Source organism: Thermobia domestica, chromosome 8, assembly GCF_964235325.1.
Source record: "Thermobia domestica chromosome 8, izTheDome1.hap1.1, whole genome shotgun sequence".
Lineage (NCBI taxonomy): Eukaryota > Metazoa > Arthropoda > Insecta > Zygentoma > Lepismatidae > Thermobia > Thermobia domestica.
Genome location: NC_137461.1, coordinates 1,903,492 through 2,148,992, shown reverse-complemented (window position 1 = coordinate 2,148,992; position 245,501 = coordinate 1,903,492). Strand labels below are relative to the sequence as shown.

The 245,501-nt window shown below is 36.3% G+C and overlaps 4 protein-coding genes and 1 long non-coding RNA gene across 8 annotated transcripts; 3 read left to right on the top strand and 2 right to left on the bottom strand.

Annotated features, from left to right (window-relative positions):
- The first annotated feature begins 54,639 nt into the window (after positions 1-54,639).
- On the top strand, positions 54,640-181,973 carry LOC145692633 (organic anion transporter 3-like). Of its 2 annotated transcripts, XM_081767973.1 has the most exons (10): positions 54,640-54,919; positions 122,717-122,811; positions 140,905-141,060; positions 145,457-145,618; positions 151,321-151,551; positions 153,219-153,415; positions 162,100-162,360; positions 165,207-165,448; positions 170,972-171,156; positions 181,174-181,973. In XM_081767973.1, exons 3-10 carry the CDS (start codon positions 140,905-140,907, stop codon positions 181,771-181,773), a joined length of 2,034 nt encoding a protein of 677 aa, XP_081624099.1. In that variant the 5' UTR covers positions 54,640-54,919; positions 122,717-122,811; the 3' UTR covers positions 181,774-181,973. The 2 variants fall into 2 exon arrangements, with proteins under 2 accessions (XP_081624099.1, XP_081624098.1); XM_081767972.1 differs by lacking the exons at positions 54,640-54,919; positions 122,717-122,811 and adding an exon at positions 139,438-139,577.
- Positions 57,987-58,460, bottom strand: LOC145691511 (histone-lysine N-methyltransferase SETMAR-like). The gene has a single exon (XM_081766920.1). The coding sequence runs from the start codon at positions 58,458-58,460 to the stop codon at positions 57,987-57,989; it is 474 nt and encodes a 157-aa protein (XP_081623046.1).
- mRpS2 (mitochondrial ribosomal protein S2) lies at positions 138,428-139,463 on the top strand. The gene has a single exon (XM_081767974.1). It carries the CDS (start codon positions 138,577-138,579, stop codon positions 139,330-139,332), a length of 756 nt encoding a protein of 251 aa, XP_081624100.1. The 5' UTR covers positions 138,428-138,576; the 3' UTR covers positions 139,333-139,463.
- On the top strand, positions 145,625-146,723 carry LOC145692635 (uncharacterized). The gene is made up of 2 exons (XR_014132624.1): positions 145,625-146,366; positions 146,464-146,723. It is a non-coding gene; the product is annotated as an uncharacterized LOC145692635 (long non-coding RNA).
- A 4,715-nt stretch (positions 181,974-186,688) lies between the features above and the next one.
- MED31 (mediator complex subunit 31) lies at positions 186,689-210,010 on the bottom strand. 3 transcript variants are annotated; one of them, XM_081767969.1, is made up of 4 exons: positions 209,891-210,010; positions 202,740-202,832; positions 191,884-191,980; positions 186,689-187,443 (listed from the first exon to the last, which is right to left on the bottom strand). In XM_081767969.1, the coding sequence occupies exons 1-4, from the start codon at positions 209,904-209,906 to the stop codon at positions 187,230-187,232; spliced, it is 420 nt and encodes a 139-aa protein (XP_081624095.1). In that variant the 5' UTR covers positions 209,907-210,010; the 3' UTR covers positions 186,689-187,229. The 3 variants fall into 3 exon arrangements, with proteins under 3 accessions (XP_081624095.1, XP_081624094.1, XP_081624096.1); XM_081767968.1 differs by having other exon boundaries at positions 209,831-209,987; XM_081767970.1 differs by lacking the exon at positions 209,891-210,010 and adding an exon at positions 209,589-209,724.
- Between the last annotated feature and the right edge of the window lie 35,491 nt (positions 210,011-245,501).

Sequence of the window (245,501 nt, the reverse complement as noted above, 5' to 3'; positions counted from 1 at the left end):
GAAGATTTGCATTTGCTGGATTTCACTCTGGTTATTGATAAAATATACTTTTTGTTTATTTATTTTTTTAAAGAGAGAAGTAGTTGGACAGAATTTTCGAAACAAGTCTATGCAGAGATTTCCCCGATTTGCCGCCACTTTCTCACCTTCAATAACAAACTAACTCTATGGCTTATGCAAGCCGGAGGTTCAATGTTGCGTTCACAAAAGCTCGCCAAGCACTTATATTTTTAGCTAAATGGATCCAGTTTCTACTTTGTATTCCTATGTCTACGAGATCCATCTTAACCCCTTCAGTGCGTAATTTTCAGATGCGAACCGCTGTAAAAAGTGTAGTAGTTTTTTTTTTTTTTTTTTTTTTTTTTTTAAGAACTGGAATTTGTTACCTTTTAATAACTTTTGAACTCTCAAGCAATCACAATGAAATTTTCAGCATTATGATCTTTGTTGCTTCCAATTAGCTACTATTACTTGTCATTGTCGTATTTATGGTTATCATTATCATCATATGGTTAGGTTACACAAAATTTGGAAATGCCTCAACAGATCAAGCCCAATTTTTCTGTGTGGTCTCTTGGGGTTCCTAGGTGAGCTCAAACTCGCTAAATATTGTCGGGAATAACATTACTCATACTATGGGCAAGTATATTCGCCATACGCAATACAAAATAGCCAAAGCAAATTGAAAGCATACATATATATACGCCATCCGCACAGCAGGTGCGTTTTGAAGACACAAGTTAACTCGCCACCCTGAAGGGGTTAATATTGTTCTCCCATCTGCACCTAGGTCTTCCTAATGGTCGTCTTCAGATTGCATTTCCAGTTAAATCTTTGAAAGCGTTCCTACCATCTTTCATTCTGGTTTCCTGATTTTCCCACCTGAACCTTCTAGACCTGATGACCATAACAATGTTGGGTAAACCGTATAAATTATTTAGTTCCTCGTTATGAAGTTTCCGCCATTCACCATTCTCGTTCCTCTTCATACCAGAATTTCATTCTGAAACACTTTCAGTCTGCGTTCTTCCCTCAGAATAAGTGACCATATTTCGCAAGCGTACAGTACAACAGGCATAATTCTAGTTTTATACATTTTAAGCTTCACATACTTCGACAGAATTCGCGACGACAAAATATTTTGAACTGAATAATAAGACCTCTACTTTCAGTTGACATTTATTTTCTTAGTGGATATGATTTTGGTCTGTTAATATTGATCCTAGATATTTGAATGTTTCCACTTTTTCGAAGCTAATATTTGTTATTCTGACGTAGCTATAATTTACAGTGTTACAATCCCGGCCAACTTCTCTGTATTTAAGTTTCACTCCATTTACTTCTAAGCCCAAGTCCCTGCAAGCGTTTAATAAGACCTCTGCATTTTTAACCTTAATCCCTGCTTTAAAAAAATATTTCATAATCCAGGGTTCGATTCCTGATAGGTACTTATCCCACGTTCGCTGTAGGTCCTTCACGCTAATTCAAATCAAGCATGAAACTAACAAATTAATCATTGCAGAATTGTGTTCTAAAAACAATGAGAAATGTAAATCGTTCTTGATTCCATAATTAATACACTAAAGTATGTATATGGTAGGGCACGTTTTCACATTTCACGTAGTAACACACAGAATCAGGAAGAGCCAATGAGAGAGAAGGAGATGAAAGGCATTTCAATGAATGAAATGAAATTTCTAGATTTACGTTCGACAATTATGATCTTTAAGTTAATGTTTAAGACGGATGTTTAATGAAAGTGCATGCTCACGGAATAATTGACGGAATGAGAGTGTGGAAGGAAACGGGAAAAACTCGAAAAAACCCACGGATACAATGTTATCCAACACAACTGGTATGGCCGGGGATCGAATCAGGGACTGCTTGCAATAGAGATGAAGGTTCTACCACTGAAACTGTGTTCCGAGAGGCAGAAAAGGACGGGGAAAGATATAGAGAAAGGTTACGTTAGGCGCTTAACAAAAGAATTATTGTAATTGATGAAATAAAGCAACTGTTACGTTAAAGAGAACAGATTAGAAAACAGTTGACTTTGTACCAAATATCAGAGTTCTAAGCCACCTCACCTCCATATGCGAGGGATATCTTAAATTATCGCTGATCCATCTGCATCGACTAATATCAGAAAGTCTCAACTTGACGAATTGAAGAAGAATACTTGAACTACCTTATATAAGTTATTGAGGGATATTTGTGAAACAGTGTTGCCATCCAATTTCTCTTAATAACCTTAACTTTTCCAAATTTCCCTCAATAGCTTCCCTTCCAAAGACACACTGCCACATGTTGCATATAGTGCTCTCAAACGGGTCGGGTCGGGTCAGGTCAACTCGGGTCGGGTTGTCGGGTCAGCTCGGGTCGGGTTGTCGGATCGGGTCAGTCGGGTCAGCTTGGATCGGGTTATCGGGTCGGGTTATTCAGGTCGGGTTGTCGGGTCGGGTTAATCGGGTCAGCTCGGGTCGGGTTATTCGGGTCGGGTTGTCGGGTCGGGTCAATCGGGTCGGGTCAGTCGGGTCAGTTCACTTTGGTCAACTGAGTTTAGGTTGAGCTTAAACTCGGCTGGAGTCGAAAGCTGCTGTTTTTCACTAGCTGCCTAATTAAAAATAGCAATTTTCAATTGATTTTATAGAAGCCATAAATCTATTTTGAACACTTGCAGCTAGTTTTTTTTAATGGTAAATGCTTATTTTTGTACTTGTGTGTATTTTAATTTGTAAATGTGGAAGATTGATTTTACCAATCGACTGTAATATTAATATCTACGCCAATATGGAGTCTGGATTTAGAACAAAACTAGAAGTTGTTTAAGCAAGGCCAAAAGAAAGATTGGATATGGACGACCAAGCCCAAGCAGGGCTGCGGTGGCTCAGTGGTAGAGAATTCTTCTCTGGTGCATGGTGTCCATGGTTCGATCCCAGCTTGTGCTAAGTAGGCTTTGTGGTGGAGAAACGCCGTTTAGTGTGTTTTCTCGGGGTTCTGTTTCCCCCCACTTTCTTCATTCCACCATTTCATTCATTTCTCATGGTCACCGTATCCCTTAGCCTCGGTGCAGAATCGAGGGACCTTAAACTGAATATTTCATTTTATTTCACCAAGCCCAAGGACATCTATACAAAAACAAGATAAAGATTGGATATGCAAGATGAATTGCATAGTAATCTTGCTCTTGGCCTTGTTTTGATGATCACCAAGTAGCGATGAGCATATTTTCTTGCTTTCCGTATAGTATGAAAGACCATAATCAAAATCACACTTGGTCTTCATTTGTACCGATGAGGCAAGCATTCTTGGCTCTTGTATAGCATGAAAGACCACCAAAACTACGAAATGCAGGAGCAAGACTTGACTGCAAGACAAAGAATAAGACGCATTATTGATGACCAAGACCCAGGGACAGAATTGTTTGAATTTCATTTGTTGGGCTGAAAGTGATGAAATAAAATTAGTACTTTGTAATTAAATATCATACTGTATTTTTAAATTTTAAATTACAAAATTTATATTATGTATCTTCTTACGTGCAACTATATATACTGTAAAATACGTTTTAATTACCGAGAAAGAAAAATCAAAGTGGCACGGGTCCCGGAATCATAAGAACCTATTTTGGAATCAAAGTTGAAGGGTTGGAAAAAATCACAGGTGTTCTCCTGTTTCCTCAACCCTTATCATTGTAGTTAAACGATTTCCTTTTGTCTCCGCCAAGAGACTCTTGCTATTGCCTTCTGAGAAGACCCCCTGCCGTCCAAGCAGGTGAGAACACTGACCTTGAATAAAAATTTCGTCACATAGAACTAAAGCAAGAAAAAAATAAACTTTTCCCACGTCGGACATTGGTATCATTTATAAAAAGAAATAACCAAACCTCAAAAGTGCCAAATATTCATTAACATGCATATACAAATCCCCTGCTTGATCTAGCTAGTGGTTAACGTGTAAGACTTCGGTACACGTGGTCCGGGTTTAATTCCCAGTGGGAGTGCATTTTGGCGTTCACTCAGTGTCGTGACCATAGTGCTCTCAAACAAATCGGGTTGACCCGACCCGACCCGACTCGGATCGGGTCAGCTCGGGTCGGGTCGGGTCGGGTCAGCTCGAGTCGGGTTATCGGGTAAGGTTATCGGGTCGGGTTATTCGGGTCGGGTTGTCGGGTCAGGCTACTCGGGTCGGGTTGACGGGTCGGGTCAGTCGGGTCAGCTCGAGTCGGGTTATCGGGTAAGGTTATCGGGTAAGGTTATCGGGTCGGGTTGTCAGGTCGGGTCAATAGGGTCAGCTCGGGTCAGGTTGTCGGGTCAGGTCAATGAGGTCGGATCACGGTTCGGGTCAGTCGTGTCGGGTCGGATCAGTCAATTCGGGAAGCGGGTCGGGTCAACCCGAACCGACCCGTTGAGAGCACTAGTTGCATACCGTTGGAAAGGCCGTTCCATCACTTTTCATCCGCTGTTTCACCTCTATAGAATAACCACAGGTTGAGCAACACACAACGTAATGTTAAAAGTGGTTCACAACCTGTAGCTCTCAAACCGTTGAGATTAGGACCCATGCTCGTATGAACCTTTTTCCTTAGAATCACCCATACTACCTTTTCCCAAAATATTGCTAATTCCTATTGGGACACCCTACACATACACACACACACACACACACACACACACATATATATATATATATATATATATATATATATATATATATATATATATATATATATATATATATATATATATATATATATATATTACAATGCTAGAAAAGTGTATATGTTTGTGGCCAATCGTTTTGACAATGAGGTTTCGAAAACCACGAATGGAAGAGACGTGCCGTTTTCGCTGATAGATTCCAAGTTTTGTTGAATTGCCAGTTTTCATTCAAATTTTCTTAAAACTTGTCGATTTTTCTATTCCACATTTTAGGCGTCGTTTTGACCCAATTACTTTCATATTGCCACTAGGTTATACCCTCATATATTGTTAAGGTTGATACCCTTGTGAAAGGCAACCAGTACAGAAGTTACGCATAGCGGGTTGATGGACATTTCAGGCGTTTTGCTTTAATCTCAATGACAAAAGCTATTGTAAGCTGCAAACTTCTAAGGATTGTGAACCCACAATGAAGCATACGCGGATATGGAATTATAATTTTAAAAATATTTGCATTTGGTATCATTCAAGTTTGCCACAAACTCATCCCAACATTCTATATATTAAAATACAACATTTATATGTTTGTCTATAGCAATTCACTTCGTTTGAGAGTCTTCCTGTCCTTTACTTGTGTTTGTAAAGGCACTTGCACAGATATAATGAGAAGTGGGAAGGAAATTCACGCTCATATTAGAATTGTGCGCTATATAAATACCGCAGGTTCAGCTAGTAATATAAGAGAAAAAGGAACAACTAGAATCCGAAAGACATACGATAAGCAGTTAATTGTGAGGTGATGCTATGAACGTTTTGTTCCTTTCTTTTACACAAAATGAGGGATGGGTGACCATTAGCTTGTTCACTCTGCCGACTTGCAAGAACTCCATGAATCATTATTCAATATTATATTAATCATCTCTCATGCATAGGGCTCTCAAATGTCTCGGTTTTGCCAGGACAGTTCCGGATTTACATCATCTGCCCCCCGTAGGGATGAGCACGAGACAAGATTTGTGGCTGTCTCGTCTCCAAAATGTGCTTTAAAACTGATGTCTCGACTCGAAAAATGTATATTTTACTATTGAATGAGCCTGTGTCTCGACTCGAATTTTGTCAGGAAAATCCTGTCTCGACTCGTCTCGTGGGCATTTCTAGCCCCCCTTTTCCTCAAATTGTACGAAAATTCAAATATCCGTACTTATTAATTCTGTTATTTCAGCAAGAAGCGAGTGTATAAGTACGAATACACTCCACATTTTCATAAACTGTCTCGGGTTTTGCGTCTAGAATACGAGAACCTTTATCATGTACATCATTTAAGAATTGTTGTATTCAATTTTACTGCTGTTTCGTTACTTTCCACGAAGCTCTTTTCCAGGAAAGCAACATAAGAAGTAGATTTTTGGTTCAAGAGATACTGTGTACCTACGATTGGCAAGTCATACACGTGTCGAAGCCAATGAACCATCCCAAACATAATTACTGTAAGCCTATTTTACATTATACAGACCTTACCTTTCCAGAGACACACCAAAATACCTTTCGGGTCGTACATTCAATGTATTCGTATCATGACAAAATAAATTATTTTATTAAAAAAAAAAAAATAAATAAAAATGGGAAAAGTTACAGTACTGGGAGAACAAATTAATAGAACCAGCGATGTTGTTTTATGCTAATGTATGTATGTTTGTTATGGCCTACTTGTTGTCTGCCACGGCGGAGAGCATAAGAAGCATACATTTAGTGAAGTATTGTTGTTGAAGTCGTTTTGCCACGCTCCTCGATCTTCACTTGTTTACATGGCTCGACCCGTGACCTAGTAGGCCAGCAACCGACCGTCACACTACATGCATGCTAATAAGTTGAATCGTCTTCTCTGCATATGCAATCACTGTCAGCGGGAAACGCATAAGAAATAAAAGACTTCTAAAGAAACTGAACGTACACACAGATACTGTTACTAAAAGTAAAATTTAATAAAAACAAGAAAGAAGATCTGGCCTTTTCATTTCAACACTTCGCATGTCTAGCATTTTTGCTGCAACTGTGAGGCAAGATAGATTTGATGTTCCCGTTATTTACAAAAGCTCTGCTTTGCTTCTAGCGGTGTTACTCCCTACTACTTACCTTAGGCACTTATATTTGTATGAAGTAAAAATTACTAAATACTATCATACAATATTTAAAATGTCTGCTCTTCTGGAACGAGAAAAACACAATTCAAGTGCATTAGTTTCCACTGGTTTCCATTTTTTTCCCTTGGCCGACAGCTCTACGAGTCTCGAAGTTCTATAGTAATTAGCCAAGAGAGTGATTTACGGATAATAGAATGATGGCTATAAATTTTAATTGGACGAAGTAATTGAAGAATTAATACCAAAAATCTGACACGTCTAAGACCTTGATATTTTAGGGGGGCGGGAATATGACTTTGCCCTGTATCTTAAAGAAAACATTTCGAACTATAATTTCAATAGGACAAAATGTTTATTATAGCTTCTTGTTACATTAATAAATATACGTGTTGCTAAAAGAAAACTGGCTGCCACCTCTCGCAACCCTAAACAGAAAATTAAATAGAGGGTTAGCATAAATAATTCACTCATTTTGAAAATGCTATATTTTCAAAAGTACAGTGTATCTGTAAAGTTGCGCAACCTAAAGTTTGATTGCGTATATCTTTTGAACCAAGAACACTAAAGACATGAAACTTGGAACAAATGTAAGCGTGTTCTATGTAGATATTTTCGGAATTATAACCAATGTTCCAATTTATAATATTTTTATGTAGTGACGAAAGAAAGTACCGAAAGTGTAAAATAAAAAATGTACAAAATGAAGAAAAACAATATTGAATTGCAGAAAACTGATTTCATGTGGGAGAATCCCTGTGTGTATGTGCAGTATGCATCAACATTTATTCATTGGTGCGAAAATGTGACAAGGTTGATGCAGTGTTACCATGCTAAAAGACTATTTAATACAAGTCCTTAAAACGGGTGTTTTGGCAGAAAGGCGGCAACATGTTGTCGTAAAATTATTGCGATAGGTGGTTTTAGGTTAATTAATGATAAGCAATGAGAATTTGCACATAATTCATAACCTGAGTTTTTATTTAAAAATTGCGATTAAAAGAATACCCACCTGACGACTTGTATTTTAAATTTTATATAATAGTATAGTTATGCCCTCGAGTGTGGACAAAACTTTGTGTATTTTCTTCTACACCTTCCCTGTAGAATTCGTCTATACTCAAAGTTTCACGCAAAATTCGAACATCTGATATCAGCATGTTAGGGAAACAACTACATACCTGTATCTTTCATTCCAGTGTAATGAAATCACGAACTAACAATGAAAAAAAAATCATTCTTAATTTCATTCAAGAAAATAATGGTGTTAATTCTATAAGTTCAACTGAACGAACATTTTTGTAATGCCTTAAATTTTGTGTAAGTGCACAAAATTATTTTTAAAGTCACAAGGACAGGATTTGTAATATTTCTTAAACCGTTGGAAGCAGAAGAAAGGTGTTTGCAAATAGTCAAAAAGCACCTATGGTTATATAACAGTGTGTTTGTCAGTAAATAAAAGTAACTAACATTTTGGATAAAATCATGAAAAAATGAAAGCAAACCTTAAGGTGAATTAGACCTCAAAATACTTCTTATTTTTTCGTCATTAGATAATGATAATATTTTGTCATTAGGACTTTCGTTAAATTTTGTAAACTTTAAAATACAATATAACGGTCTTTAGCAACTTAGAAAGGAAAAAAATAGCTGAAACAAATAAGGACAATAATTCATATAAAATGACCAGGTTTTCAACTGAAAAATCATCCAGCATCAAATCTTTAATGGAGGAGCCTCCAAAAAGTTTCCATGAACGCAAAAATTTCAAATACCGTATAGAAAGAAAGACCACTGATTGGTCAGAGCTAAGCTTCACCTGCAATAGGTGCAGGGATGCAAATAAGCAAAAAAAATTTACTGGCCTAAGAAAATAGCTACTAGCCCACATTCCACAATAGAAATGTTTTAAATACCTTCGGTATGATATTAAATACTCGCCCCGGGCGAGTGGTTATTTACATCGCTGAGGTAAAGTATGACGTTAGAATGCTTAAATAATTATTATTTTTCTGATCAGAGTATGCATTTCATTATTAAAAATAAATTATTTCGTCACTCTGGTCAGAAAGATAATAATTATTTAAATAATAATTCCAGAGTGAACATGGAGGAAGTTACATGTATAAAATTTAAAATGTCTATTTGCATGTAACATGATTTTCGGAGGTCTCTAAAGTAACAAATGGATTTGAATACTTGAATATTCAGTATCGAGTAAGTTTATAAATTATCTGTTATGTAATTAAGCTTACATAATGTGTCAAACGAAATGAAATGAAATATTGACGTTTTACGTCCCACAGTTATGCCGGCTAGGCTAAAAGAAACGGTAATGATGTGAAATGAAGGAAATGGTGGAATAACCCTTTGGGGATCCTGGCTTTTTGGGCTATTTTTTAGACTTTCAGTCAAGCAGTTACTGTATCGTCATTATTTATCCTAGGATCATGGTTCATACCTCATTCTCTTCAGAATAGAGCTGGCTTTCAAATGATACCACTTGTGTGCTCATACCATATACCAGGAGCGGGAAAAAATGTCAAAGTGAAAATTTTAGAGTGAATTTTTTTTTCTCGAACTTTGGCCCCCCTGGACCCCCCCTGTGTGATCGTAGCCATCTAAAAAAATCTGAGAAATAGTACTTAGTATACTGAATGTGTGGGCCAAATTTTAAGTTTCTATCTTGAATAGTAAGGGCGGGAGAATTTTTATCAAAAATTCCCACAGTGCCCCAAAGTACCATAAAACACTATGATCTCAGGGAAAAAAATTCCTGAGACATCCCTAATTACCTAGGACTATAATCCGCCAATCATTCTCTTCAGAATAGAACTGTCTTTCAGGCGGTACCATTCATATGTCTCCATCATGTATCTAAGGCGGGAAATTCCTGGAAAAAAGGGATTTTGGGGGGCAAAATTTCCCTTTTTTCAACTTTTGCCCCTCTGGACCCCTCTGTTTTTACGCAGAAATCAGAAAAAAACTTCTGCTAAATACTACTCGGTGGACTGAATGTTTGTGCAAAATTTCAATCTTCTACGTGAAAAAATAGGCCTGCCAGAGAAAATTTCCCTACTTTGCCCCACTTTTACCCTATACAGAAGTATATTTGGATAAAAATTCACTGAGACGGCCCTAATTACCCTAGAATAATAATTCGACCGTCGTTCTCTTCAGAATGGAACGGCCTTTCAGATGGTATGACTCACGTGGTCTTATCTTGTATGTGAGACGAGAAAATGACGAGAAACGGGATTTTGGGGGTAAAAAATCCCTATTTTTACCACTTTGCCCCTCTGGTTCCCCCCTGTTTTAGCACTGACATCGGAACAAAAAATCTGGTAAATAGTACTCGGTGGACTGAATGTTTGTGCAAAATTTCAATCTTCTACGTTCAAAAATAAGCCCGCCAAAAAATATATATACCGACAATGCCCCATATTTCCCTATATAGAAGTAAATTTTTCAAAAAATCCCTGAGACGTCCCTAATTACCCTAGAATAATAATTCTACCGTCATTCTCTTCAGAATGGAACGGCCTTTCAGATGGTATGACTCACGTGGTCCTATCTTGTATGTGAGGCGGGAAAATGACGAGAAACGGGATTTTGGGGGTAAAACAATCCCTATTTTTACCCCTTTTCCCCTCTGGTTCCCCCCCTGTTTTGGCACTGACATCGGAACAAAAAATCTGGTAAATACTACTTGGTAGACTAAATGTTTGTGCAAAAGTTCAATCTTCTACGTAGAAAAATAAGCCCGCCAAAAAATATTGAACATAGGCTTAGAAAATGAGAAAATAAATTTTTGACTTATGACGTCATCACCTCCTATGTCTGGACGCAGGACGGTCGGAAACCATACGTAATGTCTTCTACAAGGACTCTGGACTTGGAAAACAAAAAAAAAACCGGACGAAAAAGCTCAAATAGAAGAGAAATAACGCAATGTACCATGAAAAGTGCATATGGTACAAATTGTACCATAGGATCCCCAAAGGGATAAATAAAGTGGAAGGAAACGGGAGAACCCTGAGAAAACCCACGCACACGGTGTTACTCCATCACGAAGCTTACTTGGCGCGAGGTGGGATCGGACCAGGGACCCCAGGCACGACAGGTAAACGCTCTACCACTGAGCCACCATTACCCCATAATGTGTCAAATGTCGAACTTAATACTGTTAAAATGTTTTCAGTTAAATGACTACATTGTTACAAAAGATATTCACTATACTACTGTACTTACTTTCTACATGTACCAGTTCTTCTATGTAAATCATTTGGTTCATCTATAAAATATTGTCATTCATCATGGCTATGACAGTAAGAAATTGTAGGCATCACTCGTTTAATTTGGCTCTTTTAATTTTACTTACGAATTCATTGTTCCTTTTATTTATTGAAGGACTTGACTTAATCTATGTTTCTATAACATCTTAATTATCATATGGATATCTAATAATTGTAATTCTATCCCTTTATCCTGTTAATACCACTTTTTCCCTTCTAGATCCATATATAAATAATCGTTCTAATTATGAATCAACCGCCAATTGTAATGATCATTTACAATTTTTAAGTTTAGCAAACTTTGAGGACCTTACATGTTTGAAATTTTGTCTTTGCTATTCTTATTCAAGATTTCTACGTTACCATAAACTAAATAAGTATATAAATTAAAATCCGTTATAAAATTATAAAAACAAGAATTTTAGGAATGATCAAAAAATACATCAAAAGATTGCGATCTTAGTTTTTGGATCAGGGGCCACAAAATTTTTGAACGGCCCCTAAATTTCGTATTCTATTTTCGTATTTTATACGGAATAAGCACATCATGCTGAGTTACGTGATATTTTGTGTTTGACTATACTGTATGTAGTTCTCCAGATATAAGACGTACAAGAAAATTTTTGATTGAAATATGTTGGATCTTTTGATCCAAAAATAAGTACAAAATGCTATTTGAGTGTGTTGTAACATGGATTTTGATAACTTATCTCATCATGTAAGAGGAAATTTATTATCATTAATGTTACTCCTGAAGGTCTGGGAATTGAATGCTGCATCTGAATTCGCAGAAGATCAACAAGCGGAAACTGGGGCGTGAAGTATGCAGTATTTACAAAGGAGGACGAAAAGTAAACAAGGTTGTTAACCACTGGTTCAAAAGTTATATTCTGCAATGATTGTAATGTTATGTCTACTAGCAGGGCTGGCTCATATGTGCAACACGTGCATTTCCACGGAGCGGCAAGTTTCGAGGGATGGCAAAATCTGTCATAACTATATTATTTAAAATAAATATTTCTTGTTGAAAACAGACTTCATGATGATGGTAGTTAAATTTACTTAGTTGACCTTCTATTTGAATACTATATTCATAAATTATGTTTAGGTTGCATTAGTTTAAGGTCACATAGACACCGCTAAAGTAAATGATCAAACAAATTCCAGCATGAATTGCTTGATTGTTGTCAAATACAAGAACTCAATTCTCGAACAGTAGCGAACACCTGTTCCAATTAGTTAGTTATCACTATTTTGATATGAAACTGCACACAGAACTACAAGTGCATCATAGGAAATTTGAAACATTTACGTGCATCAAATGGCGCGTTAATATGTATAAATTTCGTTTTTGTCACTGATGCGCAGCATTTTCAACCCTAGAGAACGATCGAAAATAAAAAATGGGTCATTTGAGACATATAAATGCATTGTGGTTTAAGATTACTCAATTGATGCAGATGTTTGCATCTGTTAGCGGATGCATTTCTTCTTGATGTGAGCGTCACCTGTCGTGTTTTGTTGAAGCTAATCTTCAGCACTTACTGCGCATGCTCGACTGGTTTTCGTGTTGTTGTGGAGCGAATTCTGACTTGTTATTGTGTGTGTTCTTTTGTCTAGTGCTGGACAGAACTGCTACGAAAAACGGAGGTAAGTGTATATTAAAATACAATATTATTATATTAGGTAGTGCAAGTATGTAGTTATTAAGAAAAGTACCGTTAGCAAAACAAAAATAGCAACAAGAATAGAGACAAAGCCATAAGGGATTCTCAGAAGGAACTCGTTTCCTACAAAAATCCACAAAGGAGTGAAGAAATATTTAGGTTAACTACAGTACATACTGTATGTTGAAGTGACTCATGCTAGTGGCTGCTTGATTCTCATTAAATATATCCGATGCATGCGTGAACTCCGAACCGCTGTTATTATTATTATTATTATTATTATTATTATTATTATTATTATTATTATTATTATTATTATTATTATTATTATTAATACTTAATATTCTTATTAGGTGAAGGTTGATTATTTAGAAAAACTTCATTTAACTCGCATAAGTTGTTACTCCTGCACCAAGGACGCCGATCCTGGGGGGTTTAGTGGTCTGGGACCCCCAAAGTTGAAATGGTCCTCTAACGAGGGGGGCCAAATTGCTAAGTTGAAGCAGGTTCTCCTATTTCTACAGTACATGGTCGTTCATTTTTCCTTTCTACTAATGCATATCTTTCATAGGGCCCTTCAAAGTTACACAGTGTGAGCGTGTGGCCCCCCTCACTCCCATTCCATTTTAAATTTTCCCAGTTTTTCTTGGCTGAATTGGAATGAGGCTGCATGGATTATACGTCGACGCAAACTTTGTGTTAGTTTTATCCTTTTTTTTATGAGTTGGCAGTGCTGTGAGCAGTAACTTGTATTTCCGGTTGACCGAACAAAAAGGATGTGACATGGTGATGTTCCGAAAAATAGTACCACAGTTTCAAAAGCCATCCTAAGATGTTTTTATTGATTTCAGTATTTTAAGTATAATATGTTAATGGCAAGATTATTTAACACCCATGATCCATATTTTTTGTAAACAATACTGCTTATGGATATTTTTTTTAAATAATCCTTTGGTGTGATTGGAGTAAGCTAACCGACGCTAGAGTAAGAAGGCGGGAACAGTGTGCGCGAAAATGGATGTAGTAGTAAAGAGAAGAGGTACATGGCACAGCATCAAAATCTTATGTTAATTTAACAATCCTTTGTGAAATCGCATCAATATAAGTAAGAGTGAACTGCAGAAGTTGTGTTATTTTATTATTCACGCAAGTTACAGTGAAGTTCTACGAAAATAATACAAAATGCTTCAACTCAGCTCAAACTAAGTACGAGCACACCTTTTCAGTTTTGTGACAGCGTTGTTGTTCAGACCTAAATAATAAGTCTAATGTTGAGTTTCACTCGTGTTTATGATAAAGAAACGTAGGTAAAACAAGAGATCAATTTATTTTATAGTTTGTTAATCAGTGGAAACATAAGTAAGTACATTGCCAACTACACAGCTGAATAATGAAAATAGAAATTAATTTGGAAAACATGACATCCCTTCGAAGAAAAATGGGAAGAAGATTCTAAAAAACTGCCCTCCAATACATCTATTGACCCCCCCCCTCTTTTTTTCAAAATCTCCAAAACCCAAGTGCGTGTGTGAATTGGTGATTTGTTAAGTAATTTGCCGGCTTCGTCGTTATAGTTTAAAATTCAAATTCAAGTTTTCAAAATCCTTTTTTTATTTTTTTTAATTCTCCAATAAAATTCATGGGCTTGTATTCAATATGGTAAATGACAAAAGAAAATCCTAAAATATAAAACTTACAGAGGTATCAAACTAAAACGTTGAAGTAAGTATGTATGCTGTATGTATAATACTTGTGTTTAAGTAAATCAATATCATACATGTATTATGTTTCAGTTGCTCCATACCAGTTTCTCACGCAAACCACTACTGGAACGGTAAGAATATTTGGTTGGTGTGGAAATTGTACGGATGTGTATCGGGCGTGTCACTGAGCGTGGGTACGCGCATAAAGTGACTTGGATCGAACCCATCTTAATTAATGACTATGTGCAATTCATCCCACAATCTCCAACCACTACTGCACAAAAAAAAAAGAATCTTATACTCCGTTCCATCATTCAAATTCATTACAAATGGAAACTCTCAGTGTCTAAATAAAATAATTATACTTAGTGAAATCATAATACAGGCGTACCGAACAAGACACGAACCCTACCGGTCATAAGAATGGCTGCCCCGAACCGGAACCGAACCCAACACAATCCAATTGTGTTATAAAAATGGCGCTCCGAAACAAGGACAGAACTCCTTCACCGTACGTGTAAAAAGTAGTGATTTATGTGCAGAAACGTAAAGGTATAAAGTATCTGACTCGTACTTAGAAATTTTCTGTAATTGCGAAAAATGGATGAAAGTAATGTTAAGTTAGTGCTGGACGCACGTAATGCAAATAAAACTGAAATGCAAAATTTACGTGAATCTTTAGAAAACAAAATTGAAAGGGTTAGTGAACAAACTAATATGGTACGCGAATCATTAGAAAATAAAATAGCTGAAATAAATGAATCTTTGGAAGGAAAAATAGAAAAAGTTGTTGAAGAAACTAATAATGTACGTGAGTTTTTAGAAAACAAAATAGTGGAAGTTTCTGAAATAACAAAAAAGCAGATTGACGATAAACTTGAGGTGCAATTAGAAATCATTAGAAAGGAATGTGTAGGTAGATATGAACAAATATCGAAAGAAATAGACGAGAAATGTGAGAAGGTAAATGATAAATGTGAAAAAATATGGGGGAAAACACTTCAGAATTATCAAGAACTTGAGAACATTACGGTTGATTTGGGTAAAAGTGAAGAAAAGGGGTCCAAGCACTTGAAAAAATTGAATCAATTGAAGTTCCAATTGAAAAGTCTAGTTGTGCAGATGTAGAACAAGGGTGCCAAAAGGTAGTAAATGAGTCAGTTTTTGTTAGCGCTTGCAATGGTAAAGAAACAAGTAGTCAGCCAGTGTCATAGAAATGTAAAGGTTTAGTTAGCCAAACTGTTACGTCATGTAGGCCTAGTGTTCGTTCGAAGTTTAAACAGAAAGTAGATGTGTTGAACATAAAATATTTGTCATGTTACGGAGGAAAATGCACTGATAGGTTTTGTGCGTGTAATTGTACTAATGTAGTAATATTAATGAATGGAGGCAAGAGAATGCGCTCTTTACTCATTAGTCATATGTTGAATTTAATGGAGCTAGGATGCGTCCAAAGCACGTCACAAACAGATAAGTTAGCATGTATTCCAAGTAATGACATATGTTCGTACTTCGTGAACATAGTTAGGGTTCAGATTGACAAAAAGGAAAACAGTGGTAACAGTTCTCACTTGGTGGTAATAAATATGTATGTTACAAATTTCAAGCGCATAAGGTTTTATTGTTTTCTATGCATCCAAATATGTGTAATGAATGATGAAATCAGTTCAGGCACTAGTAGCATCAAAGAGAATAATGTTAGTGGAATGTCATGGCACAAACAAGTTGAAAGTTGTCGAAATAATTTTAGTAAGTTGCAGTACATTTTGAGTAAATCCGTCAGCAAGTATAAATATTGGTCACAGCGTAATAAGCACACGTCCGATAAGAAACGAAAGTTGTGTAAATTGAAACGAAAGATAAAAGGCATGCACAAAATATTGCGATTTTTTGAAAGAATGTCAAAGTTTGTCCGTAGGAATTTTAAGAAAACCCAATGTAAGCACAAAGGCAATTGTATGGTGGTAAGTAGTAATGAAAAAAGCAATGTAGTCACTCCAGAAAAAGCACAATCAGAAAATGTAAGTGAAAAGCGAAATGAAAAGTTGAAACCTAGTAAGCGTTGTAAGTTGTTCAAAAAGCCAAAAGACAATGCGAAAGGAAAACATATGCAGAAGTTAGTCGTTAAAAATCATAATGATGTCCGTGAAAAATGTGGAAATCAGGTGAGAAAACCGTGTTGTAGCCAAGCGTCGAAAATTCAAAACAAACGTGAGAAAAGGGCAAAAGTTAGGTTAGTCAGACGAACTTGTGCTAGGTGGCACGAGCATTCAGTAACAGCACATAGGCGTAAGCACACAGGGAAAATGAAAAACCAGGTTGATTACAAAAGTAAATTCAATGTTTCATACAAAATTAGGCAGAAAATTTTGAAAGAAAATAAGTGCAGTGAACGAAATTACAAAATATGTGAAATTTACAAGTTAGTGAAGCAATGTGGTAAGCCGAAAGTTAAAATTTCTGTCAATATACGATTTGTTGTTGCTACTGACAGTGAAAAATTATACGCGTATGGAAAGTCAGTGTTTATCAAAGTAAATATTTGCTGTAGAAAACACACAGGCAACTGCGAAAACATGTTTATTAAACATTTTGGAATAAAATTCAAAATTCTTGTTGTACTTGAGAAACCAAGGGTAGGAATTGGATAAAAATATGCTCGCGAGAAAACTGGACTGTATACATTTTGGAAATTTGACCTTAGCGATGTTTAAGATTTTTGAATATTACAAAAAAAAAAAAAAAAAAAAAAGATGAATGCAAAATTAAATATTTTGTTTTTAGAATGTAAAGAAATTAGAAATTAAGAAAATTGGCAAATTGTTAGATCCTTTAACTGGTAAATCTATTGGTTCACATTCAGTGGATAGACTTAAGGTGTGGAAACCTACGAAACAAACTCGTAAAATCTGGTTAGATTTAGCAGTAAAACATAGTTCTGAGAAATACCATGATGTAATTTCAAACGAATTTAAAAATTCAGATCTAGAAAGCAGTGTTGAAACTGTTCTTTGCAATGCATTAACTACAACACCAGTATGTTTGTCTCAGAGTGTTCAATCTAGAAGTAATAACCAACGAATACATAAAATTTTAGAAAAATTGTTGGATATTGATAAGTATTTGAATTTTCTGTACTGTAAAAATTTATGCTCATCTGATGTATTGGAATTTGCGTTAGTAAATCTACAGAATCCTTATGTGGCACTAAATGAGCAAATACAAGGAATGTAAAAAAAAAAAAAAAAAAAGTCGTTTCATATGGTATATGCAGGCATCTGTGACCCGCTATGCGACTTCCAGATGGCCGTTGATATTTCTTTTCCAAAGTAATGGAAAAACCAGCAAAGAAATATGCCAAGTCATGGAGATGAGGTCCCCCCCCCCTTTTTATATATTTTGGGTAACATTATATTTATGTAATGCTCGGAGTAAGCTATTTTAGTAAATCCCATTCTTAATTATTTTACGTTTTTAACCTTGTGTTCTTTAATTCAGCCTCATCTCAGGGTGGTAAAATAAATAATTTATTGTGGGTAGGTTTCTTCAAAATTTAGCCAGGCAGATCTTGTCGAGTGATCAGAGAGAGTCATAGCTGAATTATTACGTTGTAAAAATTTAGCTGTGAATCTTAAAGGCGCCGATAAATTTTATTAAATCTCGACTAAAACGTATATTACTCAATATTGTGCGAAAATAAAGTTTTTAATATGTAAAATGTTTTGAAAAATTATTTACTAATGAGAGAACTTATTTCGTATATTCATGTCACTATATTATTGCATTATATTTGAAAATTAACTTGTAAGTTGATATAGTGTTGTTTAAATGTTGAATTTTGAGTGTTTGAATGATAAAAATTGCATATTATTAGGAGTTATTTCGAGAATTAGTTATAGGGAAGCATATATTGATGAAAAGGTTATTTTTGCATTTTATGTGTCATTTTTCTCATAATATTGAAAAATTTCATGTTTAGTACGATAAGAATATTTAGTGTAAGATGTAATAATACGAGTCAGATACTTATACAAAAAAAAAAAAAAGATTGAAATCTTATAATTTAAGTAATGGTGTAAAAGGTATATTGGTTTGATGTTAATAAATAGAATATGAATAGTATATAATATAAAATGAAAATATAATAGATAATCAATATTACTCAACTTATATTGAAATATTGTCTTATAAAAACAAATGTAATCTTATATTTACGCATACACACACAAAAAAAAAGCCCATTTAAAGTGAATAGCCCATAAAATAAAAGCCCATCTACGTTTGTGTAAAGTGTTAGTGAACCGTAATGAATCAAACATTAATAACGGAAGAAAGAAGAGGAATAATAACCGGAAAAATAAATTCAAGAAGAGGAAACCCAAAATTCCAGGATTCTGATAATCTTCGAAGAAGATCATCGTCCCTATCGCATGCCATCTGTGAGCGTGTGGCCCCCCTCACTCCCATTCCATTTTAAATTTTCCCAGTTTTTCTTGGCTGAATTGGAATGAGGCTGCATGGATTATACGTCGACGCAAACTTTGTGTTAGTTTTATCCTTTTTTTTATGAGTTGGCAGTGCTGTGAGCAGTAACTTGTATTTCCGGTTGACCGAACAAAAAGGATGTGACATGGTGATGTTCCGAAAAATAGTACCACAGTTTCAAAAGCCATCCTAAGATGTTTTTATTGATTTCAGTATTTTAAGTATAATATGTTAATGGCAAGATTATTTAACACCCATGATCCATATTTTTTGTAAACAATACTGCTTATGGATATTTTTTTTAAATAATCCTTTGGTGTGATTGGAGTAAGCTAACCGACGCTAGAGTAAGAAGGCGGGAACAGTGTGCGCGAAAATGGATGTAGTAGTAAAGAGAAGAGGTACATGGCACAGCATCAAAATCTTATGTTAATTTAACAATCCTTTGTGAAATCGCATCAATATAAGTAAGAGTGAACTGCAGAAGTTGTGTTATTTTATTATTCACGCAAGTTACAGTGAAGTTCTACGAAAATAATACAAAATGCTTCAACTCAGCTCAAACTAAGTACGAGCACACCTTTTCAGTTTTGTGACAGCGTTGTTGTTCAGACCTAAATAATAAGTCTAATGTTGAGTTTCACTCGTGTTTATGATAAAGAAACGTAGGTAAAACAAGAGATCAATTTATTTTATAGTTTGTTAATCAGTGGAAACATAAGTAAGTACATTGCCAACTACACAGCTGAATAATGAAAATAGAAATTAATTTGGAAAACATGACATCCCTTCGAAGAAAAATGGGAAGAAGATTCTAAAAAACTGCCCTCCAATACATCTATTGACCCCCCCCTCTTTTTTTCAAAATCTCCAAAACCCAAGTGCGTGTGTGAATTGGTGATTTGTTAAGTAATTTGCCGGCTTCGTCGTTATAGTTTAAAATTCAAATTCAAGTTTTCAAAATCCTTTTTTTATTTTTTTTAATTCTCCAATAAAATTCATGGGCTTGTATTCAATATGGTAAATGACAAAAGAAAATCCTAAAATATAAAACTTACAGAGGTATCAAACTAAAACGTTGAAGTAAGTATGTATGCTGTATGTATAATACTTGTGTTTAAGTAAATCAATATCATACATGTATTATGTTTCAGTTGCTCCATACCAGTTTCTCACGCAAACCACTACTGGAACGGTAAGAATATTTGGTTGGTGTGGAAATTGTACGGATGTGTATCGGGCGTGTCACTGAGCGTGGGTACGCGCATAAACTGACTTGGATCGAACCCATCTTAATTAATGACTATGTGCAATTCATCCCACAATCTCCAACCACTACTGCACAAAAAAAAGAATCTTATACTCCGTTCCATCATTCAAATTCATTACAAATGGAAACTCTCAGTGTCTAAATAAAATAATTATACTTAGTGAAATCATAATACAGGCGTACCGAACAAGACACGAACCCTACCGGTCATAAGAATGGCTGCCCCGAACCGGAACCGAACCCAACACAATCCAATTGTGTTATAACAGAAAACGGCGCCCTTGTCCTGCACATACCAATAGTTGAGTATCTACTAAAAGTCACACATGGTCACGTAATTGTGATGGTTTGGTTAGAGTATCGGGCCAAAAGCCCCGATTTCGTGATATTGAAGTAAATATTGACAAAACACGGGTATGCCTACTATTGAGCAGGAAATAAATTGCAGGTTAAAAACAGTAGCACGGCATTAACCCTTACATATATCGTATATGTTTATACGTTAGGGTTGTATTTTCATTATTCGATTTAAAAAGTACTAATAAAGCTTTTTTTCTAGAGTGGAAGCGTTCTAGAACACGTTACGTATGGTTTTACGCTTTTCTGGGTCGAAACATAGGGTGTGATACGTCATAACTTAAAGCTAAAGAATTTTTTGTTAGGCCTATTTTTACTATTTTTTGAGTTACTTACTTTTGCACCTATAACAAAAATTCCCTTTTTCTCGATTTTCCCGCTCAGATACTCGACGGAGACATGCGAATGGAAAACGTTTCAAAGGCTGTTCTATTCTGAAGAGAATGAGGTACGAACTATAATGCTAATGCAAATAAGGATGTCTCAGGAAATTTTTACCTGAGATCATGTTTTAAACGGGAATTTATGGTACTGTGGGCATATTATTTTTTGGCGGGCTTACTTTTGCACCTAGAAGATCGATATTTTGCACATACATTCAGTGTACTCCTTAGTATTCTACAGATATATTTCAGATTTCTGCGGTGCCCCAAGTTGTGTTCAAGGGATATTTTAATAAATCTCTTTATCGAGATTTTCCCGCCTCAGATACATGATGAAGACATGTGATTGGTAACGTTAGAAAGTAGTTTCCATTCTGAAGAGAATGAGGTACGAACCATGATCCTAGGGTAAATAGGGATGTCTTAGAAAATTTCCCGTTTTTGCGGGAATTTGGGGTATTGTGGGGATATTCTTAGCATATGTGTTAATATATATATATTTACCTTACTGTTCTAAATAGAAGCTTGAAATTTTGTAGACATATTCACTATGCCCTTAACATTTTTCAGTTGATTTTGAGATCTGTGTGTTAACACGGGGGGGAGGGGTCCAGAAATGCTAAAAAAGGGATATTTTAACAAAAATCCCATTTTTTGCAATTTTTCCCGCCTCAGATACATGACGGAAACATATGAATGGTACCGTTTGAAAGACTGTTCTATTCTGATGAGAATGAAGTGTAAAACATGACCCTAGGATGTCTCAGAAAATTTTTATATTACATCCGATTCTTTTTGAGTCATCTGGGCCACTGTGGGGATGTTCTTAGCTGATTGGTAATTTGTTTCTCCCATCCTTACTATTCAAGATAGAAGCTTGAAATTTTGTACACACGTTTCGTACACCATTTAGTACTTTTCAGTTCCTTTTGAGATCTGTGTGTTAACACAGGGTGTTCCGGAGGGACCCAAAATAGAGAAAAGGGATTTTTTCTACCAAAAGCCTTATTTTTCCCCTCAAACTTTCCATTTCAGGGACATGATAGGGAAATGTGAATGGTGCCGTTTTAAAACAGTGTATAATAAGGAAAGGAAATTTCAAATGTAATTTCTGGTATCATTATCAGGTTAACTTTTCAGAGGTTAACAGGATTTTCCACTAGTGTTATGTTCTTCCAATGAATTCAATTTGATTATGAGATTTAAACTGACTGTTACTTCATTTTTAATTAAAATTCGTAGTTTCATGAATGGGAAATGAAAGAAACATAACTCAGCATGTTTTGAAGGCTACTGATGATGTGTCAGTACAGACAAGAGACACAGGCTAACCAGTACATGCTAACATGCTACAGGCTTGTAACGTTCCTCTTTGAGCGTTACATTTTCTCAAAGAGAATATTTGCGGAAATGTTCAATTAGCTCTCAGCTAATATTATTTCTTTTTATTTTCTCAATTCTCGACTCTCATGAAGGATTCAAGATGGTCGACAATTGGACTAGTGCATGTAGATGTAGTATGCTACTTTCCTTTGTACGTCTATGGTTTGCGTTGAGCGGCTTTTGAGAGTAGCTCGGATCGTTTGAAATAATTTAAATTTTTGTGTTTCATGTAAAACGGAAGGATTATTATGAATCTGCATATATAAATGCCCGTTTATATAATTTTTATTCTCCTTTAGTTATATTTGTTTTATTATAAAATCTGTTATTTCCATTCTACGCTCTGATGCGTAGTATGGAATGACCAATCCGGAAGTGAGAGGGCTGCGGAGAGCCCCCTCTGGTTCACCTTTTCTTTGTACTACGAACTGCGAACATGGCCGTGGTACCGAACCGCGAACTGGTATCATCCGGGAAGTTGCGGAAGAAATTGTCCACCGTTTATAGTTGTCCAAATTGTCTTAAATATAACGTCTAACGTCATATTAATGTCTTCGTGTGTTTATTATCTTACTACAGATTACTTATGAACAAACAATAATACACGTTTAATAATTCTCAGTTTTCTTGGTGTATACATATATATATATATATATATATATATTATCCGAGTCAGTTTATAATGTCCATAATATTGTCCGAAATGAGTTTTGTCCGTAATATGTCCGAGTAAACGAGAGTGAGTCTCTGTCCAGTAAGTTGAATCATACGCCAGCGGGATAGTCTGATATCAAAGCCGTTTCTCTCTTGCTCTGAATAAAAATCATTTCTTAGAGTTGTCTAGATGTATAATATATTACTCGCTGCCATCTAGCACATGTATGTTAGCAACAGGTATTCCGTATTGTTTATTCTCTCAGGTATTCTATTTGATAAATTAAGGATTGATTAGCGATGGCTAGTTTACGTCTGTCCAGCAGCGGGCATTCCGTATTGTTCATCAATAACTATATACATAAGTATATCTATATCATTTACAATCTAAGCATTAAGTCGCCGCACCCCAAGTTTGCATTCTCGAGTTGTCCTGTTACATTTGATTGTGATGTTGCTCACTAAATCAGTGAGGCACGTTAAGACGGTGGGTGTACGATACCACTCGTACTTCAATGCGGGAGTGTCAGAAGTCGAGTCTAATTTCATTGGCTGGTTTTGTGTTCCCCATAATGTGCTACAGAGTTTAATGTTATTACCGCCGCTGCTAATAGTAAATGTCGAGGGAAATGCCCTCTTAGCAGTTGGATGCGGGTGAAGTGGAGAAGTTATGTACTAAAAGGGGGGGAAGGTTAATCGACGCAGCCGTAGGTCTCTCTCTCTGCAAGGAGATGGTTACGAGTGGTAATGTAATTGGTAAATTTCCTCTGGTGAAATAGCCTACCAAGGACTTTGTGCTATTGTCTAGAAATGTAAACAACTCTCTTACTGTTAGTACAGTGTGGCTTAATTTATATTGTTATTTACCTTTGAGTTGTGTTGGCGCTAAAAGGTTTGAGAAACTTAAACGGAATACAAGGATTTTTTTCCTGAATCTAGCTATCCACGATCATAAATGTCAATGAGAGTCTTTTGTTATACGTTTATTACAAGGAAAGTTAAATAAACAGAGATGCAAGATATATGGTGTTATCTTAAATGATTTTTTTTCTTTCCTCGTCTTTTCCTTAGCATTGACAACGCAAGTAGTGTACAAGAATCTGGAGTAAGTAGCGTTGTGTTTACTGGTCTATAAATTATAGTGTAAGAAGGAATAACGGCGACCCAATGTTTTTTTTCTTTTCTTTTCCTTCGTTTCCTTAATGTCAGCTACGGATACAAATTCAAGGTAATATAAGACGCAAGGTAGCGCTTTTCAGGTTTGGTTCCCATAGTCAAAATTCTAATTATTGGAAAAGGTGACGCCGCAAGTTTGGCTATCTGGCCATGGAATCGAACTAGCGTAACCAGCGCTTTTCAAGTTTGGCGAACCCAGCTGTATTATTATTTTATTGTCTAAAATGCTACACTATTTTTGTCGTGTCATGCGGGAAGAAACGAGTGATACGGACTGTCGCACGTCTGTGAAGTTGTCCCGCCCACCTAACGAATTTTTCATTTTTTTATCTACATCGTTAGTTTATCGTTAGTTTACGTTAGTTTTGCTAAAATTATCGTTAGTTTAGCAAAAATAACGATTTTATTCGAGAAATAAATGGGCAGGCCAACTTCACGGTTCCCCGCCCACAAACGAATTTCAAAAGTTTTTCATATCACATCGTTAGTTTATCGTTAGTTTACGTTAGTTTTGCTAAAACTATCGTTAGTTTAGCAAAAATAACGATTTTATTCGAGAAATAAAGTTTCCCGCCAACTGTGAATTAGCCCGCCCATATTGAATTCTCATAAAATTCCAACTCATATCGTTAGTTTATCGTTAGTTTACGTTAGTTTTGCTAAAACTATCGTTAGTTTCGCAAAAATAACGATTTTATTCAAGAAATAAAGTTTCCCGCCAAATTTGAATTAGCCCGCCCATATTGAATTCTCATAAAATTCCAACTCACATCGTTAGTTTATCGTTAGTTTACGTTAGTTTTACTAAAACTATCGTTAGTTTTACTAAAATTATCGTTAGTTTCGCACAAATAACGATTTTATTCGAGAAATAAATGGGCAGGCCAACTTCACGGTTCCCCGCCCAGAAACGAATTTCAAAAGTTTTTCATATCACATCGTTAGTTTATCCTTAGTTTACGTTAGTTTTGCTAAAACTATCGTTTGTTTCGCAAAAATAACGATTTTATTCGAGAAATAAAGTTTCCCGCCAAATGTGAATTAGCCCGCCCATATCGAATTCTCATAAAATTCCAACTCATATCGTTAGTTTATCGTTAGTTTACGTTAGTTTTTCAAAAACTATCGTTAGTATCGCAAAAATAACGATTTTATTCGAGAAATAAATGGGCAGGCCAACTTCACGGTTCCCCGCCCACAAACGAATTTCAAAAGTTTTTCATATCACATCGTTAGTTTATCGTTAGTTTACGTTAGTTTTGCTAAAACTATCGTTAGTTTCGCAAAAATAACGATTTTATTCCAGAAATAAAGTTTCCCGCCAAATTTGAAAGCCCGCCCATATTGAATTCTCATAAAATTCCAACTCACATCGTTAGGTTATCGTTAGTTTACGTTAGTTTTACTAAAACTATCGTTAGTTTTACTAAAACTATCGTTAGTTTTGCACAAATAACGATTTTTTTCGAGAAATAAATGGGCAGGCCAACTTCACGGTTCCCCGCCCACAAACGAATTTCAAAAGTTTTTCATATCACATCGTTAGTTTATCGTTAGTTTACGTTAGTTTTGCTAAAACTATCGTTAGTTTCGCAAAAATAACGATTTTATTCGAGAAATAAAGTTTCCCGCCAAATGTGAATTAGCCCGCCCATATTGAATTCTCATAAAATTCCAACTCATATCGTTAGTTTATCGTTAGTTTACGTTAGTTTTTCTAAAACTATCGTTAGTTTCGCAAAAATAATGATTTTATTCGAGCAATAAACTTTCCCTCCAACTGTGAATTAGCCAATCCATATTGAATTCCCTTAAACTTCCTACTCATATCGTTAGTTTAACGTTAGTATACATTAGTTTTGCTGAAATTAACGTTTGTTTTGGAAAAATAACGATTTTATTCGACAAATTATAGTTCCCGCCAAATGTAGACCCTAACAGCACATTTACATAACAGGCATACGTAAGATGTATATAAGGCACATACTGGACACATTCTCATGTACTGTACCTGAGGGAACATGATAGGCGTATGCCTGCTATGTAATTGTGTGTACATTTGGCGGGAACTTTTATTTCTCGAATAAAATCGTTATTTTTGCGAAACTAACGATAGTTTTAGTAAAACAAACGTAAACTAACGATAAACTAACGATATGAGTTGGAAGTTTATGAGAATTCTATACGAGCGGGCTTATTCAAGTTGGCGGGAAACTTTATTTCTCGAATAAAATCCTTATTTTTGCGTAACTAACGATAGTTTTAGCAAAACTAACGTAAACTAACGAAAAACTAACGATGTGATTTGAAAAACTTTTGAATTTCGTTTGTGGGCGGGGAACCGTGAAGTTGGCCTGCCCATTTATTTTTCGAATAAAATCGTTATTTTTGCGAAACTAACGATAGTTTTAGAAAAACTAACGTAAACTAACGATAAACTAACGATGTGAGTTGGAATTTTATGAGAATTCAATGTGGGCGGGCTAATTCAAATTTGGCGGGAAACTTTATTTCTTGAATAAAATCGTTATTTTTGCGAAACTAAGGATAGTTTTAGCAAAACTAACCTAAACTAACGATAAACTAACGATATGAGTTGGAATTTTATGAGAATTCAATATGGGCGGGCTAATTCACAGTTGGCGGGAAACTTTATTTCTCGAATAAAATCGTTATTTTTGCGAAACTAACGATAGTTTTAGCAAAACTAACGTAAACTAACGATAAACTAACGATGTGATATGAAAAACTTTTGAAATTCGTTTGTGGGCGGGGAACCGTGAAGTTGGCCTGCCCATTTATTTCTCGAATAAAATCGTTATTTTTGCGAAACTAACGATAGTTTTAGTAAAACTAACGTAAACTAACGATAAACTAACCATGTGAGTTGGAATTTTATGAGAATTCAATATGGGCGGGCTAATTCAAATTTGGCGGGAAACTTTATTTCTTGAATAAAATCGTTATTTTTTCGAAACTAACGATAGTTTTAGCAAAACTAACGTAAACTAACGATAAACTAACGATATGAGTTGGAATTTTATGAGAATTCAATATTGGCGGGCTAATTCACAGTTGGCGGGAAACTTTATTTCTCGAATAAAATCGTTATTTTTGCGAAACTAACGATAGTTTTAGCAAAACTAACGTAAACTAACGATAAACTAACGATGTGATATGAAAAACTTTTGAAATTCGTTTGTGGGCGGGGAACCGTGAAGTTGGCCTGCCCATTTATTTCTCGAATAAAATCTTTATTTTTGCAAAACTAACGATAATTTTAGCAAAACTAACGTAAACTAACGATAAACTAACGATGTAGATAAGAAAAAGAAAAATTCATTAGGTGGGCGGGACAACTTCACAGACGTGACTGTCGCGTTGGTGTTGATGAGATATACTGGATAGAGCTCACATATGTTTATGTTTATTAGACTTATAAGTCAGTAAGTAAGAATGTCGGCTGAGTCGAGGAATCTTCCTCCTAATGGAGATGATATTATTTGTGTTTGTTGTAGTGAACCTCTTGCTGCCGCGGAACAAATTGATTCTGATAAGAAACGTGCTATATCTTGTGACAGGTGTCACGAATGGTCACATTTTGTTTGTGTTAAGCTAAAAGATACTTCTAGTGTTTTTGAAGCTGTTAGCTCAGATTCTTTTGTTTGGGTTTGTCCTAAATGCGACGTGCATGTTTCTCCTGAAGTGTTGGAGCGTGAGAACGAATCACCTCCCAAGCATTTTTCTTCGCCTAAGTCCCCGCAAGGTAGCGAAAAAGGGACAGAGCACGTTAGTGAACTTGCTGAAATGTTCGCTCTTGTATTGAGTAAGATAGAAGAAAGTAATGCTAATACTAATAGTAAAATAGAAAGTATAAAGGAAAGTAACGAAGCTAACAATGCTAGAATTCAGGAATGCATTGTTGAAAATGTACATAGCCTCTCCACTACTATGCATAAGATTGATGAAAGAATAGGTAGTGTAGAAAACCTTTGTAGTTCGCTAACTGTTAACCAAAAGGATTTGCAAGTGCAGTTAGATAACATTAAGGTAGAAGTTGACAGTAATAAGTCGTGTATTGAAGATAATAAGTCATGTATTGAAAATAATAAGTTATGTATTGAGTCTGTGAAAACGGAAGTTGAAAATAATAAGTTGTGTATTGACTCCGTGGAATCTCGTGTTGATTCTATAGAAAATGAGGCTGAATCTCATCATAAAGCATTAAAGGTTGTTTTTGATAGAATAAAAAAACTTGAAAATGAAAATGAGGAAGTGAAAATTGAACTAGAAGGGTGCAATAATAGTCAATCTAAGCTTTTCTCTGAAGTGTTAACCCTAACTAATAAAGTGGATAAATTGCAGAAACCTAAATTTACGTCAGTTGAGTGTGGGAGCCTGAGTAAAGAAGGTGTTCCCTGTAAACGTCCTTGCACTAGTGAAAATTCTGTAGTGTCGTTTTCTGAGTCAAGGGATAATTTGCCTGTTAATACTATTGTTAGTACGTCTGCTGAACGTAATGTGTCTATTACTAGTTCTGTTAGTTATTTAAGTAAACCTGTGTTTGTGCAATCAGAACCAGATATTAAATACGAGTTTCCAGCTAGTCCTAGTGAAACCAAAGTAATTGCTAGTGCTTTAAATGTTTTTCCAAATGTTAATTCTTCTGTTTATTACAGCAATAATGTAAGTAATAGTACTCGTACTACTGACACTGTCACATGGTCAATGTCGAGAGGGATCACTTCTTATGTTGGGAATAGCCCACCAGTGTTTAATACTAGCTATTTAAAGCCTAGTTATGATTCTAGTACTTTTCACACTACTATTGTGCCGAATAATCCGGTACCGCGAAACAGTGTTGCCACCTTTAGTGATATAGCACCGAATTCATTGCCTTTTGCGATTAAGCAGAAAGATTTACAATCTTTTCCTTCGTATTCTGGGGATATCAAACCTGGAGCCCCAAGGAAGTTTTTGAGGGATCTTGAGAAATGTTTAAGTATGTATTCACTTACTGATGGAGATAAACTACGGGTCGTAGAACATTGTATGGTGCGAGCCGCGTTTGCTTGGTATAGTTCAGTAGCTCCTGAAATTAAAACTTATCAAGATTTTGTGGGTCTTTTTAAGAATCAGTATTGTTCGCCTCAGATAGAGCGTGCACAGAAGAAGTCGTTGCAATCTTTGCGCTATGATAAGACAAAATTTGCTTCATTGTTAGATTACGTTTGGTTTGTAGTTGAAAGCTACTACAATATATGCGAAACCTCGAGTACTTCGGAACTTGTGGAATTAATTTTGAATTGTTTACCGCCTAGGGACATGCGTTTGTTGTCCGTTCAGCAGTATAATAGTGTTGATGAATTAATGAGTAAAGTAGCGTTATTATCTGGGATTGAGGATACTTCTATGCATGAAGTTAGGCCTCCGACAAAGAAAGTATTCGCTAAGCAAGCTAAAATCATTAATCGTAATTCAGAACATGTTGACAGTAGCTGTCAAACTGAATTTTTAAGCTATGCTCAGACTGAAAATAGGAATAACAATAACAGTAACAATAATGGTAATAATTATCAGTATAATAATCGATATCGAGGAAATGGTAGAAACCGTTATCGTGGAAGAAATCGAGGACGTAACGGAAGATATCAAAATAATGATAGGAGACGAGATGAAGCATCTTCCAATCCAAGGGAAGATCAACCTTCATCTACTTCGGAAAACTAAGGTTGCAGTCTTTTCCGAACACGGGGGGAAACGACTGCTGTATTTCTCCGGTCCCCGTAGATAATGATTCAGAAACTAATGTCAAAACTTATAATGTCTTGGTGGAGTCATTATCTGGAGATGTAAATAATAACGAGAGTAATAATGTCATATCATTTAACGTAAACTTTGTAGTTGAGGAGGATGAAGAAAAAGAAAAGCCCGACTATTATTTTTCTTCTTCCCCCGTTGTCAAAGGAAACATTGGCGGAGTCCAATTAACCTGTACTATTGACTGTGGATCAGATTTATGCCTTTTGGACTGGAATATTTGGAAGCAGTTAAAATTAAAATTTTCATCTGCTAAATTGCGACCATATACTGGTTTGTCGTTAGGTGCCTTTGCTGGTACAGAGAAGTTTTCGGTTCAAGGTGTCCAGATATTTAGTTTAAATATTCAGGGTCATTTATTTGATATTCCGTTGTTTGTCATAAAATATCTTCGAACAGATCTTATTTTGGGTTGTCCATTTTTAGACAAATTCAAAGCTGTTATCGACAGGGAGAGGAAAGAAATCGGATTGCGTGATAATGCTGGTAGTCATGTCGTAATTCCGACTAATCAACCTAGTATTCTTATAGTAGCTTTGTCTTCGAACAAGGTTGAGATCGGGAGGACTGAATGGCCGTCCGATGAGCAGGAATCGTTTCCTTCCGAACTTTTGTGTTCTGATGTCAACATTTTAGAGGTTCCTCCTTCAGTAGAAAATCCAGTTACCTTTTCTGTGTCAGATGTGCATATAGTTCCTGAATCTAACCTTTCAGATACTGAAATTCAGAATTATATCTCATCTCGAGAAGATTTAGATACTAACGTTAAGCAACGTTTATATAATTTGTTACTCCGATATCGTAATATTTTCTGCGAGTATCCTCGTAGGATACGAACGCCCTTGTACAAGATAGAATTAACTGACGAAGAACCTGTCGTAGGACCGTGTTATTCTGTGCCAAAATCCATGGAAATGGAATTTGAGGCAGAATTACAAAAATGGATTGAATTAGGCATAGCCCGTGAACAGACCTCACCGTACCGGAACCCCATGCATTGTGTTCGCAAGGCGTCTGGTGCTGTTAGACCTGTAATTGATTTTCGCCTACTGAACCACCGTGTCCGAGCTCCTAAGGCTCAGGTGGAACCAATAGGTGATATATTGAACCGTGTAGCGAAAGCGCAATACTTTTCGAAGTTTGACTGTTCGTCAGGATACTATGGCGTAGGTCTCCATCCTTCGTCATACCCCTGTACGAGTTTTGTTTATAAAGGGCGACAATACGTAATGATGGTCTTACCTCAAGGAATAAAGAGTGCGCCCGCTATTTTCCAGAGCGTCATGCATAGTTACTTCGATCAAAGTACTAAAGATTTTGTCACTTTGTTTCTGGACGATATTTTAATATCTAGCATTTCTCTAGATGAACACCTCGCCCATCTGGAGCGTGTGTTCGAAATTTTTGAACGTGGGAATTTTTCCCTGAATTTCCGGAAGTGTCGTTTCTTCTAACGGAAGTGAACTTCTTGGGACATATCATTAGCGGTCAGACTGTTAAAGTTGACCCACGTCATAATGAGCCAATCCGTTGCTATCCCATCCCGAAAACCAAGAAAAAGATGCGTCAGTTTCTAGGATTATTGGGATGGCGACAGCGGTTCATTCCCAATTATTCGACTCTTACTTCTCCGTTGTATGATCTTATTAAGAAGGATGTTAAGTACAAACTCACTCCTGAAGTTTTGGATCTCTTTTATAAATTGCGGGAAATCGTCAGTAATCCACCTGCGTTGGGACAACCAGATTTCAATTTGCCATTTCACATCCATTCGGATGCTTGTTCTGAGAATTTGGCTGGTTTTCTGGCACAGTACCCTGATGGGTCTGATCATCCAAATGTCATCGCCTACGCTAGTCGTAGAGTTAAACCTCACGAACTTTCATTGTCTTCTTTTCAGTTGGAATTGCTCTCTGTTTTATTTTTGTGTGAACGCTTTTCACAATATATTCTTGGAAGAACTGCGTATATCCATACGGATAATGCTGCCGTCACTCATTCTTTTTCTATGAAGAACTTAGATACTAGGACGACTCGTATGCTTCTTAAATTGCAAAGGTTCGACCTTGTCTTCGAGCATTGTCCAGGGAGTCTGGATTTTGTCGCGGATACATTGAGTAGAAATCCGCCGGAAGTGCCTTCGAAGCTAGAAGAGTATCATGTTAATTTCTTGTCTGTTCAAGATTCGTCTCTTTTCAACCTGGAGAAAGTCAGGGAAAAGCAGAAGTATGACGACTTCTGTATTAAGTTAAGGTCTTTATTGGATAGTTCCTCGGAACATGTCAGTTGTTATCAAGGTTTGTTATATTTCAAGCATAGGAATTCGAACCAATGGCTTTTGGTTATTCCTCAAGAGTTAGTAAAAGAAATAATTGGAATAGTCCATTCACGTGGTCATTTTGGAGCTAGGAAATGTATGTCTTTATGTCGTTCTTTATTTTATTGGAAGAAACAAAGACTGTCAGTTCGACAGTATATTAGAGATTGTCTTGATTGTGCTGAGACAAAGTTCGCCAATCAGGTAATACTTAAAGAAGAAATTCATATAGAAGCTAGTCGACCTCACGACCGCCTAGCGGTAGATCTCGTTGGGAGGCTCCCAGTTAGTAATGGTTATTATTATATTTTATCTATTATTGATGTTTATTCTAGGTTTGTTTGTTTCTTTTCCTTTAAAGACTGCTCATGTTAAAGGTATAATTTCAGTGTTGGAAAAGAATTATTTTTATTTGTTCCCTTATCCTAATGCCATTGTCTCGGATAAAGGTTCACAGTTTATTTCGCGCCTCTGGCAGGACTATTGTAAGGAGCATAATATGAAATCCGTATTAACGTCTAGTTATTCCCCGTCTTCGAATGGTTTGGCAGAAAGGAGCCATAAAGAACTCAACCGAATTATTCGTTTAGAGTGTCATAGTAATCATTCTAAGTGGAGTACTGTACTGAAGCGATGTCAGGAACTCCTAAATTATTCATTATGTAGTAGTATTGATTGTACGCCTGCAGAGCTATTTTTATCTTATTCTGCTATTGAAGCATTTAAAAAGAATTTTCCTTGGCCTGGTGTTTTAGAGAAGACACCTACCCAAGATCGTCATATTACATTGTATCCTAAAGTTACTAATAAAACTAAGAAATCTTTAAAACGAACAGGAAGGGAGGTTAAGTTAGAAGAAGGAGACCTAGTAATGGTTAAACTTCACCATCTTTCCTCTTCAATTAAAGGAGAATTTGCTAAATATATGAAATGTTTCTCGGGCCCTTTCTTGGCTAGAAGGGCTCTGAAAAACTCAGTGATTTTGCATACCCTCACTGGGGAAAGTGTGGGAACGCAGAATTTTCATAATTTGAAGAAATTCAACTGTTCCAAAGAACGAAGAGGTGAACTTCTTCGAAATTATCCATATAAATAACTTCTAACTAATAATTTATAGGGTAAAAAAAAAGAGAGAGAGAGAATTTTTTTTCTTGTCCTCTGGGTGGATGTAACGTTCCTCTTTGAGCGTTACATTTTCTCAAAGAGAATATTTGCGAAAATGTTCAATTAGCTCTCAGCTAATATTATTTCTTTTTATTTTCTCAATTCTCGACTCTCATGAAGGATTCAAGATGGTCGACAATTGGACTAGTGCATGTAGATGTAGTATGCTACTTTCCTTTGTACGTCTATGGTTTGCGTTGAGCGGCTTTTGAGAGTAGCTCGGATCGTTTGAAATAATTTAAATTTTTGTGTTTCATGTAAAACGGAAGGATTATTATGAATCTGCATATATAAATGCCCGTTTATATAATTTTTATTCTCCTTTAGTTATATTTGTTTTATTATAAAATCTGTTATTTCCATTCTACGCTCTGATGCGTAGTATGGAATGACCAATCCGGAAGTGAGAGGGCTGCGGAGAGCCCCCTCTGGTTCACCTTTTCTTTGTACTACGAACTGCGAACATGGCCGTGGTGAGGTGAAAAGCACGATTGTCCATATTTTCGGATATTAATTTACAGTAAATTATGTAGTGAGTGGCCGTTCTTTAATATAAATATTTAAAGAAGCTGTTTAGTCGAACGTTATGCTAGGCCAGCGGGTATAAACAAGAATCACAAGAGAACTTACTCAAATATTCGACCTGTGCGTTTTGGAATATGGCTGGGATTGGTTAGATATTTCCTAACTGTTAATGTGATGAAAGCTGAAGTTCAGAAATCCCTTTTGTGCTGTCTCCGAGACCGAACTCGATTGATGTATGGCTTCCTTCTCTTGACGTTGTAAATTTCCGTCCACCTTTACTACGTTTCTTGGCAAGGGACTTCGTCCTATATTACTTGTTGTCAGCTCAGCCTGCCTCTCCGGAATTTAATGTGTCTAACTGTGGTCGCTGTTGTGAGGATGAACATTGCAGCAGCTTTGCAGTGATTGTTTGTCTACCTGGTGGAGATAGCAGTGGAACGTATGCTTTGCTGTTAACCAAGGAGGGGGTGTGATCAATCCACGCCGAGGTTATGGCTGTACACATGGTGAGATGTTGGAGAAGTCGTCAGGACCGGTCGCCACCCTGGAGTGCGGTTTCACAGTGTTTCCTCAGTGTCCCTATTCGTAAAGTGAAACCACGGTCGGGTGAGCTTTGGTAACTGTCTACTAGGTAAATATGTCTATTTCTTTTATTCCGTCTTGTGAAGAAACTGGTATCATCCGGGAAGTTGCGGAAGAAATTGTCCACCGTTTATAGTTGTCCAAATTGTCTTAAATATAACGTCTAACGTCATATTAATGTCTTCGTGTGTTTATTATCTTACTACAGATTACTTATGAACAAACAATAATACACGTTTAATAATTCTCAGTTTTCTTGGTGTATACATATATATATATATATATATATATTATCCGAGTCAGTTTATAATGTCCATAATATTGTCCGAAATGAGTTTTGTCCGTAATATGTCCGAGTAAACGAGAGTGAGTCTCTGTCCAGTAAGTTGAATCATACGCCAGCGGGATAGTCTGATATCAAAGCCGTTTCTCTCTTGCTCTGAATAAAAATCATTTCTTAGAGTTGTCTAGATGTATAATATATTACTCGCTGCCATCTAGCACATGTATGTTAGCAACAGGTATTCCGTATTGTTTATTCTCTCAGGTATTCTATTTGATAAATTAAGGATTGATTAGCGATGGCTAGTTTACGTCTGTCCAGCAGCGGGCATTCCGTATTGTTCATCAATAACTATATACATAAGTATATCTATATCATTTACAATCTAAGCATTAAGTCGCCGCACCCCAAGTTTGCATTCTCGAGTTGTCCTGTTACATTTGATTGTGATGTTGCTCACTAAATCAGTGAGGCACGTTAAGACGGTGGGTGTACGATACCACTCGTACTTCAATGCGGGAGTGTCAGAAGTCGAGTCTAATTTCATTGGCTGGTTTTGTGTTCCCCATAATGTGCTACAGAGTTTAATGTTATTACCGCCGCTGCTAATAGTAAATGTCGAGGGAAATGCCCTCTTAGCAGTTGGATGCGGGTGAAGTGGAGAAGTTATGTACTAAAAGGGGGGGAAGGTTAATCGACGCAGCCGTAGGTCTCTCTCTCTGCAAAGAGATGGTTACGAGTGGTAATGTAATTGGTAAATTTCCTCTGGTGAAATAGCCTACCAAGGACTTTGTGCTATTGTCTAGAAATGTAAACAACTCTCTTACTGTTAGTACAGTGTGGCTTAATTTATATTGTTATTTACCTTTGAGTTGTGTTGGCGCTAAAAGGTTTGAGAAACTTAAACGGAATACAAGGATTTTTTTTTCCTGAATCTAGCTATCCACGATCATAAATGTCAATGAGAGTCTTTTGTTATACGTTTATTACAAGGAAAGTTAAATAAACAGAGATGCAAGACATATGGTGTTATCTTAAATGATTTTTTTTTCTTTCCTCGTCTTTTCCTTAGCATTGACAACGCAAGTAGTGTACAAGAATCTGGAGTAAGTAGCGTTGTGTTTACTGGTCTATAAATTATAGTGTAAGAAGGAATAACGGCGACCCAATGTTTTTTTTTCTTTTCTTTTCCTTCGTTTCCTTAATGTCAGCTACGGATACAAATTCAAGGTAATATAAGACGCAAGGTAGCGCTTTTCAGGTTTGGTTCCCATAGTCAAAATTCTAATTATTGGAAAAGGTGACGCCGCAAGTTTGGCTATCTAGCCATGGAATCGAACTAGCGTAACCAGCGCTTTTCAGGCTAAACCAGTAACGTCTTAGTTACTGTTCCATTTTCAGTTTTTTCTTTTTTTTTAGAACATGCGTCGTGTACTTACGTAACATCCTATATTACTGAGAAAGTAAACCTGATAGCGAAATTCTGATTTCAGATTTGAATTTAACATGGTAAATTACTATAGATCTACAGACTTTTATCCCAGAAATATAACTTTTTTAGAATATTGTAATTATACATCACAAGAACAGTTTTCATATTTTTGTACCTAATTCGAAACGTCCACGTATTTGTCCGTTTGCAAAATATATCTTTAATAATTAAAAACAGGGAAATGTAAGTGAACAATTCTTTCAGATGATTTTAAAATGAAACTTTGGATGTCTTTCCGTTTGGCCTTTCCCGTTTCGCCTTGTGCCTGTTTTCATTACTTCAGGCTATGATGCTAAGATAGTATATGCTAATTTGATTGTAAGGCGAAACAGGAATTCCCCTTTGCCCTTTCTATTTCGCCTTACAACAGCGAAGGGGATTTTCAAGTTATGATAGGGAAATTTAGTGTCATTTTGGAAAACATTTGTAATGCTAGTAGTATTTACGTTTGAACGAACAGAATAGCGTATAATCAAAGCAAGTAATCAGAATTTTGTGTTATCTGCGTTACTGTTTAAAAAATTGCTCATGTAGCCTTGTATTTGTACCTCACATATGAAGAAGAGAGCGGCGGAAGAACGAACATCAACAATTACTAAGACATATATAAGTATAGGTAAGTATATTTAATAGTTGTAATAAGGTATAAGTGATTTTGACACTGAAGCTTCTCTGCATGTTTACATGAGAGCCTCTGCGACCATTTTGGAAGGTATCATACTGGATTTTAATTAATTCAGTGAAATGGGAACTTTACGATCCGATACTATTGTTGAAATAAGGTGTGATTTCGTAACGATATTATGGTAGTTTCCTCTCTGCTTGTTTGCATCCTGAACAAAATTATGATCATAAATTTACAATGACAAGTTTTTGTATCTAGACCTATGTGATCAAAATTTCGTTAACAAAGAATATAGAAAACAATCTTGTTAATGTCTTTAAAAATCACACTTTATTTCAAAAATAGTAGTGTATCGTAAAGTCTATATTTCACTTAATTAACTCAAATCCAGTATGACTACTTCCAAAATGGCCGTAGAGGCTCTCATGTAATATGAAATATCTGTACTCTGTCCTGCATTACCCAAAAAGCCTCGATTACATATTTTTAGTAGTGTTCTAAATTTATTTAATCGTTTTCACACGCTTGGAAATCCTGTATATTTAGGGAATATGCAACCAGCGATACCAACCATTGTTTCAATTAATGCATGTAAATGCTTCAGTAGGAGACAAAAAAATGCATAACATTTTGTGATTTCAGCAAAACGTTTATCTGCATAATAAATTTTATGCACAAAGTGCATCAATTAACACAGTTTTCATTATGCATTTAGTCGCATCCTTAAAAATTATGCATCTAAACGTTTTGCTGGAGTCACAAAAGTTATGCATTTTTTTTGTGTCAACTAACGCGTCTGTGGTTCTGTGTGTGTCTTGTCTTTATCACAAACAAGTTCGTTATCATTGAAGGTAGAAACAAGTTTTTTAAAAAAATAACATGATAAAAGAGCTAGTTGCACTGGAATTGCAAACTGATATATTAAGATTGACGCTCGATATTGAATTCTATGAAAAGGATTGCCATCTTTCCTCTACAGTCGTGTTTGCTTTAACTAATTTAATAGATTATTTTTTAAAGAAAAACAGACAGATCGAGATTGTAGTTGAGTGTTTAGAAATTTCTGAGTGCGAGTGCACTCTCCCTCCCCTTTGTTGTTCATGATGGGGTAGCATATTTAAAATCGTGTCTTTTAAGATTTGTTCTTTCTGGTGAAGGGGGCGGCAAATGATACCATTGCGCCGGGCGGCAAATCGCCTAGGGCCGGCCCTGCGTACTAAGTATCGTTCTTGACTAATTGTAACTAGCACCACTCAAAGCGTTGCTACACGTAATAGTCGTCCTGTCCTACAGAACGTTTAGGTTTCTTTCTATTCATTCCTAACGCATTAGAAAGAAATCGAACAAAATAGCCAGTAATTGAGATGAGAATTCTTTGTGGTTTACATTGTTTAAGTGAGGAATTGGAGAAACGCAAGCAACCTGAAGCATAAAGATTGTAATCTAAGTGAACTTTATATCACTTTTATTAATCTTCCGTTTATTCAAATGAAAGAGAAGGCAACGCTTCCTTCCTGGTATAGAAGCACCAATGGCTGTCTTCACGTTATACGATCTTATTCTCTTCCTGTTACAAAGTTAATTACCATTAGAAAACGCATTTTTCTTTTATAGCGCTACACATATTACGGCATCGATTAAATGAACATATCAACATTTTTTATCACATTCATAAAAAAAAGCTGAGCCGTTAATTAGATGCGAATTTCAGTTGCCTTTGTAGCAAAATGAACGAAAATTAAAAGATCAACAGAATTCTTTTTAAGTTATTCAAATACGAGGGTTGTTCAAGCCAAAAAAGGACTTTTGTTTTTCGAGTAGAAGAACATTAATTTGTCACAAAGGTGGTTTTCTAGGTGAATAATAGGTGCGGTGGTACTTCCTCGATATTAATGAACAAAACATTGGTTGTGTACAATACCGAAGATTATAATTGTATTCTCCATTCCTTGTCGTCAAGTAAACGTATTATCTTTTTGGATCAATACGTCTTCACTTTGAATCCAGAGGCCGACTTTTCTGATTAAGGTAATAGCTATGTGGTTATATGTCTTGGGCGAGGGAGACTCAGGTTCGATCTCTGGTGGGAGTTCATTTGGTAAGAACCCCACGTTAAGCTGTAGGTCGACGTCTTATATAGGCTCAGTGCTCAAAGAGATGCTACAACAAAAAATTTCTGACTGAGATTTTTCTGATTTTTTCTCAGTTTCGTTGAGTGAATTCCGAACTGATATTTTTAAATGATTATCAGCATATTTAGTACACGCTACGAAGGCTAAAGGTCAGCATGGTTGTAGGGTTGCCATCCATCCGACTTTTGCCGGACATGTTGTACTTTTCAAAATTCTTTTCTTCCATGTCTGACGAATATTTAAATTATTCGTCCCTTTACGGACACGAGTAAAGGACAGGAAGACTCTCAAAGGGAATGAATTGCTATAGACAAACATATAAATGTAATATTTTAATATATAGGATGTTGGGGGGAGTTTGTGGCAAACTTGGATAAGTAATAGATAATACCAAATGTATTTTTTTCCCTTATAATTCCAAATCCGAGTACGGCTTCTTGTGGATCCACAATCCTTCGAAGTTGCCAGCTTGCAACAGGTTTAGTCATTCAGATTAAAGCACAGCGCCTGAAATGTCCATCAACCCGCTATACCTAGATCCTCTACAGGTTGCCCTTCACAAGAGTATCAATCTTAACATTCTAGTGACAATATTAAACTAATAGGGCCAAAACGACGCCTAAAATGTGGAATAGAAAAATAAAGACAATTATTTTTGAAAATTTGAATGAGAACTGGCAATTAGACAAAATTTAGAATCGACCAGCCAAAAGGCACGTTTCTAGCACTTGTGGTTTTCGAGATCTCATTGTCGAAAGGATTAGAGACAAACATATAAACATTTATTGACCACAGATATATAAACCTCGCATTTTAATATATAGACTAGCTGAACCTTAGCTCTCTACACAGTGCATACTCACTTATGAACATGAACCTCCTTATCATTCCTCACATCTGTACATGTCCCTTTACAGACACAAGTGAAAGATGTCTTGATAAAAATCGACAAGAGGTACAATAACGAGGAGATTTTTCGATTACTTTTTCAATATCTCGTACCGTTTGAAGGTTAGAGCCTACTTCCAATTGGAGTTTCTAATTCATGAATGATCAGTGTTTCCTTTCTTCTTGCATGCAGTATGTAATAAGCAAATATATTACTCACACAATTAATTATAATGTCAGTGATGTATGGTGTTCAGTGGGCAAAACATTCCAAACATTAAAGATTCAACTTACTGTTACATTGGAGAAATGGTTATAATTCCTTTTTCATTATTATTTGGCCATGAAACAAACGCCTGAGACATATACAACTCGTGTATACAACTGTGTGGTGTTGGAATGCATAATGAGTATGATGTGATGCTTTAGTTTTTTTAAAAAAATTTCAACACTTCCAGTGTACCCGTAAAAATGTAATAAAGAAATAATGGCCATGTTTTCAACATTCAATTAGAACTGGACAATCTACGCAAAATTTGCAATCGATCAGTGAAAACGTCATCTTTCTAGAGCCTGTAGTTTCCGAGATCTCATTGTCGAAAGGATTGGCCACAAACATATAAACGTCCACAAACATGTAGTTTAAAAGAACTCCAAAGATGGTAGCACAATTAATTTGCATTGATTTTGGAGGCTTTTTTAAAATAAGAAGGCTTTGAACAATAATTTTAAAAATCAAAGTTTATCTATTTAAAAAGATCTATTTAAATAATTTATTTAAAGTACACATACTTTAAAATATTTGTGTTTCTTAAACGTGAAATCACAAATAACCGTAAATCAAAAGTTTGAAATTATAAGTTAGATGTTGGAGTTAAGGCGTTCATACTTATTAAATAGCACCTAGACCCTCTAATGATAACTTTGACCTCTTATGCTTTTCTCTCTCTTACCGAAGAAAGGGCGCAACCCTTTGAACGGTAAACGTTAAAAAAAAGCGTTCATATTGGTTTTGTAGCTTTCTAATCGATAGATAATAATAGAATTGAGACTTTCAGTGAACAACCCATACTTGCCCCCGGGTCTAAAACGACCTTTCTTCACTTTTATTTTTTCCTGTCTTTACAATGTAGGCAAGTCAATTTTCATATCTATAGACTTAATCAGTATTTCAATTTGGCAACTCTAAAGTAACAACTGTCAGGTTTTAGCACTCTGTCTCTTTCCCATAATGTCGCTACAGAGCGAAGAGAAGGTGCTGTTAACGAATTTATCAGGTTTATTTCTATCTTATTAATTAATGATTTTTAAAGATTTTTGTTTTTTGTCTCGCAAATTACTAAAACAAATTTAAGTTTGTAAATGTTGTTACGCATTTTCTGCAGCGCAATAAAATAATACGATTTTGAACATAATTAAGAATATTATAATAAAAAGTAACTCAAAGAAAAAGTAATGTCAATTGTTTTTCTTCTATGTGTTAACTTTATCCCATAGATCGTAGAAGCTGCTAGCTGGTTTTGAATGCGTCCATGATTAGCTTTCTATTAAGTGCCGAATTTGTAACTGAAATCATGCAGTCTACGAACTGAACCTTCAATTTTACGATAAAAGCACAATAAATTAATTTCACAGAAACGTTTATTTCGTAAATTATATTGTAGCCAAATGCTACTAGGATCCAGTTACTTTTTTTTCTTTTGTAGACCATACATTACTTTTCTTTCTCAATTTCCAATGAAAAACAAAAGTGTTTAGCAAAAATAATATTTCTGGAGCAATGCGTGTAACAACTGGATGCGTCACTTATGAACTTTCTACAAGAGGTTGAAACAATTATGAACATAAAGAAGGGTACTACTAAAGTTCCGTGTCTTTGATTGTGATATTCTTTCCAAGGGGCGTTCCCTTTCAAAATCCCATTAAGCTGTTTTTTTTCTTTCTTTTTTTCAAATGCCCAGAGACAACTTGCAAACGGCTTGCGGTAAGCTTGAATTGCAAGTCGGCCAAGCTTGCATCCAGATTGATTGGAAAATGTGTAAGCATGAAGCAAGCTGGATTCCAGTTACATGGGGACAACCTTGGTTGACATGTCCGACGAATATTTAAGAATACTGTTCATTCAAGCTTGACACAAGCGTTTTACAAGTCAAGTTAATGGCTAATGAACGGCCAGTGATGCTATGACGCTGTGCGAAGAGTCTAAAGCATCGCTTGCAAGTACAACAAAAGGCAGGTTGTATGAAAGCATGCGTTTCAAGTGCAAGCGTAGAAAGCCAAAAGCCAATCACGCGCCAACTTTCCGAGAGCTTTCTTGCTACTAGGGTACTGTCACAGTATACAAAATATTTTTGTTGTCATATAACCAGTCTTCAGTAATATGGTGTCTACTCCGTAGAGGATTAGCTTGTATTGTTGAGAATCTGTACTGCACCTAAAGGGAAAATGTTATTTTCTGGAGTGAGGGGATATTTATTACTGAGCATTTACTAATATAATGTGACATAAAGAGAAGCCTTCTGTTTTGAAGCAAAAACAATGATTTACTGTTTCTTGTTGCAAAAATAGCTCACTTCAGTAATAAATTATGATAATCACATTTTGTGAGAATATTTCAGTTGGATCATATTTCTTTGATTTTGTGTCGCAAACTGCGATGCGATAACGTTTTAAACAAAACGCTGATTGCAATGAAAAAATATCCTAGTTATACAACATTACTGAGATGAATACTATAGAACGAACTAATAAAGAATAGAAGTTCTTAACATACTGCGGCCTTACACAACCACAACCTGTATGAAAATAGAGATTATCGCGTATTAAGTCATGAATGGTAAAAGTATTATTCTTTGACTTGAAATCTGATAAATAGGACCGATACCAAAAAGCTGTCTAGAGTAAATATGTAAAGTAGATAAGAACAATAAAACGAAAATAAAAATTTCTTGTCCATTTAGCAACATTTTGTTTTACTCATTCTAATTTTCGTATTTATAATTCTTTTCCTATGAAATTTACCACAAATATGTATTTCCGGATTATACACATATTATCAGTATTAAAAGTGCCCTGCATAATTATTATTATATTATATCCTTACAAGAAGACAGTTATACATATGTGACAATCATTTTGGACATGAATGTACATATTAGCGTGCCCCTATTTAACAAGTTAATAAATATTATAAATTTACGAAAAATAAAGGTTGTTAACTTTTCATCATTATTTAGTTTTCTTTTGTATCGGTTTCAAATTGCACTGTTAAATAGGGTACGTAACCAAATGATTTTTACATAATCAATTGAGAAATTTATTTTAAAGAAATAGGTTGAGCAGCGTTGGTAACATAAATTGTTTTCCACTTTCTGAATAACTTGAAATCTTGTGCTGAGTAAAGTATTTAAAAGTAAGTTAAATGATTCAGTAGGATACACAGTAGATATATGATTATGCAATGTCAAATTCCTTGTTACTTTTTCTTTAATATTTGCACCTCACATCACAGTTGAAAGAAAGGTATCAAAGTGAAATATTACTAGAGGTCACCAAGATGGGGAAATGATTTTGCAGGAAAGTGGTACAAAGCGGGTTTCGCCGCCATTAACAATGGTATTTCCCTCTTGTAGAATTCTAGAGCCACCACTGAAACTAAGACCTACGTCCTAGCTGCAAACAGTGGACCCAAAAGTGGGAAACGGAAATCTGAGCCAGTGTTGCCAGATTGGGCTACAAGTAGCGGATTCGGCAAATTTTGGAGTGCCCTGGCTACCAAAATTTCAAATTAGGCGACACGCTACTTTTGAGATGCTTTTAATTGTTACCTGAAGAATACCTACTTTCTTATTTTCAAATATGACATCACAAATTATTAGTTTTATGTAATACAATAACAGTTTTGTTTTCTGAAAAATTCTATTCATAACGAACAATAACTAACGTGTTCGATACTAGTTTATAACTCTTGCTTTAGTTCTTTCTAATGTCTAGATCTGACAACACTGTTGATTTTTGTTGAGTTTGTGCTGTTGCAATATCATAGACCGTGCTGATGTCTCAGATAAGGTGGAACACTGTGTGTTCTCGGTGCTATACTAAACACTGCTTGAATAGTGCGGCATTGCCAGATAGTGTTGAGTGTTTACTGATGCCAGATAATAAAGGGAGTAATCATGGAATTCTGTTTAGATACTTACTGGAGAACTTAGTTTTCGACCCTTACCGCGATTTCTCTTCTCGAACTGCAATGCTAGAATCTAGGAATTTTCTTATTGTGACTATTACAGTAAACCTATAAATTTGTCAACAGTGCATTATGGCGTTCTTCCCAAATTTCGTTTCAGAATCTATTTCTTTAAATATAAATTAATATTTAAATAAAATATGAAACACAACGCGAAAAACGGTCAAACAATATATCGATTTCGTAGTAAGATCGTTACTTTAAAATACTTTACACACACAAATAAACATTTCATAAAACGGAGCACTTCTAGTAAGATCTAACAACAAGTGCTATCTTGTGTGCTCATTGTAAAACGAATCAAATATTTTCTTTTGTTACATTTTTCGATATCAGGAGACACAACCAACTGTATCAGTGTTTTGTGCTGTAGCTGAAACAATACTCTATCTTATAGTACAATATTTATAATATGTAACGTTTCATTGCGCAGTAGTTAAGGCAATGAGCTAAAATATGTACTGACTTCCGGGTAGTGATCCACCATAATGTCTCGACCTAATAATTGTACGGAGCTGTGTCAACATGAATCCCAAATTTGATTGTGTTATACTGTATTATCAATATTAACATAATGACTAAGTATGGATCCTAGTTAAAGAATTTAATGAATAAATTAGAGAAGTGAGGAATGTCAGTGAAAAATCATATTATAAACATTGTAAAGTGTATTTAAGAATCTACAAGACTAATTTAAGCAAACATGTCTTCTTAAAAATCAGAAAGGTAGCCTAGTTCATTCCACAGTGCAGTTCTACTGTTTTTGATGTAGTATGGAGTTTACCCTAACACACCACCTTCAAAAGTCCGAAACTGCGGTCGCCGCCTGACCGTTGCCAACTCAGTCATCTGACGTACTTCAAACTCCAAATGTTTTGATTAAATCGATGTATATAATTAGTAAAAGTGTATAGCTGCAAAATTTTTATGTTTGGACTACAAATAGTTCAAATCCGCTACTTTTAGAGCATAACCTCGCTTCTTTTTGATCTTCGCATCTGGCAACACTGGGTTAAGCAGCTGCCAACATTGGGCCTCCGTTGTAATCACCCGTAATCAGTCGCTTTGTCAAGCATTTGCCAAGAAGGGAGAAATTGCTCATATGCTTTTCATACCCAAGCATTGTAAGAATAAACTGAATATTATACATTCTTGTTTTTGTATTCTTGTTTTTAAAGATTGCTCTAAAATACCGTATTTGTTCGTCTACCATGCAATATTAGTGCGATTATTGTATTTGATATGAATATTTTGTAAAGTTATAAAGCAAAGCAAGAACTCTTTGAACGTATAATCAAGAAATTAAGATGCGTATCAATTGTTAATTTAGTTCTAAAATCACTGCATGAAATAACGGAGTTTTATTTTTCATGTTTTGTTATTATTTTTTTATTATCTCAGGTGAAAATAATAATAATAATAATAATAATAATAATAATAATAATAATAATAATAATAATAATAATAATAATAATAATAATAATAATTGTTATTATTATTTTGGATCTTAATCTTTCTTTATTGATATAACTCTAAATTACAAGTTCGGAGTACATTCAACACGTAATTCTCTGAAACTCACTGAAAAACTGAAATTATGTTCGCTTCCGTTGAAAAGCAGGTTTTTGTTGATATATATTTTAGTAATTGAGAATATGTCGATGCATAGCACTTTCATTTATTGGACATTGCATGAGAAGTGGGAGAAGTACAGTTGCTATAACCTGCAAACACAAGTTGTTTAGCTGGCAACACTTTTAATATAACGAAATTAATTTTCTTTCTTTGAAAGTTCTTAACCATGTCTCGCGTTTTGATTTTAGTAGAAGATTTTAACGTTGCATTTCTTGCCACTTCCGTCATTGTATAAATGTATGATTGCTTGTTACAGGTAAATTATGATATATTTCAGTAAAAACCGTTTGAAATTCTCAGACCTTGATCCGTGTCGCCTATCTTGCAATATCTCTTTTTCTTCTCTCTTGTCCTCCTCGTGAGTGAGCATATCCTGACCACTTCCTGTGAAAATGGACTTTGACCACAAAGGCAGCTTTTTTATTCTACGTGAAATCATTACGACGAAAGACATGCTCACAAAATAAATAAATAAAATAATAATAATAATAATAATAATAATAATAAGAGAAAAGGTGGACGTCACAGCCTCAGCACCTTACAATATATTATTTTACTACTGTATTATTAACAAGGTATATGCACAATCGTCGTCGAGTTTCAGAACGTGGACGAAAGGAGATGGATTAGAATGTTCTGGAAGGAATGTCCCACAACTGTTCCATTGCTAGGGTATTATTCAGGTAATGACTGTGAATTGCCATCATTCGTAATTGAGGCTCACCAGGCCGGTAGCCAGCCCAAAAATGTAGGGGGGCCCGGCTGAAGTTAGGAGGGACCCGATCCAACCATATTATACTTCATCATCATATTATAAAGAATGAGTCAGAAAAAACCTGGCCACTTTCCTCCCTCCATATTTTCTAGTATATAAGATGAACATTGGCAGCACTGTGCATAAGCAAGGGCAGACTGTCGATCTTACTCACGAATAGATTGTCAGTTGTGAAGTGTGCATACTGTGGTAAAGAACGATGAGTCAGTTAGAAAAACGAAAACTAATTGTGAACAAATACCTCGAAAATCCAGGTATGTCCTTAAATAAATTAAGCAAACTCGTAAAATACCCTCGGTCTACTGTGCAAAATGTAATTAAAAAGTACGCACAAGATTTAACCGTTGAAAGAAAACCTGGCTCAGGTAGAAAACCGGGGACTAGCCAACCGAAGCTGGAGAAAAGGGTTACTGCATTGCTGCGTCAAAATCCTTATTTATCAGAAAGAGCAGTTGCTGGTGTGGTCAAAGCGTCCCAATCTACAGTGCACAGATTTAAGCAAGGAAAAGTTTACGATCTTTCAAAGTCCAAAAGGTACCTAACCGAGACGAAAAGCAAAAAGTGACGGCAAAATCCAGAGCAAGAAAACTCTATGATCAGTACCTTACTCAATATGGATGTTGCAGTATGGACGACGAAACCTATTGTGTCGCTGATTTCAGTCAAATTCCCGGAAAGGAGTAGTACGTGGCACTGAAGAGGGGAGATTTGCAGGATAAATTTAAACAACGGAAGGCATCCAAATATCCCAAACAATATTTGATTTGGCAAGCTATTTGTTCATGCGGTAAAAAAAGCAAAGCGTTCATCACAACAGGGACAATTAACGGCGAAATTTATACGAAGGAGTGTTTACAAAAACGCTTGTATCCATTTGTGATGTCATACAGTAACTCTGTTTTCTTTTGGCCAGATCTTGCTACCTCTCACTACTCTAAAGCAGCCACTGATTGTTATAAAGAAAAGGGTATCGTCGCAGTTCGAAGAGAGGCAAATTCACCAAATTGCCCTGAACTTAGGCCAATTGAAAAATATTGGGCCCACATTAAAAGAACATTGAAAACATCAAAAGGGAAGGCGGCTGACTTGAAAACTTTTCGTCGCAAGTGGACTGCAGCTGCCAATCAAATAACAGAAGAAGATGTGCGAACTCTTATGAAGCGGATTAAGAGTAATGTACGAGCATTTTTCCATAATTAGTTCTTTATAATATATTTTGTGTGTTTATTTTTTTAAACTTTATAGTCAACTAAAATATGCAAACGACCTTTCTTCTTTTCATTTCTTTACCTACTTTTTTGGTCAAAGTTACTGGCCAAGTTTTTTCTGACTCATTCTTTAGTTCGTTTGCAAGCCTACCCTAAAAATTTTAAAGGGGGCCCGCAAAAATTTAGGGGGGCCCGGCCCCCCTAGAGCCCCCTGAATACAGGCCTGAGGCTCACTCATGGGGTGCAAGCAGGAAAGAGTATTGATTCCTATGGCCATAAGAGGAAAAAAATCTTTCAATTTAACGTCCCACGATTATTCCCATTAGGCTAAGGGAGACAGCTGATTAAGGGAAATAAATTATGATGGTAGAATTGGTGGAATGAGAATGTCGGAAGAAACGGGAGTGCCGACGGACACGATTTGTCCACCACAAACTTGGCCCAGATCGAACCAGGGATCCCAGGCATCAAAGGTAAGTATTCTACCACTGAGCCCCTCGATAACGCTGTCCAAAGATGAACAGCTAAACAAAATTAGATAACCAAGGGTAAACTCTCATGAGCAGTTTTCGAGAAAAGCAAAACTTTATCGCTCTAAAAAGTATTACGTTCGTTTTTATTTATCTCAAAGATTAATTATTTATTTACTACATAAGATGTAAAACAGTGGCGAAACGGCGACATGTACACACTCTGTACAGTGATGCACATATTTCTTGGAAAAAAGGATTAAAAAAATCAAAGAAAATGATTTTAATAAAAGCATGAAACGAGAAAAGTTCTTTTGTACACACAATCATATTTCATTGTTACCTAGGTGTTAATGAAATGCCAGTTTTTGGCGTCTGATGGGAACGCACCTCAGTAACACATCACAGGAATGAACAAAAGACACAAACTCTGTATACGTCCAGGCGGGTACTGAGATAGTCAGAAGCCAGTGAGTTGTTAAACAAGGCTGTATGAGAGTGCACAATGGAAAATACATTTGCAGGTAATTTTAAGAATCCAAACTGGAACATTCTGCACAGCAACCGCGAAAAAACATAAATACCATATTTGGGCCAGAAATGGCGAGTAAAGACATCACTCACTGTTAGTTTGTCCCATTTCGTTCCTGTGACATAATATTGCAAAATGGCCCCTGCAGTGCCGACCAACATCATGTTCAGATGAGCCCTCGGAAAATGTTCATGCGTTTGGAGATGAGTTCGTCATACACCTTCCTATCAGTGTCGTTCGTTGGCTTCGTGCCTTCTCGGTAAAGTGAAGAAGTTGGACTGATCAGGACACCACAGGAGTTGATAACAAACAACAAGAATCAATCTCTGATGCAGGGATGCTCGAAACAGGTTTTCAAGTTTTTTTTTTTTTTTTAATCTAAATACTGAAAATCGGTTTGCAAAAGAACCAAAAGCATATTTCAATTCCTCCAAAACTGGTTCGGTTTCTAGAAAACCGGTTTTGATAAAAAAAAACCCGAACCGTTTTTTGATACAAAATGTGAACCGGTTTTGATAGAATACCCAAAATGGTTTTAAAACCAAAACCAGTTTTTGATAGAAAACCCAACCAGTTTAAAAGAATGATTTTCTCAGTCGTTATTTTAATAACCGAGAACTGGTTATCGTGTCTACTACTAGTCTGAAGGTGTGCAGTTCTCTGAGTGTAAGGAATGACTGGAAAACAGACAGGGAGGAGGAAACGAGGCTGAAGACAGGTGTTGAATCAGCTGTATGAGTAGCCATGAATTGTTGACGTGCAAAACTATCGATATTCTTCTTTCTCTTTGCCTTCACCCTCCGTCACTTAAGTCTGTCCATCTGGTCTATTAAGAATGAGCTTCCCTTTTGGCTAAGCGGTTAGCGTACGTGCCTTTGGCGTGGGAGACCTGGCTTCGATTCCTGGATGGAGCTCATGTGGTTCGGATTCCACGTTAATCAGTAGGTGCTGTCTCATATAGCCTCGCTGTTGAAAGGGACGCTAAACTAAAAATCAACTCAAAACAAATTTATGAAGAATGGAAGAAGCAAGATATAACATCACATCGACTTGGAAATGACTGCCCCAGACCTTACTCATGAGGATGTGTCAAAATTGGGAATTCAACCGAAGACCACGCGCTTCAAACGCTGGTGTGTTAACCATATGGCTATTGAAGAATTGCTGAACCAAATTTGATTCACATCATGACCTGGATTATTCTCATATACAGAAAGAAGAAAAACTACTGTAAAGAAAGATGCTTATTAAAATAATTCTAGTGTGAATCATGAAGGACAGCTAGCTAGATGAAGACCTGACACTGGTGTAACTAATTAACTAACTCTATGGCCTATGGAATTCGGAGATTCAATGCCACGTTCACAAAATCTCTCCATTGACTTCTGTTCTTAGCCAACTTGATCCAGTTTCTACTTTGGATTCCTATTTCTGCGAGATCCATCTTAATATTGTTCTCCTACCTACACGTGGATTTTACTAATGGACGTTTTCCAATTGGAATTCCAATTAAAACTTTGAAAGCATTCCTACTTCCTGTCATTCTGGCTACATGACCTGTCCATTTGAGCCTTCGAGACTTGATGGTCCTAACAATGTTGGGTAAACCGTATAAATTATGTAGTTCCTCGTTATGAAGTTCCCACCATTTTCCATTCCCGTTCCTCTTGGATCCGAATTTTCGTCTCAGGATCTTGTTCTCAAATATTTTCAATCTACGTTCTTCCCTTAGAGTAAGCGACCATATTTCGCAACCATACAGGAGAACAGACATGATTGGTGTAACACAATCCGTTAATTATAATTACATACAGTATATGAATTATCAGTCGTAGAATCAGATAGGCTATACTTTCTTAATAAAGATAATGGTACTGTAATATCAATAAACGCTAAAGAAAAGAAAAAAATGACAGTGGTTGCGTGTTTCGGGAAATTAGTCCACACGAAAGTTGTAAGCTACACGTTATCTTGTTGAATTCGTGCATGAGTCACTCACATCATAATTTACCAATTGACCCTTCGTTTCCGCATGGGTTGAACGGAGATTTTGTGCTTCTGTGAAATATATTTAGGAAATAAATACTTTGATTTTTTTGTTCTTATACCTACTAAAAAGTTTAAGACAACCACTAGAGCTAAAAATAGAAAAATAACTTCGACATAAAACTAACTTTTAGATATTAGTAAAAGTATTTTCCTAAAGGCTCATGTTATACAGATTTTGTTCAACCAATCTTTTTCCTCTATCAACATTGAAACCGGAAGTACTAGTGAATTTCAACCACTTCCGACTTCCGTAGAGTAATGATGGTATGTTCTCTTGAGACGTTCGATCGATTAAAAAAAAAAAACGTTTGTTGCTATCTATTATCGTTTTCTTCTACGACAATAAACGTTGAAGTCGGAAATGGTTAACTTTAACTTCTTTCGGTTCGAATAAGGTTAATGGAGGAAATTGAGCATACATATTCTTGGGGCGCCGAATCAATTTAAAAAAATATCTCTTACCGTTTTCACTCTGATGTCTGATACACAGACGGACGCACAAAGCCGTTCCATAAGACTTATGTATAGCATACTTCGGAAGTCTAAAAAAGGAAAGAAAAAAAAACGTTAAAAAATGTTAAAGTTATGCGTGAACATACTTCCAACATATGTGCTGAATTCAGAAGCTCTTCCATTTTTTTTTTTCGATGTCAGCAAAAAAAAAAAAAAAAAAAAAAAAAAACTTTCTTGACGGTAAAGTCATATGTGAAGTTTCCGAGAAAATCCAGTGTTTGAAAATAATAATTGAAGTTTTTATTTTGATTACTAATTTATAGCAAAACACTGTTAATGAGCAAATTGTTGTTTATTGTCAATTATTCTTTGTCTTTTTCCTAACTACAACCAGGCGCGCATTCAGAAATTTTTGTTGGGAGGGGTCTGAATTTGACCGCACTATGTGTATGTAGTATTGAATCTATGTTATTCTGAACCCGAAAAGACATTTAAGTAATTAAGTATTACCGCCTATCTATTAAAATGCTACAATAGCAATTAAAAGTGTCCGAGTTTAGCTTTCAAATCTTTCATTTACGGTGATGTGTGATTTCACGTTTAACAGATACAAACAGTTTAAGTATTTGTACTTTAAATAGTCTAAATTAGTTAACTATATCTTTTTCATAAAGTTTATGATATGAAATTAGTGTTCAAAAGCTTTGTATTTTAATAAGCCTTCTCCAAAATGAATGCAAATGAACTATGCTGCCATCTTTGGAGTTCTTTTAAACTATATGTTTCCGGAAATTTATATGTTTATGGCCAACCCTTTCGACAATGAGATCTCGGAAACTACAGGCTCTAGAAAGATGACGTTTTCACTGATCGATTGCAAATTTTGCGTAGATTGTCCAGTTCTAATTGAATATTTAAAAAAGACATGGGCATTATTTCTTTATTACATTTTTAGGGTACACTGGAAGCGTTGAAATTTAAAAAACAAACTAAAGCATCATATTCTACGCGTTTTACATTCCAACACCACATTGTTGTTTATTGGGGTTGTATATGTCTCAGGCGTATGTTTCATGGCCAAATAATAATGAAAAAGGAAGGATAAGCATTTCTCGAGTCTAAGATAAATCTTTATTTTTCGAGTGTTTTGCCCAATGAACACCATATATGACTGACATTATAATTAATTGTATATGTGATGTATTTGCTTATTACATACTGCATGCAAGAAGAAAGAAATCACTGGTCATACAAGAATTAGAAACTCCAACGGAAAGTAGGCTCAAATCTTGCAAACGGTGCGATATATTGAGAAAAAATAATCGAAAAAATCTCCCCTTTATGATGCTCCTTGCCGATTTTGTTTATCAAGACGTCTTTCACTTGTGTCTGTAAAGAGACATGAACATATGTTGTGAGGAATGAGAAGGAGATTTATGCTCATATGCGAATGATGCGCTGTGTAGAGAGCGCAGGTTCAGCTAATCTATATATTAAAATGCTAGGTTTATGTTTGTCTCCGAAGAAGTTTATATGTTTATCTCCAATCCTTTCGACAATGAGAACTCAAGTGCTAGAAACGTGCCGATTTCGCTTGTCGATTCCAAATTTTGTGTAGATTGTCCAGTTCTAATTGAATATTTAAAAATATGGTAGTTATTTCTTTATTACATTTTTTAGGGGGTACACTGGAAGAGTTGAAATTTTAAGAAAGTAAATCATATCCTGCAGGTTATAAATTCCAACCCCACACAGGTGTGTATGAGGGTTGCATATATTTCAGGTGTTTGTTTGATGTTCAAATGATAATGAAAAACGAAGAATAATCATTTATCCAGTCTAAGTTGAATCTTTATTGTTTGGAGTGTTTTGCCCAGTGAACACCATATATCACTGACATTATAATTAATTGCGCGTGTAATATATTTGCTTTTTGCATATTGCATGCAAGAAGAAAGAATACACTGGTCATACATGAATTAGAAACTCCAACTGGAGGTAGGCTGAGATCTTGCAAACGGTGCGAGATATTGAAAAACAAAACAAAACAAATCTTCCCTTTGTGGTACCTCTTGCCGATTTTTATCAGCATGTGTTTCACTTGTGTCTGTAAAGGGACATGTACAGATGTTGTGAGGAATGACAATGAGATTCATGCTCGTATGTGAATGATGCGCTGTGTAGAGAGCGCAGGTTCAGCTAGTATTTTTCAGAAAAATAATACAACTACTTTGCTTTTATAACAAAAGAAGGCGTACAGAACAACTTTAATATAAAATCTTTATGCTACGTCCGTCATTTCTCTCCTAAACAAGTAAAATTTTTAAATGAAATGAAATCTTTGAGTTTTACGTCCCACGGTTATGCTGGTTAGGCTAAAGGAGACGGTGATGATGAGAAATGAATGCGATGGTGAGTGAAGAAAGTGGGAGGAAACGGGAGAACGCTGAGAAAACCCATAAGCACGGTGTTTGTCTATCACAAAGTCCACACGGCGCGAGCTTGGATCGAACCAGGAACCCCAAGCACCGGAGGTAAACGCTCTACCACTGAGCCACCGCACCCCCGTAATTTTTTTTAAAGTGTACCTATGTAGGGGCTATATCGAGTTATGAAGTTTGGGGGGGGAAGGGACCGGAGCCGGTGCACTCGCTACGTGGATGCGCTCCTGACGGTGACACACATTCTTTATACACATACTACTTGTAACTAGATTACAAAGAAAATTAATTATGGTATTTTGTAATGATTTTAAAAAAATATGTGCCAAAATATTTTTCTTAGAAGTCGGAACAATAATTTTATGTTTTCAAAACGGGACAATCCCGTATAATCGGAACGTATAGTTGCCATAGTTAAAAGCCAATGAGGACTGAGCCCCATATCACACGCCTCACTACGCAACACCACACGAACAAATCACTCCACTACTCAGAATAAATATGTCAAAACATGAAACTAGGGCTAATAATGGCGTTAAACTTCCAAGGACGACATCCATCTAGTCTGGCACCTAGCACTGAGATTAGATTGACTTCAGCAAAATTGTCGCGCCAGTTCGTCTGTAGATGTCGAGGTACTTGCAGTGCTGCCCTCTTGTGATACTAAGGAACTCGATTCAGCGGCTTGTTTAGTGATTTCCATGGCAACAACCGCGCTGCGCTCAAGCGATTTTAGGCGTAACGAGAAGAGCGCGATGTTTTCAGAGCGTTGTGGGTAACACACTTCTTAGCTTACGGTTGGCGACGGCGGTGTAACTATATACAATACAAACATTGCAAAAAATTTTTGCTTGTAGTATTATGAAGCCTGAATTTAATACATCGTCGTAAATAGTTAATTGAAATAAAAGAAAAAAAGTTATTGTATTTAAATCACGTGGCATAAGATTAATGTAAAATATTAATGAAAGTAAAGTGATGTGAACATGCTTCAAGTGTTGTGACATAGAGAATAATTGGAATTGAAGTAAAGTGTTAGTGCAGAATAACATGTGGAATTGTGAATCTCTAACTTTTTAACATGTGAAGACACATTGTAACTTGGGAACGGTAAGTGAATACCATGTATTATTTTCTCAATTTTATTTATCTAAGTTCCACAACAGAAGTGTTTCCGAAGGAGCATTGAAGCAGTGTTTCTTCCAGACGTTTTTTTTTGGGGGGGCACTGCCCCTCGGAGCTCTGAGAGTGCCCCCCTGGAGGAGACCAAAATAATACGTCTATAATATAATAATAAATAGAATAGTAACAGCAGTGCCCCCCGGAATACTGAGTGTGCCCCCCCCCCCCCGGGACATTTTTTCTGAAAGAACGACTGCATGGAAACCAAGTGGCTTTTAGTTGACATCGGCTTCTAACCTCTGTTTTCGGCTTTGTAGGTCGAAATTCGTTATCTCTTAATCAGGGCCAGCGCGAGGTGAATTAAGAGGGACAACTATCCCAGGCCCCATGTCATAGGAAGACAGACTTATATCTCCTTCAGGAAAAGTGATAAATTTCCCATTTCCAATTCATTCTTGTGATTTAAAATAGTTAGAGATGGTTAACCATGATTTTTTAAACCATTTTAACAACTGTATACTATTAATGTCACGACGAAGAGTATTCAGAGAGGATTAGTTTTTGAATTGGGGCTTAAGCTTCCCTTTTAGGACCGAGGCCAAATGAGACATGAACCTACAACTTAACGTGGGATCCGAACCACATCAGCTTCCACCGGGAATGAAACGGAATTCACCATATAGCGATGAAGTAGTTCATTCATAGTGAACGTTGATATGAAAACGTTAAGGTCGTCAGTCAACAATTTCTGGTTTCAAAATTGATAAAATCGCAAAGCAGAATTGGCAATAGAGAGCGAGAAGCGTTTATTTTTTTTTTTCAATTAATTCAGCATCCCAAGAATAGTTTCCTTCTTCAATTTTATTTCTTCTGCTAAAACCGGAAGTTGTAGTAAATGTCGGTAACTTCCGGTTTCAATATTGATACCCAAAGAACAAACACAAAGGAGGTAGAAAGAAATGACTTTTTGATATAAATCCAGCGTCCCAACAACAAGTTTTATCTCCATTCTCATGTCTTTATTTAAACCGGAAGTGGTAGAAATCAACAATTTCCGGTTTTAACAGTAATTACCATGCAGATAAAACTAGGGTTGCCAACTATGGATAATAATGTCCGGCACATTCTCAAAACTTCGTAGTCTATGATGTAGTAGGGATGGCCGGATCCGGATCTGATTGGGTCCGGATCCTTCGGATCCGGATCTCGGATCTGGATCCGGATCTCGAATCTCGGATCTGGATCCGGATCTCGGATTTCGGATCTGGATTCGGATCTCGAATCTCGGATCTGGATTCGGATCTCGAATCTCGGATCTGGATTCGGATTTCGGATGTTGACAATTCGCAGTTGACAAGTATCTCTGAATCCATCCATGGGAAGGAAATGTACTATCGTGAACAAAAGTGCATTAGCACCTGTATTCTGCATATCCTTAGTACATTCACTAATAGGGTTAATAGATACATTGTGCTATAAATGAGAAACTGAAATCGGCATTTATCATTTTATTGTATTTACCAGTTACTGCCACTTCTTTAAAATTATAGAAACAGATGAGCAAAAGTATATTAATCTTTACGTCACAATTTTGGATTTACAAAATAAAATTTAGTCTATTCTTTATAAACATACTTTACCTACAGAAAATTGCTTTAAGAAGTCCTTTTTGACTCGCAATAAGTGTATACCGGTAAAATTTCAAATTTTCTCTGACAGTTCCTGTCATCTCTTTAAAATTATCTAAACAGATGAACAAAATATCTTATATTAATCGTTGATAGATGTGAAAAAGTGATAGTTTTGGATTTACAGAATGAAAGTTACTTTTTAAATCTATACTTCGAACTAGATGAAATTGCAACGAACTAGATACAAATTTGAAGAAATCGGTCATAAAGGAGTTGGTAAGAAGTTTGTACCGGTTACCGGCTTAATCAAAATAACAGCAATATTTTCGACCAGGCCGGTCAAATACCTGCTAGTTGGAACTCTAGAAAAAACTGTGATGGATAACGAGAACTAGGTTTTTTTTTTTTTTTTTTTAATGGACTGTCAGGAGAATATGCTACTTCCACCTCACCTATCACCGGGAGTAGTAGAACTGGTACCACTGCCGATTTCGATATAGACTTCCATAGAGCGAAAACAGCAATAGAACGAGACAATTTATCTTTTTTTTTATATGGATTCAGGATGATGGCTTAGCTATAGAGCTCCCACCTGGAGTGCGAGGGGTTCCTGGTTCGAACCCAGTTCATGGTGTTTGTGATGGATATTATCGTGTCCATGGGTGTTCTTGCAGTTCTCTCGTTTATTCCCACATTTACATTTCTCCAATACTTTTAAAATCATTCAATCCTTAATCATCCTTTTCCGGTAGCTTACAGAACATAATCGTGGCACGTTAAAATTGAAGATTTGATTTGATTTCATTTTGAAGTATTTTTCCACTCAAAATATTCCTTCCCCTCTCCAAAGAACTAAATTCCTCTACAAGGTGATAGTAAATACTTGAAGAGTAGTTTATCACGTACCAACGCAGTGGCGGATCTACCCCGGGGCCGAGATGCCTAGGCTTTCCAGTTTTTTGGGTAACAAAAAAAAAATAATTGAAGCTATTATTTATATAGTTATGAAAGTTCATTGTAAATGTTGCCCCAAAAGTCCATACCCGACCACGTTGCCTTTTATTCTTTATTGGAAAATTTTTTGAAACCTTAGATACAGCTTCAGTTGCAGTTCTTCTGTTACGCAATATGGAAAACAGTACTTGAGGCCTACAATATCAACGTCCAACCTAGCCACAGTATCCATCAGAAGAGAGTTACGTTAGAAATTTCTTTGGGACCCATGGAAAACTATAAGCTCATTATATACCTATCATAGTCTGTATTCTGGCTGCCCCTCCCCAGTTTTTACCTTCTAGATTTGCAACTGTACCCATGAAAATTTAAACTCATGTGAGTTACGGGCGTACTCAAAGGAGAGTTTCTAGGAGTGAAACTAGTTTCCTTTTAGTACATTTTGTGGTTAAAATTTAGTAAACTTAAACTTAAATATCAACGAATAAAATCAAAATTGAGACTATAATACACGATACCATGTTACAAAACTTCTGCTTATGTATTGGGTTGGCAACTAAGTTCCCGCCGTTTTTGGTGTGAGGCACCCATGCTCCACACTTCTGAACTTTGTCCATCGAGTGAAAATGCTTCACTACAGTAGTGTGGGAGCAATCTATTGTATCTGCCAGTTCCCTTGTTGTTTGACGCGGATTTTCATGCAAAAGGTGGTCCAATCGCTCTTCATCGAACTCAACTGGACGGCCAGAATGGGGTGCATCTTTGAGGTCAAAATTTCCTTTTTTGAGCTTTGCATACCAATCACGGGCGGCTCTTTCAGCTATAGCACCCACTCCATACACAGCACAAATATTGCGAGCACCTTCTGCGGCCTTAGAACCTTGATTAAAGGGAAAAAGAAGGAGATGTCGAATATGCTCATTCTTCTCTACTTGACATTTCATGTTAATGATGTGTAAATAACAAGAAAATGTATCTTAGTAAGAACGAAACATATATTTAGGTAGAACCATATATTCTCTTTCGAATGATGTACAACTTCGTGCCAAAACTATTTAATGTCATACAGATATTTCCAACTTAAAAACCGGCGGGAACTTAGTTGCCAACCCAATATTTACTGCTTTCGTCGGGAAATGCATACAGTGCACACTTTCCGTGGGCGTAGTTTCGTATTCGATTCCCGGTGAGAAGTGCTTTCCTCCGATATAAACGAAACACGTTCGCATCCCAGTGTAAGCAATCGCCCCATGTAGCCTCGTTTATGAAAAATTGCGTTGACTTCCAATCAATCAATAATTTATTTCTGTTTATAAACCGGATAAAGTTCCATCCCAATGTTGTCCAAGATCTCATATTTACAGAAACAAAGAAAGAAAGAAAAATATATAAAGAGCCAGGTGAAATTTATATCCAGAAATAGCTCAGAGACTATTTTATAAATTTTCTTTCGTTTGCAGAATTTCTTTCTTAATTTTTATGGCTTTCTACGGGACCTGTATACTTCAGCTGAGCAAATTAAGATAGTAATCTTATTATTAAGTATTCAGGATCAAACCCAGAGCTAACTACCTAACTTTGGAACCTTGAGCTTCAACAGGATCAAACCCAGAGCTAATTACCTAACTTTGGAACCTTGAGCTTCAATGCCGTGTTCAGAAAACCTCTCCATTGACTTCTGTCCTTAGCCAACTGAATCCAGTTTCTGCTTTGCATTGCTATTTTTCGAGATCGTCTTAATTCTCCCGCAATTTGTGTCTAGTTCTTCCTAATGGTCGTTTTCCGATTGGGTTCCCATTAAAACCTTGAAAGTGTTCTTATTTTCTTCCATCCTGGTTACATGACCTGCATACGTTAGCCTCCTAGATTTGATGACCCTAAGAATGTTTGGTAAACGGTAGAAATTACGAGTATGCAGTTCCTCGTTACGAAGTTTCCGCCATTCCGCATTCCCATTTCTCTTGAGTCCGAATATTCGTCTCAGGATCTTGTTCGCAAATACTTTCAGTCTATGTTCTTCTCTCAGAGTAAGCGACCATGTTTCACAACCATACAGCACCACAGGTGATTTAAATTCAGAACACTTTATCGAAAAGATTATTGTAATCTCGTCAGAGATGTCAGAATTTTGATTTGAGAAAAACGTCCTTGTTCGCATAAAATCATGTTATCCCTGGTTTCCTGGTGAGAGAGCCTGTGTTTCTAGTGCATATGAAGCACCGGTATCGACAATGGATGTTCAACTTCAACTCCAAGCAAAAAGAAAAATAAGTCCCTGACTATTGCAGTTATGATATGTTAACGCATGTTGTTGCTGGGACATCTATTATTTATTGTGAACGGTCATGGACATAACATAGACATTTTGGAAGTGTTACGGACATCCGATTCTGTTCTTGTGTCTTTTTCTCTGACTGTTTCCTCTAGCGTAAAAATCTCTACGCTTGGATACATTTCTAATTGCGTTTCGTACACTTATTTGAGGATTCTGAATCCAATGAAAAAAAAAAAAATCGTCCATGAACTCATGGAAAAGGTTCTCAAATTTTAAATCCTTGAACTGTCGCTTCTGCCAATGATAACAGTGCCGACGTTTGGGCTACATTTCTAATTACGCGTCTCGTACTAATTTAAGGATTCTGAATCCAATGCAGGGGTGCACCCATGGGGGTGCATCGGGTCTGAAACCCCAAATTTCATAGCTTGACATACATTTGTTCACTTTCTTTATAGAACAATACTTGTTTAACAGAGAAATACTAGATATTAAAGATTTGACATGCAACTCTATCCATCACGACTCTGGAACTCACTAAAGAAATAATAAACGCTTCTGACCAGAGTATATACACTTGTTTATTAGAAACTAAATTACAGTGTAACGGTTTCGACAACTTAACGTTGTCTTCATCAGACACTAACAGTTAGAGACCGCAGTTAATGTCTGATGAAGACAACGTTAAGTTGTCGAAACCGTTACACTGTAATTTAGTTTTTAATAAACAAGTGTATATACTCTGGTCAGAAGTGTTTATTATTTCTAAAGATTTGACTTCACTCATCATCTGTACTGTTTCTTTTCTGATAAAAACAATCTAATTGTTATCATTTTCCGTCAGAATATAGGTGTCAGTACTTAAAAATTACTTATAGTTTTTTTTTTTTTTTTTTTTTTTTTTTAAGAAGGTAGAATAACACTCATTCCATTCCATACTACATAACCATAGTATCTTATATTATTGGACTCCCATAAACGTTGGACCCCTCCCAACAGAAATTTCTGAGTGCGTACCTCATCAAACGGATCTATTTTTAAACATATGGATCCATTGGGTTAGTAGAAAAATAAGTTCAAAGTTGCGATATTTATGTTTCTTGTAAAGGTTAATTTTATTCTAACTTAGAGAACACTTTTGTCATGACCTCATGAATGGGAATATTTAAAAATAATTCCGTTGAATTCACCGTCCTGAAAGTACTATAAAAAGTGCAATTAGAAAAGTATTCAAGTTTGAGTACCTTTTAGCACTGGCATGAGCGTTAGTTGTTTACTACTACTATACATTTTAAAAAGATTTCATACATAGGAGTTTATTTGTGGGTGCTCCCGTGAAACACACCTTGGCCTTCGTTTCGTAAGTAGGGGGGCGCGGTGGCTCAGTGGTAGAGCGTTCACTTCCGGTGCTTGGGGTGCCTGGTTCGATCCCAGCTCGCGCCGTGTGGACTTTGTGGTGAACAAACACCGTGGTCGTGGGTTTTCTCCGGGTTCTCCCGTTTCCTCCCACTTTCTTCATTCCACCATTTCACTCATCTCTCATTATCACCGTCTCCTTTAGCCTAACCGGCATAACCGTGGGACGTTAAACTTAAAAAGACTTTAGTTTCGTAAGTGCTGTCAGGATTTACTTCCCAATAAACTAATTTTAATATCGACCGTAGTTCGCGACGTCGGCTACGAAAAGGTATTAAGCTGGGAAAAGCGTTACAGCACGGACGTTATGGATTGTTTTGGCATTATTCGTTTCATAATCATTATTCATTTGACACCGTTTCCTTTAGCCTAAAGTCTCCGGCCAATTAAGTTTGTGGTGGACAACATCGTGTCCGAGGGTTTTCTCGGGTTACTACCGTGTCCTCCAACATTCCCATTCCACCAATTCTTCTATCATCATTCACTTGCCGTAATCATTCGTCTCCCTTAGCCTAAAGGATATAATAATGGAACGTTAAACTGAAAGATTTCGTTTCATTCCTTTAGCGTAAAGGATAGAACCATGAGATAGGCTACAAGTTTTTCGTGATACAATTAAAGTTGCTAAATTTCTGCAATTAAGAGAGGTACGACGGGAGGATGGATCTGCGCTTAAATTATCAATTGAACACTCATTTTTCGCATTAAGATTTCAAGAAATCCGAAAAGAAATTATTTATTCACTTTTATGGCAGATAGTAATGTCCAATAAACTTCAGGAGACAAATGATAATGAAAGCGAATAATTATTCGATAATTCGTGGAATTAAAATGTCGAATAAAATGAGAGAAAACTCACGGAGAGTTACTTGTTCATCACAAACTCACCAGTCTGCAATCTAACCAGGGAGCTAGACCCCTGCAACAGAGGTGAACACTCTACCACTAAACCACCAGCTCTTCGGAAATTCCTCGTGGCTAAGCGGTTAGCGTACGCGCCTTTAGCGTCGGAGACCCGGGTTCGATTCCCGGCGGGAACTTATGTGGTTCGGATTCCACGTTAATCAGTAGGGTCGCGTCTTACATAACCTCGCTGCTGAAAAGTTGTTAAACTCAAAATCAACTCAAGTAAACTCTTCGGAACTTCCGTCGTCACTTTTTATGGTTTCCTTTAGATTCAGACAATTAAGTTTTACATCCCACTCATATGCCGGTTAGGCTAAAGGAGACGGTGATGATGACGAATGAAATGATGGAATCAGGAAAGTGGGAGAAAACGGGAGAACCTCGAGAAAACCAAGTGGTAGAATGTTCGAAACAAAGTTCACTTGGCACTAGCTCGGATCGTACCAGGGACCCTAAGCACCAGACATGAACGATCTACCACTGAGCCACCGCAGCCCGGTTTCAGACAAAGTGTACTTTCTGATGTAGATCTACTAAGCGGCAGAAATATAAAGTTGTAGAAAGTAAGTTCAACAACGATAACACGTATACTTGTTTTATCTTATTAAAATGCTAGGCAAATTGCTATTTTATCTGACACTAGCTACAAATTAGAAGAAGAAGAAGAAGAAGAAATGTTATAAGAAATGTCATAAATAATGTTGATTTATAAATGTTTTATTTTTCTGTCGCTAGATGTAAATGTTTGTTTTTCGTCGTTAGGACAGTAATCCGGTTGTTATGGTAACAGTTTTCGTTATTAGGGATTTGTTTATATGTAATTGTCAATATAACAGTATATAATTCAACTGACGCCATATAATATAGCAGTTTATTGAATTACTACGAAGCAATTAATATTTAGTTTGAAATATAGCGCATTTTAAGTGATGAAAACTAGTGTGTTGTAATCTTTCTATTATCATCGTAGTAAGTAACAACAATCTTATATGTGACTAGTTGGAATACCCATTCTTTTCATGAGTCAGATAAATTATCTATGTAAACAAATTGAACAACGAAAGAAAAAATATCGGTCATTTTCTACTACTTTTACATATCCCAGTAAGTGCCCGCCGAGACCCCTTGGTTCGGATTTAAAAACACACCTGTGGCCCCTGGCCGATGGGAGCTCTATTTGGAAATCAACGCCTGTGCGAGTATCACTATTCATCCAGTCACCACGAAAACTATGGATTTGACACTAATATTGGTCATTTTTGATTATATATATACCGATCGATACCGATCGATCGATATATATATATATCGATATATATATATATATATATCGGTATACCCCCCGGTGACCCCCGGCCCGAAGCCGAATGGGATGAATTTGGAAGTTAATGCGATCGGAGTTTCACTAGATCTCAGCGACCGCGAAAACTATGAATTCGACATTAATATTGGTTATTTTCTACTACTTTTACAAGTCCTTGTAAACGCCTTCCCCCGAGACCCCCTGGTTCGAATTTTGAACAAAACGCTTCGTCTTGGTCTGGGGCCTGGACCAAGGTACCCGTGACCAAAATTTGGTAACTCTCGGTCTAGTAGTCTAGTCCCGAGGTCGTATACAGACACACAAACACACACAAACACAAACAATACACAAACAAACTCTATTTTATTTATATAAGAAAATATTCGAACTATGATGTCCTTATAGTTCCTTATTTTGAGAGGTTGAGTCACTATATTTTAACTTTAAACTGAAGCGCTTTTTCCTAAAAGATTACGTGAAAGACAATGATAAGCAGGAATAGAGAAATAGTTACATCACACTGAAGATCGACCAAAATTAGGGAGTGAGGTGGAAATTAGTAGAATGGGAAGTTCAGAGGTTATCATTAATTAAGTTAAAATCATTCTTCGATGTTGGCTCATGTCTGAAAATTGTTAATTTCATTCATAATGTAATATGTTGTTACTTTATCAGCTATGTCTTACGATTTGTCAGTTGAAAGTCACATCATAAGATAGTGATTTATTACAAACTGAATTCAATCAAACTCAATGAGATTGAAATGGAAGTTTTTAATTTTTATATTATTTTTTTCGTTGTGCATTGCAGTGTTCACTGATTATTAAAATCACGTCTTGTTTTGGTGAAGCAAAAATTTTAAACTATAAATTTTTCCGTAAAATTACTACGAGTGACCGGTAATAATTATGTCACTGCTTCGTCGTTAAATTACAACCGTGTATCACCCGGAATACTCTTGATTTTTTTTACTTCAATAATAATTTCTATTAAAACTCATGGCGCTGAGAACTTAGAAGTGAGTTATTCTATTCAACATCAACCAATAGGAGCAATTCTTAAGCTTCCAAAGAAATAAACATTATGTTTAATGTTTATATATATATATATATATATATATATATATATATATATATATATATATATATATATATATATATATATATATATATATATATATATATAATTTTTAATGGCAATCGCTCATGTTTTTAATGTTAAGAGTGGATTTATCTCCTTGCCTTTGTGCTGGCGTCGATCAGAACCAATAGGTCTTGTTGCAAAGGTTCGGAGAATGTACGTATTACGTGTTTGACGAACAGTGGTGGTTCCATAATTCTATAAGAGGGAAGTCACATCGGCAATGGGAGCGAAACCAGCTCTCCCTCTCTTGCCCGCAAATTCTTCTATGTTTGGATGCTTTTAGTGGAGGCCATGGTGGCTCAGTGGTAGAGCGTTCACCTGTGGTGTATGGTTTCCTTGGTTGGATCCCAGCTCGCACGAAGTGAACTTTGTGGTAGACAAACACCGTGTGCGTGGGTTTCCTTCCATTTCCTTCATTCCATAATTTTCTTCATTTCTTATCACCACCGTCTCCTTTAGCCTAGGCGGAATAACCGTAGGACGTAAAACTTAAAGATTTCATTTCATTTCATTTGGGGGGTATTTCTTTTCACTTTGAAAGCATTCTTTAAATTCTGATGGAAGTTACAAATATTACTGAAAAAATAACAAGAAATTGCATAATTATATGTTCAGTATGTGTCTTACATACAAAATTATTGAACTTATTATTTAAAAAAAAAAAAAAGAAAACTTTACTCAGCACAAAGAATTCATGGTATTCAAGAAGTGGAATACAATTTGTGTTGGCAACGCTGTTCAACCTATTTTTTCAATTTGAATTTGTTACTAGACTCTTTAAAAACCACTCGGTAACATACGAAGAGTGTAATTTGAAATTAATATGAAACCTACGTACTCGTAACGTATAGTTAAAAGCTAACTAGCTTTCATACATTTATAGCATTTATTAATTGTAAGGAAGGGACATTACAATACGGTACTTGTATCATGCATTAAAATTCTACTATGTATTCGATTTCGATAGTTTCTAAAACAAATGAGAAATTGATTATGCAATTCCTTGGTTTCATATACCATTCGTTCTCAGTGCCGAGACGTAGACCTACTATTTAACATAAATTGTTTATTTGTTTTAAATATTTTTGTTTTGTTCAATTGCGAAAGTATGTGACTTTGTGACTACATTATAGAACCGCCCCTGCTGACTAGTCTGTGTTTGTTTTGTGAAGTTTGTATTGTTGTCTGTGCTGAATGAGCTGAGAATAACTTGTGTCTGTTATCAATAGGTTACTAAAGCGTTATTGAAAAAGAAAATTGTCCGTGTTTAGGAGTGTTGGTAAAAGATAGGGTTCTCTCCCATAATAATACATTTTTTTCCTGGGACTAAACACTTTGTCCATATTATCGAAGTATTCGCTATTGAGACTTGTCCTTTAAGGGCCGTTTTACTGTACTACAGAAATACTAGTAACATACATTGAGCGTGACCATGCAAATGGTTTCAGGGGATATTTCATAGTTCTGGGGGTATTCTCCCCAGGACACAACATAAAATTATCACTGCATGGAGTTTTAAGTGGAAAGCCTCTGGTAATTAGTCGTGCACTCAGAAATTTTTATTCGGAGGGTTCCAGGCTTTGGTGCGGAGTCCAATGCTATAAGCCATTGTATGTAGTATTGGACCGGTATTATTTTGCACCTGAAAAGATGATAAATAATTGTAAAATACTTCAACCCATATTTTCAAAAAATAAATGAGAGAACTACTTTGTTTTTGTAAAAGATTGAGTACTAGAGATAAATTGAAGATCAAATGTTCATGGTACATCAATCATTTCCCTATTAAACAAGTAGAGTTTTATTGACAAAGTGTACAAATGTAGGCTATGTTAAGTTACGAAGTTTGGGGGGGTCGGCCCCGGTGGCCCCTCCCCCTGTGGGTATGCCCTTCTAGTAAGACACCGTTGGACAGGCCGTGAGGATAATGTGAAGTTAGACATGTGGACAGTGCCTTACTAAAAATAATACAAAATTCACCATTTACTTTTGCTTGATTATTCATCAGTGAAAGGAGATAATGAAATGCAACTTATCACAATAATAGATAATGCTATTCTACAACAGAAAATATGAACCTGAAGAATTGTCAGTGTTGCAATCCATAGAAATTATAGTGTTGCCAGAAAAAATTCCCTAAAATCTAAGTTAAGACAGCGAGTAGAGGAATGAACTCAACTGCATTTGATTACGTATCATGTTGTTTTGGTTTCTTGTGAACTACTTTTTAATTAACATTATTATTTAGTTTTAATAACTGTATGTTAACAGTATTTTGTTTATTACAAACTAAATACAACTATTATTTAAAAAGTAGTTCACAGGAAACCAAAACAATACTATATGTAACCAAATGCAGTTGAGTTTGTTCCTCTACTTGCTGCCTTAACTTAGATTTTAGGGAAATTGTTTTTTTCTCGCAACACTGTAATTTCTATGGATGGCAATAATGAACATTCTTCAGATTCATATTTTCTGTTGTAGAATAGCTATGATTGTGGTAACTTGCATTTCATTATCTCCTTTCACTGATGAATAAACAAGCAAAAGAAAAATTGTAAATGTTGTATTATTTTTAGTAAGGCAGGCTCTTAATAGCAATTTTTATCGAATTGGTCTGCACAGGATAGAATCCAGCATAGATTCTGCGGCAATGAACATCCATGTTTCTTAATCCTTAAAGTTAGTCAGCGACTACTTGAGGGAAATCTTATTCATCACGAAAATACAATATTAAAAATAAAAAGTGGAGTTATTGGACCTTATCAATGGAGATTCTGTTTCGCAATTGTGCATACATGCAAAAAAAATGAATGCCGCAATTGAGGGAAGCTTTGTGTGGTTGAACGCTTTTGAAAGTGAGGTGAATGGGATGGCTATCAAATAGGAAGCTAATTCTACGCTGACCAAGCATTAAATATTACTCCATTCCACAACATCCGGTCGCATCTTCTTCTTCTTCTTCTGCTTCTGCATGCTGTGACCAGTTTCTCTCCTCCTTTTCTTTTTTTCTTCTAGAATATACTTTGCATTATTTTTTATTTTCTGTTTCAAATATGTGACCGTGTAACGCAGATTTAGGTGGTTTGCTTCCTTAGCTGAAAGAAATGGACGGGTAAAAGTCTCTGCTACAACGGTTCTCCATAGTTCACTAACTTCACTCATTTCGAAAAGAATGTATTTCTTTTTTATATTATCTTCACCGGTTTATTTTCAAAGAATACGTTAATCTCAACTATTCATTAAAAAAAAAGGAGAAAATTCATTGAAACGCACAACGAATTAAAAAAAACACAAACATAAGAAAAGAGAATAAAGAAAATTCACCAGTGGTTTTAGCAGACCCCCTTGCCAGTGGCGGCGATTGGACGTTAAGAGTGGAGCGCAGGACATGATCTGAATATTTGTATATCATTGTTAGTTTTCCTGATTGTTGGTAACACTTTGTTTTACGAAAGGTTGTATAACTAATATTATACTATGTTTTTAAGTTAAAATACCGTATATCGTACGTCATATTTTATTAAGTAAATTGACAAGAGCAACGCAAGTAAGTACTAGCCCTTTGTACTCTTAAACAACGAAAGTGTGAGAAGAGATTTGATTCCTTGCTCATGAACATCTTAAAATTCTGTCTGAAAAATTGTGTGATCAGATTATTTAATAACAAATTTGTAAAACAAATAAATAGAAATGATAATATTAATCATAATAATGAATAATGAGGCTTGTTTTATAGAAGTTATATTGAAACTGGGGATTAATGAACAACTCATATTTTTTAATTCCACCCCTGCCATTAAATGTATGTTATTACTCTTAGGAAATGAAAGACAGTAAATACTACAAGCATATGCTACGACATTTAAGGAAATACGCAATAGCAATATTAATTGCTTTAAATTGCGATTAAAAGAAGACAAATACGGTAACCAATACGTACTCACGCAACGGCATATATTATATAGCACCATTTTTTCTATGAACCAGTAATACATACAAAAGCTTTACATTTCCAAATGAAACTATATACATTATGGGGTCACTTGAAAGAGTGGGAGGCAGGCAACTGCTCCCTCTTGCCCCCCCCCCTAATCGTCGCCCCTGCCCATTGCTATGAACCTTGTGGTCTACTAAATAGACTCCCCACACAAAACTCTTCATTATTTGATTAATCTTTTATCCGTAACACAAAACGCAATTTTCTTCCTAAGGATTTCTTCTGTGATTCCTATCCTTGATTTCATTTCTCATTTAATTTCATATTTTCATTCACAAAATGCTACATACGTATAGATACCGAAAGCTAGTTACTAGTTCTACAGTTTCGCGTTGAATTCTTATGCTTGCAATAGGTGTTCTTAACTTCCAGTGTTCTTTTGTAGGCTGTTCACTGCTCTTCTGTGAGTGTTCTAACAGCATTTTAATTTTCGTTCTGATTCCGCAAAAAGAATCACATCAGTCAAAATAATCAACTAATCTGTCAAACTGTTCTAAACAACTCCCCTGTGGAACTCTAATCTCACTTCACTGTCATTTCCTCTTCACTTCTATTCTTTGACTCATTGCATATAGAGTTTCCATTAGTGGGTAATCTTTGCATTTCATCCTAATTTTCTTTGCCCTTCCTATTGAAATTTTGTCCGGTCCAAAATACTAGTGGATTCAGAAGTTCCAGTTCGGTGTGTGTGTGTGGGGGGGGGGAGGATCACTAGGGAGATGGACATATTCTTGAGGTGTAATAAACAAATTTCACATCTGAAGCAGAATGAAATACATATTCACCATACTTATATATATGACCCACATAGTGTACTTACTAGCACTCTCGCCTTTTATGCGAGCGGTTCCGGGTTCGATTTCCAGTGGAACAACCGGTCAAAACAGTAAAAGTTTTTTTTTCAGACAAGTCATTCTGAGTAAGATTTTCCTCATTCACACCAGGCAAATGCCAAAATGGTACCTAACAGAGTGGTCCTCGGGCGCTTCTTTTCTTCCTCCGATTCTCCAGGTAGTGTTATCGCCGAGGGACGTCATTCCTTATATGTATCGCACTAATATGACCATATATGTCAAAAGCTCAGAAATCTAATTCCTAATCCGAATCAAAAAACCTAGGCGCCAGGTCACTAGGAGACTGGAAATACGAATTTGATACACTTATACATATTTAGACCTATTTATTAGATTGGATTTGTGTTAACATGATGCTGGGAACTCAGTTTGAACAAAATTTATGGTGCACTATATACAGTGAAACCTCTCTAAAGCGGACAGCCGTGGGGAATCAAAAATTGTCCGTTATAGAGAGGTGTCCGTCTTAGAGAGGTTTCAATATTTTCTTACGTAAATTAGTAAATAAGGTGATATGTAATTACAAACTATTGAAGGTAATTTATCAAACCGTTCTATGACTGTGGGCATGTCGACATCTGCGGATTCTCCATAAATCGCTTTGAAAGAAATTTTGTGTCTAATCCGAAACTTCTCTAACCACTCGTTCGACACCTTGAAATCTGAAACATTCATTTCTGTTGCTACCTCCAAATTCTTAGTTTTTAGCATCGACCCTAACACAGGAATTTTTTTCATTCCGCACTCTATAAAAACATTCACTTGCACACCAACTTTGTTCAAAGCAATGAGACACTATTTTCATTGTCATTTTCACACAACAACTTTATTGACTTGTCTTGGTTTTATATTATCTCAGGTGCTTGTGTTTTACCGATTCAAAAGTTTTCAGCTATTCTTCTCACACCTCAGTATTCTTCGAAAATTCAATCAATTCGATTTTAACATTAGCGCTTCTCGTGGCATTTCGAAAGCTCACAACAACTTTTCAACTTGTTTCTAGAGAAAGTGTCCGTAATATGGAGGTAAATAATACCTATAAGAGACAGAAAAGACTGTCCGTGTCCGTACTAGAGAGTGTCCGCTTTAGAGAGTTTGTCAACATGGTTTTTTCCTATTACAGTGTTTGGGGTTTACAAAATATGTCCGTTATGAGAGGTGTCCGCTTTACAGAGGTGTCCGTTAGTAGAGGTTTACTGTATATATATATATATATATATATATATATATATATATATATATATATATATATATACAGTGGCTAATCCAGGATATGATCAAGGGAGGGGTTAAACCATAGTTTATACAGTGTAAAACAGGGGTCAATCCAGTGTAAAACAGGATTGAAGTCCATTTTATCCAGGGTATACGTGAGGGTCAAGTGGAGGCTATAGCACCTATAGCTCCCCTTGGATCCGCTCTTATATATATATATATATATATATATATATATATATATATATATATATATATATATATATATATAGGGGAGTGACATTTTCTTTTTTCTTGAGGCAAATTTCTAAAATTTTTCACACCCTTAGTTTTGAAGATATCAGATTGAAATTTTGCAAACGGGTTGAGTGCACCATTGAGTATTTCTCAGGTTTTTTTTTTTTTTTTTTTTTTTTTTAGATTCCTACGTGAATCCGGGCTCAGGCCCGGGCCCGACGGGCTAAACTATTCCGAGAGGTTGATTTTTTCAGAAAAATTTCCCGGTTCAGGTGTATGATACGGATATGTGAGTGGTACCGTTGGAAAGGACTCGTTATACTAAAGAAAATGGCGTTTGAACAATGACTCTAGGGCAAATAGTAATGACGCAGTGAATTTTTATTATATATGTAATGGGTCACCTTCAGACTTCCAAAAATTTCTCCCACCGTTAGTTTTCAAGATACAAGATATAAATTTTGTATATACATTGTGAACTTAAATTACCATTTTTTAGATATATTTAAGATCCCTAGGTTAACCCAGACCCAGGCCAGCGGGGCGAAAAAAAATTGATTTTTTTTTTCGGAAAAACTCCAGGTTTTCTCTGATTTCCCTTTTTCTGATGTATAATACGCACACGTGAGTGCTATCGTTGGAAAGTATTTTCTATTCTGCAAAAACGAGGTATAGTTCATGATCTTACGATAAATAGTAAGAAAGCAGTAGCTGTTTGACAGAAGGTCTAAAATTTACCTCAAAAAGTGGAAATCTTTACAGGGTTAACTGAGAGACTTTACGTTACCTGGTCACGTGGTCTGACGTCATATAGGGATCAATGCTGTCTTGATTTTCGCAGAAGTACCTTGATTCATCCTCCAAATTTTGGGAGGGGTATATGGGACCATTCGGTAATTGCCAAAAACGGGATTAAATTTGGGAATTGTCTAAAAGGTAAAATTAGTAAATGTTCCCTAGAACTTCAATAGATACTTTTGTAAATTTAGTTTCTCCTGCTTGTCTGAGATGTTGATGATCATATGGATTACTTGTGTCACTGTTATGCAGCATACGATCATGACACTTTTTTACGTATAAAACTCTATCATTTGGTGTCATTTTGTGTAAAGCTTTGGTGGGATCTTTTCATTCTTTGTTAGTGTACTTTACTATGTGTGACAACTTCATCTCCTGGTACCTTTCCTCGTTTCATGATACTTAATGTCGAATTCAACTTCCTCTTCCAGCACTGGAATATTTTTTGTTTATATGTCACTGGGGGAGGGGGAGTGAAAGAAATAGTGTGAAAATATTTTTAACCCGTAATGAGCACGACCGGAGATATTCCCAGAGGCAAACTTCGTAGCTGCCAAGGGCGCCGATCCTGGGGGGCCGGGCCCCCCAAAGCTCATGTGGATCCACCTATTGTATTTCTGAATATACAATATTTGGCATAATTTGACTGCAATTTGTCTTAAAATCTTCATATATATACCTTCTGCATCTGAATGGGGCCCCCCAAATTTACAGAGAAATCGGCGCCCTTAGTAGCTGTTGGGACGTTTTCTCCTCGACCACCCCCTGAAATTATCACTACCTGCCGTTATGATTTGTTACGAGCAAGGCTGAATTTGTTTACTTCTGTATTTACAGTATATAATAACAGACAATTAAACCATTGAGAAGCCGCCGAAAATAAACGACAAAAAGTTTTCTGTGTAACGAATATCTTATCGTTTTATTGCCCACTGCTAATTAAGCAATTAATTAAAAATCCTGCGAAGTGCAGGAGCTACAGTGCGACCTTGCGCCGTTCAGCGCCCTCTTGTAACAGAACTTGTAGTTCACAAGGTTCGTTACGTGTGAGTTGACCGGAAAGCTTTTCGCTTGTTCCTGCGGGTTATGCATCCTCGTAAGTTTTATATCGGTTGAATCAACATCGATTTGTTAGAGGTAAAACCGTTATCCTTAACATCTAAAGATAATCGCTCCTGATTTTTCATTTCTGTTTCTAGTTATAACCTGGCTATAGTTTCTACACAAAAAGAGGAAACACTTTAACCCTTTCAAATCTGATTTTTCTTTTCGTCGCGAAAAATATTTCCATATTTGAATGAATGAAAAGGAACGTACATTATACAACTCATGTTTTTCCAATAGACAACATAATCTCATTTTCGCAACTGAAATATCTCGTTATAAGAATAAAAAATTAACACGAAAAACTGCATGTCCATTGCAATGGACATAAAAACAGAAAGGAGAATGAAAAAGAAATGTTACAGTAAAGACTCGTAATTTATTTTACCAAAGAAGACAATAAGATTTTGTTGTATATACAAATGAGGTTATTAAAAATGCCACTCCCTAAGTCCCTAGGTTCAGTGACGTAACTAAAGTGGGGTAAAAGGAGCTTGTGTCCGGGCGCCGAATTGGGGAGTGCAAAACTCGGCAAATACGTATTTATTTTCACCGGCTATTTGGTAGCGTTTGCAAAGCGTATTTATTGCTCATGCGTACTCTTGGAATACGCTGACCATGTATTTAAATGCCGGTGGCTAATCACAAACGCGAAAGCAATAAAAACGCAGGGAAAACATCAGCTCGAGCGTATTTGGTGCATTTCGGAACAATAGACCATCTGCTGTTTAAAAGATTTCAAAAGGAAGGGAAAAAAGGAAAGAAGTGTTGCCAGGCAAGGGGATTGTAGCAAGAAACAGCTGCTTGGAAGATAGTTTGTGCAGAGTATTGGAACTCTGCTATTACACACCTGGACCTGGCAAAAAGACCCGGAAACCCTGACTGGCTCACAGTATGATTTACAACTCTTGCAAAAGTAAAATTACCGAGTAGCCACTTTGACCACGTTCCCTGCGGGGAGTAAGGCAATCTCAAATAGCCACACACTAAGGAAATGAAAGGAGTTTTAGCAAACTGAGGATCATAAAAAATTACCTCAGAAACTTAGGACAACGACTCACCAACCTTAGGATCATATCTATAGACCTTAAGTTATCTTCAATGCTATCTTTTGAGCACATTGTAAAAAACTACAGCTTTTTGTGTTTTCATCGAACTTACATCGATTTAAGAGATTTGCAAACTGTCCGAGTATAATACTAGAGACAACAGCTTGACTGTTTGACATAATTAAATATTCTATTCTAAAGCAACAGACTATTGATTCATTCTACACATATGCACATCCCGATATAATGCCAAAAACATTCTGATTTGCAATTATGATGATAAGACTATAAGAATATGTCAGGTATGCTGGTCGCAGATTATTTGGCACTCAAATACTAATTAGTTTGCTGTCTTATCTTGTATTAAAAATTAAATTATGTGCTGCAATTTTCAAATCAAGCTTTACCACTTGAACAAAAATGGAACAGCAGAATTATTGTAAGATGCCAATATCAGGTGTAATCGAGGAGCGTTTTGGTTTGTTTGGTCAGGGGAAGGGGGCGCTGAAGTGAGTTCTTGCCCCGGGCAACAACCTGCGTAGTTGCATCGCTGCCCGGCTTCAAGGAATCACTCCTTATCGTATTTATTTGTATTCAGTTGCACGAGAAAAATTGATCGCACTATGGCACTAACATTGTTTTCAATCTGCCTTAAATTTCTCTCTTATGTACAACCTCTTTTTCCTCTTACCATACTTCACTCTACACTTTTAAAATATGCCGTTCCTGAAAGTTTGCCGCCTTGGGCCCGAGCCCTTGTGACCCCAGTGTAAAAACGAGGTTGTGTACAAAGTTGCATCAAATTGAAACTGGGTGTAAGAAAATGGTATGCATTCATAATGGGAGACAGGCCGGTAGCCAGCCCAAAAATGTAGGGGGGGGGCTGAAGTTAAGGGGGGCCGATCCAACCATACTATAGTTTATCATCGTATTATAGTTCATTTGCAAGTCTACCGTGAAAATTTTAGGGGGGGCAGCGAAAATTTAGGGGGGGCTTGACCCCCCTGGATACGGGCCTGATGGGAGATACAGATTTTAATTTCACGGTGCTTGTCCAAGATACTGACTGTCTAATAGGGAGACGCACATACACTTAGCAGGACGATGGGATCGGGAACCACTGTGATGATATGGGTAGTGCAGTTGGATTAACTAGGGTTAACGTCCCTTTTTGAGCATTGAGGCTTTGCTAGACGGGGTCTTCTGTTTCAATTAGAATAGAGTAGCTTGTACAGGAGCTCCCTCTTGGCTAAGCAGTTAGCATACGCGCCTCCGGCGTGTAACACCCGGGTTCGGTTCGCGGCGGAAGCTCATGTAGTTCGCATTACATGTTAAGCCGTGGGTCCACGTCTCATACAGCCTCGCTGCTGAAAGTAGTGTTGTAAATAGAAAAAAAAACCGTTCGTTTTTTCAGAAATGTACGTTTTTTTAGAAAAAAAAAACATTGGCTCGTTTTTTTTCTAAATTTCGTTTTTTTTTCAAATAGTCATTTGTAATGTATCTTACGTCATTTAAGTCTGAAGTATTTTTATGTAGGTGTAATTACCATAAAATGCAATATAAATTAAACACTAGATACTGATACGGTACAAATATTTTACAATTTATATGAGTAGCGTACCTACTAATAATCCGTGTTTCTGTACTGTTTCACCAATATCAACGAAGAAATAAAAGTATAAATGAACATTTTTTTTTTTCGTGAAAGTAGGCCTTTAATAAGTACGAAAATAATATCACGAACAGTATAAAATGCAAATAACTTGTCTAAAGGTAAAAACTAATACTAATTTGCCTACTAATATTTTCTGAATATCATATAAATAATTTGTCGACTAGATATATGATATGCATTGGCTCTACCATATGTGCAACACGTGCATTTGCACTGGGCTGCAATATCTGCCATAAGTGTTTTATTTAAAATAAATATTTCTTGTTGGAGATAGACTTCATGATCATGGTAGAGACCTGCACGGGCCGAATTTTTCGGCCCGAGCCCAATCCGGCCCGAACGTACCTAGGCTCGGCCCAGCCCGGGTCCGAAAAGTTTTGGAGATTTTCGGCCCGAGCCCGGCCCGGCCCGATAAGTTTTTTAAAATTCTTGGCCCAAGCCCGGCCCGGGCCCGATAATTTTTTTAAAAATTAGCTCGATCCCCAAACTTTCTCAAAATTTAGTACTAAATTTGACCTAACCCTCAGAAACATTTTCTAAACTCTGGGTCACAACCTGACGCTTGCCTCCCGAATGGTACCATTGCCTCCTAGAACTTTGCCTATTATCGAGAGAACAAAAACTCCATTCCCTGTAACAAAAATCTAACTTAATTGATCTTTAGCATAAAGTGAAGATGGCAATATTGTTTAGCGACAGGCAAAACATTCCCACCCCTTCTTGTTATATTTTGAGTTCAGTGAAGGTCAAAGTCAGAGCTCAATTTACCGCATAATGCCTGCAATCCTCTATAGTGAAAGTGGAGCCGCTAAGCAACACAAACTGTAAATAGCTATTGCATCCTTTGTAACATTTTTCACGGACACACTTCTTCAACGTTTGGCTTTATTCCAATTATCGTTTAACGAAAGTCAATAATTATTAAAGAATTGCAATTGATCGGTCCCAGCCCGGCCCGACCTGAAGAGAAATCAGTGTCGGCCAGCCCAGGCCCGGCCTGGCCCAAAGAAATAACAGTGTCGGCCCGCCCAAGCCCGGCCCGGCCCAAAGAAATAGCAGAGTCGGCCCGCCCAAGCCCGGCCCGTGCAGGTCTCTAGATCATGGTAGCTAAATTTACTAAGCCAGGGGGGCTATGACGCAAATTGCGTCATTGAAATATTTGGGGGGATTAAAAATCTATATAAATATGCTTGAGGGTGTGTAAAAATTAATCGAAAAGATTTTTTTTTCATGGAAGAACACCTACGGATAGACAATTGAGGGGGGGGTGCGTCATGGATATGAGGGGGTGGGCACCACTGACTAAGCTGACCTTCTATTTGAATACTACATTCATAAATTATGTTTAGGTCGCATTAGTTTAAGTAACATGATCAGTGCTAAAGCAAATGGTAAAATAAATCCCAGAATAAATTGCTTGATTGTTGTTAAATGCAGGAACTCAATTCTCGAATGCCTGTCCCCTTTGGTTAGTTATCAAAGTTCTGATATGAAAGCTTCTCTTGTCTTTGTCGCAAATAAGATTGTTATCATGGAAAGTGGAAACACTTAAAAAAAAACATATGTAGAAGGAAAATCAAGAAATAAAGGTAAAAGAGCTAGTTGCACTATAATTGCAAACTGATATGTTGAGATTGAAACTCGATATTGAATTCTATAAAAAGGATTACCATCTTTCAGATGTATTTGCTTTATCTTTCACTAACATAATAGATTAATATTTAAAGAAAAAAACAGACACAACAATATTGTATTTGTAGTAAGTATTTAAGCCTTTCTGAGTGCGAGTGTAGTTTCCCTCCCTTTCGTTGTTCATGCTGGAGTAGCATACTTAAAATCGTGACTTTTTAGATTTGTTCTTTCTGGAGAAAGATTTAGGTGGCAAATTACGTCATTGCGCGGGCGACAAATTGCCTGGGGTCGGCCCGATGATATGTACATTCATGTCCACAATGATTGTCGCATATCTATAACTGTCTTCTTGTAAGAATATAATTTGATAATGATTTTGCAGGGTACTTTTAATATTACGTGTATAATCGGAAAATGTATATTTGTTGTAAATTTCAAAGGAAAAGAATTATAAATACAAAAATGAGAAAGAGTAAAAGAAAATGTTGCTAAATGGAAAGAAAGTTTTATTTTTGTTTTATTGTTCTTATTTACTGCTGTTTTGACATGAAATTTGCCACATACATGTCTTTGCCGATTATACACATACTAATATTATAAGAAATACCAGGCGGATTCGTTATCAAATTATATTCCTACAACAACATATTTATAGACATACAACAATAATCTTGGACATGAGTGTACATACAAGACATGAATATAGGATGACATAATTTGAAGTAATGCAGGGTGTTTCAAAATGAATATTAGGGTTTTGAAACTTTGTAGTATCTATTACAATTAACTTACAATTATAAATATTATCAAATAAAAGAGCAACTCAAACCGTTTTGTACACACGCATGCCATGCATTGTTTCCTCTGTCTGCCGTTAGAAAGAGCAAGTAGCAAAGATGGAGACTAGAGACCAGAAAGCTTTGTGTGTTTTAACTTTGCAAAGACTGAATCTGTAGTTACAGTGCAACCGTCTGTGTGAATTGAATGTTTTGTGCCATATGGCGGAAAGTTTATGGGCCTTTCTCACCTATTGACTCTATGTGTGCCATGTGACGAATGAAGCTCACATCGAACACTTGAAGCAAAAACTGTTTGAGGTGTTCTTTTATTTGATGTATTGTTTATAATTGTGCGTAAAATGTAATAAGTACTGCGAAGACTTAATTCCCCGATATTCATTTTGAAACACCCTGCATTTCTCAGCATCAGTATTGGAACTAAGATGTAAAAAGGAGAGATTGTGATTGTTTACAACAACGATATTATTATTAGTCAAGACTATAATTAATACAACAACACAAGTTAGTAGTCAAAAAATGTAATTAAATGTACACTCGCTACCCTTTCGGACCCAGGTGCCCAAAGTGGCACATACGGATATGTCAATTTTTTAATCCGCTCCTGTATGGTCACTAATTAAGATATCGGTATATATATATTTCTTGCCAAATATGGTTGGTCCATAGTTTATCATTTTAGTTTCTTTTTCTTCTGTGTGTCGAATTTCCCTCTCAAATTTCACCCCAGTCAAAAATTCGAGAATTTTCGAATTTTCTTTGTTACTTTTCCCCTGTAGCTTCATTCGTTGTAGAGAGACCTCCTTAAGACTTGTCAGGTAGATACGTCGGATGGATACCTAATTGTTGACTCAATTGGACGGGCTTGCGCGCAGTGTTGCCAACTACGGAAATTAAAATCTCCTTAAATTTGGGCAAAAAATTCGAAATTTTTGTTATAAACCGTACCTATACGTCGGAATGCAAGTCAACTTACGTCAGTCGAACATTTGTTCTTACTGAACAAACTCGGGTACATATCGTTACAGTGGGGTAATTAGGGGAAGCACGAAAAATTCGGATTAAGGTTCTAACTCTTGATTTTCCCCTACTTTTCTCTTCATCGAAATATATTTTTGGTAATTAAAAGCATTGTTTCTTAAATATCGCCATGATACTTGTAGGATATATTAGTAATGTACCAGTGTTTATTTTAAGATAGTTTTCGTCTGTCTGGTAGCAGTGTTGCCACCTACGGAAAATTTTAATTCAATACGTTAGGGGAAAGTTACGTGTTTTGTCTATTATATCCCTCTTGTTGGCTACATAGGAACAAAAGTGCCAGTATCTGAAAGTCTTGTCTTTACCCTTCACAACGCACTATAGAAAGTTTCAATAGGATAGTTAGGGGAAGTACAGTTAAGGTTTACAGCAGATCTTGTTCTCTAAGTGGAAAGATACCTGTGATTTTTTTTAGGTAGACTGAAATATTTTTTAATGACCTGCTTACTTTATTAGATGTTGTCACAATACTTGTAGGGTATATTATAGGGACACCAAAGCTTCTTTTAAGATAGTTTGTGTGTGTCTGCTAGCACTGTTGCCAGCTACAGAAAATTTTAATTTCCGATTTTAGGGAGAAATTTTGTAAAAAAAATCTCTTTTTGTCTATATTATTTCCCTCTTGTTGGCTACATTCGAACAAACGTACCACAATCTGAAAGCCTCGTCCTTGGCCTACACAGCACACCATAAAAAGTTTCGGTAGAATAATTAGGGGAAGTACAGTTAAGGCTTATAATAAACTATGTTCTGTAAATGTTAAGAAAATTGTGAATTTCTGAGGTAGAATGAGATTTTTTTTAAAAAAAAAATCATGCTTACTTTGTTAGATATCGCCATGATACTTGTAGGAAGTATTCTTGGGGTACGAAGGTTTACTTTCAGATACTTTACGTCTGTTTTATGACAGTGTTTCCAGCCAAAACAATTAATTCCTGATTTTAAGTAAAAAAATTTGGCAAATTTCCCTTTCCCCTCTATTATTTCCCTCTTGCTCGCTACGTTGCAACAAATGTACCACTACCTGAAAGCCTTCTCTTTAGCCTACAGAACGCACCATAAAAAGTTTCAATAGGATAATTACAGAAGCTGTAGCCCCGGCATATCTGTTGGTTTTTGCTTCTGAGGCGTAAAAAGTGTCAACATTTCATGTGTATGGAAACAGAGAATTTTTTCTTTCTCTCGTTGAATGGAAGCCAGCGACTTTAGATTTTCACTGTACCTTGTCAACGCACCAAAGAATTTTTTTAGGTGACTTAGACCCATATGGCATCAGTGGTGCTAGATACAAAAATCTTGAAATTCGGTTAGGGATTTTTTGTAAATTTTCACCCCTACATTTCCCTCAGTAATTTCCCACCCGCTCGCAACACTGCAATGTAATGTACACCAAAAAATAGCCACATTCCTTTTCTAAAAAACAAGGTCTTAACCATATCAATAGGGTAAATGGTTTTTGAGCAGTAAGTCACTAATTGACAAAGTAGGAAAACGCCAAAAATGATCTGGGTCCGAATGGAATAATCACACGATTTTGCTCGTATAGGTACAAGGAAACAAACGATTTGTAAGTTACGAGGGCTTCGATTCAAATTCTATTGATTATTTCAATAATCTTCAAAATAAATCAATAAATAATAGCTGCCAAAAAAAAAACAGACATTTGAAAAAAAACATGAAAAAGAACGATGTTTTTTATTGAAAAAAAAAAACTTCACAGAAAAAAAAACGTTTTTTTACAACACTAGCTGAAAGGGACGTTAAACTGAAAATGAAATCAAATCAGTGTGTGAGTATGAAAATGGATATGTTTTCATATGTATTTGGAAGAAGTGCATGCCTTCCGTTTTCCGATCTTGCAGGCGTCCATGGGTAGTAGCGAGGATCCGAGGATTCAAGCAGAATTAACGCAATTGAGATCACTGTATAAAAACTAGTCTATGAAATCGAAACATACTTATTTTGTTTGTGGATTGAGGCTTTGAGAAAGTTTCAGAAACAACCACGACCAAGCACGTGGTTGGGTGTCTGCGGTGGTGAATCTTGAGATGGCCCTATTTTCTTATCGTACCTGTTTCGATCAATTGCGTTGCGTGGTTTTCAATTGCAGCCAATAAAACAAAAGAAGATGGCTGATGTTGCTTTCCCACATTTCTCTTCTCATTATCTGGATCACGTCATATCGATGGTTCGCATTCCTTTTTCCTCTACAGATTGTTTTCGGATCAACTTACGTCATCCAGACTCAATGATCAAAGAGGAATGCTGTCAGCCAGTCATTATTTCGCTGCTGCACGAATTCTTCAAATAAAGAAACAAAACATAGGGTAAAGGAGCATGAGATAAAACGTGTTTAGTATTTACAAATTAGTCTGAGGAGGACAGAGGCGTCGCAAGGACTTTTGGTACCAGAATAATTCATATCTATAATGACAGTTGTCACCTGGATGATAGGCGGAAGTATTTACCTTTAAAACTGTTTAAATAAGCAATATCTGGAAACGATATCATAAATTACATAAAGAAAACACCGGAAAGTAACCACATGTACTCGATGATACTTCTTCTTGAATCAAAATTATATTCGTGACAAAGCTGCTGTTAGTAAAGTGGTTGATAAGGATGAAGTTATTAGTAAAATATAAGCTCAACGAACGTCGCAATAGTTTGTTTCATATATGATTGATATAATATGGATGCCTGAATACCCCTGGCTATTTCTAGACATTTATCTATAAGTTGCAAGCACGCGTAGAGCATAATTCATTCTTATTGTATACGTGAAACTGTGTTGCTTGTAGCCGTTAAAATCAGGGATGTATTTGCGCGTGGACCAACATGTGGTCATAGGCCGGGGAGGCAAATTTTGAAGGGCGCAAATTTTACGTTTGTTTTTTTCGTACTACAGTTTCCTCAATTTCAGAAATTTATTATTCACGTGCATATGGAATTGATGTGAGCTTTTTACACTTTCTAAATATCCATGTAACAGTAATCTATTTGGCTAAAGAATGGTAATTAAGATTCTAGTTATAAATTTATTATAATCATTATTTTTTTCCACTATTGACACCGTATTTTCAAAACATTTAATTAAGTTCTAGAATTACATAATTTTCAATATTTATCAGTCCTATTCACCTCATTGTCTCAAATTTCATACATGACTATTTATTGATATTTATTTATTTATTGTCAATACAACAGGCTATGCTATAGCCCAAATACAGGTTGAGAATCACATAATTACATATTCATAACGGCATTCTAATTTCTTAAGCTCTATGTCACTATTATATACAATTCATTGTTATTTGCACACATTCTATTATACAAATATGTTCTCTAGATTGCTGATTTCATCAATATATTAGGTCTTGATTTTTTTTTTTACAGTAATAGAGGCCGGTACTTTTACGTGTTTTTAATGAAGGAACATGAAAATTCAAGGAGACCCGGGTTCGATTCCCGGCGGGAGCTCATGTGGTTCGGATTCCACGTTAATCAGTAGGTCCACGTCTCATATAGCCTCGCTGCTGAACGGGACGTTAAACTCAAAATCAACTCAACTCAATGAAAATTCAATAAAGAAACTAAGTCAGGACAGTCCAAAATATTTTGAATTATTTTCTGAATGAATAATAAATCAATCATATGACGTCTTTGTTCTAGTGTTGGAAGACGAAAGTTCTCAAGGATGGTGTTATAGCTGCCGTAAGAAAGAAAAATGTTAGTTTCTTTGTAAGTTAGAAATTTCAAAAAAAAAAAAAAAATCCCTGTATTCTTTCTAATTGCTCACGATTTTTTAATTGAGACGGATTCCAAATAGTAGACGCATACTCTAACTTTGAACGAACATGTGCATTGTTCAACTTTTGTAATGTTGAACAGTTCTTAAATTCTTTTTCAGTTCTAATTGCGAATCCTACTAGCTTGAATGTTTCACTTGTTATAAGTTATTTACAATGTGACTGTCAAACGTTGACTTAGCATCAAATGTAATACCAAGATCCTTAACTAAATCATGTCTATTTAATATATATTTATTGAGGGAGGAGTAGATTTTTTTAAGTAGCCTGTGGCTGCAAAAGTTTTAAATATGGTCGTGGTTACAATGTAAGATTCAGTGTTTCCTCCAGGTATACCCTATTGGAAGATCAGTAGCCCAGTAGTACGAGAAGACGTTGGCCAATTTTGCCCCTGGTTCCTTGGATCGGTCTCTGGCCCAGGTCAATGATTTAAGAGTACATAGAACCACCCTTTTCATTTTACCAGGGATACGTTCGCCCAATTCACAATTTTAGGAGGGCTACATAGGACTACCTCGTTTCCTTTTTGAGTTAAAAAAGATCGCAAAAATTCAAATTTCGTAAGTTTTTGACCTATTTTATCCTGTGCGATAAGGCTTATTAACTTATATGCATATATGGTTTAGTATAGGAGCCCATTCCCTTTCACAAAACATGGGTACACTGACACCCACCATTTAAATATGGGAAGGGTACATTGGCCTAGTCCTTAAATTTGAGAACTGTCAAAAAATGAATTTTAGTAAATGTTCTCTTCGACTTGAATATATATGCTAACTTAGTAAATTTTGAGTGGTCCTGCTTGTACTTTCAGTGGGTAAAAACATTGCCATATATAATATTGGTATGTGTTCACTACTTGATCGCTTATTGATCTATTTTATCTTATCTTAAGTTATGTAGATATATCGATCAGTACAGGGATATTATTTGTCTCTGCACTTAATAAAAGGATAACATACTTGGTAATGAAATCATCACCATCATAGGTATTCACAGGTCACTTGCCGCAATTGAGAACTTCATGCTCACGGGTTTCACCTAACCTCTTCGTTTTCACGTACGATTTTTCTGTTTCAATATCGTCCTCTTTCACAACCATTCTCTCTTTCTTGCCACCATACTCTCTAGCACGTCCCTCATGGTACAGTTTCTTCTTAGCCAGTGTTCCAACCAGTTTCTCTTCCTCTTCTTAAAATATCTAAACTTGTTATTTTCTTCCCCATCATTTCTAAGACCCTCTCATTCGTTTCCTGTTCGACCCAGCTAATTCTGTCCATTCTTCTCCACACCCACATTTCGAAAGCTTCCAGTCCGGTGCCCCATATAATACAATAATAATAACTTGCAATTTTCTTCAAAGTAGCTATAGTGGAATATATTGTACTTTAATGAATTACATGACATGTCATTAATAACTTTTGAGAATATCTTGATATTCATGGTTTAATTTTATTGAAATAAAAGTAGAAAATTAGTACTGTGGTTCCTATCCCTGAAATTTTTGGGCGCTGTTAAACAATTAATTGAACATTATAAACCACCGTTCTTTAACTTTCCTAGTCCTAGATTCGATTCCGTGTGAGATAGAAATTTTCTCTTCCTGTCCCGAGAATTTAGTCATTGTTAAGTGGTTATAGTTTGCACCTTCAATGCACGTTTGATTCTCGGCGGGAGCTCATGTACGACAGTTTGGACCCCACGTTAAACTGTAGGTTCATGTTTCATACACTGAGAAAAAGGAGCGTTAAAACAACTCAACAGCGATCTTTCCTTCCCTACATCCTACAGGTAACCGTTATCTAGTTGAAAGAGTCTCCAATCAGATATTTTGGAACCAAATGGATTTCACAGATTTCGCTGGTAATAAGAAATGGAAGTTTTTAAAATCTCCGCGTCGAAGTGTGTATATGGAGGAAATGGTTGCGTTCCGCTCTGTCTATCAGGTGGCACACAACGCGCGGCAAATGATCACTCGCCTGTGTTGACCATGTGACCTGCTCTTAACACTTCGACAAACATACACACACGCACTGAAGATGTTTTTGTTGTTTTTGTCCTTCCTTCCTCTTTTTATTCCATTTTCCTTCATTCTATCCTCCTTCGAGTTTTTCAAAGTTCATTCGTCCTTGTATTTATCAGGAAATCAAAACAATACACAGTAAAGGATGTGACATAAGTTATAGTTGACTTTCAGTCATTCCCGTTATAAACTCTCGTTTGCATAATAAATGCTATCTGTACATAATATGGTCTACATTTATAACACGTTCTGCACACAGTGAGTGCTACACATGAAATTACTCAATATCTGATGACGATTCATGCATTCATTCAAACACATTCCAGAATGAATTACCTCTTTGTTGTCAAAAACAAGAACTCAATTTTCGAACAGTAGCAAGCATCTGTTCCATTTAGTTAGTTTTCACAGTTTTGACGTGAAAACTAGTCTTGTCTTTGTCACAAACGAGTTCCTAATTACTGAAGTTGGAAACAATTTTTCTAAAAAATTTTTTTACAGAAGTAAAAGGAAAATCAAGAAATAAAGATAAAAGAGCTAGTTGCACTGTAATTGCAAACTGATATATTGAAATTGGAGCTCGATATTCAATTCTATAAAAAGGATTACTATCTTTCCTCTGCAGATGTATTTGCTTTATCTTTCACTAACAGAATAGCTTATTATTCAAAGAAGAAGAAGAAAAAAGACACAACGAGATCGTATTTGTAGTGTTTAGGCCTTTTTGAGTACGAGTGTCTTTTCCCTCCCCTTCGTTGTTCATGATGTGGTAGCAACTCGTGGCTTTTAAGATTTGTTCTTTCTGAAGAAAGGGAGGTAGTGAAAACTGATGCCATTGCACGGGGCAGCAAATTGCCTAGGGCTGGCCCTGGACATGTCACTGCGCTAGGAAAGGGGGAATAATTCACCAGAGCAATCATTTTGACAAACTATGACACGACATAAATTTGACGTTACATAGTTGATTATATTTTGTAGTTTAGGTAAGGGAAGGGAAGAGACTAATAAATGAAGAGAATGACAATTGACCATAATATCCTCTCCAGAGCCATTATTAGGGCATAAAGTTCCATGGACGTCCAAAGGATATTCTATGTTTTCAATGAGAACCTTGGACAATCAATGGTGTCAGAAAAGAGGGTACTGCTGTCATTTAAGTGACAGGAAGGTTGTAAAGGTGAAAACATTTTCATAGATATGGTATTCTCCTGTGAATTGATTTCGATATATTTAGCTAACTGTAAGACCGTCTTCCAACAAAATATTTAAATTTAGAAGGCATCATTCATCAAAGTTCACTGGTTATGTAGATGAATAACTCTTTACCTAAGTTATACAACCTATTCAATATTAGGATATTCCTTACGCTAATCTGTAAGTAAGGCAACCAAAGCAGGAAACGAATAGGATGACTTGTAGTTCTATTTCTCAATCAATCAATCAATAAATAAATAAATAAATAAATAAATAAATAAATAAATAAATAAATAAAATAAAATAAAATAAAATAAAATAAAATAAAATAAAATACAAAAATAAAATCGAATCTGATGTAATAATTCGCCCGTGTTTGCAGCTTTCTGTTACTAGAATATTTGCTATTGATTATCCTACCGTTTCCTCACTTTAGGGTCTGCTGTCTGCACTACTACAGTTCGTGTATCATTATTTATTTTATTTTATTATTTATTTATTTATTTATTGGCAAGGAGGGTGGACTGGTGCAGCTAGAAGTAAATAAAACGACCTTCCATCAAAACAATTTCCTGGTATATAAAATTATCATTATGTATCATTGTTCATCTGACTTGTGCATTCTCGGAACAAGAAGATTATTTTTTTTTATTTTAGTTTAGCGTCCCGTTCAGCAGCGAGCTATATGAGACGTGGACCTACTGATTAACGTGGAATCCGAACCACATGAGCTCCCGCCGGGAATCGAACCCGGGTCTCCCACGCCAAAGGCGCGTAGGAACAGGAAGATTGTATAGTATTTTTTAGCATTTATTAGCCCTGTAATGTAACTAACTAACTTTATGACCTACGGAACCCGGAGATTCAATGCTGGTTTTCGAAAGCTCTCCATTGATTTCAATCTTTAGCCAACTGGATCCAGTTTCTACTTTTTATTCCTATTTCTGCGAGATCCATCTTAATATTGTCCTTCCATTTGCGCCAAGGTCTTCCTCATAGTCGTTTTCCGATTGGTCTTCTAGTCAAGACTTTGAAAGCGTTCCTACCCTCTTCCATCCTTGCTAATACATGGCCTGCTCACCAGAGCCACTTAGAGTTGATGACCCTAACAATGTCTGGTAAACAGTATAAATTATGTAGTTTCTCGTTATGAAGTTTTCGCCATTCGCCATTCCCGTTCCTCTTGGATCCGAATATTCATCTTAGGATTTTATTTTCAAATACTTTCAGTAAACCCCGTAACCGTTTCAATTAAAATTCGTTTTCTATTTTAAGGTATTTCATCACAACCTATCCTTAATGTTAATGTAAAGTTTGGGCTCTGATTGAGAATGAAATATTTATCACAAGACCTTCTAGATTGTTGGGGGACAAATGATGAATAGAAATTTGTAAGGAAAGAGAGCAGAAGCAACCATGGCCTGGGGTGAAGTCTGTCAACCTTAGCGTCACAGTTGATTCTATGGAGAGCTCTGTAATTCTTTTATCCATTTATATTGTTATTTCTTTTTGCTCCATTACTCATAATTTCGTCCACAAAAGGGGACGACACGAGAATATTAGGATTATTCGTCTCGTGCTGTAAATTTCGTAGTAATCTCGTCTTGATTCTCAAACTGTTTGTCGTTTCGTTTCATTTTGTGAATTTATATACAAGATTTATTCACTATTTTTTTTTTTCTTAATTTCGTCTAGAACTTACCAGAATGCATCCAAGTCCCGAGAGGTCCAGCAAGGGTGTGATATAATAACATTTAAACCATACTTCTTTTTGGGGTATATTCTGTAATGCCTTTCGCATCTTTAAACGTTGGTGAATGCTCTTATCTGTATTCATATATTCACTTTATCTATTTATAGTGTTTATACTAGGAATCATTTAACACTAGAATAGTGTACTTGAGTGAGGTAGTGTTACCCACGAGCATTGGCGGTTCCAGAAGAGGGCGGTGGGATATCTTTCCATAAACCTATATCTAAAACACAACACCATATTTTGATTTCATGTAAAACTCCATATTTCAAGCCTCTATTAAACGTCCAGGAAGCGATCTGCCCCTCCAAATGAGTTTTGTATTCGCTAATAACCGCGGAACTCGAGAGATTTCTTGTCTCGAAAAATAGACGAGAATTGCCATGTTTTATGCCCTTTTCATGTCTTGTCTTGAATTTCTAAATGCACTTTCTGTCTCGAGAGAAATTCGCCGTGTCGTGCGCAATACCATTTACGCATGGAACCCGGCAGCATACACGTCCAAGCCGTATAACTCATGCAACAACTGAGTAGTTACACTCAAATGCTTGTTTCGAACAGATTCCCGGTTTCTGACAGAGGACGAAATAACTGAGTAGGACAGTGTTCGGCACACGTTTGCGGCTTACCGCGTCCTTATTGTTCAACTATTTTTCGAAGGCGCTCCACGTCAGAACATACATCTAAGACATAGACATAAATACATATACAGTATGTTAGTAAATTCGATTATCAAACTCCAGGAGATAATTCTTTATGTCAAATGGAAAAACAAAAGTAATAAATTTTGGATTGAAAATCTCCTTCTTTCAGAGTGATAGAACGCCGAAAATGCAGAACTTCTAAAACGATCTAGCTTGTAAACTATGATGGGACCTTTCACAAGCGGTTTAAGAGATTACACAGGAACTAGTATGCGCTCTATCTAAATATTTATGTTTCACAGTTCTCTTGTATGCACCCAACGGATTGTGTAAGTTAAGTTGGTGTAAGAGGAGGTACCTTTAAGTAGTAATTAAAGGTTAATGACAAGACTCAAGACGATGACATTTAAAATAATTTATTTTTTCTCTTCCATGTAGCAGCCAACTTTACAAATAAAATGTTTTCACTGTTAGATAAAATCAAACAACAATAATACAATAATGTATTTTTTCTTATACAGTATTAAATAAATACATAAGTAACCTATTTGAATAGAATAAAGACTATGAATTACATCAGATTGGGAACCAACAACACACTTTTTAGCGCCATAAAAATTCAACTTTCTCAAAACCCAGGAATGGCAGTTTATTCTCAAAGTACCGGTATATCATTATGTTCATCTGGGTGTGATCCACCAATTCATTCATATATTTAAAGTTCAGGTAATTAGGTCAACAGAAAATACATGAAATCTTTAAGTTTTACGTCTCATGGTTATGCCGGCTAGGCTAAAGGAGACGGTGATGATGAGAAATGAATGAAATGGTGGAATGAAGAAAGTGGGAGGAAAGTGAAGAACCCCGAGAAAACCCATGGATACGCAGAGACCCCGCCAGAAAACTCACTTGTCGCCAGCTGGGATCGAACCAGGGACCAAACTGAGAGGTAGAGTGGTCATTTCTGTTGGTGGGGTCTCTGCTTCAATCGCAGCTCGTGTCAAATTGACTTTGTGGTGGTCAAAAAATATATGCATGAGTTTTTTCTCTTCCTTTTCTTCATTCCATCAATTCACTCATTATCATCATGACTGTCTACTTCAGTCTCGGTGCACAACTGTGGAACGTTAAACTCCATCATTTCATTTCATTTCTAACCATCACCAAACGAGAGACCTGAACTCAATACTCTGTCTATTGAGAATCAAGATTGCTGTTTGAATAAATTTATGTTTTCGACCAATCTGTGCAATTCTTCCACGTTATTAAGTAGTTACGATCACAAGTATTTCCAGATAGCAATGGCGTATATTGGTTTGACAGCTTGGGCAACCACAAATCTTTATAACACCTATACCAGCGTTTCCCAACCGGTGTGCCGCGAGGAAATCGAAACAAAATTATTAATTCTATAGCAACCAAATTGCAAAACATAGGAAAAAACGTATATTTTTGTATTTCACATTACTATGAATTTCTAACATGGAAAAAATTACTGTAATTGTAATATATTATTCTACGTCTATTACTGTGTAGCAGACAGTATTTCGGCTCGTACACATTTCCACGGTTATCTGCTATGTTACGCTTCAATTGACAGTCATACTAACACCGAGAAATGGAAGCACTTGTACGGTACGCGTCAAGTGAACGTTCGTAGAACACTCATTCGCACGTGAATGACAGAACAACTCTTTGTTCAACAGCTGTGTTTTGACTTCGATGCATCGCAAGCTGTGTGATTGCAATAATATGCACCGGTTTTGGTTAAAACAGCAAAGTTAAAAGTACAAGACATTTGTTTGTTCGTTCGTTATTTAGTGGTCTTCGTTCTTAGTGAAAGATAGGATACAGTTTTCGAAAAAGAAAGCGTATTTTTAAAAATCTGAGTCCTATATTTCATTGCAATTGTTTTCTATTTTAAAATTAGAATAAAAAATAAGCATAATGAATTAGCATAGGGGAAAACCAGTGATCGAGCTTTCATCTCTGTGAGAAGGAGATCAGTAATCACAGAAAAAAATTACCATGGTATTTTATATTCGCAAATAATAATAATATCTGTGTGTGCCGCGAGAATTCAAGTTACAACCGTAGTGTGCCGCAAGTTCAAAGAGGTTGGGAAACACTGACCTATACAATAATAATAATCACAAAGAATAATAATAACGAATTATTATTATTATTATTATTTTTTGTTATTATTATTATTATTTATTATTATTATTATTATTATTATTATTATTATTATTATTATTATTATTATTATTATTATTATTATTATTATTATTATTATTATTATTATTATTATTCGTTAATATACAGTCTTCAAAATAAGAAAAAAGCTTAAAACACACTTTCGTTTTATCAGGTAGATAAATATGATTTGTTTTTCATTAGCAAGATTTATATTATCTCATTAGTATAACGGAAAGACCATCGTACATTTCTACAGGCCCGAAACCAGCCACAGAGGTTTAGGGGGACCATGAATATGTTAGGGGGGCAAGTCAAAAATTATAATACACATACCTAAATTGTGTTTTTTGTATTGAGCTTTGGAGGGTCACTGGTGCTACCTGGCGTTCGTACGCTGTTGTTGGAGGTGAAGCGAAGGAGAATACGCTGGTCTTGCTGAAGTAACTAACTAAACAGGTTGCCAAATCAAAAATCTCTTAAGAAACGAGACAGACTGCTTGCAAAAAAATTAGTGGATGTTTCTAAATACATAAAGTTCTCAGAAACTTGTATCTTTGAAAGAAGATATAAAGTATAAAATTATTAATATAAATTAGTTTTTATTATAATAACTTTATTTTGTAATATTCTAGGACTACCGCTGGTAGACCAGGTAGACCACAAACTACGCCATTGCCAGATAGAAACGATTATCAAAATCAAAAACACTAACTTTAATATTTGCTCTTTTTTTCCTTCTTGTATTTTTTTCTTAAAAACAGCAGCAAGTTAGTCAGTACATCGTTAAAAACGTTACCAAATCATATTTTAATACCGAATCTTGATTCCACTTTATTATGAGAAACTTGAAGATTAAATATGCTATGTATGGTTGCATAACTCCTGAAAATGTTTTTGATAGGTACCACAGTCTTTAAGCCAATGCGTTTTAAAACATAATGTTTCGCATTTTTGGCATAATGTTTCATAACTTTGACATGATATATTGTTCTATAAGGAATTAAGCTCCGAAGTTTTGGTTATTGAATTTGGATGGTTGTTGATTTGGAGCTTAAAGTTTCGTTCAACAGCTAGGCTATAAGAAATGTAGGCCTACAGCTTAACGTGGAAACTGAACCAAATAAGCTCCCATCTTACATAAGAAGACAAAGTAGGATAAGTAAAAGTGTGGTCGAACTGGAGAACAACGTAGACTAAGAATAATTTGAATGAAATTTTCGAGATATTTCGTGGCTCCCCTGTGATTCAGCAAAGGCACACTAGGTCCTCGGTGTGCACAGTTTCAGAAACCCTGGAATAGGGTATTTACTTTAAAGAATTTTAGAAGCATATTCATTGTTGTTGAGACGTCACCATAGGATGGTGAGGATGCTAATCGAAGCATGAAGTGACTCGGATGAACCGATGCAGAGCAAAGGCTAAAGAACAGTCCACAGCGGAACTAACGAAGGCTGATAACTCACGTAGCGGAACTATTTTATGAGGAATCGGTCAGTGACATGGTTTCTTTCAACAAACAATAACCACTGAACTCTGCACACGACAACCAACAGTGGCTCCTGGATCGTATCGGAGAGAAGGAAATGACAAATCAAATGGGAAGACTCTCTGGTCATGAATGAAACTTTAGCGCTATTTCTTCAGCTGATAATTGATCACTTTCCTTTCGTTCATTCGTTGGTTATTCAAGGAAGATACTTCCAGCGATTGTTGCATTCGTATTTCTTTTCAAGCATTTGACGAATGCTAAATATTTGGCCAGTAGTTGAGTGATTTCGCCTAACTCCGCACTGATACTATCCATTAATTTCAATTGCCTGCTGGAGATTGCCTTTTCATCTTTCATTTATTTGATTAAAAAAAAAGTAACAGTGTCGCGTGTACGCCCCTCGAAAGAGTTTAGTTTATCTGTTGTGGCATTTTCTCAATTATTGTTGAAATCAATAGAGATCTTAGACAAGATAGAGGAATATAATGGATAGCAGAAAACCGTTTCATTCTAGCTACTACCGTCTTAGAATTGAGACGTCAAACGATTCAGTAGTGCTAAAGGAGTGTTCAGATACAGCTCCAGAGACTTCCAGATCGTTAGTTGCCGACATACTCTGTTACTACATCACCGTTAAAACTGAAAATGGATCATTTATGCCACTTACGGCTTCAATGGAAGGTTAAATACGGAGATGAAAACTATTGTTGAGATGCTTAATCGATTACAGAAAACAATTTCTCATTATCTATTACTGTTTTTGGTCTATAGTGATCAACTTAAAAAATCGGAATTGGCTAATTTCTTCTACTTCCGATTTCGGTATCGCATTCATAAAAAAACTCGGTCGCATTCATAAAAAAACTAAATTTTGACCCCTACATTCTGACCGAATGTGGTGCTAATCCATAAATTAGTTATTGAGTTTTTGTGTATTCCGGACGTACGGACAGGATAAATATATAAACCAAATTCCTTGCAAATCAATCACAAGAATAGTAGGGCTATATTTCGTATGCGATCAGTGAAATTTACCCAATCTTGGCCTGTTAGTCTGTAAAACTCTGTAGTATTAGTGCTATTTCTTTTAAATTAATATTACACATAGACTATATCTTCATACAAAACTTCAAATTGTTTCTTTGATTTTTGGCTACTAGAAGTATGGCTAGTATTCAGCGACAAAGGACAGCCATTGAGTTTCTGTCCAAAGATGGGTATAGGGCTGCAAACATCCATAGTCGTCTCCGAAAGATGTATGGAAGGGCTAGATTGAGTGAGAACAACGTTTAAAGGTGAGTGAATAAGTTTACGGGAAGGTGAAACTTCAAGGCCAGCGAGTATAATGACTGATGACAACCGTCAGCGAATTGATGATATAATTCATGCAGATCGTCGAATTGCGGCCCGGGACCAGTGTTGGGCAAATTTCAATTGAATTAACAATTAACAATTAATCTGTAAATTTAATTGTTAATTGCAATTGACAATTGAAATAAGTAATGGTTAATTGTTAATTGCAGTTGGCCATTAATAATGGAGAATCAATTGCAATTAATCAATTGATTGAAAGTAATTGCAGTGGAAAGTAATTGCAATTGAATTCAGTCATTCAATTGCAATTGAAATTAATTGGCAATTGATTCAATTGCAATTGATTTCCACAGCAATTACTTTCAATTGATTGATCAATTGCAATTGATTTTCACTGATTAATTTTCAACACTGTAGTTCAGAGAGGGCGTGGGGCAATGAAAACTTTAGCCACGACCAATTGACTCACCACCCATCGTGACCCACGACCCACTGTGACCCACTGTGACCCACCACCCACCATGAACCACTCTCACCCACTGTGACCCACATACCCAATAAAACCCATTGTCATCAACTCTGACCCATGATTCACGCCCTCTTCTCTACTGACTAAAGAGTTTAAACTTGTAATAAAACAAGCCTATGAAATTATCACTCATCGGAGTTTGAATTTCTACGATCAATCGCTCAAGCACAGCTCTATAACAATAACGGCGGATCTGACCTTTCTAATATACGGTAAATAAAATAGAGAGTTTGTTTGTGTCAGTCTGTCTATCTTTGTGGGGCCTGTGGACCAGACGAGTGGACCGAAACTTTTCAAAATTTGGTCACGGGTAGCTTGGTCTAGGCCCCAGATCAAGACGAAGAGTTTTTTTTTTTTTTTTTCACATTTCGAACTAGAAGGTCTCAGGGGGACGTTTACCGGGTCCGGCCTGGGGACCAGACAAGTTGACCGAGAGTAACCAAATTTTGGTCATGGGTACCTTGATCCAGGTTCCACAACAAGGCGAAGCGTTTTTGACAAAATTCGAACTAGGGGGTCTCAGGGGGCGTTTCTCGGGACATGTAAAAATAGTAGAAAATGACCGATATTCGTGTCGATTTCATAGTTTTTGCGGTCGCTGAGATCAATGGTGAAACTCCGATCGCATTAACTTCCAAATTCACAATATTCGGCTGCGGGCCGGGAGTCAACGGGGGGATACCGAAACGTAAAAATAATCCAAAATGACCGATATTAGTGTCAAATCCATATTTTTCGCGGTAGCTGAGATCAATGGTGACAGTAACATTAGCGATGACTTTCAAATTCATCCACCACTGTATGTGGGCCTTGGGTCACCAGAGGGAGGAATTCCGAGACATGTAAAAATAATCGAAAATGACCTATATTAATGTCAAATCCATAGTTTTCAGGGTCGCTGAGCTCAATGGTGAAACTCAAGACCGCGTTTACTTTCACATTTAGCTCCCATCAGCTAACGAACGGGGGCATTGTAAAGGGGATCACGAGAATTGTAAAACTAGTCCACAATGTCCGATAGTAGGGTCAAATCCGTAGTTTTCTCGGTCGCTGAGATCAATGGGGATACTTTCATTAGAGATGATTTTCAAATTTAACCACCATTGTATGCGGGCCGGGAGTCACCGGGGGTGGAGAATTGCGAGACATGTAAAAATAATGGAAAATGACCGATATTAGTGTCAAATCCATACTTTTCGCTGTCGCTGAGATGAATGGTGATACTTTCACAGGCGTTGACTTCCAAATACAGTCCCCATCGGCTACGGGCCAAAGGCGTTTTTTTTTTTTCAAAATTGGAACCAGGGGATCATAGGGGCTTTTACCGGTATATGTAAAAAGTAGTAGAAAATGGCAGATGTTTGTGTCACATTCATAGCCCTCGCGGTATCGGCTGGGGGCCAGAGTAGATTTTTTTCACAATTCGAAACAAGAGGGTCTGAGAGGGTGTTCAACGGGACATGTAGAAAATGACCAATATTTGTGTCGAATCCATATTTAACGGGGTTGCTCAGATGTATAGTGACACCCTTGATAGTGTTTACGTTCAAATTCAGCCCCCATCGGCCTTCCCAATGAAAACATATACGTTGTTGGATATATATTCACACAAAATTTATCCAATTTTAGAAATGTTTCTTAATTGTTCTCCCATTGTTTAGTTTGTTTCATTGATATTTTACATGATCCGTGCGAAGAACGGGCATAACAGCTAGTACGAAATGGTAAAGTGTTTGTCATGGACCAAATTACAATGAATTCAATTATATAGATAATTATTTCGTGTTGACTTATATATACTTTTCAGTGGAAAAAAGAATAAAATTTGAAAGTCCCAAATCAACGTAAACTAGACAACGTAAAGGAAAAATGTATAAATTTTCCATATAATTAAGCGTACCGTACAAACTTAAAATTTCCATGTAATTAAGCTAAATTTTCATTTTTGTGCCGTTTTGAGCGCCTATTTCCACGTTTTGTGCGTCACCGGAAATGGGTCAATGTTATCCTACAAATATGGCGGAACATGTTAATGTCAGGAACGATTTCGAGGTCGTTTTCTTCACATCGTCTTGTGCGTGTTTTCTACCGTTTTGTAAGCCTATTTCCACGTTTTGTGATTCAATGGTAGTGGGTCAAAATGGGAATTCAATGTGAGAAGAAGAATGACCCACTGTCCCACCAGTATCGAATGTCGAGGTCGCTTTTTTCGTATTGTTTAGTGCATGTTTTGTACCGTTTCTGCGCATATTTTCTCGTTTTGTGCGCCACCGAAAGTGGGTCAAAGAGGACCTACAAATATGGCAGAAAAAGACATATTCATCCTACTTTCAAGGCCCATTTTGACCCACTTGCACTGATGCACAAAGCGACACAAATCATGTATAAAAATGTGAAGGAAACGACCTCAACATTCGATGGTGACGGAACAGCATTAAGTTATTCCGCTATACTTGTTGGCCATTTTGACCCATTTTCGTTGTCGCACTAAAGTGCAAATAGGAGCACAAAACTGTACAAAACAGGTATTATACGATGCGAAAGAAACGACCTTGAAATTCGTTGGTGACGGAACAGTGATTCATTCTCGTCCTACCTTGGGAACCCATTTTAACCCACTTCCCATGACGCACAAAACGTGGAAGTAGACGCACAAAACGGCGGAACAATGGGTAATTTTCGTCACACCTTGGAGGCTCATCTTGGCACACTTCTGGTGACACACAAAACGTAGAAATAGGGACACAAAACGGCACAAAACAAGCACTCAATGCGAAAGGAAGGACCTCGAAATTCGGTAGTGACGGAGCAGTGAGTCATTTAACTCCCACTTTGAAGGCCCGTTTAACTCTCTTCCGGTGACGCACAAGACGAGGAAGTAGACACTGAAAACTTTTTTAAAAAATAGACACTAAACAATGCAAAAGAAACGAACTAGAAATTCGATAGTGGCGGAAAAGTGGGTCATTCTCGTCACACTTTGGAGGCCCATTTTGACACACTTCTGGTGACGCACAAAACGTGGAAATAGGGGCACGAAACGGCACGAAACATTCACTAGTCGATGCGAAAAGGATCACGAAATTCGGTAGTGGCAGAGCAATGGGTCATTTTCGTCCCACCTTCGAGGCCCATTTTGACCGTCTTCCAGTGACGCACAAAACGTCGAAATAGGCTCACAAAAGGTTACGCGATGTGAAATTAACGACCTCGAAATTCGATAGTGGCGGAACTCTTGGTCATTTTCGTCCCATCTTGGAAGCCCATTTTGACCCACTTCCGGTGACGCACAAAACGTGGAAAGAGAGGCACGAAACGGCACGAAAATTCACTAGTCGATGCGAAAGAAAGGACCTCGAAATTCGGTAGTGGCGGAGCAGTTGGTCATTTTCATCCCACCTTCGAGGCCCATTTTGACCGTCTTCCCACTGACACACAAAACGTCGAAGTAGGCGCACAAAAGGGTACACGATGTGAAATTAACAACCTCGAAATTCGATACTGGCGGAACTCTTGGTCATTTTCGTCCCATCTTGGAAGCCCATTTTGACCCACTTCCGGTGACGCACAAAACGTGAAAATACGCGCTCAAAACGGCAAGAAACTGGCACTAAACGATGCGAAAGAAGCGACCTCGAAATTCGTTGGTGACGGAACAGTGATTCATTCTCGTCCCACCTTGGGAACCCATTTTAACCCACTTCCCATGACGCACAAAACGTGGAAGTAGACGCACAAAACGGCACAAAACGATGTGAAGGAAACGACGTCGAAATTCATTGGTGGATGAACAGCAATAACTTGTTCCGCCATATTTGTAGGTCCATTTTGACCCACTTCCGGTGACGCACAAAATGTGAGAATAGACGCACAAAGTGACACAAAACACACACAAAAGATGCAAAACAAAGTACATCGAAATTCGTTGGTGGCGGAACAAGTTAATGATGCCGTAAGCACCAATATAAGTATATACTGTAGTTATTACCATCAAGGCTGAGAACTGCACGGTCCAATTTTTTAGCCAAAGTAGAAGCCCAACCGGGATAGTGATGTTAACCGGTTCGACTCGGTTTAACTGAGCGAACAGCTTGAGCTGGCATGGTTGGGATGACCCATCGACTGGGCTCAATTGAGCCGATGGCTTGAGTCGGCTCGGTAGGGACGAGTCATCGACTCGGCTCGTTTGGAGCCAATGGTTCGAACCAGCTGCATTGAAACGAGTCTATAGGCTGGGTTCGAGTCAGCTCAACTGAGCCGATGGCTCGAACCGGCTCGGTTGGGGTAAGCAATCAACTCGGTTCGGTTCGGATCGTGTGAGCCATCGGCTAGAGTTGGCTCAGCTGGATGAGCTGTTGACTCGACTCACTTCTCGGTTCGGCTCGAAAAGTTAATGAGCTGTGAGAGAGCCGCTTGAGTCGTTGACAACCCTAAACCCGGGTTGAGCAGTTTTAAACATGTTTGGCTGGAGTCCCATAACTTTTAACAATTTTTGGCTCGAGCCCGAATACTTGCTCCTCCTGAACTCAAACTTAGAACCTCGTGACCAATGTCCCTGCCTCCTGAAGATTATTTGACGTCCGAGATCGACAGTCAACTAATTTTTAGTATTCAGATACAAACTGCCTATATTTCGTGTTTATACACGGTGTTATAATAATAATTAGTTATAGTAGTAGTAGTAGTAGTAGCATTGATAATTATATTGTCTATGTAGGATACTTGAAGAGAGTAGTACTTGGAACTGCACAAAGGATTTAGCTTAAATTGGCTCGTTTTGGCTCGACTCGACTGAAAACTCGATCCCATTCGAGTCGACTTGGGGGAATTTTTTCGAGCCGAGTTCTCGAGACGAGCTCAAAGATGTCTGCTTCGATTCGAGTCGAGTTTTAAAGAAAACTCGCTCGAACTCCTCGTGCCCATCCCTATTGTATGCATGACGGGCATATAGAATTCTTTCGAGGGGGATAGAACCATAAACATAATATATTTAAAATACTTAGTTTCACGGCTTTCTTCCCAGGGGGGCAAAGGGATGGTAGTTATCCAGCATTTCTTATAAGTGCCTTATTTGAAATATGTAAAACAGTAACAAGTGAATAACACAATATGCACACATCTTCTTATCTTCAGTTTTAATTACTGATTTCAATTGCAATTAACAATTACAATTAACAATTACAAGTTTCAATTCAATTGCAATTAACAATTAAATGTTTCAATTGCACCCTTTGCAATTGACAATTAACAATTAAAAGTTTCAATTGCCTGGTGACCAATTAACAATTAACAATTGACGAAAATTTAATTGCAAATTTTATGATTGAATTCAATTGCAATTTAAATTAATTGTCAATTACAAATTGAAATCAATTGCAATTGAAATCAATTGCAATTAATTTTCAGAGCAATTACTTTCAATTGATTGATCAATTGCAATTGATTTCAATTGATTTTGCCCAACACTGCCCAGGACATTGCTACGACCTTGAATTTTGGACATATACTGTGCAGAGGATTATAGGGAATCTTGATATAGAAAAGTGAGTGTTTTACCAATACAATTCGGAATCAATGGCAAAAAGCCGTATATTGCAACTTTCATAATGTATTGGAAGAGTGAAATTTTACAATTTAGAAGTAATTTCTTCCTATTTTCGATTTTCTCTTGCACTGTTCTTTATTCCCGTATGAATGAAAGCATACCAACGATTTGGCTCGCTCTTATCTGGTGAAGCGATCACAGTGTCTGATACAAGTAATAATTACAGAGTATTGCCTTAGAATGTTCCAAGTGGATGGAGGATGCTAATGCGTCTTCATTTCTTGGAATTTTGAAAGACAAAGATAGGAGACACTTACTTTAAAGAGAGAACCAGATATGGCCAGTTATTGTAAGCCACTGGTCTGATGTTAGTGTGCATTTCAGTTTCAAGGTGCCGAGGAACAATAAAACTTAGGAGAAGGGTGGAAGCGTGTTCAAAATTTTGCCATGATTAATGCTCATAACTTTTTTCCCGATCTTGTGACTGAAGGTGATACTTGAGTATACCCATTAGCGAATCCAGAAAAGTCGTCTGGGAGTGGGGGAAATCGCCTTCTGCGTGATTTCTGATGAAAAAAAAAATCTAGGTAAAATGTTGATCCCATCATGCTCTCCATCATGGTAGTGCCAGTGCCAGATCATACACATCTCCAGAAGCAGAGTTTGGAGATGGCAAATGGGGAAACCGCCCCAAGCCCCGCGCGTTCTGATCATATTTTCTTCAAGAAGTAGATACAGAAGCACATCGCACGTGCACGCATACATACACAAACACACACAAACATACACATCTCTATATTTATAATATATACGTAGGTCGTTCAATATATGTTTCACTAAACTATAAGCGATTAATATCTTATGATATTTGTAAATTGTATATACATACGTATGTATGTAGGTCTGTCCTTCCTTATTTTTTCCCCATAAGAAACCGTCGTGGTTCCTCACCTCCTCTACAGCCTTGAGTTTACTCCTGATTTCCACATCTTTGGTGCATTCAAGGTGTGTAGGACATTTGTTGATGTAGTCCATATGTGAAAGAGGCCGTTAGGACTTGGTTAAGATAGTGCACCACAGAGATTTTCCAACGTGCGTTTCAGGCTTGGGCTCAAATGGTGTTCAGTGTAATATTCGTGTTTATAAAAGTGCAAATACTTTTAGTACAACCCTAATACACGAAAGATGCAAAAGGAAGAAAGCAAAATACTGTCCACAGAATCACGAGAGGGATTTAATAGTTATTTTTATGATTAAATTGTTTTGTGGAAAGTGGATCAGGTAAATAACAAGACTACAATGAGGGATATCAAGTTTTTCAACCGCAACTTCCATTATTTTACTCACTAATAGAAAAAGTAATGTTGAAAACATTATATTGATCTTCCCTTTCCACTAGAAATGTCAAGGTCAAAGGATTGACTTACACAAACAGATGTTTATGAGTATTTCACTTTGATTCTTATGTTTCTGAAACACTTTTCTACCTTCCAGAAATTCATTTGTTGGACGAATGAATAATTAGCCACGCCCACGTTATAATTTTTGTACCGGTAGTTTCTAGTGTTGAAAAAATCCAGGATTTCAAAGGAAGGCAAATTTTGAAAAATTGTTAAAAGCAACTTGGTACTTTGAAACGAATTCTATTAAACCGTAAGAATGAATATTTTGGTGTCCGTCTAAAACATTCATCAAATTCTTGTTCAAATTAGCAACAGCTTCCCATGCACTGTTCAACAGTAAAATCAGATATGGAATAGCCTTTTGGGCTTCGTCCACTGAATTTAACAAAGTTTTTATACTCCAAAAGAAAGTGATAAGAATAATTAGCAATACTTCTGCTATACAGCTATAACTTTTACTTGCTATACTGCTATTACTTTTACTATTAAAATAACTACCTCCAAACTAAGGTACTCTTTATTTACGGACAAGGATACATGCACACAAACTTCAAAAGTACTTTACTAATTTTTACCCCCATGCTACTAGATAATATTCTTCACATTACTTCTAACAAGCCCACTGGCATACTCAAACTTCATTCTTGCTCACACGAACTAACTCCTGACTCATGCCAAAGCCGGCCATCCTCATGCCCATCACAGACTATTGACTGTAGTCTAACATTCTTCACAGACTATTTGCTATACCACATTCTCCACAGATTATTCACTATTTAATTCTTCCACATTCTTCACAGGTTATTCACTATTACACTCTTCCACATTCTTCACATATTATATATTATTGACTATTACAACTATTATTGACTATTATATTTCTTGCAGAACGCTATTCAAAAACCTAAATATTCTTCCACTTCCTTCGTTCTATATATACGAAACATTACTTTTGGTCCACAAGAAACAAGAATTGTATAAAAAGATTTCAGATAAACATGGATATAACACGAGAACAAAGTCACATCTCCAAGTTCTTCATAATACCACTTTTTTTTCGAAAACAATTGTATACAAAGGTGTACAACTCTTTAACTCACTGCCTAATCAAATTAAGTCTCTTACCAAACATGAAAGTTTCATAAAGTCAGTACGTACTCTGTTAGTAAATCACTGCTTTTACAGTGTGGAAGAATATTTGCAAAATGATCTAGGTTTTGCTAAGTTTGAAACGTAATTTTTGTGCATATTATATTTTTCTATTTTATAAAACAATCTGTATCTTCTGGATATAAAAACCACAACATTTTATCATGTTTTTCTATCATCTAGGAACTATTGTAAAAGTAGTTATGTTTTTAGTATAATGTGATATATATATTTGTATAATCACATCATTGACGTGTTCTATACCATATGGCAATCAGCCAATGTAAATGGTCATTGAACGCAATAAAATTAAATTAAATTCAATTATTATTTAAAGTCGGTTTTGTTGCCCTCTTAATAAAGAATGTCCTGTATCAATAGCGTACGCAGAATTTCATCAATAGGATGAGCTTACAATTTCATACCATTTCAGGATTTTATATGTGTACATATGTCAGTGTGATAACTTTTTAAAATATTATTTTGATCAAGAGGTTTAAAAACATAAACCACCGTTGCGTACGCCATTGTCTTACATACATCTCTTGGAGAAGATTGCAGTATTTGTTCCCAGCTTTTATGTGATGACTATTGCCTTTGAAATTTTTAGATATTTCCTCATACAGAAGGCCATTAAAAGTGTTTTACATTCCACTCGTTCATGCAGTGGGAATTCAGTTTCACCCAGAAGAATATAAAACCTTGTGGGGTAGATTAAAGATACGTTTTCTGCAAACATTCTTGCATTTTGTACTTTATCTAATTGAAATATCGTTACTTCTTTCTTATGTATTTATTTATTTTTATTTAATTAATGAAATTTATTACTACGATTACTTAAATTTGAAATTGGACAATACTCAAATGAAACATTCAAATTTTGTTTCTCCGTTTCAAATGTTCTTATCAATGTTGGACATTGTTTTAACTTAACTTTTTAAGATTCCATTGTTGAATTAAAGATTTCATTGATTAAGCTCACAATGGATGATGTTTCTTTCTTTTAGATCACAGTATGAAGATGTAGTTTCAATAATAATTACATTGGCGTCAACAGCAGATAAACTTGGGGAGGGGGGAGACGGGTGTATGGAATATTCCCAGGAAAGTGGGGGTTCAGGGGTTGTCCCCCGGAAAATTCTTGAAAAATAGGCTTCGTATATTGCATTTTAACACATTTTTGACTTAAAAAGCAAATAAAAACTTTAAAAATTTGTGTTCCACTTTTACTTATGATAGTTTTTTTTTTTGGGGGGGGGGGGAAAGTGTGGTACTAAAAAGAAACTGACACACACACACTTCACAGTTTGTTTGCTTATTCAAACAGAAAAACTCAACCTTGTTTTACAATTTTAGTTGAACTTATATAATATCAAGTGTAGGTCAAAAACAAAATAATGATAAATATAGTGTGAAGTGAATACTCAGAAACAATTAAGACAGTTTTTTTAAAAAATATAAACTAAACCCGCTTTGCTGTTCTATCGAAACAAAAACAATTTGTTACTTTACAGTTTATTCCACTTTCATCTACATAGGGCCAAAAACTGACCACCATTGTTTCAGAATTGGAAACAAACTTTTGTACTATTTTTTACATATCCACTTTGTCCCACTTTGTCCCACTTTGTCTAACATTGTTTTGTGAACGTAGCAAACTGCTACGTGGGTGAGCTTCTTTTGGGTCATAGTTGAGGGTTGCCATATTTCAAAAATGAAAATTCAGGATGCTACTAAATTACGAGAATCTTTGAAATGCTTAAAATGAAAAGAAGTGTTATACATATAATAATTTACGTTCTTTTATTACATAGAGTTGTTCAAGTATTACCTAATCACATTTTTAATCATTTTAGTAGACCTTCTCCTACAAACGTAAGCAGATGATTTACCCCCTCCTCCTGGTAAACATTTTTTTTAATTTCTCAGGATCTTTTATGTTTTCGTGGCTTTCATAGCCTGTTTTAGCTCATTGAGGGTTGCCAACTGGCCGGAAATATTGCTGTTATTTTGATTAAAGCCGGTGACCAGTACAAACTTCTTATCAGAACCTTTATAACCGGTTTTTTTCAAATTTGTATCTAGTTTGAAGCAATTTCATCTAGTTCGAAGTATAGATTTAAAAAGTAGACCTAACTTTCATTCTGTAAATCCAAAACTGTCACCTTTCACCGTCTATCAACGATTAATATATTTTGTTCATCTCTTTAGATAATTTTAAAGGGATGACAGGAACTGTATCAGGGAAAATTTGAAATTTACTTTTAAGGAATTTTATACATTTATTGAGAGTGAAAAAGGACTTCTTAAAGCAATTTCCTGTAGTTGAAGTGTAACTTTAAAGAATAAATTTTATTTTCCAAACACAAAATTGTCACGTAAAGATTAATGTAATTTTGCTTATCTGTTTCGATAATTTTGAAGAAGTGGCAGTTACTGGTAAATACAATAGTGATTAATGCCGATTTCAGTTTCTCATTTATAGCACAATGTATCTATTAAGCTTATGCACTAAAATGTACTAAGCATATGCAGAATGGAGGTGCTAATACACTTTTGTTCACGATAGTACATTTCTTTTCCATGGATGGGTCTGAACAGTGATACTTGACATTTAGACCTACTGGTATATCACAGGGAATTTTGAGGTGGTGTCAGTTTTTTTTAATTTTCCAGAGTTGGCAACCCAAAGCTCATTCAAATGGCTCAGAAGCGGCAATGGAAATTAGTAACCATTATTGTGTAAAAAGAAGGAAAAAGAAATTTGTCGCAAATATTTCAAAAAATACTTCCCCCCCCCCACCTCATAAGCTTATATTTAAAAAAAAAATACTCCCAACATTTTCCCATTGTTGTCTGTTCCGTTTTATTAATTAAAACAATATATTTTTCTTCTTCAATGGTCAGCGGAAAATTACCAAAAATATTGGTAAGAGATTATTCATTAAAATATTAAAATATTCAGAAGTTGAAGAGAATAATTATATACCTAATCCTGTGAAAAAACAAACTATAATATTCCCTTCCTTTCAACTTTTGAATTACGATACTCAGAAGTTGAAGAGAATAATTATATACCTAATCCTGTGAAGAATCAACTGTAATATTCCTTTCCTTTCAACTTTTGAATTGCGATACTCAGAAGTTGAAGAGAATAATTATATACCTAATCCTGTGAAGAAACAACTATAATATTCCTTTTCAACTTTTGAATTGCGATACTCAGAAGTTGAAGAGAATAATTATATACCTAATCCTGTGCAAAAACAAACTATAATATTCCCTTTCTTTCAACTTTTGAATTGCGATACTCAGAAGTTGAAGAGAATAATTATATACCTAATCCTGTGAAGAAACAAACTATAATATTCCCTTCCTTTCAACTTTTGAATTGCGAACAGGATCCTGAGAAGAATATTCGGACCCAAGAGGAACGAGAATGGGGAATGGCGGAAGCTTCATAACGAGGAACTACATAGTTTATACGGTTTACCCAACATTGTTAGGGTCGTCAAGTCTAGGAGGCTTAGGTGGGCAGGTCATGTAGCTAGAATGGAAGAAAGTAGAAACGCTTTCAAAGTCTTGACTGGTAGACCCATAGGAAAACGACCATTAGGAAGACCTAGGCGCAGATGGGAGGACAATATTAAGATGGATCTCGCAGAGATAGGAATACAAAGTAGAAACTGGATGCAATTAGCTAAGGATAGAAGTTAGTGGAGAGCTTTTGTGAACGCGGCATTGAACCTCCGGGTTCCATAGGCCATAGAGTTAGTTAGTTAGTTTAGTTAGTTAATTATATACCTAATCCTGTGAAGAAACAAACTATAATATTCCCTTTCTTTCAACTTTTGAATTGCGATACTCAGAAGTTCAAGAGAATAATTATATACCTAATCCTGTGAAAAAGCAAACTGTAATATTCCCTTCCTTTCAACTTTTGAATTGCGATACTCAGAAGTTCAAGAGAATAATTATATACCTAATCCTGTGAAAAAGCAAACTGTAATATTCCCTTCCTTTCAACTTTTGAATTGCGATACTCAGAAGTGCAAGAGAATAATTATATACCTAATCCTGTGAAGAAACAAACTATAATATTCCCTTCCTTTCAACTTTTGAATTGCGATACTCAGAAGTTGAAGAGAATAATTATATACCTAATCCTGTGAAGAAACAAACTATAATATTCCCTTCCTTTCAACTTTTGAATTGCGATACTCAGAAGTTGAAGAGAATAATTATATACCTAATCCTGTGAAGAAACAAACTATAATATTCCCTTCCTTTCAACTTTTGAATTGCGATACTCAGAAGTTCAAGAGAATAATTATATACCTAATCCTGTGAAGAAACAAACTATAATATTCCCTTCCTTTCAACTTTTGAATTGCGATACTCAGAAGTGCAAGAGAATAATTATATACCTAATCCTGTGAAGAAACAAACTATAATATTCCCTTCCTTTCAACTTTTGAATTGCGAACAGGATCCTGAGAAGAATATTCGGACCCAAGAGGAACGAGAATGGGGAATGGCGGAAGCTTCATAACGAGGAACTACATAGTTTATACGGTTTACCCAACATTGTTAGGGTCGTCAAGTCTAGGAGGCTTAGGTGGGCAGGTCATGTAGCTAGAATGGAAGAAAGTAGAAACGCTTTCAAAGTCTTGACTGGTAGACCCATAGGAAAACGACCATTAGGAAGACCTAGGCGCAGATGGGAGGACAATATTAAGATGGATCTCGCAGAGATAGGAATACAAAGTAGAAACTGGATGCAATTAGCTAAGGATAGAAGTCAGTGGAGAGCTTTTGTGAACGCGGCATTGAACCTCCGGGTTCCATAGGCCATAGAGTTAGTTAGTTAGTTTAGTTAGTTAATTATATACCTAATCCTGTGAAGAAACAAACTATAATATTCCCTTTCTTTCAACTTTTGAATTGCGATACTCAGAAGTTCAAGAGAATAATTATATACCTAATCCTGTGAAAAAGCAAACTGTAATATTCCCTTCCTTTCAACTTTTGAATTGCGATACTCAGAAGTTCAAGAGAATAATTATATACCTAATCCTGTGAAAAAGCAAACTGTAATATTCCCTTCCTTTCAACTTTTGAATTGCGATACTCAGAAGTGCAAGAGAATAATTATATACCTAATCCTGTGAAGAAACAAACTATAATATTCCCTTCCTTTCAACTTTTGAATTGCGATACTCAGAAGTTGAAGAGAATAATTATATACCTAATCCTGTGAAGAAACAAACTATAATATTCCCTTCCTTTCAACTTTTGAATTGCGATACTCAGAAGTTGAAGAGAATAATTATATACCTAATCCTGTGAAGAAACAAACTATAATATTCCCTTCCTTTCAACTTTTGAATTGCGATACTCAGAAGTGCAAGAGAATAATTATATACCTAATCCTGTGAAGAAACAAACTATAATATTCCCTTCCTTTCAACTTTTGAATTGCGATACTCAGAAGTGCAAGAGAATAATTATATACCTAATCCTGTGAAGAAACAAACTATAATATTCCCTTCCTTTCAACTTTTGAATTGCGATACTCAGAAGTTGAAGAGAATAATTATATACCTAATCCTGTGAAAAAACAAACTATAATATTCCCTTCCTTTCAACTTTTGAATTGCGATACTCAGAAGTGCAAGAGAATAATTATATACCTAATCCTGTGAAGAAACAAACTATAATATTCCCTTCCTTTCAACTTTTGAATTGCAATACTCAGAAGTTGAAGAGAATAATTATATACCTAATCCTGTGAAAAAGCAAACTGTAATATTACCTTCCTTTCAACTTTTGAATTGCAATACTCAGAAATTGAAGAGAATAATTATATACCTAATCCTGTGAAAAAGCAAACTATAATATTCCCTTCCTTTCAACTTTTGAATTGCGATACTCAGAAGTTGAAGAGAATAATTATATACCTAATCCTGTGAAGAAACAAACTATAATATTCCCTTCCTTTCAACTTTTGAATTGCGATACTCAGAAGTTGAAGAGAATAATTATATACCTAATCCTGTGAAGAAACAAACTATAATATTCCCTTCCTTTCAACTTTTGAATTGCGATACTCAGAAGTTGAAGAGAATAATTATATACCTAATCCTGTGAAGAAACAAACTATAATATTCCCTTCCTTTCAACTTTTGAATTGCGATACTCAGAAGTTGAAGAGAATAATTATATACCTAATCCTGTGAAGAAACAAACTATAATATTCCCTTCCTTTCAACTTTTGAATTGCGATACTCAGAAGTTGAAGAGAATAATTATATACCTAATCCTGTGAAGAAACAAACTATAATATTCCCTTCCTTTCAACTTTTGAATTGCGATACTCAGAAGTTGAAGAGAATAATTATATACCTAATCCTGTGAAGAAACAAACTATAATATTCCCTTCCTTTCAACTTTTGAATTGCGATACTCAGAAGTGCAAGAGAATAATTATATACCTAATCCTGTGAAGAAACAAACTATAATATTACCTTCCTTTCAACTTTTGAATTGCAATACTCAGAAGTTGAAGAGAATAATTATATACCTAATCCTGTGAAAAAGCAAACTGTAATATTACCTTCCTTTCAACTTTTGAATTGCGATACTCAGAAGTTGAAGAGAATAATTATATACCTAATCCTGTGAAGAAACAAACTATAATATTCCCTTCCTTTCAACTTTTGAATTGCGATACTCAGAAGTTGAAGAGAATAATTATATACCTAATCCTGTGAAGAAACAAACTATAATATTCCCTTCCTTTCAACTTTTGAATTGCGATACTCAGAAGTTGAAGAGAATAATTATATACCTAATCCTGTGAAGAAACAAACTATAATATTCCCTTCCTTTCAACTTTTGAATTGCGATACTCAGAAGTTGAAGAGAATAATTATATACCTAATCCTGTGAAGAAACAAACTATAATATTCCCTTCCTTTCAACTTTTGAATTGCGATACTCAGAAGTTGAAGAGAATAATTATATACCTAATCCTGTGAAGAAACAAACTATAATATTCCCTTCCTTTCAACTTTTGAATTGCGATACTCAGAAGTTGAAGAGAATAATTATATACCTAATCCTGTGAAGAAACAAACTATAATATTCCCTTCCTTTCAACTTTTGAATTGCGATACTCAGAAGTTGAAGAGAATAATTATATACCTAATCCTGTGAAGAAACAAACTATAATATTCCCTTCCTTTCAACTTTTGAATTGCGATACTCAGAAGTTGAAGAGAATAATTATATACCTAATCCTGTGAAGAAACAAACTATAATATTCCCTTCCTTTCAACTTTTGAATTGCGATACTCAGAAGTTGAAGAGAATAATTATATACCTAATCCTGTGAAGAAACAAACTATAATATTCCCTTCCTTTCAACTTTTGAATTGCGATACTCAGAAGTTGAAGAGAATAATTATATACCTAATCCTGTGAAGAAACAAACTATAATATTCCCTTCCTTTCAACTTTTGAATTGCGATACTCAGAAGTTGAAGAGAATAATTATATACCTAATCCTGTGAAGAAACAAACTATAATATTCCCTTCCTTTCAACTTTTGAATTGCGATACTCAGAAGTTCAAGAGAATAATTATATACCTAATCCTGTGAAAAAGCAAACTGTAATATTACCTTCCTTTCAACTTTTGAATTGCGATACTCAGAAGTTCAAGAGAATAATTATATACCTAATCCAGTGGAAAAAGCAAATTATAATATTCCCTTCCTTTCTTCGCTGAAATCCGGGACATTTAAGCGTCCCGGAAAATATTTTCGGGACGCCAGGCCGCAGATCTTGATTCCGTGACGGTTCCGGATTTTCTGGGACGAATGGCAACCCTAGTCGTAGTTGACCTAAGATACTTGAAATATTGAGGAGGGGACGAAAACCGTTTCACAAATATTGGGGGGACACGTCCGCAGTGTCTCAGGTGGGATTGATGCCCTTGAATAATTTCAACATAAAAACGCAATAGATGCTGAGGACATATTAAAAATCTCGAATGGGACTTGACCCCTAAAGTACCTATGCAGTTGACGCCTACGGTTCATTTTACCTCTTCTAGCTAAAACTTTTGAGCATGCTGATTGATGATAGATGTCATTTGTCTTTGTCAGATACATGTCACATTCCACATTCCGCTGACTTAATTTTACGATTTGATTGGACGTGTCTTGCATTCTTTTCTTTCTATCTATAGTTCGAAGAACTGTTTCCGTTGAATCAGCATATTTAAAGCGATGCTGAATCCAAGGTTATTTCTCAATGAAGGTTAATGTTCAATTAAAGCTGCTTAAACAATAATCAAAGAGCTTTCGCAGGAATTCAAACAACTCACTTGACAAGCTATATTAGTGTGTACTCACAGAAATGAATACTTTCGATTGGAAATTTTAAAAAATGAAAGAAAGAAAACAAAAATAATGAAGAGAAAGAATGAGATATGGGGTGTTCAGAGCACAAGAGATTTAAATCCAATTGCCAAACTTTTGGCAAAAAAGAGAGATCAAGTTTGCATGCTCCATTTAAATATATGGAAAAGTGAATACTGGTTTTATTACATTGTAAGAGTTATTTACAATATTTGAATCGAATCTTTTTAAGCACTGAAAGGAGCTTTAGGTAGAGACAGGGCCGACTCTACGATATGTGCAACACGTACATTTGAATGGGTGGCAAGTTTCGAGGGGCGGAAAAATAAATATTTCTTGTTGGAAACAGACTTCATGAAGATAGTAGTTAAATTTTCTAAGCTGACCTATTTAATACTGCATTCATAAATCATATTTAGATCCATTAGTTTAAGGTCATATGGACAGTGCTAAAGCAAATTGTCAAACAAATCTCAGCATGAATTGCTTGATTGTTGTCAGATACAAGAACTCAATTCTCAAACAGTAGCAAACACCTATTCCATTTAGTTTGTTTTGATATGAAAACTAGTTTTGTCTTTTACAAATAACTTCCTTATAATCGAAGGTAGAAACAAGTTTTTAAAAAACTTTTTTAACAGATGTAGAAGGAAAATCAAGAAATAAAGATAAAAGAGCTAATTGCACTGTAATTGCAAACGGATACATTGAGATTGAAGCTCGATATCGAATTCTATAAAAAGGATTACCATCTTTCCTCTGCATGTGTGTTTGCTTTATTTTTCACCAACATAACCGATTATTATTTAACCCTTGAAGTACCAAGATATAAATTTTACTTAAATGTCCAAGAAGGGGTCAATTTTGACCCGATAGGTTTTTGTGACTCTAAGGCCAGCAAAGAGATCAAATGGTATTCTTTTGCTATAGTACAAGCAATGAACATTTATTGTAAAGAGGAAAATGTACCACATAAGAGAAACTAACAAAATGAGGTTGGCGCCAAAACTCGCTTGCACGAAAATGACATGTCCTAAGCGCCATCTACATTTGGCGGAATATATTTTCTTCCCTCTCGGAATATGACTGAAAACTGTTTATTCCATGATTGACCAAGATGGGGTAATTTTGACCCCATTTTCCATTTCTGTAAATAAAAAGACAAATTAGACTCTACGATAATTGTTAAATGTACAAAATTATTCAAGCAACTCTTATAGAAGCATTCCTAGAAGACCATTTCAGCATATATTTTTTTAATGCAATAAAAAATAGATGTCTCGCTGGGGCCAAATTGACCCCATCTTGGTACTCCAAGTGTTAAAGAAGAAAAACAGACAACAAGATTGTATTTGTAGTGTTTAGGTGTTTCTGAGTGCGAGTGATGTTTTATTCCCTTCGTTGTTCATGATGCGGTAGCATCCTTAAAATCGTCTTTTTTTAAAAGATTTGTTCTTTTGGAGAAAGGGAGGAAGCAAATTACCTAGGGTCTGACCTAGGTAGAGATGTCAAATAAGAAAAATGTTCCAAATGACCAAAAGTGGACTTGAATCCCTTGTGCACCGAGCGCCTCATATAGAAGATTGATTCGGTCATTATAGTTTTCTTCTTTGCTTCGATAAATGGAATTACGTACATAATTTGAAAATGATTATACATTATAAGTGCACAAACTAGAACGGGAAGTCCGGACCATTTACGTTTACTATCGATGATGGTTGTAACTTCCGGTCCGGCTATTTTTTTCAGCTATCAATAGGTTATACCTCTATAAGACAATTGTTGCGTTCGTCCTCCTTGCATTGACATGCCATGACTTGAATATGTAATGTAAGGTGGAAGGTTATTCTCTAGCCTGGTGCAGTAATTTCTTTAACTATTCATTAGACAATGTATTTTATTAGAGTTTCTAAGCAACATATAAAGTAAAAAAGTATGAATGTAGTAAATAATTTTAAAAAATTATTAATTGCTAAACTAAAGTTTAGTAATTTTTTACCTTATTACTTACTAGATGAAGCTAAGTTTATTTATTTAGTGTTATTTTACATGGCAAAGTTAAGGTTAATCATGCCTAGTCTCCCACTTGACCATGCCATGATCAGGATTAATATGACTATATCAAGTTTTTATAAAATAGTTATTGAAAAGACACATATTCAAAGCACAACAAAAATTACACTCACAATCACACATATATATATATATATATCATATGCCCACAAAGATTATTACAAATAAACACATAACATATTCAGATACATTTAGGGAAATAAGATAAACAAATAAAAGGTAAGTAGAATAAAAATCAGCATAGGCCTATGTAGAAAAGTTATTTCATGTGTAGAAAAGTTCCTTAATATACAAGTTTTGTGCAAGTAGTTATAATTCCAATTAGCTCATAAATACATTTAATTTTCAATTCAAAGATATATTGTTTTTCTCTCCTACACGAAAGTCTAAAAAATATAATAATAATAATAAAATAAATTAAAAACACATTTCACCACTAAATGGAATCAGTAAAACGCATTATTTTAACTTCCAATCAGGGCCAGTTCTACACATTTCGTAAATGTAAGCAAACAATATTTAGGCGCCCCCACCTAAATCATAAAAAGAGAGTCGAAAGTTGTAATGGACAAAAATTCTTCAAATAATTGTTTCAATAATTTTAAAGAAATGGTAGTTACTGGTAAATACAATAAATTGACCAATGCCGATTGATCAATTTCAGTTTCTCATTTATAACACACAATGTATCTATTAAGCTTATTAGTGAATGTTCTAAGGACATACAGAATATATGTGTTAATGCACTTTTGTTCACGATAGTACATTTCCTTTCATGGATAGGTCCGAACAGAGATACTTCACGCTGAATCCTATATCATAGGGAATTTTGAGGAAGTGCCGTTTTTTTTTATTTTACAGAGTTGGCAACCATATTCATACATCAACACACACACACACACACACACACACATATATATATATATATATATATATATATATATATATATATATATATATATATATATATATATATATATATATATATATATATATATATATATATATATATATATGCGTAAAAGCAAAAAACTACATTCCAAATCATCCGTCTTGGTTGTTACGCAATGCACGATGAAAGTATTTGAGGAAGGTCCAATACGTCTACGTAATAACGAACTTGTCTTATACTGTACCCGAAAAGATAAGTAATTCTTAATTACTGTCACATATATTTTTAGAAAAAATGATAGAACGATTATTTTTATAAGAAAAAAAAAGTACATGATAAGGCGTAAAATAAAATATTATCCTATATCAATCATTTCTCTGTTAAACAAGTATAGTTCGTTAAGAAAGTCTACAAATGTTAGTCAAGTTTCGAAATTTTTGGGAGGTCCGGACCCGGTGGACCTCCCTCGAGGCTACGCCTCTGAACATTGCTAACTAGTCCCAAATTCAATGTGGCGTTCCCCACCATACAGTTTTATCAAGAGTATAAAATATACTTATTTTATAAAAGAAATATGTATATACTAAAATACTATCCATAGAGGGGGGGGGGATTCCGCATATTGACTTATTAATATTTGGTTCACAAATTACTGTAGAAGAAACCTTCATTATCTATATAAGCTAGGAATTCACTTGTAAATGAAGATCTACTTTCATTTGATTTCTGCTCTACTACATATTTTCTTTCTTATTTTGTAATTCTGCTATCACTTTTTTTAATTGTCATTACATTGATTTGCTTCAGTATAACTACCGTAATTTAAAAATATGAATGCATAAAAACAAATTCCATTTGTTAATTGCTAGTGAAATAAAATTCAGAAATCTTATTTAGCGCGAAAAACCTTCTCATTCACTGGAAACAGTGCTGTGTTGCAGAAGCACTGCAACGACTAGACCCTTTAACTTCTGAGATAGGGGAAAGGAGACTTAACATTTGCTCCAATTCCCGCGCTGAAGGAATCTGGTCGTTGTAAGCTCGCTGCAACATAATATAAATTAGAGACTCCGTGACGGATTATTTTTTGCTTTTTAAAACTGATTAACGGAACGGACAGTTACAGAAGTAAAAAAAATGTTATTTAAAGTATATATTGGAGTATTAGAAAGATTTTTTTCTGTTCTTTACTACTATTGCTAATATTTTTTTCTTGAAATACTTTGGTCGTTGCGCAATGCTGCAACACTAACATTAGCCGCCACTGTTTCCTTTCATGATATTCTCTGACATTGTTTTTGCCGAATATTCCACTGCTCTCAAGAACGTCTGTCAGACCAGAGTCAGCCATATGCTGACCAATAACTTTCACAAAATTCATTTGAACATGAAATCTTCTGAAAAGGATTATTATATCCTGACATTCAACTTGATGCTGCCATTGAAACATCTTGGCTTTACAGTACAATGTATTTCTGTTCAAGGATTGTGGTCATTTTGTGACAGGTTTAAAGGACTGTCCAAATTGTGTCATAATAATGTGCTGGAGAATTTATGATAGGCATAACTTCTGCTACTGTTTTTGAGGTATCTGGTTTTCAGACGAGTTGATTAAATCCACTCCACGAGGGACAAATCTGGTCTTTAGAATCTTCTAGTCTGCACAAAATCCAGGAGAGATCATGGTTAAGTGAATGCTTCATTTGATTTGTGTCTGCTTCAAGGTGTTCTAGTGTTAGTTGGTTTAGAAATTTGAGAATCGGTTTCTTCTCTATTTTAGCATCCGTTAGCTCATCATCCCTGGCCGAATGAGTAGAGATTTTGGCCTATCTTGTTGAAACTCAATAAGAAAGGTTTCTTCAAATGGCATACTTCGTCTAAAAGCAGCAGTTTGAGAGGCGAAAAGACCTTTGCCATCAAGAGTTTCTTCATTAATGTCGATGTTTGTCATTTGCATACGTGATGTATTCAGGAAGTTTAGCCCTTATAAAGTCAAGTAGTACAAAATCTTCACCATTGTAATAATAGCACTTAATTGCTTCATTCGCTATTGTTGTATCTATCCTCAAAACTGACTCGTAGCTTATGCTGTGTCCAGCTGCATGAAGTAGCTGCATCAAGTCTTTTGAGCGTTTGGCCTCATGCACAGCAACTCCAATTCCAATGTGTGAACACCAGAACTCAGAAACACTATATCTTGAGCAATGCTAAAAAGCTTTTTCTTTAAAGTTTCATCACATACATTCTCAAGTTCACCATAAGTCTCTCCGAGACAAAGAAGTCGCAAAAGCAGGTAAAGACTGTTAGGAATAATTGATTCGACATGTTGTTGATCAATACCACCAATAATATCATGGCTTGGAGACTCTCTTATGTCGGACTTGATCTTCAGAGCAACCCAGTAGAGCCAACTAAGTATCTCTATCTTCTTACCGTCTTGATCTTCGCAATTACTTTTAATCATGTCATTACATTGAGTATCATCTTATGAATCTTCGACTATGTTTTTTCTAAGATTCTGCAAAGCAGTTTCATGCGTCATTTCAGGGAATATTAGTAACTGATCTGTTGGATTCAGTGAATGTACAAATGTAGCTTTTCCTTGTTGCAGTTTGTGAATTTTTGTTTTGAAGTTTTGACTTCTGTAAACACCTGTTCCTGTACCAAAGTCTTCAAGGAGTTCACAATATATATCCCACACACTTTTAAAAGAGTAAATTTTTCCTCTAGCACGCCTCATTTTGAGTTCATACCCAGCCACATTCTGAAGGCAAATACTGTGAGTATCAATGCCATTCGGTGTTGATTCAATATTTTCATATTTCCTATTGAACTCTATATAGCAACAAAGAAGATATTTGCCTTCTGCAACTATTAAATCACTTATGCCGGCAAGAATGCAACGCATAACAGCATCCTGCTTAGCGAGATGGAGGATCTTGTCAGAAGTTGCTGAGACTTGGATATTATGAACTTTTTCTTTAGACTTGTCTTCTTGACAAAGTACTTCTTCTTGAGGGAGGATGACAAGTTCCAGGTTCTTGCACGTTCTTCTCTCTTGAGTCATATACGTTTTTTTCTGGTATTCTCAAAGCGTTTCCTGAGACGGTTGATAGCAGTAGCACTTTTAAACGAAGCATAACATGTTTTATGTCATTTGACCTTATCGACTCCCTCAAGAGGATGTTCTTCAATTCTATCAAAAACATCAACGTACTCCATATATTTGTATTTCAATCGTTCATTTGCCTTGAGCTTCAAACACTTAAGTCCATCTTCCGATTCCTTTCTCAAACGTTTATCTTGCTTGTTCCTGTCATAATCATTTTGACAAATGAAACATTTTCTCAAGTTGATATCAATTGCTCTTTCTCTCTTTCTACCAATAGCCACTGCTCCCACTGGTTCCATCTTAAACTGTATAGAAAAACGAGGATTTCATTTAGTATGACTTTTGTAAGTATTATTACAAACAAGTATTAAATACAAGACATAGGAAAAATATATATATGCATCTAATGTATAAAGTTTCTCAATGCAAATCATACATCGTTTTACTGACAGAATAACAAGGACCGATTTGCCATCGAAATATGCAAATCTATACCGCAATTAGAAACATGTTTTCTTTCCTTTAACTCTTTCGGGTGGAATGCAATTCACGCATGAAACATATAATTCGATTTTAAAAATTTTAAATCATAACCGAGCGAAATAGCTCAAGTGGTAGAGCGTTGGCTTCGCATTCGGGAGGTCGTGGGTTCGAATCCCGCTGCCGACCATCCTGACTGAGGTTTTCCAGGGTTTCCCTCAGTCCTACCAGGCAAATGCCGGGATGGTACCTACTAAACAGGCCCTGGCCGATACCTTCCCAAATCCTTTCCATTGTTATTGTTGTTGTTGAATATGCAGTGTAAAATGGCCTCTGAGATGTATCTGGTGATTGTTAAATAAATAAATAAAATAAATAAGAAAGTAAACTCGGGTGACTATTACTCATTACACATACTATCTTGTATGTTAGACGTTTGTGCAGTAGTACTGAAGTAGGGTGAATCAGGGATCACGTATGGAGCAAAAATATAGTTTCTTGAAGGAATTTTCTGCTAAAGTTCATTTTCCCACGTGTGACGTTATACCCTCATATAAATGGTATTACTCAAAAGCTTATTTTGTGGTGAATAAATTAATATATGAACCATAAGCCTATGTTAATTATGAGAAGAGTAACAGCCATTTATATTAGAATGTGTGATTTTCCCGAAATTGGTGCACCATTAAAAATTGATATTAAAGATACAATTAATACTAGGCTTCAGATAAAGTTTCCAAGATAGTAGCATAACTGAGGGGCCCCGCAGGGTCTGCAGTGCGGGGAGGCCCGCAGGATTTAAGGGTCCAATGCGAAGCAAATGCTAAAAAATATAGGCTACAAAAAGTGAGCTGCATACTGAATATCCATTTCCCTGAACAACATTATTTACTTTAGAAAAGAAAAATATGCTTTAAGTGAAAATTCATCCATTCTAGCAACATCAGTTTAAAAAATCATCTTAGCACTTGAAGGTTAAGGGAAAATAATTTTTGCCTTTTTCGATGAGTATTGATTTTAATTGTAATTTTATTATATTCCATGGATTTATTAACTATTGTCTTCTAGAGAGACATAATATAGTGGGAAGTTAATGGGTATGGGAAGGGGGGCCAAAAATAATCCTGCGGGGGGACCGACATTTTTGCGTTACGCTACTGTTCCAAGATGACAACCTACCTGTAACACATCCCAAAGTGTTACATAATCGTGTTATATAGGTTGTCTGCTTTTAACAAGAGGCATTAGCGACATATACAATATCAGAATTGGCTTATAGATTATAATTACATCAAACGGAAAGAACTTTTGTCGCTGAATGTACAAGTAGTACGTGCTAAGAAGTCAACATGAATGATTTGAAGCTTTAATAACTAAGCAAACATTTCTTCTTCTTTCTTTAAAAAAATATACATTTGAGTATAGTGATATATAATTTTGATGAAGTAATGTATTTGTCTGTTCCTAGCACTAGCACTAGCACTATAAATAAGGTATATTATTATTGTTACTATTATCAATTGGATAGCGTAAAATTGCGAGTGATAACCATTAACTAACTAACTCTATGGTCTGTGGAACCCGGAGATTCAATGCCGCGTTCACAAAAGCTCTCTACTGACATCTATCCTTAGCTAACTGCATCCAGTTTCAACTTTGTATTCCAATCTCTGCGAGATCTATCTTAATATTATCCTCCCATCTACGCCTAGGTCTTCCTAATGGTCGTTTTCCGATTGGTCTTCCAGTCAAGACTTTGAAAGCGTTTCTACTTTTTTCCATTCTAGCTACATGACCCGCCCACCTAAGCCTCCTAGACTTGACGACCCTAACAATGTTGGGTAAACCATATAAATTATGTAGTTCCTCGTTATAAAGTTTCCGCCATTCCCTATTCCCGTTTCTCTTGGGTCCGAATATTCGTCTCAGAATCTTGTTCTCAAATACTTTCAGTCTATGTTCTTCCCTCAGAGTAAGTGACCATGTTTCGCAGCCATACAGAACAACAGGCATGATTATCGTTTTGTATATCTTAAGAGCCTGCCTTACTAAAAATAATGTAAAATTTACCATTTTTCTTTTGCTTGTTTATTCATAAGTGAAAGGAGATAATGATATGGAACTTACCACAATCATAGATAATGTTGTTCTACAACAGAAAATATGAACCTGAAGAATTTTCAGTGTTGCCATCCATAGAAATTACAGTGTTGCCAGAATAACAATTTCCCTAAAATCTAAGTTAAGGCAGCGACTAGAGGAACGATCTCAGCTGCACTTGGTTACGTATTGTGTTGTTTTGGTTTGCGGAATTAGTGCAAGTGCCTTTCGCTCGCATTACCTAGGTACAAACGCAATGGCGTATTTAGGGGAGAGGCTTCCGGGCTTAAGCTCCCCCCCGAAATCTTACTATAGTAAACTATATGAAATATCTTGCAGAATTTTCACATTTTCAGGCAAAGCCTCCCCCCGAAACAAAATCGTAAATACGCCACTGTACAAACGGCTACGATCTTGGTACTAGCACATGTTTCGGTTTCCAGATCTCAAATATTTATATTTGAGACGTGAAAGCTCGTGGACAAAAATTTTCCTACCCGGACTTTACTTTGGGATTCATTTAAACATATCTTAATTAATCTAATTAGCTTTCTCGGTATTCCAAACTCTGTAAGAACGCTGTATAATATTTCTCTCCTAACCGAGTCATACGCCTTTCTAAAATCGATAAATAGTTGATGTACCGGGGTATTGTACTCCCACTTTTTTCGAGTATTTGGCGAATGGTAAATATTTGGTCGATAGTTGATCGATTTCGTCTAAATCCGCACTGATAATCGCCAATAATTTCATCTGCGTATGGGGTCAGTCTTGCTAATAGAATATTTGAAAGGATTTTATAGGATGTTGACAGAAGAGAAATGCCTCGATAATTATTACAGTCAGTTTTGTCGCCTTTCTTGTGAATTGGAACAATGATTGATTCTTTCCACTCGTGTGGCAATTCTTCCTTGTTCCAGATAAGGAGAATGAGTTTGTGTATCTTGTTCCACAATTTTTCGCCTCCAGCTAAAATTAACTCAGCCGGAATTTTATCTACACCCGGAGATTTGTGTTTCTTTAATTTCTTTTTAGCGGTTTCTACTTCTATTCAGTTGGGTTCTGGAATATACGGTTCTGCGGTGTGTATCTCCTTTTCTCCACGCACACTAGTTTTTGGTTGCGTGTTAAGCAAATCGTCAAAGAAATCTTTCCATTTATTTAAGATGCTATCCGTGTCAGTGAGAACTGTACCGTCAGATTTCTTTAATGTCTTTAATGCACGAGACCTTTCTTAAATTCATTGATTCCCTTATACATGTCCTGGATGTTTTTATTTTTACTATTATCTTCGAGTTCCTTAATTTTAGCTTTCAGAAAATCGCGTTTCTTTGTTCTAAAAGTTTTGGAAGTTTCCTGCCTGATATCTGCAAAATTTTGTGTAGTTATTTCATTCGGATTTTGTAGCCAGCGTAATTTTGCCTGTTTTCTCTTCTCTGCTAGTTTTATGCATTCCTGGTCGAACTATGGTTTGTTCCTACGTATTTCCGCGTGTCCCAATTTTTCTTTTGCTGAAATTTTAATGCTATCTCTAATTTCAATCCAGGTATCTTCAACACTAGTGCACTCCGAATCTTCTAAAACCGAGAATCTATTCGAAACTTCAATCTGTTATTTCTCTCTTACCTGGCTCTCTTCTAATTTCTTTAAATTGAATCTCTCCGTTTTCGGACAATGAATATTACCTTTATTGAACGATAACCTCTCTCGTATTATCGCTGCTACCAGGTAGTGTTCAGTGTCACAATCAGCCCCTCTAAACGACCGGACATCAATTACGCTAGATTGCCTTCTTCTATCTACTAAAACGTGATCAATTTGATTATGTGTTTTCCCGTCTGGTGATATCCAAGCGTATTTCTGAATGTCGGATGTGGGAATTTTATACTCTTCACGATTAGGTTTTTGGATGTTGCAAAGTTCACGAGTCTAACACCGTTGTCATTACTTTCCTTGTGCAGACTTTCGTTCCCTATAATCGGTTTGAAAATATCCTCTCGTCCTACCTTCGCATTGAAATCCCCTAATAGAATCTTCATATGGTATCGCGGGAGTTGGTCAAATATCCGTTCCACTTCTTCGTAAAAACTGTCTTTTATATCGTCATCCTTATCTTCAGTTGGGGCATGTCTATAAATATGTTGTTGTAGGAATATAATTTGATAACGAATTTGCCCGGTATTTCTTATAGTGTTAGTATATGTATAATCAGCAAAGACATGTATGTGGTAAATTTCATGTCAAAAGAGCAGTAAATAAGAACAATAAAACGAAAATAATACTTTCTCGTCCATTTAGCAACATTTTGTTTAACTCATTCTAATTTTCTTACTTATAATTTTTCTCCTATGAAATTTATCACAAATATATATTTCCCAATTATACACATAGTAGCAATATTAAAAGTACCCTGCAAAATCATTATATTGTTATATTCTTACAAGAAGACATTTATAGATATGCGACAATCATTTTGGACATGAGTGTACATTTAAAACAATAATATCACACCACCGTCCCTTAAGAGTAATAAAAGAAAGTCTGTCAGTAACAAATTCAACCCGTTTAATTGCTGATAATATACGTTTATGAACGAAAAACCCTGTTCCTAACTGGTGATTTTTATTTCCTTCCCCGTGAAAGAACGTAAAATTTCCGGAATTCTCAGATCCATTTCCTTCCCACCTAACTTCCTGAACTCCTACTACGTCCATCCTGTATTTCTCTAACTCACTCGTTACGGATCTTAACGCGCCTGCCCTATAAAGACTCCTAATATTCCATGTTCCAAATCTCATGTCCATTTTCTTTTGCTGAGATCGTGCCAAGTTATCAGTCCTTGTCCGAGGCTTTTGTGAATATTTCTGAACAAAGTTTTTTTTTTTTTTTTTTTTTTTTTTAATTTACAGGATGAGGTTGTTAGCCCTACCCAAGCTGGAGGACCACTCCTAGTCTGCTGCCCGCGACTGCTTATTCAGTATATTCGCAGCTAACCTCTATATCTAGAGGCCTTCTCCTCGATCCGCAACCTGAGGATGCGCCATGCCGTGGTGACAGGAACCCACGTTATACGGGTGATAACCATTATAAAAGCGAAATTCAAGCTGATTTGGTTGTTCTCGTATTATTATTATCTATGGACTTGAAACTCCAATCTAGGCCGACAATTACAGTTTGTGTCACTTGAGACAAACACGAAATTCGGCGTCTCCAATTTATATATTTCCCTTTTAGGCGCCCCTCCAGCCACATGTCTGGGGCACGTGCCTTGTTTGTTTCTCCCTTAGGTGCAGTCTTGCTCCATTCATACTGAAAATCTAAGCTTACCACCGAAAGCGAATATAATAGCCATTCAGCTACTTAAAACCTATAATAAAATATTTAGTAGAAAAATCAAGTCAAAGCGCACAAAAGTGACTTCAATGAACTGAACCTGACTTAGAACGAAGAGTTGCATCATTATGCTGTATAGATAAGATGAATGCGTTAGTACAGAGTTATTACTGTTTGCTTGGAATATATCTTTTTATTATGTGTTTTGAGTATGTTATGTTCCTTTCTGAGAGATAAAAGAACTTGCTACCCTTACACAGAATGTAAAACTTTCTTTCTTCTTTTTTAGTGAAAATGTTAAAAGACGTGAAAACTGGAGACGGTTGTGCTTTATCTCGTCAACATCCAATCAACTCGTAGGAGCGACTGAAGAAGTGGAGCAAGGTAAGTTTCTCATTTAAAATAGGCCTCCGAAGAAGCATTGTTTTGTTTATGAATTGGCTGAGAGCCATACAACACTTCAGAGGTAAAATAAACACCAGCCAATGAACAAACTCACCTTCAGCTAACTTTCTGGTTGTCACGTGTTTCCCATGCAATATCAGACTCTTTATAATCATAACCAACAATGTAAGGAATTTTTAAATCCATAACAGCAGAAATCTCCACAATAACAAACAGTCAATACTACTACTACTACTACAAACAAACTAACTAACTCTATAGCGTATGGAACTCGGAGGTTCAATCCCTCGTTCACAAAAGCTCTTCAATGACTTCTGCCCATAGTCAACCGGATCTTGTTTCTACTTTGTATTCTTATTTCTACGAGATCTGTCTGTATCTAGGTCTTCCTAATGGTCGTTTTCTGATTGAATTTCCAGTTAAAGCTTTGAAAACGTTCCTACTTCTTCCATTCAGGCTACATGACCTGCCCACCTGAACCTCCTAGATTTAATGACCCTAACAATATTTGGTAAACCGTATAAATTATGCAGTTCCTCGTTATGAAGTTTCCGCCATTCCGCATTCATGTTCCTCTTGGGTCTGAATATTCGTCTCACAGTCTGCCATATTAACCATTCCTTTGCTATATGGCAGCAGCTCATCTCACGTTGTCATTCATCAAGACAAGGTGTCTAGCCATATGGCGAAGTTAGCGGCGACTTACGTGGGACGGATGACACGTGAAACGGGAATTTATGCAACTTCCCGTATGCATTCCTTTTTACAGACACCTCTGTGAAATCCCCTAATACATCTGTCATGGATTTTTATGGGATTTTGTTGTGGAAACGAACATTGAGCCGTTGACAGCCGCGCATACTGGACGATCTTTCGAAATTTTGTCAAGTGGTCATACTGTGCTTCAACGCACTTTCTTCGGTGGAAACTGAGATGTAGGGCGATACCTAACAGCTAGAGCTTCACACCGAGCACAACCGCTTGTCGCGTTACGGTATTTCTTAAGCTGATAAGGAAGGTAAATTCGGTATATTAGTCCTAAACCATTGTTGTTATACTAGCCCGCCTGAAGTTTGTCCCCTTTCTAAAGCTACTAAAACAAAACCAACTGGCTGTGAATTTTGATATGTCCTGCAAATATTGTTTAAACGTGTGTACATATATATATATAAACAGTGTGAGACCATTAACAGATGCAAAATATTTATTAAAATACAATTAAAAGTCAGCAAAGATATGTGTAATGCAGCCAATGTGTAATGTACTTGTTGATTATATTTGAGTTTAGCGTCCCTTTCAACACACATTCTATATGAGACGAGGACCTACAGTTTAACATGAGATCCAAATACAACCCCATAAGCTTTCACCGAAAATTATAGACCTGGACTGGGAGCAATATTGGTGTTACTTTCCAAAAGTAGAAGTTAATCCTTTCAGACCCAGGTGGCCAAAATAGCACACACAGGTGTGTCACTTTTTTAATCCGCTCCTGTGAAGACACTAATTAAGATATCGGGATTTTTTTTTTTTGGCTAAATATGGTTGGACCACAGTTTATCATATTAGTTTTTTTCTTCTTCTGGTTTTTGAATTTCCTTCTCAAATTTCAGCCCAAAGTAAAACATTCGAGAATTTTCGAACTTTGAATTTTCTTTTTTTTCTTTTTTCCCTGTAGCTTCCTTCGTCGTAAAGAGATCTCCTTAAGACTTGTCAGGTAGATACATCGGATGAATACCTAATTGTTGACATCAATTGGACCGGCTCGCGCGCTGTGTTGCCAACTAGAGATATTAAAATTTCCCTAAATTTGGGCAAAAAGTTCTAAATTTTCAAATTTTTGTTTATAAATCCGTACGTATACGTCCGAACGCAAATCAACTTACGCCAATCGAAAATTGGTCCTTACTGAATAAAAGCGGATACAGATCGTTACAATAGGGCAGCGTTTCCCAACCTTTTTCAACTTGCGGCACACTACAGGCCTAATCTATTATTATTATTATTATTATTATTTGTAATTAGAAGCTTGTTTTTTTAAATATCGCCATGATACTTCATACTTGTAGGATATATTAGTGGTGTACCAATGTTCATTATAAGATAGTTTGCGTCTGTCCCGATTTTAGGGGGAAATTTTGGAAGACTTTTCTGTCTCTATTATTTCCCTCTTGTTGGGGGAAATACCAATTCGAAAAAACGTACCACTGTCTGAAAGCCTAGTCCTTAGCCTACACAACGCACAACAAAAAGTTTCAGTAGGTTAATTAGAAAAAGTACAGTTGAAGCTATAGTAAACCATGTTCTGTAAATGGTAAGAAAATGAATTTCTGAGCTAGAATGAGATATTTTCTAATTTCATGCTTTCTTTGTTAGATATCGCCATGATACTTCTAGGATATATTAGTGGGGTACCAAGATTTATTTTCAGATAGTTTGCGTCAGCCTGGTGGCAGTGTTGCCAGCTATAGAAAATTCCCGATTTTAGGGGGAAATTTTGGAAAGATTCATTTTCTGTCTATTATTTTCCTCTTGTTCGCTACATTCGAACAAACATACCATAGTCTGAAAGCCTCGTCCTTAGCCTACACAACGCACCATAAAAGTTTCAGTAGGATAATTAGGGGAAGTACAGTTGAGGTTTATAATAAAACAATGCTCTGTAAATGGTAAGAAAATGGTGCATTTCTGAGGTAGAATATATATATATATTTTTTTTTTTAAATTTCATGCTTACTTTGTTAGATATCGCCATGATACTTGTAGGATATATTAGCGCGGTACCAATGTTTATTTTAAGATAGTTTGCGTCTATCTAGTACCACTGTTACCAGCTACAGAAAATTTTAATTCCCAATTTTAGAGGGAAATTTTAGAAAATCCCCTTTTCTATTTTCCTCTTGTTCGCTACATTCGAACAAACATACCACAGTCTGAAAGCCTCGTCCTTAGCCTACACAACGCAACATAAAAGTTTCAGTAGGATAATTAGGGGAAGTACAGTTGAGGTTTATAATAAAACAATGTTCTGTAAATGGTAAGAAAATGATGAACTGGGTTACCAAGGTTTATTTTCAGATAGTTTGCGTCAGTCTAGTTGCAATGTTTCCACTCCAAAAAATTAATTCCCGATTTTAGGTGAAAAACGGAAAATTTCCCTTTCCCCCTTTATTATTTCCCTCTTGCTAGCTACATTGCAACAAACGTACCAGTATCTGAAAGCCTGTTCTTTGACCTACAGAACGCACTATCAACAATTTCTATAGGATAATTAGGGAACCTGCCCGACATATCTGTTGATTTTTGCTTCTGAAGTGTAAAGAGTGTCAATATTTCATATGTATGACAGAATTTTTTTTTCTTTCTCTTTTTGTATGGCAGCCAACGACTTGAGGTTTCCATTGTACCTTGCCAACACACCAAAGAGCTTTCTAGGTGAGTTGGATCTATGTGGCAACAGTGTTGCCAGCTACAAAATATTGAAATTCGTTTAGGGACTTTTTTTGTAAATTTTCACGCCTACATTTCCCTCAATAATGTCCTTCTCGTTGGCAGCACTGCAAGGTAACTTACAGAAAAAAATAGCCACATTCTTCTTCTAAAAAATAAAGTCTTAACCTTGTCAATCGGGTAAATAGTTTTTGAGCAATAAGTCACTAACTGAAAATGCAGGAAAATACCAAAAATGGCCTGGGTCCGAAAGGGTTAATCATAACTTGAAATCATCAATGATAACATGAAAAAAAAAAAAAAAAAAAAAAACATCATGTACGCATTTTCGCCCTAAAACTCATCTTCCACTCCTGACTTATACGTTATACCTATATTCTCAGAAGGAAATGATCAAACTAAATTCTTTTACAAGAAAGGAAATAGTACGAATGTAGTGTAAAATGCTACATGAACCATGTACAAGGAAATCAAGTTCTTTTTTTTTTTTTTTTTTTTTTTTTGTCATTTTGGACGTATTTCATCTTTCAGACCTTAAAGGAGTCATCGAGACATTGTAAACAATAATATTTATTAGTTTAAAAATCAGAGTTATTTTTCTAATTTTTTTTTGCTCCTCACAAGTTCATTTCCTTGTACTCTGAACGCCTCTTTTCTGTGTTAGAGCAATAGTGTTATTAACACTTTTGGCAAGGAGCGTGAAATCATTTTTGTGGCCTATTACACGTTGCCCGTACGCGGTACGTTGATAGTATTTTGTGTCCCTGCACGTTGCTCGTACAACGTACGTTTTGCATTTTAAATGCAATATAACAGTTGTACACATATCCGACACGGCATTCGTCCCTATTACATTGAAGAAAAGTGCATCATTGGTCATACAGCCAGGGGCGGACTGGCAACCATAGGGCCCACCCTGCTAAACTGAAATGAGAAGCCACTGTGTAAAAATGTAAAAAAAAAAAAAAAAAAAAAAAAAATGTACTTGGCATTCCACTTACTTACTTTAGTCGGGAGTCTGCTCGCGAATGTGCCGCAATCTCTTTCTGTACCTGTCCTTTTGGCGAGAAGAAAATGTTGTAACCCATATACACAAACTCGTCTAAATATTGCTGTATAATCTCGAGGAAGTACGCCCCGCTCTTAGCAGACAACTCCTCCCCCTCCCAAGCGTGTCAGGTGAGACAACAGACATGGCATCAGTATTGGAAACTTGAAAAAGCTGTAACTTTGTCGTATCAATGCGATTGAAGGTAAATTTGCGATAGATTTCGAAACGCAAGATTTTCCTTGACATAAGTAAGTCATAATATCATATCTTCATGTCGCAGAAAGATTAGATATCGTCTATCATCTAGTATAGTCCGCCCATTTCTCGGCTGGCCCCAACTTCTCTTTTCATATGAATACCTACTTTGCACATCACAAATAATTTTTACATTTTACTACACTTTCATTTTAAATTAACTTTAAATAACTAAAGGGATTTACACGATATACACACTGATTTGACTGACAGCATAAGTGTTCAGCACTTTTAGAAGTTACACCAACGCTTACCGAACCCAGTGCCGGCAGCTAGTGCTCGCAAACGGGTCAGGTCAGGCTTCATCGGATCAGGGCTCGAGTCGAACCTCCTTGGATCACAGGTCGGGTCAGGGCTGCTCTAGCCACGGGTCGGCTTGAGTCAACTTTCTTATGCGTCGTTTCGGCTAAAACCTATTCGGGTCATGAGTCGGGTCGGGTCGAAGTTCAACTCGACTCGAGAAGGATTTAGCCGAAACGGTGCATAAGAAAGTTGACCCGAACCGACCCGTGGCTAGAGCAGCCCTGACCCTAGCGTAGGTGACCTGACCCGACCCATGTCTCAAGCAGACTTGACTCGACCCCTAACCCATGAAAGCCTGATCTGACCCGTTTGAAAGCACTACGCGGCAGCAAACAGTTCAGCAAACAGGCGTGTTCGCCTGTTGAAGTTGTGTAATTTTAAGTAAAAATAGCCATAAAAGATAAGCTACAATTGACCGAAATCATCCAAAGACGTGGTGTATACAGTATAATTTATAAACATCTTAGACAGAAAAAAAAAAAAAAATACCTGGCAACTGTCCTGCAGTACTCGAATGAGTCACATCACACTCATTTGTTTCTTGGGGCTTCACAGATTCAAATAGCCTACGTTGTTTTGAATCAGATGCAGCTTTTTGTAAATCACATCTTCGTTTGTGTTCTCGCTTTTTAGCGCAACTTTTATATTTTTTCTTTACAGTAACCTTACAATCACTCCTACCATCCATACTGACACAACTACATGTCTTCCACGACAAACGACACGTAACTGGTTTTCCAATAATTGAATTGCTGCTATCGGATTTGCTCTTCGATGTAATATACAAATAAAACATAAGCCGAGAGCAGCAACTTCATACTAATTGTTTGAGGTTTGTATAAAACAATCGTTGATAGTGGGGACTAATTTCTTTTCGCTTTACCGCACTGAAAAAAAAAAAAAAAAAAAAAACACCGAAGCCTGATCCGATTTCTCTCTTCGAAGCTTGGTCTGAGGACAACGCAGTTCAAAAGTGTTTCGGCTCCACCTCCACTTTCCACAATAACAATATCTACGAAACTATAGTTTCTTTAAAACATCACCACTCGCCGGCTTGTAAAAGGACCGGAGTAGGCAATGGTATCCAAATCCAATAACAGCCTGAAATCTACTGTGTTTCTTATATTTAAAAAAAAGTACTAGTTAACGTGCTCGTTTTTAACAGCTGCTGTATCACAAACCCCGCAATGTTTCAGGGCCTGATTGTCTCATAGACGGAACCTTTTCAAGTCGATAAACGTGAAGAAGAATAAGGTCGGTTCATGAAAGTTTAACTTTACGTCTTTTTTATGCAAAACACAAGTTTGCGAGAGTTACCCTGCCATACTTTTGATGCTGGTAGGTTTAACTGAGCACATCTTTTTAAAATCGGTGGAGGGGGCCCACCTGTTTGGGGGGCCCACCCTGCATTTGCAGGGTAGCAGGGTGGGCCAGTCCGCCCCTGCATACAGCCAACATATGCTAGCACTAGTACTATTCAGTGTTCCTTCTTCCTATTTGAGCTCGATATCGGCACTTTGATAAAATGGCTTCACACATAGTTGTAAGCATGTGGATGCTGACGATACTATAGATGTGCTTGGTGAATTGTCAGGATCTGACATAAGTGACAGTGATGTAGAAAAAGATGAAGATCCAGCCTTTCAGTTAGGATGGAGTGACGGAGAAAGTGACAGTGGTTCTGTCTCGAATCATGATAATTCTTGTTGCACAATGATCCATGTTCAAGTTCATCACATATTAATGTACAACTGATTGACAAAAGGGGTCTTCTCATGATGACCAACCGTGTTTGCCTATTTTCTAAGAAACTATAGGCTTTAACATTGCTCATGGTCCTTTATGTACTCCGTTAGATTGTTTTTCTATTTTCTTCCGAGCAGATATGTTCAAACATGTGGAATCGGAAACGAATCTTTATACTGCTGATAAAATTAGGGATGGACACTAGTCGAACTAAAACTCGACTCGACTCGAAACTCGAAGCGAATTCCACTTGTGTGGCATGTCATGACTTATGGGTGCGTTATTTCCTCCTTTAAAATGGCGCAGATGAGAGCACAAATTCAGAAACACTATGGAGTTTACGTTTGCTTGCTTTAAGAGCCTTACTGTTTTATAGTGAATGCTTATCCATAAATATTGCTTTTTTTTTTTTTTTTTTTTTTTGCAATGTTAATATGCAATTTGCAAGAAAACCTGATGTGCAATGAATAAACCGATTTTTGTTTTGAATTCGGTACACCCGAAATATGAAACGTGGCATACTATACTTCATGCAATGATCCAAAAGTTAAAATTCTCAAGCTAGAGTTAGGAGCCGAGATATATCAAATTAAAGAAGCTAATATATGCAATTTTTGGACCAAAATTGGAAATTTCGAACCGTAAAATTTCGAAAACTAATCAACCTAGAAGGTTGAAATTTGGTACTTTTCCATCTTGCTATGATATCTTCATGTGACGTAAAAATCATCAAAATCCGAAAATGTAAGGGAAAAAATGTTTGTTTGTGTGTGTGTGTTGATTTTATATGGAATGACCCTACTCCAAGTGGGAATTTCCCGTTTGCTTCTGAGTAAAGAATTAATTACAGGTTCTTACAGAACAATTAGTGTTTCATGTTCAAACTAGGGGTGGCCAAAAATTTTCGGATCCGGATATCCCGGATCCAGTGAGATCCGGATCCGGATCTTGCCGGATCCGGATCTCGGATCCGGACCTAGATCCGGATCTCGGATCCGAACCTCAGATCCGGATCTCGGATCCGAACCTCAGATCCGGATCTCGGATCCGAACCTCAGATCCGGATCTCGGATCTGGGTCCGAAATTCGGATCTCGGATCTGGGTCCGGATCTCGGATCTGGATCCGAAACTCGGATCTAGATCCGAAATTCGGATCTCGGATCTGGATCCGAATCTCAGATATTGATTCGTATCCAAACCTACATCTGAAATTGTGATGATAAAATTGAATATCTAAAATTCGTCAAAACTTTTTTCGGATTCACTAATATAGTAGGATGCTGTGCTTTTAAATGTTTCCATAACACGTTTGTGCTACCTTTGTTCTTTATGTTATTTTAACCTTGCAATATTTACTTTCTTATATAAACTTTCTTATTTTCTCATATACACATGAAATATCTTTTAGATAAGACCCTTCTAATCGCAGGAATACTGGACAAAACAAACTCTTTATTAATAGTAGTTTCTGACTCACTAGAGTCCAACCATCAACAAATCTTTCACTTCGAAGGTACAACAAAAAATATAGACTGGTTGGCGTGGAACAACAGTAGATCTTTAAACATACACACGAGAATTTCAGGAGAGCGATATGGTTGTGTAGTATTATTAGTATTAATAAAAGTGTTCGTTGTACGACTTTATTATCTAACTTATGGCTTGCCCTTCTGAGGTCAGGAGTTTGTTGAAGGAGTAAATATAAAAGAGATTTCTGTTATTTCTTCTTCACCCTTCAGGTTTCTTTAATCATACATTGCAGGACGTAACCAAAACATATCCATGCATCGTATCATTGAAGCGTTTTGTGTTTTGTATATTAGTGTTCAAAAATATTTAACATAATCGCATTTGTTCATGTGATCTCAGGTTCAATTCTCGGTGGAACATACATGAGATAATTGAAAGTTGAAACAATATGAAAATAGTATTTAAAAGTCAGGAAATTAATATTAAAACTTTAGCTATCTATTGTGACTGTAAGGCTATAGTTAAATTAACCCACACGTTTCGTGAAGATATATTAAGTCGTTATTGTTTATTTACTATAAGCTACCAGATACATCCTCAGAGGCCACTTTACACTGTAATAATCAACAGATGAAAACATTGGGAAAGGAATGGAAGGAAGGTCTCCAGAGCCTTAGATCAAGGTACTAACCTAGCATTTGCCCAGTATAACTGAGGAACAACCCTGGAAAATCCTCAGTCAGGATAGCTGGTCTCCGAATTCGAACCCGGTATTATCCAATTGCGAAGCAAGAATCCTAACAAGTAGCCTGAGCTCGCTCCGTATTATTATTATTATTATTATTATTATTTAATTAACGTAATGTTCTAAAATTAGTGTAAATTAAACCCTACTTTCTTTATTGCTGATGATATAGTTAATAAGCCTACATGAGACATCAGTCTCCCATTACATAGGCCTTGCTCAAGAAAGAATACCAGAACTGGAATTCAGGAAACGGGGGTGAAGAGATTAATGAGGATGAGGAAACTATGTGCGATGCAAAAACTGAGAAATTATGACTTCATCACAGATATATATTCACTTACATACGTCAATTAATATTTCTCTGATACAGGGCACTCTACTTTCTATAGTGGCAGGGAAATGGCCCGCTTTTGTAAACGAACACATTAAGCACGTGCATATAGGCACAATATCCGTGCAAAGAAACATAGGTAAAACTAGAAAAAAAATAGGGAAAGCGAGGGGAAAATGATAAAACGCCATTCAGCTTAAAAAAAAAAAAAACTGAAAATAACTTAGAGCTACGAAAGACGCGAGGCGAATTTTATTGAAATGATTGTTTTTCCTTAGTGATTAGCTGTGCTAACTATGAACATGAATTAAAAAGAAAACAAGTAGCTAGCTCTAAGTTTCGCAAACTGGTTGAAAAGAAAATATTGGATAAAATTTAATAATAAAGAAGGCATTTATGATAATTAAAACAAATTAAATTCTTGGCACGACAGTCCTTTGGTTCCTACCATCGGGCTTACGTTCATTTGAAGCGGGATTTGAATGCAAGACATTTACAGTAAAAGGAACCACAGCCTAATGCCGCAGACCACTCGACTATGGCTGTCGGGTTTTCTCGGCTAATCTGTAGCACATTTACAGTAACTGATTATTTTAAAAGTTGCTCCTAAATACTGACAATCTAAGTTTTATGTATCAAATATTTCCTGCGATAATACCATACACTCTCCGACTTCTATAGACGAAAAGCTATAGTTACCCACATTATCTAATACAGAAATAAGTTCTGATTTTCTAATAGCTGCTGATGGTGATAGTCAAGGTTCACCGAAGCATGATCCCAAACCCAAACTGAGATATTGATGTCACTGGAACGCCTGAAAAGTCATTGTGGGTAAGTGAATTGCCCACTTGTCAGGATGAAGGGCGATGGTGATGTGAAATGCAGGGCTGTCAGAGGTACTACTTATAATAATTGGATTTGTAATATTCTATGTTGCCGTAAACCCTCTTCAAGAAGATAACTGTTAATTTTAGCTTTGAAAATGTTACATAAAGAGTTTTATTGCTATCATTAGGTTGCATATAAATCTCTTTATTCCGGAATTATCGGATTTATTTTACCGCTTAACTTTCCCATCTCTTCTGATTTACGAATATTTAAATCACGATTATCCCCTTAAGGTCAATTAGTGATATTTTAACTTATTTCGAACCAACTATGTATATGGCTAGTCTTGTTATATGGGAATAATTGAGACTAGAAGCAGTCTACAGGCTACGTTCAAAAGAATCTTGTCCGACCTCCTGATAAACCACGTCTTTCAGCAAGGTGAATTGTGGCAATCCGATACTCACATGAGGAAATCTTCCGGTTCAAGTGAAAGCTTCCATAAGAATCAGCACCCTAATCAGTGGTATGTGCCTTGCTAATTTTTCTCCAATGTGAAAGTACCTAACTTTATTGTTAAAAATGAAAAGGTTTTTATTTCAAACAAGTTGTCATTACAGTTTTCATATTTGAACACAACACTCATGAAAAGTCATGTTAAAGCGCGACTTACTCCTGAAAAAGAATTTTTATCTGTTTTTAATTTCTCGTGTTCCTCAAACTACATGCGGAATTAGTGCAAGTGCCTTCCGCTCGCATTACCTAGGTACAAACGCAATGGCGTATTTAGAGGAGAGGCTTCCGGGCTTAAGCCCCCTTCCCCCCGAAATCTTACTTACTATAGTAAACTATATGAAATATCTTGCAGAATTTTCACATTTTCAGGCAAAGCCTCCCCCCGAAAGTTAGCAAAGCCTCCCCCCGAAACAAAATCGTAAATACGCCACTGTACAAACGGCTACGATCTTGGTACTAGCACATGTTTCGGTTTCCAGATCTCAAATATTTATATTTCAGCCTGATTCTATGTATGAATCCGAAATTTCAAATCTAGATAAGAGGCACCAAAATTCATAGTTTATTCTCGGTGCTCATATTGTGATTTACTAAATAATTATTAAATCTAATTATAGGGTATACATTTGATATTTTGAGCAGACTGAGCAAGATACATTTACGTAAAAAGTAGTCAATACTTGTCTTAACTGTTTATGTTTTCTTAACTGTCAATGAAATAGGTGCATTGAGGAATTTTAAATATTCATCTCGGTCCTGCAACCGAGTAGAACTAGATTCGACATTTGAGCTCTCATCCGGATCATTTTTTTTCTTGAGTAAGCCAAACATTTGATCTTTAGAGTAGAATGAAGAAAACAAATAGACTTGTCAATATTCGTCTTAATTTTCTATTCTCTTCTTCACTGTCAGGACTTCGTGAAATTACTTTCGGCGAATTTTAGATATTCATGTTTATCATAATTTGAATGGGATGTGGGTTTGGATAAGAATCAAGATCCGAGATCCGAATCCAGATCCGAGATTCGAGATCCGGATCCAGATCCGAAATCCGAGATCCGGATCCAGATCCAAAATCCGAGATCCGGATCCAGATCCGAAATCCGAGATCCGGATCCAGATCCGAAATCCGAGATCCGGATCCAGATCCGAAATCCGAGATCCGGATCCAGATCCGAAATCCGAGATCCGGACCCAGATCCGAGATCCGGATCCAGATCCGAAATCCGAGATCCGGATCCAGATCCGAGATCCGGATCCAAAGGATCCGGACCCAATCAGATCCGGATCTTCGGATCCGGCCAGATCCGGATCCGGCCATCCCTAGAAACCAAACATTGTTTAAAGTATAGTGGTACTACACAGAGATGATGGGTTGCAAAAATCAACACTTTAAGTTGTTCACATTGTAGTAGGCTACATTACTGCTGCAACATCATTTTGTTTTCTAAAAGACTGAATAAATGCATAATATTAGAGCAAAATTAATGGGAGATTCAGTGCAAATTATACAAATGTATATGCCATAAATAATAACTAATTCTAATGAGGACATTTTGTTTATACTAGCGAGAAGAACGCGATATATATCGCCCAAATATTATTATATAATTACTAAAATTACATTTCAGCACGTTTGGGACTTTTTTAAAATTAGGATTATGCTTATATGTTTTGGCTAATAAAATACCATAAATATACATTTTTGTAAAAGTATTTATTGTTTCGAGAAGGTAAAGGTACATCATTTCAAAGACTACTACACACACTTTCTTGGGTTGAAAGAACTAGAAGATCATATGGGGCTAAAAACACCAAAAAATCTTCGTTCCCACAGCCATTACATAACATTAAAGGCCCGTCCTGCGGGACAAAATACGAACAACGTACGGTGTACGGGCACGGTGCCATAAGTGTTTAAGAAAGTGTACATATGTCCAGTGGCGTAACAAGACGGGAGGGCAAGGGGCATTGTCCCCCTAAGTTCTGGTAGAAGTCATTGGGGGGGGGCAGAAGGCGCCTAATGATTACTTTACCTAATTTAAAAGCCGATTCAAGAGTGAAAAGTTTATGTGCAAAAGCAGTGTTTTATGTGCACTGCCTAATCTTCGACAAAATATAGAGTGCTTTGTATTATTATAACTAATGAACACTTTTTCTGTTTCTTTTGGTCTTGATTGTCCTTTGATACAATAAAATAAAAAAATAAATAAAAAATATCTATACGACAGTCAAGCAGTGATATAACCCAGATAGCAAAAATGACTTGCAATAAACTTGCAGTAGATTTTCAATTCAAATCTGGCAAACTTGCAGCACACTTGTGATGCAAGTTTGCAAGTTTGATGTAAACTTCCTAGTTGACGCTCTTCGAACTTGCAGCACGCCTGCAGTGCAAGTGTATGGTAAATTTGCAAAGCAAGTTTCTGCAAGGGGTTTACTTGCACAGCAAGCCTACTGGAAGTTGGCATTTGCACTACAAGTGCACAGCAAGTCGGCAGCAAGTTAGTGCAGGTTTGACGCAAGTCTTTGCAAGGATACCACTTGCACTGCAAGTCTACAGCAAGTTTGTAGTAAGTCTTCTGCAAGTATATACTTGCATTGCAAGTCTACAGCAGGTCTTCAGCAAGTGAGTGTAGTAAGTCTTCTGCAGGTATATACTTGCATTGCATGCCGTTTAGAAACCGAACATTTACTTTATACGAACAATCAGATTGTATATTTTTCTCAACAACTTTGTCAAACAATATAGGTTTAAAATATAAATTATCTCTACATACTGGATACTTACGTAATTATCTTAGTATTCCTCTTGTTTTAATGCTTCACACACGTCGCACCTACTACAAATGGCGGCCTGGCGGGGAGATTTCTAAGATTAGACTTTTGTGCCACCTGTTGGTAGAAACTAGAACTGACACACTTGCTACAAAGTTGCAGCAAACCTCCGAGGCAAGTGAAATCTAGCAAGTGAAAATCAAATTATGACATTTGCGGGTAACTCTTTCAAAACACCTGCTGCAGGTGTACAATGCAAGGAAAGTCTAGCAAGTTAAAATCAAATATAGTGAAAGACTTGCTGCAAACCAACATGCTATTAGGGAAACATTTTCTTAATCTCTTGTTGCCCCTCATTATATATGGGAACTTCTTCGATAGAATAGAAAAGGAAATAATGTTTCAATGACTGAGTATTGTAAATATATTAATTAATCCTTTCGTCATCCCTGACTGCCTAGGGGTGCCTTCGATAGAATAGAAAAGGAGATAATACTGCACCAAGGGTTGCTGTAGATATCTTAATAATTATTCCTTATGTCGCCCCTGAGTGTATAGGGGCATCTGAATCTAATACTGTAAAGTTTAGTGGAAATTACGCGCTGTGATGGGGGTGAAGCGCTGTTCAGAGAGGGGCTGAACAAAAAACTTGCCCCTTCCTATATTTGAAATGTTGTTACGCGGCTGCATATGTCTGTTTAGTTATTAAGACTGGGCGGAATCCAGACCAGGTTTACACCTTGTTAGTGTGCTCCTAGTGGAGACAAAACAAAGTATTAAAAAGAATTACGAGGTTTGGGAATGCCTGAACCCGGTTGACTGCCTCCGTGGATACGCCCCTGATAGAAGGCCAAGACAGAATAAGAAGCATGTTTGGGGTAGTGTTGTCAACGGCTCGGCTCACGGCTTAGTCACCACCGAGCCGAGCCGAGAAGTGAGAAGAGCCAACAGCTCACCAAACCGAGCCGGCTCAAGCCCTCGGCTCATTTGGGCCGAACCGAACCGAGCCGATGGCTCACCCCAACCGAGCCGGCTCGAGCCGATGGCTCACCTGAGCTGAGCCAAACCGAGCCGATGGCTCACCTGAGCCGAGCCGTACCGAACCGGTCGCTCATCGCAACGGAGCTGGCTCGAACCGATGGCTCACCTGAGCCGAGTCAAGCCGAACCAAGCCGATGGCTCATCGCAACCGAGCAGGCTCGAGCCGATGACTCAAGTAAACCGAGCCGAGCCGAGCCAGTTGGGCTCAACATCGTCCTCATAAACAACAAAGAAAAAAATACAAGTTCGCTTAGAAATATTCAGGGCTTGAGCCGAGCCCGTTGACACTAGTTTGGGAGCCACTCTTCATCTCCTTTTCCCTTCCCCCACCCTTCAATACATTTTCTGAATCTTTATTCTATTCTACGCACCCTGCTACCTGTTTCATGTACATAGGCCTATATGTAAGGGTCTCATTCCCGAATGATTTGTGTTAACGTAATGCAAAACTTGCAATTTGATTGGTGATAATCGTAAAGCAATTATAACGACTGTTTACGTTGCGTTGCTGTACGTAGAATTTTGCGAAGTACGGAATGATACCTATGATCTGGTGTTTCATTCGATAGCAATTTGCGTCATAGCAGTGCAAAATTTGCGTTTTAGTGAATCATCTGTTTGTTGTATTTTTATTTCTGTTTATTTTATTTAATAACTGTGTAGCATTGCGAACCACAAATCTTGCAGACACAGTTACGAAAATATGTTCCTGGTGGGGTAGTCTTTATTTATTTATTTCTTATTTAAAATGGCGGATTTAAGGCATAACCTTTTCTTCCACTCAACCATTTACATTTTTCTTTTACAGTCGGATCTCGTCTTTTTTTTTTTTTTTTTTTTTTTTACGACGAGAATAAAAATTATGTCTTTCAGGGATAGAAAAATAATTTTGTAAGAATAAGTTAGCCTTTTTAAAAGCGAGTTCTACATTTCATCAGGGGTTTTATTATATTCAATTTCCTCTCACGTGTTATATCGAGTTGAGAGAATAAACGAAAATAAAAACTATTAAAACGTTGGGTTTTCTGAAATTAACATAATGTTTTCTTTACATTCAAAACTGGCAACCTTGAGGAGTTGAATAACAAAATAGAAACGAATATGGCGTCTGCTACTGTACTCGAAACGCGTGTATGACGAGTTAGTGAATTATGCGTCTAAAAGAATATTGATAGTGTCTTTACCATTTAACGTAAATTAACTGAGGATATCTTGAAATCAACATGTATCGTCTTTTGTGTACTGTGCGAAATTTGAACAAAAATATTTCTATTAGGAGTGGCTACTGGTATTCCAGTGCTCAGACTGCAACGAAAGAAAACGTACGAAGTGAAACAGAGGCAATTGTGAATCCTTTAAAACATCCTGATTACTTTCACATACATGATCTGTTCACTGTACGAGATCTTTTTGAAGCAAGAGTCCATTTGGGTCACAAAGAAGGTTCCTTGAATGTGCTCATGAAACCGTTTATTTTCGGTTCCCGTCTGGGTCATCTGATATTAGACTTGGACAAAACTGCTTTTCATTTGAGGCAGGCATTAAATTTCACCGCACATATAGCATTCAATGATGGCATTATATTGTTTATATGCAGAAGTCCAATACATATGCATGTTGTAGAGAAAACAGCTAAAGAATGTGGAGAATTTGCACACACAAGACACTGGAAACGTGGAACATTCACAAATTCGAAGATGCAGTATGGTGCAGTGACAAGGTTACCGGATTTATGCATATTTTTAAGTACCTTGAACACTGTTTTAGAGCAACATCAAGCTGTAACAGATGCAGCCAAGTTGTTGATACCTACCGTAGGAATTGTGGATACAAATTCCAATCCCAATCTAATCACTTATCCCGTGCCGGGCAATGACGATACACCGTGCGCAATTGAAATTTACTGTAAGTTGTTTAAAGAAGCAATTCTTCGGGGAAAAGCAAAAAGAAAGGAAATGTTAACGGCTAATGAGAGTTAGTTTATGTGGAAGTGAAAATTGACGTGCATTTATTATAGTGAAGTGTAGTGGTGAACTTCTTTGTAGATTTAAGATGTTATGTAAAATTTTGTACATATGAGACAGAACTTTCTGTAAATGTGTACAGTGAACCAGACTTGTTTTGTTTATCAGGTTCTTAAAAGAACTTTTGTGAGATGATTCTTGTACCAGTTAGGATTATGATAATGTACCGATGGAGTGAATGTAAACTAAAATTTGTACAAGTAAGTTACAAAATTTGAATATTTTGTTATTATTGTTTGCTTAGGAGTTTATGCATATGATGCGCTTATAATTTGGGATAAACGGTCCATGTTGCGTTAAGGGGGTCCAAAACTACACTGGACCCAGTTAAGCTAACCTAATAGAACCTAATATAACGTTATATTATGTAATCAAATGAAAATCAATAGAAGGAAGTGGTGTCAAAGACACTGGACCCCCTTAACGGAACATTGACCGGGATAAACTTTACAATACACGTTCCAGCTGCGCATCGATAAAGGTGTATAGTAGGGTAGGGTAGAATAGAGTAAGATTAAGGTAGGGGTGGGAACGGTTAGCTTAAAGTTAGGGAAGTTTTGATCCATTTTCATAAATTTAAATAGAGTGTAATTTCTAGTTTCTGAGTAAGTATAGTAGCTGGAGCGGGCATTGTAAAGTTAACCCATAATTTGTAATGAAAGGTAGTTCTTCGCAATTTATACTCAAGGGATGTCTGTTCAATATTATAGGAGTGTAGGCCTACCTAATAAAAACGGAATCTCATGAGCTTGCAAAGGATTTATTTTGATGGCTCACCAAGGAAGAATTTTATTGGATTACTATAAAGGGTTTCGTACGCAGCCACTGTCAACATAAAAGTGTCGTTTTCATAGTTCTTGCAGCATAAGAAATTGAGAAGAATTTGGAAAAGGTCTGACCATTCTATTTCAGTGTTTCAATTATCGCGTATCTTCTCTTTCTTTTGATTTGAATTGCATGATTTATACCGTTTACCAAATATTGTTAGGGTCATCAATTTTAGGAGGCTCAGGTGGGCAGGTCATGTAGCCAGGATGGAAGAAAATAAGATCGGTTTCAAAGTTTTGACTGAAAATCCAATCTGAAAACGTCCATTAGGAAGATCTAGGCGCAGATGGGAGGACAATATTAAGGTGAATCTCGCAGAAATAGAAATACAAAGTAGAAACTGGATCCAGTTGGCTAAGCATAGAAGTCAGTGGAGAGCTTTTGTGAACGCGGCATTGAACCTTCGTGTTCAGAGGTCATAGAGTTAGTTGTACAAGGGCACATAAAGTCGTTTTCCATGAGAAATTAACACATTTACTATAAATATTACTTCTGTATTTAGTCTTGTATACATAACAATGGTAGTTATGTTTTACTAACTTTTTTACTTCTAAAATAAAGTTTTTTTGCTGGAACTTATAGAATTTAGTTATTGTAAGTACTTTTGGAAAATTTTTTTAAAATTATTTTATAAATATTGATTTAGAATATTATCAGTTCTCTTGTAATATAATAATTACTGTTTGTTCTGTTTTCCAGATGGTGTCTCCCTTAGACAATTTGCTGGAAAGGATCGGGAGATCTGGTCGTTGCCAAATATCTCTGCTTCTGTTGCTGGGTTGCAACTATTTAATAGTTGCAATAAACCATGCGCTTCCGGGATTTCATGGATACACACCACCATTCCATTGTAAGGTGAGATTTATTACACGTATCAGAATGTTAAACCGTTTGAGAGCTTTATAGTTTTCACCTTACATATCCTAGATGACTTTTGAGGCATTTACTCCGATCTTTCCAGTGTTTATGTACATAATTTTCAACATTATTAAAAATGGTGAGGGAAAACACTACTCCGCTGATTGCGTCGGTTTCGGTCACTTAAGCTATAGCCTTGTTCTCCAGAAATAGTTCTCATATTAAAATCGAGTCACTTTTATATAACCGAAGTGAATCAGTTACATGAAGAAAACAAGAAGCATAACCTAAGGAAACATTTTCGTGTTTTGTTGGTGTCTACAGGTCTCTTACTGTGTTAGTGCTAAATTGACACTTCTTTCACAAATAAAATTGCTATAAAAAATGTTCTACATAAACGAACAATTTAACGACAGAACTTTTTCCAGTTATGAACCCTTGTACTGACAGATTTTTTAAATTTATTATTATTATTATTATTATTATTATAAGAGCAATTGCTTTTAAATTTTATTAAGATGTCTAAATTTCAGTCTTCGAGTAAATAATTTCAACGTGTTCAGAATTGTCTGGTTCGGATTCCATTTGCTCTGATCACGTGGCCTCCTTCGTATATCACCAAATTCCATCTTCACGGAAGATTCAATGGCATCAAAAGAAGGTTAAAGTTACCCAATCGGATTTGTTTTCTCTCCATGCTAAATTCCTTCTTGTCGCAGCAAATAGTGCCCGAACAACCAGCAAGCAAAGTCGAGAGATTGCCGATTTGGACGCCATTTCGGGTCTCTGCTATTTCATGGCGCGCTGTCACAAACGTTTTATATATTAGCGGAAAAGGAACACCTCATATTTATTTTGTCTGGGTATCTTGTAAATCTTCCTTTCTGAAAGAGAGTGAAATTTAATATTGTTTTCCGTCTCTCTTATGTATCTACTGTTAACAGAACATACATATACTTCAAACACTGGCATACGTCACATTTGCGTGATAAATACAAAATTAATAACAATTAGCCACTTGGACTGATTTTGGATAACAGACACTCATCTTGTATCTAAAATTGATTCATTCTTTATATAATTTGTCCATTCATTCTTCTTTTTATAATTTGTCCCAATGTCAAGACGTCTTACTAACGTCAACTGTAGTTCTTTTTTCTGTACATATTCATCCTCTTCGTTTATCTCTGGTGCATGGGGTCCCTGGCCCAATCTCCGGCCAAGTAAGTTTGTGGTGGACAACATCGTGTCCGTGGGTTTTCTCGGGGTAGTCCCGTTTCCTTCTACATTCGCATTCCACCAGTTCTTCCATCATCATTCGTTTATCTTAATCATCTGTCTCCCTTAGCCTAAAGGGAATAATCGTGAGACTTAAACTGAAATATTTCATTCCATTTACATATTCATCTTCGAAGAGGATTTTCCTTAAATATTTGAAGAACAAAGGATCATTCGAAAACTCTATTAAATTTGTAGTATCACTTGTAGATCCTCACATTTCCGCACTTAATGGAAATCTCTTCTTGTATATTAAAATATAACACTATGAATGTCATTGAAAGACTTGAGAAAACCCTATTTTCAAAAAGTCACTGTTACATCTTCTACAATCAGTTTGCCGAACCAAACACTAAACGAACTCTTTCCCTGCGGAATTTATGCTGTTATTAGTAAATGTAAATTGTTAATTTTGAAGGTTTACAAGTTCAACTTGGGACATTCCATGTGAAATCAACCAATGAAATGACAAAATCTGACCTGACGATCTTAGATTTTTGTAAAAATTGGTGCATAGCTTTATTGCAGTGGGAGATGAGAAAATCTCAAATATTACGCCTCTCCTCCTGAAAGTGTCGCCATACAGGGTGTTCAAAAATGCCAGAAAAAGGCATTTTTCAGTTACAGTGATTATTAAAAATGGTCAATATATGCACTAGAAACATGAAATAAACATCATTGGAAAGCTTAAAGATTGCTCTACAAGTTGTAGTATATTGAAAAAACCTGTAAAATAAAAAATAACACTTCAAAAATTCAAATAACCTGTGAATTTGTTCAAAAATTGTCCGGCTTGTAGGATCATATGTGTACTAAAACACCATAAAGTTGCATTCTGGGCACTCAATGGGATCCGATTCAAAATTCAACATAAACCAAGCATTGCAAGATATTGACCATGTGAATATCTGGGATCAGATCGATAACTATTAGCCTGTAGCTCTTTACCTGCATCATCAAAGGAATTTATATTCAACTTCATTTGTTTCTTGATGTATTCATTTGAATTTACACAATTATTCACTTTTCGAGTTATTTAAAGGGGTATTAAGTTTCCGAACAGTACTCAATATAGATCATTATTTTTGTTAATCAGTATGGATGTTTCTAAATTGAAATTGACTACATGGATAGAAGTTATTTTCATTCCTTTGCTTCAGGATTACTGTTACAGAACTTATTACGAAAGAGAGGGATTTCCCTCCCTTCCACAACATTTGTATGAAATGTGTTATGAAACACAGTGACACTGTTCACAATCACTTCACACACATTCAGCACAAACAATTAGTCGAAAAATTCTTTTTTCTAGTTCAATTATGCACTTCCACATGTCTGTGACAGCAATTCTGAAACAAAGGAATGAAAACAACTTCTATCAGTGTAGCCAATTTCAATTTAAAATCATGCATACTGACTAACAAGAATAATGACCTGTATTGAGTACTGTTCAGAAACGTAATACCTCTCTAAATAATTCGAAAGGTGGATAATGGTGTAAATTCAAATGAATACATCAAGAAACAAATGAAGTTGAATATAAATTCCTTTGATGATGCAGGTAAATAGCTGCAGGCAAATAGTTATCGATCTGATCCCAGATATTCACATGGTCAATATCCTGCAATGCTTGGTTTATGTTGAATTTTGAATCGGATCCCATTGAGTGCCCAAAATGCAACTTTATGGTGTTTTAGTACACATATGATCCTACAATCCGGACAATTTTGAACAAATTCACAGGTTATTTGAATTTTTGAAGTGTTATTTTTTATTTTACAGGTTTCTTCAATATACTACAATTTGTAGAGCAATCTTTTAGCTTTCCAATGATGATTGTTTCATGTCTCTCAGTGCACGTTTTATGACAGTTTCTAATAATCACTGTAACTGAAAAAATGCTTTTTTTTTTTGGGGGGGGACATTTTTAAACACCCTGTATGGGGACAATTTGAGGAGGAGAGAGGTAATATTTGGGATTTTTTCATCTCCCACTGTAATAAAACTGTGCACCAAGTTTTACAAAAATCTGAGATAGCCAAATCTGATGACTTGTTGATTTAACATGGAATGTCCCACTTAATGTGTTAAATTTGTCTTGCTTTAATTACTTAATGTTTTCATCCACAAAGATGAATATCGTGTGATGATATTGAAACTTTCGACTATTACTAAATAACAGACGTATGAGGGGCAGTCAAGGAAAAAAAAAATCCCGGAATTCTGTTGTAGCTCTTTATTACCACAGTATAACTACACATTTACTTTATCTCCTTCAAAGTTGACGCCTTCGGAACACACACACACTTGTTTCGCTACTCCTACGATTGGTGGAAACACAGACCAAAGGCCTCTTTTGGTATCTTTCTAAGTTCAACCGTCACATTCATTGGTTTTGATCTCTTCCACGTTGGCGAAACAAAAAAGGCTCATTTTTAGCTTCGGAAGAGTCAAACATCCGATGGTGCTAAACTGTTTTTTATTATTAATTATTATTTAAGGCTGTCAAAGTCTCTCAGATATCTTGATCTGTGAAAGTGCTCCAACTAATCATTACCCACTCTTCTGTTTAGCTACACTATTCGTTGCCTGTTAAGATGTATTCACACTTGTTAAATTTAGAATTAGGCAACATAGGGACTGTATTGCACAAGATTCATTATGATTGCATCACAAATGCCAGAACTACTACAACAATACGGGAACATTTTGACTGCTCCTCGCATACCAAGATTAGTCCAAGTGAATATTTGTAATCATGTGTCTATTCAGTGACTTAAGTTGTTAATTTAATGATTATTTACACAAGTAGTGAAACTATGAAATCTGCCTGAACTATTCACGGCTCTCTCTTTAAAGTATCCATCGAGCTCACGTCTTGTCCACCCTCGAAAGAAAGCTTTTGTTTTACTTAAAAAACATAATTCTTCGCTTCAAGGAGTTTTTATAAGCGTGCTTTTACCTGAGTTATCCTTGTCCTCCTGTGTATATGGTTTAACATTAAACTCTTTCCATTCACATTGTATGCTAATCCAGAAGGCAGTACTACTTGTGCTTTTCTTTTCTTTTTCTCTTTGGATCTCTACGAATGATTTTCTCTCTGTTGTTATTTCAGAGCCCGTTGACAGTATCGTCGGCATCCCTATCATCTGATGAGGAGAAACTGTACCAGTGTGAGACGCCTGTTGAAGCAGGGAACGAGTCATGGGGATTGAAAGCCTGTCTTCATGGATACGAATTCCATACAGTCAGGGATGAATCTACCATTGTCACTGAGGTGAGACAAGTTGCTTTCATCCTATTTTAATTCATATTGTTTTTTTGTGAGCAGTCTTCCGAAAAAGAAGGAAAGAAAAAAGATCATCCAGTCATTTCTGTTGATGAGCTGGGTACAAACGAACTTTGTACTTGTAGCTATACTAGCCAGTATACTGCATAAGTATGTTTTGTATGTTTTTACTAATAAATGAGATAAAATTAAATATTTCTGTGTTGTTGTTGTTTTTCGTCAAGACCGTTTCGATAGATACTCCCTTCATCAGTTAGCAGATTGTCTTGCAAATACGTTTCACATCTCTTATTCGTGTGTCAGAAACTTTATCGTAGTTACAAATTGTAATTACTATTTTTCTGCAGTGTGCGAAATTATTCCCTATGTTTGAGTATACTATTCAGATTCACCTCCTCCTAGGTCACTTGTAAATATGTGACGTGTCGTAATGTAAATGTGGTGATTTCGTTGCGCAAAATATAATATTAAAAGCACTGCGAAAATAACAAGTAAAAATTACATACTGACACTATTAACAAAATAACTACAGGTTCATGATAATGCACATTGAAAATCAACGTTACCAGGTCAAACTATGGACATGTAGATTTAATGAATAAAGAGAATCATGGAATTTTAAGTATGGGCCGTGGTGGCTTAGTGGTAGAGCGTTCACCTCTGGTGCCTGGGGTCCTTGGTTCGATCCCAGGTCGCGCCAAGTGAGCTTTGTGGTGGACAAACACCGTGTGCGTGGGTTTTCTTCCGTTTCCTTCCACTTCCTTCATTCCACCATTCCATTCATTTTTCATCACCGTCTCCTGTTGACTGGCCGGCAAACACCGTGTGCGTAGGTTTTCTTCCGTTTCCTTCTACTTCCTTCATTCCGCCATTCCATTCATTTTTCATCATCACCGTCTCCTGTTGCCTGGCCGGCATAATCCTGGGACGTAAAACTAAAGGATTTCATTTCTGGAATTTCAGATATAGGGAATTTAGTGATATTGCTGTGTTACAAATTGTGAATATTATATGTTAGATTTTGTAAAAACTTTATTTTTTGTTACATTTTTGTAGAAATATATTATTTATTAATAAATTTTTGTCAGTGTGATTTATAGTTTGTTATTGAAATTGTTTACTATACAATCCCTTCGTTTCTCCTGATTTGTCTACGTTCAACCTGAATTTTTTGTTCTGATGTAAAATGGTTTATAAAACGTTTCTTTCTACTGACGAAACAGTTTTGTGTCTAACCTTTATGTTCTTTGTTCTTTATTGATAGTCCAAGTACTGCTTCGTCTATATCTGGTCTCGTCGTTTCTTTCAGTTATACTAATATGAATATCACATTCGCAATAGGCTAGATAGACTCCTGAGTGTGCCAAATTCCCTACAAAATGCGAGACATTTACGATAAGTGAGCTGGGAGTGAGTAGTATACTTAACTTGAACAAGGATAATTCCACATTTTCTAGCAGAATACTGAGTATAATTAGTAACTGCAACGAAGATTCTGACATATGAATGAGGCAGCTGAGAAGTATTTGCACAAGGATTCGCTAATTGATGAAGGTAGTACTGTGAACAGAAACAGTTTTGTAACAAACTAAGGACAATGGTCTTTTTCTTACAATAGTAAACAAGAAAATATGCTTTCTCACCGCAGTGATTGTGAAAACTTCAGTAACATTTTCGAGGATCACGGTCCTCATCATCAGCTTATATAAGTCTGAGAAAGGTTATAAAATGATACAACAATCAATTCTGAAGTTTATTATAACATTTTGAAGAAACTGAAAAGACCCATCCAGAGCAAATGTCGCGGTCTGTTGACATCTGGGGTTGTGTTCGTGCATGACAACACTTGCCCATAAAGTGCTTGGCGAACGCCAGTTCAAATGGACGTGTTTGAACAACCCCTCTAGAATCCTGGGTTGAAGCGAGAGAATCTTAAAATGCTATGCCAGATCCATTAAATTTCCAGGTGGCCGAGTTTTAAAAATTGGTGAAACGCTATGACAAGTGCTTGAAGTTACATGGCCCTATGTTGAAAAATAGTACTAAGCTGTACTTTTCAGATTGTAAGTATATATATATATATATGGGTGATTCCACGAAAAAGGGAAATTTTCTGTCACGGGCAATTCTTCAAAATACTACTAGAAAGAATCACCTCATTTTTATTTTGTTTGTTAGTAACCGTCACAAAGTAGGTATGCCATGTATAACAGTTTGCAAATATAACACGAAACATACGTAAAAAAATAATTATTACCCAATTTCTCAACACCGTGGGCTGTCACAGACTACAGTTGACTGATTTTAATCAATAAATTACAACTGAAGTCGCAAATCAAACATCATTTAATGGTAATTAAATGGAAGAGAACACTTCAATGTTTCGGTTTTGTAGAAAGTAAATCTTTATAACGATTATTTTGTAAAGCTTGACTATGCTTAGTTTCTGTCACCTCTATTTCGTCTCAACTCCATGGCAATAGAAAAAATTATCATTGCTCTCAACAGATAGCATGGTCGTCCACATTGGCAACACCCACAAGAAGACAAGGCAGGCATGTTTGACTGAAGAACAGAAAAAGTTGTGTGCATGTGTTAAAAGCTATAGGAAAAATATTTTTGTGTGTGGAAAGCAGGTGCGTATATTAATTGATTCTCAACACCATGGTATTTATTACTGAATGTATTTGTATGGTATATACCTTCTTTCCCTTGAGGAACCTACGCCTTAACGTAGAAAATTCGTACACAATTACTCACATGTACTGGTTAAAAAGTGGGCCGGTAAAAATAAATTATATTCGATTTTCTCAACTCCATGGTTCTCAACTCCATGTCCATCTGAAAACTAAGGAATCCACGGTGTTGAGACAAGTCACGGAGTTGATAATCCTGTAGTGTTTGTTATGCTCATGCTCTTCCAAATATTTGTTCTTTCAATATATTGATAGAAATAAAGCTCATTTATGGTCTAGTGACTGATATGCTCGCCTTTCGTGCGTGGTTCTGGGTTTGTTTCCCGGTGGAAGCTAAAAAATTAATGGTGTTTACTTCGCACAGTAAGGCAATTAAAAAACTCATTTGAGTAGAGATGTACTGAAACCTGATCGCGCAGACCATCGCAACGGTCGTAGGGGCCGACACGCTGACCACGTGTCATTCACACTCAAAGACCGGCTGGAGGGTCCTAGCCCATTTAAGGAGTGTTTCGCGGAAGTTCAAATTTGGGGCTGTCAGATAGCCGGAGGTAAAACTTCAGTCAAGTCAAGATGGATGGTATCTGTTTTTAACCTATTGACGTTTGAATCTTATGATCAACTAATTGTTTTCTTTTCAGAGATTGTCGAAGAGTCTGAGGGCAATATGCGGACAGTCAATTTTATGACGCGAATCGGGAGGAATTTCTCCTGGCCTACTAAACCTGACGTTTAAAAAGCGTTGGCAGTTGTCATTCTGTGTAGACTAGAACAGCCCTTCCCTGTTTCCTCAAGACATTTCCTTCATTGGAGTGGAAAATGAGGGCTACTTAAGAAAGAACATCGAATTATCCAAAGAAAACAGAAATGATGAGTGCCTTACACTGTCATTTAGTGTGCATTATACAGGGCGTTTCAAACAATACCGACAACGTTTGGGAGGTGATTCCTAACACCAAGATAAGATAAAAAGTATAGACCAATCTGGCTGCACAAATGCTTCCTTTCGCAGTTATAGGCTGCCGAAAACATGAAAAAATTAACTTTGAAGGTGAAGGTCCATAGCATAAAACTATGGGACCTACCGTAGTCGGGTCAGACTTCACTTAGGAATTAGTATGTGCGCTATCCAAATATCCATGTTTCAGAATCTTGCGGTACTTCCACAACAACTTTTATAGAAGTAGTTGGTGAGTACTTCAGATTATACGCCCGTAACCAAACTCCCTCTATAAAAATTGCTTCGTGAGTACCTCAGGATTCTGAAACATATTTTTGGAAAGTGCACATATTAGTTCCTAAGTGAAGTCGTGACCCGACTACGGCAGATCTCATAGTTTTGGAGCTATGGACCTTTAAAGTTCATTTTTTTCATGTTTTCGGCAGCCTATAACTCCGAAAGGAAGCATTTGTGCACCCAGTTGTCTATACCTTTCGTCTTATTTTGGTGTCAGAAATCAAATATACCAAATATACGGTACAAATACACTTACCAAATGTTGAAAAAGTATTGCACTTTCGACGTGTGGAATAAGCTCAGAAAACAAATGAAGTAGACAATAGACAGGTTTAGTGACTACTTCGTCTGTTTCGTAAGCTTATGTAAAAAGTTTGTCCTCTCCATATGATAGTCAACATATTGAAAGCGCAATAATTTTTCAATATTCGATAAGTGTATGTGTATTTATTTTTTTCTTATTTATGTCACATATTCATATATATATATATTATATATATATATATATATATATATATATATATATATATATATATATATATATATATATACACTCAATTTTGGAACCTTCATTAGATATATTTTCATATGCTTGCAGTATTTTCTGGAGTATTTTTGTATAACAAATTACGTGTCATCTAGTTTGTTAGAATTTTATTCAACATAAGGAGAATAATTCTAACTTACAAAAACTATTGGAAAATTATTTCAATTTTTATGTAAATTATAAGCTTAATCACTTATAAACCAAAACTCATCACCCAGATGTATCACGTTTCTCAACTCCACAGCAATTTTCAACTCCGTATTAACTAATCTCAACTCCGTGACCTATGGTCTCAACTCCGTGGGTGCTGAAAAGTTTATTATTTTTTATTTATTACACCAATAACGATTCAGCTCTGCTGAACACCTAATTAACATGTACTTAGTAGTAGTAAGTGCACGTGATATTTTTATTGAAATAGGCGACCATCAACGGAACAAAAATTTTCCAAGTGAAAATTTCCCTTTTTCGTGGAATCACCCATATATATATGTATTTAATGTATGTATTAACGAATTCTATAGGATACGTAACAAACAAACAAACTCAGCTATATACCTCGTACATTCTTCTTTACATCAATGCATATTATTGGTTATAGCTGTAAACTTCATCAGCACCTTTTTTTTTATGGTTATGTAATGGTAGATTTATTACATAACCATTGTAGATAGATTTGTGTGTGTGAGGGGGAGAGGGATATATATACACACTTGCTGAAAGTTTAAAAATTCATAACAGAAAGCATAGACGTATAATGCTTTGACAGTGGTTTGCATGTCAAGAAGCAGTATGTTTTTTCTGCATTCAAGTAAGAGGAATTACAAAAAGGAACCTGTGAGAGTAACGGAAAAAGTTATCAGGTGGTTCAGATGATCTCCAAACAAATTTCATAGCGAAATATCTACGACTGTTATGTAATGAATCAAGCTTTTTAAGAATAATACATGCCGATTAACGTTACACCGGTAACCAAAATTATACACTGGTGTAAAGAAAACTGCAGAAGATACAGAGGTGAGTTTGAACATTCATATTAGAGCTGTTTTTCAACTATTAGAAAGACCACTAACACCTTTACTTTATATACTAAGACAGCTGAATAGTACAGATAGAATTTCTATGGACCATTGTATTTAAACTATAGTGGATAATATGCTAGTATACTTTATAATTGTGTAAAATGAATAAATATGTTTGTTTGCTTCAGTGGGAGCTTGTGTGTGATCGGAAAGTTCTCCGTCCGTTAGTGGCTACAGTGTATTTCTGTGGTGTAACCATTGGTGCCATTCTCTTTGGGATTCTCTCGGATAAACTCGGCCGACGCCCTGTTATGTTGTTCTGTCTGTACTCACAAGGAGCCTTAGGAATCACGTTGTACTTCGTTCACAACTTGCTTGTCTTCATGTCCGTCCGTTTCATCCAAGGGGTGTTCATTCAGGTAAGTGATGAGCAGAGAAACAAATGGGGAATTAGTATATCTCATTTACCATAAATACTGATTCTTGAAAAAATGCTGTCCTGGAGTCGAAAACTTGGAAGTACTAGGATTTTTTAGCAATCAGTATTTAAAATAACAAAGATGCTGGGTAAAATTCGTAGCGTTTTAGCATATTGTCATAAGTGAAATTATGGTACAGGATGCTTTTGTAGCGTTTAAAGGCGGCGCTTCGAGTTTATCTTAAACGCTGTTAACAAATGGGAGGGTTGCGATCTTGCCACGTCTTTGTCTACCTTGTTAAAGCTGCCAAGTAAACGTTACGTTTGGGTGATTCGAGTTGCTTTCCGAGACACATGTGAGAGAGTAGTACTAAATGTGCTCAATATGTCAGGGAAGTTTCAGGTGGAAAGCTCAAAGGGTTTAGGAGATACAGCCACTAGAAAGTCACATGGAAGTACTTGTTATAATTGTAATACATAGTCCAAAACATAAAGAGAGATGTCTTATACCTATTATTTCCTCTAAACTAGATCATGTTCGTGTTTCCAGCATATTTAAGTGATGAAACACAAGAAAAAGTGGGTTGTTTTGCAAATCCGAATCGAATCATCTTGTGAAAATGAGTACTGAACTGGTGCATTGTGAACGACTGAAGTTTTATGAACTTGCCAAATATTCACGTCACTTCTTGTTATTGTTGTATCACTGATAAAACGAACAAAGGCGTCATATGGGTGGAACAACCAGAAACTGAATTATGCCAGTACTTACACCAGGTATCAGCCATTTGATCTATTCAAAGCCTTGTGGCACACACGCTGACGAAAGACTATCATCATTGTTTGCAGACCACGAATCAAGTAACAGGAGGACTTTCTTCTTATCACTTGAATGCTCTTTCACATGAAATCCGAATAGAAACATTTGATGTCACACGTTCTAGTGGCTACTTCTCCTGAACCTTTTGCACCTAAAACTTCCCTGACATATTGAGCACACTTTGGACAGCAACTCGATTCACTCAAACGTAACGTTTACGTGTGAGAACCAGATGTATCTGTCACCTGCTTTCACTGTAGTGCGTCTGCGTAGTCACTTCGTTCGTCTAGCCCATAGTGTATGGATTGTTGCCCACGCTTTGTGTATTTATATGAAAAACGTTTAAATTCAGCGTAACTTTCGCGAGTTAAAATAAGCATCATAACTATATGTACTTAGGTAAATTTTAAACAAGTATATGTAAATGGATCGGGAATAAATACTCACTAAATTGCTTTCTGACCTCTACGAAAATAGATGCACATGAGGCCTGGAATCTTCATTGTTTGTGGTAGCAGCATTATCAAGATGAGCAGGTAGATATTGTACAATAATGAATAAGAATATATTTAAAGAAAGAAAAAAGCGTTGAAATTTTTACAACTTTTTTTTTTTCTGTTCTGTGTGCAAATATTCTAAACTAGACTTCTTCTGACCTTGAACGTGTCAGTGTTTATTTAATCTGTGTCTTATGAAAGCGTATAAAACAAAATTTTGAGTAGTGTATGTAGTTTAAATAACTTGTATCTAGTTTGAATTATTCAGTATTTCATGTTGAACATGTTAGTATGATGTTCAAAATGATAAATAAAATCGTTAATGGCCATTAATATTTCATGTTTTTGTAGGGTTTGCAAGGAACTACATATGCCTTATTAGTGGAGATGTTTCCTCCACAGATGCGAACAGCGGTTGGAGTGGTTTTAGAAGTATATTGGGCACTGGGTTTAGCTCTTCTTGCGGGTGCAGCGTATTTTGTTCCAAATTGGAGGAATCTTCAGCTGTCTTTAGGCATACCCACAGCAGTTACTATTTTATATATTTGGTAAGTGCAGTTAATTAACTAATTACATTTTCCATAACAATAAATGTATATTGTTCATGATGTCATTTCGAATGTGTTCTATATTTTCTTTTAATATAGAAAGTTGCATACATGCGAGGTAAAAGGAGCCAGCATTTTTTTTTTCAATACCAAATCTTTTAAACGTTTAGGGGCCGCGGTGGCTCAGTGGTAGAGCGTTCACCTCTGGTGCATGGGGTCATGGGTTCAAACCCTGCTCCCGCCAAGTGAACTTTGTGGTGGACAAACACCATGTGCGTGGGTTTTCTCGGGGTTCTTCCGTTTCCTCTCAATTTCTTCATTCCACCATTTCATTCATTTCTCATAATCACCGTCTCCTTTAGCCTAACCAGCATAACTGTGGGACGTAAAACTCAAAGATTTCATTTTCCCTTTAAACGTTTAGGTTTAAGTTTGAAGATATGAGATGAGATGAGTGCAATTAACCACATGTTGTGCACACTTATTTCTTCTGAAATTGCGATTTTTTTTTTTCTTTTTCGATCCAATGACCCAATATATTTCAGTCCTGGAGAACTACATACAGTGTAACCAAACCTTGAGTATCACTTAACTCAGTATGATGTCCTTATTCCATAGAAAATACGAAAACTCGATTCAGGGGCCGTTCAAAAATTTTGTGGCCCCTGATCTAAAAAGTGATTATTGGCCAAGATCACAATCTTTTGATGCATTTTTTTTGGATCACTCCTAAATTCTTGTTTAAAGGGAAAATTGTTGATACGTCTCATTTCTCATATAATTTCGAATACAGTCATCATATGTATTCATTAATATAGACACTAAACAGAATGGAAATTGTGATACAGTCCACGTAGTCTGAATGTTGTGAGCACCGGCCTCAGAAGTGAAGGGAACACGGTGACTTAGGGAGTTAGGGGTCCCTGATTCGATACTAGCCCATGCGAGTTTGGTGGGGTGCGTGGGTTTTCCCATTTTCTTATTATTCTGACGCACACGTTCTTTTATATCACTCGTTTTCTTTAGACTACAGGGCATAACTGTGGGACGTAGAACTAGAGAGTTCATCTCAGAGAAGTGACAGTTCTGTGGCTGTTTGAGATATGTGATCACTGGTAAACTGGAAATCTGGGTTCAATTTATGGTTCAGTCTGTTTTTTTGCTGTTTCATTAATATTTATTCATTTCTCAGTTCGTTTTTCAGATTGAAAACTGCGACTGGGTTTAGAATCGAACCTGGGTCTCCTGTCTTACTGTCACAATATCCATTTCCTTTCTTTCCACTCTTTTGAACTTCATTTAATGCATGTCTTAAGAGGATGTTTTGTGTTAACAAGTGGACTGTTTCCTCTCTTGTACGTATCTAGTTAGTGTGCTCTAAATAGCTAAACACTAACATGAAGAGTGATTGGGGAGAGATTAGGAAGTGCAGTGGTTAGCGCGCAGGCTTCGTGAGCTTGACACTCAAGTTTGATTCTCGGCCGAACATTACTCTTTCTCTCTTTGTGTTCCATAGAAAGTTGAAGACTGGTTTATTCTTTCTAGCCAACGCTCTAGATAATATGCAGTGTCTTTTGAAGATATATCAGTTATTGTTTGTTCTAGTATCTCTCTTGTTGTCTTTCGTAGCGTAAGAATTTATTGTTCAGGAAGCACCAATGCGTATGAGAAAAATTGTACCTTATATCTACCGAATTGGCAGAGAATGTCATTTTTTTAAAAAAAAAATAATATTAGAATAATATTTGAAATTGTTTTGTGTGAGTGGAAGGCAAAAACTGTTTTCCCTATTAGATTCTCTTTTGCCAATAAGTTGAAGTAAATGGACTTGAAATAAGTTTTATATACGTACCTCTCTGGCTGAAATTTCATTCAAAGGAATATTATCGAGTCCTGCCCGTCTTTTTAGCTGTATTGTCGAAAAGTAAGGAAAGCTGTTTTTACTAATTTACAGTAGCGGTTCGTGGCCTGTAGAAGCACCGGTTGCATTATCAAAGGTATGTAGGTACGCTTAAGTGTTTCCCTTCACCAACGTTCTTGAGTCTTCTAAAAAAAAAATGTATATTTATTGATTAAAGTATATTTTCTGATATTGATTTAATGTATCCTTTTTTCAATGTACTTTTATACACTATTTACATCAGGGCGCAAAATTTCCGGTTCCCAGGTCGCCATTGGCGATTAGAAATTTAGAGCTGGCGACCGGTGATCAGTAGGAATTGCTTCTGGCTAAACACACAGGGTTGCAAGTTTCTGTTTCTCACAAAAATAATTGTCGCTGAGTGAGAGAAAACAAGAAATATGGAGTCTTTCTTTGTCAAACCAAAGGCCGTGTGTGTGTGTGTGTGTGTGTGTGTGTGTGTGTGTGTGTGTGGGGAGGGGGTCATAATTTGTACGTGAGAGATACTGGCGACCATCATTTTTGAATTGACGAGTTCGTCTGACGTTCAAATTTTGCGCCCTAATTTACATATAAAACTTCTATACTCATGTTATTGAACAAGAGATAAATTGGATATGTATAGCATGTGCTGTAAGCCATGAATGATGGCGTAACCCAAGAAGAAGAAAGAAGAAGAAAAGTGCATATATTCATGCACGCAGTTAAACAGAATTATTTAATTAAACAAACTATACGTTATTTAAAATGGAATTTCGTTCTTGATATCTGAAAAGCTGCTCTGCAAGTCTTTCTGAATAGAAGGCATCGCTACCGCAAATATTTGCCGCTTTATTTTCTTTAGGGTACAGAAACACCTCTCTCCTCCGACAAAATGCATTTTGTTAGCATTTCTGTGTATGAATATAAGGGACAAAACGTCTATTTTCAGTAACCATGTTTTTTTGTCTGCTGTTCTACTATAAAGAAGCACGAGATCTAAGATTTTTCCTTCGAAAATGAAAAAAAAAAAAAAAAAAGTAACATTCCTGCAAATTAGACGAAAGAAGACAGATGATTATTGAAAGTGAATTATTTTGAGATTAATTTTTTATGCTCTCTGCCGGAAATCGAACACGGGATCATGTGCACGAAAGGCACAGAGCTAGGTATAAGACCAGTTGTAGGACTTTTTCTCCTTCGAGATATGATTTAGTAAATATTAATATTTTGAATGATTTGTCAGTTTTCATTTAATAGGAATTAACCGTGAATTCGAAATCACTGAATTTGATGCTGAAAATACCCTGAATATTGGAATTTCTCTTTTGGGAGTGGTAGGAGTGTATTTCAAAGTAGGAAAAAAGAACGAACTGTGATTGCAAGCACTAGATATCTCTGCTGTTAATGTTTGTTTGATTTGATTTGTTTACCATTCATTCTGTACATCATATTACATGTATGTTTGACTATTGAGTCTTCTTTATTTCAGTTCTTAACTGTGACGATGTTTTAAATTGAAGAAATTTTGTAAAAACGAAATCAAGCAACCTCTTAAACACAAAAAGAATATGCATACTTCTGTATATAGTAAGATTATTATAATTTCAATGTCACAAATTATTTCCTAGATTCTAAATTACTTGGGGTCCCTGGTTCGATCTCAGGTCGCCTTAAATGGGCTTTGTGTTGGACGAACACCGTGTACGTGTGTTATCTTGGGGTTACCCTGTTTCTTCCCACTTTCTTCATTCCAGCATTTCATTCATTCATTCTCATCATCTCCTTTAGCATCTCCTTGGCCAAAAAAAAAAAAAAAAAAAAAAAAAAAAAAAAAAAAAAAAAAAAACGACAGATTAATTACAAATTCCTTAATTGGGTGGAGTGGGAAGAAATATAATTATTAAGTCCTGTTGACTGCATTTATACTTCAGTTTTCCATTTTCCATTACTTCTTGGTGTTTCATGTTAGAATATTCTGATTTCATGGATGGTAATATGACAATACGAAAAAAAAGGAAAACATCTTGCTGAAAGAGAACCGATATTGGATAGTTCTTGAGGAAGTAAACATTCTTAAATAACTGCACCGATATGAGCACAAAATTAAAATACGGAATTATTTTATATTTTGATAATTCTTCTGTTTTAATTATAATGAATATTTAGGACCACAAACGCTCTCAAGTGCAAGGGAGGGAAGAGACCGATACAAAGCGAAGCATCGAATATACACACCTTTATTCAATTTTCTTCATGTAATCAGGGGTAAAAGTGGATCTGAAAAGGTGGGAGGACGCATGACGTCACACCGTCCCCTGTGCCTATCTTTGCCCATTGTAATTTTTTAGGAAGTGGAGGGACGCGATAGATATTTTTTGGAAGTGAGTGGATGACATACCCCGCGTCCCCCTCACTTCTGCCCCTGCATGTAATACAATAATTATTAACGCATATTTCATAACTCTATTGACTAAATCGTGACGGGGACATATATCCTTAATGTAATGCTGAGGTCCCCATTGATCCCCCTACTCACTCACTCACTATTACTAAAGTAAATATATTAGTTATTGTAGTAACTGAGTAAGCAAATCTAAAATGTTTGAACATGTATTTTGGGGAGTCGAACTCCTTTCGAAAATCCAGCGGGCCATTGGCCCCATGTTGCCGGTGTTTATGCTTAGGACTTTACTATAAAGCCACCGCAATACATAATCTCGCTTCTCTCAGTCAGAAAATGATAGATCTGTGGGCCATTATACCATGTCAGGCCTGCTTGTATTGTTGGTCCTAAAGTTACGCCGTTTTTTAATTTTTAAAATTCTTTTTAGGAAACTTTTGTCCGAGAATAGGATCAATGGAGACCATGCTGGACTGAATAGCAATTCAATTTTCTTAGCTTCGGGATGAACGCTATCCAACTTTAGGAAGGCAAAACTCCACCAATATTATATCTGTAAGAAACACTACCGTCACCAGACGCATATTTGTTCTTTGCGAGTTTGAGGTTTGTGAATCAGTCTTTTCTTCCAAGCGTCTGTATCTCACTCATCCTATCAATTGAGTCAAGCGCTGAAAAGCGGAAGAATTTGCAACTATTACAGAAGCTGACTATATACCAGTTGCAAAGTGAGGCGCAACTGGAAACGGACAGTGCGGGAAGATAGCAGCGATGCAAGAATAAATCCACTTTCCCATGTTAAGAGATGGATCAATCCATTCTAAGTGATCAAGTATGTGCAGCTCGACCATCTCCAAAAAATCTAATTTTTTTCATGAATGTTTATCCTATAAAAGAGTACTTCAAATCCACAATTATTTTTTTTTCAACATCGCATGGCAACGCAACGGCTGCCGCCATTTTGCGTTTTCATTGCATTTTGCTGCTGCCATTTTGCATTCTGCACAAGTTGGAGACGTCCAGCAATTTTCAATTTGGTAGGACAAATACATGCTGAGATATTCAAAACAACGTAAACACCTGAAATCGAGAAAACGCAAAATGGCGGCAGCCGCTGCGTCGCCATGCGATGTTGAAAAAATAATTAATTGTGAGTTTGAAGTACTCATATATCGACTCAACATTTCTGAAAAAATTAATTTTTTTGAAAAGATCGAGCGGCAATTTTCCTTATTCTTCGATCACTTACGAGGGAACCTATCCAAGTGTAACTCTGACTTCGAGTCGAGACTATGACCATTGGATATCTTGTCCCAAAAGAACATAACATGAAAGGAGATACATCCTCGATCGCAACCGTTGCGGAGATATAAGCGTGAAAAGTTATAAATTGAGCTCCATACTATACATTACAGTTAGATTCCGGGTCAGATTTTTCGGAAACGGTCGAGTAAGGAAACTCAGCGAATACATATAAAATTAGTGTAGGGAGCACAGCACCTTTTGAATGAAAAAATTGTGTCCCCGGCGCACTCGCAGGGTCCCAGGCGGGGTCCAACTCAAAATTTCCAAATGGAACCTGGAGTCAAGTAACATATTATATGAAAGCTATTGTTAAATAAAAGAAGATACAACAAATCTCAACTCTACGATAACCCTGTGCAAACGGCCAACTGGTTAAAATGTCAATATAACCTACATCAGAAAATGTATGGCCACTCTTCTAAATCCGTTAAGTTGCGACAATAACAAAACAGAAAAACACGTTTAAAAGTGCAAGGTATGACATTTTGTGGTCCGCGGCGGCTCAGTGGTAGAGCGTTCACCTCTGGTGCTTGGGGTCCTGGGTTCGATCCCAGTCGCCGCCAAGTGAACTTTGTGGTGGACAAACACCGTGTGCGTGGGTTTCCTCGGGTTCTCCCGTTTCCTCCCACTTTCTTCATTCCATCATTTCATTCATTACTCATCATCACCATCTTCTTTAGCCTAACCGGCATAACTGTGGGACGTAAAACTCAAAGATTTCATTTCATTTCATTTTTTGTATTGACGTTTTGACCAGTTGCCCATTTGCACAGGGTTATCGTAGAGAGTTGAGATTTGTTCTATCTTCTTTTATTTGACAATAGCTTTCATACAGTATGCTATTTGATCCCCGGTTCCATTTGCAAATTTTGAGTTGGACCCCGCCTGGGACCCTGCGAGTGCCCCGGGGACACAAATTTTTCATTCAAAAGGTGCTGGGCTCTCCACATTAATTTGATATGTATTCGCTCCTTAAAATCCGACCCGGAATCCGACTTTGTAATGTATAGTATGAAGCTCAATTTCTAACTTTTCAAGCTTATATCTTCGCAATGCGTTGAGCTCCTCCGTGGCTAAGCGGTTAGCGTACGCGCCTTTGGCGTGGAAGACCCGGGTTCGATTCCCGGTGGAGCTCATGTGGTTCGGATTCCACGTTAATCAGTAGGTCCACGTCTCATATAGCCTCGCTGCTGAACGGGACGTAAAACTCAAAATCAACTCAACTCAACTCAATCTTCGCAACGGTTGCGATCGAGGATGTATCCCTTCTGAATGTTATGTTCTTTTGGGACAAGGTATCCAACGGCCATAGTCTCGACTCGAAGTCAGAGTTACACTTGGATAGGTTCCCTCGTTAGCATGGATTGACCCAAATACGAGCTCGCGGTCATAGGCTCAGTGTTACTGCTTCCAGTGGCAACTCTCGCTGCAACTGGAAATGTAAACCTCTCTCTCTCTTTCAGTTTCTTTAGAAATGTATTAATACTGTTTTGCGCTCAAGAACAAAGGTTTATTTTTTACTGATACACTACTTTAATACTTAAAAATATCTTTAGTATTAAAAAAATATCCGGTTGCACAACCATACAACATATAGCCGCCGCTGCTAATTTATTTAATTTATTCAGTCTCGAATTTTCTTGTATCTAATGTATTCAAAAGAGTGTTTATTAAATGTAATTCCTATATAAATACCTTCAAAAATAAATAAATAAATAAATAAATAGAAAATCACTCCCTTAATGTAATAGTATGTATCCTTCGTCACACGACTCCTGAGAAGAATGCGTGATCTGCAATTCATGTGATGTATTTATGAACAGGAGAGAAAAGTTTTTGTACCCGATTAGTTAATATTTCGTTGAGTTGAGTTTGATTTTGAATTTAACGTCCTTTTCAGCAGCGAGGCTATATGAGACGTGGATCTACTGATTAATGTGGAATCCGAACTACATGAGCTACCGCCGGGAATCGAACCCGGGTCTCCCACACCAAAGGCGCGTACGCTAACCGCTTAGCCACGAACGAGCTCTAGTTAATATTTCGTGTTTTTTTTTTTTTTTTTTTTTTTAATATGTGAGGGGAAGCTAAATATATGTCCTTACGTGTGACAGGCATATTATTTATGAACTTTCCTTCTTCAAGAGCATAATCATATGTTCATGGAGTTCGTTATTATACTTCCAAGGAAGGAATCGTATTTTTAGAAGAGAATTTGTGAAACTAATAATGGTTGGATTTGATCAGTTTTCACCGGAATGGCTTACCGGTAGTAATTAAGATGCCGAAAAGCATACCACCTGTGAAAATTTAAAATTAGGCAAGAGCTTAAAAGCCTTAGTGGGTAGTAATCGTGTCCGAACAGTCGTATCCTATTACTAGTGACATTGTAACTTGTGTGACATGTATGTTCAACGACGTTGTCATAGTTTGGTCCCTGTTACACTGTAATTAATGACTTACACCACACCTGTGGGTTTTTTCTTTATGTATAGAGAAGGGGGAAATGAACAAATATTGACCAACTTGCCTGCATATATGAGTCTTTCCTTTTCAACAGAAGAAGAAATATTCTGTTGAAAGCAAGTTGAAAGTGTCAAATAACAAAGCAACACCAAGTACTCGGGAGTTTCCAGACTGCTTTTTTCTTCGGCAAAACATTTAAGACATTCCATCCCTTACTCATATGACGGAGATCATCATCGTTTACTCACTCCCCTATTCTCGTCGAGAGCTACCGTCCAGTTCCAGTTTTGTTGGCAACATCGAATTTCAGAGAAAATATCTGTTTCATTATCATGTGGTGGGAGGAGAAGGCTAATAGGTCAGTTTTCTATATCACCCACTAAGGCTTTTAAGCTCTTGCCTAAAGAGTATACTTATACAAAATTGATACTGTACTGAGTAATTGAATAAATTTAGTTTGAATGAATAGCATTTACACGAACCTAATTTCATCTTGCTTTTTTCAGTTTGAGTATACTAGTAGTAATATATTCTCAGTTCGACCACTGCTGCTACCTACTGGTACTTTATGTAGAAATTTTGCAAATTCTGTGTATGTTTTGTTGTTGATTGAATGCATTGATTATGCAGGATTGTTCCTGAATCTGCGAGGTGGTTGCTGGCCCATGGGAGAGTGGAGCAGGCGAAAAAAGTAGTGGAGAAGCTGGCGACTTATAACGGGATAAACGTGACAGAAGAGCTTGGTGCACAGTTGAAAGAGATCAGCCAAGCAATGGTTGACTCAGTATCCAAAAGTAAAGGGAAGGAAAATTCGAAACAAGGACCTGGATTTATGGATCTTATTGTTAAACCCCACCTTCGAAAATACAGTCTTACCATGTTTTATATCTGGTATGTGCTATTGACGTCAATGGTTAATTTATATTTAGAGATTGTGATAATTAATTTGCTCTTCATAGACCTTACTAGAGAAGACAAGTAGGTACTTCAAAAGTTTCATGTTGGTTTGAAGAGGTGGAACAGCTGACATATTTTATTATAGAACTATTAGTGTTTGAGTATTGTAGTGTATGACTTCGTGGTTATTTGTAATTCCTTGTATCAGCTTCATTTCACACCCTTTCGCTAATAGTAAGTTTGTATATTTTTGACACTCTTTACTTCTATCCAAGAAGAACACTTGGTAAACAGATAGTTAAACGGGAATAAGTAATTTTTGCGAACTACAAGAATAAAACATCATATACTGATACGAGGGTCAGTCAAAGAGTTCCCGGAATTTCATTCTAACTATTCATTATCATAGATTCTTACATGGAACAAAAAGCGGATATATTAAGTTTTTTCTGTAAGTTAGGGAAATCAGCAACAGAGACTTACGTGATGATCAGAACTGTTTACCACGAGAATGCTCTATATTGAATGGTACGCCCAATTTCGCATCCTCCATCATGTGGAGTCTGACTGCGGTAGATCGGGAATACTCTTCACATCACCCTCTGAACAGCTGCTGACGGACGTCCACTTCTGGGGTCACCAGAAACGTTTTAATGTGTATCACAAAATCCGGAGTACCACTCAGACGACCACGAGATAGGGCAGTGTTGCAGTGAACAGCTCTGATTACTTCGTAAATTTATGCTACTGATTTCTCTAGCTTACAGCAAAGCTTAATGTTCGTCCTTTGATCTATGTAAGAATCCTTGGCTATAAGAACCAGGGTGTGTTCGATGACCGATGTATAGATTGGCACATATGCTGTAGCAAGTCTTCACATGTCCTTCAAAAGAAGAATATCACAGCATTAATCTCACGATAAACTGTTTTCTATTATTAGCAGTTACTGATTAGTTGTCCAGAACTAGTCGAGAACTTTGTTGTTAAACTTTATAATTACATTGTGTTAAAAAATTCAGTTAATTTTGTGTCATCACGACTGACATTGGATTTTAATGTTAATGTTAAATGAATAGTTAAACTTTAGAAGGTTATTATTGAATATAAGATGTTTTGTTGTGCGGTAAAGTTCAAAGAAAACATCTTGAACATTTACAATAAATCAAGAACATAGTGTCCGAATTTAAAATTAAGTGAACTGTTTTCCTAGAATTGTAATGTGGGGACTGGTGGAAACTTCTGCAAACAACAGTGATACAGCAATACATTACTTCATTATCTTTGCATTGAATTAAATAAAATATAAGGAGATTTAAACAAATTCTATAAAAAGAGCAATGAAATGATTTTCTTGCGTTGCGTTGTAATAAATTGGCTGTGGTTGCAACATAGTGTATACAGTTTTGTTTGCAAAAATAGCATTAACGTTAAAAATAAGCTTCCCCAGTAAAATCGAAAATTGTGCTAGACGGCTTTAAAGAAGAAAGAAGAAGAAGGAAAAAGGATGGCATTTAGAATCTCTCCCAATTCGTTTCATGGCTCCAGAACCGAGTACCTTGTTTTTGTCTAAATTGTGATCAAGGTAGAAAACAAGCCTTGCGGGGCTTTTAACCCCCTTAGCTCGCTCAGGTATATTTTGTGAAGTAAGTAACACTGGAGATCTTACTTTCAACAATCTCCCCCTGTGCAAGATTGGGGGAGAGCCTAAATATCAGCCGAAATAAAAAATCAAATGTTCAAGTGTTTATTACACAACTGAAGTGAAATATTGCCACATGTTACAAGACTGTCTCCTGTTATTACTTGCGATTAGCTTTCGACTTACTAGTGCGTAGTAGAACAGAAATTTAAAAAAACGTTCAGCACAGAACCATTTTCCATTCGAATACTCCATAAACTTGACAACAAGGAAGTATTATTGCATTGATTAGCGGCCATCTTTAACTTCTTTGAATAATTCAAGCCCAGCTTCCTCTTTTCTGTTTAATCGTTCAATTTTTGCTTTTCTCCTGTATTGAAGATTTTTAGTAGAGTATCTATCGGTATTTGCTGATTGAAGCTCTTTTGTGATGGTTTCGCTGTTATCCAAGAGTGAATTCTCAAAGAAAGTGAAGTGAAAATTTTCTCTAAGGTAATTAACATTTTAAATATTCAGAAGTCAGAAATATATAATACTTCTCAGCCGTAATTATTTGCTTAAAACTTTCTGGAAATGTGGAAATGGAAAATTTCTTCTGGTTTCACTTCATAAGTCTTAAAAACAGTTTTCGCTTAATCGTTGTAATTATTCCATTCGCAGTTGTAAAATGTAATAATTATGTTTTCATAAAGTAAAAATATATTCGTCTGTGAGTAACGCTAACATGGAAGCTATAAAATATATGAGTTACGAGTTTGCATAAATATTTAGGCGAAAACATTTGGAAATTATTAAAACCTCATAGCAAGACGGCTCAGTGTGTCAGGCACACTAAGTTCTAGTAGTAGTTCATAGTCAGGTAATAGTTATTACTACTCGGACTGCCTCCTATATGACGCCAGACGAACGCAAGACTTGAGAGTAACAACTATTTGTTATAATAATTCATGGAAATATACTGAAATACTGTTCACAATAGTTTTATTTTAGCTGCATTGACAATAGATACATTTTCATTTTATTGGTAGTTAATAGCAAAGCTGTCATTCAATGCATTAACAGTTTTGTAAGAAAGGGAATACATTTGGCCTTTTCTTAGAGGAGTATAAGGGGACGAGCGAAGCCTTTAGTGTGTACACTTGTATTGATTGAAACATTTGTGAAAGAAACTGAATGAATGAATTACTTTTTATCATTTCAGGTTTTGTGTTTCCCTCGCTTACTACGCCATTATGTTCCATATCCCGGACCTCAGTGGAGACAGACATGTGAATTTCCTCATTGGAGCTGGGCTAGAGTTGATCTCCTACCTCATAGCTTACGTCATTCTTTCAAGATTTGGACGGAGAATTCCTCTAAGCGTCTATCTTCTTCTTAGTGGGATTATCTGCGTCTCTGTTGGATCTCTCAGCGTCATATTTAAAGACACTGTTCATTCGGAAGGTAATTTCACAAAGTGTGATGATGGTTAACTTTGAGAGAACTTGTTTTTACTCGAAGTTAAACTTTCTATCAATGAAGATGTTAATCTTAACATAGTCATTGTCTGGTATTAATTACTTGTGTCTTTTAACGTACTTATTTATTCAGTAACTATAATGTAACGTTTGTCCTATTACCCTTCCAGTTCTCTAAGGTACTTTATAAATATATTATATATTGTCATACGAAATGTAGAGAATACAATAATAGGCAGTTCGATTTATGAACAATCAATTACGCGTGTGCGTGTGTAACCCTAGGTTCGATTCCTAGTGTGAACACGTTTGGATCTTACATTTACTGTAGCATTGGCGTCAGCAGGACATAAACTTTGGGGGGGGGGGCACACTACTGGCGGGACTAAGCTGTATAGAATACTTCCAGGAAAGCGGGGATCCGGGGTCCTCTCCCAAAAAATTAAAAAAAAAAAATCTTCGTACATTGCATTTTAAAGCATTTTTAACTTATTAACAGATTTTTTTTTTGTGTTTTACCTTTGATAGTCTATTTTTTTTTTTTTTTTTTTTTTTTTTTTGAAAAATCTGGTGTTTGTTAAAAAACTCCAGTTTGTTTGCTTATTCAAACGGTAAAATTCAACCTCATTTTATAATTTTGGTTAAACTTAAATCATAGCGCATAGAATAGAAAGTGAGAACTCTTCTGTAGTTTAGCGAAATCACCGCTTCGTGGCGCTAGTGCATAAATCGCTCCCTGTAAAAGCCGGAGTGTTACCAGTAAATAAGCACGTTATGGACGAATTTAATGTTAAGAAATTAAAAGAAAAAGGAGAGAATTCGTACACAATACAATTATAAAATAATAAACATACATTTTAAAAGTAGTTTACTTACCCAAAACTTCTAAAATCCTTATGTAGATACAATCTTGGAGAGTTTCCGAACAGTCTTCGCTCTACTGGATGACGTAAGTTCTCGACGAATCTCTCTGGCACGAAAAAAGAAACGGCAACGGATGTAATGAAATATAAGTTTGGGAATAGTTTCCATTACATGTGAGGTACTGCAACCCAGTCCTACAGGAACAGCGATGTCTGGCAACTCATCCAAACATTCAAAAATCACATCGCCCCACATTAAATGTGGAGAACGAAGTTTCTGTGCAATGGTGTTCTTCAGCTCCAAAAGTAGCCTATAAAACTCGTGAGACGGATGTTTAAGAAAAGAGACTCCAATATCAGTACTAAATTCTCTAATTTTCGTCAACAGTGCAGCTTGATTTGAAGTAATTTGATCCGACTTCTGTTGCAAGGATTGCATACATTGTAAACATTGGGTAATTTTCGAAGCGTGCCTGATTAAATAACCGCCTAGATAGTATATTATACATTCATGTGGAAGGCATGTGTCTCGAATTTCATCCACTATTTTGGTTTCCCAGGCAAAGTCCCGAGGCAGACAAGCATCAATCTTGATTTTTCGCTCAATACATTTTTCTGCACATTGCCGAAGGTTTTGATTTTGTTCTTCATTCTGTTTTGCCAAGGTTCGCATTTTCGTTACTAAAGACGATAAAGGCGTGTCAATCTGTGACTTACAATTTCCATCTTTAGTAAGAGCATTTTTAATGGGGACATAAATGGACTGCAACATGTGCAATTGAAGGAAGTCTATTGTGGAAGGGTGATCGTCACAACTTAAACTGCGCAAAATGCCGAAATGTCTTTCAAGAGGATCTTGATTAAATTTTGCAGTGAGAATGTAACGAAATCCACGGCTCCACAAATATTCTGCTACCTCCAGTGTACTTTTCAATGTTACTCTTAACGATTCAAGAGTACGTTCCGATGCGAAAGTATTTCCAAGAGAATTTATCACATTCATCATTTCGAGCAACGTTTTATGTGATTCAGAATTCCGGTATAAAGCTTTGCTAGGAAGCGACGAATTCAAAGCATCTGCCAAATTGTTTATATCCCGTGTGAACATTTCTGTTGATTCACTATCTTCAAACCCAGCTGTACAAATATCACGGAAGAATTGTATACTTTTGGCCATAGTAGCACTGAAAAGCTGAAATGCTAATCTTGCGTTCATCCTCTGAAAACTGGAAGGTTCTAAATGAGATGGACTTAGTTTTGGGCAGACCCGTAATCCAGCAAATGATGGTGACGTATCAGCATCATAAACTTTTCTATATATATCAAAGTAAATAAGTTGGTTCTTGTACAGTACCGTATTTTTGTCGTGAAAGTGGTTTCGAATGCACTTCAATATATGAACAGCATCAGAAAACGCCCAAAGTAGCCTGCTGTTTTCTGATGGATGAGGGATGCTACAATTAATATTAGATTTTTTTCCACTGATGCCTAAACATGTCCAAACCCTTTTATTTGATTGGCTACCATCTGATACAAAACCCATTATTTGTATACCTGCATTTTCCATATTAATTACAATTTGAAGCAATATTTTCGCTAATATATCACCCGGAGTTGAATTTTTGCTAGCATAAATGGCGACAGGTTGAATCCAATTTTGCAACAGTGGAACAAACGTAAACATAAGTGCATGGTTTGCTAATTGGTACTTTGCTTCTTCTGGTGTCTCTTCTCCTAAATCAACAAATCCATCAAATTTAAGCTTGTTTGCATTAAATCGGAGTTCCTCTTTAAGTTTCACCTCATCAAATACCAAAATACCTAGGCGATTATTGTCGTCATTATTACATGCTTCTGAAATTGCATTAACAGCGTGTTCGTTTATTCCATAAGAGCACTTGAAGCCCTTTAGCAGTTTTCTTAAATGTGTCATTGTTGGAAGTGGCAAGAGTTCATGTTTCATGCAGTGCTTATATCCTTTAGGTGATTTTATTTTTAACAAGCAGCTCTCTAACAAAAACTCATCGGAATAACGCATACCTTTTGCACTTTTAACATTGCACTTTTTAATCATCATGTCAATCACCATTTTCTGCTTCCGAGTAAGAGGTTTCTCGTCAGCATAACTTTTCTCGTGGCCTGTTTTTGTCCTTTTTTTCATAAGAGCGACTTCTTTTTCCAAAGACGAGATTTTCTGTTTTGCTAAAATTAGTTTCCTTTTATTTGCTGCTAGGGTTCTCGATAATGTTTTAACTTTATTTTGCAAGCAAAAAATATTTTGATCGTTTCCAACTGAGTCAGTACTTGTTGACTGGTGTTGATGAATGTCGTCCGGACTTGTCACTGCACTGTTGTCAGAGATTTTTACCGCCTGCACTTTATTATCTCTGCTATTCCCTTTTCTTCGGTGCTTTCCTTTTATTCACATTTTTAGTGCTGAAATAAGAGGGCAAATTGGGAAATAAGTGGGGTACAGCATCAGATCGGAGACACCATTTTTTTCTGGGAAGTTCTACTATCTTTCCCTGTATTTGAAACTTATCGACCTTTACAATTAAATCTTCAGAGAAGTGAAGATCGCACACGCTTCTTTTCTCTGTCAGCGGGAGATCTTTTCGTGGAATTGCCTTTGCCCACTTCTGAAACAAGGCTTTGTCCCGTGGAGGTTTAAAATAGTGTCTTCTTTCACTACATTTATTGTGACCATATCCTGACTTGCAGCCCGGCACGAAACAGCTGGGCATCCTAATTAACTTTACAACTGCACAACACAATGTAACACAACACTACGCTGTAGAATATTTCAATGAATTCACAGGCACACACAAATACACAACACAAATAGGGGACAATCTATGAAGAACAGAAATACTTAATAGGTTTCATCACTGTTTGTTCAAAGCTAGGAAAATAATTCCTATCTCAACTCAAACTTTCACAGAAACAAGAAAAACAAGAAAAAACTTCTTTGCTTACACCGAGTAACTTGTGTAAAATAATAATAATAATTAAAAAAAAAAAATAAGCACGCCCGGCAACAATTCTTAAAAACACCTCACAACTAGTTATAGAAACAAACGCGGGATTTTCTGAACTACTGAAGTTGGGAGCTAATGCGATAGCAGCGCGAAAGTTTCGAGGTTTCGCCGCTGTTAATGCTTTTTAAATGGAAAGCTTGCGGAGAGCGCACACTTATTAGATTCTATCCGCTATGCTTAAATGATACCAAGTGTATGTCGAAATAATGATAAAGGATAGGGTGAAGTGAATATTCAGAAACAATAAACTTTTAAAAACAGGTTTTAGGCTTACAAGCTTACAACTAATGTAAATGAGGCTCAACAATGTACAGTTTTAAAAAGTAGTTGCATTTTTTTTTAAAGCTAAACTAAACTCGCTTTGCTGCTCCCTATCTAAACAAAAACAGTTTATTACTTTACAGTTTATTCCACTTTCACTTTCATAGAGTCAAAAACTGACTGCTTTTTTTTTCTTTTCTTCATAATTGGAAACAAACTTTTATGCTACTTTTTTTCATATCCACTATGCCTAACATTGTTTTATGAACATAGCAAACTATTACATGGATGAGCCTCTTTTGGGTCATAGTTGACCTAAGATACTTGAAATATTGGAAGGGGGGAGAACGAAAACCGTTTTACAAATATTAGGAGGGGACATCTCCCATAAGTTGGTAGCAAATAAGTAGTGTCTTTAAAAGAAGTACATAATTCATGCATTAACTTTGATAAGAAGTCATTAACCTCTGTGAAATTCTATTTTGGAAGTTTCTTTGGTTTACTTTCTTAAAACTATAATACGGATTAGAGACACTTTCTTCTCATTTAGATCTTCGAAAATAAGTATTGGTGGCGCTCGTATGTCCAAACATCATCACTAGTCTATCCCACAATAGTGTAGGCATGTAGTGTGACCAAAACAGCTCGCCGAATGTTTTTTTTTATTTATTTATTTATTTATTATTATTTTTTAACTTGTCTACGCTCAGGAGTCGTGCAAAGATGTGTTCATTTTTCACTCCAGGATTCTCGAGTTGAGATTCTGAATATAAAAACGGAATAACGTTGTATGATTCAAGATTGTGTTCGACATGATTTATCGGCCTCGGCAATTGTCGAAATGATGGTTTCTGCTTTTTGCCGATGTTAGTATTACGCGGTCTGCAATTTGAAACGGATGCTGAGGTTCAGGTTGCGGTGCAGTCTTCCCTCAAAAGCGTACTTAGAATCGGAAAAAAGGATGCGCGTTTGTCCTGTCAACAGCGCAGGCCATTAGTTCGAGAAGGAGCAAACATGTAATATAATTAATAGCGAATAATTGTTATATACCTATTTGTAAGATATTGTGTGTGGTTAAGTTTCTGTAGCATAGAGAAACTTAAGCTAATCTTCCTCGCAGCTCGCTCTATCATTAGCTAATGAAGTGAACTACACTTCACTGAATAGGTCGCCTCGTGACGTTGTTTGGAAGTAGAGCACCAAAATAACGTTTGTTTTCGAACAGCCTTTGTAAAATGCAGTTAAGTAAACAATATGTATCTCTCTCCGAATATTAATAATTGATGTATCATTTATAAATCAAGATTAGTTTAAGCTATTTTAATTCCGATTTATTTTTCTTTTTAGAGTCGCTGAGTGTGTTGAGAACAGCCCTAGCGTTGATAGGGAAATCGACCATTGTCAGCTGTTTCTGCGCCATCTTTATTTTCTCTTCGGAGCTTTTCCCAACGGTCCTCCGCACAGCTGGCATGGGCCAATGCGCATTCTGGGGAAGAGTCGGCAGTTTGCTGGCTCCGCAGGTGTTGCTTTTGGTGAGTATTGAATTCTCAGGAAAAGTACGTGAGTCATTTGAAAAGTGAAGAACGATTAACCACACAGTGATATGTAGTGACAGCCATAGAAAACCAGGATGTACACATTATAATACATACTTATATCTACTTCACATAGTAAGGAGGCACGGTGGCTCAGTGGTAAACCGTTTACTTCTTGTGCGTGGGGTCCCTGGTTTGATTACGGCCAAGTAAATCTGTGGTGGACAGCATCGTGTCCGTGCATTTTCTGGGAATATTCCCGATTCTTCCCACATTTTCATTCCATTAATTCTTTCATCATCATTCACTTACCTTAATCATAATCTGCTTTAGTCTAAAGGGCATAATCGTAGGACATTAAAAAATAAATAAAAAACTACCTCGACATCAGGATCCCTTCTTCGTACCTGGTTGTCACTGGATGATTCAATCAGTCCATGACACCTGCCTTTTGGTCCTTATCATCCGCAAAGCGTTTATCAGCAAGACACTCCTTCATCTTCGTGAATAGATGATAATCCGAAGGACCCAGATCTGGACTATAAGGTAGTTGCTCATATGAGTTCGAATGGAATTCATCACGCAGCAAGGTTTCTCTCTCGTGGGAGATATGCAGCCGTGCATTGTCATGGATCGGTTCAACGCCATACAAGAGCTAGTCTCTGTGGCTGTTCTGAATAGCCTGTCGAAGAGTAACACAACAGGCATAAGCATTTTCGTATGATACATTAAATCATCTGAGAATAACCACTAGAAAAGCCCAGAAAACCGTGATGAATGAACGCGTTACCATTTTGTCGGTGCAGCATTCTTGAAGTTACGTTGACGTCTGTAAGCATCGAGTCCCTGGTTCGATCTCAGCTTGCTCCAAGTGGATGGGTTTTCTCGGAGTTCTCCCGTTTCCTTCCAGTTTCTTCATTCCACCATTGCTTTCGTCTCCTTTATTCTAGCCAGCATAACCATGGGACGTAAAACTGAAAAATTTGATTTCAGGTTTTTTGTAAACATCAGTGCCATATTCCGCGTACAAATTTTGTGGAACTTCAATTGTTCGATGACAATTTCGTACACAGTTATTCGCAGCACTTCAGAACATTGATCATGCGCTTCACTAATCGTGAATCTCTCGAATGGATCCACTTTTGTTTCGCAGCATCTGTGTGATGACAGACGCTTGTTACCGATCTTTCGTTGCTGTGTACATCTGCTCTGACATTCTTGAACATTAAGCACCACTTCCCGACACTGGCCTCATTCATTACATCTTTATCGTGGGCTACAAATCTCCAATGAATGTCTCAAGATTTCGCATTTTCTGATTGTAAGAACCAAATCCCACTTATCTCACAGTCGGGAGGAATTTGCTGTTATCGGCGCAGTCGTTATCACATTAACTGCTCTCCGACACCAACTGTCCAGGAACTGGAAGTAATGAATATATAACTGGCTCCCATGAAGCAACTGCACGGGCTGTATGCGCAATTTTTTTTTTTTTTTTTCCTGAATGACCCACGTAATTTTACAAAAGTAATAATAACTAGCAAATTATATATTTCCAGGCTATTGAGTACGAAATCTATCATTCCTTCATTACTTTCAATAAAGAATGAATATTGTTAAAATCTTTGATCGAAAGAAAATGGACGGGTTAAAGTTACACCAGTATAAGTAATCCTTGCAAAAAGGAAGACTTAGACACAGGAGACAGCTTTGAATAAGTCAGTGTCGCAGCTTCGTTAAAATGCCAACAGATGTCAGTGAAAGTCCTAGTGATAAAGGAAACTTGGTGTTGAATTTATTACACCTTTTGCGATAATTTCTGGAGTACAGAGAAAATAGGACTTGCAGCACTTGAATTTTAATCTGTCCAAATGTAAAACAATTTTTCTGAACTTCAGAAAAATGTCATCAAAGGAGAAAAAGAATCTATGTAGACATCTGAATATTAACAATACACTAAACTTGGGGCCTATTCCACCATTAAACGTGGTAATTTTTTACTTTGGAGTTTGCAGCAAGGTTTCTGTTCCACGAAAAACAAATTCTGCAAAGTGAAAAGCAAAAACTTGCAAAAGCTTTGCAGAAATTTCTGATTTATGTTCCACCAGAACAAAAAAAGTACAAAACAAGAATTTGCAATGTTGTGTTGTATTTCGCAAAGAGAAGTTACGTTTTGCTTGAATGACTGAGTAAGAGACATTGTCGTTTACGATATGTACAGGATAGTTAATATGTTTATCAAGTGCAGTTGACATTCCGCAATGCTTTCACTTGACAAGTGAACAAGTGGAATTTTCGTTGGAGCAAATTTGTACGGCTTTGATAAGAACAAAACGGAGTAAAGCCCTTACAGCAAGAGAAGTATATCGTCGGCGGCAATTCAAAACCTGCTATGTGCATTTTGCAGGAGAAGCGAAAAACAGTATCCTGGTTAGCTTTTTGGCTTTATAAAAGTGATGTTATAAGTAATATTTGATGCTGCACGTAACTTGATACCTTTTCAAGTAACTTGAGAAGGTACCAGTTACGTGCAGCATCAAATATTACTTATAACATCACTTTTATAAAGCCAAAAAGCTAACCAGGATACTGTTTTTCGCTTCTCCTGCAAAATGCACATAGCAGGTTTTGAATTGCCGCCGACGATATTTCTTTGTCTTTATTAGTTGGAAATGGCGCTCAAATGTATGGTATGTCAAACGTAATTGTTTCCACAACAGTACAAGCATTGTTTTTTCCAGGCCTGCTTTGCCCCAGAGTTCGGTCGATCTCCCTATATCCGGAGCTGAGCTGAGATAAATTAAATTGCGATCACATCACTCTTGGGTATGGCATATCCTGTTCCAATGCAGCCGACTCCCATTGTGATTTGGTCTTATCCCGGACAAAACTTTCTTGAAGAAAGCTTGAGTAAAGTAGTCCTGCGAACTCTATTGTCAGCACCTTTTATGTAATCAACCAACATCCCGGTGGTAGCTCTTGAGGGTCAAACCTCAAGTTATGCTGTAGGTCTCATATAGCCTCACTGCTGAAAGGGATGCTAAACTCTTATCAACCAACCAATCAACCGCTTTTGTAACACAGAGTTCCAGAACGACTTTGCGGTACATTTATTAAGATGACTTTAAAAAAGTGTGCTCCAATTGGTAGCTTATGCAGACACTTAACTTATTAATAATATTAGCAAATATTGAAATAAATAATTTTCCATTATGCGCTAACGCACCTATTATGTACGGACTCACCCCACCTCGAGCCTCCTGCTGCATCCTGCTTTGACACGGACTAAATGCAATACTAGATCGTAGTGACCACTTGGCACAGATTGGTGGGAGCTTTTTTCACAATGACATCATGCATGCCTTATCCGTAAAGATACAACAACGCCTCCTATTGTTAAACATTTCTAAACCAATCTATGTTTCGTGTCTGCGTAAGAATACTAACTGGAGCGTGTAGTGCCAAGTTTACTCTTTTATTCACTTCACTCGTTGGAACTGTATACCGCCAAAATATTGTATAAGAATAACTGTTGTAAGTGGCTCTATATTAAAAAATAGTGCTTAAATTTAACAGTATTTGGAGTTAGTTATCTTCCTTGCATTGTAAAAAAATTCTCGTATTTATCTCCTTTCGTGGCTATTTTTGAAATTTAAACATTGCATGGAAAAAAGTATTTAAGAAGTACTACACACACTATGGTTAAGCTGTACGGCACAGTTACTGGACATTTATTATTATTGTGTTATTTATTGCTCCATTACAAATAATACAGTAATAAAAGAATATTATCCTAATTTGTAATTTTATAGTCTGTTCCATTTTTCAGTTACATTCACAAGTGTACAACTTTTCAGATGTCTTATACATCACCACACAGAAACAAGCAAATGGCTGCCTTGATTATAGTACCATACTTCGCGCTTCAACAAGCAATTCACCCTGCAAAGACTTTGCAGTTTGAAAAAGTTGAAAAGTTTATTAATTAATTAATTTATTTAACAATCACCAGATACAGCTCAGAGACCATTTTACACTGGATATCTAACAATAACAACAACAATAATGGAAAGGATTTGAGAAGGTATCGGCCAGGGCCTGTTTAGTAGGTACCATTCCGGCATTTGCCTGGTAGGACTGAGGGAAACCCTGGAAAACCCGTCAGGCAGCGGGAATCGAACCCAAGACCTCCCGAATGCGAAGCCAACGCTTTACCACTTGAGCTTCTTCGCTCGGTTTAATGATGAAATAGGTCCCCGGACTCTCAAGAATGCTCTAAGGTACAGATCATAATTAATATACTATATTTCAAGTAATATGTTGTTTTTTATGGGGACTTCTTGAAATTACTACATATTATTTCTGTACATTTTGAAAACAGATACTTGACCATCGCATGAGATACCACAATAATTTGTAGAAACAACTGATACTTTATTTCGTAAAAGTATGAATGTACAGCCTTTAAAGAGTTCAAACGCACGGACCGCATTATAAAAACTTCATATGGACCATTGAGGTTACGTACCAGACAGCTACTTTTCTTTTTTATATATATTGAAGAATAAAGAACTTGGCCACAATTTAAATTATCGAGTATTTGAAACTGATTACTGGTCAATTGTCTGCTATTTTTACATCATGACATTTTTATTAAATAACCTTAGCGAAATAAATGGACAGTATTTTTGAATTGTAAGATAGTTTCGTAATTTCCAATGCCTCAAAAGACAAAAATCATCGGACTCTATTTAGGTGGGAAACCACTGAATTATACCTAGTCTTACCATAAATACTGTCCGAACTTTTGAGGGTGGCTGTACTTCCGCCTGTGCAAGCGAGCGACGTCAAGAGCGATATCGTGAAGCGTGAGACATTGCTGGGTGAGCTGAAGGAGTGTAAAGGTGTCAGTTGTAAGTGTTCAAAATGAGATGGGATGAGTATGAAAATCGTGTGGCCGTGATTAGAGATGCAAAAAAACGGCTTTTTTGAATCGATGGTTTTTTTCACATAAAAAGCCGGCTTTTTTGAAAAAAAAAAAAAAACGAGAATTTTGGAAATTTTGGCTTTTTTCAACTTCATGATTTTTCTATCTAAATAGCTTTCTCGTAGTATATTCTATAGTTAGATAAGAATTCCATGACCTGAATGTGATATTTCGCTCTGAAATTCACCATCAAGATGGATGGAGCACATGTTTTACGAATTAAAGTTAACATGAAGAATGTAGTATTTTAGGGTAATTTTAGAGGCTATTTAACTTTATTTTAACTTTTGAGTTATCGACATCTTTTTCTTCTCTAGTTTGTCATCCGTGTTTCAATTCTAAGAGCTTTTAGTAGTCTAGCTTCTAGCGCAAAAGTTAAACTTGCCCGTTTTTCTATTTATCCGTCAAAGCGTACGTTTTTCAATATATCCGTTAAACCGTACTTCCACATTTCTGTTATACTGTAGCTGTGAAGTGATTTAGCAATAATTTTCCGGACACAACCTTAAATACCAATTTATACAAATAATCAGTAGCGGATTTAGAAAAGTACTTTAGGAGGGTTTTTTCTGATTGTTTCGTTTCCTAAAAAGTCCTAATTTTATTTGGGAAGTGCTTGAAGTTTATGAGTACAGGCATAACTAATATTTCGTTTCGTTTATATGTTTAGCAATAATCTTCCGGATACAACTTTAAAAATCATTTTATACTGAGAATCAGTGGCGGATTTAGAAAAGTATTTTGGGAAGGGTTTCTTACTAATGTTTAGTTTTTTTAAACATTCGTAATTTTTATTTGACGGGAGCTTAAAGTTTATGAGTAAAGGCATAAATAATAGATATTTCGTTTGTTGCAGACATTCCGTAACTTTGGGGAACGGGCTTCAGTCCGAAAGACCGCCCCCCTAACCTTCGCAAAACCGTCACTGCTGGTAATTAGTAATAATAACGATTTAAAAACAATAAAAAAGGAAGTCGCCCAACTCACAGTACACGCACTATTTCTACATTCACAGATGGAATGAAGAAAAGCTTTGTCAGAATGGTCGAATGCTGGTTGAATCCCGGACTTCCCGATAGAAGCACAAAAACTAATCACTCAGTCATGTTTGTTGTGCAGTTGTATTTAGCTTAACTTAAATATATTCCGTAGTCTTTTTTTTTTTGGGGGGGGGGAAGGGAGTTCCGTAATGATATGTTGAATCCCTCTTGTTAAAAATTCAGAAAACTTGAGGATTGGGTAAACTGTGATGGTGGTTCTATAAAACTTAACTGTAGAATTTCAAGAATATACAGAACCAAAAGCTCTAGATGTGCAGCCTTTAAGTGTATCATATAAATCTAAGTATTTCTCTTATGTTTTATTTTAATTTTATTTTGTTTCAAAAAGAGGGTATGGAATATTTTGAAGTAAAAATACTACATACTATTTTGCTAGTTATTTGTGTATTCTTTAAAAAGAAGTGTTTACTTTTAGGGTTGGCTGGTTTACACCAACTTTTTTTTTTTTTTTTTTTTTTTTTTAATAACTGGTTTAAACCACAAAAATAAAAAGAATGAAAAATGCGAATCGTGTGAACTTCATGGTGACGTTTCCAGATATCAAACCACCTGCAATAGTTTTATTTCCCTTTCACCTTTTAATCAAGGTGTCCCATGTTCAATTCTCGGTCGAACCACAAACCTTCTTTCATGCGTAACCCAAGTAGCGGTTCGGATGTCAGTTTAAGCGAAAGTCTTCTCCTTGATAACCTCGGTATTTCGTAAGGATGTTAAGCCTAAATATACGAAACAAACCAAATTGTATATTTCTGCATGCCTAAATGCGTGTTGTTTTATAAACAAGCCAATATTGCTTAAATATATTGATAGAAATTGGCAAAATTTATCGATTGCCTACGTAGCTTCCAACATTAGCTTGGATTGGACTTTCAATGATATCTACGTACCGGTACTAAATTTGTAATTTAATATCTCAGTTTTAGCGTACTGATTATGGTACGTTGACCTTTAAATTTTACATGCAAAGCAATAACATGATTTTCCCGTTATTGTCTTACATTTCAAGTAATGACGGGATTTTCCCAATGGCTAGGGCGGGAGATTCTCAACTTAAGAAATTTACTGACCGCACTTCTTTAAGCTTATGGGAGTTCTTCCGGCATAAGCCCGCTGTTGCATAATAACATCAAGGCGAAACAAACTTATTTCTGTGAATATGTAATATAAATACATAAAGCAAAAAATCTAAGTCAAAAAAGCCAGGTTTAAACCAAAAAAGCCTGGTTTAAACATCCCCCAAAAAACGGGTTTTTGGCATTTTCAAAAACAACCACGGTTCTTGCCAACTCTGCTTACTTTTGTATATAGGAGGTTAAAAAATTCTTATTATATACATTGGTTAATCCTGTGGAATTCATAATGTAAATATGTTGAAGAAAAATTGTTTGAAATATTTTTTTCGAAATTCATAGTTTATTTTCGATGTTTTATATTATTATCAGCATCAACCACTAATTAAATGATTTTTTGTGTTATAGAGAAGCGATACAAAGTCTGTTTTATCAATTTAAAGCAGTATTTTGAAAAAAGCCCAAAATTTCCCAAGCAAAAAAGCAAAGCAGAAAAAACCGAGTTTTTTTCCAAAAAAGCCGGTTTTTTCTCGAGCCCTTGCATCTCTAGCCGTGATAGGGCTGCACAAGATAGGCAAATCACCAGGGCACCGTCGAATCCTTTTTACTGTTTACAAGATTTTCAGTGTTGAGGAGTCTTTCAATACCCAAAATGACAGGATATATGGCACATCCTCAATAGAAGCTGGTGAAGAGCCTCCAAGGATCCAGAGGGGTCAGCATCCTGCCTTGAGTCATGGTGTGGTGGAGTGAGAACTACGAGGGCACAACGGAGCTCCATTTCTGTAAAAAGGAGGTCAAAACGTCAGCCAAAGTGTACCAGGAGACAGTGCTTGAGAGACTAGTCAAGAATCTCACCAATACCCTCTTCCATGGACAGAAATTGAGCTTTCAGCAGGACTCAGCCCCAGCACATACGGCATGAACAACCCAGCAGTGGCTGGAGGCAAATGTTCCGGACTTCATTTCCACTTCAGATTGGCTTTCTACAAGTCCGGACCTAAACCCTTTGGACTACAAATTGAAGTCTAAGCTTCAAGAGATGGCTTGCAAGAAGACACATTTCAATATTGAATTAAAGCAGTTTCTTCGGAAGGCAGCTGCAGATTTTCCAGTTGATGTATTGCGTAATGTATTGATGAGTGGCCACAAAGACTTAAGGACTGTGTGCATGCTAATGATGGCCATTTTGAATTCATAATGCATTCATGTAACTCATGTTATTAGGATATTAAAATATCTCTAACCATTTTGTGTCAATGTACTTGAGACTTTGGGATAGTATTTATGGTGAGACTGGGTAAATTGACATGAGCGATTTGACATTTTTCTTTCAGATTAGTGATCTCTATAGCTAGGAATCAAAAACGGTTCCGATAGTCTTCAATTCAGCCTTTCCCTAAACTTAAAGTACATCTTCCAGGATAATTGCCATAAAAAGCTTCCGCTTTTCACGAAAAATATCGTATGTTTTCTATGAGGATTGAAAATCATTCCTGTTGTGTGGAGGTTGAAACTATTGTACAATTATAGCTTCATCTTAGCTGTGATTAGCAGAGGAGACCTGGGTTCGATTCCTAATGGGACTTCATATAGTAGAATTCCATGTTAAGCTATAGACCCACGTCTGATGTAGCATAGATGCTGGAAACTGGTTGTAAACTTAAAATACAATAACAATCTTGGGTAAGGAATGAATTTACGGTCGTAATTTACATCTTTCGTTCGTTTTTACTGTATACGACATCTTTATTTTACTTTCCGTAAGGATCCTACTCGCTTCAATCTTTCAGTAGCTTACGACATCCAGTTTGAGAACAACTTGTCTATAGCGAGACCACAGTGAACATGTACTGCACTAGAACATATTGTTTTGTGAGGACATTTCTGTAGGGTTTCGTTTAAACATTTAGATACTATTCAAGAAACAGAATACTATATCGTGTTGCGCTACTCTTTGTTTATTATTCAATAATTATACTAGATATAGAGATGAGTTGTCCAATATGAATTAAAAGACTTTATTAAAATCAAAATTTAGAAAGTCAGGGGAAAACTTCAAAATATGTCTAAAGTCATGGAAATATTTCACACAAGAATCTGGAAATTTCTTTTAGCTGCCCACAGAAGATATACAGAACACCTCAAAAGAATGAAGACAGATTTCAAAACGATGAATTTTTTTTTTTTTTTTTCTTTTTAAGTAATAAACTTGAGGAGCGCCAAAAGATTTAAAACTTAAGCCTTGAAAGAAAAACAAACCGAAATTTAAAATGCTACAGGAAGAGAAGATAAGTTTTCGGTTGTAGATAATCACACACACACACCAAATTATGATATGCGCTTACTTGCTTTTGTGAACGAATGTATTCAGAATGCCGAGACATTAAATATATCGTTAATGTATAACTTTCTTTTGATACTAGTGTTTTCATCGTAATTCAAATACAGGAAGTTGGATTCATAACAAATATTTACAGTAAGCTTCTACTGCATTTCAAAAATAAAACCGATTGCGTTGGGGTTGGTAGAAACTTTTTTTTTTTTTTTAAATCTAAATCTAACTATAAATTATAATGTTCGCAGTGTGAGGGAAAATATACTTACTCAGGGATAACAATACCAGAATTTCAATCTAAACCCTGTTAAACCATTGAAGGCAACAAGCTACAGAAGGTAGATTTCAGGACCCCATAAAACACTAGCAGTGAAGTCCATTTGCTATTTGAGTCTGCTCATAGTCTGTGCCTATTTTAAAATTACTGTACTGTATGTTAAAGGTTAATCATAATGAATCTAATAATAGGCTAAAAAGCATGGTATTGTTTACTTACTGTGTAAATCTGAACTTCCACTGTATATTTATTCAATTGATTGATAATTTACTTATTTTCAGGGCGACTACACTTACGATTATGTTCCATTTGTTACCTTTGGCTCAATGTCCGTGGTGGCAGGATTGATGGCGCTAGTCTTGCCTGAAACCTTGAACATGTCTCTGCCAGACACCGTGGAGGAAGCCGAGGGCCTCGGGAAACCCACCGAGACAATGGCCGTGTTTCCTGAGTCTGGTGACGTTGGCTACGGCAAAAGCCCTTCGTGGGTGGAAGTGAACGGCCTGATTGTTAGCCAGCCAGACTCTGGGGCGACGGGAGTTCCTGATGATTGTGTTCCTCTGGACCAAAAGGACTCTGGGATCGAGAGTTTCTACACCACGTCCACTGGGCTACGGACAGACCAGATCGCGTGTGATACGACGACCATTGCGTCGAGTGTGGCTGCCGACAGCTTAGACGGGAACATTATCTCCGTGACGACGACGAATGAGGAGACGGGGAAGTTGTGCTCCACAGTTGTTGTAGAGACGTCCGAGTTGTATTCGGTGGCGAAAAAGAAAGTGGATTCGGAGGACGTGGTTTCCTCAGCAGCAGACAGTGAGTTTCCACTTCCTCGAAAAAGAGTGCTTTTTATAGACGTAAATGAAACACCAATATGATGGATAAAAACGTGTGAGTGCAAGTGCGAAAAAGACATATTTTTGTTTTCTAGTTTTCCTACAAAAGACTGAACACTTTTTGAGTGGTATTATAACAGTTACAAATGGCAGTATGATTGAATATTTATCATATAGTATTGTTACTAGGAAGGAAATAAATGTTTTATTCTGAAAAATAAAAATTCTGTACATCTTTCCCAGTCATTATTGTAATTTCACCTGTTGAAAAACAAAGTTAGTTACAAGGAGTTCTAGGCAGTTATCAAAAATTTGAATTTTGGAACGGGAAGAGTAATTTGTGACTGACTTGAGTTCTATCTAGAGTACTTTTTAAAAATGGGAGTTCATACAGCACACACACACACATACACATTGCAGACACCCAATATACTTAAATGTGTGATATCAACGAAGTTCAATAGCAGACACTGCGCTGTAGCGATTTCACTGCCAGTCAGCACCAATAAGAATCGATTGTCTCCAGTCCTATATAGTACGGAGATGTTTTGTGGATTTACCTATTCTAGATACACATGTCGGTAGGTGGTACACATTATTATTATTATTAAGTATTCTGCGTTTTGCCTGGAAATGTTACTTCCACATTTAACGATCTTCAGCTTCCTCATTTAACTTCCAATATTTTCTTCTATTTTTCAAATCATCGATCAGTTGTGCTCCTCTTCTTCCTATTCCTCGCTTTATTTCTACCTTTCCTTTTATGGACGGCATGAAGAAGACAATTTCTTCGCAACATGTGACCAATCCAATTGGCCTTTCTATGAAGGATGATGGCTAGAAACGTTCTCTTCTCTCCTATCCGTTTTAAAATGTATTCGTTTGTTGCTCTCTCTGTCCATTTTATCTTTATCTTCCTCCAACCCCACATTTCGAAGCTCTCTAAATATTTCTTCTCTAACTTCCGTAATGTCCATGTCTTTGAACCATAGAGTCCAATGCTCCATATGTAGCACTTCCCCAATTTCTGTCTTAGTCAATATTAAGGCTGCTAATTAAGAATGGCCTTTTCTTGTTGAATACTTCTTTGGATATGGCAATTATTGACATTATCTCTTTGTTGTAATAAGCATCTCTCGTCAAAAGATTTGTCAGATACTTGAAATTATCAACCTCTTCAAGTTCTCTTTGTTCTACTCTGGCCCGTAACGGCACATTTCCACGAGATATTCTCATGACTTTTGGTTTTTCGATGTTGATTTCTACATTAGTGCTGTTAAAATTCGAATAATGGTATAAGAAAAAAAAATCGAATAATAATTTTAATAGCACTAGGATACACAAGCAAGTGTAAGCATAAATACTGTATATTGTATACAGTTTTTTATTGGCTGCAGTCCAATGCACAAGCGACAGGTACAGGTTATTAGAAATAACCCCACGGGCGATTACACACGCCGACAAAGTGTTAAGCAGTCGTTAATAGCATCACACAGCATTGCTATTACTCGCACAAGGGCGTCTTCCATGGATGCGTATTAGGACGATATCTTGAGTAGACCGGGGCCTCTAATTTGAATCACACATTAAGGTTGGTGTAAAGGGACAAGTTTTTCCAGTCACTACAGTCTTCGTATCTCTCTCATGCATTTTTTACCTTTCACGAAAATTTACAATTTCTCTTACAAGTTTTAACGTACAGACTTCAAATTTTTGGAGAAGGATCTTCATAACCTATCGAAGGCAACAATCCGTGCCGATTTCTTATCTAGAATTTTCTTCGTTGTTGAAACTGTTATATTGTTAAAGGTTTGGATATCCCTTTCAGGTTATGAAGTTCCTTCTCTAAAAATTTGAAATCTCTGGGTTGAAATTTGTGAGAGAAATTGTGAATTTTCGTGAAAGGTAAAAAATACATGAGAGAGATACGAAGACTGTAGTGACATCTATCGGCAAAACTTTCCCTTTAAACTAACCTTAAAGGGGTTGGAGCTGAACTTTTGTCCGCCGTAATGAAACTGGGAACATGGAGTCACATCAGGGTCGACTTTGCCATGTAGTTCGGAACAACAGACTGGTGGTTCACACTACGCTTTTTACTCGTTTCATAGAAATGAAGTTTTGTAACTTCATGATATCAGACCCTCAACCTCACATCCCCGCGGCGGGATATTACGCTTGTTGCACGTTTTGCAACGAAAAAATTCCATTGATGACGTTGCATATACTCTGTCATTTTAGAGTAGGCACGGTGGCTCAGTGGTAGAGCATTTACCTCTGGTGCGTGGTTCGATCCCCGTCCAAGTAATTTTGGGGAGGACAACATCGTATCCGTGGGTTTTCTCGGGGTACTTCCGTTTCCTCCCACATTAATATTCCACCAATTATTCCATCGTCATTCACTTACCTTATTCATAGTCTCCCTTAGCCTAAAGGGCATAATCGTGGGACGTTAAACTATTTCATTTATTTATTTTTTGGTCATTCTAGACGCTCAAGAACCCCTCAGTGGAGATCAGCTTTTCTTCCGTAAATAAGATATAATGTGTATTGCCAGTGAACCGCTGAGGAAGTTCATATTTGTACTGATTTTCCAGTCTCTACTTATATCTGTACAGATAAAGAAAATCGTGACCAAAAAGCTAAATTTCTTGACATTCATGACAGTTTTCTGATTTCAGACCGAGAGAGATCCTGGTTATACTCTTATGGCCTTGTTCCACCGTAGCTACGGAGTTAGGGAATGTCCTTGCGGCGTTTGTAGGCTTCAGTATCCGAGACTGCTCCGTAAATGCAGTCTCGTTTGTCTCACCGTTACACTTAGGTTTGCACCGAATTTGATTACAGTTGGATGCATACATTCTGATGACGGATGATTAGTGGTAAATCTCCATATGGGTCGCCTTCTTCCTCACCTCAACCATAGGTTGGTGGGCAGCATGGAAATTTTAAAAGTCCTGTCTCCCTTGGATATTTTATATTTTGATATACGGGCCAGGAGACAGAAAACACGGCTAATCTCCGAGTGGCTGCAGGAAGTTGAAATCTCACTTACGGTCTTAGGTGCTTTACACAGATCCATAGCGTTATCCTATTATCGTTTGTACTCCTATTCTATGAAATAATAAGCGATTAAAACATTGCGACCTCGAACTACTATACTTCATGCTATTAGGTTGGTGCGAATAAATGTCCGTTTGACCTCTCTCCCCAGCAACATAGGGATGGACTAAGGTCATGTTTACTGTCACAAACTACATATCCAGCAGTCAGGTTGGGGTACCCAGTCAGGACGGAGTGCGTTGTTGAATAGGGTCGTATAAAAGTACGTCATGGTAAACGAAGACGTGCGAGCGAATTTTCTTCAGGAGTTCAAATTGGAACATTCTGCATAGCAAGCTGCACAGAAATACCAAACTGCATTTGAACGAGGAATGGCGATGAACGCACTATTCGTTGTTAGTTCGTCAAATTTCAATTTGGTGACACAACATTGCAAACTGACTCTCATGGGCACCGAGCAACATGTTCAGATAAGCTTCTCACGAAGAGTGGAAACAGATCCTCGTAAAAGTGTTAGCGCCATTGCAAATAAGTTAGGCATACACCATACAACTGTCGTTCGGAGCTCCGTACGATCGGGAACGTGAGAACCACATGAGTTAACATTGGTCAAAAAGAATTGCCATCTGGAGGTATGTAGCTCTTTAAGTGTAAGGAATAAACGGGAGTTTCTTACATTGGATTGCCACTTTTTCCACACGGTTTCCGAAAATTCTAGGTAAAGGTGCTGGTGGCGTTGATTAGTGCTGAACTCCATCAAATGGACAGCATCTGTAAAGTTCAAAACACCTGGTGTCATGTAGCAAGACAATGCAATTGACGCTTAAAAGGACGTTGCAGCCCCTTCACGTGTTCACTATGAATCCCTTTATCAGCCACCGTATCCTTCTAACTTCTCCATCACTTTGACAGGGAAAACTTCTTTCGCCACAGAATCCAATTGTTGGCTGAGTGACGGCGAAGTATGACTATTTTGATTAACAAGGTATTGTATTTTCATTTCTATTGCTTGGGACGGACATTTCATTTGAACCAACCCAATACACCCACTTAACATGTCACTGCTTGGCTACTAGTTTTAAGACTGCATGTTAAACGTAACGGCACGCTCCTCTTGATCGTTGATGTACTTGGGTGCTGTTTTCTTTACCTATACCTTAATTCCCAACTTTTTCTGCTTTATAAACTGCAGAGTTGACTGTCTCAGCTTCAAATTCTGTGCAGCACGGCGAGTCAACATCGATGGATCCCTTTAAAACAGCTTGTACACTTTCGCCATCATATTCGGTCGTGATTTCACGGCTGGACGACCGGTAACTTCTCTTCTGGGTAGCCTCGAGTCTGGAGATCACTCGGTATATATCGTATTTTTGGAACATCTTCGTCGCGAAAATGAAAGTGTTTTGAACTTTTACCTGCTTCATTTTCGCACTATCATTATGATGCCTTTAGCCACCACTTCTTTCGTGACATCATGAATACTAAAGTTTTAAACAGACAATTGTGGCCTACAGATAGCTAGAAACACCGAGCATCTGGTCGTGTTTACAGTTTGGTCAAAAGGCATGCCTGTTTCATTGTGCACACACGGCTTTCCAGTCTACCAATTTCTTGTCCATGCTTTACTTTTTTTCTTCTCTATAACTGGCAAACTTATACTAGTTAATACATAATTTGAAACCTTGGTGCCTCCAATATGCCCACTTCTCTATTTATTCCTTTTGATACATGTTGAAGGAGAGCGAACCAGCTGCTCCGAAACAATATCACATTGGAACTGTGAATGGCAAGTAGGTTTTATGCAATAATGAGAGAGTCTGGCACATTATTATTAGTAGTTAGATTTTGCCCAAAAAGACTGAATGCATGATAGGTACTTAATAAAAAAATCAAATATTTAGAAAAAGCTCCGTCTTTTATTCTTTTTAAGTTAGGTTGTAAAAATATCTTTTAAACACAATTGTTCCATTATAAGTCTCGGAGTAACTAAATCTATATCAAACGGCATATTAGAAATGCCCGATAAATCAAATAATAAATTATTTGTTACAAAGGAATGCATAATACCTATCTGTAGTCATTCCTAATATACGTAAATATTACATGTACACTTCACAATTTAGACATTTCCCTCTTTTACCCCTTCTACTTATAAATGCTTACCTAATACACGCTTACAACTATTACAGCTTGTAGGAACACTCACATCTGATGCTCTAATTATACTGGTCTTTAAGATACAATATAAGCTGATGGAAAAGCATAATACTGGTTGAATAGCCGCAATAAATTTAAATCATTCAAACTGAACACATCACCGTGTAAATCTGATATGAGAGAAATTTATATATATAGTCCATTAGTAAACGAAGACCCTTACTTTATCGAAAAAGAAATCACAGCCATTAGTTTCAGCAGATACGCTTTTTGTTAGTTCATGTCTTCTGCGACTGATTTTGATTCTGGCTCGCCGATTGGCTCTGTGTCTGTTCAGTCTGACTTTGTAGAAGGCGAGAGCGACGCCTGGTGTAATGCTGCCACAACAAGATCTGTTGGTCGTCGATGAATTTCGTGCACTGGGCATTCACCACTTCTCGACGAAAATGTTCGTATTGGAGCAGATCTAAGAAATACAGACACATTGGATACCTGCAACACAAACACAAAATAATCTTAGGTATAATAATAATATTAAATACTCTGCCTTCCGGCAGGTCCTGGGACTAATGAGGATTTTCTTTTTTAATTTTTGATTAGGTCGTAAAAAACGTACGTAAGATACAAATTTGGTACAGCAGTCTTGCCTACTGCTGTTATACTAAATATAATGAAAATCTTAATTGCCTTTCTCTCAATGAACTAACAATGGGTTTCCAGCCAACTCCCCAACTCCTCCGCACATGCTCACTGGGAGGGTAAATGCACATGCCTTCTAACCACGTATCGTCGGGTAATTCAATATATCTAGGCTAATTAACAATAATTAACTACGTTATTACTTAAAAATAGCAACAAAAGTGTAGCCCACTGTCGTCGTTCATGGACGACACATACCACACTGCAATAATAATGGCAAGAAACAAAATAATGAATGTAAATATAAGGTAAAATATGTTTTGAGGAGAAACTGAAATTTAAATTGTAAAACTAATAATTAGTTTTACAGAATCTGATACTTCTATGACATACAGATAGTGGACATTGATACTGAAACACTTCGTAGAAAGCCATATTTGTATTTAATAAGGTGTTGGGGTTAGTACAGCAGAAACACGAATTGGGAAGGATCGACAGAGTCCTGCACTGTTTGGAGAGGGGTTTTCAGCCATTCCTCTTGAAGCGCAGTGACAATTTCAGAACGTGGACGTAGTGAAGGGAAACGTGTCCTCACTCGATCCTCTAACAAAGCTCATATAGGCTCAACAATGTTGAGATCTGGCGATTGAGCGGGCAATGATAGATGTTCAACTTCACTGTCATGCTCATCGAATCACTCTATGACAAGTTTAGCAGTGTGAATGGAGCAGTTACCATCCTGAAACACTGCACCGCCGTCCTGGAAGAGTGTTCGAACCATAGGGTGTAAATTGTCTTCCAGAATGGTCCTTGGCAGTGACACGACCCTCTAAGAACAATTAGTGGGCCCGAAGCCTGCCACGATACTGCATCCCGAACCATCACGGATCCGCCTCCATGTTTGATTCTGGGTACCAAGAATTCTGCATTATATGCATCAGAAAGGCTCTCCAGACGAACAATCTCTCTCTTGTTTGGAAAATAGTGTCCGAGAATATGACGAGTTTTAGGTCATCCAACGTCCAGGTTTTATGCTTCTGGCACCACCGAACCCACTTTGTGGCATTTGTGCCACTGATGAAAGGCTTTGGTATAGCACCCCTGCTATGGATGTTGGCCTTACGCAGGTATCGACGGGCTGTTTTCGTGCACACAGGTTCTGTGAGGTGTGTATTCACTTCTGCACTGATTGCTGATGCGGTGGTTTTCCGTTCTCGTGCAACAATCCTAGTCAAGGTCCTGACGTCCCGTTCAGACAACTTCCATTTTCCCCTGCAGTTACTCCTCCTGGATGTGGTTCGTCCTTCCTGTTCATATGCACACATCACTCTGGATACTGCAGTTTGTGAGACATCACAAAGTGTTGCAGTTTTGGACACAGATGCGCCTACTAGATGCGCCCCTATGATCTGCCCTCTTTTGAAGTCTGATATGTTTCCCATTATATCGCTCTACATACACGACGTTCACTGATGAACCTCTTCTACTAGAGTGACAAGGACCGCACATGTGATTCATTGCTCAAAAGTACGACATAAACCACCAATGGCTCTGTTGAGCCCCGCGAATATCCTATGATATTTGTGCTGATGTTTCAGTTTCAATGTTCACTACCTGTAATTAGCGAAGAATACATAATAAATAACCTTGGTATTGAACACTTTAAAATATAAAATTGTCGGCTTATTCAAATTGTAATAAACAAATTTTCTACTTCTAAGTATCTGAGTAGTCTTTAAAATACGATTCTTTTTCATTATTTGTAACATTTATTATCACTTTTTTTGAATTTTCTTTCGATGTGCTCTCAAAATATTACAACTTCTTTATTACGTCACTTTTATTTTTATTTGTCGGTGTATGTGCACTCTTCAATAAAATAACAAAATTGACTTACGCATGCTTATAGTTTTCCCCATGAAAGAAATCCATAGTGGCAACGAAGACAACAACTGAAAATATACCTGGCCACTTACGATGATCCAAGATGGCGAAGTTTACTCTTTCACTTTAGTATCACGAATCCAAATGCTGGTGATATTTTCCATTGGTAACTACTTAGTCAACGTACCGCTAAATAAAATTCTTCGTAACATTTCGTATTACAAGTACAGTTAAAAACTTAGTTTCTACCAATACTTTTTCACTGTTCAAATATATATATATATATATATATATATATATATATATTGAACAAACTTGAAGAAAATTCGTTTTCCCACGCTTATGACACTGTCAATAATTTCTTGGCAAATATGTAACAACTATTTCTAACTCGTTCACTTTTTCAATGAATGACTTCGATGCGTGATGACTGTTTAATGAAATCACTTGAATCGCGAATTATGTAGCATTCGGTTGCGTTATAGTAACTGAAATGCTCATGTCGGCGATACTTTGTTACGTGATGTTCCATATGATGGCCACCAAGCGACTCCTCACTAGTAACCAATTAGGACCTTCTGCAAATGAACAAAGGTTTTGGTATACATGGTTCTGATTGGCTATGTATGAATATGTAGTATTTCGCAATCACCTCGGGAATTCTGGAAAATCCTAACTTCCCATGAGACTGAGAATAAAATAATAATAATAGAACCTTTGTTTAAACATTACACACCTGGTCAAGCAATAGTTAGAGACACGATTTTGTGGTAAATAAGAATTCGTAATTTCGTTATAAAAATATGCGTAAAGCGGGATAAAATTGGTGAATAAAAATTCAATATAAGAACACTATTTTCCTTGGCAATTACAATTAGTTACCTTTTACTTCACCTTAATTTCCAGTCATCAATCATCATGACATGAGCTCATGCATGACTATATTAAACAAATCTGAATTTTTTTAAAAAATAACACTAAGCATCCTCATTGAATAAAAATATCATTTAAAGAAAGAAAAAAAACAGAGAGAACATTAATTGAAAAAAAAATACTCTAGGTGTTCACAGTTTACTTCTGCAAATAACACGTAAGCATTGTTTCAATGTTTTCTGATGTTAAATTTGTTCTTTATTACAAACAGTTATAGTCTAATATTACAAAATTTTCACATAGCTATTTTTTGACGATCATCAAAAACGTAGTAACTGTGATCTTTAAATTCTTGTGCTCTATCGAAACATGTTTGTGCTGTTCAGAAATACACAAGGCAAATCTGGGACCACAATCACATTGCAGTCATGAATACAGACAAATTGAGGGAGGGCTGGCGCCAGACATATTTAATTATGGTAGACAAATGACGAATTAGTAGCGTTTGCTCACGGTCAAATATACAGACGGGAAAAATAATGGTAATGAATAAATTGTAAAAGCGTCGAAAAGTTGTCACTTTTGCGTAAATTTCGTAAAATATCGCGACTTATTGCAAATTTCGCTAATTCGACAGAATTTCGCGTTTAATCGCGAGCGTTATTATGGCCTAACAAACAGTGAAAAAATATATATATTTTAGGTACTCAACATTTTCATACAAAACTGATACATTTCGTATTTTCGCGTGTCTCAAAAAAAAAAAAAAAAAAAAAAAAAGTCTTTAGCAATAGTCTATGCCAAGTTTACTTAATTTCCCATGCATTATTTTCACTGGACCTTGCACAAATAGATTCCTGTCTGTTTCACAGTTTTCTAAATAATCTTGATGGAAAGACACTGATGCTAGAGATGTGCAGCACACATTATTCGAGTCCTCTGCATCAAAACCCTCTGACTTCTATCAGCAGAGGATGGAACACCTCGCTGAGAGTTAGCCAAGCGTTGTGAAAATGGAGAAAGACTATTATGATGTCTGATGGTTGCATTTATGGATTTTTTTTTTTCCAGTGTTCATTTCATAGTGACAGAAAACGATACCACCTATGAGTTTACCTTATAGTTTTAAAAGTACGCCTTTCTGTGTCTTTTAATCAACCAAAGGGCCTAACTGAATTAACAGAAATGTTGATAGGTGAAAGCTTATCCATGTATACCATATACTATAGACGGATGTGTAAGATCTGTCTGTCTGAGTATTGTATCCATCTTCTAACTAGCTAGTTAGAGCCACTGAAGCCAGTACACCAGATAAGGATCACCTCGAGGAATGAATTTGTTGAGAATTGATACTATTGGATACCATAGACACAAGATCTAAGTAATTGTGGCTTCATTAGAAAAATGTTCTCTGGTTTCTAAGACAGGTTCTGGAAACAGTATTTTACGATGTCTCTGTAGAGGTTTTTGGAATGCAGCGAAGAGAGAAAACACGTAATGATTAATAAAGAATGTTAGGTTTGTAGTAATACTTACTTCAGATACCGGGCATATTCTGGTTCTTTCCAGTATAACAGATATTTCAAATAATTGATGAAGGTTTGGTCCTTGAAATAGCCACGCTGAGCCAGAACTAGAAAGAAAGAGAAAATTCAACTTGTATATTCAAAATTATCCAGCAACCTTTTAGGTCCTTAATTTGATTTTTTTTTTCTTTCGGAAAATACTACTACACTATATATATCATCCGAATTCAACCGAACTTATCCGATTGGGATCAAACTTGACATTGTGGTAGAACTGTCTGCTGTAACTTGGCCTGCTATACAACCGTGTAAAATATTACGGTGCAGGCTTTTTGCACAAAGTTCTAAATCAATATACTGAGAATTAATAGAAACGTAATAAATACTGTTTAAATTGCAGTTAAAGGCCAGGGTTGGATTAAAAAAAAAAAAAAAGGAAGGACGATTTTTATACGACTATCCATATTTCACTTGTCAATATTTTCTGTAAAATCAGGGATGTCCAACGTAAGTACCATTAAGGATAAATACAACCTTTTACCTGTCATCGTTGACTGTACCTTCATTTCGGTAACTTCATTATTTACATTATGAAGGTAAAGGATGAGAAATGAAATGAAATCTTTTGAGTTTTACGTCCCACGGTTATGCCGGTTAGGCTAAAGTAGACGGTGATGATGAGTGATGAATGAAATGGTGGAATGAAGAAAGTGGGAGGAAACGGGAGAACCCCGAGAAAACCCACGCACACGGTGTTTGTCCACCACAAAGGTAAAGGATAAGAACTGCAATTAAAGAGAATAGGACAGAGGTAAAATAATCTAATCTAAGTTATACACAGCAGATGTGATTGAGTCTTGACAACTGCACAGTGTAGGAGGGAGAATTAAATTAAAAAACCTTAAAAATGTGCTCATGATTTACCTAAAAATTTGCAACAAGGAGAGCCATGGTTTGAAGAGTGACCAACAGGTAGCAGCACCAAGTTGGAATGCTACACGAGGGAGAAGTGGTTAAAATAGCGGCTCCACTTGCAACGTGTTCGAAAGAGGAGCACTCTGTTACAGAACTTATTCTAAAGTTCCTATTCCACTCATACATCGAATAAATACAGTGACAGGTTGCATCACTATCCTGAACTTTTTATATTTCTCGATAAATTTCAATGGTTCAATCCTTCGCTACACAGACAAACTAGTAACACAACGCTTTTCCTGTTTATATTACAACAGAGAAATTTCTTAAACTTATATCTTCAGAACAATCGGGCACTGGTTCTAAATTTTTAAGATTCTTAGTTGACCCTCCTACATATTCTACGCAGATGTCAAATACGTAATTTCACCTTCTGTCCAACTGAGTTTGATTCTGATTCCTTTTGTACGACTGTAAAAAATAGTTTCACACGCCTATTTTTCCACAAGATGGCTGCCTAATAAATTCTACTTTTGTTTCGTACGTTTATAGTATTTTGAAAAACAAAGAAGATAAAAAAAATACCTATCTGGTACCTTGGGTATGCTTCTGTATCCTAACACTATGTTTTTTCTTCCTTTTTCGTTACGCCTATGTTTGTAGGAAAGACTATAAACCCTGCAAAATCAAATTAGTGAGGAAAACGAAAGAAATTCCTATAATGAGATTACGTTGTAAACACGGCCAACAGCAACAAAAGAAGAAATATATAGAATATTTATACTGTTAAGCTGTCAGACATAACTACAGGATATCTAAATGTACATATTGCTATGTATTGTTTACATTATTTTACTTTTTATTTTATTTTGTCGCATCATCATTAACTCTGAGTTATTATCTTTTTTTCCTTTCTAAAATTCAATGCTTTTATTCAAACTTTAAGAAACATCAGTACAACACTGTATCAACGACACTGTAGTCACACAATTAATAACAAAAATCAAATTCTTAAAACTAGTTACATCTGCATGTAAGGCTATTAGTCTAGAATCTTTGTTATTACCTATGAACCAAAAGATTCTGGGAGCAATGTCTTTTCTGTTTGATAGTAAGAAGTTAAAGAGTGAAAACGCAAAAATTGTTTGTTTCTGAAACAGAAAATGGAGTCCCACTGAAGAAAGAGGAAACCGTTACCAGCAGGGGAAGGTGGTTGGTTATCCTTTGCAACAGAAAGGTAAGTAAAGATTGCCTTAATTTTCATGTAAGTGCTGTATGCACTAAATGCAATAAATAAATATCTTACTACACAAAATAGAAGAGAAGGTTTGATGTTTCGTTTTATTAATTCAGCCCTTCAAACGATTTTTTTCTTATATTGATTTTTTCTTTTTTTTTTTAAAAAAAAAAAACATGAAGCGAACTACGTAGTGGAACTAATTCCTAAAAATGCGCACACCGTAGCCCTATGGTGATTACTCACACACCCACTCGCAATTGAGCGTGTTCTTGGGGCCACTCGGTCGAGAAGGTGTAAAAAGCTTTTTCAGGCCAGCCATCCTGAATGAGGTTTTCCTGGTTTTTCCCCATTCACACCGAGCAAATACTGGGATGGTACCTAACATATAGGTCCTAGACCGCTTCCTTCCTTCCCTTTCCCCGGATTGTGTGCTCGCTGAGGGACGTCATCCCTCATACATGGCGGGCTAAATGGCCATAGATGCCGAAAGCCCAAAAATCTAAATCCTAAATCCTTGAGCGTGTTCTGACATGTTCTAATATGATTCAGCTGAATAACCAGCAGTTGTGGTTCAGTATTCAAAATATAGCAATGGAAATAAGACTAAAGTAGCAAAGAAAATGAATGTCACGTATCTATGACATCGGATTAATATAAATTTCTCGAGAATGACAATGAAATTTTAGTTGTTACAACAGTATGCTTACATGCAATGCAGAAATCAAGCTTGTTCTTAAAAGGTAAAAAAAAGGTGTAAGGAGAGGTGGAAAGATGTTCACGATAAGGAACATTCTCCAAAGATAAGGCCTCGAATCTTTCGATAGATCATCACGCGACGTAAGTATTAGCGGGATTCCAAAAATTCATTCAGAAACTTGACCAACACATTATTCCCCTGTCTTAGCATTATGCGACTATTGGTATTTCCAAACATAAACTCGATGACATGCCGACAAATACAACACGCTGCTCTCTGAAAAGTGGACTCCAGAAATGTTTCCGGCACTGATACTGTCGTGTCACAAAGTGCGTTGCTTCACAACGAAAGTAACCTATGGTTTAGTCAAAAACCCTTCTATAGACTACACTACTTAATTGTTACACCTCGTACAAACGCTAGAGCTTGCAATTATTCTAAGCCTACCAATATTTCTCTCCAATTTTCTAGTTCATATAATTATTAACGGAACTAAATTGATGCATGATTACCAGTATTAAATTACACTTAAGAATGCATCTCAACATGTATTAATACCAGAGTTCTTTGTGCCTATATGGTTAGTGTATGTATCTTTAGCGCAGAAAATCCAGGTTCGATTCCCGGCAGGAGCTCACATGGCTCGGACTACGTTAAGCTATAGGCCCACGTTTCATATAGCCTTGCTGCTGAAAGAGACGCTAAACTTGAATCTCATACATCCATTTATTAATACCAAAATTTTCAATAGAAACACCACTTTCGTCAGCAGTTTTTTTAACTAATGAACATACATTGCAGTTTTAATTACAATTGTATCTCATGGCTTTCGTTAGATAATGAAAAACGTATTTAACGCATTCTGAGTGAATTAATAGGATCATGTAACTTTCGTCCTTTTGGACGCAATTATTGGAAACAGGAATGCACTCCTTTTATTTTTCAATTTATATTTAATAAAATGGAAAAGACATTGGTTTTGGTAGTTCTATGTCTGAATATGCAATTAAAATAAACTCTACATGTCTTCTCAATAACAATAATGAACTCAGACAGTAAAAAGGATCACGCACTAAATGCTTCAATTTCGTCCGTAGATGTCAACCGATGCAGGATGTTTGTTGCCATCTAACGGCGAAACCTGTAACTTCTACTACCTTTGAACAGTAGAAAAGGGAATATGGATAGCTACCGGTTGGATTAGGATTAGGATTTAGATTTGTGGGCTGTCGGCATCCTTAGCCTGTCATGTGTGAGGGATGGCTTCTCTCGGCGCTCGCCTGAAAAAGCTTTTACACCTTTCCGACCGAGTTTCTCCACCGGGACTACTGGCACCAAAGGCAGTTGCCGTTAGAGTCATCGTTATCGGTGAAGATGAAAATGAATTCCCTTCATTAACTCGTCCAAAATCTACCGATAATGAAGGAAAAAAACAATTCACAAATTCGCTTCCGTTCGAAAGTTATCGTGTGCAGTAAAGGACGAATTTCTTTTCTTCAATACGGAAACTCACTAGCTATGCAGTCTGTAAGTTTCTTCTTTCGGAACGTTAATACAAAAAATACATTCTACTTCATTGCAATAGTACTCAAACCGGAAATGCTTGAAATTTGCCACTTCCGGTTCATAGCTAAGTGCGGAAGTGACGTTGAATACACTTCAAAAACACTTTCTCACTATTATGGGTTTTCTTTATTGACATCCAGTATAGAAACCAGAGCTGGTTAAATCTTCCGGTTTCAATACGGGAAGTTGGTCAACCTATTCTTCGGACTTTGAATCCGTATATAGACACTATGTTACTCAGCGTTTTTGCCTTGACGGACGGATATAGTCGTATTTCATTCCTTGTATTTATGGAAACAATAATTTGGAAGACCACAATTCAATATTACTTACCTATAACCATTTTTGTGACAATATTTGGTCCACTTGTTGTTCTGAGGAGTATTTTCGAGTGATTGGGAAAAAGGGATCAATAACTAAACGAAAAGGCCCAAAAGTAACGGTAAAATCAAGTTTCTATCCCTTCTTACTTCCACGCTTGTTGTACTAAACTTTTCTGATCCCATTACCTCACTAACCTAGGTCAAAAAAGCCCTCACAAGTAAAAGGTCAAAATGGATGAATCGAGTTGTGGGGTGAGACATAGTGCGCCTGATAGAGGATGTGAAAATATGTATAAGTACAAAGTTATAGCGGCTGAGCGCCATAAGAAACGGAGGGGGAAGGGGTAAAGGTTGATGGGAGAAAGGCTATGCTATGTTATAGAACGGGACAGGACGTTTGGGCGCCGCCATTTGGGCGCTGCCGTTTAGGCGCCAGACGTTTGGGCGCGAGGTACATAGTAAAAATCACAATTTACGATATATAAAGTAAGCTAGGCACTGAAAACTAAGCGCCAATCAAGATATATACATTTCCTACACTTCTATCTTTATCTCACCTCATTTATCTGTATATTTTCTATCTCTATCTTATTTATTCATCTAAATTAAATAGTTTAATGCGTTTGTGGCATTTGTTGCCTAACCTCGTCATGGATTGATTTTTCGCTTGTTCACGATTCTTGTACTTCTGATCTAATTTTTGTATTATATAAGAAAGCTAGGAAATAAAGGAATCAGACGAGCTGTTAATTTTCTTAATGTTAATTAAAACATATTGATTTAATTTTTGTATTTTTTTAAAGAAAGTTAATAATTACATATTTATGAATATTAAAATTTGTTTTCTTTCGTATTACGTTTGCCAAACTCTTCTCTTCCTTAAGTCCAATAAAGAACTACCAATAAAAGATTGCAGCGTAGTCGCTAACACTCGCCTTCGGTGCGATCGGTTCCGGGTTCGATTCCCGGTGGGGGCACTCGGTCGAAAAAGTGTAACACGCTCTTTCAGGCCAGCCACCCTGAATGAGGTTTTCCTGGGTTTTCTTCATTCACACCAGGCAAATGCCGGGGTGGTACCTAATTTATAGGTCCAGGCAGCTTCCTTCCTTCCCCAATCCTTTCTTCCTTCCCTTTCCCCGGATAGTGTGATCCCTCAAACATGACGGGCTAAATGGCCTTAGATGCCGAGAGCCCAGAAATCTAAAAATCCTATATCCTAATCGAGTTGAGGGAAAGATATTTTGCATACATGGTGTCTAAGACATATTATGCATACAGAATGTCTAACACATTGAGTTTAGGAACTGTAGTATGCCGTATTTCTGGTATCACTTTTTTTTATTAACATTCCAATATAAAAATCAAAACTTAACACACATTTTTTTCGTCCCATTGTAAGCATTTAATCTGCATTAAAGAAAGTGGCGAAAGAAAAAAAAAACAACGATTTCAAAGTGAAAAATAATAGTTAAGTGTACATATATTGGTCATTTAGCCACTAGAAATGTGTTTGACATTCACACTTATTGCGTAACTACAGCAGAAGGCCTGCTTTAAGTTTCTTAATGGAATAGGCTTACTATGTATGTAATGCAGTCAATCATATGTAGTCTGGTCGACTTACATTTGGCTTGAAAAGTTAACAAATAAAAAGCACACTTAACTTTCGTTGAAACTTAAATTTACAAAATTTAATTGTTAATTCAGTTTTTATAATTTTGAAATTCCAGTATTTCTAGTATGTAAAACAAAATCCAGTATAATTCAAGGACTTCCACTACAGTAGACACCTTGTGATATCTTGATTCGAACTTAGTACTCAGCGCCTAACATAACGACTTTTTAACTCGCGCCCAAACGTCTGGCGCCCAAATGGCTTCGCGCCCAAACGTCCAGTGCCCAAACGGCGGGGCCCAAACGTCCGCGCCCAAACGTCACGTACCGGTTATAGAAATACACCAAATAAACTGTTGAATAGTTGAAATAGTGAAAAATAGACAATGCAAACGGTAGTAGTTTCACATATTGGCAAAAGAAGAATGGGCTGAGTAGATCAAGAACCTCCGCCGCCATCTTGAAATCTGTGATATTTTTCAAATGTAAAGGTAGTCATATGATATATCAATTAGGGCCAGCATGTTCTCAAAAAGTCAATTATGAACTTTAGTGATAGTTTTCTGTACGTTTTTGGAATATTTAGGATCGTATTTATATAGTTATTTACGAAAACCAAGGAACTGATTCTCATATGTTGTAAGTTTGGATTATCACGAAAATACATGTAAGTTAAACATACCTACAAGCCAAGAAAATTAAAAGTGAAATTTGATATCCAACAGTGAAATTTGATAATAATAATGTAATAGTCTATTTTTCACTATTTTTACGATTAAACAGTTTATTTGATGTATTTTCATAACATAGCATAGCCCTTCTCCCACCAACCGGGATCCCCTCCCCCTGTTTCTTATGGCGCTCAGCCGCTATAACTTTGCACTTATACATATTTTCACATCCTCTACCCGGCGCACTAAGTGTCCCGCAACTCGATTTATCCATTTGGACCCTTTACTTGTCAGAGTAATAAAAGAACGAAATATTGACAAAAAAAAAAAAAAAAAAAAAAAAAAAGAACGTAAAAAATAACAGTGAAGTTTAAATCGGTTGTTGCGTATACCATTGACATACAAGGTAACCAAAAAATTTTGATAATCAGAAACATGGTATTCAGCGTTCACTCCTGAAGTAATTTCTATCAGCATTCTTTTCCAATATTCTGGCAGCTACGTAAGGCCGTGGCGATAGAACTCGGAGGATTGTGGACGTAAAGAGGTCTGTCAGTGCGTGTTGCAGGTCTGCCTCACTGTCGAAGGATTTCCCGCGGAGGTAGTTGCCAAGGAATAAGGCAGCAGTTTAATGGCGCTAGGCCCGCCGAGTACGGTGGATGACAGTATCTCCCAGCCAAGTCGCTGAATGGTATCACTCGTCGTATTTGCCACCCTTTGCAACTCTTGCGAAGGTCCGCAGTGATAGTGTGGCTTGGTGCTAGGAACTCGTAATGCAACACTTGGCGACTAGTTTCCAGGCACAAAGCATGATCTTGTGTGGATGCACAGATGGTCTTAAAATATGATGAAAGCATCAATGTCTGGTATACTTCTCGTCATTCCTGAACACAACCAAATATGGGTGTGTTGCGGTGCTGAGACAGCAATGGCAAACAAGTTGTCACTCGCTGTTCCTTATTAGCTATCGACAATGTTAGAGGTATTCACTTTTGGAACTTGTACACCTTCCTTATGCGATGCACGCTAAACATCATTGCATCTTCGGAAACTTGGAAGCATTCGACAAGTTCACCACAAGTTTGACGGCTGCCTTCAAGACCTGTCATCCAACACTTGTGGCCACCCGCTGCGAAATTCATCACAAAGGCTCAGAGCTCCCTACCGAAACTAATAGCTGGCGGTGCGTTCGTTCACAGCATCCACCCCAAATATCTGACGTATTCGACGATTTTATGCACCTGCTGAGACGCCCACCTTAAAGAATTAGGGTTAACAATTAGATTTATGGGCTTTCGGCATTAATGGCCATGTTGGACCGTCATGTATGAGGGATGACCCTCGGCGATCACACTACTCGGGGAATGGACATTTCCACTGATTTTCTTTTCATTGCTCTAAAAAAAAACTTCAGAGCTAGCTGATTACGCAGAATACTTCCTTTCGCTCATGCGACGACTCTAACCAGTCAAAATTTGCGATTGAATTCCAGTCTGTTACTCGTGCGCTTAAAACAACGACCATCATGTTTGTACGTCACAGGTCGGTACAGAGGAAAAGGTCTGCATCGCTCACTACGGAAACGGCTTAGCGAAAGATACGATGCATGTTTTTCATAATGTGTACGAATTTGCTAAGAAGACAAAGAATAAGAAAAGTAATAGAATTCAAGGTTTATTGAAAAGGTAAGCTATTTATTTATTTATTTGTTTATTTATTACCAGTTATTTGAATATACTTGAATATCTTAGGACAAATTTGAAGTGTACTAATTTGCTATATTATTGATATTGTTTGTAGCCTGAGGTAAGAAACTAATTAATATTCTCATGTTTCGGTCATCGACCGACCTTACGAAGCGAATTTTATTCGTTCTTAAGAAAAAAATCAACAATATATAAGTATAGTTATTTGATAGTAGAGTGCTAATTTCTTATAAACAACTTCATCATGGATTCGATAGTTATGCGCTCAGGGAGAAGTCCAAGGAAATTAATACAAAAAAAAATCCCAAGTAAAAATAATCTAAATTCCTCATTGAGTTCAACACAAGGACATACAAACTTACGATTATAATTATGTTCATGAGCATTCTGATAATTTACCAGTGCTATTATCGAACTACTTTACACATTAGCAATATTATGTCATAATATTTTCGCGCTTACTGTCGTTTTCTTTAGCCCATGGAACATACTCGTAAATTGTTTATATTAATCCATGTGAACATTTACAAATTGGCTGAAGTGTTTTGAGCACATGAGTTAACATTTAAATCAACAAATAAACAGATGTGGTCTCACAGTAATGATAAACTAGCTACAGTGTCTTATTACTGAATAAAATAAAATGAAATTTCTACTTTTATGTTCCACGAACATGTCCTGTAGGCAAAGGGAGACGGATGATTAATGAAAGTGAATGATTATAAAATAATCGGTGGAATAGTCATGTGGGAGGAAACGTCTGACTCGCGAGAAAACCCACGGACACGATGTTGTCCACCACAAATCCATATGGCTTGAATTGGAACCAGGTACCCCTCACATCAGAGGTGAGCGCTCCACTGTTGATCCACTGTATCCTTTGATAATGAGTGTTTGTGATATGTCATGACGAGTAATGAACACAATATTCTGTTCCAGTGAGTGAAACAATATGAGAGAAATCAATCTACTGGACGGAACTTACCAAAGGCTGAACTCTTCAAACGTTTGCTTTTGTGATTTTTTTCTTTTCACTTGTGAACCCCAGAACACAAAACGCAATACTTTCACGATATAATATTTTGCAAATGTACCACCATATACCAAACATTAATCATCTCAGAGCTGAGGTCAGGCTTGTAGCCACCCCAAAAATGTAGGGGGGGTAGAAGTTAGGGGGCCTAATCCAACCATATTATAGTTCATCACGATATTATAGTTTGTTATTTGCCATTTTTCCTTTCACTATTCTACTAAATTTATTTGTAGTTTGCAGTAAAAAACTGTAATATGAAAAGATTCACTGAAGCTTCCAATGCAACTCACAGAGCGATACGGACCTGTGACGTGACGCCAAAACCCTTGTCTGTGCTGCCGTGACGTAAGCAGTTAATTTTTCCAGTGTATGAAGCGTTTTATCTCGGTAACGAAGAAATATTTTTCTGAGATTTTTGGTATGTGGTATATAGAAGACTACTTCTACACGACGGTGTCTTTAAACTACAACCTTTGGTCAAAAAGGAAATGTCCATTTGGGAAGGAAGGAAGCGGACTAGGATCATTATAGTCAGTACCATCCCAGCATTGCCTGGTGTGAATGAGGTAAACCTCACACAGGATGGCTGTCCTGAAAAAGCTTTTACATTTTTTCGAACAAGTGTGCTCACCAGGAATCGAACCTTGGACCGCTCGCACCAAAGGCGCGAGCGTTACCGACTACAGCCTATCTTAAAATCATACAGCAAACAACTGCGAACAAGCTTCTTCGACACCACCTTTCTCTTTGACAGTGGACGAGTTGTGATTGCTGTGTGTGCAACGAGCCTGCATGGGTGCATGTCAATATTCACATTGTCCCCACCAATCTTCCAGCGTGTAAACCACTCCGTTCCATCTCTGTCAGTGATTCATCAAACGGGACCACTAGATTTTTTTTTTTTTTTTTTGTTACAGTACCTTGCAATACGTTATTGTAAGCAAGGAACACGCTAAACATATCAGAAACTCACTTAAATTGCATTCTCTGTCGTTCTTATGCTCTTAAGATGTTAATTAAGTCACCGAAATTATAAGCAATGAATCAAAATACACACAACTCAGGTAAATTCATAAGGTCGGTACCGTTGGTACTTACAGTTCAAGTAATTGGGATTCGCAAGACATTGAACAAATTCCAGTTCCACTTGGAATCGAAGACGCTGTTGGTCCTCGGTCTCCACTGCACCTGCTGTTGGGAAAGAACCACACACATTGCTAATTAATGGAAGAACTATTGAAAAGTGTCAGGCAATAATTCAAGCTCTTTCTCTACCTACAATTACATACGGCGCTTTAAAAATTAACTTATTTGCCTATTTAAAACTGTGGCTAGGAAAAAAAAAAAAAAAAGAGCTACTTACAGGAGTGAAGATATGAACGGTCTCATACAGAAATGGGGAGTATAAATTGTTTTGAACAATAAAACAGGTTAAAAATAAAGTAATCACTGAGAAAGCAAACCACTTTATTATTACAAAACTAATATCTTGTGACAGTTTCGCTAACTAACCACTTGGTCAGGCACCATATCACTGATATAATGTCTGATGAAGCCAAGTGGTTAGTTGGCGAAACTATCACAAAAATATTAGTTTTATATATATATATATATATATATATATGAGTAACGTCCCACGATTTGGGCTAATGGAGACGATGCTTAAAGCAAGTGAATGATAATGGAAGAATTGGTGGAATGAAAAGTGGGAGGAAATAGAACCCCGAGAAAACCCACAGACACGGTGTTGTCCACCACAAACTTACTTGGAGGGGGATCGAACCAGGGACTCCACGCATCAAAGGTAAGCACTCTACCACTGAGCCACCGTGACCCCCTTTATAATAATGAAATGGTTTTGTTTTCTCAGTGATTAGTTTATTTTTATTGTATATAATAGGCAAAGCTATTATAATGAAGAAGTTTTTATTGACTCTGTGCATAAACAGTGGCTTCTCTTTTCCAGCACTAGTAATTTTATTTTTATAATAATAAATTAGTATCAAATTTGTCACTTTTTATTTCGAGAAAATTTTTGAGACATTTATTCTTTTACCCAGCTCTGAAAGTGATTTTTCCTTTCTTTTAAATTAAAGAGAAATGAAATATCAGGTGGCAGGGGACAACAACATTATGGCGACTCATCGTGGAAGCCAACAAGAGACGTTACGTCTTCGTTAGTATTTTGTAAGTATTACGCGGCTTTCCTCCAAAAAAATATAAAGTTAATTCTGCAATGTATATTAGTAATCCTTAAAATGTTTATTACACCTGCCAAATCAAAATAATCATTTACAGCTTGGGCTTTCGCTTATTATCTATTACTTGATACTCAATCGATATAGACTTCACTAGTTCTGAAGGCAATCATCCATGTGGTGAAAAGTACACTACATTCAGACATCTTTAAACACGGACTTCTTTCGATAAATTCTTTATAGTTCATCTCTTTCTGAATCAGAAAGTTTGCTATTATTATTTAGGACAGTGTCATATTAAATTACTTTTAACTAACTCTATGGCCTATAGAACCCGGAGGTTTAATGCCGCGTTCATAAGAGCTCTCCACTGACTTCTATCCTTAGCAACTGCATTCAGTTTCTGGTTTGTATTCCTATTTCTGCGAAATCCATCTTAACATTGCCCTCCCATCTGCGCCTAGGTCCTCCTAATGGACGTTTTCAGATTGGATTTTCAGTAAAAACTTTGAAAGCGTTCCTACTTTCTTCCATTCTGACTATGTGGCCTGCCCACCTGAGCCTCCTAGACTTGATGACCGTAACAATGTTTGATAAAGATTTCGTATAAATTATGCAGTTCGTCGTTAAGTTTCTGCTATTCCCATTCTCGTTCCTCTTGGGTCCCAATCCTCATCTCAGGATTTTACTCTGAAATACTTTTAACTCTGCGTTCTTCCCTCAGAGTAAGCGACCATGTTTCGCAACCACACAGTACAACAGGTATGATTATCGTTTTTATATTGTGAACTTCAAATTCCTCCACAGAATTCGCGAAAACAAGATTTTAAACTGAATAACAACACGAATTCCCTGCTTTCAGTCGACATTTAATTTCTTCGTGGATTTGATTTTGATCTGTTAATATTGCTCCTAAATATCTGAAAGTATCCACTTTATCAAAAGTACTATTTGATATTTTAACGTATCCATAATTTGCCGTATTACGATCCCGACGAACTTCCATGTATTTAGTTATCTCAGCATTTACTTCTAAACCTATGTCCCTGCAAGCATTTAATAAGGTCCCTTCATTTCTTTCTATTGTTCTTCTATCATTTCCTATTATATTTACATCATTAGCATATGCCATAACCTTGTGAATACCATTCAGCTCTAGGTCCTGGGTGCTATCTTTGATTTTCCTTATAGCGTACTCCAGAACATAATTAAATAATAATAACGACAACGCATGTCCTTGTTTCAGACCATTCTCGAATTGAAAGCTCGTGGACAAGAATTTTCCTGCTCGGACTTTATTTTGGGATTCATTTAAACATATCTTAATTAATCTAACTAGCTTTTTTTTATATTTCAAATTCTAAGAATGTTGTACAGTGCCTTCCTCCTAATCGAATCGTAAGCCTTTCTAAAATCAATAAATAATGATATACCGGGGTATTGTATTTCAATTTCTTTTCGAGTATTTTGTCGAATATCTGGTCGATAGTCGATCGATTTCGCCTAAATCCGCACTGATAATCTCCAATAATTTCATCTGTGTATGATATCAATCTTGCTCATAGAATTATTCTGTTAATTTACCTTTAATATTTTTATATTAATTTGATGGCTTCCATGTGACCTACTAGATGATTGTCTCCAGAACTTAATCCCTAGATTAATAAAGGTAATTTAAAAACATACTCAGTATCAAAGAATGATATCATCAATACTAATTAATGTCAGTTGAACAATCTGGAGTTTCTTACACAATAAGTGGATATTTATTTATTCTTGCAAAAATCATCGTCTACTGCCTTAAAAAGGTTTATTTTACTAGGGTAATCCAAAAGGGTCCTCCTTTTTTCTCCCCAAGAAATACAAAGAAACGTTTATTTTCGATAACGTTTACATCATTTTAAAGCTTGTATATTTATCTATTTTTCTACATAGTAATTATTTCGGTTATGGTGACTAGATTCTGACAAGCGAAAAGTAATGTATAAATATAATAGTTTACTGCATCGGCAATACGCATGTCCTTATTTCATTTAACGTTAATAATTCATTTCTGTTGAAAAGTAAAGCAATGAACAAAAGTATTAAAATAATTCAATACAATCCCAAATGCTTTGATGAATGACAAAGTAGTTTATTTTTATGAACGTACAGTGAAATTTTGTGTTGGGCTAAAGACAATTTTTTATCGATTTTCGGAGCGTGGTGTTATTGTAAGGAATGAGAGACAAATTTACACAGGCACGAGGGAACTTCTAGCGTCCAGGGAACCCATGACTTCTAACTTGGTTAGCATCACTATCGTAAGTTGAAAAAGAAACCTTCCCTACCCCACCGGTATCTCAAGAAGCCTTTCTCAGTAAAAACAATGTATTGCAACTACAATGTACTGCAGTTTGTTGATTGTTGTTCTTCCCTAATCTTTTGAGGAGTGTTAAAAAACACAGCAGTTCATCATTCAGAAAAAAGAGTGCCTGTGATTCAAAATATTATGAATAAAGAATGAAACATTTAAATATTGCAAATAAGTTAACTCAGGACATTTCACAGGACGTTTTAAAGAAAAAGGATATTTCTCGACTTTCTAGGCGTCTTCGCAACACGCAGGACACCTCTTTTAAAAAAAGTACTGTACTGCAAAAATCAGTACGTCTGGTCACCCAAACTTAGGTCGATGCATTTTTGTACGCACTGGGACAGTTTTTGTATCCCATCTGAACCAGCTCGCCATGTGTTTGAGAAAGCGTTGAACCTCATCTTTCAGCCTAGTCTCTGGTTTACTCAACTTCTGCACCTATTTGGTCCAAAATTCACGGTCCCCAGATTCTCTCTTTGCCGTGAATTTCAGTAGGACAAGCTGTAGATTCCCTTCACCACTTGACCGGGGCAGCGGTGGCTCATTGGTAGAGCGTTCACCTCTGGTGCATGGGTCCCGGGTTCAAACCCTGCTCCCGCCAAGTGAACTTTGTGGTGGACAAACACAGTGTCCGTGGGTTTCCTCGGGGTTCTCCCCGTTTCCTCCCACTTTCTTCATTCCACCATTTCATTCATTACTCATCTTCACCGTCTACTTTAGCCTAGCCGGCATAATCGTGGGACGTAAAACTCAAAGATTTCATTTCATTTTTTTCCTTCACCACTTGCGGACGTTTCTGACACTCATGCACGATTCACTACATCCGTCAATTGGCGATGAAACGACTTATGAATAGATTAGGTTTTGTTTCATTCACTTATTTAGGCTTAGTGCAGCTGGGCTCATCGGATCTTAACTCTATAGTATGTATAGGGTCACTACAAATTCCCATGACACCCGGCAATAATGACTATAAACCGGAAATTTCCAAATTTGTTTTCAATCGATTTCTTTCGATGTTCTGAATCAACTGATGTGCATATTGTCTATACAGGATCACTAGAAATGTTCGGGTCCCGATAACTGAATTATTCGTAATTGAGTGCTATCACACAACGACTTAATATATTGCTACTTTATACCAATTGCATCCTCTAATACTTCTAAGGCGATTTTCAACCTTTACTGGATATGTTCGTACGAAGAATTTTCTTCGTAAAAGTATCGAAAGTGTGGGAGCTGAAGTGTTAACGTAGTCACGCTATTTATGATCACTTAAATATCTTAGAGGAATGCATTAGAAAGTGTTGGAGCGTACATAGTGTGTGTATGCAATGCTTCTCTTATGAACGAATGGTACCAAGTCACACACTATCTATTTCTACTTTATTGATTAAGGTAAGAGGTTAACTGCTGCATCGCCGGAGCAACTTTACGGAATTTACCGGGTGAATTGGAAATTGATTTTGGTTTGTAAGGAAGAGTGAGTGGAAGTCAGGTCAGGGGAATAGTTGGTTAAGAAGGTGGTTGTTGTTGGGTATTTTTGATGTAAGCGGCACTATATGTGGAGGTGGGTTGGTCGTCCGTTTCTAGAAAAATTTTTGAAAAACTACCGGAAAGAAATTAGTAATTTCCTCGTTTGTGTGCTTGATAATATGTAAGGAGAGCAGAAGTAATGTTTCTTTATAAGTGTTTATAAACCTAGAACTATTTGACAAGTGGAGGGAACTACTTCGTCCAAGGTTGCCACATGGTTGGTTAGATTGTTGGAAAATAACTAGCATTTGTATTCTGAACATGGTTGCAGGTGTACAGAGACGCTCCAGTTGATATCCTCACGCAGACACGAGAAATTACACTCCATTAATTTTAACAAAATAGGTCCAATCTTACCTAACCTTAAGCTAACCCGATTCTACCCTATTCTATTTATCCCTACCTTACTCTGCTCTACCATACCCTACCCCTTTAAGATTGGTGTAAACGGACAAGTTTTACCGATAGATGTCACTACACTTTTCGTATCTCTATCATGTATTTTTTTTACCTTTCACGAAAATTCACAATTTTTCTTACAAATTTCAACTTATAGACTTCGAATTTTTAGAGAAGGAACTTCATAACCTATCGAAGGCAAGAATCCGTGCCGCGTTTTTCATTTAGAATTTCCTTCATTGATGAAATAGTACAATTGTTAAAGATTTGGATATCCATTTCAAGAATGAAGAAAATTCTAAATAAAAAATCGGCACGAATTCTTGCCTTTGATAGGTTATTAAGTTCCTTCTCTAAAAATTCAAAGTCTGTAAGTTCAAATCTTGGTCTCCATATTGTTCAACTGTACCCTAATTTTAAGGAACTAAACAGGTTAAATCTAGGGTGCTGGTTTACTTTTAGCACACCACATGTTGGAAGATTTACAGATAAAATGCAATGCTTTGCATGAAAAGACATTTGTAAAGAACAAACTTCTGCAAGCGATAGAATTAAATACAAAATAATATACTGGTATTTTAGGTTTACAAGTGTAGGGTTATTAGTGTACAGAAGCTGTATTTTATGTTTACTAGCGAGGCGCTACTAGTATGAAACAATGATAAATGCTATTGAAACTTGTATCATTGTCGAAACCCACTTGTTCACACTACCCTTGCTTACGCACCTGTTCCTTTAGGACACACCTCTCGCTATCGCTCGGGCCACCAGCTTCGCCCTGTCTACGGGCTCGGTTAGATAACATTCGTGCTTTTCAGTGCCCTCCTAGAATATGTTGGTTTGTTTTTTGGGCCGATAGTTTCTCCCCCAAATCTTGCACATATAAGATCTCCAGTGTTACTTACTTTACAAAATATAGCCAAGTGAGTGAACGAGATTACAAGCCCCGCAGGGCCCGTTTTCTACCATTATCATAATTTAGACAAAAACAAGGTTCTCGGTTCTGGAGCCATGAGACGAGTTGGGATAGATACTAAACGCCATCCGTATTTTGCACTGTAGTCTTTATGCCATCCATCTGGATGCCGTATTTATAAGTAAATCGTAAAAGAATTTTAAATATTCAACAATTAGGTACTTCTGAGGTCCAGATATTTTCATATTGCCCAGCAGAATATGAAGGAAATTAGTGAAAGAATTATAATTGTTCCATAGTGGTGTGCTGAAAGTTGACCTGCACGAACTCTAGATCTATGGCGGGTAAAGGTTAAAACAATTCACTAACTACGGATCTACTTACGCTCACCAACACAGAAAAGCATAAAGTGTGATATTTTGGCGTGGAAAGAGCATACATTCTATTAAAGCAATAATATTATAAAATTGGTCACATATTAAGAGAGCGTTCGAATCGGGATATGCAGCTCTCACAACCATACGTATAAGAACAGTACTCACAAGTATTCACCATTTCCAATCAATATAGAACACGAAAATGTAATTTTCCTTACGCAGCCAATCATCCATTGCCTACGCATAAACCCAATTCGAATACTGTCTTTTGAAGATTTGTGCTAATTAGTATGGAAGGAAACAGTTAGTGGATCCCAAACATCGAAAGCATAGGCCCACTACAGCATATCTACGCACTTTGCCCTACACCCTGAGAATAAATTGAAAATCATTTGATATTGCCATACCTTTCACGGAGCACTCTGTATCACTTTCTACATACATTTGAGTATTTTGAATAAAATTACCTTTCGCTGCCATCATTACCTCACACTCGTCATTCAATCGACGAGCATAAATAAGAATACAAAAAGCACACTGTAAGTGTAGAAACAAAACAAACGCTACGTCCGAAACCAGGACGCCGTCATTTGTTTCGAACGAAATATCAGAACTGAATCATTTATGATTCAGTCTTGATTCAATTATTCAATTGATTCAATCATATGTCACGTTATTAATTCCAAAAATGTCCCAATCTGTTGGTTTATATTCAAGAATAAAAACTATGAAAAAATATTGTACTTTCTTCCTTATGTGTATTTACTTTCAAATATAATAAGTTACGAAGAAACAAGTTACACACACAGATAGTTATGCAGAAGACTAACTAATCACTTTAAGGGTACCCTTTTCTCGTTCATTTGAAAATTAGTTATAATTTATCCCCAAAATTCAATATTAAATAGATTATTAAATACGTAAACAAGTGAGTTGTAGCAGTAGCAGCGCTAGGCTCGTAATAGTGGGAGCAAGAGGGTAGGCAAGAAAAATTTTGGGGAGGCAAGGCAACCACACTTGTTTTGCTTTGAATATTGTGATGATATGGACTTATATAAAGTTTTAAATCAACCCTCGTATTTCCCAATGCCAGTTCTTGGAAGCAATACGTAGCTAGCTAGCATTCGCAGAAGAGCGAAGCAGAAGAATTTTTTACCCAAAAGGTGCCTCACTTTTCCCTGCTTCTCCCGTCAGACCAAACAAGGTGAGGAATTTGCTACTCTCCTCACTAACACCAACGCAAAATAAACTTAAGCAACTACAACAAATTCTACATGACAATATAGTTTTATACATAATCATTAACTTCTCCACATTAATGAGCGCATCAATAGCTCATATACAAGTTCAATTGAGAAACAATTAATTCATTATTCCTTAGCAGTGGAACAGTGAAGTGAAAATTAAGTGTTTTCCATGAACTATATTTTGTTTTGGTAATGTATTCTTGCGCCGCTAAACAGACAAGCAAGTGACACTCACAAAACGCGCGTCAGAGTGTTTTAAAGACTTCATGGTAGTACAGGGGTGTAGCCAGCAGGTTTATGTAGGAGGGGCCCGTCGTTTTTGAGGGGAGCAGCTACAAAGCCAAAAGAAATTATATGTAAATTTTGTTATTTTTAAGTGACTGAAGCGAGGTAAACTTACAATGATGTTTTAAAAGCTGGTCATTTTGGGGGCCAGGAAATCATTTGGGGTGGCCTGGCCCCGATGGGCTTCCCCGTGGCTACACCCCTGTGGTAGTACAACGTATAATAGTAACACTCTCAAAATATATCGCACCAAGCTGTAAAATGATGATATAACCTAAAGAAAGTTATCTTAGTGACAAATTGTGTATCGAAATTGTTGAACTAATTCAGTGTTTATGCTGCAAGAAAATGCAAGTTTACTTCTAACATTTTATTGTGTTAAAACGCCAATGATGAACTCACAATAGTTTCGTCTGCCTATAAGTGACGGCGAATTTGAAGAAGACATAATTGGAATTTGTATCACGGAGCACCTGATATTCAAATATGCCAAATAAAATCTTTCGTATCATAATGGAAGTGAAGTACCTACAGTGAACTCCATAATCATCACTCGATTCGTCATATTCGTTCGGTCGTGAAAATCGTGCGCGTTAACGATATCGTCCCGTGATTCTATAATATTAATGGGCCAGTTTGATTACAAGTGATATGGTGATGATAATTCAAAAGTGTTGTTGTGCTGCTGCATATCTGTAAATGTTCTGTTTTCATGGAAATTATATCCAAATACAAGTGTTTTACAAATATATTTTTTCTTTTCCAATATATATTGAAAAATAATATTAATAGTGTGAAAGTATGATTATATATTGTCTCTTTCTCAGAGAATGGAGGCTACTAGATTCTAAAAATGTGCGTGGCCTTAAGTGGGATTTCACAACGTAAGGTATCTTTCAAGCAGTGAAGTGCAGATGTTTGCTTTCGTCTCTCATTACTCGTCTGGTGTTAATTATGCATATGCGTCCCACTTTGTATTCTTTTTGCAGGTATTAATGAGTTTACGTTTAGCTTGACGCAATGATGATGGTGGGCACACTTCATACGCCTCTTGTTTTATTAACACCCGAATCCTAAGATCGTGGGAGAAAAGTTATTTGTTTTGTTCCCAGTTCATTGATTTTTATTACAGGATCCCACTAATCTTTTGCAATTGAATGATGCTGTAAAGAAGATTTCTTTTCTAGTGAGGTCCAAGGTTCGGCTTCCGATAGTATCATATATAGTCTCGTGAACTGGAATGGTAATATAATCATTACAATTATAAGATTTATTTTCGAACTTCCACTCCTTGTATGGATTGCCTTTCCCTTGCAGGGATATATGGTTTTTGAACCAAGAATCATTACTAAATTGATTATCACAAATCGGAACAGGAGGTAAGGTTCGAACCTGGCAATACTCTTATCTATTGGCCTGTCCCAACCAGGGACATGCGGGAATCGAACCACGCACTTTTATAAAATGGCTTACTCGAACAAGAATGTACAAGGATCCAATAGGAATATAAGTTCCGACCTTCCCACTACCTTTATAATATTATTATTATCGTTTGTACTAGTGATGAGCAAATGCAAGACCAAGACTGGAGTGGTCTTGGTCTTGCACATCCAGTCTTGGTCTTGGCCTTGCACTGGAACACTTGGTCTTGGTCTTGCATGCAAGAGTCTTGCAAGTCTTGCTTTTAAGAAATCTATGCTTTTCATACGTAAATTTTACTCTGGATATGAAGGATAATAAGCTCTACAATGCATCAATTACAATGGAAATAAAATGTATGTTTCTAAATGTAATATAGTTTAACTTCGTGTAGGCATGATAGTGTACAACATAGGTGATGACCTTTATTTTTTTAATGGGTGCCCACGCTTCACTACTTATAAGATATGCCTAAATCACAACGTTTCGTAATCTTTCAATATTTTTAACAGACCCAACAGTCCACTGGTTCCCAAACTGGGGAGGCTACCCCTGAGACCCATGAAAGATAAACAAGACGGTACAGATTGTTGAAATACCATAAAGTGCAAAATTATTTTTACATTCCAAAGGCGTCACATCTTTCTTTTCAATCACGATTAGCTAATCCTTGTATTAAACAAACTTCCAATTAAATATTGAGATTTCTTCTCTATGGATTGTACTCTATGGAGCAGAAACATTGACATTACGCAAAAGCGATGAAAAAATTGCAGGCTTTCGAAACATGGGCATGGAGAAAAAGGAGAGAATTAGCTGTGTTGAATGGAAAACGAATGAGAAGGTGTTAGAAATATTAGCAGTAGAGGAAAAAAGAAGAATTTTAGATATTGTTAAGAGGAGGAGGAGGAACTGATTAGGATATTGGCTGAGGAGGAAGAGGAAGTTATTAGGATATTGCCTGAGGAGGAACTGTATTACGAGGAACGTGCTAGAGGATATTGTGGAAGGAAAGAGGGGGAGGGAGCGAAGGAGACTACTTGAAGAAAGGTATTAAAACAGAAAATTGTTACGTCAAGACGAAGAGACTAACTGAGGACCACAGTTACAGCAAGTAACCTGTCAATAATGACAGAATACCTATTATGATGATGATCATATGTTTAGCAATATTGACAAAAAAGAGAGAGAAAATTAAAATAATAATGATTATAATAAAAACTCTGTATTTCTCTAACTCACTCGTTACAGATTTTAACGCGCCTGCCCTATAAAGACTTCTAATATTCCATGTTCCAAATCTCATGTCCATTTTCTTTTGCTGATGTCGTGCCAAGTTATCAGTCCTTGTCCGAGGCTTTTGTGAATGTTTCTGAACAAGTACCTTTTTTTACAGGATGAGGGTGTTAGCCTTACCCAAACCCCCAAGCTGGAGGACCACTCCTAGTCGTCTGTCCGCGACTGCTTATTCAGTATATTCGCAGCTAACCTCTATATCTAGAGGCCTTCTCCTCGATCCGCAACCTGAGGACGCGCCATGCCGTGGTGACAGGAACCCACGTTACATAATAAAAACTCTGAAACACAAATCTCCGGGTGTAGATGAAATTCCGGCTGAGTTAATTTTAGCTGGAGGCGAAAAATTGTGGAACAAGATACATAAACTCATTCTCCTTATCTGGAACAAGGAAGAATTGCCACAAGAGTGGAAAGAATCAATCATTGTTCCAATTCACAAGAAAGGCGACAAAACTGACTGTAATAACTATCGAGGCATTTCTCTTCTGTCAACATCCTATAAAATCCTTTCAAATATTCTGTTAGCAAGATTGACCCCATACGCAGATGAAATTTTTGGAGATTATCAGTGCGGATTTAGACGAAATCGATCAACTATCGACCAAATATTTACCATTCGCCAAATACTCTAAAAGAAGTGGGAATACAATACCCCGGTACATCAACTATTAATTGATTTTAGAAAGGCTTACGATTCGGTTAGGAGAGAAACATTATACAACGTTCTTACAGAACTTGGAATACCGAGAAAGGTAATTAGATTAATTAAGATATGTTTAAGTGAATCCCAAAGTAAAGTCCGGGTAGGAAAATTTTTGTCCACGAGCTTCCACGTCGAAAATGGCCTGAAACAAGGAGATGCGTTGTCGCCATTATTATTTAACTTTGTGCTGGAATACGCCATAAGGAAAATCAAAGATAGCAACCAGGGCCTAGAGTTGAACGGCATTCACCAGGTTATGGCATATGCTGATGATGTAAATTTAATAGGGGATGATAGGAGAACAGTAGAAAGAAATGCAGAGATCTTATTAAACGCTTGCAGGGACATGGGTTTAGAAGTAAATGCAGAGAAAACTAAATACATGGAAGTGCGTCGGGACCGTAATACGGCAAATTGTGGAGGCGTTAAAATATTAAATAATGCTTTTGATAAAGTGGATACTTTCAAATATTTAGGATCAATATTAACAGACGAAAATCATATTCACGAAGAAATTAAATGTCGACTAAAAGCAGGGAATTCGTGTTACTATTCGGTTCAAAATCTCTTGTCGTCGCGAGTTCTGTCGAGGAATTTGAAGCTTAAAATATATAAAACGATAATCATGCCTGTTGTTCTGTATGGTTGTGAAACTTGGTCGCTTACTCTGAAGGAAGAACATAGACTGAAAGTATTTGAGAACAGGATCCTGAGAAGAATATTCGGACCCATGAGGAACGAGAATGGGGAATGGCGGAAGCTTCATAACGATGAACTACATAGTTTATACGGCTTACCCAACATTGTTAGGGTCGTCAAGTCTAGGAGGCTTAGGTGGGCAGGTCATGTAGCTAGAATGGAAGAAAGTAGAAACGCTTTCAAAGTCTTGACTGGTAGACCCATAGGAAAACGACCATTAGGAAGACCTAGGCGCAGATGGGAGGACAATATTAAGATGGATCTCGCAGAGATAGGAATACAAAGTAGAAACTGGATGCAATTAGCTAAGGATAGAAGTCAGTGGAGAGCTTTTGTGAACGCGGCACTGAACCTCTGGGTTCCATAGGCCATAGAGTTAGTTAGTTAGTTTTAATAAAAACTCTTAATATTTTAGAATAATTTGAGTGAAAACTGAAAACGACTCAATTGTCTATGTCTTTTGTGTAAACTCAATTTATATAAATGCTTTTGACCTGTATTAGAAATAGAAAATAACAACATCAAACTCCAAGTTATTTGAAGTCTTACTTGTGAATATGGATCAATAGCATCAATTACCCACTTCGTTGGGTTTAACTAATAATAATAATAATAATAATAATAATAATAATAATAATAATAATAATAATAATATATTTCGTTAGTCACCCACTTTTTACTATTAGTAAAGCGCTGTCTGATATCGGTCATTTTAGATTATTTTTATATTTTATATTTCGATTATTTTAAATATATTTCCCCTCCCCTTCCCCTAAACTACACCGTCAAAGTGATATGACAGAAACCATCTCAGGTCCGATCCTCATCTATGGTGAAAATTTGATTGAGATCGATCAGCTGGTTCAAGAGTGATGAAGTCACAAAGACAGTCTTATATTTTTATTTTTTACATATATCTTCCCCCTCTCCCTCCCCTTCGTTGCACCGTCAATAAAAATCACTCCAGGCCTGAACTTCATCTATGTTGAAAATTTGATTAAGATCGGTCGGGTGTTTCAAAAGTTAAGTTTTATTTTTTTTGTATATACCTCCCCCTCCCCTCCTCCTCCACTAGATTCTACCATCAAATTGAAACGAACTCTAAAACATTTTCCAGGACCGAACCTCATACATGTTAAAAATTTGATCGAGATCGCTTCAAGAGTTATTAAGTTACAAACTTAGTCACTTTTATTTTTATTTATATTTATTTTTGTACACCTAGCCCTCCTCCTCCTCTCCTACGTTACTCCGTAAAGTGAACTGAGAGATAACATTCCAGGTTTGAACCTTATCTATGTTAAAATTTTGATCGAGATTGGTCGTTTGGTTCAAGAGCTATTAAGTTTTATTTATTATTTATAACTCCCCCTTCTCCCCTCCCCTAAATTTTACCGTCAAAGTGAAATGATGAAAACACTTCCAGGCCCAAACCTCATCTATGTTGAAAATTTGATCGAGATCGGTAGGGTTGTTCAAAAGATTAGGAGTCAAAATAGGAGTCACTTTCAATTTTATAATATACAGTAGATAGTACAAAGTTATATCCAGATCCGGGGCCACAGAGGTTTGTGGGGGGGCACGAATATGTTAGGGGGGCAAGTCATCAAAATTTTCCTTAAAATATTTTAATTGTGATTTTTGTACTGATGTCTGGAGGGGTCACGAAAAGTTTAGGAGGGCCAGGCCTCTCTAGCCCCCTCTGGCAAGGGCGCCGATGATGGGGGGCCGAGGGGGCAAGGGCCCCCAAAAGCTGATGTGGGTCCCCCTTATTTTATTTAAGGATATACAATATTTGGCATAATTTGAATGCAATTTGTCTTAAAATCCTCATATATGCCTTCTGCATCTGAATGGGTCCCCCCCAAATTTACAGAGAAATCGGCGCCCTTGCCCTCTGGTTGCGGGTCTGATTATATCGTTCAATCCTCGATGTGCCAACAACCTAAGGAGGCTAAAAGTTATATTAATAAACAATTATTCAACGTATAAGCATCCTCCCATAAAATCAAACTTGCGGTCACACGCACTAAGTTTTTGCCCATGTCTTGAAAATGTTATTTTGATATTAATTTTATGAGCACATATTAAAAATTTACAACGGATGCTCGGAGCCAAGACTATACCCATATAGTCGACATCTATGGTATACGTTTACCGATGTTCATTACTGGATATTTTTTTTTTTTTTAAGTTTTGGAAGAACTCCAATAATATGCTTTGAAATGAAATGAATGATATGTTTAACCTCCCACGATTATGCACCAAGGCTAAGGGAGACGGTAATGATGAGAAATGACTGAAATGGTAGAATGAAGGAAGTGAGAGGAAACAGAAAAACTCCTAGAAAATCCACGTACACCTTGTTTGTCCAGCAAAAAAGCTCGCATGGCGCAGGATGACACCTGTGTGGCTTGAAAACGAGTAATATCTACAGAAAACGCGAACAACCAATTCAGAAAACCACATACTGTAGCTATATGCTACAGGGGCAGATCGACTCACACGGATTGCATAACCTACTGGGAACACATCCACTCCATCATCATTTTTACTGAAGCCAAGAAATTCATCTCCTTCTTTCTTACATTCTATAAAAAAATTCAAGTTGTGCCGGTACTTGCGCAAGAGTCTTGGTCTTGGTCTTGGTCTTGCATCGGGATTCCTGGTCTTGGTCTTGGTCTTGCATGCAAGACTGTTGCAAAAACTGCAAGACCAAGACTCTTGCGCTGATCATTAGTTTGTACATATTATTATTATTATTATTCACCGGTTGTACATAAAAAAGGGAGGGTGAAGATGGGGCGAGAAAAAATATTGGGGTGGCGGTCGCCCCTCCTCGCTCCCTGTAGCGCCACCACTGAGTTGTAGTATTAAGAAAATGATATTAAAAGCAAATTCACCTAATGTATGTTTTATAAAGTTATTTCCAACCATAAAGTGGTTGATATATCGTCATCTAACTTGTATTGTCTAATATTTCGCTTACGCATTACGCTACGAACTTCAAAAAAATATCTGCCACTCTTCGGTATTTATGTTTTACATTACTTGCAATATTTTCTTTCAAGATTTTGGCATGCTGCATTTTTTTAAAACCATAGGGAAAGTGTTGTCTGTACTTGCTGAACCAGATATACATGACATTCTTAACAGCAGCATGCCAAGTAATAAGAACTAAGATGTAAAAATATAATACCACTGCAATATATCGTCTCCATATTGATCGATTCCCTTACCCTGAAAATCTAGTTTTTTTTTTCAATCATCAAATTCTTTCTTCTTCAATTCAACTTTCGTTTGGTTTATTTTATTTATGTTAGTTGGTCACAGGGACGGCGCCAGAAACTGCTGATGGAGTGAGCGGAAAGAAGGGGACCTAGTTTCTGGGTGGGTGGACAATGAAAATGAGAACTGGGCAATGTAGACATTTTTTAGACAATAATTGACTTTCAATTTTTATACTCTAGTTAGTTACGACCCGCTCGGGAGAGTAATGCTCCCGGAAGTACGTTTTTTTTCGCGCGCTACTCTAGCCAGCTGTTTTACGCGTTATCCTCGCCAGTTGTTTTAAGTTGGTCAGAAAATTTATATCATGGAGTACAAGGGGAACAAAACGAGGTCTGCGGGGCTTCTAACCCGTTCCTACTACTACTACTACTACTTATCTGCACAAAAGTAAGTAAATCACATTTTTTAGTATTATTTTCATATTATTTTAATTTAAAGTGTTATAAAAATGTAAAAAAAAAACTTTCCTAGGGCCAGGTTTGAACTCACGCCAAAATAGATTTTCGGTACTAGCATATAGTGCTAGTCCACTCGGCCACGAAGACCAACAATAACAATAGTTTGATTTTGTGACGATCTGCAGATCTCTTTCTGTTTACTTAGCTCGTTTTATACCACCATAATGTAGAGATCTGCTCACGCTAATTCTGCAGCGGACGTCACAAAGAAAATATAATCAAATTACACCATGATGTTCATGGGAAAGGGTGGTTTAATCTAGGGGAATGACAACATAATTTCTAATTAGTTAAGTCCATTACATAACTAAAATTGTACTATACAACAACATTTAATTTAGTGATTTGACAAAAGTAATGGAATATCTGATAGTTCATAGTTAGGTACATTAATATATTTTGCTTAATAGGCCAGATATTCAAATATTTAAGTTAGAAGAAATGGAAGATGAAATACGACTGTGCGACTTTGGTTCTCAATCTTGAAAGTTTTACGATAGGCTGACAAATCATTTTATAGTACTGCATGACATCTGTTAATTGAAGTTAGTAATGCAACAAGTGCTCTTACATACCTTGTATTAGAAATCTTCGAACACTTATCAACTTGATAATCGACGTCCCGAAATGCTGGATCTCGAAGCTACGTATCTCCGAATCTCTGCGTCTCTGAGTGTCCGAATCAATCATTGAGACCTTGAGGTCCCTTTTTATTATTTTACGAGGGACACACCCAAACCTCATATCAGTCAGTACATCCGTTTTATCATCTCCACAAATATGGAAACTTATTGCTCTTTTTGCATTCTGATTGGCTCTTAGAGACTGCCGCACCCAAGATACGTGACGTGACACACATGTACATACGTGTACAGCCGGAAGAATTCAATAGCATGATTTCTAGACTTATCTATAGATTCCTAACTATTTAACCAATTTCCGCACATTAATGTGGCGTCACGTTGTCAAAATCATAATTATGTATCCTGTAGGATGACTCATAGTATATTTACTCATAGTATATGATAGATGACTATGAGTAACCTTCGACAAGTAAACTTCCTACAAATTTGCGCAGCAAAAGAAACATCAGTCACCTTCAGAAGGTTTTACGTATTTCCTTTCTCTGTTACTAGCTTGTGGCAAGTCAAAAGAGAAAAATGTCTTTTAAAATGCATATTAATTCAAAATGATCTTTTCAATTCCTTCAATAAAGAGCAATGTAACCATATTTTTGGATTCAGCGTCAGAATTTCTGCTATTTGAATGGAACGTGGCAAGAAATGGATAACGCCAACCAATCAGAACTGTGTTTTTCGTTCCTAATTCCGGGAGCATTACTGTCCTGAACTAGTCCTAGCTAGTTAAGGCTCAGACCGACATAAGGGAGAAACAAGGATGTGCAAAACAGCTGTCTTGGCCTTACAGAAGATACAATTCCGGCATTTGCCGTGGGATTGAAGAAATGCAGGATTTAGGATGGGCTGCGGGAGTTCGTGGCTATATGCTCGACCTACCGAATTCCGCGTGGCAGACACACTACCTCTCCTTCCAGTTTTTTAAAACAATAATAAGGGTGTGTATTGTGTAGTCGATGAAGTTCAAGACAGCTTTGCCTCCTCTCCCTCCAAGAATGCAAATGAATGCATAGAAATAAAAGAAGGTTCAAACAACACACACTAACGGATGATACTCTACCTTTCGTTAATAACACGAAATATACAATAAGTAGGCAAAGTAAAACAAGGATAAAATAGGCTTCTGTAAATATTTTTTATCTTTGAAGGATTGCAAGAAGGCAAGAGGCAAAAAGATATAAATCATTTATATTTTTTCTCATATGTTCTTAATTTGTACACATTAGATTGCTTGACGTAATCTCTATATGCAACAGTAAACACCCATGTTACTAAAAGAATAGTGAAATTCGACAGCATGAATTTTTGATCATACCTTACACAGAAATCTTTGAAACTGAAACTCAAGTTGAAAAAAAAACTTTTAAATTGGATAAAGAAGTAAATAGCAATTAACAAAACTTCATCATGATCCACAGAAACAACAATGTATTTTAAACTATGAAGAGCTGATCACATGGTACGAACAAGCTTACAATAAACTTTATACCTGCACTTTAATGAAGAGCAATGCGTCGATTTTTATGTCCAGCATCCAATGCGTTTACCGCATTCTCTACAGCAATATTCATTACAAGTTTTCTTTCTACTGAAAGGAAACAAAGATCGCTTAGGTGACCGTTTGCCATTCGATTTCTTAGATATGTTTTAACCCGTCTAAGGCACAACTACGAACGCTCACATGGTGAGGTAGATACAAGACTGGTGGCAGCAATTACAGCTAATTTGCGAATTTCATGAAAAGCAATTTTGAAACGATCCGTCACTTGAGTAAACAGAGAAACGGAGGTAATTTTGCATTGCTTCTTATCGTCATAACGTTTCAAAACTTTCAGTAGAAGTTTCAGTTCCATCTTTACACTATCGAGATCACATCCATATTGACGTGCAAATGGTTCAATTTTCTCAAATGAGAGGAAGTGTTCACTTTTAGGGTGAAATTGCTTAATCCACATAGAATACCTGTATTTTCTGTGAAACGCCTATTCATTTCTGCAAGTATTCTGTCAAGTACAGGAAGAAATATCCTAAGTCTGTAGTTTTCTTTGGATTGGATATCTTCTTCCTCAACTGATATTTGCTCAGTCATTATATACTGACGTAAATGATGGGACAGTGATCGTGTTCTGGACATTGGACCCGTTAGAGATATACCGTTATTTTCAGCAACACTCAAAGACTCATTGCAAATTTTTTCGAACTCCTCGACTGTTTCGAATATCAGCAAAATAATCCATTACACCCTTCGTAACTAAAACAGCATCAGGCAGTGTGCTCTCCTTATTTTGTAGATAATCTGATCAAATTTTTAACTTTCCAAGAAAAGTGTGAACAAGTTGAGTTGGAACTCAAACTGAAAATTCACCTCACTCAATGGGCGTCTTGCTTCAGAAGAGCGACTGCGATTTTCATTACTTATCTCAGCAAGTGTTAGAATAACTTCCCTAAACGTTCTCTTCATAGCCACACAAGCTACAATCTAACATGGGAGGGTCCCACAAGTTGTCGCTAAAATCTGATTGCCACATAGCACATTTGATATAGCATCATGAGAAATGAACATGAGCAAAATTTAAGGTGCTATGGATCAGAAGGGTAGGAGCTACGGAGATTCAAAATGTGAATATCCAAAGAATTATATCATGGAATTATGTACGTTTAAAGTAAATATCTCGAAAACCGTTAAAGCAATCAAAACAAAAGTTGCACAATATAATAAGAACAAAATGTCCTATCGAAAACCATAAACAGTGTTGCCAACTCAGCATAAAAATATTTTGTTTAAAATAGCACCATATGCAAGTGTGCACAGATTTGAAATGTACTATTATCACTAAACATAACAGTGAAGTGTAGTGGTACAGTGTTTCACACTATTGGAGCTATGTGTGCTGAAATGTACAATGAAGAAGTCTGATACGTGGCAATAGATGATAATAAAGGAATCTGGGTCTCATACTATGAATTTACTTATAGCAAAATGTCAGCAGTGTCACAAAATATTGATGCATTTGAAAAACGAAATTGAGTGATGCCATTTTTACGTCCTGTATCAGCTTCGAAGCTATATGAGTGCAAAGTGGGATCCGAATTACTATGAAAGAGAAAGATAACAATGAAATGTAAGTTGAAAATTACAACAAAAACATGTCCGAGGCGAGATTGGAACTCGCGATGCCTAATATGTCATTTTCTAGCCTAGTAGACCACACCGCTATCCAGGCCGACTAAAAACGAAATAAGGTAGTAATAAAATAATCCTATTTCTAATTTAAATATGGTAATATTACAGTGTATAAACATAATCATATGGTATGTAGGAGATGTCGCATATCTTGAGGATTCACCGGTTCTATTAAAGTATAATCACGCCAACGATAACCAAATAACGTGTAAAACTTAATAGTAACTATTCTCCTCGCAACTTGTGGGCTTGACCGCAAATTGTAAAGTAGATTATGATTCATTCAAGTCACAAGATCTTATATAAATATTTTTGAAGAATTTATCCTGCAAAATAAATCATACATATTATGCCACTCTCACACTCCAAATCTCACCATAATGTGCACTGCACAACATTGGTTATAATGTTAGGTAATAGAAATGCCTTTAAATTGAAAATCAAAACAATTTGTATAAATTCCAGAACATTTAATTTCACAAAAACTTTATTAACAAATACGTAGGAGGGTAGGCATACTACTTTACTATTTTTCCTACTAAATTGAAAAATCTCAAGGAGAAAAAGTTCCGTTAAAAGAAAAGGATCAAATAGCTCGTTACTAATTGTTTCGCAATATCAAACAAAATTCTGTATATATGGTTCAAATGGAATAACTCCAGAAATTTAATTACTTCGAAAAGGAAGAAAATTTAGTTGTAGATATATATTTTTTTTATTTGAACCTTTATTTAATTAGGGTTTAATTTCTCACTCATACGTGCAGTGAACATAATTCAACCAAAACTACAAAATATAGAAAATTTGGATACTCACCAATTTTGCAGTAGACACTTACTTCAATATCTGAAGACTCTAGCCATGAAGGAATTACTTGACTGACCAATAATCTCATTCTCTCCAAATTTTAGGATTTTTATTTTATCCAAATTTAATTTTCAAGAAAACGTTTTTCTCTAATTTTTTACTTAATCCCTTTAAATTTTTTTAAGCCACTCACTCAGTTATAAGTTTTAATCCAAGTTAATGAGATTGTTAAAGATTAAACATTGATTTAATAATTATTTTACAACCAACACAAATTTTCAATTTAACGTTCCACCCTTATGTCGGTTTTTTAGAATCTCTTAATCATGGCATTTAATTGCGTTAACAAATTTCGAATTGTAATAGGTTTTATCTACAAAAGATTAACGTCCCGAATTTACCATATCTTAGTCGTATTTTAAAGTTCCTTTCAGAATTTGCCACGACTCAGAAACGTGGTTTAATGTCCCTAAATTTTAGTAGTGATACCCTTTAAACCAATAAAATAAGTATCACTAGTTTTTATAGATTCAAGAAAATTTCATACCCAAAACTCAAATACTTCTTTAAACCCCTTAAATTCTCTATTTAATGCAATTTAAGAAATTTATGAAAATCAAGAAGGAATCTTTGACGTTAATTTTTACCTTCCCTTTTGACCAACTTTAAATTTATAATTAATAGCTACTTTAATTTTTCCTATTTTTAGTTTTTTAAGTCAATTTTGATTCAAGAGAACAAAAAGGATTTAGCTTAATTTTTCTCTAACTCATTCTTTTAAACACAAAAGGAGTTGTTAGCAAAAGCTAGTCAAAAACTCCATTTTCCTAACGACACTACTCAGTCAAGAATCCTTTTGTATGACAAAGGCAACATTTTGTACTCCACGCCAATTCAATAGCTTGGTTTTTCCTCCAAAAAGACACTAGAATCATACTACATTTTGCTCTTGTTCTTCACTCCATTTTAACACAAAACTTTCAATGCACAATTTTGTAAGAAAGCTTCAAACTACAAACTTCGATGCTAAAGAAACGACGAAACATAGATACAGCTATCAACGGGCGAAATTAACTAGTACGAGTAATCCCAGAATCAGCTAGCGATGTTAACCCAACTAATAATCCTTCCGTGAATGACACTGCAGTTTCCGCTACACACACACCAAGGTGAAAAAGGAGGGGAGGGAAACAGGTTCGCGCGATTTGGTATGAGTGACTCGAGTAGCCGTAAATTTAAAAACATAGTATTAAGTAGGCTGAGGATTGTTCAATGAATAGAATTTTGTTCAAATGAAAATTTAGGATTGTAATAAATTAATAAATTTTGAATTGTTCTTTTAATTAGATTGAAATTGATCAGAAAAAAAAATTAATGGCCTTTTTGGTATGGCTGTATTGAGTATAGTTCTTACTAATTTTGCTTGGAAATTCGGGTCTGAGTACTGTATGAATGTTCAATTTAGAGATAATTATTTTAAATTAAATGTGTGTATTTATTAGGTCGGGTTATAGCTGCGAAACCTTTTCGGAAACTGTTCAGCTAAATTAGTTAATTGAGTTGTGGGTTAGAAACTATAAACACTAATTGATTAAGAATTAAGAATTATTTGTAACTCTGGTTCTACGCTACGTTATAGTTGAATGGGTTCACAAGTTAGGTGAATGGTGAGATAGTATCTTACGACTGGTTAGAAAAAAAAATAGATGTATTAATGGATTGTAATTTTATTCCTTCCCTTTAAATATTAACAAATTTTGAACGTTAGCGGAAAAAAAAGAAAAGCTGAAAAATTTATGAAAGTCCAAGATATTTTCTGAAGATTGAATGCAGAGAAGCAGAGCATTTATTGTTTATTGTCATTTAATAAAAATAAATGAATTGAAACTGTTTGTGAATCTTGATTATTAGATAATAGTATTATTTTGAATTTTGATGTATTTTGGTGTGCTTGTATGAATGAGAGAGTAGTTAGGAGTAGTTTAGTTATTAATAGTTTGTATTTAAATATTTGTATTGTAAACCTTTTCCTTTTCATTTACATTCAAAAGCAAATTTTGTTTTGAACTTCCGTAAAAAAAATGGCAAGTTATTCGTCATTTACTAATAGTAGTATGAGTTTGGAACCAGATACCTTTTATACGATTGATAGGACGGGGGAGGTTGAACCATTAATTAGTTCCGATAGTTCGGTTAATGCCTTTTCTTCATCGCTGAGTTCGAGTAGTAGGTTTGAAATATCTGAGTCATCAAATGCTATAGCCGGTAATGGTGCTGACTTAGCTGAAAATAATATGAGAAATTTTTCAGTTCTGAATAATTTCGAGTTTGGAAATGGAGCTTCGAGGTGCAGTGGTGGACTTGGTGTGTCAAGTCATGTACCTTATTCGGATCCAAATAGAGTGCGTTTAATGAGTGCTCATAAATATGGTAAACCTAGTCAAACTCCTGTTAGTAGAATCCCTCCTGTTAATTATGATTTAAGAAGAATAAAATCTGAATCTTTGTTGACTTCAAATGAAAACAAATCGAAAGGTCAGAAAGTTAATAATAGACTTGTATCAGAATTAGAAAAACAACCGTTAGGTTTGGTTACTAATTTACCTCGTTCTTTTGCAGTTGATAATTGTGAAACTGAATTAAAGAGCCTTAATGTTGAAAATCCAATTATGGGAAATTTTCAAAATTATTGTCACCCTGTATTTAACTCTGGTCCAACTCAAACTCAGGCTAGTACCATTAATGTTGGTCAACCTCAAACAAATTTAACACAGCCTAGTATGTTTAATGTTGGTCAACCACAAACAAATTTAACACAGCCTGTTTGCTTTAATGTTGGTCACCCTCAAACAAATTTAACACAGCCTAGTACGTTTAATGTTGGTCGATCTCTTGATGGACAACCCTGTGTCCCACATGTAGAAGTAACTGGAGGATTTAGTGTATCTGATAAATTGATGGATAAATTTATTTTTGATAAATTAACACAAAATTTAAATGAACGTGTTGGAAAATTAAAAATTATTGATGGTTCAGATAGTGTCTCAGTTTTTGAGCTTTTGGTAACTCTTAATGAATTAATTGAAAATTATGAATTTCCGTTGCGGTTAATTTTGTTTGCAGTGACTACTAAAACTCGAGATTTGCTTTTAGATGAGATTAAAACTTGCATACGTTTACAGTTGAGATGGCCTGATGTTAGGAATAAGATCTTTTATAAATTCGTATCGATGAATGCTAGATCTAGACTGATAGCAGAGAGAGTTTATAGGTGTATGAGACTGAATGAAGATGTTAATTCTTACATTCATAGCGTTTCACATTCTGCTAAGGTATTAGGCGTTGGGTCATCTGAATTTGATATAGTTTCGATTATTTTGCATGGAATAAATCCAAGCTATAGATTTAAATGCTTTAGTAATTATTGGCCTCGAACTTTAATTGAGTTGGAACAACGAGTCGAAGCTTATAACTCATATAAGAGTTCGAAATTAGAATTTTTGAAATATAACAATAAATTTAAATTTGAGAATAGGGGAAAAAATTTTATGACAATGCCAACTAATGGGGGTTATGGGTTTGAGGCTCGACATAATGCTGTTTTTGGTTCTGCTCAAAATGATTGCAAGCAAAATGTACCTAATAACGGAAATTATAAAGAGAGTAAATCTTTAAATAAAGAAACTAGTAAGAGAACTGGTAATTATGAAAGGTTGGGAAATACTCAACGACAGTTTAGATCTGAATTTCAAAATTCGAAATTATGTAATAAGGCCTTGAACTTGGATTATAAAGGTAAAAGTTATAAACGCTCTAATGCAGTTTTCAATCCGCAATCAGATAGAAGAGTTGTTCCTGCGAATATTCAGGGAAAATCGGCATCCTTTGTTTTTGGAAAGATCAATGGTAGTAAAGTGGCTCTATGCATAGATTCAGGGTCCTCTTTGAATTTGGCGAATAAAAATTTTTTGATTAAAAATTTCAATAATGAGGTCATTAGTCAACAGTGTGATCCAATTAAGGTGGACTTAGCCAACGGAAAGCAACTTGAAAGTAATCAAGTGGTCACCCTTCAGGTTGAAATTGCTGGTATAAGAAATACAGTCTCATTTATAGTGGTGGAAACGCTCCCTTGCGATATTTTCTTGGGTGTTCCCTATTTAACTGTGGTTAACGCTCTTATTGACATGAGTGAGGAAAAATTAATTTTTAAAAACTCTGGAAGATTAGTTCGTCTTTGTTGGATGGATGATGGTGAGGTTCGAGAAAATGTTGCTTCTTCGCACAAGTTTGTGTCATCGTCAAATTTGGTTTGTGTTTATCTTAGAGGAAGATCATCACCTTCTGGATTGAATACTCAAATTAGGAGTGTTTTACCTAATCAATTAGGTGGAAATTTTTCGGTTACACCTGAAATTTTTCAAGCTCGTGAATGTATGGTGGACATTGGATTGAGTACTAGTAATGAGGAGGTGCATCATCAAGGAGGAACTTTGCCTAATCAGATTACGGTGGTCGAAGGAGTTAACAAGAAGAGTGTTGCATCACAGACTGTGAATAATTTAATATCGTGTGGTACATCGAATAGTGATTTGAATGAGAAGGTGGAGTGGACTGATAGTTTCGAGGAGGAGTTCGAACTTCGATTTAATCGTCTCACCGGACAATTACGTGGTGATGTGGTGGCAACGGTTGAAACACCTAATGATCAAAAGGAGGAATCACCGTTGATGAATGAAGTTGAAAATTTAAATGAATCTGATTGGATTGATACTGACATTAGGGATTTTATAAATGAAATAAAGTCAGAATATTCTGATATCATCAGTAAAAAAAATTGGTTGTCTTAAAAATTTTAAATGTAAGTTATATTTAAGAGAAAACAAATTTATTAGGGAAAATCCATTTCCAGTTCCTAGAGATAAGCGTGAAATTTTTGAAAGGGTGATTAAAGATTTAGTTGAACAGGGTGTTTTAAAAGAAGTTGATCATTCTAATTACGGAAGTACTTGCTTTATTGTAAAGAATAGAGATGGGTCCTTTCGTTTAGTTGCGAATTATATTAAACTTAATTCTATATTAGCAGATTACTTATATCCGATTCCTAATATGGAAGAGTGTCTAGGAAACGTCACAGGGTGTCAATATTTCAGTAAAATTGATCTTTCGAAAGCTTACTTCCAATTAGAGATCGATGAGGATAGTAGGGACCTTACTACGATTGTTACACCTATTGGATCTTTCCAATATTGCAAATTGCCAGCTGGAATTAAGATCGGATCAAGCGTTTTAGCGAAGTGTATGAGGGATGTTCTTGGTGATTTGGAAGATCAGGGAGTTTATTCCTACTTTGATGATGTAGTCCTGCCCCATCAAACAAAGGAAGAACATATGAAGATGATTCGCATGGTGCTTGATCGTTTACGGCAAGTTGGACTAACTATTTCCCCAACTAAATCCTTCTTTTTTAAGAAGAGATTAATGTATCTTGGGTTTATTGTAGATGGAAAGGAAGTCAGAATGGATCCGAGCAGAATAGATGCCATAGTAAATTTACCACCCCCCAAAACTAGGAGAGGAGTGCAGAAAATATGTGGATTAATGCAATTTTATGCTCGTTTCATTCCAGGATTTCAAGATATAATTGGACCTATATCTGAATTAAGATCTGTTAAAAAACCATTTGTGTGGGGACAGGAACAAAAAACTGCATTTGACAATATAAAAAGATCATTCATGGAAAATGTAGTATTAAAAAGTCCTGACCTAAATAAAAGATTTATTATCCACGTGGATTCTTCGACCCGAGGAATTGGAGGCGTGATTTCCCAGTATTCTGAAAATAATGAATTACAACCTGTGGGGTTCTTTAATAGAAGACTTTCAGAAGCAGATAGGCATAGGTCCATTTATGAATTGGAATTCATAAGTTTAGTTAGAACTATTTTAAGGTTTAAACATTATCTTTTCAGGGAATTTGACATTTATACTGATAACCGAGCTTTGTCTTGGATTACCAACAATCCGAAGAGGTTATTGAAATATGGATCTATGGTAGAGCAATTGTCCCAGTTCTCTTTCAAAATTCATCATATTGGAACTAAGGAAAATTTAATAGCAGATGTATTGTCCAGAGTGTATGATCCTTATAATTTCGAGATGCAGAAGGAGATTGTTGGATTACATCTTCTTGGTAATTATATATCTTGTATTAATGTATGGAATCTTCCTTATTTAAAGGAACCTCTTCAGAACTACCAACGTAAGGATCCGCAACTACATCAAATTATTGAAAGTTTTGAAACAGGTAGGCCAGTGGAAGGATATGAATTCCATAATGGGTTTTTGCTTAAAAGAACTAGAGCTATTAAATTTCCATTGAAGATTGTAATACCAAAGGAATTAACTCCGTACATATTAGAATATTTTCATCAAGAGAAACTGACGGGGGGACATTCTGGTATGCAGAGGACACTAAGAAAAATTTTAAAAAGGTTTACATGGGACCAAGTTATAAATGAAGTCAAGGAATATGTAAGATCGTGTGAAATATGTCAAAAGTCCAAACAAGCTAATACTGCAAAAATGGGACGTCTAGGATCTATTGTTGAAACTAGAGTTAATGCAAATTGGATGGCGGACCTTGTTGGCCCCCTTCCAAAGTCTAATGGATATTCCTTTTTGTTATTAGTAGTAGATCATTGCTCTCGGTTTGTTATGGTAGAAAAATTGAGGCAGATAAATTCTAAGGTAATTTGTGATCGTCTATATTCCCTATTTATTAGATATGGGTTCATTGAATCCTTATCCACAGATAATGCGTCTGTTTTTACCTCAGAAGTGTTTGAAAGGTTTTGCTTTAGTTTGGGCATAAGACATATTAAATTAAGTCCGTATCACCCGGAAGCTAACATATCGGAACGTTTCATCAAGACATTGAAGGTCTGTATGAAATCGTACTTTGCTGAAGCGCAAGATAAATGGAGCTCTTATGTTGAAGATCTTCAGTTTAGTATGAATCTTTGTGAGCACGATGGGTTGAAAGCGGTTCCATCAGAAATATTCTTAGGTAGAGCTCTTATGAGTCCTCTAGAAGCCAGATGGAAAATATCTGAAGCAGATATTGATGGAGGAAGACAAAGGGAAATTTGGACGAAAGCTATGGAAAATATGCGTAAAAGCTGGGAAAAACGTCGGCTTTTATTTGAAAAGACCAGACGAGAAGTAAATTTAGCCATAGGAGATCAAGTTCTAATTAAAAATCATGTTAAGTCATCCTTGAAAGATAAATTTGCTAAAAGTTTAGCTTATGTATGGATCGGTCCTTTTAAGTTAAGTAGGTTTCTTACTGCTAATACCTTGCTCGTTGAAGATATTGACGATGAAAATAATAAACGAAGGGTTCACGTCTCGGACGTTAAAAAGTTTATTCCTAGAAGAGATCTGTAATGTAAAAAAAAAGGTTAGGTAATGTCTTAAATTTATGAAATAGTTAAACAATGTTAATAAATTCTGTAAGGTGTTGTGTAAAAGGGATAAGGAATAAAGAATTAATTAATTTGATGTATGATAATTGATAAAGGTGGTAAATTTCTTTCGACCAGTTTCTGAAATAAATTAGAATTGTAAATATGTAGAAATATGTATATATATATATATATATATATATATATATATATATATATATATATATATATATATATATATATATATATGATATTGTTTAAATTGTATATAATATTGTTATTTTTAATATTTTCACAGAGAAAAATGAGGCTGGTCCTTACTGTGATGATTGTAAATTTTTTCTTCACCTGTTTGTCGATGCACCTTAATGTATGATGGATCCAGAAATGTTCAATGTTTGTCCATTTGTATTTTTGGTTGGAATTGCTCAGATATGGTACCAAAGATGAATCTCCATGGAGAAAAATTGGAAGACTTCAAGAAATTGACCTTAAACTTCCAGAACTAGTCTTGAAAATACAACATATTAAGACATTCTATTGAAATGAAAATATCAAAAATTGAAAATTGGACTTTCCAGGTTTGGAAATTTGTTAAGTGTTAAAAACAAAGTAATAAAATAGTTCAAAGATAGAGACTTTTGGAAAAAATTTTGAAAGAATTTCATTCTTATTTATATATTACAAAATTTTTCTTTTTTGGTAGGAGAAAGGTTGTGACATGTCCTCACAATAAAATTTAGTTTTTCTTTTTAAAAAAAGTAGAGAGAAAAAATGTAAAGGAAAAGTTCCGTAAGTCATTGTAAATCGAATGGTGAGTTACAATTGTTTCGCATTTCCGATAATAGATGGCAGTGTTCTTCACTCAAGGTTCGTTGCGCGAACCTGTTTCCCTCCCCTCCTTTTTTACCTTGGTGTGTGTGTAGCGGAAACTGCCGTGTCATTCACGGAAGGATTATTAGTTGGGTTAACATCGCTAGCTGATTCTGGGATTACTCGTACTAGTTAATTTCGCCCGTTGATAGCTGTATCTATGTTCGTCGTTTCTTTAGCATCGAAGTTTGTAGTTTGAAGCTTTCTTACAAAATTGTGCATTGAAAGTTTTGTGTTAAAATGGAATGAAGAAAAAGAGCAAAATGTAGTATGATTCTAGTGTCTTTTTGGAGGAAAAACCAAGCTATTGAATTGGCGTGGAGTACAAAATGTTGCCTTTGTCATACAAAAGGATTCTTGACTGAGTAGTGTCGTTAGGAAAATGGAGTTTTTGACTAGCTTTTGCTAACAACTCCTTTTGTGTTTAAAAGAATGAGTTAGAGAAAAATTAAGCTAAATCCTTTTTGTTCTCTTGAATCAAAATTGACTTAAAAAACTAAAAATAGGAAAAATTAAAGTAGCTATTAATTATAAATTTAAAGTTGGTCAAAAGGGAAGGTAAAAATTAACGTCAAAGATTCCTTCTTGATTTTCATAAATTTCTTAAATTGCATTAAATAGAGAATTTAAGGGGTTTAAAGAAGTATTTGAGTTTTGGGTATGAAATTTTCTTGAATCTATAAAAACTAGTGATACTTATTTTATTGGTTTAAAGGGTATCACTACTAAAATTTAGGGACATTAAACCACGTTTCTGAGTCGTGGCAAATTCTGAAAGGAACTTTAAAATACGACTAAGATATGGTAAATTCGGGACGTTAATCTTTTGTAGATAAAACCTATTACAATTCGAAATTTGTTAACGCAATTAAATGCCATGATTAAGAGATTCTAAAAAACCGACATAAGGGTGGAACGTTAAATTGAAAATTTGTGTTGGTTGTAAAATAATTATTAAATCAATGTTTAATCTTTAACAATCTCATTAACTTGGATTAAAACTTATAACTGAGTGAGTGGCTTAAAAAATTTAAAGGGATTAAGTAAAAAATTAGAGAAAACGTTTTCTTAAAATTTAAATTTGGATAAAATAAAAATCCTAAAATTTGGAGTGAATGAGATTATTGGTCAGTCAAGTAATTCCTTCATGGCTAGAGTCTTCAGATATTGAAGTAAGTGTCTACTGCAAAATTGGTGAGTATCCAAATTTTCTATATTTTGTAGTTTTGGTCGAATTATGTTCACTGCACGTATGAGTGAGAAATTAAACCCTAATTAAATAAAGGTTCAAAAAAAAGAAAAAAAAGAAAAAATATATCTACAACTAAATTTTCTTCCTTTTCGAAGTAATTAAATTTCTGGAGTTATTCCATTTGAACCTTATATACAGAATTTTGTTTGATATTGCGAAACAATTAGTAACGAGCTATTTGATCCTTTTCTTTTAACGGAACTTTTTCTCCTTGAGATTTTTCAATTTAGTAGGAAAAATAGTAAAGTAGTATGCCTACCCTCCTACGTATTTGTTAATAAAGTTTTTGTGAAATTAAAAGTTCTGGAATTTATACAAATTGTTTTGATTTTCAATTTAAAGGCATTTCTATTACCTAACATTATAACCAATGTTGTGCAGTGCACATTATGGTGAGATTGGAGTGTGAGAGTGGCATAATATGTATGATTTATTTTGCAGTAGACACTTACTTCAATATCTGAAGACTCTAGCCATGAAGGAATTACTTGACTGACCAATAATCTCATTCACTCCAAATTTTAGGATTTTTATTTTATCCAAATTTAAATTTTAAGAAAACGTTTTCTCTAATTTTTTACTTAATCCCTTTAAATTTTTTAAGCCACTCACTCAGTTATAAGTTTTAATCCAAGTTAATGAGATTGTTAAAGATTAAACATTGATTTAATAATTATTTTACAACCAACACAAATTTTCAATTTAACGTTCCACCCTTATGTCGGTTTTTTAGAATCTCTTAATCATGGCATTTAATTGCGTTAACAAATTTCGAATTGTAATAGGTTTTATCTACAAAAGATTAACGTCCCGAATTTACCATATCTTAGTCGTATTTTAAAGTTCCTTTCAGAATTTGCCACGACTCAGAAACGTGGTTTAATGTCCCTAAATTTTAGTAGTGATACCCTTTAAACCAATAAAATAAGTATCACTAGTTTTTATAGATTCAAGAAAATTTCATACCCAAAACTCAAATACTTCTTTAAACCCCTTAAATTCTCTATTTAATGCAATTTAAGAAATTTATGAAAATCAAGAAGGAATCTTTGACGTTAATTTTTACCTTCCCTTTTGACCAACTTTAAATTTATAATTAATAGCTACTTTAATTTTTCCTATTTTTAGTTTTTTAAGTCAATTTTGATTCAAGAGAACAAAAAGGATTTAGCTTAATTTTTCTCTAACTCATTCTTTTAAACACAAAAGGAGTTGTTAGCAAAAGCTAGTCAAAAACTCCATTTTCCTAACGACACTACTCAGTCAAGAATCCTTTTGTATGACAAAGGCAACATTTTGTACTCCACGCCAATTCAATAGCTTGGTTTTTCCTCCAAAAAGACACTAGAATCATACTACATTTTGCTCTTTTTCTTCATTCCATTTTAACACAAAACTTTCAATGCACAATTTTGTAAGAAAGCTTCAAACTACAAACTTCGATGCTAAAGAAACGACGAACATAGATACAGCTATCAACGGGCGAAATTAACTAGTACGAGTAATCCCAGAATCAGCTAGCGATGTTAACCCAACTAATAATCCTTCCGTGAATGACACGGCAGTTTCCGCTACACACACACCAAGGTAAAAAAGGAGGGGAGGGAAACAGGTTCGCGCAACGAACCTTGAGTGAAGAACACTGCCATCTATTATCGGAAATGCGAAACAATTGTAACTCACCATTCGATTTACAATGACTTACGGAACTTTTCCTTTACATTTTTTCTCTCTACTTTTTTTAAAAAGAAAAACTAAATTTTATTGTGACGACATGTCACAGAGAGGAACTGAAAGAATATGTCACTTAACACGAAAGAGACAAACCAAGAAAGTACTCTTCCAAATATTGATAAGATAACCTGGAGAACCAGTTTACAGAATTAGAAAACATATGTTTCTTTCGTCGCGTGTATCATTTTGTTTTCGTGAGTTGTCTGCTTATTTATCGGGGCTACAGAAGTATATTGCAAAATCCTCTTTTTTTCTAATACTTTCCTTTATTACCCTTTGTTCCCACATATCATACTTCTCCCTTGTGCATTTTCGGCACATGTAGCTCCAACAGTGTGCAACACTGTACCACTACACTTTACTGTTATGTTTATTGATAATAATGCATTTTAAATTTGTGCACACTTGTATATGGTGCTATTTATAATAAAATATTTTTATGCTGAGTTGGCAACACTGTGGTTTTCGATAGGGCATTTTGCTGTTATTATTTTGAGCAACTTTTGTTTTGATTGCTTTAACAGTTTTCAAGATATTTATTTTAAACGTACATAATTCCATGATGTTATTTTTTGGCTATTCAAATTTTGAAGACCCCTAACTCCTATCCTACTGGTCCATAGCACCTAAAATTTTGCACATGTTCATTTCTCATGATGCTCTATCAGATGTGCTATGTAGTAATCGGATTTTAGCGACAACTTGTGGGACCCTCCCGTGTAAGATAAACGGGTAAAAATTATTTCGTTAATGGTTCAGAAGATACTTAATGCCATAAATAATAGCTACTAGATATTGAATACCATAAAACGATAATATATTAGAAGCCGTCATTTTCTGTGTCGTATCACTGACAACACCTCAGCAATATACAATATACAATATATATATCTAGGGAGAGAGAGAGAGAGAGAGAGTAAAAACTGGAATTAGAAAGGAAGGTTTACATGGATTGAGATGTCAAATAACGGAATTCAAGGAATAATAAACACATATTCCTTCTATCAGTATTTTAAGGAGGGGTGGGGGAGAAATTTTAGTTTTCTTTCCTAAAAGGAAATTTATAGTAACAAAAATACTAAATATAATAATGCATAAAACAATAAATATCACGTATATGTCAATAGCTAGAATTCAAGTAGATTTTTTTTGTCCATCGTCCCGTTTAAAGGGTTTTGCCCTTTCTTCGGGTTTCAAGTATATATATATATATATTAGGGTGGTCCTTAATTTTCGATTTCCGAATTTCTTTGCTCCCAACCCCTAAATTGGTTCCATGTCGGACCCAATTTATCCATGAAAAAAATGGGCTCAATCGAAGAATATTTAACCGACCCCCAAGCGACCTAAAGTTTGAATGCATATCCAATATGTTAATATATAGGAAAAGTCTGGAATAAACCCTTCTTACTTCAAAGCGGCTGAAGGAAAAGGGACCAAATCTTGGATACAGGGATTGGAAGTAATCCACATCTGACCCTGAGAAATAGCATGATGGCGGCCATTTTGAAGTCCGCAATTTTGTATTCGGACCCAAAATTTTAAATGGAAATGATGTTTTGTGACATCGTTTTTGGGTAACCTTTCATTATAAAAACATATCTTCCTATATTTTCAACTTATCTTTGGTCATTTAATTCTTTTTAGCTTTGAAATAATAGTTTATTATCTTTCAATATTGTTTTTTTCTTTATAGGTTACTGAAATATTAATAAACTATTACATACATGTAACAAGGAAATAATTATATATGTTGTTATACAATTACACCCCGTCGAAATACACACCAGACTATATTGAAATTATTTATATGAAATGAAATTACATAAATAATATAATGAATGTTTAAAATGATAATAAAATAAAGCTGAAGGCTGTGGATAACTAGCCAAATTCTACTGCATCATTAAGCCAATTTTTGTAGAATCTGGATACTTTTTTGTGTTCACTGACTATCTGCAATATGTATTGTTTCTCTTTTTCGTCCTTTGTTAAAATGTTCCCGTATTCTTGTATCAGTTTCATACCTCTCTCTGCAACATCATTCACCACCACAATGTTTTTCAATATATTCAGCCCACTTGAAAGTTCACATCTTCTTTCCAAGTAGATGGGCATGTGCATTTCTTTCTTTACTTTATAGTTTAATTCAAATAAGGGAAACTATAATACAATCTTATAAATCTGCATCCCGTACAGAGATATAAACTCACAGAATATTAAGTTTTATTACTTCGGAGCTTTTATTTTCCATAGTTGATAATTATTACATGTTCAGAGATAAGTGGAAAATAAAGGCAGACGTCTGTTTGTCGGCTACCTCAAAATGATATATCATACGAGGCCATTTCTATTTAAAATTTTGTGCCCGAATCCAAGATGATGGACGTAAAGATATGCCTCATCTCGGTCACTACTCAGTATCAGGTATGGATCTACTTCTACAACCTCTATCCAAGATATGATTCCTTTCCCTCAGCCATTTTTAAGTTACAAGAGTTTATTACAAACTTTTGCCATATACTATACATTGTAAATGCATTTAGATGTTTAGGTCGCTTGGGGGTCGGTTAAATATTCTTCGATTGAGCCCATTTTTTTCACAGATTAATTTGGTCCTACATGGAACCAATTTAGGGGTTGGGAGCAAAGAAATTCGGAAATCGAAAATTAAGGACCACCCTAATATATATATATATTGTAATAGTAAAGGGTTAGGGATTAGGGAGTTCTTTATTCATCATTTAATTTAAAGACAATTTCTAACACTGGCCATTAGAGGGTTACGCCCTCTCTTTGGCGCAGATTTTAGTACACTATTGTTTAAAGAATTTCAGGATGGTCTATGAGCTATTTTCAAAAACAAAGATTTAAAAAAAAATCTAAACACAAGATTAGTGCAAAAATTTAAATATGAGTGCAGAAAAGAATACACGTAAAGATAGTGCAACTCAGATTTTTTTTTTAATGTTTAAGAAAGTGTATATAGAGAGTGAGATGCTTTATGAAATAAATATGATGACGGTGAAAGATGAGATGCAGTTCGTGCACGCCACAATCACAAACACATTGTTAAGAAGACAAATGCAGATTAGTTCTTCTGTTTCGGGGCGGCTCGAGACTGATGGCGACATGGGGAAAGCCCAGTGTTGGTGCTGAAATTAAACATTGTGCAGAGTTAGAAACAAATGAAGGAAATGATCAGCTATATGATAAATATGGAAGATATCACGCTCGTCAATGGTAAGGTGCTCAGTATTAAGATACATCGTAATAAGTATATTTAATGGCGTGTGCAAGTATTTATATGGGGCGTCAGTTTGAGCATCTGCTTGTAGGGTATCGAGAAGAAATGGGTGAGAGACTGGTAGTCGAGAGAGTATATATTTCAAGCGGATATCGGCGAGGTGTTGAGTCAGTTGAGGAAAGTCAATGTGCTCGTAAGTCAGAAAGTTGGGATATGGCAGCCTGATATGATGTGCAAGTCGAATGGCATGACGCTCGAGTATTGACAAACGGTCATAGAACTTCGTAGGAGCGTTGCACCAAGCAATGTGGCCAAAAGTTAAGATAGGCCGAAGGAACATTTTATATGTATTTAGGAGCAAGGCGGCGTTTAGGCCCCAATTAGTGCCAGTTAGATGGCGAAGAAGATTGAGCCGGATATTAACCTTTTGAGAGATTTTCTCAAGATGAGCCTTCCAGTTAAGTTTGGAATCGAATACAACCCCGAGATATGTAGCCGTAGTAGAGAATGATCGTTAAGTGTGACTTTAAGGTTTCGCGGATTGCAATGAACCTTGGAGCGGCGTTTCGGGGGTAAAAAGACCAGCGCTTGAGTTTTGTCACTATTGACAATAAGTTACCAAGTTTTGCACCATTGCATAAATCCATTGAGACTGGATTGTAATGCAGTGCTGACCTGATGCATGGTCTTGCCAAGAGCTAGAAAGGTCGTGTCATCGGCATATTGAAATAAGAATACGTTTTCCGTAGGTTTTGGTATATCAGAGGCATATAGTATATATAAGAGTGGACTGAGGGCAGAGCCCTGTGGAACGCCACAATACGGAAAAATAGGGTGTGAGATAACAGTACCTATATAGACATATCCGATTCGATTTACTAAAAAGGAATATATGATATGTAAGTAGCAGATCGGGAGGTTTAGCTTCTGTAACTTTTGAATAAGTCCATAGTGCCATACTTTATCGAAAGCCTTTTCAAGGTCCATTAAGACGAGGCAAGATGGAAAGTCCTTGTTATATTGATTTGTTATTATTGTAGAGAGCCGAAGTAACTGATCGTTCGTAGAAAATTCTGGTCGAAAACCTGCTTGATGTATGGGCAATAAGTTATGCTCCTGGATAGGTAAATGCAGCCACTGGACAAGAATTTTCTCGAACAGTTTACTGAAAACTGTTGTCAGTTGTATTGGGCGGTAAGAAGTAACAGAAGTGCTGGTTTATTAGGCTTAAGAAACATACAAATTTTGGATACTTTCCAATCCGCAGGGTAAAAGCCAGTGCGGAGAATAAAGTTGTAGACTGTAACGAGTACAGTAAGTAAAGAGAATGGAGCTTCTTTTATTAGCCGGTAGGAAATATGATCGATGCCTGGTGCAGTATTACGTTTCTTATGAAGTGCGCATTGAAGTTCACGTGTAGTGATTGGTGCTGAAAGAGGATGGTCGATATCTATTACGTGTGATGGTGATGGTTGTAAAGCTGGAATAGTGGACAAGTCTCTGCGGTTATGTGAATTATATGATATTGCAGGCGTGAAAACTGTTTGTAATTGTGTTGCAAAAGCGTTTGCCTTATCATGATCTGTAAAGAGAGGGACACTATTGTCCAACAGAGGATATGATATTTTAGTGCTTTTGCCTGTGAGTCTATGGAAGGTTTTCCAATATCTGCTTGGTGAGGCTTCGTCGTTTAGTTTATTACACGCGCTGATCCAAGTGCGACGTTTGTATGCTGTGACATAATTTGTAACAGCTCGGTGCCATTGTCTGTGTTGATGGAGACATTCTTCATTGCCAGTTCGTTTATATTCTCGAAAATGCTGTCGTGATTTCTGTATTAAAGAAAGATAGGTTGGAGGCAATTTTGGCTTAGACGGATAAATTTTCTCCACACTTAGTGTTGAGCACCAGTATGTAAAGCGTCCGTGATGTGGTTGACAACATTGTACATGTCAGTTTCTGAATTTGGTGGTTGAAGATTGGAGACACGGATATTTACGGTCTGTCGAAATTGAGTCCAGTCAGCCTTATCGTAACGCTGGATAATATGTGGCTCTAACTTTTGTAGATGGCCGAATCTTTTTAATTGTTAGTTTGATAGAACAGTGATCGCTTCCAATCGTGTCAAGAACTGTCACCTCAGAGTCATTTATAAGCGAGAGAGATGTAATTACTACATCTGGGGTTGTTTGACTAGCTGGTCGAGTGGGACCAGGAAGATTATGAATGTGGAGTTGTAGTGTAGTTGAAATAAAGTCTGTAAAGCGTTGTTTCTCCCTTGCACTTCTGCTATGGATGTTTATGTCAGCCATGATGATTATGTTTTTAAAGTTTTGAGCGATATATTCGAAAAAGGTAAAAGGTATTGGATGACCAGGGCGTATATATATGGTTGCTATATTAACTGTAAGAGAAGGGTAGTATATAGAGAATAAGAGATGTTCAGGAAGATTTGTAAATCCAGTAGGGTTGTATTGTCGATAAGGACGTTTGGGAGAAAAAACAATCAACACCCCTCCTTGAGCGCGTGCGTGTACATCGTGGTAATGGCAGCGTTGAAGTTGGTAACCAGAAAGTCGTGCAGAAGAGGCTGGTTTTAAGGCTGTTTCGTTGAGAGCTATGACATCGATTTTTTCTTCTAACAAAAGAGGCTCTAGAAGTACTTTATGTTACTGAAATGATCTGATGTTAACGAAAAGTAAAGTAAGAGCCATAATATATACTGCCACAGCCATATTGGTCTTCTGTCTGGACTTCTGTCTCTAGAGGTGGGATGTGGAAATGAACGAAAGGTTTTGAATATGTAGCAGTAAAGTTAAGGTTGAAGAGAGATTTGGCTGTTGATATGGCGACACGAAGAATGTGCTCGCGTTGGAAAGGGAAAGCATTTTGTAATACAATGGTGATGTAACGAAGAAGATCTTCGACAGTGAGAGGTTGAGCAAGAGATTGTGACGGTGGTGTGGTTTTGTCAAAACTTTGTACTGGCACTGTAAGTTCTGGACGTTCCGGTTGTGCCTGGGGTTTTCCCTTACAGCGGTAGCTATATGTTGGGTGGTTTTCGTTGCAGGTAGAGCAGTGTGGCTGCTGTTGTTGATTTTTGCATGCTTTTGTGTCGTGAGATTCACCACAATAGCCACATTTAGACGTGCTACCTCCAAAGTTCGTCCCCCAATTACCAATTCACCATTTCTCGCTTAAAGGAATCATCCCGAGAACCGAACTTGTGTCACAGATTAAAAGCGGCTTATTTAACATCTGTGTGCACCCCGGAGGAATAGCATAGTTGAATAAAACAGAAAAATTAAATAAACGAGCCCCCATAGAATCTCTTTCTCTAAGCAATGTACCGAGTCCGGTTTAGATGTACCAGATTTAAGCAAAACTTCAATACACCAAAACAACAATCAAATAGGTAGATCCAAAAAACCTTAATGAGAAGTTAAAATAAGAAAGGATTACGCCCAAGGATTAACTTATAATAAATCTTTATTCATACTAATAAAAAAACTCGCATCGTTCATTTCGAAGAAAAGAATCCAGCCCTTTATAGGAGAGAACCATTTATCGCGCATATCTCCCAAAATTGGCCGAAGAATACTAAACGAATTAGTTTAACGAAAAAATTAGATAAATCTAATTTCGCCTCCTACGTGAGGTGTCAAACGGGACTTATACCCCTAGCCTCTCCTCCCTCTAAAGGAGTGGCGTGGCCCCCAAAGCCAGCTAAAAAAAACGGTTCAGCGACTTAATTCGCATCCTCCTTCACACAACCCTCTTGCTGTGTGGTACAGTTTAAGACCAACAATCTCCGTAGCCCCCCAGACTCTCTTCCTCTTAAGAGAGTTGTGGTCTGAAATTATGTCAAAACTAAAGTTTTTGCATTACGGCGATACAGCCCTCTTGCTGTACCATGTCAATCTCTAGCCGCCTCTTCGACCGAGAATCTGAGAATTCCAGAAAAGAGATCCCGTCCCCTCTTTGGACAGAACCCTAACCATCTACCTCTTTAGACGGTCGAGCTGGAATCCCTCCCCCACCTATGATTCTCCTGCTCTTATATAGAAGATACAACCAACGGTCACCAGCCAGACGCTTGGTTTAAATATTTTAAAATTAACGAACAAAAAATATAAACGGGCAAGCTTAGCGTTCGTTTCTGGCTCTCCCCTAAGTGAGCTGTTAAAAAAAGAAAAGAAATCCTGTTGGGAAAAGAAGGAAACTGCTGTTAGTTAACAAGCCACAGAAACAAAATTATACAAAGACAAGAATAAAAAATATATATTATATGAACTGTAATAATAATTTACCCGGCCGGGATTTCACTCTAAATCTATATTAACTAATAACACAATATACAAGAATAATAAACAAGGTAATAAATACAAATATTAATAGCAGCTCCCTAAGAGGGGACTGCATGTTACTTACGTTTCCAAAAAAAAAATTTAAAAAAAACACAACTTTGCACTTTAAAAAAAGAAAAGAGCCATTAGTCCAAATCACTTGTTCAGACTCTTTAAGTTCTTTGAAATGTTGAAAGACACTCTTTTTTTTTCTAAACACACACACAAAACACAAATAATCGAGAGCCCATTGTCCGCAAGCGTGCGCTATCGGCGGTCCCTTTCGAATATGTATATATATATGTATATATTCACGAAGTCAGAAACAGACAAATAAAAAAAAAACACTGCTATGTCCAATCCTTAAACACATCACAATTTGGAGGTCCGTCCAGTGATAGTCCTTTTTATTTCAGAACTTTAGTCTCTTCTTCGCCGGGCAGGCTTCCCAGTGGTCCCCGTCTTCCAATCCTTTACTTGGAGTGAGTGGGAGTCCCTCGCCATTAGTAAAGATTTCAATGTAATCCACTGGATCATCCTCCTGGCTACTTGTCGATGGTTCCGAACTCGAACCCGGAGCCTCCGCTAATGATGCAGTCCTCTTTCGTAGTGTTTGATATTCTCTCAGGTCCCTGAGAGAAAAATTGCTCGGGTCACCTTGCAGAATACGTTCTGGGTTCGGGCCCGACTTCTGTCTCGCGGCCCGGTACTGGTCTCGCTTTTTATTGCTTTTCTCATCGTCGATGTTGAACATCAACTGAAGTTCGGTGGGATTCCACGCCTTTGGTCTGGCCCCGCAATTAACACTTCTAGTGGGGGCCTTTGGTTTCTTAAACTTAAAATCCATCGGGAACGGAGCGTGGGCAAAAGCAAGGAGAAATCTCTAAAAAAAGACGTTCTTCTTCACGAAGCTGAATTTAACTGACGAAGTCAATTTCTTTTCCTTGTTCGTTCCCACTTTATTTATTTTTTCTTTAACTCTTTCACTCACTCTCCTTCCCTCTACCAGCGTGGTTGGGCCAATCTGTCACCATGGGTCAATGTGTTGCTCTGATGTTAAATTAGCCACAAAAGGCGGGGTTCCAAATCTCTGCGGAATAGCCTGAAACAAGAGCTAAAAAAAACCTCTTTCGCAGCCTAAACTATATCTTCAGGAATCTCTCTAACACAGGAGATCTGTTGTTGTTTTATATTCCTGGCAAAAGCAGGGGGTGGAATAATCCTCTTAAAGGAATCCACATTTGCTTTTATCTCTCGGTTACTAAGAGAGTGTCGTAACATAAATGTGTTTTCTGCTAATTTCTTACAAATGACGTATGGTCCCCAATATTTGGGGAGCATTTTTGTGGTTATCCCCTTGCTAGCATCAGAAAATCTAACTGCACGGAGCCAGACAGAATCCCTCTCTCTGAAAGTATGGGGTTTTCTGTTCTTGTTGTATTCTCGACACATTTTTTCGTGTCTTTTTTTCCTGAGTTCTGTTGGCTACTTCCATGGCTTTCTTTATGCTCTGGATTCTTTCCTTTACGAAGTCAGGGATCGGATTCCCACCTTCCCCCACTACTTCTTCTCTCTTCTGGGTTTCAAATGGCAATTTCACATGTCTTCCCATATGCAAGAAGAATCAGTACGATCTCTGGGTCTGGTTGCTCGCGAACTAGTTTGACTGCCCCATGAAAGATGCCTGGTACGACCGGAACGAGACAAAGTTTCATGGTCTGGTGTAGAGGAACCAGGAGCCGGTGGCCCCACGTACGGGGTAGGTTCTTGTGCATCGGTGCAAAGACCAGCACAACCTATCCGTGTGATGAAACGATGATCAAGTGATGACGAAGATGATAAAAATGATGATGACAATAGTCCAAAAATATAAGCGACCCTCCGAAAGTGTCAACTTTCGTCTTTCCTCTAAATAGAGTATATCTGTGATGCTCACAAGTGCGTATGCTACACCTGATCCTCGCTAACAGATTAACTACTATAAGAGAGGCTGGGTTCTGCTCAAAAGTAAAGATGATGGTTTCAAGTAGAGATATTAAGTAACATTTTTTTTTTGTTTCATGTGTCTGCGGCAATTACGAATGATTATTTTTACGTTTTTTCCAGCCTTGCCGTCCCTTTTTGGCCATTTAATTTGGAGTGAAGGTTATCCTGTGTATAAAAACATCGATTCGATTAGAGTGAAATTAGGCTATAATAATAGGGTCAGAACTATTCTGCCATCTATTACCCACTTTTAAAATTGCTAAAGATACAACATTGTAGATTCTAGGAATTGAAGCCCTTAGAGGATAAAGGTGTTATGTTACATTTTTTGAAACGTTGCATTCTGGTGGTTTATGCACGTGTTGCCGTATGTCTTAATCATGCTACGTAACGCATTATTTAGTGAGTCCTCGTCTGAATGCAGAGATTTTGAAACGATGAAGGGGGTATGTTAAAGGACAAAGTTGTGAAAGTCAATTTTCTCGTCATATTCAATTTGTTATATAACACGTTTATCCTCTAAGCACTTCAATTTCTAGACATCTATCCCTCCTCCTAGAATAGAGCATTCCATTGGTCACCGAATGGTGCACATATAATATTTTCTTAACTATGTTCCTCACATCGACATTTAAATAAATAACTGAGACCAAAGCATTGATAAATGAAAGTATTTTTTAAAAATTGTCATGACTTCACTACAGCATTTTTAAATTAAAAGGGGCTAAAGACATAAGTGGCATTATAAGTAATCCTTTTTAATGCAAACTAATATAACATTGCCTAACGTAAAGTAAAATTATGTGAGAAGCAAGTTGCAGAAGTATGGCAATGCATTCAATGAGAAACAATCTCTACATTTCCGACCTTACATATTTCTTGCTTCGGGTTTGGAAAATATTTATAATGCGAGCAACACTTAGGCCCTTATACTTAAGAAAATACTAGATGAGGTTAATGACAACTTTTGGAGAATACTACCAGAAGATACTCATCTCAAAATTTGCATCTTATTCAGCTGTTACTTCCGAAGGAAAATAAAGACACACAGAATTACGCGATCTAATCTGGACTCTCCATACTTGCGTAAGAAAGCAACTGGCAGTTTACGATTTTAAGCCTTATGGTTGTCCTACTAATCAGT

Excerpts from the sequence above, each read along its gene's own strand:
- LOC145691511 (XM_081766920.1), bottom strand. The coding sequence starts at position 58,460 with ATGAAATGTCAAGTAGAGAAGAATGAGCATATTCGACATCTCCTTCTT.
- mRpS2 (XM_081767974.1), top strand. The coding sequence starts at position 138,577 with ATGTATCGTCTTTTGTGTACTGTGCGAAATTTGAACAAAAATATTTCT.
- LOC145692633 (XM_081767972.1), top strand. The coding sequence starts at position 139,509 with ATGATTCTTGTACCAGTTAGGATTATGATAATGTACCGATGGAGTGAA. Across the intron at positions 165,449-170,971 it reads AGACACTGTTCATTCGGAAG|AGTCGCTGAGTGTGTTGAGA; the intron begins GTAATTTCACAA and ends TTTTCTTTTTAG. Across the intron at positions 171,157-181,173 it reads CTCCGCAGGTGTTGCTTTTG|GGCGACTACACTTACGATTA; the intron begins GTGAGTATTGAA and ends ACTTATTTTCAG.
- MED31 (XM_081767968.1), bottom strand. The coding sequence starts at position 209,906 with ATGATGGCAGCGAAAGGTAATTTTATTCAAAATACTCAAATGTATGTA. Across the intron at positions 202,833-209,830 it reads TACAGAGTGCTCCGTGAAAG|CAGGTGCAGTGGAGACCGAG; the intron begins GTATGGCAATAT and ends CTTTCCCAACAG. Across the intron at positions 191,981-202,739 it reads GAATCCCAATTACTTGAACT|TTCTGGCTCAGCGTGGCTAT; the intron begins GTAAGTACCAAC and ends CTTTCTTTCTAG.